This window comes from Elephas maximus, chromosome 1, assembly GCF_024166365.1.
Source record: "Elephas maximus indicus isolate mEleMax1 chromosome 1, mEleMax1 primary haplotype, whole genome shotgun sequence".
NCBI classification, from domain to species: Eukaryota; Metazoa; Chordata; class Mammalia; order Proboscidea; family Elephantidae; genus Elephas; species Elephas maximus.
The window spans coordinates 186,327,245-186,615,602 of NC_064819.1; the positions used below are offsets into that span (position 1 = coordinate 186,327,245).

The 288,358-nt window shown below is 38.1% G+C and overlaps 1 protein-coding gene across 3 annotated transcripts; it reads right to left on the minus strand.

Moving 5' to 3' along the window:
* Positions 1-19,727: 19,727 nt before the first annotated feature.
* On the minus strand, positions 19,728-207,883 carry MAN1A1 (mannosidase alpha class 1A member 1). 3 transcript variants are annotated; one of them, XM_049899988.1, is made up of 13 exons: positions 207,444-207,883; positions 205,958-206,815; positions 152,952-153,048; positions 148,572-148,687; positions 130,748-130,828; positions 90,493-90,587; positions 48,536-48,659; positions 46,666-46,759; positions 37,307-37,422; positions 32,266-32,485; positions 31,379-31,551; positions 23,333-23,448; positions 19,728-22,624 (listed from the first exon to the last, which is right to left on the minus strand). In XM_049899988.1, exons 2-13 carry the CDS (start codon positions 206,555-206,557, stop codon positions 22,498-22,500), a joined length of 1,959 nt encoding a protein of 652 aa, XP_049755945.1. In that variant the 5' UTR covers positions 206,558-206,815; positions 207,444-207,883; the 3' UTR covers positions 19,728-22,497. The 3 variants fall into 3 exon arrangements, with proteins under 3 accessions (XP_049755945.1, XP_049755928.1, XP_049755936.1); XM_049899971.1 differs by lacking the exon at positions 207,444-207,883 and adding an exon at positions 207,052-207,339; XM_049899979.1 differs by lacking the exon at positions 207,444-207,883 and adding an exon at positions 207,023-207,339.
* Positions 207,884-288,358: the final 80,475 nt, after the last annotated feature.

Below are 288,358 nucleotides of genomic sequence, written 5' to 3' on the forward strand. Positions count from 1 at the left end.
TAAACTGATTATGGGCCATTAATGTTCATTACCACCACTTGTCTGTCAGTTTGTCATACTGTGGTGGCTCGTATGTTGCTGTGATACTGAAAGTTATGCCACCGGTATTTCAAACACCAGCAGGGCCACTGATGGTGAACGGGTTTCAGCGGAGTTTCTAGACTAGTCAGACTTTGAGAACTAAGGTGCACCTGACCTAAGCCATGGTATTTTCACTTGTCTCATATCCATTCAAAAGCTGAACAATTAATAAGGAAGACCAAAGAAGAATTGATGCCTTTGAGCTATGGTGTCAGCAAAGAATATTGAATATACCATGGACTGCCAGAAGGATGAACAGATCTGTCTTGGAAGAAGTACAGCCAGAATACTCTTCAGAAGTGAGAATGGCAAGACATCATCTCACATACTTTGGACATGTTATTAGGAGGGACCTGCTCCTGAAGAAGGATATCATGCTTGGTAGAAGGTCAGTGAAAAAGAGGAAGATCCTCAACGAGATAGATTGACACAGTTAATGCTACAACGGGCTCAAAAGAAGCAACAATTGTGAGGACGGCACAAGACTGGATGGCACAGGACTGAGCAGCATTTTATTTTGTCGTGCGTAGAGTCACTATGAGTTGGAACCGACTCAATGGCACCTAGCAACAACAACAACAATGTTCATTAATACACCAAATTGTGTATATTAGATTTCGTATCTCCTGCACCATATACTGGAAATAACACCAGTCAACACTTTGCTAGGATCTGGGATTTGGTTATAAAACTTTTGCAATTACGCTCTCAGTCTTTGGAAGTAGATAACTACTCAAAAACAATTTGTGAGCTTACTAATTCTTTTTTTCTGGTGTCTTTAGCTGTAAGACAAAACTCTGATATGGAGGGCTTGCAGGAGTGTTGTCAAATTGCACTTCTTAGAGTTGGGCAGAAAACAATTTATAGAAAGAATAACTGTCCTGGCATATGGTTTATGCATAGTAATACTTTGGTTAACATTTGGGGAATGGAAGGAACAAGAACATGAAAAAACAGACTTCTATTTGAAAGAAGAGTAAAGAGAGAAACAACACTTTCATTCCATTTTGAAAAATAACATTGTAGCTCAGTAGAGTTAAGTTTGAACTAGTACATTCATGCAAAATCTAAAGGCTTTGTTAAACGAAGACCTGTGGTGGACAATATATACCCTCTTGTTGAATGCTTAAAGGAGTGGGTATTATCTATTAATATGGATTGAACTCAGAAAAAAAAAATTTTCATGCATATGTGTGATAGTTAATATTATGCACTAACTAGGCCAGACTATGGTGTCCAGCTGTTCGGTCAAACACTAGTCTAGATGTTGCTATGAAGGGATTTAGATAGATTAAAATTAGATTCAGTTGACTTTAAGTAAAGTGTATTTCCCTCCACAATGTAGGTGGGCCTCATCCAATCAGCTGAAAGTCTTAAGATGAAAAACAGGTTTCCTGAAAGAAGGATTCTGCCTCAAGACTGTAATGTGGATATCCTGCCAGAGTTTCCAGCCCGTCGCCTGACTTACTCATGTAGGACTTGTCAACTCCACAATCTTGTGAGTCAAGTCCTTAAAGTAAATCTCTCTCTCTGTATATTTATACCCTGCTGGTTCTGTTTGTCTGGGGAACCCTGACTAATACAACGCTCATTTATGAGAGGCTTATTATATACCATAAGCTAGAGTCAGGTGTGATTATAATAGTTTTCTATAAAAAGGAAAACGTAACTTACAAATTGCTTTTCAGCCAATTAATTTTGGACTTTAAGGTTGTCCCAATTTTTCTCCTAAAACTGAAAATTTAAGTTTTTTCAAACACTCTTCTAGAATTTGATATTTTGTGTTTCAACTTTCACTTTTTACGAATATCACAGAGCAGTAACTAGCTGAAAATAAACTCATGAAAAATCAGAAAAAGCCCCAGCCCCAATTCTAAAGAAATTGAAAAATACATGTGTAAATTCTGGACCTACGAAGAGTTGCAAAACCACCAAATTCTACAACAAAATTATCAAACTTGGCAACAACTACTTCAAACGTTCAGTTTTGAACAAATCATAGTACTGACCAACTTACACTTGTCCAAGTTGTAAAGTTAAATTGCTTTTGACAAGTTATTTTGGTCTAAATCACTAGTAGAGAGAGAGAAATTGGCAACAAATAATTGCAATATAAGGTAATAAGTATCCCCATCAAGGTTTGTGCAAGGCACTAACAGAGCAGAAAAGATGAAGAGGTTTCTGTTTTGAGGAAATAGGGAAGGATTCAGAGGCTACTTTTGACCTTAGCTATAAAGAGTAGAAATTGCCTTATAAGCCCTGTGAGGCCAGCATATAGAATGAAATACTCCAAAATATCTTTTAAGTAATTGAAAATATTTTTTTTTTCAATTACGTGATTCTATGCTGGTGAGTACTATTAAACTAATAGTAAGGAATTTAAAACATCTAAGTTCTCTTTATTGCACAATCATTTAGCTTTCATCATTTTTATGCTCCACAAAGTAGGGTATAAAACTAGGCTGATGTATTTGGGTTGGCAGATGAAGGCTCAGGAAAGCGCAACTATCAGTCATGGGAAAATTTGCTGCTAAGATCAGTTGTGCTCCAAAGCAGTTTGGCCAAAGTTTAATTACTGACATCTAAAATGATCATTTTGATCATATGCCTTCTGCAGATTTTATTTTAGGCCAATCTGTCCTTCCATCCTCTTAGAACAAGTGCTTCATGGATTCACAGATTTCCTTCTTTGAAGTCTATTCTTCAACTGAGAGACTTATTAAACATTGTTTTTGAACTTTCATGGATGGCCAGAAATAGCTCCTCACTAGCAGGTTCACTACTGAGATGTGAAGGAGTGCATATAACCTCAAAAATGCATCTTAATGTTTTTTCTGGGTAGCTTAGGGAGGTCACATATATCATTGAAATCAAAGTTCTAAATCTGCCAGTTCCCAGTGGCTGGTGGTGTCAAGGCTTCTTTTTTCAGTAAAGACCTCTCAAGCTAAGTGTTGTTGTTAGATGCCGACAAGTCAATTCCTGCTAATAGCAACCTTCTATGACAGAGTAGAACTGCTTCAGAGGGTTTTCTAGGCTGTAAATCTTTACCAGAGCAGATCGCCAGGTCTTTCTGCTTCAGGGCTGCTGTGTGCTTAACCACTGTGCCACCAGGGCTCCCTCAAGCTAAGTAGAGGTGCCAAATAGTGAGATGAGCTATAGCCACATTTATCAGACATTTATCCATTTTCCTTCATATCCATTTTATATGCTTTCTCAGCTTGACTCTGCATCTCAGGGAACTACATTTTCTGATTCCCTTGCTTTCTGTTGACCAGTGGGAGACATTGGTAGAAGATTGGAAGGCAGGCGTTGGGGAGAAGACTATTTCTCCCAATCTGTGTACTTCTAGTGGCATATCCGGTAGGTGCTGCATCTTCTTTATGACTCTATTCCTATTGGACTACTACTACTCTTCGTGATCTCAGTTCTGCAGGGCAGTTCTCCATGGAAATCTGGCTCCTGTTTCTGGTCCCCACTTCTGGTTTTTGGAATAATTGCCTCCACCCTGGGTCCTTCTTACTTCTGCCCTAGACACTGCCTTCTTGCTGTTGTGAATTTCTTTTCTTTTTTTTTAAAATTGTGCTTTAGGTGAAAGTTTAAAGAGCAAATTAGTTTCTCATTAAGCAGTTAATACACAAATTGTTTTGTGACGTTGGTTGCCAAGCCTTCCGTGTGTCAACACTCTCCCGTTCTTCATGCTGAGTTCCCTTTTCCCATTCGTCCAGTTTTCCTGTGCCTTGTTGCCCTCTAGTCTTTGTTTTGGGTCTGATGTATCTATTAGTCTAGTATACATGATTAAACTACAAAACACGTTCCTCATGTGTGTTATTTTTGGCCCTATAGACCTGTCTAATCTTTGGCAGAAGCAACCTCAGGAGTGACTGCCGTACTGAGTTAAAAGGGTGTCCGGGGGCCATATTCTCAGGGTTTCCCCAGTCTCTGTCAGACCAGCAAGCCTGGTCTTGTGTGTGTGTGTGTGTGTGTGTGTGAATTTGAATTTTGTTCTACATTTTTCTCCCCCTCTGTCCTGGACCCTCTATTGTGATCCCTGCCAGAGCAGTTGGTAATGGTAACCAGGCACCATCTAGATGTTCTGGGCTCAATCTGGTGGAGATTGTGGTAGTTGTGGTTCATCAGTCCTTTGGACTAATCTTTCCCTTGGGTTTTTGGCTTTCTTCATTCTCCTTTGCTCCAGCCAGGATGGGACCAGGAGATGTATCTTAGATGGCCACTTGCAGGCTTTTGAGATCTCAGACGCTACACACCACAGTTGGATGCAGAACAGTTTTATAGACTATGTTATGCCACTTGAGGTTGATGTTCCCTGAGACTGTGGTCCCCAGCCCTCAGCCCAGTAATTTGGTCCCTCAGGGCATTTGGATATGTCTGTGAAGCTTGTATTACTTTGCCCTGGTCAAGTTGTGCTGACTTCCCCAGTATTGTGTACTGTCTTACCTTTCACCAAGATGACCACTTATCTGCTCTCTAGGTAGTATTTTTCCTTCACCACCCCTCTCCTCCCTCATAACCATCAAAGATTGTTTCTTTCTGTGTATAAACCTTTTCATGAGTTTTTATAATAGTGGTCTCATACAGTATTTGTCCTTTGGTGATTGACTTATTGCACTCAGCATAATGCCCTCCAGATTCAGCCATGTTGTGAGATGTTTCACAGATCATCATTGTTCTTTATCTTTGCATAGTATTCCATTGTGTGTATGTTCAATTGTTTGTTTATCCGTTCATCATTTGATGGGCACTTAGGTTATTTCCATCTTTTTGCTGTCATGAATAATGCTGCAATGAACATGGGTGTGCATATGTTTATTCGTGTGATGGTTCTTATTTCTCTAGGATATATTTCTAGGAGTGTGATTGCTGGATAGTGTGGTATTTCTATTTCTAGCATTTTAAGGAAGGGTCATATCATTTCCCAAAATGTTTGTACCATTTTGCATTCCCCCCAGCAGTGCATAAGAGTTCCAAACTCCCCAAAACCTCTGCAATATTTGTTATTTTCTGTTTTTTTGATTCATGGTGGTAATGTCAGGGTAAGATGGTATCTCATTGTAGTTTTGATTTGCATTTCTCTAATGGATGATGACTGTGAGCGTTTCTTCATGAGTCTCTTAGCCACCTGAATATCTTCTATGGTGAAGTGTCTGTTCATATCCTTTATCCATTTTTTAATTGAAATATTTGTCTTTTTGTTGTAGAGGTGTTAAATTTCTCTATAGATTTTAGAAATTAGAACTTTGTCGGATAAGTCATAGCCAAAATTTTTTTCCTAGCCTGTAAGCTCTCTTTTTACTCTTTTGATGAAGCCTTTTGATGAGCATAAGTGTTTAATTTTCAGAAGATCCCATTTGTTTAGCTTAATTTTTGGTGTTTCTGTATTGTTATTTATGGGTTGTATCCTGTTTATGCTATGTATTAGGTCTCCTAGTGGACTCCATTTTTTTCTTCCATGATTTTAAAATTATTTACTTTTATATTTAGGTCTTTGATGCATTTTGAATTAGTTTTTGTGTATGTTGTGAGGTATGGGTCCTATTTCATTTTTTTACAGGTGGACATCCAATTTTCCCAGTACTATTTGTTAAAAAGAATGCCTTTTCCCCATTTAATGGACTTTGGGTCTTTGTCAAAGATCAGGTGACCATTTTGTATCTGGATTTATATCTGGGTTCTCGATTCTATTCCATTGGTCAATGTGTCTGTCATTGTGACAGTACCAGGCTGTTTTGACTACCATAGCTGTATAGTAGGTTCTGAGGTCAGGTAGTGCAAGGCCTCCTACTTTGCTCTTCTTCTTCAACAATGCTTTACTTATCCTGGGCCTCTTTCCTTCCCATATAAAGTTAATGATTATTTTTTCCATCTCATTAAAGAATGCTGTTGGTATTTGGATCAGAATTGCATTGTATTTGTAGATCTTTTTGGGTAGAACTGACATATTCACAATGTTGAGTCTACCTATCCATGAGCATGGTACATTTTTCCATTTATGTATCTTTTGGTTTTCTGCAGTAGTGTTTTGTAGTTTTTTTGTGTAGGTCTTTTATGTCCCTGGATAGATTTATTCCTAAGTATTTTATTTTTTTAAGTGCTATTAGAAATCGTATTGCTTTCCCATTTCCTTTTTGTAGTTCTTTTTATTGGTGTATAGGAATCCAACTGATTTTTGTATGTTTATCTTGTATCCTGCTACTCTGCTGAATCTTTCTATTAGTTCCAATAGTTATCCTGTGGAGTCTTTAGGGTTCTCTGTATATAGTATCTTATTATCCTCAAATAGGGATAGTGTTACTTCTTCATTACCAATTTGGATACTTTTTATTTCTTTTTCTTGCATCATTGGTCTAGCTAGGACTTCCAGCACAATGTTAAATAGGAGTGGTGATAAAGGGCATCCTTGTCTTGTTCTCGTTCTCTGGGGGAATGTTTTCAGCCTCTCTGCATTAAGGATGATGTTAAACCCAGATAATGTTAGCTGCTGGATTTGTATAGATGCCCTTTATCATGTTGAAGAGTTTCCCGTCTACTCCTGTCTTCTGAGAGTTTTTATCGGGAACGGGTGTTGGACTTTATCTAATGCCGTTTCTGCATTGATAGATGTGATCATGTGATCCTTTTCTTTTGCTTTATTTATGTGATTGAATTTCTAATGTTGAACCATCCTTGCATACCTCGTATGAATCCTACTTGGTTGTAGTGTATTATTTCTTTTAATATGGTGCTGATTTCTATTGGTTAGAATTTTGTTGAGAATTTTTGCATCTACATTCATGATAGGTATTGGTCTGTAATTTTCTTTTTTTTTGTATGTGATGTCTTTGCCTGGTTTTGGTATCAGGGTTATACTGGCTTCATTGGAAGTATTCCTTCCTTTTCTATGTTCTGAAATATTTTGATTAGTGCTGGTGCAATCTCTTCTCTGAATGTTTGGTAGAATTATCCAGTGAAGGCATTTGGGCCAGGGCTCTTTTTCTGTTGGTTGTTTTTTAAATTAGCTTTTCAATCTCGTTTTGGGTCTGTTCAGATTTTCTACCTCAGCTTGTGTTATTTTAGGTAGGTAATGTGTTTCTAGAAATTTGTCCATTTCCTCTGGGCTTTCAAATTTGGTGGAGTTACAGTTTTTCATAGTACTCTGCTATGATCCTTTTTATTTCAGTTGGGCCTGTTGTAATATCTGCCATTTCATTTCTTATTTGGGTTATTTGCTCCTGTCCTGTTTTTCTTCTGTCAATTTGGCCAATGGTTTGTTGATTTTTTGTTGCTTTCAAACAACCAACTTTCAGTTTTGTTGATTCTTTCTATTCTGTATTTCATTTATTTCTGCTCCAATGTTTATTATTTCTTTTCTTCTGGTGGCTGTGGGCTTCTTTTGCTGTTCTCTTGCTATTTGCTCAAGTTGTAGGGTTAACGTTTTGATTTTGCCTCTTTCTTCTTTTTTGATGTGTGTGGCTGTTGCTATAAATTCACCTCTGAGCACAGCCTTTGCCGTGTCCCAAAGGTTTTGGTATGATATGTTTTCATTCTCATTTGATTTTAGATTTTCTTTTATTCCATCTTGGATTTCTTATATTACCAGTGATTTTTAACTTTTTTTTTTCTTTGCTCTTCCTGTTATTAATTTCTACTTTTATGGCATTGTGATCAAAGAAGATGCTTTGTATTATTTCAGTGTTTTGGATTTTGTTGAGGTTTGCTTTGTGGCCTAGATGTGTTGTATTCTGGAGAATGTTCCACGTGTGTTGGAAAAGAATGTATACTTTGATGCTGTAGGGTGGAGTGTTCTACACGTATCTATGGGTCAAGGTGGTTGACTGTGGCCTTTAGATCTGTGTCTTTGCCGAGTTTCTCTCTAGATGTTCTGTCCTTTACTGAGAGTGATTTGTTGAAGTCTCTACTATTTTTGTGGAACTTGTCAATTTCTCTTTTCAGTGCTGTTAGAGTTCGTGTTATGTATTTTGGAGCCCTGTCATTGTATGTATAGATTTTAATTATGGTTATGTCATCATGATGAATTGTCTCTTTAATCATTATATAATGTCCTTCCTTGAGTTTTTATAGTGGTATTGTTTTAAAGTCTAGTTTATCTGAGATTAGTATTGCCACTCCTGCTCTTTTTTGCTTGCTATTCACTTGATGTATTTTTCCATCCTTTGATTTTTAATATATTTATGTTTTTGTGTCTAAGGTGTGTCCCTTGTAGACAGCACATTGATGGGTCCTTTTTTTTTTTTTTTAAAATCTATTCTTTCACTCTTTATCGGCGCATTTAAGCCATTTTTGTTCAGCATGATTATCAATAGGTGTGAGTTTATTGCTGTCATTTTGCAGTGATTTTTTTTTTTTTTGTGGTGCTGATGTTTTCTTTGTTCTTCTTACTCTCCTGTGCTGAGTTTATTTTATTGTGCAATTTCTTTTCATTTTTGTAGATTTTGTGTTTACTGAGGCTGTTTTTTGTCTATATTTTGATAAATAGATTTGTTAAATTTACCCTTATCTTCCTAAGTTTGAACGAGTATTTTATTACTTGATATAGCCTTGGCTTCCTCTCCTTTTGAAAGTCCTATACCTATACCCTTCTCCGACACATCTGTCAGTTTACGATACTGTGGGAACTTGTGTGTTGCTATGATGCTGGAAGCTATGCCACCAGTATTCAAATTCCAGAGGGTCATCCTTGGTGGACAGGTTTCAGCTGAGCATCAAGATTAAGACAGACTAGGAAGAAGGACTGTCAGTCTACTGTTGAAAAAAAATAAGCCAGTGGAAACCTTATGAATAGCAGTGAAACATTGTCAGATATTGTGCTGGAAGATGAGCCCCTTAGGATGGAAGGCACTAAAAAAAAAAAGATGTCTGGGGAAGAGCTGCCTCTTTAGAGTCTACCTTAATGCAGTGGATGGAGTCAAGCTTTTGGGACCTTCATATGGTTATGCGGCAAGACTCAGAATGAGAAGAAGCAGCTGCAAACATCCGTTAATGCTCAGAACATGGAATGTACAAAGTATGAATCTAGGAAAACTGAAAATCATCAAAAATGAAATGGAATGCTTTAAATTGATATCCTAGGCATTAGTGAGCTGAAATGCAATGGTATTGGCCATTTTGAATTGGACGATCATATGGTCTACTAGGCCAGGAATGACAAATTGAAGAGGGATGGCATTGCATTCATTGTTAAAAAGAACATTTCAGGATCAATTCTGAAGTATAATCCTATCAATAACAGGATAATATCCATATGGCTACAAGGAAGAGCAGTTAATATGATTGTTGTTCAAATTTATGAACCAACCACTAAGGCCAAAGATGAAGAAATTGAAGATTTTTACCAACTTCTGCATTCTGAAATTGATCAAACATGCAATCAAGATGCATTGATGATTACTGGTGATTGGAATGGGAAAGTTGGAAACAAAGAATAAGGATCTGTAGTTGGAAAATATAGCTTGGTGAAAGAAATGATGCCAGAGACCTCATCATAGAATTTTGCAAGACCAATGACTTTCTAATTTTAAATACCTTTTTTCAACAACATAAATGGAGACTATACATGTGGACCTCATCAGATGGAATACACAGGAATCAAATTGATTACATCTGCAGAAAGAGATGATGGAAAAGCTCCATATCATCAGTCAGGACAAGGCCAGGGGCAGAGTGTGGAACAGACCATCAATTACTTATATGCAATTCAAACTGAAACTGAAGAAAATTAGAACAAGCTCATGAGAGCCAAAGTACAACCTTGAGTATATCCCACCTGAATTTAGAGACCATCTCAAGAATAGATTTGACACATTGAACGCTAATGGCTGAAGACCAGAAGAGTTGTGAAATGACATCAAGGACATCATACATGAAGAAAGCAAGAGGTCAATAAAAAGACAGAAAAGAAAGAAAAAAACAAAATGGATGACAGAAGAGACTCTGAAAATTGCTCTTCAATGTCGAGTAGCTAAAGCGAAAGGAAAAAATGATGAAGTAAAAGAGCTGAACGGGAGATTTCAAAGGGTGGCACGGGAAGACAAAGTAAAGTACTATAATGACATGTGCAAAGGCCTGGAGTTAGAAAATCAAAAGAGAAGAACATGCTAGGAATTGCAATATTGAAGGATTCTGTGAGCAAATTGTTGTACAACACAGGAAACATCAAAAGAAGATGGAAGAAATGCACAGTCACTCTACCAAAAAGAATTGATTGATGTTCAATCATTTTTGGAGGTAGCATATGAAGAAGAACTTATTGTATTGAAGGAAGAGGTCCAAGCTGCACGGAAGACACTGGTGAAATACAAAGATCCAAGAATTGACGGAATACCAATTGAGATGTTTCACCAAACAACGCAGTGCTGGAGCTGCTCACTCGTCTATGCCAAGAAATTTGGAAGACAGCTACCTGGCCAACCGACTGGAAAAGATCCATATTTGTGCCCATTCCAAAGAAAGGTGACCCAACAGAATGCAGAAATTATGGAAAAATATCATTAGTATCACACTCAAGTAAAATTTTGCTGAAAATCATTCAAAAGCAGTTGTAGCAGTACATTGGCAAGGAACTGCCAGAAATTCAAGCTGGATTTAGAAGGGGACATAAAATGAAGGATATCATTGCTGATGTCTGATGGATCCTGACTGAAAGCAGAGAATGCCAGAAAGATATTTTCCTGTGTTTTATTGTCTATGCAAAGGCATTCAACTGTGTGGACCATAACAAATTATGGGTAACATTTTGAAGAATGGGTGTTCTAGGACACTGTACTATGCTTATGAGGAACCTGTACATAGATGAAGGGGCAGTAGTTTGAACAGAACAAGGGGATACTGCGTGGCTTAAAGTTAAGAAAGGTGTGTGTCAGCGTTTTATCCTTTCACCATACTTATTCAATCTGTATGCTGAGAAAATAATCCAAAAAACTGGACTATATGAAGGTCATGGCATCAGGATTGGAGGAAGACTCATTAACAACATGCATTATGCAGATGACACAACTTAGCTTGCTGAAAGTAAAGAGGACTTGAAGCACATGCTGATGAAGATCAAAGATGACAGCCTTCAGTATGGATTACACCTTAAAATAAAGAAAACAAAAATCCTTACAACTGGACCAATAAGCAACATCATGACAAATGGAGAAAAGATTGAAGTTGTCAAGGATTTTGTTTTACTTGGATCCACAATGAACACCCATGGAAGCAGCAGCCAATAAATCAAATAACTCATTGTATTGGGCAAATCTGCAGCAAAAGGCCTCTTTAAAGTGTTAAAAACCAAAGATGCCACTTTAAAGATTAAGGTGCGCCTGAGTTAAGCCTTGGTGTTTTCAATCACCTCGTATGTATGTGAAAGCTGGACAGTGAATAAGGAAGACTGAAGACGAATTGATGCCTTTGAATTATGGTGTTGGAGAAGAATATTCAATATATTATGGACAGCCAGGAGAATGAACAAATCCGCCTTTGAAGATGTACAGCCAAGAAAGAATCTCAGAAGCGAGAATGGCGAGACTTCATCTCACATACTTTTGACATGTTATCAGGAGGGTTCAGTGCCTGGATAAGGACATCATGCTTGGTAAAGTAGAGGGTCAGCAAAAAAAACACAAGTTGGAACAGTGCAGTTTCTGTGTTCCTGGCTGACACATCACTTGTAATAATTACAAAGATAATGACCATAAAAGAACCCTGGAGGAATTTTCACTTTTTACTCATCTCTTTCTATTTGATGCCTGCTCTGTGTGTTCTATCGAGGACTCGGTATTTTCTGAACTATCAGGATCACAGAAAAAGGAAAGTTTTTCTGTCCTTTGAGATGGCAGGCCCATCAGTTGTTTAACCAAAGATCTCAAGACAGTTCGTAATGTATACTGGGAGTTGCCAAGTGACTTCTGATCAACCAAGTAATAACTGGCACTTGATCTTGAGTTTCCATTTCAGGAGGAAAAATACAATCTCATTGCCAAAGGGATTTTTTTTTTTCTGGTTCTAGTTTTTCACAGAAATATCATGGGCAAAAATGTAACATATTTGCAGAGAGGGGGAGAAGAAGTACCTATGTCTCACTTTTCTCTTTACACACTTCACTTGAAATAGAGTAAAACATTTATTTTAGAGAATATTCAAGATTCATTTTAACCAGAATAGTGCTACAGTTAATCAATAGCCTCAGATTCTGGAGAAGTCTTTGCTCTTGCCTAGACGTGCAGAAACTCCTATTTAAAGAATGAACTGTGTCTATGAGCCAAGAATGCTTTTTGGTTTGGCAGTCTTTATCTGATCTTTTGGAGAGGTTAAAAGCCCAGATATACAGTGTGGAAGTTTTGAAACTTCTCAATGTAATCATCATTGCATGAAGGAGATCAGAAAGAAGAAAACAACTTATCCTATATGTTTTCAAAGCAACAAAATAAATTCAAGATCTTGTTAAAATTCATTATATTATTTACCTTTTAATCATGGTTTTGATGCACTGTATGGTTTCTATCTAGTTTTTAAATAAATTCTGTATATTGATTTATAATAGTGACAAAAGCCACTTTCAGATTTTTAGGGGCCAATTAATCTCTTGGAGATCCTTTGTTTTTCTACCTCTCTGACCTTTGCTCATTTATAATAGCACTTTCCCTAGAAGTTAGGGACAAAAAAGATAAGTTGAATGAGGATGAAGTTCTAATCAATCATTTTTGTCACCTGTTAGGATAGCTGAAGAAAGACCAGCTTGGGAGAAGGAAAAGGAACTTATTTTTTTAAGTGTAATAATATATTAATCGATTTATTAGGGGTATAATATGGAGTCCCTGGTGGGGGGGGGGGCAGATGGCTAACATGCTCAGCTGATAACCGAAAGGTTGGAGGTTTGAGTTTACCCAGAGGGACCTTGGAAGAAAGGCCTGGCAATCTAGTGCCAAAAAACCAGCCATTAAAACTCTATGGAGCACAGTTCTACTGATTCACAGGGGGTTGGCACAGTGGCATCACTAGGACTGGTGTCACCCAGGGTGGTAGCTCATGGTGTCACTCCCCACCCCATCCCTCCACCCCAAGGGCCAAGCACCATGTGACCCTGCCCCTGTATGGCTCCCCACGGCTCCTCCCCCTCCTACTGGCCAAGTCAGAGACCCTTCTCTATGTCCAGTGCAGACACAGCTGCCCGGCCTCCCACGCCCTAATGACTGATGGGTGGCAGGGGGTGGGGTGATGAGTTACTACTGCATTGGGTGATGGGTGACACCACTGCCTTGGTTGCCCCTCCCCCGATGGCACTAGCCTGCCCATGACTGCCATTGCTGCTACCACTACCACCACCATGGACCTTGGGGTCATTTTGGTGTCACCCTGTTTTGCAGGTGCAGTCTGCATTCTCCCCCCTTCTACCTCTGGCACTTGCCTAGTGGTACAACCCCGCTGGGTTGCCATGAATTGGATTCTACTCGAGAACAACTGGTTATGGTTTTATCCTTTGTCCCATTACTAGAGTGTTACAAAAAGGCTGCAGTCACTACAGAGAATTTTTTTTTTTTTTATCATTTATGGCACTGACAGTGTCACTGACATTGACCAGAAGGCAGCTCCATATGTGGCACTATGCCAGTGAACAGCCTTTATCTACAATGGCACAAACAGACAGACAGACAAATACTCTACCCACATAAAAACAAAACAAAATAAACAAGCCAAATCTCAATAGAGTTGAGAATATCTGATACATCTGTTGATTTTAAAGACAGCATGTAGGGGAGAAGCAATTACAATGGAGGAATATGTCTTGGACTGCTGTGGGTTTTCCCTGAGATAGTTGGTATATTTTGAACATACTAAAAGATGAGAGAACTGTCCTATTTTTGGTGAGTTTGCTTTTCCAAGTACAGTGATGGAATTTTTCTAATGACAGCTTATAATTAGGTATCTCACAGTTAAGGTAAACACTAGATTATCCACTAAAAATAGAATTTGTATTCAACTTCTCAGATGTAATACTACTTTGACTTAGGAGGGCCTAGCAGGGACTATGTTCTATTGCAGGCAAACTTAAGATGAAAATTATGTTTACAGTTTTGAATAAAAGTTTGAGACTAACTTTTTCTCCCTTCCTTAACATTTGTTCACTCCTCACCAAATGCTCACTGAGTATCTCCTATGTGTTGGATGGGAGTGTGCAATTGGGTGGAAAACAAATATGTGCCAGATGCCGTTAAGCCCTGGATTTATATTGATGAATAAGCCATGGCAACTGCCTTCTAAATTTATTTATTTATTTTTACGTATTTGCCTTTTTTTCACCCTAGTCTTTGAGCTCTAGGAAAACAAGACGTAAACTTGCTCACTGCTGAAGGTAAATAGACTGCTGGGAGGAAAGTAGGCTTTCAATCAAAATCACTTCCTGCATTTTTCTTCAGATATGATTAGTTAAAGTCGCTATAAATGATTTTCAAACATATAAGCTGATTTTGGAAGCAATACTGGCTCTTTCGGAAGAGTTATTTCAATAATCCTTCTTAGTTCAGAAAATTGATTTTGATGGTTTCCAAAGTTATGCTAAGATGAAAACAGAACTGCACTGAGAGGCATTCTTAACTCTTGGGAGTCACTGTTTTATTTTCCCTGGATTATCTGATTACATAAATGATACAATAATGTTCTTATCAGTGCAACAATCATGCAATTTGATCCTTATTTCTTTCCTTCTAGAAATGCTAACAGAAAACCTCTTGCTCTTCAACAAAACAAATAAGTGGAAAAATGTTCAATTAATGCATGTATAGGTGTGAAGAAAAAGAGCTGGATATTTCTGCCTTCTCGTGCCAGAAATAAGAGCTAAACTCTGACCTTGGAAGAGGAGAAAATAATACGTGTTGGAAGCAGGCTGATTGAAGGAAGTTATTCAAAAAAGCCTAAGGTGGTTGGAAACAGCAAGCAAAATAATAGATGTGTTGTCATAACAAAACAAGTTGGAGGCTTCCCAAGATAGCGGAGAGGTGGCTCCTTCATAGGATGCTGGAGCTGAAAGTGGGGTTGGCACTCATGTTAACAAGCAAAGGGACTTGGACACTTTGAAAATTTAAAAGCAAAGAGATTTATTAAGCCTTTAAAATAATTGCAACTGGGGAAATACATAGCCCATTGAAAATGGAACAAGGTAGTTTGGACGGTTTTACCATACAACTATTCTTATGGGGTAAAAAGAGGAACCAAACCATAGAGAGGACAGTCACAGGAAAATCAGTGAATATTATAATGATCACACTCTGATTACTGGTTATTAATGGTTACAGTGAGTGGTTACAGATAGTTCCACAGGATGCTTAGACCATGGTCACAAGATGATTATTTTCTTTGTCTCTCTTACAGAAAATACCTGTTGGCAATAGCACCCAGACAGCACTCTTCCTGAGTCCGTGTATTTTCAGGGGTGCAGATGGTCACTTGGTCAAGACCCCTTGGGGCTTATGGCTTCACATTTTGATTTTCATTACTGAGGAAAAACATGTTTTTCTAAAAAGAAAATAGCTGTTAGACTAGAAATCCAGATTAAAATTAGACAGCAGGGTCAGCATATTATGCCTCTGCCTCACTGTCGGCACTGAAAGTTTTCTTTTCCCTTGAGACAACCCCTCCTTTTGATCAAAGATCTTGCAGAGCACTCTTTAATCACAGATGAATTGAGTAGTCTCCCTCACATGGACATGCTTGCTATTGTTGTTTATTCTAGCGGCTGCTTGAATCATCAAGCATTTAAGACCTTGGGTACCACATGGCAGTGGTGACTGGGCACCACTGAGTAGTTTTCTTTTATCTTGACGTAGTGGAATTTTCCTCTTCAGGGAGAGCTGGTCTCATGTCGCCTACAAAGGAGTAACTTGTCTTCTGCAAAATTTTCCCTAACTTCACTATGCTTTAGAGGGAGACACTCTGGTGGGCCTCAAAAGGAGGAAGGAAAGAGGCGGCAGTGTCAGGTACAATGGACCAGAGGCACAAAGTGCTTATCTTTCAGTCCCTCAAGCAGGGTTTCATCAAGGTCATTACTAACCTGGGTGGTTTCCATATACATTATCGTTTTTATGGGTACCATGTTAGCTCTCGAGCTCAAAACATGAATGGTTAATTTTATGTAATATTTAACAGTGTCAATTATGATGTTTCAAGGGAATGGTGAGCCATAGTAGAATGATACCTAAGATAAGCTTTATAAAGAAAAAAAAAAAAAAAGGCTTTATAGCAAAGGAAAACTGTCCAGAAATAATAAACTAAGGCAAAAAGGCAGCAAATTGTGGCTAAAACAAAACAAACTCTTTCAATTATTATTATTGGACAAATGGAATATAAACATTACTGAGATTATAACTAATAGGCTAAGCACAAGTTAATGTGCTGATTCAATTTTAAATAAGTCCTTTAAGGTTTCTATGGCTGATTAAAAAAAAAAAAACTTAATAGTTAAGAGGTGACACTATAAACAGGCTATAAAGTCAACACTATCAAAATAACGGTGGCAGAAGGAAAGCATGTTTTTCTCAAAAAACACAGCTATCAGACTAGAAATCCAGATTAAAATTAGCATGGTCAGCATACTATGCCTCTGTTTCACTGACTGTGTTGAAAAGTTTTTTTTTTTTTTAAAAACCAAAACACAAAAATTCTCAGGTGCATGCCATTTTGGGAAATGCTATTTGAACAGAAGTACATTCATGGCCTTGCTTGAAGAATTATGAATTAATATGGGCTAATATCCTATCCTAAGGCCACAATATCTCAGTAGGTGGAAGTTTTTTTTTTTTTTTTTTTTTTAAAGTTATACATCCATCACTGTTTTCTGAGGTTTTGTGGTAATTTGCATTCACTGGAAATTAAATGGATCTGTGGCACAATCCGAATTATTCAGTAAGTAATGACGTATTTTAAGGGGATTCAGAGTAATCATAATAATAGTGAGCCAACAAATTTTTGATGATTAGCACTGCAGTGAATGTAAAAACACCAGAGGAGGGAAAATGAGGCACTTTTCAGAGATCATTTCCAAGAACGTCTTTTACATTTACATGACCTATGGCCACACTTGGATTTCTGTGTAGTCTATGCAAGTAACAATCACGTCAAAATCAACAAGAACAGAGGAAGCAATTTGAGAACTGACCTTGAAAGCAGCCATCAGGAGAAGAAAGCAAATGAAATAGTCACCAATAGAAACAGGCATGATTGAAGTTAATACTTTTAGGATTTCCCCCAGGAGAAAGAATTACGCTTACAAACCCAGTGTAAATCTGTTTCTAAAAGACTTAGGTATATAGCTCATTGCTTGGAAACACTTTTGTGAAAAAGGATGAGTCTACATTTCCAAAGTGATCAAAATTTTGTCTCAAGTTCTTGTGATTGAACTTTGAGGTAGAAACAAAAATAAAGAAAAAGGTACATATGCTAGTTATGACCAGCTAATTAATTACTTCACTAGTGTTGGATCTTGCACAGACTTCTAGCTTAAAATTATGCTTCTTGAACTTTATTATGCAAAGGAATAACACAAACAGCTAGTTAACATGTATATTCCAGGGAGGAGCCCTGGTGATACAGTGGTTAAGAGTTTGGCTGCTAACCAAAATGTCTGCAGTTGGAACCCACCAGCCACTCCTTAGAAACCCTATGAAGCAGTTCTACTCTGTCCTATAGGGTTGCTATGAGTTGGAATCCACTGGATGATAATGGGTGGGACCACAATTTTGATTTGTTAAATCTGGAGTAAGCCTCTTGAATCTGCATTTTAATAAAACTGCCAAGAGATTCTGATGTAAGTGAACTATCGCCCGCACTTTGGGAAATAGCCTTAGACAAATTCCCAAGACTGGATTCTGAATTTGCACCTTTATTTAGTCAAAAGGAGTGGGTGGTTGGACAGAAACATACTCTCATACACTTTTTTTTTCATTAGTATAAAATCTTACCCCCATATCATATCCCTGCATCTTCACAGCACAGCGCCAGTGTAGCAAAGTTTCTATATCTTGGAAAAATCCCTCAGTTTCCTCATATTTAAAATAAGAGAGTTGGACTAAATGACATCTAGACCCCCATGTAGTTCTAAAACTTTATGTGCATATCTTGATGCTTGGCAAATATTGCTTGAAGATTATGACTCATGTTGGCTAGTGTGAATGGAATGATCTGGAAAAAATAGAAATCGGTCTCCAGGCCATCAAATCAGTTAAAAAAGATTAAATAAGATTCTCCTCCTCACCCGCACATTTCAGCTGCAATCTAGGGGGCTCAAATGGCAATTAGATACATGTACGCTATGTCTAAATGAAAAAAGATTTTCTGTTAGCTTCTCAAAAAACTTGAAGCAAATGTCTCTATACAGTTATCAGAGATCAGAAATATGAGCTGCCAAGCTGACATCTCTGTGTGGATGGCTGACAGTGTAAATAAAAATCATGCTTAGACTAATTTTTAATAATTCTATCACCACAGAGTAAATACAACCAGTGTCAAAGATATGTTACAAATGGACAGAAGGTTCCCATTTGACTGTAAGAAACCAATTCCTTTGCTTGATGCTGCTGAAATATTTTCTTTATATGAGACAGGGACTGTGAAATTATGTCACAGAAAACAATAGAAGGCTATTTAAATCGTAACACTAAAAAACTATCGTAGGATAGCACTTTAATCATATGAGTAGTTTTTAAAAAAAATCTGTTGAGTTGGTTCCAATCACAAACACAAACACAAATATCCTCTATAATCCCTTAAAACCACTACCAGTAGCAATAAAAACAATGCCCATTCTTATGATAGTTCAATTGAAACATCCTTATGTAATACAAGTACTTTTTTTTTTTTTTAATTAATGCTCATTAAAAGGCTTTTGCAAATAGTTGAAGCAAAGCCTATGAATATAAAGTGGAATTTCATTTCTTCATTCATTCACCACTCATTGTACGGTATCAAGAGCTGGATACTGTCTGAGGCATTGGAGTTAAGAGCAATGGAAAAAAGAAGTCCAAATAGTTTCTGCTCTCATGGAGCTTAAATTACAAGGGGTTAGGCAGACAATAAACAAATAAGGAAGTAAATATGTAATATAAAGAGCCCTGGTGGTGCAAAGGTTGGCAGTTCAAATCCACTCAGCGGCTCTACAGGAGAAAGACCTGGTGATCTGCTACTTATCAGAAGTATCATAAGCTCTCCTATAGCTTCTCTCTTTCCACTAAGCCTCTCTGACTACTCAACTCCTACTGACCTCCAGCTCACCTGGACTTCTACAGAAGAATTTAACTTGTAATTTAACACAACTAAATGCTGTTGTCTTGTTTCTGGGTGGTTAGTCTAATCTCCTTGTTCAGATTGCAAACTTAAACACAAGGATCACATTTTGCGCTATTTCTGATACCAACCCCGCCCCCTCACCCCTACTCTGCGTGGCCTAGTGTTTAACATACGCTAGATTCTTCATAAAGGTATTTGATTAACTAAATGCACAATCAGTTTGAAGTTTTTAATGGGAAATGTTTCCTTGTCAAGATTCTCTACGTGTGGTACGGAAACACTAAAAGGATCTAATATTTACATTTCCAACTGTTGGCACTCACCTCTAGATATACAGTAGCTTACTTAAAGGAGAAAAACAACAAATAAGGAGATATATTAAAAGGCTTTATTCACAATAGAGAAATTTTACAAATATAGCTTTTAAAAATTATGCATCAATCTATTATGTATCCCATAACATTAGAGATTTATATAAAGTTAGAAATGACAGAATGGATTTATGTACAAATCAAAAACAACCAATGTGAAGAATGGGTAATACACATGAAGAAGTTATGACAAACATCAGTGGGTTCTGTAAACTGCCATACTACTTATATGTGTAATATTAATTGCACAAAGTATATCCAAAACATATTGCATAAACACAAAATTAAGTGCTTTTTTAATTATTCACCCTTCAGGATGTGAATATATATATATGTAAACTTAACTGCACGGTTTTGGTGAAAATGAACAAAAGACAATATCTACCTAACAACTTCATTTGTTTAAAATATAATTAACATAAAATATAACTAATTAAATTACATCACCATATTATTAATCTCTTGTTTACATTTTTGGTGTTTTTGGAATTTTCTTTAAAAAAATCCAAGTTTTGGAATTTAAAAAAACTTTACTCTTGCCACTGGCAGAGCAATGTGCAGTACAATCTTGTCTACTTATACCAGGATATGAATGGTAATTATAGGGCAGTGTGTACATAGAGCCTGATTGAAATACTCTGTGCTGCAGAAATACGTTATCAGCTTTGTGCTCTTTTAAATCAAAAAAGCAAATAATTAAGTTGCTAGTCAAAGGATGTTTATATGAAAATTATAACCTAAATACATATAGCCCAATTTTGGCAATAATTTTTTATACTTTGCTTTACATTCTGGATAAAAGGTACCCTCACTATCCGTTTGTTTCACTAGGTGAGCTGAAAATATGGGTGGGAGAAGTTATTCTGGGTCACAGAGACACATTAACAAGGCAATCATGATGTACTGAAGGATACTTCCATTTACTAATTTTATTAACTTATTCTTTGAGATATACCCCATGTACAGTACTGAAAAAAAAAAAAAAGCTCACACAAGTTGGTCCTTTCAGACAAAGGCAAGCTTTTAAAGCACTTTATAGCAGAAGCTATTAAGTCTATGGAGACCTAAGAAAACTATAACTATCTTTAAAAAATATTAGGCTGAACCATAGAAAATTGCTGATATTTGTCAGTTTATGAACTACAAATATGGCAATTTCCTGTGGTTCTGTCTAACCTATGGGGTTACACTGATCTGTTCGACCACTACAGGTTGAAAATTTGGGTGGTTCAAAGTCTGTATGTACCTCAGTATGCATCATGTTAGCCCTTTCATGGAAATATATATAAAATATAAACGAATGTGATAGAAAACACAAGCTATAACCAATCTATTCTTGGAAAAAGAGTTAATATCTCAAAACTTAATGTTCTGAAGAATTGTATTATTATTTTGATCTGCTGCAGGTTTGTGGGGGGTTGGGAGTAGGCATACCTATGTGTTGCTTCTAAGCTGGGATCTCTATGTTGAGTTTAATCACACTAAATATACTATATTCTTATTTGGCCTAAAAGTGTGTTAGATTTTCCTCAAATGACCATGAATAGATAAATGGCAAAGTTTCCTTCACAAAGTCAAATCTTGCTTTCATAAATTAAAATGAAATAATTGACTGCATTTGAGAAAGGGCCCTTTTCCAATCTGAACCAAATAGAATGATTTCTTTTTCTCAAGAAAAATAAAAAAATAGATAAAATGCAAACATAAACTAAAAGCCATCTGAAATATCTTCTCTTTAGAGAGACCCAATTTCTTCATATACTCAGTTAAAAGCAAGAGTGGACACACTAAAAATTATAGTTTTTCCCTTTTAAAAATACAATTCAGTGGTAGCAGAGCTCTGCAAAACTTCTGAGTTCCACCATGTAGTAGGAAATGAAAGAAATTAACCAATACAGATCCAGAAATGACACAGGACATTTAAAGTAAAATCTGAGAACAAATTCACAAATTATAATTAATCATCAAAAATATACTTCAGTTCCAATGAAATGAGGTCAACATGAGATGATCCTTTTGGGATGACTTCCTAATTTGAATTACAATGTGAGTGAAGGTTTTAGAAGATACTCTATCAAATAACGATAGACCCGCATAAGAAGGAGGCTGTCACAGTTATAAGATTTGTCTCTGGTGGGTAGACAAACCAGATTAACATGAAGTTGAAAAGAAGAGAGCTTTTTAATACTTTATTATTATGGCTTTTTGCAACATGGCAAAACATTACAGCTTAAAGCAGACATCATCTCCTCATAGAGGAGGAAAAAGTTTTGCAGTCAAATCAGAACTGTAATTAAGAGGTCACTGGTAGACCATCCTATTCAGTTTAATAAAAGTGATACTATGAATTCACAAACTTCAGAGATAACAGATTACTTAAAAAAGAAAAACCCTGTGGTTCCACTGGTGGAATAATAAAGGATACAATCAGAAATTTAGGTCCGTCTATGCTTACAATTGGAGCCCTGGTGGCTCAGTGGTTAAAAGCTCAGCTGCCAAACAAAAGGTTGGCAGTTCAAATCCACCAACTGCTCCTTGGAAACCCTATAGGGCAGTTCTACTCTGTCCTATAGGGTTGCTATGAGCTGGAATCGACTTGATAGCAATAGGTGATGCTTATGATAATAAACATAATAGACTGCAAAACAAGTTCAAAACTTAGAATAATCACAGATCTATTAGTAAAAACTTGTCATGTGCCTGAATACCAGAAAGGAATTATTAAGGTATGCAGTGAAGGGAATGGAGCAGAGTAAAATATAAAGGGTCTTTTTTATTTTTTTTTTACTTCAACTGCCTTTTTATCTGTCCGGAGTACAGGGAGAAGATGTGCCTCGGTATTAAAGACCCAGTGTTCCAGTGGGAGAAGATCATCATCAGAAAATAGTACGTACAAATACCTGGTGAGAGAAACAAGAACATATGAGACCCAAGAGACCATGTTAGGCAGTAAAACCACAAAGACATAGCAAAAACCACATCTATGTCGCCATTCATTCTATGGAGAGTCATAGGGAACAGTCAAGTATATCAAAACCCTGAGACGACATACATATTAACACGGAGCAAAAGCTCCTCTGCGCTTTAGTGTTAGTGGATGAGAACTATACAAGGCAGTTCCAAGCCATTAACTTTAGTAACAACGGAAGACACACTTGCAATTATTCTCAAGTGTGTAGAACAGCATCCTGAACAAGGTTCCACATCAGTCATGGCCTCAGGGGGCCACAGTAAAGCAAATCTAACCCACAGGCCACACGAATAAAGAAAGCGTCTGAGATTTGATACTTTTTAAAAGAGTGAGTCCCTGGGCGGTGCAAATGGTTAAGGTACTTGGCTGCTAACTGCAAGGTTGGGGGTTTGAGACCACTCAGAAGATGGCCTGGAAATTTGCTTCTGAAAAATCTATTGATACACATGGAGTTGCCATGAGTTGAAGTCTACTCCTTGGCAAACTTTTTTTTTTCTTTAATATTTGGGGTTATATGCTGTGTTTGACTTGATGGCAATAGGTTAGGCTTTTTTTGGTTTTATGCTCACGATAAAGACAGCTGTAAAGATCTGTCCAGCCACCTGAGCCACATACTGTCAGAGTAATTGTTACTCACTTCAGTGTCTCTGCCAGGAAGAAACTCTGCTGCACATCATCGTAACTCTCGTGTCTGGCGTAAACATCCCGCAGGCCCGAATAGCCTCCGTTCACTTTGCAGTAACTTTCCAGGGCCTAAATTAGAGAGGAGAGGGAAAACGGTTAGCATTTAACTAGACTGATTGCCACTAATCCTGGCTGTTAGATCATCAAATTCAAATGAAGTAAGGATTCAGAGTGAATGAAAACTTGTAAAAGAGTTTTAGGTAAAAATTCACTTCTACATTTAGCTCAAGAGTAATTTTTCACTGACTTTTTTTTTTTTACCATTTTCTCCTATGGCCTAGAGCAGGGTTCTACAGACTACAGACCAGAGGCAAATCCAGTCCACAGCCTGTTTTTGTAAATATTGTTTTACCGGACCACGGCCATGCTCATTTGTTCATGTACTGTCCGTGGCTGTTTGCCTCCCAGCAGAAAATATTTACTCTCTATCCTTTACAGAAAGAGTCTGCTGACCACTGGTCTAGGGCTATTGTTCATGTCAATTGAGATCATAAACCACTAGCTAAGGAAGTGTACTGGACCGAAAACAGCTGCTACTATAATCAGCACATCTTACTTCTTAAAAATAGATTGTGGGATACTAAGAAGTGATATTGGTGACAGAGCTCAAAGGAGAAAATGGAGGGCAGTGAGAAAAACGGGGCTGGCATTTAGTCCTCAAATCTGCTTTTCTTTAGTCCGGGTTAGGTGCAGCTGGGGTGAATCCACTGCAGCTACTTAGGGAGAGAAATGATCCTACATTCCTGTAGCTGTCTGAATATAATGAGTATTTGGGGAACAGGTAGGTTGGGGAGTGTGGGGATGAAATTTAGACAGCAACCTAAAAGTGACATGTCTTCCACTTTGCCAGCTACCACTAAGTTGACTACTGTTTGTATTTTGAAACTACATTAGCTGCTTTGTTGTTTAGCAGGCATATTCATCTCTAGGAAAGCTATTTTCTAATCTCTGCATCCTACTAATCCTATTAATTATACGGTCAAATAAAAATTTCTATTGTAAAAAAACTGCCATCTGAAATCTGGTTCTGATTCACAAGAACATGAAGAAAAAGAATACAGTTGAAGACTCAAATCCTAATATTTGTAATGAAATAAAGAACATACAGAAAATATAAACAAGGTAAAGTTAATCTAAGGTTCTCATGTCATTTTTCATTGACTTGCCAATTTTCTCTTATGAATCATATCCCTGCCCTTTTGTTTTTACATACGTAATTATATACCATTTTCCTCCCATTTAGTCCAGCTATCAAGAAGACAGAAAGCATAGACACCTTGATATGTTAGTTGAGAAAATCCTCCATGGCTAGAAAAGGCTTCAAGGAAAATAGGGCCCTAAGAACGTGGCTCCAAGACAAGAGAAGGCAGGTGAACACTAGCCAGTTTCTCGTGAACGGGAATACTGCTCAGCTTCCTTCTGCAGATACTGATAATGAGGCTATTGATTTTTCTCACCAGGGCTGGAGGGCAGAGGGAGGGAGCATGGGGCCATGAGAAGAAGCATTTAATTATCGTGCTAAAGCAAACCTGATCAGCAAGCTATGTGAATAAAGAAAATGCCTCATAATTTGGTCCTTTTTCAAAGCCCCTAGGAAAATAAGAACAATCAGCTCAAAAAAAAAAAAAAAAAAAAAAAAAGCTTTGAATAAACTCCACATTCCAGACAGTGAGTCAATGAAGGAAAAGCATGAAGAAACCTTCAGGTCCCATTATTTTTCCCTCCCTTCCTCTTTTGATCCTTTGTACAATTAAAAAGGTCAAATGCCAGATGCCTAAAATAGGCTAAAATACATATTTAAAAAAGGTAAAACAAACAAAATCAAGATTTAGAAAAAATGAGCAAGTCTGTTATGGAACATAATGAAAGCCCATTTCCAGGCATTTCCTAGAAAATATTTTGGCCACAAAGCTTTCTTCTTGGTTGTTCCCTTGAGGTTCTTTTGTGACATGCCAATGAAGGGCCAGGCAAGTTAAACAGCCACCACGCCCCCCCCCCCACCGAAGAAATTCCTGTAAGTTAGAAAAAATTTGCTTTGGGATATTCAGACAATGTCTAATCATTTTCCTCTTTCCAGTTCACCCCCATGCATTCTGTACTCCCATAGTCCTCAGGTGGCAAGCTATAGTAGTTAAGAGTACAATCTACAGTGCCAGAGTGGCAGGCCCATTCCCAGCTCTAGACCCCCTTGCTGTGGCCTCAGAGATTCCTTGACCCAGCCAGCATCACCTTCCTCATACGTAAGTTGGGGGTAAGATGCCCTCCACATGGGGTTGTAGTGAGAATAAAACAAGATAACGAAGTACATGGTGTTGTTAGGTGCCACGGAGTCCATTTTTGACTCACAGCGACCCCATGTGACCAATCAGAACTGCCCCATAGAGTTTTCTAGGCTGTGACATTTATGGAAGAAACATGCCAGGTCTTCCTCCTGAGGAGCTACTTGGGTGGGTTTGAAGCGCCAAACTTTCAATTAGCAGCTGGGTGCTTAACTTGTGCCACCAAAAAGGCCTTTCATTTTGTCAGGCTTTTGGTAAATTAAAAAAAATAAAATGATAAAATAGGCATTTTCAACATTTGAAAACTGAAATGCCTTCGCGTCAAAAGTCTAAATTTCAGGGCTTTAGGAATGTGAAGATCTCCTGGGCCCTCATAAACCAAACTGGTTGCCGTAGAGTTGATTCCGTCTAATAGCGACCCTACAGCAAAGGGCAGAACTGCCCCACAGGGTTTACAGGGAGTGGCTGTTGGATTCAAACTGCTGACCTTTTGGTCGGCAGCCAAACGCTTAACCACAGCACCAGCAGGGCCCTCATAACAGGTCCTTGGTTTATTAATATCTCAGGAGACGCAGCAGCCACATGTCTACGCATTGAAGCCTCGTCAGAATATCATTTTACTAAGCTTTTGGGACTCTTAGCCCCTAGGCAGAGGAACCACCTCGATTTTATTCACATGACTATACTATCAGTGATCATGTATGACTAAGATGTGCTAACTGCAGGGAGAGGAAGAATATGAGAGTTTACCGTAATTGTAGCTCTAAACATGGGATAAAAGGCAAACCTGGCTGTAAATGACTGCAAGATAACAGCGAGCAGCATGAGTTGGATCACAACATGCCACACAGCTTTCTCTCGAGGACAGAAAAGCATCCTCTGACCTACCGGATTAAAGGTGGGAAGTAAACAGCTGGAAAAATGCAACTAAGGCTGTCTGTTAGAATTTGGTCTAAGCTCAAGTGGAGAATACACAGCGCCAGGCAAAACTGGCATATCAAATAGTTTGAAGACAGGGGTCAAGCCTGGGGAAGAAGGTGAAGTCATAGAATGAACTGGGAAGACAAATCACTCACTCTGATGAGACAGATTTTCCATGTAGAAAAGGGCTGGGTCTAGGAGACTAGAGAAAAATGTCTATGCTAAAAAAAATCCCTCCCCCCCCCCGCCAAAAAACCAAACCCAGTGCCGTCAAGTCGATTCCGACTCACAGTGACCCTGTAGGACAGAGTAGAACTGCCCCATAGAGCTTCCAAGGAGCGCCTGGTGGATTCAAACTGCCGACCCTTTGGTTAGCAGCTGTAGCACTTAACCACTAAGCCACCAGAGTTGCCAAGATAAGGTTTATCCTCCACAGTGGACCAGTTATGTAATCTATATACACCTATACATCACAGGCATTATGTAACCTGTAGTTACCTACATACAAATGTATATGTACAACTAATATTCTAATAAAGCTCATACCATGAAGTTATCAGTAGTTTAATTCATACTTTTCATAACATCATTGTGAAAAACTAGAGGAAATATTAGTTAGATGCTATTTCTGTTAGGTAGATCCATCTCAGTGTATGAATCACGGATTGCTGCTAATTGTTAGAGGAAGTTTCTAGTATTGTACTGCTGGATTACATACTTTTGCATATCTTTTTCAACATTATTAAGAAATTTTGTTAAGATATGTAAAGCAGGTTTATAAAGTACATGAGTGAAATAACTCTGGGAAGAAATGATTTAAAGGTATCTTCACAAATTGAAAATATGGGTGGAAACGAACAACTGAAAAAAGAGATGTGACACAAGAATAGCTAATGTGATAGCTAACATTGCTTGACTGTAATTTCAGTGTAAGCCAGGGGTTTTATAAATCTACTAAAAAAAGCAAACTGGACCCTAAGCTATGGGAACTCACATTCAAAAGAGAAGTTCTTGCGTTATAATGCTCAGCCCTCAGAGACTACATCTAGAAACCCTGTTATGAGAAGTTGGAAGAATAGGATGAGGAAGGGTAGAGTTAGCACAATATATGGTTTTCAGATAACTGACGAGTTGAAATGTAGAAGAGAGATGGAATTTTTTTCCTATACCCCTGGAGCACAGAACATTATAAATTCTGGCTCAAAAGGGGTAACTTTTTAACACTTTCACTTATTTAAAAAAAAGGGATGAATTACTTTATTAGTGCATTCCTCTTTGCTGAGAAGTACTAAAATAGATGAGGATGAGCCATCTGGCAAAGATATAGAGAGAAGTTTTGAGTGGAAGACTGGAGCAGGTGATTTCTAAGATCCCCCATGTTTTAGTTGGGGTTTTTCAGAAAAAATGCAAGTCAAGGAATGGATTCAGAAAGTTTGTTGGGGAGGTGATACCTGGAAGTGAGCAAGTGAGGAGAGTGAAATAGGGACAGGAAAAGAGCCAATAAAATACGCTACAGAGTAAATCAGAGCAGTGTACAGCTGGGGCTCAATCCCTTTGGAAGCCCTCTGGAAAACTTTGCAGAATGCATCTTAGAATTATTCTTCAAAGAAAAAAGATCAGGATAATTATCCAACAACAAACCTCATTGGGTGAGGGTTGACCCTGGGGGATGTTAACTCTCCCCCATTCTCGGAAGCCAGCTTCCTGGGAAAAAGCTCTGAGTAAGAACAGGTGAGAAGCACTGGGTGCTTGACGTAGGATGCTGCCAGCAGTCAAGGGGGCTGCCCACTGCAGTTACAGCTGAAACACTGGGATTTGGGAGGGGATATGACATGGGAAAAGTACTGCCATGCTGTCAAATTCTTTAATCTTTGTGTGTTAAAAAAAGGCAAGAGCCCCCAGTCCTCCCCCCTCACCATTATGTATCAACTATTAGCAGAAGTTACTAGTGGCAAAAACAGCGACAACCCTCGTGTTTTGACACAGGGAAACATTTTCACATCATACACTACACTTGAGTTGATAATGTTGTTGTTGTTAGATGCCATTGAGTTGGTTCTGACTCATTGCGACCCTTATGTACAACAGAAGGAAACACTGCCTGGTCCTGCACCATCCTCATAATCGTGATGCCTGAGTCCACTGTTTCAGCCACTGTGTCAATCCATCTCATTGAGGGTCTTCCTCTTTTTTGATGACCGTCTACTTTACCAAGCATGATTCCTTCTCCAGGGACTGATCCCTCCTGATAACATATCCAAAGTATGTGAGACATAGTCTCGCCATTTTTGCTTCTAAGGAACATTCTGGTTGTACTTCTTCCAAGACAGATTTGTTTGTTCTTCTGGCAGGCCATGGTATAATCAATATTCTTCACCGACACATTTCAAAGGCATCAATTTTTCTTCGGTCTTCCTTATTCATAGCCCAGCTTTCGCGTGCATACAAGGTGACTGAAAACACTATCTCTTAGATCAGGCACACATTAGCCTTCAAGGTGACATCTTTGCTTTTTTACATTTTAAAGAGATCTTCTGCAGCAGATTTGCCCAGTGCAATGTGTCTTTGATTTCTTGACTGCTGCTTCCACGGGTGTTGACTATGGATCCAAGTAAAATGAAATCCTTGACAATTTCAATCTTTTCTCCATTTATCATGATGTTGCTTATTGGTACTTTTGTGAGGATTTCTGTCTGCTTTATTTTGAGATGTAATCCACGCTGAAGGCTGTGGTCTTTGATCTTCATCAACAAGTGCTTCAAGTTCTCTTCACTTTGAGCAGGCAAGGCTGTGTCATCTGCATAACGTAGGTTGTTGACTTCCTACAATCCTAATGCCTCACACTTCTTCATACAGTCCAGTATCTCGGATTATTTAGTCAGCATACAGACTGCATAACTATGGTAAAAGGATACAACCCTGATGCATATTGTATCTGATAAAAAAAAAAAAAAACCACATAAAACCAACTTTATTATCCCACAAATAAGCACACATCCTGAAGAATCAAGCAAACCAAAGTTTCCTACCCACGTGGTAACAGAGATTTACTTTCTTTCTATTTTTGACCAATTCTGTCATAATTTTTTTTTTACATTTTACATCTCTGAAATTGGGATGCATTTTAAAATTAAGATGAATGTCATAATTTGTCAGTGGTTTTCTGGTGTTTCCTACATGTTCTGGTGTCTCAGATTTGATAAAATTTATTATTCCTGACATTTTTAACTTAAATTTGTATTTGTAAAGTGAGTATTAGCCTACAATTTTCCATTGCCATTTGGCAAAAGAATTCTCTATAACGAAAGCTTAAATAATTTTAATCTCAATTTTTAACACATTTTTCAGAGAATTAACGCAGATTTATAGAAATTGGAATTACCACTGATTTAACATAATAGAAAATTTGCCAAAAAAAGAGTCTAAAGAATTGCTATTATTTAAAATGACTAATGATTATTGATAAGACACAAATGAAGAATAAGCATGACTTATCAAAGACTTCCTAAGATATTAAATTTTACACAAAGACAATATTCAGTTTAGATTTCCTGAGAGAAGCTATTCCTAATGGACAGTTTTTAAAGACAGCTAACTTTCTAACAGGAGCCTTGGTGCCACAGTGCTTAAGTGCTTTGCTGCTAAGCCAAAGGTTGGTAGTTTGAACCCACCAGCCACTCCACAGCAGAAAGATGTGGCAGTCTGCTTCCATAAAGATTCACAGCCTTGGAAACTCTATTGGGCAGTCCTACTCTGTCCCATAAGGTCTCTATGAGATGGAACAGACTCGACGGCAATGGGTTTGGTTTTCTGGTTTTGTATAACTTTCTAAAAAAGTGTGTTAGAGAATGAGAAAGTGTAATTAAAACATTTGCTTGTTCATATCCCCTCGTTCCCTACCAATCCTTTCAGAATAATAGCTCTTAAGATTAGACATTGTTTGATACACATCCTGGAGGGTGCCCTCTCTGGCACCCAGCACACAAAGCGTACAACAGATTAGGAAGATGATGGATCACATTTGGCATGAAGAGAACCAAGAGGTGGAAAGACAAAACCATACACTGGGCAGATGGAAAGCTTATAGATATTCGGAGAAACCTAAAAACAGTGAAGTAGTTCTTCTATAAGTTCTTTCTAAAAGTTAGATCTAAGTAGCTAATTTAAATAAATGCATACACTATCATTTCATTGTCTAAGGACTAATCAGCAAAACCATGCAGTGGTTTCTTGAAACAGGCAATAGGCAGGGGTGAGCATCCCTTAGTTGGCAGTAGCCCTTTGTGAAATCAAGTGATTATCATTTCTATAGTCATGAAACTTAATTTTATAATATGCCTTTCCAGATATCTCCTTCAATATCAAAGTCTTCCAGTAGATATTTTTGTATCATTGTTACACAAAAAAGAGTCCTTGGATGGTGTGGTGTAAACAGATAATCTGCTTAGCTGCTAAATGAAATGCTGGAGATTCAAGTCTACCCAGAGGCACCTCGGAAGAAAGGTATGGTCATCTATTTCTGAAAAATCAACCAATGAAAACCCTATGGATCACAGTTCTACCCTGACACACATGGGGTCGCCATGAGTCTGGCTCGACTCAACATCAACTGGCTACTAGCAAAAGTGAACCAGGGATACAAAATGACTTAACTGAAAACACCCAGTCCTCAATGGAAAAAACTCTGGTCACAGCTTTAAAAATCACAGAAAAGTTGATATGCCAGATTTACCGGTATCACAGAACGTTTTTTACTGAGACATTTAACTATAAGAAACATAAGCAAATTAAAACATCACCTCTACAGCTTCCCAGGCCCATTTCCTGTACTTTGGATCATGAGTCAGTCGCCACATGTACATGTAAGTCTCAACGACTTCTGGCCGTAGGATGTAGTATTTTTCATTTTGCCTTGTAGCAATGGCTTCAACGCCACCATCAAATCTGAAAGCTTCTGGTCCCAGCTTCACATCTAAAGGACACACAATGGATGATAAGGGTTACAGGTCTGGATGACACTTAGTGTCTATAACTTCAACACCACTAGACTGCTTGAAAACACTCAAGAGAGATGCAAAAAGAAATCATTTTAAGAAACAGATATAAACCTCACAGAATTTACAATTCAATGTTATTTTTAAAATTCAGTCATCTGAAACAGTCCATTTTAGAAAACGGTAACGAGGCTTATTTTCCTTCATTTAACCACCATTTACTGAGAATCCACCAGATCAATGGTTGAGAATTCTAAGTTATTATGTAATGAAAGGCCAGCTATTTAATCTTGGTGCTTCAGCCTCTTAAGACGCTGAATCATAAATAGATTCATGATGAATTTCATGGAGATAGTGGGAAGATTAATAATGGTTTATGAAATACTAAGTTTCTTTTTTGCAGTAGGACAGAGGCCTTTGCTCAATGTTATTTACCTAAATCAGGGGTCAATAAATTAGACTGGCTTAATGCTTTATGGCCTGGATTTTTGTTTCTAGGTAAACTGAGGGTAGATGTTTTCCTGTAGAAAAACAGTATCTTTTAACATAAAAATATATATTCCTTTCTGCTATCAGTCATCATCATCATGCACAGTAGATATTCTTTCAATGGCAGCAATGGCAGAGTTCCTTCTTGAACAAAATAAAGGCACGTGGGAATAGATTGTAAATGAAGTATAACATGTACTCACATGTGCGATTGTAAGATTCATGACAGGTACGGGCAATTTCAGCCCCGAGCTCGAGATAATGCTGGGCCAGGCCTGCGGGAGCTCCGTCAGCACCAAGTGCAAACATGCCTCCTGCAAAGCAGGTCAGGTGGCCCATCTTGTGCTCCAGGAGGCCTCCTTTCCACTCAGCGATGTAAGTCAGTCCCCCGCTAGACCTGCGGATCAAGTGAGTCTCAATCGCCTGAAAAACAGAACTTATTTTCAATATTTCATAATGTTGAATTTATACTCAAATTTATACTCTTCTCAAAGTTATATCAAAACACCCCCAATATTAAATAAACAAATAAATAAATAAATAAATAAACAGTACTCATAATTTGAGTTTGGTGCTACAAAACCAATTTAATCTGAGATTTTATGTTATTGTTTTCCGTATTCTTCCTCTAGTCTGTATTAGTTCAGTTAGTTAGAATTATTGCTGGGGGGCCAGCCCCAGTTGGTTTTGTTTGGTTCTATGACCGAACACTCACAGCCCTCACGCCCAAATCTGCCCCCTCTCAAAAACAGGCCACAGAGCAGTAGAACAGAGGGTTTAGTGCATTTCCATTCCTACAACTGGAGAAACAACGTGAGGCACAGGCACACCAAGGATGCAGAATAGAGCATATTTGTGGATAAAATCTAGGCTGGTAGCATTAACTCTTTTTGGATGGGAGTCGCCAACTAGAAAACTGCCTCAGGCTCGGAGGGGTAAGAAAACAGTAACAAAAGGAGTTGTTCTGGAGCCAGACTGCTTGGCTTCAAATTCCAGCTCTGACACTTACTGTGTGTGAACTTCGTGGGTAATTTGGCTTACTGTATCCCTAAGTCTCAGTATCCCGATCCATAATATGGGAACACCATCATCTACTGAGGACTTCAGCAATATTCTGTCTAGAAAGCAGTCAGTACTGTGGCTGGCACTTGATAAATGTTATTTATCATCAGCATTTCCATTTCCATTGTGTTAACACTTCAATCAAGTTCCTGTTTAACAATCCTATTAAAAAGGACATTAGTATACAATGAAAAAAAATTTTTTTAAAAAAGAGTAAAAATGTTTAACCTCGAAGGAAAAGGTAATGTTTACAAAAATAATTTATTAAACATCTTTTATTTCTGTCCTAGGACTGTTAATATTTTAAACAAGATAAACAGAGAAAATAAAGCCATTGCCGTTGAGTCCACGCCAACTTGTAGCGATCCTAAACGACAGAGTAGAATTGCCCCATAGGGTTTCCAAGGAGCGCTTGGTGGATTCGAACTGCCAACCTTTTGGTTAGCAGCCATAGCTCTTAATCACTACAGCACGAGGGTTTCTGAAGCATGCTTAGAATTACTAATGTCCACTTAACAAGAACCATTCCCCCCCACCCTCCAATTACTTCATAGAAAGAAAAGGGCTCTGACCCTGTCTATACCTGTTACACTACTGTTGGAAAAGAGGAGTTTTTTGGAAGCATATTTGGGAACAACAGACAGAGAAAAAAGTTCTGATAGAGAAAATGAATTCATAGGCAGATAAAGCCTTTCCTACCTTTATCAGAAATAAACAAATGATACCAAAAGTGCAGGAAATAAATGAATACAATACTGTGCTCATTAACTGTGGTTAAGCTAATTTTATTGATGGTCTAGTTTCACATTAATATTTCACTCTTATTTAATGCAACAGAACATCTTAGCTATTTGCACTTCTCACAGCACAAATTGCCATAAAGTCCTTCAAGCAGGTACTTGTTCATCACCCAAGAAATTATTCTTTCTACATGGCAAGAGTAATAGCTTTTGAGCATGGATTACAGAAACATTATTACCCAGTTATGGATCTTGAATAAAGTACTATATTATTTCTGGCATCATTCTGACCAAGTTGCTACCTCTCAAAATAAACTACAATGAAGTTCCAAGATCTGCAAAGCTGTGGCTTTGTGTGGCACTGGGAAATGTAAATAAATACAAAGGAGGAAAAAACAGTCATCAGTGATGCTACCAAAAACTTTGTGTTAAGCCTACAGAGAACTGAGTAGGAAATAAGAGTACTGTATACTTTATTTCTTTTTAGATTAAAAAAAAAAAAATTTTTTTTTTTTTTTTTTTGATAAGGCTCTTAGAATCTGAAATGTGTGTCACCTGCTCAGGTACCACACACTCCAATGGACAACTGGCACAGTGAGTATCTACCACCAAGGATTCTTAGCGTGGTCTGCAGATAGGGCCATAAGAGCTAGTTTAAAGATTATTTTGTTATTAAAACAACCAAAGAAAATATACCCCACCTTTGGGGTTAAGTGTTTTCCTAAATCCATGTTGATGCTGAAACAGAGTAATCCTACCTCTAATAATTCAACTCTTCAGAGCAATAATGTAAGTGATCCTTTGTGGATAACAATGATTCTTTTTTTTTAAATTATGGTAAAATATATATAAAATCTACCATTTTAACACTCATTTTATATTCAGTAGTTTTCAAAACTTTCCCATCACTTCAAATGGAAACTCTACGCATTAAGCAATATCTCCCTATTCCTCCCTCTCCACAGCCATGGTAACCACTAATCTACTTTATGTCACGATGCAGTTGTCTCTTCTGGATATTCCATTTAAATGGAATCATACAATATTTGTCCTTTTGTATCTGGCTTATGTCACTTAGCATAATGCTTTCAAGGTTCATCTATGTCACAGCATGTATTAGAACTTCATTCCTTTACCACATTTTGTGGAAATAATGATGGTCTTTAAAACCATAATTTAGCAAAAATAACTTTGCTATGTAAGACTTCGCTACTTGCTACTTCTCAAATCAGGTCATTCAAGCTTTGCCTTCTAAGTTGAGAACATATAATGCATTGAAATTGATTTTACTGTTAAGAGAAACAGGAAACACTTTGACTTCATTTGTTCTTAGTGTATTTCTGTCAATGATTTGTCTAAGTACAATATATTAAAATCTCTGTGGTCACAGTTCTAGAAACTTGGGAAAAAATATTTCAATCTGCCTTTCCTAGAACAATAAGCTCTTAGGGGGCTACTTCAAAATTAGAATAATTAAAATGAATGCCAGTATGATAATTAGAAGATGATACAACGAAAACCATAATATATGGACTACAGAAGTCTCTAGATTAATGCCTGAAACCTTATAGGAATAAAGAAAACTAAGCCTGGAAGAGGTCTTATGGACCATTCTTAGTTTGCTTTTGACACTTACCATGAGCCTTAATAAATGAAGGTTAACGTTAAGCTAAGGTGTTTCTGGTTTCCATATGTGAAATAATAAAAGCTGTATCTGCTCTGGTGGTGTAGTGGTTCAGAGCTACAGCCCCTAATCAAAAGGCTGGCAGTTCAAATCCACCAGGCGCTCCTTGGAAACCCTATGGGGCAGTTCTACTCTGTCCTATAGGGTTGCTATGAGTCGGAACCGACTTGATGGCAACGGGTTTGCTTTTTTGGTTTTTGTTCTGCTCAGTGAAGCTCCCAACTGACCTTGGGATGGGAACCAACACAATATTTAAAGTAGTCTAACTAGAACAAGGGAAACCCTGGTGGCATAGTGGTTAAGTGCTACGGCTGCTAACCAAAGGGTCGGCAGTTTCAATCTGCCAGGCGCTCCTTGCAAACTCTATGGGGCAGTTCTACTCTGTCTTATAGGGTCGCTATGAGTCGGAATTGACGCGATGGCACTGGGTTTTTGGTTTTGGTAACTAGAACAAAGCAACCTTCATTTACAGTTAAATAAAATGGTCTATGTCAAAATCATCCAGACCTCCTTATGATATATTACCGTAATTACAAATTTCCTTTTTTTTTTTTTCCAACTACTAATTACTATTCTTGATTGTAAAAAATTTCTAAGCAGTCAATAAATAGGTCAATTTTCTAAGAGTTTAGTCACAATTTTATAACATTATTTGAGATGACTTATAATTAATATTTAAAAAACTATATATATACATTTATAATATTTACCAATGACAAAGGTACCCAATTCTCCTAAAATAGTTTGTTCTCGAAAAGCTGAGTATGAGTTCAAGTGTTTCACATAAAATAATTTTCTTCTTGACTTTGTTCATATTCTAACTTTATTTTTATTTTTGATTGAGGCTTAGCTACAGCTGTTTCTTAGTTTACTTTTATATTGGCTACCTGCTACATTGGGTTTACCTGCTACATGCTTTGATGCTAGTTTGTAACTTACCTCTGCCTATAAATAAACATCTAAATGTAGTATGGAAGTTCTTATTCATAAATGAACCTTAGTGGTGAAGTAAAAAGGGACAGGTACCACTACGAATTTCAGTTTGAATTCTGGTTCTACACTGAACCTATCTGAGGTTTAGTTCTCATATTGTGAAAACTCAGTGAATAGCATCTACCTTCAAGTATTGTGAGGAAAAGTCCAAACAACACTGATTTAAAGTGCTTCCCTAACATACTGCTTAGCACACATTAGCTAATTCAACAAATGTTTGCTCCTACTCATTCCTTTTCCATAAGGGGTCTTTAAAAATTATTAATAATCTACCCTTAAGTATTCAATTAATTCAGATTTTTCTAAGTGGATTTCCTTAGAAATAATAACACATCTGCATAACCGCATGTCCATGTATCTCTGGAGACAAATTTATTTCACATGGAGACAACCATTAGGACTGTTTGCAATTCTGGACAATTTTAACTTGGTCCATTTTCAGAATACAAATATAAGATTTTTAAAGAAGTTTTAATTGTGGCTTTAAGCAGGTAACTCATATTCATAAAAAAAATGCCTCTCTTTCAGATATATGAATCTTGATTGAGGTCTGAATCATGTAAAAAATGTCTCACTGCCCTATTAGAACTAAACACATTAAGTATGATGACTATTGTAATGATATTAGCAGATCTTGAACTCTATCTTACTGGAAATGCTTCGTAACCCACTCATGTAGTATTTCATCATTTCACAAAAGCTTGATTAATACGCAAGTTATAAGTTAGACCTCAGTGGAAAAGATGGTTTAAATATTGGGTTTACCTGAATAGCATCAAAATACATCTTCTTAGCTTCTAGATCTGTCTTATCAGACATTAACCATGCCTTTAGCAAATATTCATAAAAGCTGTCTCCTAGTCCTCCAACTGATACATGATCTGAAAAGAGAGGAAAATGAAGAAGTTTAGAGCGATTCAGGCTTTAAATCAGGTAATACAGCAAAGTCACATTAGCAACTGGGATAGAAAACCCTGTGCAAACTGCAATTCCATGTTACATTTAAACTCCAACAGATCTCTGATTTTCAGAAAGATATTCTGAAGTGAGCAGATGTGCTGTTAACTAATGTGATATACTCAAAATAATTACTATGGCAGTTTTGTGAATATGGAGATAATCTCCTCTAATGCCAAAAAATATGGTTCTCTAGTAAAAAATGGCAAATTAAAATGTTTCACAGGATATATTTAAATACAATTTTTAATTGCTTTGACTCTCAATAATGAAAAACCCTGTCAAAGCTATAAGCATTAGTTTATAATACCAGCTTCGCTATGAGTCGGAATCGACTCGACGCAAGTGGTGGGTGGGTTTGATAAAACATGTAGCTCCTTGGTGGGTCCTCAGGTTTGTGCCATTATTATTTGATAAGTTTTCTAGTGTCATAACCTGAAGAGTGGGGCAGGCAGTAAGAGAGGAAACAGTGAGGGCAGGAGAAGCTTTCCTTCCTAATACTCCATCCCTACAATCCTCCTCTATGGTCGCCGCCATTTATTTCACCAGATCCGCTATGTATGCTGCCGACAACCTTGCAACTTGTAGGGTAGATATCATTATCCTCATCGTAAAAGTTAGAAAGCAAGCTTAAAGAGCTTTAATGAGATTAAAATGTTGATAAATGCCATCTGACTCCAGAAGCCATACAGCCTCACATTTGGATCTATTTGCTCTCCATCATATAACTCTAAATATATTCTTTTTCCTACTACTTGAATTAATACTTTTGTTATTCAAGCATGTTTGCCTATAAAAACCGAAACACAATGAAATATCATTCCTGGAGTTCTCAGAGAATCTAAGCATTAATAAAACTGCCCTACTTTGGAAAGCTGAATGTTAAGTTTCATAACGCAAAACTAATTTTATTCATCTACTTAAAAAAAAAAACAAAACCTTTATTTGTTGAATTAGTTATATAAAAGCAAATCTGTACTTATACAGTTACCAAGACAATTTTTCTCCTGATGCCTACCCAACAATTTCACTTGGATGTCTATAGGGGCATCTGAGATTGAACAGGTTAAAAACTTAATTAATTATCTTTTACTTCTCAAACTTATCTTCTGCTTTGGTGCCTATCTCAGTAAACGGTACCATCATACCCCCAACCGCATGTACCAGAAATCAAGTAGGCATCCTGCACTGCTCCTCTTCCTGTTTCCATACCCAAAAGGTAGCCAAAATTTACTATTTTTTCTTCCTACATACCTCTTGCATCCACCCCCTCCTCTCTGTCCTCAACAATATAATCCTAGCCCAAGGTGACACTATCTCTTATGTTTGAGTTTGCAGTGACTATTATCTGGTCTCCTACATTCTTTCTGATAGCATGTGGCTACTGAGTTTTAAATTAATTAAAATAACAAAATAAAAAAATTCAGTTCTTTTTTTTTTTAGTCACACTAGTACTCAAGGGTTACACGTGGCCCTTGGCTACTATACTGGGCAGAGAAGATGTAGAACATTTCCGTCATCGCAGAAAGTTCTAATGGCAGCACCACTCCAATCCAATCCCTACGTTAATGCCGGAGGAGCCATTATAACGCATGAATCTGATCGCTCCCTTACTTGAAGTCGTCAATGGCAAAGACCCAAATCCTGAAGGGAGTCCTGGGAGCCCTGCATGATCTCAATCTTCTTTATAGCATCAGTCTTGCTTTACTTGCTCTCTCCCCTCTTAGCACATTGCCTTTCTTTTGGTCCATCAAAAACATCAGGCCCCCTCCCACCTCAAGGCTTCTATAGGTGTTTTTCTCTTTGTCTGAAATGTACTCCCAGGCCACTTCCCTCTTTAGTTAATTCTTATTCATACTTCACATCTGGGATCAAATGTTACTGCTCTGACCTCCACACCCTCCCCCCCCCAACTAGGTTCCCTTATTATATGCTTTTTTGATAGCACACATCTACCACACCGGTACTTCCATAATATGGTAGAATTTTTTTCTGTCTCCTCTATGAGACCAGGATCCAGGAGGGCAGGGACAAGGCCTATTACACCAGCTCCTAGAAAGTGTCTTGCACATAGTAGGTACTCAATAAACAACTGATGAATGCAGCAAAGTTTTCCTAAATGAACCTTAGTAAGAATTACACCTGGTCAAGCTAGAAGGGCCATACTTTTAAGTAGATTGAATATACAATTTTCTAATTGCAGAAAGTACAAAATCAAAGTTTTAACTTTAACGTAAAAATCTGTTTTTAAAATCATAAGGCTGATTCTTAAAATAGCAGTGTTTGAAGTGACCTTTACAGCTTCCTAAATAAATCACCACGGAAACCTCTGACATTTGCGAACTAAACAGACTAAGTATTATCTCATCAATAATAAGCCCTGTTGTTATAAACACGATTGCAAGAGACAAATGCAAGTGATTCACAGTAAAGCAAATCACTGTCAGATCACTGTCAAAACAACAAGGACTAAATGGAGTAATGGTAAATGATGGCCATGAGCCAGACATGTCCTTCAGAATTAAAATGATGAGAGTTGAGAACTAACAGTCAGAAGCAGCTTGATTTTTTGCCCCCCTTGGGTTATGATTCTGTAATGGATGGAAGAAGCAAGTTTAGGCATTTGGAGGATTTTTTAAAAAGGAAAAAGGATTATATAACAATATATTTGTTTTAACTAATTTTGGTAAGTGCTAGGAAATTTTCTGTTTTGTATTTCCTGCCTAATTTTTTTTTTTTTTTTTTTACATTTGGAAAGAATATGTAGAGGAGGAGCAAGAGAGAGTCTTAATTTTGATAATTTAGCATATCACTCACTAAGCTTCCTCCAGGTCTGGATGACTGTGTTGGCAACAGAGTCCTGTGTAAACAACTTAGTGGATGTGGGAGAGAATATGTCTGATTTTATCAGCATAAAAGGATCACCTACTTCTAGAAACAACATACATTGTAGTTTGACGTCCAAGTGGTCTAAATGTAACGTGTACCGTTAGTCACTCAAATACTATGCTCTTCTCTAAAGGAGGCAATTTATTCTTTTCTTTCTGCCTGCAATACATGCTGCTGCCAAGTGGATTCTGACTCATAGTGGCCTTATAGGACAGAGTAGAACTGTCCCATAGGGTTTCCAAGGCTGTAATCTTTATGGAAGCAAATTGCCACATCTTTCTGCCGTGGAGCAGCTGGTGGGTCCGAGCCGGTGACCTTTCTGTTAGCAGCCTATCGCTTAACCACTGTACCACCAGGGCTCCTCCTGATAGGAATAGGTCCCATAAAAGTATCTGAAATGAGAATAAATGTTTGAGGTTAAGCGTTCCTAACACCTAAAAGAGAAAAAGTGAAAAGAGCAAAAGAATCAAGGCTAAGAATCAGAATATTCAATATTGTTATTTTTTTCATTTTTTGTAGACTCCATTGAATCTGAAATTCTTTCCTCAAAGCAATCCCTATAACGCCAGTGATGATTATGCCATTATATAAAGCAGAGACAAGTGATAACTGTTTTGTCCATAGGCACAGAGTCCCATATTCTGGGCTTAACGGCCACAAGAGCTGTTTATATTATCAGTGACAGCCCCAGATGCTACCTCTCAGATCCAGCCAAGGAGTAGGAGTTAATTATTAAAAGAGAATAAATAGAAAAAAAATTATTAAAATCAGAAGCAGAAAGTCAAGCTGGACACGGAGCACACAAGTATTCACAAAATTCAAGAAAGTAAACACCTACTAGATAATGTATGCTGGTTAACAAATATGAGTAAAACACCGTCAATTGCCCTCAAAAGCTTCAGATCAATAGGGAGATAGGCATGTATGTGAATCATTAGGAAAAGGACTGAGATAGAAAAGTCACGGCAGGAGAGGAAGAAGGGATGAATAGAGGAGGAGTGAGTACTTGAAGAAGAATGCCTCACGGAAGAAATGACAATTGAGCTGGCCTTGGTAAAGAAGAGAGGTAGAGGGCTATGGAAACAGTACGAGCAAATGTCTGGATATGGCAGGTGGGCCTGATTAGAGAATAAAAAAATAAGTGTGCCTTCGTTGTGGATGGAACAGGATGGGGGTGGGGGATGAGACATGGAACTCATCAATCCTGTTTGTTTCTCCATCAGGAAATTGGCCCATAAATAACTGAAACATAAAGGGCTCTTTGTACCAGGAAGCACGGCCAAACACACAGCATATGGGTGACCCGGAAGTTGAAACCGGAATGTTCCAGCACAACTGGCTGCTTTTGTCTCTCTTCACACTAAATCGTAAAGGAAGAAAGCAGTAAACAAGAGAGTATTTTCTTCAACTTTTAAACCTTTTGTGAGAAGGAGAACTTAAAATATCTGTCCTTCTAGAGAACTTAAATCTAGTTATCTTGTATTTAGAAAGCCATTCAATGTTCTTGTGGTCCTGAAACTTATTAGTGTCAGAATATCTTTATACGTTAAAATAATTGAGGACCCCAAAGAGTTTTTATGTGAATAATTTCTATATTTACCATATTAGAAATTAAAACAAAACTTTAATCTTTATAAACTCATTAAAAATAACAGTAATACATGCATTATCTTAACATGTATAGCTATTTTTTCATAAAAATATACTTTATAAAACAAAAAATTTACTATCAAGAGTGACACTTTTATATTTTTGAAAATTTCTAATTTTGGCTTACTGGAAGACAGCCGGATTCTCGTACATGCTTCAACATTCAATGCGTTGCATATGTTGTTTTGGCTAAAGTATATGAAGAAAACTCAGCCTCATAGAGATACATAGTCGGGAAAGAAAAGAGTGCTTAATAGCCTTTTCGTATCATTGTGGATATTTTTCTTTGATACTTCAAAAAACTCGACAAGTGCTTTTTTTTAAAGGTTATAAAGTTTTTAAAGATTAGTTGCGATATGAAATGACATTAGTGAATTTTTGTTCCTTGTTACATTAAAATTCATTGATTTATCTTGCACTTTGGATGTTTTTCTTACACGATTTTATAACAGCGTGTATGGGTCATTTGGAAGATAATGGTTCACTGAATTACAAAGACTTTCCAGATATCGACATACTTCATTATATAATAAAAACTTATTTGTTAACATCATTACCAATTTCATCAAAAAATCTTTAAATTTTGGGAAGTTAGCAAGCTCATGGTGATGAATGCAAGTTTTCCAAAACTCTAACTTTCATTTAGAATCTCAAAATTTTATCTGTTTTATGACATTCTGTTTTCCTTGAGGTGACAGACTTATTTTTAAGAAGAACTCTACCAATTACCTGAGTCTGAATATCTATAGTTGGACTTTCAAGTAAAAATGGTGTTTCACGAAACAAGTGGTTAGTTCAGCTTGTAACTCAAATAATCTTGCAAGTGCTTTTCTCAAGGCAACCACCATTTTTCATTATGCAGCAAAAGTGCTTTATTTGTACTTTCCATTTCATCTCACAGAACAGTGCAAATATATAAGATCAGGGATTGAGATTTACTAGAATCAATAATTTTTACTGCTTTAAGAACATCCATAACTGAAACTGGCATCTTTTTTTTTTTTAAACTTCAGTGAAGAATACAACAGCTATTAGTGTAATTTAGTGCATATGTCTCGGTTCTCATTAATGGTTCTGCAGTTGTTTTTTTTTTTACCTACCATTGCTTTTGCACCATAAATGCATATGTCAACACATTAAAAAAAAAAGGCAAAAAAAAATGCCTTAGTATTATTATAAAAATAGCTTTGACCTTCTGGATGCCTTGAAAGGTCTCAGGGGACTTTCAGGGACCTGCAGACCACCACCTTTTGAGAAATGCTCTAGAAATTGGTACAGTTTTAAGTAAAAGTTTAGTGCTTTCTTTGACTTTGCTCATTCTCTCCCTTCTTATCTCCTCCTCCTCCAACTCTTTAATCCCACTCTGAAGTATTAAGGCCCAGCTTCAGCCAAGTCTCCCCTTCCTGAGCCATGACAGTTCACATTGATCTTTGCCTTCTCTGCAACCCAACAGTGCTTACAATCTGAACTACAGAAATGACAATTTTGTCATCAGTGACATATTGTAATATTTCATGTTTTTCTAATGCTTCAACCTACGAAACTTGCTAGCACCTTGTATGAACTATTTATTTGCCCCTTTTCCTATTTTAGCCGCCACCACCACCACCACAACAGCAACAGCAGCTAACTTTATTGAGCATTAAATATATTGGAGGTACAGTTCTAAGCACTTACTATTATTTTAGATTTGTTGTACTTTTATTGACATGAAGTAAAAAAGGCAAGCAGCAAAATACTATATGGCATATAATTCATTAAGGTATATACACAAATATGTTAGTACAAACAAAAACTCGTTGCCCTCAAGTGGATTCTGACTCATAGCCACCGTAAAGGACAGAGTCGAACTGCCCCGTAGGGTTTCCAAGGCTGTAATCTTTTTTTTTTTTCCTCTTCCTAAAAATTTTTTTTTATTGTGATTTAGGTGAAAGTTTACAGCTCAATTTCTCATTCAGAAATTTATATACATATTGTTTTGTGACATTGGTTGCAATTACTGCAATGTGATAGCATGACCCCCTTTTCTACCCCAGGTTCCCTGTGTCCATTCATCCAGCTTCTCTCCTTTCCTGCCTCTCATCCTGCTTTGGATAGGACCTGCTCATTTGGTCTCATGTATTTGACTGAACTAAGAAGCATGCTCCTCACGTGTATTATTTTTGGTTTTATAGGCTTGTCTAATCTTTGTCTGAAACGTGGGCTTCGCGAATGGTTTTAGTTCTTGGTTAACAAAGCATCTGGGGCTCACAGTTTTGGGGGTTCCACCAGTCTCTGCAAGACCAATAAGTTCATTTCTTTTTTTTCACATCTAAGCACTTATTATTAATCCTTAAACAAAAATACTAGGGGCATACAAAACCACCAGCTAAGCCACCCATAGTAGACCCAAGTCTACCAAAAGCTTCCAGGTACTCAGCTCTCTATGTGCACATTCTGTAAGCAAAGGTAAGTGCAAACTTGACTATGGCCTTATGGTCTCAATAGTTAGGCCTTCTATAGTCTTTACTAACACAAAGACATAGATTTTAACACTTTTTTTTTTAACCAAATTATTCTTCAAAAAATACTTCTATGCTGATCCTGTTCCATCTGGAGCAAAGGAGAATAAAGAAAATTGAAGACACAAGGGAAAGATTAGTCCAAAGGACTAATGGACCACAACTACCACAGTCTCCACTAGAACGAGTCCAGCATAACAAGATGGGTTTCTGGCTACCACCACCAACTGCTCTGACAGGGATTACAACAAAGGGTCCTAGACAGAGCTGGAGAAAAATGTAGAACAAAATTATAACTCACAAAAAAAACTGGACTTACTGGTCTGACAAAGACTGGAGAAACTCTGAGAGTACGGTCCCCAGACACCCTTTTAAGTTAGTAATGAAGTAACTCCTCAGGTTCACCCTTTAGCTACAGGCCCATAAAACAAGACTAAATGGGCACACCAGACGAGTGGCAAGGATGAGAAGGCAGGAGGGGACAGAAAAACTGGTAACAGGGAACCCAAGGTTGAGAAGGGGAGAGCGTTGACGTGTTGTGGGGTTGACAACCAATGTCACAAAACAATATGTGTATTAATTGGTTAATGAGAAACTAATTTGCTCCGTGAAACTTCATCTAAAGTAAAATTAAAAAAAAAAAAAAAAACTATATGGGATCAAATTGACAACAGCAACTCGAAAGACTGGATGGGAATTTTAGGGGCAGTGAATTTATGTTAATGAGGGAGAAACAACTCAGAAAAGGAGGGTGAAAATGATTGCACAAATCAAAGAATGTAATCGCTGTCACTGAATGGTACATGTAGAAACTGCTGAATTGGTGTATGTTTTGCTGTGTATATTCTCAACAACAACAAAGTAGATAAAATTTAAAGAAAAAGATAATTCTAAAGTAACAGTGATGCATAATCATCTAAGAATATGATATTTAAATATAAAGAAAATATCCAAATTAGAGTAAAATTTTAAGGCACTGTGGACTATAGACATATCTAGGTACCTCACTTGGTATTCTTTACCTGCTTTCAGTCGCTGCTTAATATGGCACTGCTTTTCCAAATCAGCTTGAGAACATTTCTATCAACTACTATGAATCCTTATACCCCTAGTCAAAAGTCCCTCAAGGTCTGAAGTGAGAACTTCTGGCATCAAAAGTCCTGAATGATACATTCTTCCACCCATAAGGTAGCTCTATTGGCAAGAAACCTTTTTCTGCTGCCTTCAAACTAAGTAGAGAAAACACCCTGCTTGGTCTTCCAATTTCTCATTTCTTAAAGATTCAGGCTCCTCTCTAATCTTGTAGCTAAGCAGAAAGAGAGAAATGTTATGAAGTAGAATGATAAAGGTGCTCTGTGCAAAACCATGATAGTCATTAGTACAACCGAACAACTTTCCCTTTTACCCACATGATCAGCTTATCCCTGCGTAGCATCCCCACACAACCCTGACCAGATCTTCCCTTTCTGGTCGACAGGTTTAAACATGCTTTTATGCCATCATACGTACAGTTATACATGGAAAAAAAAAAAAACTCCAGTTCCCTAGTAACACTTAAATCTGTCTTATGGCAGAAGTCTGTTTGTTAAAAGAACCATGCCCCCTTTTCTCTTTTCTAAACTCTCAACAAGATTTGTGTCTTTTAAAATGTAGAATAAAATTTTAACTCATAAAAAAAAAAAAAAAATGCCCAGACTTACTGGCCAGACAGAGACTGGAGAAAACCCGAGAGTATGGCTCCTGGATACCCTTTTAGCTCAGTAATGAAGTCACTCCTCAGGTTCACACTTCAGCCAAAGATTAGACAGGCCCATAAAACAAGACAAGACTAAAGGGGCACCAGCCCAGGGGCAAGGACTAGAACACAGGAGAGAACAGGAAATCTGGTAATAGGGAACCCAAGGTCGAGAAGGGGAAAGTGTTGCCACGACATGGGGTTGATAAGCAATGTCATAAAACAATATTTTATGACAATAAAATGAGAAGCTAGTTTGTTCTGTAAACCTTCATCTCAAGTATGATGATTTAAAAAAAAATACTTGTGTTTCTTTTGCCCTCCATCTTTCTGCCCCTAGCATAGTGCTGGGTACCATTAAGAGCTAAAACAATGCTGTTCTTTTGACTTACGTTGACCCCACTGTCCACTACTGGGATTCAGATAGTTAGGATAAAGGCCTTGTGGTTTTTCCAGGTTGTTCAGGACTGTTCGAATATTCATTACCTATAAGACAAAATGAAATGTTACTTTAAAAATCTAAAAAACTTTAGTGCCACTCTTCCTGCTTTCTTGATTACATTTCTTTATTATTTTTTTTTTTAAAAGTAAACTGCATTAAACGATATAAACTTAAAACAAAGATAGCTCTAGCCCATTATTATTATTACAAAAAAAAATAGTGGTAAGTGAATATAATCACACTGATTGATCGATTCTGTACTATATTCTGGACACTGTTCTAAGAATTAGGGATATATCAGTGGATAAACAAGGTTCTCACTCTCTAGGAATTGCATTCTAGTGAATGATACAAATAATAAACAAATACATACGTCAGACAATGATAAATGCAATGAAAAAAATAAATACATAAAGAGTGTAGCAGTACAGCATGATGTAGGTAAAGAGGCTGTAGTACATCAGTCAGGGTGGTCCAGGCCTGGCATTCACCCCCAGGGAGCAGAAAAGAGAGGTAGCCATACCCAGTTCATGCAGGCCTCAGGGGCCATATTTTAGGACTCATTTTATTATGAGTGTGATAGAAAGCCACTGAAGACCTGTGTTTTTACAGGATCAGCGTGGCTGAGGGGGCAAGGTTGGAAGCAGCAGTCAGGGGGCTACTACAGAAGTCCAAGTGAGAGATGATGGCTCCTTATACCAGGCTGGCAGTGGAGGTAATAGGACAGACCCAAAGGATTTCTGGTTTAAGCAACGGGGTAAACTGAGATACTATTTACTAAGATAGTGAAGACTTGGGTAGAAGCAGGTCTGGGAGGTGGCTCTCAGGCATTTTAAGTAGGAGTTGTCTATTAAAACTCTTAGTGGAGATACTGACTGGTTAGTTAGATACAGAGTCTGGAGTTCAAGGGAAAGGTAGGGCTGGAATTATAAATACGGATTCGACAGCATGTACATGGTATGTAAAGTCATGGCACCGGATGAGATAGTATAGGTAGTGAACTTAAAAAGAAGAGATCCAGGTTTGAGTCCTTTCCAATATTTTGAGGTTAAGGTGATGAGGAGGACCCAGTAAAGGAGACTGAGAAGGAGCACCAAGGAGGAAGAAGGCAAACCAGGGAAGTACTATATGCCTGACTAAAAAGTGAAGAGAATGTTTCATGATGGAAGTGTCAATGCTGACAGGGCAAAGGAAGATGAGAGGTGAGGATGGAATACTAGATTTCCAGAGTGGAGGTCACAGTCACCATGACAGGTGTGGCTGGGAGAAAAACACAACTGGAGAGGGTCTCAAGAGAAGGGTAGTGAAGACAGCAGATAGAGACAACGCTTTCAAGGAATTTTGTTGTAATGTGGAGCAGAGAAGCAGGGTGAAAGCTAGAGGTACAGAGTAGTGGGGGCGAACATGAATTTATCTAAATATCTATGTGTTTGCTGCCTAAAAATTAGAAATTGATTCAGTGGTGACCTCTCATTTGTATAATACTTTGAGTTGAAAAAGTTTTTCATATGCTTGGCTCCTATAGTCCATACAATGCTCTGTATCTTCACATGAGGGAAAAACTCAGAGAGATAAAGAGATGTGCTTGGAGGTACAGACAGCTGGATGTGAAAGACAGTTCCTCTCACTCTGAGTTAGAATGGGGCCATGGAAAGAATGTGAGTTTACAATTTAGTTAAATGAAATGCTGCATGTAACAAAACTTCATAAATTGCTGTATAAACCTTGGTTGTTCTTTTCCACATCCAACAGTACTATATCTCCCAGGCTGTTTCCAATAAGTGCAACTTTGCAATGCAAAACATATTGGAGAACCTTACCTTTTCAGCAAAGATGGGGTTTCCTGATAAGTAGCTCAAGTGCATAAACTCCAAATGCAGGGTTCCAAATTCTGCCAGAATACTGCTGCCTCCTGAGGCCCAGGGCCAGTTACTTCCAATCCCACTAAAGAAGAGAAGACACTGAAGAGTTATAGGTCAGATTGATTCCACTTTCACAACTCTTAATCCTAAAGGTTGGCGATTCGAACCCACTGAACAGTACCATGGAAGAAAGACCTGGTAATCTGCTTCCATTAAGATGACAGTCAAGAAAACCCCATAAAGCAGTTCTACTCTGCAACACATGGGGGCTGCCATGAATTGGAATTGACTTGATGGCAACAAGTTTTTTTTTAAGTAGAAGTGAAAGATAGCTTTTTAATAGTGACATCATAGCTAACAGTCCACTATGGATGTTTTAAAAGTGAACATAGTTTTCTCTGACTGGCTAATGGTTTCAATTTTTGACTTCTATCTCCAAATTTAAAACTAGTGTTGACTTCAGTGAGAAAGAAGTTACTGGGTCTTCACTGCTGATGAACAGGCAAATATTTTGGAAGGTACACGTGTTAGGTCAAGATGTACAACCAGCCCAAGTAGTATATACAACAAAATCAGACCAAAAACACACCACCATACCCAAAATCCTATAAAAATCCCTTCAACATTTTAATTTCAGCCTGAGATTCCATGGAATTTTAATGACATTCATATTATACACAAACATTTACTTGGATATAAGATAAATTTCAAAGATTCATTAGTTATATACTCACTCTAGCCCTCTCCAAACCCTCCATCCACCTAATGAACTTCCTTTCTTCTTCCTTCTTTCATACTACCTATATGTGTAAATATACACAAACAGTTATGTTCTAAGGTACTCGCTCATTCCCTGACCTATTTAATCCACGCTCAAGTATCTCAACAAAATCATTTAACTCAATTCTGATACAGGTCAAAGGCACGAGCTTCAGAAATCTGGACCATGGCCCATCTTGGAGAAATGCTTTTTAAAAAGAGTTAGACCTAAACATACACATACATAGATACACGTAAGGTGGCACTTGAGATACGGTCATACTCTCCAGCAGAGTTCATTTCTGGACAGCCACTCAAAACTTCAAGACATATTGGGTGATTCAAATAAAGGATAAAATCAATTATTCTTCTAACCAATAAATTCCCTCTAAGATACCTAAAAAAACCTACATTTTGGTCTTAGTTCAGCTGCACATTTATTGTATGTCTACTACCTACCAGGAACTACGTATGGCACTGGGTTCCAAGGATGGTTATGATGAATAAATCATTCTGCCCTCAGAGGGCTTATGGTGTAATGGCAAAGACAGACCTAGACATAAATAATTCCAGTCTAAAACCAAACCAAACCCAGTGCCGCTGAGTCGATTCCGACTCATAGCGACCCTCTACGACAGAGTAGAACTGCCCCACAGAGTTTCCAAGGAGCACCTGGTGGATCTGAACTGCTGGCCCTTTTGTTAGCAGCTGTAGCACTTAACTACTACACCACCAGGGTTTCCAAATAATTCTAGTAGATATGGTAAATGCCAAGATAAATTTGTGAAGAGTTCTTTACGCATGTAAAGCCAGAACATGTGATCTAACGTGATGAGATGACAGAAAGGCTTCCTCAAGGAGGAGGATCCTGAGCTAAGTCTTACAGTATAAGTCAGTGAGCAAAGAAAGGTGAGAAGAAGAATCTGGGCATGGAGGGAACACACAAGCAGAGGGAGGGGCTAGCCAGGAACAAGAGGTAGCTCCCTACACTGTTGAAATGTAGGACGAGAAGTTGGTGTAAGAGAAAGCTATAAGAGTACTGGGAGGCTTGTGGACTTCTCAGTTTCTTCTCTTTCCAAGCTGGACCCCATTTAAATGCTGCTTTTGGTGTCTCTTAGATTTCCTAACCCCCTTGTTCTTTGCCTTGTATCATTCCCACATCTGGGTGAATCCTTTCAGTTCTTTCACGGCCTCTCCCACCAGGCTGCTGAAGAACATGGGAGAAAAGAAAAAGAAAAAAAAAAAACAAGGATACAGGTATTTGAAATTGCAGGTTGTTGCTTTTTAGAACAAACTCTGTATTTTATTCCAAATACAGGTTTACTTGCAAACCTAACAAAAAGTAAACAGAAATAAAAGACAGATAAATTCATTTATTTTAGAAAATGTTCTAAATTTATGGGGATCTGAGAATGAGTCAGCTTTTATTTTCATGGGTGGCTTACAGCAAAGGAATATACCAGCATCCAAATAGGATGAACAGCTACTTTCAAGTTTTATTAAAAAAAAAAAAAAAATTTTTTTCACATATGGTAAATGCAAAAATAATTGGCCATAAATTTCTTGTTATGACATATTATTTTTTTATTCCATCCATCATCAACCAAAGTCGGTGGTGGGCCTATTAAACAAACTACAACTTCTATGTCATGGAGGAACTATTAAAAACAAGCTACAACATAAAGCAGTATCTGGGTAGAGGGGATGATGACTTCATCCTGGGGGAGAGGACATGACGCTGAAGAAGGCCAGTCCGCTTTCCAGGTCTTCAGGGAGCAGTTCCTGGTTGGTGACATTGAGGGTGTGCTACTATGCCTGGTTGTGAAAGGTAAGAAGTGAATGTGTACTTAACTAATACACAAATTACTTTTGGGTTATCCACGTACTTGTTCTCTGCCACTAATATGGTTCATCAAGAGAAAACCAGAGATATACTAAAACACTTTCAATATGATAAAAAAAAATAAGATTTAAAATGGGTTATATACTCTCCCCTCCTCCTTCTTTGTACACATTCTACTGGGAAGAAAACAGCACCCTTTTCTATCACCACTTAATTATACAGGAAGCAAGAGCATTAAAAGCACTGGCAAAGGATATGTTGTGCTAATAGAAAGGAAGCTGGGTTTAGAATAGATGGTATGTTTATTTTTTTTTTATATGAAAAGATGGCTATTATTAACATTCTTCTAACTTATAGAATTAATGCATTTCAGTAAAAAGATCAATGGTTCCACTGGTTTTTAAATATAGTCAGGGAGAAGGTTCAAGAAGTCAGAAAGGGCAGAACTACATCCAGATATTAAAGCAGGTCACTTGCCTTTTCTTAGGCAAAGCTGGAAAGGCCTGGGGACTGGTCTGGGGGAGAGGATGGAGCAAATGCATGGCCACAGGCCACTATCGGGCCATGAGCTAACATCACAGTTCGTGTGTGCCTGGGCATGCCCGCGTGTGCACACGCGCATACGTTTTTCTGGGGAATGGCTGCCTCCTCTCTTGTATAGCAAACCTGGACTGAGTCAAAACTAAGTCTTGATCACTTACAAGATGAGTGGGATGAACAAAATGATCTCTAGGATCTTTTCTGTTTTCAAATTCTGAGTCTACTGAGGACTCTATGTATTTGAATGACTCTAATTTCATACATACACAAAGTAGGCATTTGACATTAAAATGGTGGGTTAGTGACAAAAGGAAATGAACCCAGAGAGCGTTCTGCTCCCTTGGTCTGGGGTTATGGTGTCCTGGACATTCCATGTTACCAAAGGTCAGGCATTCTAGAGTTCTGGTCAAGATGAATCTCATCTGTGGGGTGGAGAGATTTGAAATGTCTATAACTTTGCTTCCTTCCTTATGTATGTTAAAAGTAATTGTGGTATTATCTGGCCTATTTTACAAACACTAAAAATACTTTAGAAAAATATTTTCAAGATAAAATAATAGTTTGTGTTCAGAAATGATTAGTTCCATAAGGCAAGCATGAAAGGGAAGCATATTTAAATATTCCCAATCTTGTTATAATGACTACATTTTAAGCCAAAATGATGAGCCAGCATATGGAAATGTATACACAAAAAGGCAACTAACATGATCTGGGGAGCTGCCAAGTGTTTGGTTCAAAGAATCCTAGAACAGAATTTCAAACATTTGTATCACTCTAATTTCATTTATTTAATTAATTTATTTCATTTTTTATCCTGCAATTCCCTAGTTCTTCCATTTGAAATTGGAGTATTATTTAATATATGTTTCAATTTCAATTAAAATTTTCAGTATTCTGCAAAGGTTGTAATTCTTTGAAAAAACACATAACAATAAAAGTAACTGATCTTGGCAATTGCAATGAGAAAGAAGTCTTTAAAGGAATTGGGCCACTATGATTCTTTGGAAAATGTGGAATGTTGTTTTGTTGCTTTAATGACAGTAATCTGAATGCAGTTTGTTATCAGTGCTGACACAATTCCACAGCCTACTATACTCATAAAAGAAGAAAATATAATCTTTCACTGACCCTACAGATCTGATATGCAATAGGCAGCATATGTTTTGCTTTTTCTCTCCTGGGAATAGTCAACAGGGTCACAGGAAGCAACTGCAGTATTAATGATGCTATTCTACTCACGTTTGAATCCTATGGGAGAGCTGCTAACTCCTTTCGTAGAGCCTGTAATGATTCAAGTGAAAAAACCAAACCAAAGCTGGTGCCATTGAGTCGATTCCGACTCATAGTAACCCTATAGGACAGAGGGGAATTGTCCCATAGGGCTTCCAAGGAGCAGATGATGGATTCAAACTGCCAACACCTTTTGGTCAGCAGCTGAGTTCATAACCTCTGTGCCACCAGGGCTCCAATGATCCAAGTAGCTGGACAGTTTTTCTGGTTTGACGGTGTATTCTTTTGAAAATAATCTTAAACTGAGGTACCAAAAGTTATATCCTATAGCAACTGCCCAGATACAATTTGGATCATTAATATGATTTGGCTACTTAGTATAATTAAATGCAACAGATAAAGAATTTATAGAACAATGGAAATATTTTTTTAAATTCCCACATGAATATCTAAAAAAAAATTAAGTAGCTATAAAATCTTGATTAACTTTCAATTTACTCTTCCCTGATGCTTACTATTCTATGAAAAATGGGATAAAAAAAACTGGCCAATAAAAAATTTTCTTGAGGATCTTGCCTGAATAATTTCTGATTAGCTGATTAGTAAACAAACTCCCTTCAAGTTCATAGTCTAGAATATAGTTTACTCCTTAAGGATACAGTGTTATTAAGTTTTGAAAGAAAAAAATTTCCTATATCCCCTATATTATAATAAAACCTTACACATTTATGTAAATACAGGGATATTTAATACAAAAGACAGATAAGCAGGTATTATTACTTATGGATTTCAGCACAAATTAGGAAAGAATAATTAGAAATTTCATGAATGATTGTTTCATTTAGTCACATTCCCAAAGTTAACTGATTTTGAGATTAAGCAATTTCAGCTTCACTTATCACAAACGCTTCCTTTTTGAGGGGTTTGCACAGAGCCGATCTTTGAAGTACACTAAGATTTCACTAAGAGTTGCACTAATGATGCCAGGGGATTGTCACTCCGAGACTAGTCAACACATTCTACTGCAGCTCATCTGCAGAAAATCCTACTACTTCCCCATGGGCCCTCTGACTAGGGAAAAGTATCTAATAAAGAAATTTTTTTTTTTATTTGACTGAGTTAATTTTAATTCAGAATTTACCACTTCTGAACAGCAACATGTGGGTTAAATCCACTAAGAATTTATTCCCTTAAACTTTTTAACCAAGGGCCAAAATAATGTTTTAATATTAGCCATAACTTGCTCCATTTCATGGGTAGTTATTTTAGACCATGTTAAAATTGAATTTTTATTTTAGTTCATTTTTACCCTCAATACTGCTATCCTGGATTTGGGGAAGGGCACGTGTCAAGAAAACAGACGGTGAGGATCCCTATCTAATTCTATAACTAGCCTGGTTCTTGAGGTCCAAACATGCTGTAACTCTCTCTTTTCCAGCTGTCCTTTAGGAAAGCTCTCCCGTCAACCATTATCAAGAGGCTGCAGATAAGGTGAATGCAGTTTCTGCCCAGTTATTGGGCAAATTGGATATATTATCATAAGATAAAGCAGAGGGTCAGTGAAAAAGAGGAAGACCCTCAAGGACTGGTACAGTGGCTACAACAATGGGCTCAAACATGGCAACAACATGAGGATGGCATGGGACTGGGTGGCATTTTGTTCTGTTGTACATAGGGTCATCATGAGTTGCAACAGACTTGACAACACCTAACAACAGCAATCGTAAGATTCAGGGAATACCATCAAAAAGAGCAGAAGCACTGAGAAGAAAGCATTTTGGTGCATTTAGGATGTGTGTGCACACACAAGCATTTACTTTATTAAAAAAAAAAAGATTGATAATTTGCATGCTGCTTTAAACCTACATTACATTTTCCATGCCAATCAATGTACGTCATCATTGTTACTGTATGCGTAGTATCTGACTGAATAGATATATTCTAATGTATTTAGATATACCTACATACACCTACTGGTGTACACTGAAGCTAATTTATTTTTATTTACTTTTTGCCAATAGGAACAATTTAGTGGTATAGCTAGTTCTTTTTAAAAACTTATTTTCAGACAAAAATGTCCACATAGATTCCAGCTGGAAGATGTCAGTTTAATCATCCAAGCTGATAGATAAAAAAGGTGGATTTGAGAATGTCTACTGGAGGCGTAATGTCTGCTGTTAACGGAGTTATTTCTCTTTACAGTATGCGCCTATCACCTCTGGTAGCCTTAGAACTCTTGGGCTCTCTAAATCCACCTGCTGTAAATCATCACATCAAGCCCTTAAAAACTGGAGAAGGAGCAGCTATTATTATCTATGATGATTATTTATATCCAGTCTTTTTTCTAATATACCCCAAGATGGGTGGATTAAAAAATCAGATAACCCGTTTTCAGAAACAGTAATTTGCTAAAATGAGTATGCAGGCACCCCCTTAAAACTCCCCCTTTCTTTGATATTAGGCTTTAGATACAATTGTTCCATTACTGCAAGAGTTTAACACATATCATCGTTCTAAGACATTACTTAAGATGCAAAGACTGTAGTGATATTTGGCTATGTTTATTCATCCAAGTGTCTGTCATTCTACAGATCTATGGATCATCTGTGAATCAAGCTATATGAAGTCAGTATAGACTCCAAGGTTTTCATAATTCTTAGAATTCTGTTCTACAGTCTCTTCCATTATCAGTGTGGCCAGGACTGCTCACTTCTACTAGGTTTTAAGATCCTCAGGAACTGAAACCCTGCTTTATGCACCTGTGTAATCTCAAAGTCTAGGGAAGTGCCTAGAAATTGAGGTACTCAATACACGCTTAATAAATAAATTTTTAAAAAAGCAATATTGAAAAGGCTGGGTCATGTCTTCTGCCTCTAACTTATACCTAAATACACCTTCTCCTCACCTATTATCTCATTATCTGACATTTCACATTTATGACAATAGTTAAAAATCTACCGACTATTTTGTGCATTAACAATGAACATATAGTAGTAACCAATGCCAAGGGGTGAGGCAAGAGTAACGCTGGCTTTGATGGTTAAAGTTATGTGTCAAATTAGCTGGACCAGGGTTCTCAGTGGTTTAGCAGTTATGTAATGATGTAATTTGGCGGTTATGTAACGATACAGTCATCACCCATTTTGTGATCTGATGTGGTCATCCTCCATTTTTGTGTAACACTGACTTCACATAATGACTTGGTCTTTGGAACCTAACCATGTCAGTAAGTGAGAAGAGGGTGTAATACAATCTTACATTTGGTGCAATCACACACATGCCTCCTTATAACCAACTTAAGAAAAACATCTTGCTCCATGCTGTTCACATAGTTTATCATCACAAACCTGAAATGCTCTGAAGTTGTGATTTCTAAGAGTTAGAGTATGATGAAATGAGGAAAATAAGGACAGGGTGGCAAATTTTTATGAAGACTAAATTGTATTCAATTTAAAGGACCCTTTTATTCAAAATATATGTCCTTCCTATACTCTTGATGCTATGCTCATCTCCCTTTCTTTTTAAAAATAATGATTATAGTAGGTAGTTGGTTTTTTTTCTTAACCTTTAAAATTAATGTCCTTGTTCAGTGGAAAAAAAAAAAATGGTAACCTAAGTCTGGCTCTCAATAATTAGGGAAATTTTACTAATTCATGAAAGCTAAAAGCCCGAAACCAGTGACCTTAAGGCACAACTTAAGCTATGAAGCAATTACTATTGGAAAGAACAATTCAATAGCAAATTAAATGCCAAAATTAGATTTTTGGAAAAAAATTCTGATGTGTAAAAGGATAATATTAAACATTTCTGTTCAGCAGGTTAAAAAAATAAGCTTTTTGGGGTGGATCTTGGCAAGTTCAGCAAGTATGACTGAGCCAGTCAGTAAACCATAATTTATTGAGTGCTTACTATGTGCCAGGTACTGTGCAATGCAATATCAAAAACTACAGGAAACATGATTAGGTTCTTTCATGGTCAAGGTGGCTTGTCCTGAAATGTTGGTGGGGAGGGGTGGAATCTCAACTGTACCTCAGTTAAATTTTTGTTCAGATACTTGAGCAGCGGCCAAAAGGCTTTTGGAGAATGACATCTGCCATTCATTCCTATGGGCATTCCTCTGAGCCTCTCAGCCAAGAAATCAAGTGGGTCTAATTAAATTTTTATAAAAGAAAGTGAAGTTCACCTGACTGGTATATCAGCAGACCCTCACTTTAGGTCTTCTCCGGATTAAAACACTTGGGAGTAATTGGAAAAGATTTATTCCTTGATACATTACAGTTATCACTATACTTCAGAGTGGGCAAAAAAAAAATTGTTTTTTAGGCAAGATCAGTAAAATGAATGTTAAATTAAGGAACCCACAGAGGGAAAAATGTAGCTGAATGCTACACATGCTATTCAAATTCCAAAACGATGAATTAACAGCAAGAACATTCAAGAGGATAGATGATGTCTAGGTGATCAATACAATAACTGGCATGTTCTTTTAAACTGCATTATATTAAGTTCATGTATTTCTCTTTACATCTAGTATAAAACCAACCAAAAGATAGACAGCTAATTAAACCACCTTATACTTTAAAACTGCAGTTTTTCTAAGACGGGAATTTTTATGTAAGAAGTACCACACAAACGAAAATGTGTGCACAGCTAGGTAAGAACAGACTCAAAGATTATTTTCAACAGATGCTGGAGAATAAAGCTACCAAGCGACTTCATTCTCATTTTCCGGCCTTCTGCTTACAACTTCTGTTTTGGAGGCTGCTGTAAGCTATGTTATGCAACAGTTTGGCAACTAAAGTTAAAGACATAAAGATTAGAAAAAATACGACAGGAGAATAAAGAGGACAATTCAGAATAAAGAGGAAAACTCAACAATAAATTCAGGCATTCCCAACAGAACATGAACAACTACAATGGACTCAGCATCTGCATTTTTTGGTCCTCAGTAACATTCTTAAAATACATAGTCAGTGCTAAAGGATGATCTGTTTATAACTAGCGATACGTTGCCTTGTGACATCTTCTGTGTCATTCACCTTTTTACATGCTTATCTCCCTAACTGAGAATAAGATCCGAAGGCAGGGATACAATTTTTTTTTTTTTTTAAACCACCATTCCCTCTAATAGATATTCACATATTACCCCATATGGTTTCCAAAGACCAGCTGGTGGATTTGAACTGCTGCCCTTTTGGTTAGCAGCGGTAGGCCTTAACCACTGCACCACCTGGATTCGCTTCACATAGTAGGTGTCATCATTTCATAATTGCTACATTGATATCAAGCAGCAACAAATCTATTCCAATGTATTTCTATAATCTAAGATAATACCCTAAGTAATGTTTATCACCCATAGTTAAAGGATTTTATATGAATTGATGCTTTTAATTTATATTCCTAGTTTTAATTTACATATTTTCAGTTGTTAACATTTTTTATATTATAGGAAAAATATTTTGATAAATGCAATAAAACTCCTAACAACTTCTATGAGGTAAGAATAATAAAAATGGGTAGTTCACATGGTCTGAACTTCTGGTAGGTAGTCTACTAATGCTGATATTAGCACTGAAAAAATGTTTCAAAGTACTAAACAACAGGTTGGTGAAACTTTGATAATAAAACTACATGTTTTCTAGAAGAAATATTCAAATATATGAGCTATGGCAGACATAATTGTAGATTTTTAAAACTTTAATGTATGTTAGCTCTGTAAAGTACTAAAAATGAAAATATCATTATAATAATATTGTGAGACGAGAAATTACAATCATTCTTATTTTACCTTTGTGGAAGTAGATAAATGGGTGCTGACACAAACAACTTGTAGCTTTTGGCAACTTAATTTCATTTGTTAGAAAGCATTATAAAATGCTAAAATGAAAACATCAAAATAGTATTTTAAGATAAGAAATCATAATCATTTTCATTTTACCTTTATGGAAGAGGAAGGAAAAAAAAAAAACTTTCCTCTTTACCTTCCACTAATAGACTTGGGCTTTAAAGGGCATTAGGGTGCAGAATAAACTGCTGGCTCACAGAATTTCATATACTAACCAGGCCCAAAGCACTGCTGTTCTTAATCATTGAGAATGGGGACTGGTGATATGATGAGAGCTGGTTTACCTCTGGGCATCTCTGAGGTAGAAGCAAGTGTGATAAAGAAAAACACGAGTTCTGTTTTTGAGATTTTGCTGTAATAACCATCATTCGCAACTACGAGGAAAAACCAAATTTGAGCACTTTAATTTTCCTTTTCGTTTTTTTCTAAAGATCGATTTATGCAACTTGAGGAATAACTTTTTGCAATAGCTTTGCTGAAATTATTTAAAAATTAGGAAAATAACATGCATATGACTAAAAAAAAATTAAAAGATGCTGTTGTTAGGTGCTGTCGAGTTGGTTCCAACTCATTGCTACCCTGTGTACAACGGAATGAAACACTTCCCGGTCCTGCACCATCCTCACAATCATCGCCCTGTTTGAGCTCATCGCTGCAGCCACTGTGCCAACCTGTCTCATTGAGGGTCATCCTCTTTCTCTTTTTTGATGACCTTCTACTTTACTAAGCATGATGTCCTTCTCCAGGGACTGACTGCTCCTGATAACATGTCCAAGTATGTGAGATGAAGTCTTGCCATCCTCACTGCTAAGGAGCATTCTGGCCGTACTTCTTCCAGGATAGATTTTACTCATTCTTCTGGCAGTCCACAATATATTCAATAATTTTTGTCAACATGGTAATTTAAAATGGATCAATTCTTCTTTGGTCTTCCTTATTCACTGTCCAGCTTTTGCATGCATATGAGGCGACTGAAAATACCATGGCTTGGGTCAGGCACACCTTAGTTCTCAAGGTGACATCTGTGCTTCTGAACACTTTAGAGAGATCGTTTGCAGATTTGCCCAATGCAATATGTTGTTTGATTTCCTGACTGCTGCTTCTATGGGCATTGATTGTGGATCCAAGTAAAATGAAATCCTTGCCAACTTCAATTTTTTCTCCATTTATCATGATGTTGCTTATCGGTCCAGTTGTGAGGATGTGTTTTCTTTATGCTGAGGTATAATTCATAGTGAAGGCTGTGGTCTTTGATCTTCATCGGTAAGTGCTTCAAGTCCACTTTGCTTTCAGCAAGCAGGGCTGTATCATCTGCATAATGCAGATTGTTAATGAGTCTTCCTCCAATCCTGATGCCACATTCTTCTTCATATGGTCCAGCTTCTCGGAGTATCTGCTCAGCATACTGACTGAATAAATATAGTGAAAGGATAGAACACTGACACACACCTTTCTTGATTTTAAACCAGGCAGTATCCCTATGTTCTGTCTGAACGACTGCTTCATGGTCTATGTACAGGTTCCTCATGAACACAATTGTTTTAGAACTCTCATTCTTTGTAATGTTATCCATAACGTGTTATGATCCACACAGTCAAATGCCTTTGCATAGTCAATAAAACACACATAAACATCTTTCTGGTATTCTCTGCTTTCAGCCAAGGTCCATCTGACATCAGCAACGATACCCCTGGTTCCATGTCCTCTTCTGAATCTGGCTTGAATTACTTTCAGTTCCCTGTTGATGTTTTGCTACAACCATTTTTTAATCATCTTCAGCAGAATTTTACTTTCGTGTGCTATTAGTGCTATTATTCCATAATTCCTTTAAAATTTTTTTTTTAAGATACAAAAGATGATAAAATTCAGATGAATCGACCTCATACTCCAGATTATACTCTCATTCCCTAGAGTAAACACCATCAACCATTTATTGTAATACCTTCCAAAACATTCTAGTGCATGGTCTTGTAAACAACTTTTTTTTTTTTTTTTTTAAAGCACAAACAGAATTAAACTATGCTTTTTTTTTTTTTCCCCTGGAACAGGGTGCACATGAGGTGCATTGGCTGGGAATCTAAGCAGGATCCCTGCATGGAAGGTGAGAATTCTAGCACTGAATATAACCTGCCTACTTTTATGCAATGCACTTGTTTTTTTAAAAAAAGAAACTACTTGTGAACTTGCCTCATTTATGTATTAAGTACTTCTTCTCCACTTCTTTTGGAGCTCTGGTAGCACAGTAGTTAAGAGCTCAGCTGCTAACCAAAAGATCGGCAGTCTGAATCCACCAGCTGCTCCTTGGAAACCCTACGGGGCAGCTCTACTCTGTCCTACAGGGTCACTGTGAGTCCAAATCGACTCGGCAGCAATAGGTTTGGCTTGGTTTAGTTTTTTAGTTTTTCTCCACTTTTATTACTCTTTACAAATTTTTAAAAATTCACAAGTAAGGCATACTCATTTTAATGAGTGAAACAATGTAAAGATGAATTAAGGAAATGCTAATAATCTACCCCTACTTCCACTGCAATTCATCCTGTACTTCCCACCTGCCAATCCCAGTTAACAAATATTAGCCATCCACGTGCATATAAACATATGGACATATACATCAGGGATATGATATTATCACTAAAATGGGATCACACTGTATACATTACTTAGCAACATGCCTGTCTCAATTGGTTGCTCACCATGGACAACTTTCTAGGACAATCATTTTTAACAGCTGCAATGATAACAGTCCATAAAATGGATAATTAAAATTTATTAAACCAATCAATCTCCTACCGATAAACAGGCAGGCCTCTTCTAATTGCTTCAGAACTACAATTATGTCGCATTAACTACCACCCTCTTCATACAAATGCCTTTAGAAAGAGCTTTTTATACATTAAGAAAACATGCCTTTTATGTATCTATGTTTTCCATTTTTTTTCCCCAATTTATTTTGTCTTTTGATTTTAGTTATTTTTTACTATACTAATTCTTATTTTTATTTGGTCAAATTTTCCATTTCTCCCTATATATCTTCTAGCTTCTGTGCCCTGTTTTGAAAGCCTTCTCCTCTCCCTCAATATTGTTTTAAACACCCAGAAATCTGGGCAATAACATCTTTCCTTTTAGTTAGGTTCATCAGTGAAAATTACAGCAGAATAGTACATAAATAGGAAATCTGTATTTTTTAACTATAAATACTTCGTTTCTGGCAACATATAACACATTTTTATTGTGTTATGCTTACTGTTTAATAGCGTAGCTAACTATTAAAAAAACTATTACAAAGAAAACTATAGCCACTGAATATTTAAGTATTCTAATTTTTACTTAACATTTCTGTTTTTGATCTTACTGAAAAATTTCACTGCTTTACTTCTTCCTTACAGTGATTTAGTAGTTTCATCAATATTTCCCCTTTAAGAGAAGGAAAAAAGAAAAGTTGCATTAAAACAGGAACGAGAACTCTTATTCAGAAAAAATTTGGTAATAGAGAGGCTATAGGTAAATCAGGGAATGAGCCAGGTAATCTCTAAACATAATTCATGCATTTAAAGAATTTTCAGGTGTGACTTGGGGCAAGTTCCTTAAAGTTTTCAAGGCAGCAATCTCTCGATCTTTAAAACAAAGTGACACCTGCCTAACTCATCTGTTAGGGTTTTAGCGGGATCAAATGAGATAATACACATGAAAGTGCTTTGAAAACTATAGGTTAGCCCAGAAAAGTATTTTTATCTTTTGCATTAAGCAACTGACATTTAGCTAACCAAAAGAAATCTGTTTTCAGGGGTTTCTCTTCAATTTTAGAGATGTCTACTCAATAAAGAGATATTCACCAAATGTTCACTTGGATATGGAAATTATAACACAAGTAATAATGAAACAAAGTAAGGCATTCCCAGCATTTAAAAATGTAACAAATTGCCACCGTTAACAGGCAACTTCCTTAAAGTAATTTAATTGCTATACAACTACCAAATAGGCAGCACTTTAAGAATGCTCTTACTTAGCTCATAAGTCTTCCAGAAAAAGATATTTAGAAACTATTTTTAGTGGTACAAGACAGTCATAGTTGTATGGGTTAATCAGGAAGGCTAGCAAAGTCTTGTCCATTCATTATTTTTCCCCCCTGAAAAGGTAAGAAATCTTAGTGTGCTTGGGAAAGGGTCGGTGTACTCTTTCTGCGAAGTGGCTAAATAATCAACTATGAGTCCTTTAGATTTAGATTATTTAATATTTAAATATTAAATATTTAAAAATATTATTACTTATGAATATTCATATGCATAGTAAATTGTAAACATAACTGTCTCAAATTACCCTCGGCCAGAGAGGACTTTTGCCACAATATTAATTTTAGAATTATTTCCAAAAGCTGACCACAGAAATTGTTCTGAGGCCCCAATTTATCCAGTATGTTGACTAGCTTTACCACAGGCCATATATAATGTTTTAAAGGATATTATAATTTCCAGAGCTGCTGACCCAGTCAACTGTGAACTCATGAGTCAAGTGCAAGCAGACAGTTTACAGCAGGATTCTAAAGAGCAAAAATTTCATAACTGAGGATTTCTTTTAGTGAAAGTTTGAAAGGACATTGATGCTAAATAAGTGTATTTTAACTTAAAATTTTAATTTTAATTCAAAAACAACTTTACTCTCATATAATGTCCTGTACGCATGTAAAAGATTTTTAAATGTGAATTCTCCACAGAATTACCTCTAAGTAAAGCAAGCAGCAGAGCCAATATCAAAAATGACAGTCCTTCATAGATTAATTGGTAATCCACACTTTAAAAGTAAGCCATGGGAAAAAATAAAATACAAATAAACCATGGGTGTTTTAAACGAGGGTGTGACATGTAATAGGTTGTTTATATAATTCAGTTAATCTTCCCACTATGGAGGCAGTATTATCTTACCGTTTACCAAAGGAAACCAGGACTCAGCAAGGTTAAGTGACTTGCTTAAAGGCTCACAGATAGTAAGTGCCAGAGACGGGGTGGGTTTGCACACCAGGTCTGACATGTTCTACAGTGTGTGCTCCACTCTTTTCTCATATTACATTTTGTCATATTCATGCTCCTAGCTATATATGTTAATGGCTGAATTAGCCAGTTTCCTAGGTCTTTGATAGCAAACGGACTTTATTAGCAATAAAAATTAAGATATCATCAATCAGCATTTATTTATTTGCAATAAATGGTATTAAAAAAACGTAATGTATGCAAAATTAACCCATAATAAACTTTTTTTCTTTAAAATAAAATTCCCCAGTGAAAGCATAGTATAGGTAATAAAAGGAAAAAAAAAATGCTGACACATGACAACAAAGTCAAACACGTTCAGTTTTTAGTACCCTAAAAGCAAATTCTAAATGAACTATCACCTGGTCAATAATAGTTACTAGATCCACAAGCCAAAAAGTTTTCATCAAAATCTGAAGTCTTTTGACAATGAAAAAAATTTTTTCTTTTATTTTTTAAGATTCAATCTCTGAAAGGCAAATTAAGACTATGTTCTCTCTCTCCCTCTCTTAATATGTAACTTTTATTAAATAAGATGTTTCATAATACCATATAACATAAAAAAGTAAAAAATGAGCTTGACTTCCATCCCTGCCCCATCCTCTTTTCTTACTCTTTCTTTCTACAGAAAATCAGTTATTTGTTTCTTGAATTGCATTACAAAGATAATTTTTTTTGCACACAGTAACAAATATGAATAAATATTCTCCCTCTTTTACAGAAATAGTAGACTAAAGACACTATTAAGACCATTTTTTGTTTCGTGTCTAAAATGTTTACAGACCCATTTTTCAAGGCTTTATTTTTAATAAAAAAATTATACAGACAAGGTGAAATAAGAATATAATAAACACTCATATGACCACCACTTAGATTTCTACCATTATTAATATTTATCTTGCCATATTTGCTTCACCTATCTATATGAAAGTGTATGTACACACACACACACACATATTTCCTTTTGAGGAATTATCTTAAAGAAATTATAGATACCAAGTCAGCAAATATTTCATTATGACAGCACACCCCTCCAAAACATAGGAACATTTTGTTACATGACTACAATATCACATGGTACCAAAGAATATTAACATCATTTTCTAAAATCCTGTAATACCTAGTCCATGTTCAAATTTCTCCAATTGACCCCAAAGTGTGAAGAATCATTTTTTTCCCACAGAGCTCATTTTTGTTACAGTAATGCCAGTATAAAAGAACCACCACAGCCTTTATCTAATAGCAAAATTTACTGTATTTTTTTAAAATTATTTTTGGTTGTTGTTGTGGTCTTATTTTTATTATTTTCATCTCTATTGACATCCCAGATGGAGGTTGCACACATGTTGGGTTTGCATCACAGCTGATGAAACCTCGATCTTTTAAAGGGGTGACAGCCAATCTGCTCAAACTTTGCTCCAGAGGGAGATGTTATTTTTATTATCCTGGACAGCGAAATCATGTACCTTATACCACAGAAAAAGACATTGAATCTTTCAGGGCTCTTTATCCTGTAAGTATGCTTGAAAAGATAGTTTGGAACCAAAGCTGATATTATCCAACAACTCTACTTCTAGGTATTTATCTAGAAGTCCATACAAGGACCTGAATAAGAACTTTCATAGTCAGCTTTAGTCATAATGGCCAAAAATTGGAAACAACACAAAGGTCCACTATCAGGGAAATAAATAAACTATGGTAAACCCATACAATGGAATACTACTCACCAATAAAAGGAAATTATACCCACAGAAATATTAATGAATTTCAAGTACTATGTCGAATGAAAAATGCCAGACAGAAAAGAGCACATACTGTGTAATTCTCTTTGCATATCATTCTAAAAAGGGCAATACTAATTTATAGTGACAGCAATATATCAGTTGTTGCCTTGGGCCAGAGGAGGGGGAGTGAAGGATGGCAAAGGGTCACAAGGTAAGTCTTTGGGGGATGAGAGTACTGCACATCTTGATTGTGGTGGTACTTCAACAAGTGTATACATCTGTCAAAACTCACTGAAATTTACAACTCCATTTTCTCCATTCAACATGTTCAGTTTCTTTTATAATCAGAAAAAAGAAATTATAAATTTTATTAAAAGTAATGGGCTTACAAGAAGAGTGTTTCCTAATGTATCATAGCATTTTTAAGAGTTACATTTTGTTAGCTCTTAGTTTTAACATATTCAACTAAAAGTTAAACAATGTTAAAATACTAAACCTATTAGACTTTTGAAAAGTGACATGACTCAGAGACTGCTGTAATGCAGCTGGTGGTAATTACTTATTGATTGCTCACTAACATTTATTCCTTGATAAGTTACTTGAAGGAAGTTTCACCTTCAGGAGCAAAGAATCTGATTAACTTCATTCTAACCCTACTGGTATTTCATATGCTTACAATGAGTATAAGCGTTTGGTGAATAAAAATGATCACACTCTGAAAATATCATATATTATAGCATTGACTTGAGTTTTCCTTAATAATTCATATTGATAATTCTCCAACATCTTTTAATGAATCTCTTAACACATTTCCTTTTTTTTTTAACTGAGGAACTCAACCATGTGGATTTGCCATTCACATGTGCATCATGGTTTAAGTAATTTGCACACAAAAGGTACTTGTATTTCAGGAAAATAGAGTTCTATTGTGCCTTAAAATTTTCTCACAAAATCAAATAGTTCAGGAAACTAATTGTTAAAAAAAAAAACAAAAACCTAATTGCTTAGTCACAAGATTATCAGAAACAGAATAAATCTGAAGAACTATTAAAAATGAATAAACATGAAGGGAAATATTAAAATCTATAGAAAGATGCAAATGATTTACCTACATATAAATGAAAATGAGTATCTACAGTCTGTGTCAATCTTATATCTTTTAAGAATTAAAAAATATAGAAATTAGAAGTGTGGACAGTCACACTGATGATGAACAAAGCTCCACTATGTGGCAGTTGCTCCACCACGGCCCCACTACTTACCGTCCCATCGTTCAATACTCTCACTGATGGCAAAAATGTAGGCCTGTCTTTTTTGATTAAAAAAGAAAGCATACACCTAAACGGTAAGGCTATTTTTCTGCAACGGGTATACTTTTGGATTAAGATTTCATCCTACTCAACAACTGGTATTCACATTAGTAACTAACATAAATGAGTAATAAATGACTTACTTCAAATTATTTCCAAATATATTTTGGGCAACAAGTTTATTACTAGAATAATGTTATACTTAGTATGATGACTATTTTGAAGGGTATATTTTTTTTATAACAACACGCATCTGAATTAGCCACTACCATACTGAGTTCTGAAGATGAGAGATGCTGATGAGAAACGGTAATAGCTGTTCAGGGTGAAATAAGTTTGGGAGGTAATGTATAATAAAGCTCCACCCCCGAGATTAGCGATGCACAGCACATTTGCCAGTTAACTGCTCTGCGAAGCCTGACAGCAGGGTAACCTTTTTAACCCAGTGTTCAAACTTACTTGCCCTCAGAGCCCTGTTTTCTTTTCTGTAGATTATCTATTAGTATTTCATGAATCTAGTCTGTGAAACAGTTTGGGAAATACTGCTAATTTTTAAAAGACCTTTATGATGATTTACACAAGTGAAGCTGAGTTGCAAGCATTTTTGATTGAGAATCTATACCACATACTTATGTCCAGTGAGTCTAAATGCTTTAACAATGCTGGAGTAGAATGCTTTATCTTTCATGAAACTTTCTTTTGGTTTTCTGCATTCACTTCCTCTGTCACGTTCTCAACTCATGCAAACCCCCTATCTATTGATTGATCAATCCATCTACCTACCTACTTACCTATCTATCCTGATAAAAATAACTATGTATCTGTATCTGTCTATCCTGAAAAAGATACGCATGTATACCTGCACTTTCTAAATTTAGTTTTAGTTTTCTGAAGACTAGATACATGGCCTGCTGTAGAAATTTTGAACCTAATTCCATTTTAAATGTTTTTTTCTCCAAATTAAATGAACGGGTACCTGTTTTCTTTTTTTACTATCTGAAACCAATTAAAATTGAAGTGGACAGAACTATAAAATACAAACGTACTGACTGTATAAACTTCATGCTTTTTCTCTTCAGAGTTTAGTACTGCCTCCACGATGACTGCATTTGAAAGGCCTAGCCAGCTATGAACTTCCACATGCAGGATTCGATAAGCTTACGTTCTGGCAGAAAAGTAAACAGGTGACAAAGAAGTACAATATGGAGATCCCAAACTAACCCAGTCAGCTTCTGGTATGATGTGGCCCTTTGCTTCAAGGACTCTCCAGATAGGGATGAGCAGTACAATGTAACCCAGCTAAACTCAGTGTAGTCATGTGGCCTCTGCTGCTTAAAATCCCAGCGAAACTCGATGTGGTCATGTTACCTTTGCTGATCAAAATCTTCAGTGGCTTCCCACTGATGCTAAGATAAACATGAACTCCTTAACAGGAGATAGCTTTTGCCTCTCTAGGTTTTTGCTCTCTCTGTTCTGGGTGGCTTGCCTTCATTCAGTGCCTTGACTTTATGCAGCTCCTTCCAGACACATACTCTTCACTACATGTGTCCCACTGCTTGTACGGTCCAATGTCCCTGCTTCACCTAGATCTCATCTACACATCCCTTTTATCGCTGACCTCCTTGACAAGATCCTCTGTCAGAGATGTCCACAGTGTTCTGCACCACCTCTTTGTAGTAATCGCTACATTTGCAATTTTATATGTTTGCTTGATAGTTGATGTCTGTGTCTCCCACAGACTAAATTTCTTGGGAGGCAATAAAAAAGTATTTTTCTTTACCATTTTATTCCCTGCACCTAGCACAAGGTCTGGAAGAGGAGGATGCTCACCTGAGACTTGAATAAACGGAAATATCCTTTATTTCAGAATATAGATCTAGTTCCCCAACTACTTTAACTGAATAGCTTCTCTGTACTGGTGCTCACCTCAGTTTAATATAATTTCCAGGACAATGACTTAAACAGAAAATGGGACCTCAGGTAATAGTCTCATAATATGTCCTGAACCACATGGTCCACCTGTTGATGATGCGACCAATGCTTGCTCTTAAGTGAGCATGCTACTTTCTTACCTTGCCCAAGTATTAGCGAAATGTATTTTTAACCTGTCATTAAACCTTGGAAACACTTACCAGAATATTAGTTGGATAAGATTTATTCAGTGTTAAAACTATAGTTTGGAGACAGAAAAAATTTCATACAAGGAATTTACCTAGAGTTTAAAAGAGAAAGGTAAGAAAAATGCACTGCTGGGCATTGTCTAAGAACTAACTTGGTGATTAATGGGGAATATTTGTCACACTGCTCTGGGATGTTCTCCTTTTATCATTCTAGAGATTGTAACAAAGATTCATGTTCATACATTCTTAATAGAACTTACTTTACACACCCCATCCTCTAATTAGAATGTTCTCATACTAGAAAATTAAAGTGTTTTCCCAAACAAGGCATCGCTATTGTTTCAATCAGCCTACCTGAACAAAGTAGCCCTGGTGGCAAAGTGGTTAAGAGCTCAGGCTGCTAACTAAATAAGGTCAGTGGTTTGAATCCACCAGCCCTTGGAAACCCAATGGGGCAGTTCTACTCTGTCCTATAGAGTTGCTATGAGTTGGAATCGACTCAACGGCACACAACGACAACCTGAATAAAACTTTTGCTTCCATCTCTGAAGTATGAAGATGAGCAATTTTCATCTTTCCTACAATTTATATGTTTAAAAGTCTTGTTTTCTTACTATGCCAGAATAAGAGAATCTAAACAGTATTTAGATAAATCCATGGACGTGGTATACCGGTTTTAAGAGTTAGATTCTGAGTGTTTTCAGATGATGGAGGGAGCCTTAACCTCTTATCTAAATCTAGCTATATAAAACAAAAGCATAGCAAATGATAAAATACCACTTGGGTGAATCAAAAGATGCCGACATTATTTTTCACTAAATAATAACATATTTACATGATAGATTTTCCAAAGTGTGTGTGTGTGTGTGTGTGTGTGTGTGCGCGCACGCGCGCACGTGTGTGTATGTGTTACCTACTTATGTCGAGATGCATCATTCTTTGGGGTGTTAGGGGAAAACATAATTGGTCATATCACTTTTTAATTCAGCCAGGAGATTTCATTCGCATACATTCAACATACATTTATGCAGAACTTCCAGGAACCCCACACCAGTGGTACAGCTTATGTTAGCAGTAGGAGCCAGAGTTCTAAGAGCTTACAGAGGCGTAGATGATTAATTTTGTCCAAGGTGCGGAGAGGACAAGGTACAAGGGTGCTGATGGAATCTTTTACAGAAGAGGGGACACAATTGGACCTTTAATACAGCATGGTTTTGTTGGAGGTGAGAGGGCCATTCTAGGCAAAGGGGCTATAAATGCATGGACGCGGGGGATTGAGAGCAGAGTACCTGTTTTCAGAAAAGCCCTGCAGCATTTTATTTAAGATTCTTGATTAAGTGTGGAGAGAAGAGGGACGACAGGTTTTGAGATGATTTGTGTGGCTGTGACATGTGTGTATGCAGTCAAACTGGAGGGAAGAGAAACTGGTGGCAGAGAGACTATGTCCACAACTATTGCCCTAGCCCGTAACTGAACCGACAGGGGGCTAGACCAAGGCAATGACACGAGAATGGGAGAGAAGGTTTGGCTGTGAGAGGTGTCAAAAGTATCACCGAAATGAAGTTGACAGGATTTGATGATAGGCTAGCTATCAGGAAAAAGTATTTCAAGACAACCTCAAGATTTCTGAACTGAGGTTACTGGTATAACAAAAGGTGAGCCTAGAAGAGAAACTTCGTTTGGAGATAAAAATGATACAGATGGCTTTAGACTGGTTAAGTTTAGGAGCTATTTAGCACTCAGCTGGACATGAGAAATTAAACTCACTAGTGACGACTGGGCTAGAGATTTGGCCTTAGGAGTGGTTGTTGTCTTAAAATGTAAAGTGGCCGAAAGAGCCAATAGAGCTAGAGAATCTAAATTGTCCATTCCCTTATGTTTTACCTGTGTCTAACCTTGTGCTGGAAAGTGAAAGATACTCAAAGGCAGAGATGAAAGAGCTCCTACTCCCCAGGTGAGTGGCTCCTTGAAGCCATGTGAGCTGCCTGTGCCACGCAGCCAGGGTCACACCAAATTGAAGACATAACACTCTCACATTGCTGATAACAGCAGTCCTTTACCACTTGCCCAAAGGTAACAATGCTTCTCAACCTTCTGGGAGTTTATCTAGGCATGAAGGACTTGGACACCTGCCACTGACCTGTCACTGAAAGAGTGACCCCAACCTGGCGGAAGTTAGAGATAAGGCCACTCCATCTGGGCAGTGAGGGATGCTGGGGGCATTAGAACAGCACCGCAGATGCAGGTAGGGGTGAGAAACCCCTCCTGGAAGTGGTGATGCCTATGCTGAGTCTTGGAGGGGAAGGGAAAAAGGGAAAGGTTTTTCTAGACAGGGAGAACAACATGAGCTCACACAGGGAAGAGAAACTGTGACAAATTTGACAAAATGCATAGTTTTGTATAACAAAAATACGGATGACATAGGATCTTTCTGCCTGGCTAATTTTGATTTTACACTGAAGGTAATGAATAACAACTAAAGAAAAAGGTATGAGGAAGTGACATGATAAAATCTCCATTTTAAAAACGTTTGAACAGTGTGGAAATTTGGAAGATGGCTTAAAAAACCAGAAGCAGAAGATACATTAAAGACTACTGCAACGGTCTAGGTAAGCAGTGATGAGGATCTGAAGGAAACAGAAGGGCACGAGGGAATAGCAAAACAGACTGCTGTGAAACATTAGGAGTGGAGACTCAGCAAGCGAGATAAAGGATGGAGGGTTGGAGGTGGGAGGCAGGAGATTGGAAAACAAGCTCCTAGAAGTTAGAATGGAATGCAATCAATAGTATAAGTCTAGCACTTGACTGCTAACTGAAAGGTCAGCAGCTCCAAACCACCAGTGGCTCCATGGGAGAAATATGTGGCAGTCTGCCTCTGTAGAGAATTACAGCCTTGGAAACCCTATGGGGTCACTATAAGTCGGAATCGACTTGATGGTAGTGGGTTTCTGAAGAAAAGAATGGGAGGTTATTCAGGTACATTTCTGGGGATTTAACAATACAGTTACTGAGATGGTTTATCTGGGGAAGGCTCACAGGAGAATATCCTAATCATCTCTACTGAGTAGGGAAGATGAAGTAGGGAAGAGAGAAGGATTGGGGCCTTCAAGTGTCAAAACAAGGTGGGAAGAAAGACCAAAGTCCTCCCCCACTGGATCAAGGTCTGGCCAACATATTAAAGGAGGTAAGAAGCAATGGTGCTAAAGAGAAATGCTTGCACTCTTCCTATATCAATAATACTCTTATCGAGTACGGCTTCAAATTTTTACCATGTCATCTGTCCATGGTTGGCACAAACAGTTAAGCATTTGACTACTAAATGAAAGGTTAGAGGTTTGAACCCACCCAGAGGCACCTCGGAAGACAGGCCTGGTGATCTACTTCTGAAAGGTCACAGCCCTGAAAACCCTATGGAGCACAGTTCTATTCTGAGACACATGGGGTCACTGACGGTAACTGGTTTTGGTTTATCAAGCTATCAGAAAGGTGGGAAGAAAGTAGAGAAGTCACAAAGATGGCAGAAAGGAAGGAAAATCTGTTTTAACAGAAAAATGTTTAAAAGAATTGGGGTTCTTTATTCTAGATGAATAAATGGAAGAAGATGAAGGGAAGTTTTACATCATCCTAGCTTTTGCTTCTAGATAAGAAAGATGCTATGTACATAATCTTCCATTTTAAAATCTTTAGGGAGGAGAGTCCATAAGTTTACATTAATTTTTACCCTTAAATAATGAGACGAGTATAACGAAAGATTGCCATGTGTACATCGAGCCTTAGCGTTATTGGTAAAATTTAGTTCAGGAAGGCATATAGAATTCAACCAGGTCCATCAATTTTTTTTTTTTTTAACTCCAATATAGTACAAACAGACAAACACAGTAATAACCCGCAGTGGCAGTGAAACACTAACATAATTTCTCTTCCCTGTCCTTCTCTGGGTACTGCAAGTTTAAGAGTATAAAATTATTTTGTTTTCAATAAACCCAAAAAAAAAAAACCAAACCCACTGCTGTCAAGTTGGTTCTGACTCCTAGTGAACCTACAGGACGGAAAAGAACTGTCCATAGGGCTTCCAAGGAGCACCTGGTGGATTCGAACTGCCAACCTTTTGGTTAGCAGCTGTAGCTCTCAACCACTACACCACCAGGGTTTCCTTGATTCTAATAGTTCCAAAGTATTTCAAAAGGAAATTCAAATCACAGAATTGGATACTCATGTCTTTATCAGATTAGATTAATGAGACTTTATAAATGTACATCTTTGAAAATCCTTTGTAACCTGTAGAGAATTACAGAAGCATAAGGCATTTCGAATCTGCCAGGCACTCCTTGGAAACTCTATGGGGCAGTTCTACTCTGTCCTACAGGGTCGCTGTAAGTCGGAATCGACTCGACGGCACTGGGGTTCTGGGTTAGGGCATTAATATTAGCTTGTCTGGCTTGGCTGCCTATAGCTTGTATATTCATAATTCCTCTGACCTCCTCCCCTTTACATTCTTTCCCTCTGTTGTTGCTAGCTGCCGTGGAGCCCACCCCCAACTCATGACGATCCCATGCACGAGAGAACGAAAGAGCGCCCAGTCCTGCGCCATCTCCGTGATTGGTTGTGGATCGGACCATTGTGATCCATAGGGTTTTCACTGGCTCATTTTCAAAATAGATCGCCAACACTTTCTTCCTAGTCCATCGTGGTCTGTAAACTCCCCTGAGACCTGTTCCGCATCACAGCAACACATAAACCTCCACTGAGAAATGAGTGGTGGCTGCTCACGAGGTACATTAGCTGGGAATTAAACTAGTGTCTCCCTCATGGGAGGTGAGAATTCTACCACTGCTCCTTTCTTTTTCGTTAGAAGCAACATAACAATAAATATATTTTGTAGTGCCCTAGTTTAAAAAAAGACTTAGGTTTTACTATCTTTAGAAAAACACGAAAAGCAAATTTTATTAGTGTAATATTCTATTTACAGCTCACGCTTACTTTATAAATTTCAGCTTCTGAAACTTCTTTGTCAAATACAAATACAAAATCAACACTCCCTTACTCATACCAACCAAACCAAACCTGTTCCTGTCAAGTTGATTCCAACTCATAGCGACCCTATAAGACAGAGTACAACTGCCCCATAGAGTTTCCAAAGAGCACCTGGTGGATTTGAACTGCTGACCTTTTGGTTAGCAGCAGTAGCTCTTAACCATTAAGCCAACAGGTTTACCTCTAACTCATAACTCATAGGCCTCAGAAATTCAGATTAGTGAATACTATAATTGGAATCCCTTTGAGTCTAGGCCTCTAATTAAATCTAGCAAAAATTTTGGATACTAGCACCAAATATGTCATTTATTTTAAAATATTCGCCAATTTAGACTGACACCTTCAACCATTTTATTGCTTCCCAAAACAATATTAAAGACTGAACTCTTTTTAGCACTTTGACTTATTTCATATTAAAACCAAACTCACCAAAGAAAAGCTCTTTAAGCACCTTCTGACTTATTTCATATTAATACCAATAACTCACCAAAGAAAAGCTTTGATCTAATTAATATCCTTTTCAGATACATTACTACAGTTGGCCCCCTTTAAAGTGGTGAAAATTAATACAAATGAAGGAGAATGTATCACACAGTTACTTATTTAGTCTTGTAATATTTACACCTGGAGCTCAGAATTTTCTTTTAAACCAGTTTAAAAAATATTCTCGAGAGTAACCTGAATGAGAATCAAAGTCTGCTTAATTAATCAGACATTATGCCCATGATAAACTGCCACATGATAAGAAATTGGTCTGGGCTTGATAAAGGTAAATGACATTTAGATATTTATTATTTAATGGCAATAGCCTATGAAGCGGAATACAAGACTTATTAGGGTACACGAAGGGGCTTCTATCAAAGCTTCTATTTCTATAGTTTTTAATCTAAAAATAAGATAAAGCTTTATTAAAATTAAATATCCAGCTATACACTGCCCCCTTCCCTTGTGCTTTTGAAAGGCTTTATACAAGAGACCCCCGGAGGTTCCTCTGGAGTCTCCACAATGAGGAAAGGTCAGCAGTGGGACCCCCCTCCCCCGCCCTCACTTATTCCACAACTGTGTTAGTTATCTGGAGCTGTTATAACAAATACCACAAGTGGGTGGCTTTAACAAACAGAAATTAATTTTCTCACAGTTTAGGAGCCAGAAGTCTGAATTCAGGGTGCTGGCTCTAGGGGAAGGCTTTCTCTCTCTGCTGGCTCTGGAGGAAGGTCCTTGTCTTTTCAATCTTCATGTAGTTTGGCATCTCTCTTCCCCCTATCTCTGCTCTCTTGCTTGCTTGTTTAATCTCTTTTATATCTCAAAAGAGACTGACGTAAAACACACCCTACACTAATACTGTCTCATTGACGTAACAAAGAAAGCCCATTACCAAATGGGATTATAACCACTACAGGGGTTAGGATTTACAACATATCTTTTTGGGGGACACAATTCATTCCACAGCAACAGCTTTCAAGGATTTTGGATGCACTGCAGTTTATGTGCTACAGGATGTCATTGATGTGGTTAATTTTTAAAACCAAGTCCCTTTATACAATAGAATAATTACAATACTTTGTAAAGAGCTTAAGAGTGACCATGAAAATATCCTGCAGCACACAGGTTTTCTCATTGTCTTGAAGCAGAATATAACCAAGAGTTGTCATTTCACAAAAAGAAATGTGTCCCACATTTGCTGACGTTTTCTCTGACAAGTGGTTGCCAGTAGTATGCTATCTACCAAACGATTAAAAAGAAAAAAAAAGGAAGAAAACAACACACTTAATCAAACACTTCAAGATAAAGGTGACAATTTAACAAGAATAAAAAAAAAAAAAAAAACTGCCCTTTGAAAGAAACACATTCAAAGGAAAGATCATTTTGAATCTGGTTGTTTACAATAGTATTTGTGAAGGTGGTTCACCTTTAAAACTCCTTTTTGTATCAGACCTGGAAACTCAATTTTCTAACTTGTTTTAAAATCTTACAAAGGAAGAGTTTCAGAGTTTTTGAACCCATTAAATAAAGAAAGGTGTGTGTGTATGCATGCACAATGCCTTCTATTTATCTGCAAGGACAAATGATGGTATCAGCAAAGACAGAAGTTTACTAAAGGAATTTCAAGAAAATTCTTTGTGTAACTAGTGGTTAAGACTTAAAATAAACATCATGTTTTAGGAAGGTCAGCCAGCAGCACACTTCTTTCATCAAACATAAGGAGCCCTGGTGGCTTGGTGGTTAAGCACTCGGCTGCTAACCAAAAGGCTGATGGTTTGAACCCACCAGGTGCTCTGCAGGAGAAAGACGGGGCAGTTCTAGTCTGTCTTATAATGTCACATGAATCAGAATTGACTGGATGGCAACAGTTTTGGTTTTCATCAAGATAACTCTGTATTTTTTCAGCTGCTAAGACGTTAAAATCAAGTTTGAAATAAACAATACAGAGCAATACTTTTTTGAATCACTGTATCACATCCATTAAACTGAAATTAAAGAAAATAACAAATCACACTGCTCTAATGATATCGTTGTTGTTAGCTGCTATCAAGTTTGCTCCCAACTCGTGTTGACCCTATGCATAATGGAATCAGGCCATTATGATCGACAGGGTTTTTGTTGCTGATTTTTAGAATCTGTTGCCAGGCCTTTCTTCCTTAGTCTGTCTTAATCTGGAAGCTCCACTGAAATCCATTCAGCATCAGAGCGACATGTAAGCTTCACTGATGGACAAGTGGTACCTGCCCCTTGAGATGCACCGGCCAGGAATGAAACCTGGGTCTCCTGCATGGAAGGCAAGAATTTTGCCACTAAACCACCTATGTCTTCATTAATATACTCTTGAACTATTTACAAATATTTTATTTCTTCATCTATAACTTTTTCTTTTACAATTTTATTTTTAAATGTTTTAAGATGAACATGACCTATTAATGTGGTGTTTATATATAATGCTTATATATAATTTATAACCAAGAACACATGCTTTGAGGTGAGTGCTCCAGAATATTTCACTAATGGGAGAGCAATTTAAAAAAAGTCTGATGACCACTGGTTCATGGTCCTGATACAACTGAGGAGTGCAAACTCCTATACCATCATTTACATAATTAGCTACAGTAACTTGCACGCAAATAAACAGCTAAAAGTGCTGCAGTGTTAACCTTATTTTTTCCTGCTAAATTTAAGTACTACAATTTTAATACCTCACAATTAATAAAATCTCCATAATTAAATACTTATTCCATCTTCATTTTAGGTTACTCCAATAATTTAAAAATAACCCTCTTCAGCTGGGCAGTTTCACTGTGTGTGTCCTTTGTTGTCCCAGATGATGACAACTACTAGAAGGACTCTGTACCGCTTCCTTTGTCTGTGGAAGGTGTGTATTATAAACCCAGCACATGGGAGGACGGTTAGAATTACAGATGTGTGCATATATCATACACACACAAAGTTCTTCACTTGAAAATCCATCCTTCAATGCTAAGGTCTGACTTAAATGTGGGTGGCATGGACGGACGGCTGCCTTCAGATGACTTCAGTCCTGGAAGGGTGCTGCTGGCAGCAACCTGCCCGGAATCCTGAAATTCCACAGTGAGCTGCACTTCTGGGTCTAGAAGGTCCCCAGCTCCTCTAATTTCAAGGTCTTGTCATAAACATTATCCCTGTAAAACTGGTACTATTTATTAACCCCCTTTAAAAGATGAGAAACCAAGGCTTAGAGAAAGAAGTGACATGATCACACTACTTTTTATAGAGTTGTAACTACACTCACTAAAACGCAGTATCTTAAGTGCATACTTCTGCGCCCTCTGACAAACCTATATACCTCTCACACCATTCTGAAAGTGGTGGAAGCAGGATTCACACCCCTGCTCTTTTTGTTGTCATTTTCTTAAACACAATCAGCACAGTTACAGGAATTGGCAGTCAGGTAAAAAAAAAAAAAAAATTATGGCAAATTTGCAATGCATAATCCATTCATTTTCTAATGTCTATTTGCAGAGTGCCTATGAAGGATAAAAAATCACTATGCTGACAGCTATGGGACAAAGAGAGCAGGACAGGACATTTTATCGTCTCAGAACACAGAGGGCATCAAGCCAAGGGCACAAGGCACAGAAAAGCAGAGATGAGAGTACCTCTGAGCATGTAGTAGTTTTATCCAATGCATGTAACAAGTCTCTTATAACATCATATCCTTTAAGTGCTTGGCAAGTAATTTCCCTGATCTTTGAAATAAAAAATCCAGTCACATTTAAAAAGAAACACACAAATATCCAGCTTACTCATACACCGCACTCACTTATAGCTAGAAATGATATCCACCTTAAAATGGTTTATGTGATTTTTATTGTTCTTCCAGGGTGGCAGAATAGATGAACAAAATTTGGAAAACTGCTCACTGATAAAGCCATTATAGTAATTGCACTGGTTCTGTTTATTAATTTGTCACAATTAAGTCAATAAGAGCTTTACTAATGTCCTATTACTTTATTAGTTTTGAAAGTGATTATCTTAAGAACTTGACTTAATTGGAAGCCTCTCAATTTACAAGGTACATTAAACTCTTAGTATCATCTTAAGAGTATTCAACATATGCAGGTCAATTACCGTAATCACTGTTTTGTACAAATGTTCCATAAAAACTATAGCATTACATGATGAAGAGGAAAAGGGAGCTTTAATTAATAATGCTAAACCCCGATTGGCATTTTCAGGATAAAAGGGCAACATGCGCGTTCCTACGAAGTCTTCCTGAAACTGGGTCTGTTAGTAAAGACTGAATAATGGGACGCCGACAACGCCACATTACAGAAGAAGGTAATTTGTCATGATCGCTAAAACACCAAATTACACTGCCTGTCCTCTTGTCCAGCTGCACACTAATTTCCAGATTAGTAAATTACAATTAGTTCTTAGTATTGCTCCATCACTTTTCTTTTTTCAGTTAATAAAAGAGACTGCAAATCAATTATTGTTCATCCCTTTTTTTTTTTGAACAGATCAACGACAGCTGTTATTGCACACGCAGGAAACATCATGGAGTGGTTAATGCGCGACTGAAACCATGACGCCTTTAGAAATTATTGCCTGCGGTATAAATATTTTATATTGACCTTCCAATTCCCACTCAAAGATTCAATGCAGTTAGCTGAATAATTACAATGATTAACAATTATGAGGGCTCATAAAGTGCCTTGATAGCAGGGCTGATTTTCAAAAACCCCTACTGAAACTATTTCATAAACTATTACAGTAAACTTTATTAATTAAATATCTGAAGGTTTGTCCCACACTCACAACATAAGCCTGATTTTGGGATTAATCACAGGAAAAATGGTTGCTGGTTCATTACAAGCCTGGGGAAGCCAGTTCCTTGAAAAGATTATTCCATCGTTAATACGTGAAGGTGTTGCATGAAGTATGTGTCCTGACTGGCTCCTGATCTACATCCTGTATACAGCATAAACTTGACATTGCCAAGGGCGATTCACCGGTTGTGTGAATACAGTGAACAAAGCTGAATCTGTAAAACACTAATACTGTGCATTTGAAAAACTTGAGATGAAAGCCACTTTGAGTTTGTTGCCTTCAAATAACTATAATTGTCCTTAAACAAAATCTTCCTGGTGAGTGAACTGCTTAAACAGTGGTAGATGATGTGGGGGAAGTAGCGGTCAGATTTAACAATTCAGTCCCACAGATTTGTACCTACCGAGGTTCTAACTGCCAAAAATTGAAGGGCGAGGAAGGGCTCTTTAACAGCCTTGCCACATATCACAAAAAAAAAAAAAAAAAACTTTTAAAAGGGCTTCAAGCAATCGTCTTAAGAATATAAGATCAAATGCTAAATTGTCTACACATCACTTTTGAGAAATTTCTGATCCTCATATATTTCAATTTAGCCTTAAAATGTAGGACCTCCATTTTTCAGCATCTGATCCACGGATGAATAAAATGTCAGCCAGACTACACTCATCAATTTTCTGCTCTTGCTCTATCAGAAGCACAGCAGAAGGGTCTGTGCTGGTGGAAATTGGTGGAGAAAGAGGTGGGGTGAAGATGTAATGAGGACCGCTGGAGCCACGTTTGGGGACAGATGTGGTTTCCTCCTTCCTCCAGGGAATAAAAGACACTGAAAACCCCATTTACCTGGGTGTTACCTTTAATTATGACCAGGTGAGTGGAAGGAAAGGCAATAGTTCAGGCACCCTGAGGCTCTTCATATTCTGCTGCCCCACAATGCAGGGCTAAGAATCAGCAAAGCATCTTTTGTTCTGACTGCTTATCCCATAAGCCTCAAGAAAAGAGGCTGTATACAAAGTACATTGAAATTAAGAGTTGCTGTCCTTATTGCTCACTTGTAATGATAAATCCCTTTAGTTTGGAAAAGTTGACTGTGTGCCTGGCATAGACTTCATGACTGAAGCTTTGTGAGAGGATTAAAATGACCTCAGAATCACTACTTTCCCTCCTACTACTCTGGTGGGGGGAGAATTGACTCTGTGCTTTGCCCCTTGCAATGCCTTTAGGTACAGGGCCGGGTCACCAGCTGCTTTATAATAAAGTTGCTTTGCCTAAAGCCACGAGAACTACTTTGCAGAAATGGCTCTGTTTTTTAAATAGTTACCCTGGTTAATTAAAAAAATGCCTTTTCCCGGCTCTGCTAAAATGGTCCAAAATTTGCTTTGTATTTCATTAGATTAAAAAAAAAAAAGAAAAAAAGTGCAAGGGGAAAAAAGAACATGTAAGCTCTTTTGGGGTAATTAATGTCTGGAATTAGCTGCTTTCCAGAAGAAGCAACAAACTGCTAAAAGTTAAATGGAAACTTCTGAGTTATTATTAACAAAAGTAAATTAATCACAGAAACAGAAACTCCCCCCACTGGGAATGTTTGGAGTTGGTTGTCTCACTAAGCAGGTCTGAGACTGAAGAATCCAATAGTTCTGAAGGCTCACAGTCATTTTCTATTACAATGGTTCTCAAAATGTGGACCCCAGACCACTAGCATCAGCTAGGATCTAGTTAGAAACGTAAATTCTTAAGCCTCAACAAAAATCTGCTTCAGAAATTCTGGGGGTAGGGCCCAGCAATAGTGTCTTAACAAACCCTCCAGCCAATTCTGATGCTTCTAACCACCATTCTATTAAAACTGGTTATTTTCAAACCAATTTTCTAAAATTTCTAGATTTCAATAATTAAATTGACCATCAGTGGGCAGAGAAAACTTTTCAAAGGCCACTGGGATGAGAAATGAAGTTTTCCTGAGCATATAAGTACTAGACTTAAAGCAGTGACTATTAAACCTAGATGCTCTGGGGGCTTTAAAAAAATGCCAGGACTGTACTCCTAACTAACTTAAACCGAATGTAGGGAAGGTGGTGCACCAAGGGGGAGGGAAACAGCAATGATAATTTTTAAAAATTTCCCCAGTTATCTAAAGCACTGGGAAGGTTGAGGATCATTGAGATAAGGTAGCCACATCAGTTAGACCCTTAATAAAAGTGTAACAGCCTTTGTACACCCCTAAAAAGTTGAACTGGCAGAAGTTTTATGATAGCCACCAACTGCTCTAACAGGGATCACAAAAGAAGGTCCCAGACAGGGCTGGTGAACAATATGGAACAAAATTCTAACTCACAAAACCAAAAACAAAACAAACCACCACACTTGCTGGTCTGACAAAGGCTGGAGAAACCCTGAGAGTATGGCCCCTGGACACCATTTCAGCTCAGTAATGAATTCGGTCCTGAGTTTCACCCTTCAGTCAAAGATTAGACAGGCCCATAAAACAAAACGAGACTAAATGGACACACCAGCCCTGGGGCAAGGACAAGAAGTTAGGAGGGGACAGGAAAGCTGGTAATGAGGAACCCAAGGTCGAGAAGGGGAGAGTGCTGACATATGGGGTTGGCAACCAATGTCACAAAGCAATATGTGTACTAATTGTTTAATGAGAAGCTAGTTTGTCTGTAAACCTTCATCTAAAGCTGTTGTTGTTGTTGTTAGGTGCCACCCAGTTGGTTCTGACTCACAGAGACCCTATGCACAACAGAATGAAACACTGCCTGGTCCTGTGCCATCCTCACCGTTGTTGCTATGCTTGAGCCCACTGTTGCAGTCACTGTGTCAATTCATTTCCTTAAAACCTTGCGAATAGCAGCAGAACATTGTTATCTAAAGTACAATGAGAAAAAAGTTGTGTTATATTTATAACAGTGACAAAAAAGAAAGAAAAAAGAGTAGCTGCTGAGGCTGCTTATGTACGACCAAAAACCTCAAGGGATTTGGTTTCTTGGTTTGGAGGTCTAGGGTCATGATTTTGTGGGACATACTAGTGAAGTGGCCTAATAACATGTTTAGTGCTTCTGTTCTACCCCCTAATTCACTGCATAGTGCCGGGGGGAGGGGGCGGTGGGTGGGTGTCTTAAAAGCTTGCAAGCAGCCATGCAAGTCACAACAACTGGTATCTATTCACCTGGAGCAACAGGGAAGGAAGGAGAGTCAGGAATAGGAGGATATGGAATGTGTGGATAATTGCCTTGAAGAACAACTACCTCCTTTGCCGTAAGACCAGAAAAACTGGATGGTGCCTGGCTACCATGACTGAACATTCTGATCAAAGACTCTACAGCAGAATCCTGATCAAAAGGGGGGAAATGTAGAACAGAATTTCAAATTCTCATGGACTCCAGACTTCCTGGAGCCATGAAGGTTGAATCAACCCCTGAAACTACTGCCCTGAGATAATCTTTAAACCTTAAACCAAAAATATCCCCTGAAGTCTTCTTAAAACCAAACAATAGTTTAGCTTGCTGTTGTTGTTAGGTGCTGTTGAGTCAGTTCTGACTCATAGCAACCCTATGTACAAGAGAACAGAACACTGCCCAGTCCTGAGCCATCCTTACAATCGCTGTTATGCTTGAGCTAACTGTCACAGCCACTGTGTGAATCCAGCTCGTTGAGGGTCTTCCTCTTTTCTGCTGACCCTGTACTCTGCCAAGCATGATGTCCTTCTCCAGGGACTGACCCCTCCTGGCAACATGTCCAAAGTATGTAAGACGCAGTCTCGCCATCCTTGCTTCTAAGGAGCATTCTGGTTGTACTTCTTCTAAGACAGATTTGTTCATTCTTTTGGCAGCCCATGGTATATTCAATATTCTTCACCAAAACCACAATTCAAAGGCGTCAATTCTTCGGTCTTCCTTATTCATTGTCCAGTTTTCATATGCGTATGATGCAACTGACAATACCATGGCTTGGGTCAGGTGCACCTTAGTCTTCAAGATGACATCTTTGCTCTTCCACACTTTAAAGGGGTCCTTTGCAGCAGATTTACCTAATGCAATGCGTCTTTTGATTTCTTGACTGCTGCTTCCATGGCTATAGTTAAGCTTAACTAGTGAAAAATATCTGCTTTGGGAATTATGCTCTTGTAAGGACTATTTATAGGGGATCAAATTGATAAAAGCAGCTCAAAAGATTAGACAGGAACCTTAGGGAGACAGTAAATTTATGTTAATGGGGGAGGAACAACTCAGAAAAGGAGAGTGAGAATGCTTGTACAATTTGGAGAATGTAATCAATGTCACTAAACGGTACATGTAGAAACTGCTGAATGTTTTGCTTTGTATGGTCTCAACACCAACAAAATAAATAAAATTATATATGAAAAAAATTGTACCAGCCTAAGAACTAGGAAAACAGGGCTATGTGGATATTTATACCAAGAATACATTGACTGGGTTTATACTCTATCAATTACACATTAGCTAGCACGAGGGAGTTACGAAAGGAATATAACATTTTACTACCTCACTCTCTTCTTAAATATTATGGATTGAGCTGTTCTAATTTCTAGAAGAGCTAATTCAGCAATAAGTGTAAACTTTGGGAAATAATTTGAATTTTGATCTTATAGGTTGCATTTAAAAAATAATAAATGCTTGAGCACTGAGCCACCATCATCCCATATGTGCCACATGGAGATAATATCTACATTTCCAGCTGGTTCTACCAATACCTCCTCCCTTCCTGACATAGGAAAGTGAGGCTCAAGCTTAGAAAAGAGGTTGGGAGCCCTGGTGGCTTAAAAACTAACACCAACACACAAAAATTGCTGTCAAGTTGATTCCGACTCATGTTGACCCCATGCGTGTCATGGCAGAACTGTGCTCCATAGGGTTTTCAATGACTGATTTTTCAGAAGCATATTTCCAGGCCTTTCTTCCAAGGTGCCTTTGGGTGAGCTCGAACCTCCAACCTCTTGGTTAGCAGCTGAAAGCCTTAACCATTTGCACCACCCAGGGACTCATGAAGACTACCATAAACGGGCATCAAACCAAGGTAATGAAATACTGAGAACAAGACTATAAATAATAATTACACTTTACTTTTATCTATATAACACCTCGTAGTTTTTAACTTCCTTTCACATATTAATCATTAGATTCCCACAAAAGCTTTGTGAGGCCATTAGGATAGATACCATTTTTACTTATGAGAACACAAACTCAGATAGGTTAAGTGAATTATCCAAGGCTGACAGCTATACAGGTAGTCCCCAACTTACAATGGGGTTCTGCTTCAACGACTCCTTCATAAGTCAGTTCTGACATAAGTCTAATACTTTTTTTTTTTTAGTTTTCATTATTATTGCCTTTTATTATTAGCATCTTTATAAATCCAATCTTTATTTGTCTTTGGGGGTTGGCATGAGAATGATAACATCAGCAAATTACATGCTGCAACACTGTATGTAGTAAAATGACAAAATGTACAAGAAAAAAAGGCCATTTCTAAGAGCAGTTCAGTGGAGCTCAAATACGCCGCAAACCAATGTTAATAAATAATATTCTAATGAATGATGTTAATAGCTTTGTACATGTCAGTTTTAAAACCTTAAAGTGTAGTTAATTGGTATTTCTGGAATAGTATAAATGGATAGATGAATTAAAATAGATAAAAGACAAGCATCCAGTATAATAAAACATCCAATCGGGAGAAAAAAGTCCAGAAAGCAGGATAGCTAGCTTAAAACACTTGGAAAGACTTTTTTTTTTCTTTTCTAGAGTTGGTAGAACTTGTCTTTGAATTCTTAACAGATCCATAAAACACATAAATAAAACAAACTGTGAGATGCAGCTCTGATTTTATACTCAGGCTTGTATCATTGCTATAGAACATTTTTAGATAATTAAGCAATATTTTCTGCCTCTTAGAATACCAGCAAATCATCAAATCAGTTTGGTCTGTTTATGTCAGAAAATTTGCTTATTGCTATTTTTATATAATTCTTACAATGTTAAAGTATGAAATTATATGCTGCTTCATTTTAAAACATACTTTTTTTCAAATCTAAAACCAAAAACTTTGAAAAAGGACTAGCAAATTTAACAATGCATCAATCTGTATTTCCATCGTCAAGAAAAAGACAGGGAGATATATGGAAACTTAAAAAAAAAAAATTTAACCTGATTAGACTGTCTTTCATAGTTTGTTTTTATTAAAACTAACCAACTATAACTTAATACTTAAGCATTTATACCACCAAAGTATTAAGAAATCTAACAAGGGATGTTGGAGTATACTTAATTAGACTATACAACACAATCTTTCACTATTAGGAAATATCAAGCTATGTACCATTCTTAATTAAAGCCCCCATTTCAGTTAAAGTAAAGCAATTTGCAATTTAATTATAATAATACAAACTACAATGTAACTAAAAACACAGTATGCATTTGTGTTAGATAATTGGAAGAGTCAGTAAATAAAGCTTACAAAGAGTAAACAAAAACAGGTGAAGGAGCTGTGCTTCCTTCATCACCTTGCTAACTAATGAGTCTAAATGGAGATCAGTCATTACCCAGCACGTGCCTTGACGGTACCCAAAAGGCACACAGTCGACAGTTCCACTAACCTAATGTAACCACCAGACAAGTGTCAGTTCAGAAAAACTCACAAGAGAAATAAGTCATAAAATAATATATAGCTAAAACAAACTCATTTATCAAGAAAGACAGAATTATTATTAGGAAAGCCCAGACTGTACGCCCTGTGATAGAAATGAATAATAGGAACATTAACTACATGATTTTAAATTGAGGACACACTTTAGGAAACCCCAAATCTAATAAGTTTACTCTACCTGGGCTTGAATTATACCTAGAAATATGAAAGTGGTGAAATGCTTAATTTTATAAGCCACCGAGGTAATTTTTCTTAAGTTGGAGAAAAAAAATGTATTGCTGATAGTAATAACATCAGACATCAAACTTTGGCATTTTCACATTAGAAATATTGAGTTCTAACCAAAATCTAATCTATTGAAAAGGCAATGATTTTCTTTTAGCAAAGATGTTAATGTAACATATGCATCTTCATTCTACGACTGTATTGGCGAGGCGAGCATATTAGTCTAGTCAGCTACTGTCTAACACATAGGTTGTTTTTCAATCAAATTACTAATTGCTATTAAATCACAACTCTTATTAACTTACAACTTAATACAACAGCTCTTCAGTAAATATGGATGTAGCAAAACAGATAATTTTAAAGTATTTTTTTAGAGATCAGATTTTGGGGCAGAGTTCCTATCGCAGCACATGGATAAATTATTTAGGTCTCTGCAGAGTCTGAGTTTGCACAAATACTGAAAATCCAATTTGGCTTCTTAGCGTTTTGGCTTCAAATACATAGATCTCTCCTGATCAAAATGCTACTTGCTTTAAATCCAACCGGGTGAGTACTTATTATCTCTCCTTGGCACAGACTAACACTTGTCCATTACATATGTGAGTGTATAATATAACATAAAAAAAATACATATTCTGCTTTACCAACCAGGTGTAAATCCCCTGAGGGCAAAGACCATGTCTGTTATCTTCCTGAATATAGTGAAAAGAAGCAGAAAATGTTCCAATATCGCAATATACTCAGGACCTCGCATAAAATCTTCATCACAGCAGGGACTTAAATAAATGCTTATTATTATTATTTCGGACAAAGGTAAAGAAACTATCTTTAGACAATAACCTGAATACTAGAGGAATGTGAACAGGTAATGGCAGTAAGTTCACATTTTTGTTAATATACAGGTGTTGGCGAAGAGCAGCATCTATCACTATTTTCAAAATTGAGAGGGGAGAGCAGAATTATGATACTACAGCCAGCATAATCTGTGCCTCTCCCATCGTAATTCCTGCCAAGAGCTTCAAAAAGCCAGTCAACAGTGAATATGTAGAAATTCTAAAAAGTAGCTTCAGACACTCTGTCTCTCTTGGGCATTCTTTTACAAACACTCCCTTATTGTGAGAACGCAATTAAGAAGCTATGATTTTGCCCGACATATTTTCCCCCTCTTTTTTGAAACTTCCACTGGTGACAGGCTTCAGAAAACTACAAAAGTGTCTCCACGCCAGCTGTCCCTTATCCTCCGGCCCATACTGTGAAAATAGAGAGATCCAGAAGTAACAGCACATATGTGCCACTGACATGAGGCGCACATCCCGAAATGTAATTATTGCAGGTAAATATGATATGTCATTTTCTTCCCCTACAGGAAATTCCTTCAGATGAGAAATCAGCTTCACAGCTGGGAGGACAGTGGGTTAGAGGAGTGCATGTGATTGACTGGGCAAAGGGACAGAAAGAATTCCAGCGGATTGATGTTACAATTAATTTTGCCAATGCTTGTTGTGTGAATTTGGGTAAGTATCTGCTATTAGTAAATGGGGCTGAGGGTAGGTGACATATATAATTAAAAAAAAAAATTCACACAAGTTGCCAAGAACAAATTAAAACCATTCTTATTAGCTGCCAGATGGTCACCTAATTTCCTCTAGTTTAATTTGAAAACATTAGAGAAAACACAAGTAAATATGGTACATTATTTTTCACAATTGCAGTTTTCTTCCACATAAACAATTTTTTCTTTCTTTGAAACCAAACATAAAAACTCTAATGTAAAATACTGTAAATACAATATAAGATCTTATAAAGATTTTTGAATGCCCCAGTTAATGAGTTTCTAGGAAGCATAGACATGAAAGAGGGGATTAAGCACTTAATAATTTTTAGAAGTATTCCTTTATTGTATTGAAATATATCTCTACTGTACACTAAGATAGATTTAACTAAGGAACAATCCACTTGGTTGTTAGAAGAAACACTAAGTGAAATACATGCTTTGAAATAATCCAGTTTCTCATGTTTATTTCAAGAGAGTAATTAAAAGATACCAGCACCTCACCATAACATACTGAACTATTGCAAAAATATAGGCCCACACTCCTGACTAGAAGGATTACTCAACCTCACTGCCTTCCAAAAAGCAAGAGGAACTAATTCCACAGAATCTTAGGCAAGAAGGTTTGAGCAGTCACCCACTCCAGGATTTTAAACATGCGGTCCTTACCTTTCTAGGTGGGCTCCCAGGGTACTGTCGACTTTTTGAAATTAAGTAAAAATCTGTTTACTCAGGAATATGTATTTCATGAGAAAAGCCCATGTTAATCACAATCTCAAAGTGTTCTGGGAACCCCACAAGGTTAGGAACTGTGAGCTAGCCACATTCCAGTTTACAAGCATGCCTGTCATGTTTAAGTGACTACCCCACAGGCAGATCTAAAGCAGCCATGAAAGTCCTAGAGCCAGGTCTCTTGCTAACCAACAAACTCAGCGCACTACTATGTCCATGTCATTTTTCTCAGAGGGGAGTTAAGGAAAATGTGGTAATCTTGCACAACATTTTTGTGAGCAGATTTTATTACAGGAAAGAGTAGTGTCTTGGTCAAAATACTACCCATAAATACAAAGTCTTGGAAGCTAATATAGAAGGCCTACATGAGCTAATTAAAAAAAAAAAGTCATGGGCCTTTGAACTAACACCAAGCCAAGCTTAAACTCAGTCCAGCCTTAAGACCCTGCAGCATATGCTGAGATCTTCAAGATGACACAAAGTGTTAGGACCTCTGAAGGGAAAAACTGACCCTCAGACATCACATAGAACACTAGAGCACTACCTCAACTTAACCTGGCCTAGAGGTGTGGACTCTCCGCAGGTCACTGCCTCCGCACCTGTGCCCAAGCCCTAAACATACACACACTACAGACAGGTACAGGGTAATTTATTTCATGGTCGAGGTATATGACATACAAATGAAAACATACGGTATTTAACTGATTTATTAGCCAAAGAAAAAAGGAAAGCTATCCAACAATAATTAATTTCATGAGTGAAGTGTTTAGGTAAGATGTTGCTAAAATAATTTAAAAAATGTGCATTGCCATAGTCCTGCCAGATCACCCAATACTTGGTGCTTTTAAAAAGAGAAAACTGTTTACTTTGTTCCTACATATCAAGATGTATAAACTCCTGAGAACAATTTCTAACTCGACCCTTTTTTTACTGTATGACGTTAGGCAAATTAAGGAGCCCTGGCGACACAATGGTTAAAGCACTAATTGCTTTACACAGGTCAGCAGTTCCAACCCACCAGCCACTGCACAGGAGAAAGATGTGACAGTCTGTTTCCATAAAGACTGACAACCTTGGAAACCCTATGGGGCAGTTCTACTCTGTCCTATATGCTATATGGTCACTCTGAGTTGGAACAGACTCCAAGGCAACAGTCCCCTTTTTTTGGTTAGGCAAATTACTTAATCTCACTGACTCAAGTTCCTTATTATTAAAATGGAGGTAACAACCTTATTGGTTGCTGTGAGGATTAATGTTGTAACGCTTGTAAAGAGCCTAGAACAATGCCTCACATTTTATTTTGATAACAACTACCATCATCATCATCACTGTCACAAAGAGGCACATATGCAACTGATTGCTTACAGAGAGAAAGAACTCAGAAAAAAAGCCTAAGACAAAATTGTTAATTAACAAATGCTCAAGCTTTCATAAAAATTCAAAGTACTCCCTCAATGAACACTAGGAAATCTGTTCAGCCCATGTTTTTCTTGGGGGCACATTTCCATGGATTTAGCATACCACGGTCCTTCAACCAAAAGGGATAAGAAGAAGACTGGATTAGTCTGTCAGTGGAGCAGCTCCTTCTTACAACTGTGGGCTGAGCAATCTAAAGTGCTCCAGTCTCAATGACGCCAACCTCCCTGTATGAAGGATCTGACTGGGCCACGTGTTTTGGCCTCTGTAGTATCTCTGACCAATAGCTTAACTGAAGTAAGTGCTTTTAGGAAGCTGAGAAGTAAAATGTTTTGATGACAATTTTAAAGGTAATATCTGGCTTGGATGGCTCTGTTGGGGTCATGCTATTCCATGACAGGGATCCATCAGAGACAATGGAACAATGAAAAGCTAATAGCTTCCAACACAAGGACAGGCCCTAAGACTTCCAATGGAGTCAGTTAGTCACTGATATCATTCAAGTAGTTATTCATCTAGTTATCTATCTACTGTCTACTTGTCAGACCACAATCTCCAATATTTCAACTTAAATATGTTGTCAAAAATGAAGAGTTTTACCTTTTCATATTCAGCAATGCCCAAGGTATTCCAGAGGGAGTATGAAATGCAGGTAGCAATTTTACCCCAAGTTCCACTGCTTTCTTTCGAAAGATCTGAAAAGTTAAACAGTTAAATAAGCTACTGTTACAAGAAAAACAAAATGTAGTCATAGTGCTAGTAGTGGAATAGTACTGTTCTACCTTAAAATTCTCTGTATCTGAAAAAGGAAAGGTTTTCTCAAATTAATAGAACAGTCCTTTTTTTTTTTTTTTTTTTAATGAAGTATTTACTGAGTGAAGCAAGGATGGTCCAGAAGGCCAGCATGCTGCAGGGTATTTATTCTCAATCTTGGCTGCACATTAGAGTCACATGGGGGGGAGGATGGAATGGTTTGAATAGTACTGCTGTCTGAGTCCCACTCTTGAGATTTCTGATATGGGGCCCCAGGATCAGAACTTTTCAAAGTTCCCCAAGTGATGCCATGTAATTTCAATGGTCAAGCCAGGTTGAGAACCACTGATGTTGGCGAATAAATACTGGACTAAGAATCAGGAGATCCGGCCCCGCCCTGTCCGAGCTTCAGCACACTTACTTGCTAGGGCACAGAGAAAGAAGAAATTCTAAAAAGACTTATTGTATTGAATAATCTATATGCCCTCTCAGGCCCTTGCAGCTTTAACTTTCTCTTACTTTAAGTGTAGGTGACGACGAAGATACACCGTTAAATTATGTACAGCTTCTGCCCATATGGAGGTCAGAGTTCAGTAGACAAGATAATACATGCACATAAATACCGAGAACACAGAAAAAATGAGGGAGATGTGCAAGGAGAAAAAATCTTATGAGTTTAGTAAGGCCAGCACTTAGATGGGGGTTGTATGTAGCATCTATGGCGCCCTGGCAGCGCAGTGGTTAAGAGCTCAGGCTGCTAACCAAAAGGTTGGCAGTTCCAATCCACCAGCTGCTCCTCGGAAGAACTATGGGGCAGTTCTACTCCGTCCTATAGGGTAACTATGGGTTGGAATCAACGTGGCGGCAACGGGTTTGGTTTCTGTCTTTTTTTTTTTTTTGGTATGAAGCATTTAATTGGGGCTAATTAAATAATAGGGATTGGAGTGAGAAGTGGAAAGTGAAGAGATGTTCCTGAAGGGATCAATTTGAGTACAGATGGAGGTAAATGGGGGCCAGCAAAAAAAAAAAAAAAAAAAACAGGGAATAGGTCTGTTTGCCTGACAGAATGCGAATACTGGTAAATAAATTTGGACATCTACTGCATGAGCCCCAAATCATGGAGGGTCATGAACGTAAAAGGCTAGGAATATTATTCTGTCAAGATGGGAAAATAGTGAAAATTTTTGAGTAACCTACTCATTTGAGTAAACCTGTGCTTTCGCAAGACTAATAGAGGATATCCACTCACAGTCTTAGGTTACTGAAGGAAGGACTGGTGCTTTGTCCCTTCTCCTTACCTACAGTGCATGACTAAGCATCGTGGGCTGGAAACCTAATATTTCCATCTGCCTCCTCCTCAAACAAGGGAGACATGAGAGAGGCTGGAAGAGAGGTAAAAAGCACGCAGAATGGGAGCAAAGCCTTCTCTCAGTCTGTGCGGAAGAATCTGTTAAAACTACAGCAAAGAAGTCACACGTGGCTTTTCCAGAGGAAAGGGTTCCAGCCCTAACTCTTGCTTCAAGGCCTGAGCCTCTCCACAAAGAAGTCCAGGCACCAAGACCAAAGATGATCAAGTAATGCCAATGTTGAGGCTACTTCCAAAACCCTTCTCTTCTGGCATCTAATTCTCATTTAGTAATGAAAGTCAAGAAAAAATGAGTTTGAAAATAAAACTTTGGTTGACAGTCAATTTGGATAAACTGACTTCCTTATATACAAATAAGGACAAGTATACATTTGTAGTATATAAAACCAAAAAACCAAACCCGTTGCTGTCGAGTTGATTGTGACTCATATAGAAAGCAGTAAAAAGAGAGGTTAACATTTATTTTTTCTTGAATTACTACGCAATTCTCTTCAATGGGGACAACTTCCTGTTTCAACAACTAATGGTATTTGGGAGGAGAGGAAAAAGAAAATATATACCAAAAGTTTATCTTTCCTTCCCTTTTTCTGCCTTACTCTAGAGCATTCCAGGTTACCTTCTACTATAAGGGTTTATCTAATCACTGGCAGGCCATCTGTTGACTTTCTGGTTTCCATCCAATTTTTTAAGCTGTTAACCTCTTTTCAAGAAACTTACATAACACACAAGTCAAACTATATAATTAAACACCATCTTGGATGCTGTAACCATATGGTATGGGAGTTAAGGGCTCAGGCTTGGATGTCACAATGCCTGTTTTTGAATCCCAGCTTCACTTCTTCAAGCTGGGTAATCTTGAACAAGTTGCTTAAAGTCTCTGTGCCTAAGCTTCCTCATCTATAAAATGGGGATAAGAATAGTACAGTTTACTTTTTAAAGGTTGTAGAAAGAAATAAATGAATTACTATATTTAAAGAGCTTAGGACACACAGTCATCATTCAAAAAAGGTCAGTTTTAATTTTTATGATACTAATGAGGATTTATTTTCCCAAGAACTTTCCTTATTTACTGCCTGAAATTCTTTCCTGTTCTGAGTTTTATCCAACTGCTGTTTTGGTGCCTTCTACTCAAATTTGTTCTTTCTTTCTTACTTTCCACCTCTCATGCCTCCAACTCCTCACCCCCTTCACACACACAAAACTTAAAAAAAAAGAAAAAACAAATCAGTTGCTGTTGGGTAGATTCTGACTCATGGTGACCCCATTTGTAATGGAATTGAATTGCTCCATAGGGTTTTCAAGGCTGTTACTTTTCAGAAGCAAATCACCAGCCCTTTGTTCCGAGGTGTCTTCTGGGTGGGTTTGAACCACCAATCTTTTGGTTAGTAGATGGCTGCATTACTGTTTATGCCGCACACCCACCCACCCCCCCACCCCCCACACAAGCCCTATGAGTGTTTATTTTTAGAGGCTAATGGAAAGTTAATTCGCATGTGTATGGCTTCTCTAGGAGCCCTGGTGGCACAGTGGTTAAGTGCTCTGCTCGGCTGCTAACCGAAAGGTCTATGGTTTGAACTGACCAGCTGTTTCATGGGAGAAAGATGTGGTAGTCTCCTTCCATAAAAATCACTGCCCTATGGGGCAGTTCTACTTTGTCCCATAGGATTTCTATGAGTTGGAATCAGCTCAACGGCAGACGGTTTTAGAGAAGTTATGTTGTTATTGTTGTGTGTCATTGAGTCGATTATGACTTGCAGCGACCCTATAGGACAGAGTAGAGCTGCCCCAGACGATTTCCTCGGCTATAAGTTTTTATGGGAGCAGATTGCCAAGTCTTTTCTCCTGTGAAGGGAATGGCAGGTTGGAACCATCAACCTTCAGTTAGCAGCTGAGCGCTTAACTATTGCTCCACCAGGGCTTCTAGAAAAGCCATACATGTGTTAATTTAACTTTCTATTTTTGTTCTAGCTCTGTATTCCAATTTGTGGGCTCAACATTACGATTTGGGTGTTTTGTTGTTTTCTGAAATTTAACATGTCTAAAATGGAATCAGTGATTTAATATCCCAGGAAAATTCCCCAGTTCCATCAGTAACACCACTGTTTGGTCAATTCCTGGGACATGAGGGAGCAGACATTTTGCCTTTTGATTTCTTACTCTTCAGTTATTACCTTGCAGTCACCACTGATTTCTCTAAAAAGTCTTGAATACAACTCACTCCCTTTCCCTGATAGCATCATAGTCTGCATTTTCATCACCAAACACAATGAAATAGTATGATTTAAAAAAAAGGAAAGGAAGTCTCACCTAGTCTCCCATTCTCCAAATTTTTCTTCTTGTTGCCATTAATCTGTATCTGTATTAGTAAATATCTCTTTTATCATACAACACGGTTGTTCTGTGGTCTCAAAAACATCAAGTCAAAACTTTTCCACTAGCTTTTTAGGAGCCTCTATGAATCAGACCTACCTATTATAAAACCACTATCTCTATTTTCTCAAAGACCACTCTGGCTTCAGCTTGAGTCTTCATGACCTGAAGCATTCATTCAAATTCAGTCTACCTTATTATCTCTACTTGCACAATTCTCTCATCCTGACATTCCCTCTTCTGCATACTGCTTGCCAATCCAAATTCAACCATTCTTCAAGGGCCAGGTCAAGTCCCAACTGCAGGTCAAGACCTTTGCCTTAATGGATTCCCACAATGACAACCAGCATCACATGATATAGTATTTGGTTACACAAGGCAAGATACAAATTTTTACAATTTTCCTTGTGTTACTCTCTTATACCCCCCATTATTTTTTTCCTTTTTAAAGGCAGGGAGAAAGGCCTCCGTATCTCCTTCATTGCCTGTCATACACATTCAACCCAAATTAGCTCATTTTTTATTTAAATTTATTGATATCACCACAGTATTCCTATGAAATAAAAAAAAAGAAGGTATGTATATTGTCAGTTAACAGATGAGGAAACAGAGGGACTTTCCCACCTCAGGGTTTCTGCCATTGCTGTTCTCTCTGCCTGCAGTGCTCTTCCCTTAGCTCTATATTTGGCTCATTCATTCGTATCTTCTGGAAACAGATGAAATGTCCTCTTTTAGGAAAGGCTTTTTCTAACCACCCCATGTAAAACTGGCCATCCTCATTTATTATTTATTTCTGTCCCATTATTCATCATATCCTACTTATTTGCTTACATGTTTATTACCTGAGAATTCCACTACATGTAAGCTCAGTGAAGGCGTGGATTTTGTCATGTTCCTTGCTATACATCTACCCAGTATCCAGCAGAGTAGCTGGTGTGCAATAAATGGTCATTTAATGAACAAATGAATGAATCAAAGATTAATTATTATATCTGGGCCACCATAATGAGAAACCATTGATACTCCAGTGTTTGCACAGTGCTCCATCCTATTCACTAGCTTCCATTGTCTATAAACAGTTATCTCAGGTATTCTTGCAGTGCAATGGATTGCTTTTGTGTGGCCTTTCTTGCCACGGTATTGCAACTCCCACCCAAGTGACTGGGCAGGACTGTATAGATAGGGTAATTGTGGCCCACCAAGGGGATTCATCAATTTTGCCTTAAAATAGAGCCAATTCCAGAGCAGAGAAAGAATCCCACCACCACCAAGGAAGAACAGAAGAACAGCCAGGACCAGAGAGCACATCCTTTGGACCTGGGATCCCTGCACTGAGAAGCTCTGGGAACTAGGAAACTGGGAGAGAGAGAGCAAGAGCGAGAGCAAGAGTGAGAGTCAGAGTGAGAGCGAGAGTGAGATGTAGCCCAGCCCACGGAGGGAGAAAGCTGAGTGCCTGGGGTGCCCCTGGGGACTTACTGACAAAGGCTAAAAGAGCTTTGTAACACTTGCCTGAGCAAGGCAGAGGCCTAGAGCCAGAGAAGTGTGCCTTCAAGCACAGCTGGGAAGAGACTGTCCTGCTGGAAGAACTATCCTGGGCATTCCTGAACCTGAATTGTAACCTGATTAAAAAAAAAAAAAAAACCTGATACTTCCCTAATAAACCCTGTAATTGTTGAGTATTGTCTGTGAGTTCTGTGTGGCCATTGCAATGAACTATCAAACCCAGTGGAGAAGTAGAGAGCACCGTGGGAGGGATGGTTGGTGTCAGAATTGGTGAAGATGGCGGAAAGACGAGGCATGTCTGACCTTCACCTCACAGGATTCAGCCTTGGGCTGTTCTTGATTCTCTTTCCCCTTTGTGAAGTTAGAGGAGGTCAGAGACCTCCCCCACACTGTTTTTATAATTCTAGAGTCTCAACCTCAGATACAATTGTGAATAGTATTGGATGAAAATATTAATGAACCCACTGGCTTTAAATGAAATCATATGTGAACCTGAATCAATTTCAATTCTCAACATTTTATGTGTCACCTCCTCTTGAGATACGAACAGAGGTTACCTCTTAGAGAGGAAACCAAGATCTTACAGAGAACATCTTTCCCCTGAATTGAATCTCTAATAAAATCCCAAACTAGTATTTAAAATTAATATTAAAAAAATGAAGGAGAAACATCACAAATCATTCTAAAGAACAATTAAGTTATAACTAGTACATCTTGGGTAATGTGTTGAAGAGCAAATTACCATAAAAAGGACACAAAACGGCACGTCAGTGCTCCTTCTAATGGTGACAGGCATGATGGAAAGAGGACCGGGCGCAAGGACCTGGATCCTAGCTTTGGTTCTACCACTGCTTCACTGTGAGGCCTGGGCCCGTCCCCTAATTTTTCCAGTTTTCCCAGTGAAATGGAAGAACTGGATTGATGATCTCTAATATCACTTTATCACTGGAAAAACTAGTACTCAGAATCGACAAAACTAGTACCCAAACGAGAGTGGCAAAGAAGCAAAATTATTAGCATTTTTTTGAAATATAGGAAGTGTTAATTTGCCATCCAATTCTTAGTCAATCTTGGTATCCAAGATTTGGATATAGAGGGAAGGAGTTTACAAAGTTTAGAAAGCAAGATGAAAAATGGAAGTTAATAATATATAATCCCTGCTAATAGAAAATATTTTCTTATATCTTAATGGCCATTAAAAGAAAATATGGTTTTTGTGCAACTAGCACTGATCAGTTTAAGATGGGCAGGCATTTTATGAACCAACAAGAATCTTCAAAAATATTCTGCATTATAGAGACTCTGATTACATTCATAGCAAAAACCAAAACTAATTTAATTTGCTGACAGAAGGGTAGTGAAGTAGCTGCTGTGATAATCTTTCAAGCATGTAACTAACAAATAACTTTAAATAAAAACTTATTGTCTAAAGTTAAGAATTTCAAAATAACTATGTCAAAACTGCATCTTTTCATTACACTTGAGTAACATCACCACAGTTTTATTGCTATTTTTGATCAATGTTTAAAAAACTTCACATTTTAAAATCTACCAAATCAAAGCATTTATCGTTTTACTTTACCCTCAGAGATAGGATTAGGCAAGGCTGTAAACAAGATGTATGGCTTTTTTTGCCTTTCCAGTTTGCAGTTCCCCAAAGAACTGTATAAGAATATTTACATGCCAGACCAAAGAGTAAGGAAAGAAGAAATGAACAGGAACAGATGGCTCTGGAAAGAAACATTTTCAGTTCAGACATGTTTCAGTTTGAAATGCACAATCGTTATCAAAGCCTGTCTTCAAATTCTCATGCTGAAAACTTTACTGTTAAAAGATCAAACACTAATTCCCCATTAGTATAAGCAGAGTTTACCTATTACTCAATTTCATTACATAAAGCTTTCAGCCCAAGATGCCACAGATATGATAAATATCCTCAGCTGAAAATAGATGAAATAACTCATGTACTGTTAGCTGAATTGATGAACTCACACAGAATATGGGCCAAATTCAATCACTCAACCAATAAGTACTTATTGAGCTACTCTGGCTTTTCAATTTAGAGTGGAAACTCTAACAGTTTAAATATTAAGAATAAAGATACATAAAAATATCTTTATTAACCCTGCAGAAACATCAAAGGTCATCTAGTTCCATCATTTTGGTGTATAGATGAAGAAACTGAGGTTCAGAGAGGCCCTATAATCTTGATGTGGGATAGTTTTCCAATGTGCAGTGGTTTACTGACAGCAACAGACAAGTGAATGCCAGTTTCATGCCATCTCAAATGCCTGTAATCCTTTTAACTCAGAGGGACTGTCCCCTGTGGGCCCCTCCTTGCACCTGCACCCTTCTTCCTTTAACTGCCTTTCTGATCTTCTTGCCATTCTTTCTCTTTAATCGATCAAAACCTAAAACTAAAGTTTTTTTCTCCCCCTAATTAAAAAAAAAAAATTATTTGTTATACCTGTCAAATTGCATTATGGACTTAATTTTTTAAATTATACATTTAATTAGCTGACTACTATTGTCAGAATTTCCCCTTTTGTGATTCATTACAGGGGAGACAATTCAATCCACAGTCTTCAGGCAATTAAAAAAAAGCATGTTCTTTATTTTCCTGAAAAATGAAAGCACTAAATCTCCCCAACTTGTTCACTAAAAAAAAAAAAAAAAAGCTGAAGACATTGACATGCATGCTAACTTGCCAGTAACCATGGATTATATATAACCAAGAACAAGAAATGAAGCAATGTTACTAATGTATGAAAGCACAAAACGTCAATGAAGGGAAAAACTTCTGAGAAGTACAATTTAAAAATCTAAATGTAGAATGCCCTAGTGAATAGGCATCATAGGTTTATCTTGCTATTAAAAGACATTTATTTCCAGGAAAAAATTAATAGCTAGTGAAATTTTTTAAATACTTTATTTTGTTTTTGTTGCTTAGAATATGCACAGCAGAGCACCCACCAATTCAACAATCTATGCATGTGCAATTCAGTGACACTGATTACATTTTTCAAGTTGTGCAACCATCCTAACCCTCCTTTTCTGAGTTATTCCACTCCCTTAACATAAACTCACTGCTCCCTAAATTTCCTATCTAATCCTTTGAGTTGCTGTTATCAATTTGATTCCATATAGATAGATCTGAAAAGAGCACGATGCGCAAAGTGGATATTCTTTACTAGTTAAGTTAAATAGCCAGTGAAATTTTAAAAAGAAGTTGCTTTTATATCACCCCCTAGTCAAAATGAGTAAATACTGTATTGATATATGAATGAATAAAATCCTTTACTGTATTCTGATATAGGTTTTTCTTCAAAGAGGGCTCCAATTTCAATCTCTAGAGCTCCTCAGTGGCTCTTCTGATGAGAATTTCAGGCTGTTATTTAGAGCAGATATTTTGCCAGGATCCATGTGGGCAGCAACCAATGCCATCTATTCTTGGAACTTCGTCCTGTGTTTTTCCTGAACCTAGCCAGAGTCAGTGTTGCCTGGTAACAGACACAGTGAACTGGGACTGAGGACTGTTACACACCAGTCCTGTCACAATGAAGATGGGTCACTTTCTAGAACTTTATTGTCTCTTTTCTAAAATGAGGGCCCTAGACAAGACACTTTCTGAGGTACTTTTCTGCCCTATACATTATGATTTCAGGACTTAATAAACACTTACTACATGTTTGGAGTCCCTGGGTATTGCAAATGGTTAATGCATTCAGCTGCTAACTCAAACGGTGGTGGTTTGCGTCCACCTAAAGGACCCTCAAAAGAAAGGCCTGGCAATCTAATTCCAAAAAATCAACCACTGAAAATTCTATGGAGCACAGTTCTATTCTGACATACATGGAATGGCCTTTTTTTTTTTTTTTTTTAAACTACATGTTTACCATTGTGGTGAGGTACATGAGAAAATAAGATCTCAGATCTCAAGGAGCTTACAACCAGAAGACAAGTCAGCAATACAAAGCTATACAAATATAAAATGTGATTAAAACAACAATATAAACCAACATATAAGAGCATATAAAATGAGTAACATAGGCTATAACTGTGGGAATAAAGAAAAAGAAAGACTGAGTTAAGTTTCTTAGTGGAGAGGCAAAAATGGATAGATGGCACACGTGGGTGCAGGTGTGTGCCAATTTGGGGTGAGGAGACATATATTTGCGCGAAGACCCTGGGTTAATGTGGCAGAAGACATGAGACAAGCAAAAGGGGAGAGCAAGGAGCATGGAGCTTTTTATGAGAGACAGCAGGGTAGAGAGGCAAATCAAGAGAGTGTTGAAAATAGAAAGAAATGCACAAATTCAATAATACAAGCTAATGACCTTAAATCCCAGAGAGAGAAGCTAAAGACTGGTTAAAAGAGCACATCAGAAGTCTAAAGGAAGCCCCAACACTTGCTGTCTGTGCCTCCCATTCAGCACAAAACCCTCTGCTGTCTAGTCGACTCTGACTCATAGCGACCCCTATAGGACAGGGCAGAACTGCCCCATAGAGTTTCTGCCAACCTCTTGGTTATCAGCCATAGTACTTAACCACTACGCCACCAGGGTTTCCCCATTTAGCACAAGCAGAGTCATTTCTAGATCATAAGGGTAATGAGAAATGGGGCAGGGAGAAAAGCAGTAGTTCTCATTGGTTATGGAACTTTTCTGAGTTGTAAGGGGCAAGAATAAATAAAGGACGATACCAGGAAGCACTACCAACTTCTAGATAAGGAGGACAAATCTTAAGAAATAATTGATTTGTTGTGTGCCGTCGAGTTGATTCCAACTCATAGTGACCAACAGAGTCCTTTAAAAAAGGGTTTTCTCAAGCAAAAAGTATATACTTTTATTGCAAAGGTCAATGTGTGTAGGGCGAGGGCTGGAAGAAAGGAGATAGGATGATGATGGAAAGTTATTACATCCCTTTTGTAATACAAATCAACTCTCTAAACTTAGAGCCATAGAAAAAACAGGCTACATGCTTGGCTACTTTCAAAAAATTATTATCCAAATTCAACATGCAGTGTTAAAGTTCACAGAAATGGGACAGAAGACAAATGGCTATACAGCTCTCGTACTCAGGTGCTCTAACTCTCGGCCAGGAACTAGTAACAGCACAATAATCCAAGCCATTATACACTACCTAAAGACAGGTGATTGGCTGCTCATTCTATCTCAATTTAGGTTTAATAAATGGGCAAATCACCAACATGACACTTATGAAACATGTAGTATATTATTAATTAATAGTTAATATTATGTAAGTATGGCAAATAGTTTCAGAACAAAAATCTCACATCAAAAAGAAAGCATCTTTCCTTTTTTTAAAAAAGTAACACTTGCTAAAGAGACAGGGAATTATGAAAGCACGTACTCTATCTGGCTATGATTAGAAATATAATTTGTAAAGCCACCACATAGAGGTTGTTAGGATGTGATATCAGTGTTAAAACAGGGGCTGTTTTATTTACTATTACTTTTCCAGGTAGACAGCACATACCATTGGAAATATACAGAACCCAGGCTTGGAAACATCTGTTCAACAAAAAGGTAGGAAGAAAAAATGACAGCCTCCTTTGGCAAGGACACTATGATTCCCTGGCATTTTTGCCTTAAGATGCATTCTTTGTCGGGGAATTTTTGCAGATAAGTGAACCTCCCATTCGAAACACTTAAGAGCATCAAACCATTTAGAACTTAACCTGTTTATTGTATCAACTTTTTAAAACATGTTTATCTACTATTTTGACTTAGTGGAATATACAATGATCACAACTGATGACTCAGCTTTACCACCACATGTGAAAACACAGAGCTGGGACCAGATGATACAGATTCTCATTACTAACTGGATACTCTGTACAAAACTGAATACTTTGTTCACGTAACCCCCTCTAGGCCTCAGTTTCTAAACACATAATAGGGAATCATTCAATCATGACAGAGTTTTAACTAAATGCACAAGTGCTTTTTAAAATGCAGTAATAACCATCTTCATCATCATTCCTCGCTATACAATAGTGGCTCCCTCAGAAATAATCAAAGGATAGTTGATTTTCTGTCCAGACACTAAATGGTTCAAAAATTGCTGAGCGTTTATATCTGCTTTTTATAGTCCTGTTTCTTTCTGTTATTAGCCACCAGTTCATTACAAAGAAGACTTGTCACTGTTGTAGTGTGTTCTCTTTCCTTCTAAATTGCTGCCCATTATAAACAGTTGCCTGGATGAGGGCCTGAGAGTATGTCAAATGTCTCTTCCAAGTCTATCCTACAGTAAAGAGTGTGAACTTCAGGACATGTGCCTTTTTTGCTGTCAGATGACTGTAACTCCATAGTTATATGAAAAATCAGTGGAGTAGTATACTATTGAAGTAGCATATTAAATGAAATAGTATGTTATTTAGCAGTAATAGTTTACAAATTTATAAAGTAAACCTAATACCTACATGCATATAAGTTTTGTTTTGTTTTTTTAGTATATATAATGTAACTCCACTTGGTTTTCATTCTATCTAAACAAATGTAAGCTTACCTGGTGGGCTGGAGGCCTTCGATTTCTGCAATAACCCTTCTTTTTCATATATTATACACTAATATCTCTAAATTGCCTTTGGGCATACAGCCCATGATTTTATGTCATTCAACAGATAAACACGTTTAATTTTCAATGGTGCTTCTTCTGGACAGATTTGGCAGCATTGCTATGTCTGTCTTGCGTTTGTGTCCCCAGTAAGTTAATTAATCTCTTAGTCTCAGTTTCGTCATCTAAAAAAATGGAGAAATATACCTTTGCCCCTTACAAATCAGAAAAGTTCTCTCTTTTTGCCTGTTCTTTTTTATATTATTGATATTGATATATATCAATATATTTTTTTCTCATTTTAAAATGATTACATTCTCTTTACTGAAAAATCATAAAATGAGACAGACACAAAAATACAGAGCTCCATTAATCCTACCTACCCAGACACAATCATTGTTAAAATCTTAAGTGTCTATCCTTCCAAATACCCTTGGCTGCATTTTTTTAAAAAATGGCATCATTCCATATATATTATTCTGTAATGTTTTTAATCTAACCCCTACTTACTTTATCTACAGTAAATACAACATTCTATATCAGGACTCAACAAACGTCCTGTAAAGAGTCAGATAGCAAATATTTTAGGCTTTGCTAACAATGGTATTTATGTCATTTTTTTTTCTTTTATAATCCTTTAAAATGTAAAAATTATTCTTAGCTCTGTTAGTACAAAAACAGGACTCAGGCTAAATTTAGTGGCGGGGGGAGGGTGTCATTTGCTGACCCATATTGTACAAAGAAGCCCTCTTAGCGCAATGGTTAAAACACTTGGTTGCTAACCAAAAGGTTGTTAGTTTGAACCCACTAGCCACTCTGAGGGAGAAAAGACCTGGTGATCTGCTCCTATAAAGATTACAGCCCAGGAAACCCTATGGAGGCAGTTCTACTCTGTCCTACAAGGTCAGTATGAGTCAAAATTGACTCAACAACATATAATGATGTTCTATATCAATGGGCACATTTCAAACCATTGATTTTAAAAGTAGCTAAATAACATACTAATATATCGATATACTAGAACTTTTTTAAGCAGTCCCCTGTAACTTGACTTTAAGGCTTCATTGTTTTAAAAATGCAAACTGCTATAACATGAATTTTCCTGCACAAACTTACTTGTATACATGACTGTTTTTTCAAATTAAATGTCTGAAAGTGGAACTTCTGTTCAGAGGGCATGCACACACTCACTCACTCACTCACCCACCAAGTATTTATTGAGCGACCACTAAAAGCCAGGCACAATTCTAGGCGTAGAACAAAATCCCCAATCTCCTGGGGCAGACATTCTAGTGAGGGGCAGAGGTTATAAACACATACATCTACAACACAAAGTCAGGTAGTGGTAAGTACTACAGGAAAATACAAAACAAGGTAAAAGAATAGAGTGACAGGGATTGCTACTTTAGATATGGTGTCAGGGGATAAGCTCCATGGAGGTGACATGGGAACTAAATGAAATGACGGTACATTCCCTGCATATATGTCAGGGAACACCAAGTCCAAGCACGATTGGTGTGCTGAAAGAACAGTGGAAAGACAAGGTGGCTGGAGTGGCATGACCACTGGGAGTGGGTAGCAGGTCTGGTAGGCAGTCCACTGCCTCATGTAGGGCATTAAGATTATAGAAATTTTGGCTTTTCCTCAAGTGGGATAGCAAATCATTGAAAGAATCTGAGGAAACATCTACGGGTTAGGGCTTTTAACATATTCTGACAAACAACCATCCAAAAAGACTACCTTAATTTATGCTTCTACTTGCAGTGGATAAGAAAGCCTTTCCCAAATCATTACTAGAACTGTTATTTTTGAAAGAACCGTTTTTCTAATTTTAAAGAACAATATCCCATTGCTACTCTGGTTTGCATTTCTTTAATTATTAATGAAGGTGACTATTTTAAAATGTTTACTGGCCAAAAATAAAAACAGTTCTTTCAAGACCTGTCTTTTGGTTTCCTTAGCCTATTTTTCCACAGCAAGAAAATTCCTCCTGTAGCAATAATTTCTATTGATTCAAAATAACTCTTTATATATTAAAATATACGATATTATTCTTTCTAAAGTCACTTTTTGAAGGAGTATTTCTACTAATAGAAAAAATAACGGTTGTACGGTGTGTTTTATTGCACGTAAAACAACCTGTATGTTGAATATACCATTTCAGTAGCAATGTTTAAAAAAAAAAAAAAAAAAATCCCCAAATAGTGCTAAGAATAGTCACATGTATACAAAAAAAAAAAAAAAGTATACATCATAATAATGTGACAGCATGTGATTTACTGGATTAGATTAAGGGCTGTCAAACTTTTTCTATAAAGGGCCTAAAAAAAAACCAGAAATACCCATTGAGTCAATTTCAACTCATAGGACCCTACAGGGCAGAGCCATTAGATTTCAATGACAAATACTAACTGCAGTTGTACAGCCATAAGCAAAATGTAAATGGATGGGTGTGGCTGAAGTTTGCTGACCTCAGAGTACACATTAAGGAGCCCTGGTGGCACAATGTAAGTACCTGGCTGCGAACCAAAAGGTTGGTGGTTCAAACCCACCAGCAGCTCTGCAGGAGAAAAGACCTGACAATCTCCTCCTGTAAAGATCATTGCCTAGGAAACCCTATGGGACAGTTCTACTCTGTCATATAGGGTTGCTAGTGAGTTGGAACTGACTTGACGGCACACAACAACAAAAAACAGAGTACACATTAACCTCACTGAAAGCATTTTAAGCATTTTCTATTTAATTAAGAGGTTTTAAAATATTCTCATATGTCGTATTATATGATGACACTATCTGTTTTTAATAGATCAGTGTTAGTACAGTACCATAAACAACCGAATGAAGCAATGACTTGTATTAATAACAATCATCACTGTAATATCAAAATGTCACATCACTCAACACTTTCCTCAGTAGAAGAGTTTCTAAAATATCAAATTGAAACCACTTGGAAGGCATTTTTAAAAATTCAAACGTAAATAACAACAGGAAACAATTTATCCTGTTCATTGTGGCCACTCTTACACTATCGAATGCTTTAAAGCTATTACACACACACACACATCCAAATAGTTTAAACTTCCTAAATTGTAAACTTTCAAAAAAGGAACTACTCCTATAATTCTGACCTTTTATAAATGTCAATTCATTTATTCAACAAATATTTATTGAGTACCCGTGTGCTGCATGCCAAGTTTCACAAAGCATTGGAATATATAAGTAAACAAGACCGCTGTGGTCAATGAGTCATAAGAACACCTGTTTTGAAGTGTGTCACTGGAAAGATGCTCACAGGGTAGTATTTTATGATACACAGGAAAGGATCAAATAATAACTTTATTTTCTCTCCAAAAAGAAAATGAATGTAATAGTGCTTTGAGTACTGCATAAGGCAATCAGACAAATCCTTGCAATCCGTCTTACTACATAAAATTGGCAAAAATACAACAGACATATAGAGGGAAAATTGTAGCAAAGTACAGAACGAGTTATCAGTGCATTTGAAGATCCTACATTCAGCTTCAGACAAAGTAGATGGCCTCCAATATGATCTATGAATACCATACGTACTTATTTTCTTCTGTGACTGGTCACTAGTTTGCAAGTTATCGTTGAGATGGGAATCACCACTAGTAATCAAAGAATGGATCTATTAGATCTCTTCAAAAGAACTAGTTTTGAGAGAAGGAGTAGGAGAGCAGCTCCATGTGATTAAGAGAGTAAGATGCAAAGTTGTGAGTTAAAAGCACAGTGGAGAAAATGTAAGCAAAGATAAAACCAAACCAAACCCAACCCACTGCTGTCCAGTCGATTCTGACTCATAGCGACCCTACAAAACAGAGTACAACTGCCCTCTAGGGTTTCCAAGGCTTTTTTAATCTTTACCGAAGCAGACTGCCACATCTTTCTCCCGTGGAGTGGCTGGTCTAACGCCAACCTTTCGGTTAGCAGCCCAAACACTTAACCATTGCAGGACCAGTCCTCCTGAGCAAAGACAAAAGGGGAGTAAAACACAAGTGACTGGGAATGAGGTGCAGTCCAGTCCCATGGCCAAGCAGCAGACACAGACTGTTGATAAAACCCACAGATTTAAGGTACAAAAGAAATGGAGTTAAGCTATTTTAATGTTAAATAACAACATCACACTGGATAAAAGCTTGGCATAAACACTGAAAATTTCATCTGTTATAGAGTAGGAGCAGGGCATCGTTACTCTGGCCCTAATTTTAGTCACTAAAAGCCTGTGCTGTTGAGGGCAAATGACTGAGAACCCTGTGAAAAAGAAACTATCAGTATTAGAGTTTGTGATAGAAAAATAAAAACAAAAAAATTCTGGCAAAGTCCAACGGAGATCTTGGACTTTAAGGAGATAGGACTTCAAAAGGCTCTTGGAAAACATCTTCATTATACATCAGAGTAATCACAGAAAATGGTGTCACATATTCTTCAGGGGTAAGAGGGATCTATTATTTGCTTTATTAAACTGGACTTTTCTTTAATATAAATGAAACCCCAAATAGCTTAAAGCTCCATTAAGTACAATGTTGGATTTTAGGCAATGAGCTTTATTATGATCCCTTGAAGACTAAGGTGAACTTGACCCAAGCCATGGTGTCAATAGCCTCATATGCATACAAAAGCTGAACAATGAATAAGGAAGACCAAGGAATTGACACCTTGGAACTGTAGTGTTGGGAAATAATACTGAATATACCATGGGCTGCCAAAAGAACAAACAAACCTGTCTTGGAAGAAGTATAATCAGAAGGCACCTTAGAAGCAAGGATACCGAGACGAGACTAGGTCTCACATACTCTGGACATGTTAGCAGGAGGGATCAGCCCCTAGAGAAGGACACCATGCTCAGTAAAGCACAGGGTCAGAAAAAAGAGAGATCTCAAGGAGATGGATTGACACAGTGGCTGCAACAATGGACTCAAGCATAATGACAATTGTGAGAATGGCGCAGGACGGGGCAGTGTTTCGTTCTGTTGTACATAGGATTGCTATGAGTTGGAACCAACTCGAAGGCACCTATCACCAACAATAGAGGAAATGTTTCCTTTAGTTTTTGACCTAGGTATTGTTTCCTAAACAATGGCGACAGCCAAATCATGATGCCTATTTTCTAAGTGCATTTTTAAAAGAAAGAATTCTGTTCATTGCAGAAAGAAGGATTTCACAGTCAGTTGTTTCTCAAAATGTGGTTCTCAGACCAGCAGCATCAGCATTACCTGGGAACTTAAAAGAAGTACAGATTATCAGGTCCCATATCTAGATCTAGAGAATCGGAAACTCTGGGAGTGGGGCACAGAAATCTGTGTTGTAACAAGGCCTCGAAGGGATTCTGATACACACCATAGTTTGAGAAACACTGCATTAGCTTTTTAACGACTCTCATAATGCAGTAAGAATGGGAAATGAGTTGATTTGGAGCAATACTTAAATCCAAATATTTGTGTCACATGACAGGTATTATACTGTTTCTGCAGTGAACCAAGCAAAAATCTTTAATAATTTCTAAGTTTAGCAAATAGTACGAGAGGTACGAGCCCCGTGATGCTAAATTCACCGCCTTAGCAACTAACTCTCCATTTTCTGTTAGCCTCATATATAAGAGCAAACGCGACAGCCAACGCCTAAACAAATGGCATGTCATCACTGAATAATTTCAGTCTTTTTTATGGGCTTGCCACTGTGGTTTAGGAGCTTATTTTACTGTTAAGTCATGTCTCTAAGTCACTTAATAGCATTAGAATGGAAAGATACAGTCAAATTTATGAGGCCGAGAATGAAGCTCCTGTGAGTGCTTTATACCACACTGAGAATCTAATTATTGGTTCACAACACAGCATTTATTAGTTTTCTCCTCCTCATACAGACTCTGTCTGTTGCAAATCAGCACACAATAGTATCTAGTTTTGAAGGACTACTTATATGTAAAGTAGCCCCTTTATCTATGTATGGTAGTTCAGAGGTAAAATAACCCTGTTTTGGCAGAGTTATTTTAGTCATACAAGGTTAAAAACACTTTTTAAAAGTAATTATTTTTCCGTTGTGAGAGCTTTGCCAATACGGTAGATTGGGAATAAGGTAATTGAGAAATATCTGCAAAATGAGGCATGGCTTAAATTAATAGCGTGAAGAAGATGTACGTACAACTTTCTCACAATAAATTTTTAGCTTCCTTTCATAGAAGTAGCTTAATAAGCAAATCAACAGGAAGGAAATGGAAACTAGTGAATATATGTAATTGTTTCTTGATGTCTAGATCCTTCAGGAAACTTGGAAAATTTAAATAAGTAATCATTTTTAAAAGTACATTTTTCTAATTTCTAAGGTCTTTCCAAACTCTTTGCACACAGGCTAAATTTCATTTAGCAATGATTAATTACAATCCAGAACTGGGGGGAAAAAAAAACCAACATATTGATTTTGTGCTGGTTGAATAACTAAATTTGAAAAACTGTAATATTTTCCACTAAGAAATGCAAATGTATTTAAATAATCATGCATCTAATTATAACCACTGACCACACGCACTGTAGTAAAATGAATTGTAAATCAAATATTTTAAGGCTTATTCTCTTTTTTTCCCATGGCTTACTTATTTTCTTTCTTTCCCCTCCCTCTTTCTTTTCTTTCTTTCTTGGCTTCCCTCCCTTTCTTCCTCTTTTATAGTTCTTCGAATCATATACACCTACACTGCATATTTCAATGTACAATGAACATAGAGATTTCACTCCAAGTTATATCTAATACACTAAATATATTTGAAACCAAACATTCAGATATAAAATATAAAATCTGAACAATATCCTTTGTTTATATTACTATGTATATTGAGCTTTTAAATAGGATAACAACCTCTGCTATAATACAACTACTTAGTGATCACACCCAAGTTCAGTGACACTAGGAATGAGGATGCTTAAGTAAGCTTTCAGCTATGTAACTCCCAAAGGTGAGTCACATAAATGATTATGGCCAAATAATAACAGCTGATGTTCATACAGCAATTGCTATATCCCAGGAGGAATCCCTGGGTGGTAGAAAGGATTAAAGGTAGAAAGTTTGGAGGTTTGAGTTCACCCAGAAGCACCTCAGAAGAACTGCTTGACAAGCTACTTCTGAAAAATAAGACATTGAAAACCCTGCGGAGCACAGTTCCACTCTGACACACAAGGGGTCACCATGAGCCAGAATCAATTCAGCGGCAACTGGTTTGATTTGATCCATATGTCTATGACTACTAATCATTTAATCCTCCCAACATCCCTCTGAGGTGGGAAAGGTTATCATCCCTACACAAAGCCAGTAAATGGTAGAGCTGGGATTTGAACACTGCAATCTGGTGCGCCAGAGTCCATGGTCTTGACCACTACTCCATGCGGAAACTGGGTTTTATTTAGGACAGCCCTGAACAAAAGCAACATTTGTTGTAAAGTAAGAAAACAATTGAAGAATTACTCAGTGTCCTCTCACAGTGTATGCTATATCACAGCGCATGCTATTTAATATACAGTACGCTTATGACTTGAAAACCTACTGCTATATCTAAAAATGTTAAATAAAAAACTATTTCAACCTTTGGGGTACCTAATAAAGTATTAACCAGACAATTTCTCTTCCATAAAACACAAGATTTTCCCTCTTCTGTTTTCATTCCCAGATATTTGCATATCTGGACTATATTTGGCATCGTACACTAAGATGTACAACTTCACATTTCATGGTGTTTGTACCCAAAAATAAGAAGTTTTAAGTTACGGGAAACAAGCTTCTTCTGCCACCACCTCCACCAGTTATTACATGTTGTGAACTTGATAGCCGGTATATCATAGTTCTAGAATACTGGGGCTAGAGGGGCGCTTAAAGGACATCTATTCAAATTCCACTATTTTAAATCAATGAAAAAAACCCCAAAGCGGTAAAAGGGCTTGCTCAAGGGAATGCAGGGAGCCAATAACCAACCAAGATTTGAGAAGCTAGGATTCCAGATTCTAAGGGCAATGGTCTTTTGTCTCCACAAGAGCTACGTTGTAGATTTACTAGGTAGATGTCTCCAGTACAATGACTATTTCAAGTAGCCCCCTATTTTCAAACGAGCTACCTACAGACTCGTAAGTTATCAATTTCACTTAGAAATACAATTATAACATAGGTAATGGAGAGTCTCAGGCCATTACATTACAGGTTCTCAGACAAGTAGCTAATATCCCTTAACTAGGAAGATGGTTTTAGATGAGCAGGGAGTCAAGTGAAAGGAGACATTGTTAGCTTTCTAATCACATCTACAGATTATCCCATTTTTTAAAAAATTAGATATTTCAAAAAGAAAAGTTCAACATATGGATATCAACTCACATTATGTAGTCATAGAGTTCTATTTGCTTTGGATTTGTAAATATAAAGTAAAATATTACAAATATAAAAAAAATAACAGTTTCTAATTACCCTGTGTTTCCATCACAAAGCAAGTCTAGATTTTGACTTGTGAAGCCTCACGAGTGTCTGGCCCACTGTGTGCGTCCCTGTTCATCGTCACCTCTTTTATCTCTCAACCAAGGTTCTTCCTTTTCCCTGGCTCATTACTGAATAGTTCTCTTTCTTCTTCAAGTGAGCATGCATTCCATTCGGAGTGTCCTAAGGGATACTACTGTTCATAACAACAGGAAAAAGGTTCCCTGCTATGTCTTCCCTAACATCTTCTTTCAATTAGGTCCTGCAGGGAAAGACAATATCATAGATCGTGCCAGGTGCCCCAGTATTCCCCCAGGTTTTCCTCTATTTTGGCAATGAATGTAAACTTTAATTATTATTGAAGTCTACATACACTTATCACAAATATTTCCACTCTTTTTCCTTTTAAATGGTTGATAGAAAATGCAAAGAAACTTCAAATGCATGTTTTTGTTTTTACAATATCAAATACTCTATATGCTATTTTTTTTAATTTTGTAACTCTATGTACTATTTTGTATCACACCTTTGAACTGATCTCCTGTGCATCTGTCTGTAAGCGTTTGTGTGTGTGCATGTGTAACAGAGAGATCTTGTTACTATCCAGCTGCCTTTGCCTTTTTAAACCACTTTTGATAACACAAAGACTAAGTAGTTGGATCTGAGACTGTGAAGGGATTTATGACCAATCTGGTTACTAAGTTTTGTGTCAAACATCTAATAGATGTTACTGTAAAGAAACCTTCTGAAATGGAAATCTATAAATTGACTATAAAGAAGAAAATTCAATTATCATTAAATAATTTGCTTTATAAAACAGATGTCAGAAAGGGAAAAAGGTAACTTTGAAGATTTTACAGGCTGAATCCTAGGACCAAAAAAAAAACCAAACCTATTGCCATCGAACTGATCCTAATAAGCAAAGTTTGAAAAATTTAAATTTTAAGAGAGGCTAGAATAATTGAATTCTGTTAGACTCAGCAGCAGAAGTTTAATAATAACTTTTTAAGTCTACTGTAATTTTCCTTTAATATTTTTTCTGATCATAAGAATATTATAAGCTCACTGTGGAAATTCTGATAAGTACAGAAGAACAAAGAGGTAGATGAAAAAGACCATGTACCATCTTGAAGCAAATAAATATTGTTTATATTCAGAGATTGTTTCCTAAGTATTTTGTTTACGTTTTATACAACTGAAATCACATTATACATGGAGTTTTGTATACTGTTTTACTTATTTATTATATTAACACTTGCCCATGTCAAATAAATTCACAAGCACAAATTTTAATGGCTGTACAATATTCCATTATGCAGATATTTCTTGATTTGCTCCACCATTCCCTAATGTTGGCTATTTGGGATGTTCTCTCTTTTTTTTACTGAATATATGAAATATATCCATTAACTTTTTTAGGCAGAAATACGATTACATTTTCAATTATTTCCTTTGGTTAGATTTCACAATGTAGAAAATAGAACTATGTAAACATATTTACTAAAGATCTTCATATACAGTACTTAATAGCTTTTCAGAACAACTATCAAATTATGTGCCCATCAACAATATGACACTGTTTTTTGTCATATTGCTGTTTTTAGGTGCTGTTGAGTTATTTTCGACTCATCGTAACCCCACATGACAGAGCAGAACTGCCCCCATAGAGTTTTCTTGACTGTAATCTTTATGGAAGCAGATTGTCAGGTTTTTCTCCTGTGGAGCTGCTGGGTGGGTTTGAACTGCCAGCCTTTGGTTAACAGCCAAGCGCTTAACCATTTGACTCACCAATGCTCCTTATTTTTGTCCTAGTCTTAATCAAATGGCTATTAATGTGGTTTTTAGTCTTTAGTAATTTGCTATGAAGAAAAGGAGGGCAAGGAGAGAAACTGAAGTATTGGTATTTTACTCTGAGTATTTACAACCAGGTATCACGGACTGAATTATGTCCCCCCAAAAATGTGTCTATCAATTTGGCTGGGCCATGATTCCCAGTATTATGTGGTTATCCTCCATTTTGTGACACTAATTTTCTGTTAAAGAGGATTAGTGGGATTGTAACACCTTCACTAAGGTCACATTCCTGAGTCAATGTAAAGGGAGTCTGCCCGGTGTGTGGCCTGTACCACCTTTTATCTTACAAGAGATGATAGGGAAGCAAGCAGAGAGTTGGGGACCTCATACCACCAAGAAAGCAGTACCAGGAGCAGAGTGTGTCCTTTGGATCCGGGTTCCTGCGTGGAGAAGCTCCCACACTAAGGGAGGACTAATGACAAGAATCTTCCTCCAGAGCCAAGAGACAAAGCCTTCCCCTGAAGCTGACACCCTGAATTTGGGCTTGTAGCCTACCAGACTGTGAGAGAATAAATTTCTCTTTGTTAAAGGCATCTGCTTGTGGTATTTGTTACGGCAGCACTAGATGGCTAAGACACAGGGTAAACAATTATTCTGCAACTGTCTGGACACAGGAAAAAAAGATTGAATGGATAAGAAAAATAGTGGGAAGTGCAACACCAGGCAGAGGGGAAATGGGATTGGCAATACTTGAAGGTGTGGAAACTTCCTATTTGTCTGAGTGCTAATGAAATAAACCCCCCCCCCCCAAAAAAAAACGACAAAAACCTATTGCCATCAAGTAGATTCCAACTCATAGCAACCCTATCAGACAGAGCACAACTGCCCTTTAGGGTTTCCAGGGAGCGTCTGGTGGATTCGAACTGCCTACCTTTTGGTTAGCAATTAAATAAAGGTTCATAATTTGCAGTGGCTTCTTGAAATTCCATAATGGGATAGAGGCCTAAGAAAAACTCCTAGAGACATGCCAAGTCACTGGATCTTAGTTTATCCTCAGAGGCATTGGTGTTGACCCTTGTCTTTCGACTATAGTCAACATAATTGAAGAAAACACCCACTAGAAAGTGTTGGTTCACTGCAAATCTATAATGACCATGACAAATAGATATATTTCAATGATGTTTTTGCAGTTACTTTTATTATATGGGTAACACTGGTGGCGTAGTTGTTAAGAGTTTGGTTGCTAACCAAAAGGTCGGCAGTTCGAATCCACCAGGCACTTCTTGGAAACCCTATGGGGCAGCTCTACTCTGTCCCTATAGGGTTGCTAAGAGTCAGAATCGAATCGATGGCAACGGGTTTGGTTTTGGTTTATGATACATGACAATAAATCTGAGCTTTCCTTCCTCTTTGTCTAAGTGAATAACATATAAAAAGTAGATAGGCAACTGGGTTCCAATTTTTATTCATAGTCTGGAAAAGTTATTAAAGTGCTGTCAACATATGGCAGATTTACAAGCTATTTCTAAAAGCTTTTTGGAATTTTCTAATTACACGAAAGCATTCCAATTGTACTGTTAAACCTTCACAATTTATGTCTGTTGATAAAACATAATATTAACATGTTGAATAAAAATCTCGTTATTCACTAACAAGTCTTAGGAATATATCATGGTTTAGTTTTCATAACTTAATTATTCTTTACTGCTCAGGAAGCAGAAGATTTCATGGATTATAGAAGAGTGTTGCTAGCTCATTTCATGAGGTTTAGATGGTGAACTGTTGAGCAAGGAAATAAGAATAAAAAAGTGTGGCAGTAAAAAATTGGAAACAATGTGTGGGTAGGGTCACTGGCTTTGGAGCAGATAGAGAGGGTCTAATTCCAGCTCCGTCATTTCCACTGAGGCTAAAGAATTAGCTTCTCAGAGCGTGTCAGTGTATCTCCAACATGGAGATTATACCCTTTCCCTAGTACTAGTACTGCATACCTAGCACACAACAAACCCTCAAAAATGGTCCTGTTCCCACCCTCAGTATCACCATCCTCCTCCTCTTCTTGCTTCCTCTCAAAGGAAAAAGAGAAATCTACCATAAACTCAGAACCTTCAAGTTCCTTAGAATGTTCTTTTCTCCAGATTTTCAAAGGCTGGCTCCTTCATGTCATTCTGCTCTCAGCCCCATGTTGACCTGAAATAGCCCCCCTTATCTTCCAACCCTTCCCTCCATTACTTTATATCAATGAATTTATTGTATTGCAATTATTCACGATCTGAAATTATACTGTGAACTTATTTAACATTTTACTCCACTAACATATAAATTTTATGAGAGCAGAGATTTTGTCTAACTTGGTCACTGCTGACCCTCAGAGGATAGAACATGGCCTGGCATATAACAGATGCTCAGTACATATTCGTTGAATAAAGACATGAATCACAAAGGACTAACCATGCTAATAATTGAGAGCTTGACCAAATGACAGAGCTTTAAAGTCTACTATAATTCACTCTTCAGAGTTGAAATCTGGGTTAGTATTATTCTAAAAAAAAATAAGCCTAGTCAAAATGCAAAGACTGAATATAAGTGCTGTAATTGTTATCTGAATTAACATTTAAGCTTAAATTGTATAATTGAATGTATTTTCTACCTGAGTTGAGGCAGTTCATGAGAGAAGGCTAAGGTAAGAAAACACTTTTTAGTAATTTTAAAAGGAAGTTACGCCTGAGAATTGAAACACAGACATTAGCAGTGGTTTCTAAATTAGAGCAATTGTGATTATTAAATCAACAACTTAAAAAAAATCTGTTAAAATAAGATTAAACAAGTAAATGTGCCAACCTAAACAGTATTTATAAAACAAAGGTAACAATCTCTGCTGCTTAACTTGTCTGACCCTAGCCTTTTACCTAAAGGCAAGAATAAAAAACAAAACAAGTGTTTAGAATAAAGGGCTTTGAAAAAAAATCTTGTGTTCTATTTTGTACAATTAAAGTTCTTGGATTTTTCTCTTTTTGCAGGTCACATTAATCATTATTTGTGCTGCTTCAGAGGAATGCGATACTTCAAATTAAAATAAAGATCAATTATTAAGTTACCAACATTACCCTCAAGGTTTATTTTTACCATCAATGTAAATGAATTTTCAGCTAAATTGTAGAACTGGAACTGTGTGCTTTCAAATGCAAAATTAATGATGTCATACTCAGATATATCAACAGACTGCTCTTGGAGAAGTACTTCATAATGAAGCAGAAATAGAATTAGTTACTAAAATGATAACCCTAGGATTTGTCAATGAACTATTTTCTAAAATGTTTTAAAGAGAAAACTAAAAAAAGTACATATAACACCACATCAACATCATAAAAAGATAACACAAGAAAGCTTCATAAATGAAATCTTTAAAGGACTCACTTTAGAAAGTACTTAATTCCCAAACCACTGAAATTTTAACCAAAGCAAATATTTGCAAATCAAATGAAAGTTTCATACACTAGGTAAGATTTAATTTTTAAGGAAAATTCAAAATAATTTACCTTACCATGATCAAATTTACTACTTTTATCAATGAAGACAAAATTACACCTAATTATAGTTTAAAAGAAACAGCTCTGCATAGGTATATTACATTAAATCTAACTAGATCCAACTAATATGTTTTGTTTACATTTCTACTGCCAACTCTAATCATCTCTACCAACTTCTTAAGGCTCCAGAGTTGTATTTGCCCAACAATCATGTATTTAAGTTTCATACTACATGAATATTTTTTTCTCTTTTTTTAAGTGGCAATCTTAGTCTAATGCATATTTTCATACAGACTTATGTATTATTACATAAACAGTGTTTGTATCTCAGCAATTTAAAAATAAGTTCACTGATGTCTGGTAGTTTTTTTTAAGACCGATTTTTATATGGATTTTTACTTTTTTTTTTTTTTTCCAGTTAGGATATATTGCATAGTCATTCATGCAGATAGATTCTGGCAAAATCTTCCCTCAACCACAGTGTCATGATCTTATCCTGCATCATGACATCACTCAAAACTGCTCTACTTTTTAACCTCTAGTTTGGACATTCATTATACAGCCTTTACTGCCTGAGGTTCCAGTCACCTCCTAAACTACTCCCTCTATCCTATTCTTCTTCAGCTGAACTTCAAACACTTTATCCAGTCCATTTTCTAATCACCATGCACCTGCTTTTTTCACTATTACCTTATACTCAGCTTGGATTTCATAGTCTATAATTTCAATAAAAATTTTGCACATACCTTGGAATCCACACCTTTCTTTTTGTCACATCTCACTAGCAAAATCCAGCTAAACCAACTAACTATTTCTTCATGCTTGCATGTGAACTGTTAAGCACTACTAGAGAAATACATACGTATATACCTGGAAGGATTGATGCTACCATGAATTTATGGTCACAAACCTTGACACTGTCCAGAAACTCTACCATGTTTCTCTAGTTAGCAGTCTCTATCTAGCATGACAATTTTAAATTATACACACTCATCTCAAATGTCCATCCTCTCCCCATGAGTCTCAGAAAATGTCTTTGCTTTCTTCTTCTCCAAAGAGTTAACAGGGGTCATCAGATAATAATTACCTCAACTCCACTGCCAATAAATCTACCATGTTATCAACATGTGCACCCATCTTCGCCACTTTCTCATACTGCAATGGTGGAAGGGCCCCTCCCTAATGCCCTCTTGTCTTCTGAATGCCACCCTTTCCATCTTGTCAAAGGACCTTGAACTAATCTTTATTTCCTCATTACGTTCTCTTCTTCAGTTAAAACCATCTGGATTCTATCTCACTGCCCTACCAAAAGTGCTCTTAGTAAAGTCATTTATGATCTCCCTATTGCTATATCCCATATATATTTTTCAGTCCTTATACAACTTATCCCAGCAGGAGCAATTGATACAACTGAATACTGTGTCATTTTTCACAATACCATCTTCCCTTGCTTTCTGTGGTATCATACTCTATTGGTTTCTTCCTACTTCTGGGACCACCACTGTAGTATCAAGTGCAGTCCCTCATAGCAGGCATTCACTAAGCACCTGCTGATTCACTAAATGAATGAACTTACTAGATGGTACAATTATTACAATTCTGAGGAATTTTCCATTAGCCCTAATAGATTTTAAATTCCTTGCTATATCTATCTCATGATACCTTTCTAAAAGAAACAATTTTAAAGAAAAGGAATATTCAAGAATATTCTTGGCGGGGGGGAGCTAATTTCTTTTTAAAAAATACACACACACTAAAATCTAGTACTATAAATACATGTCAATATGATCCAGGCAATAAAAATGATCTGCAGTATTGGCCTTAACAGTCATTATGAATTAAAAAATGATTCAATGTAAATTTAAATACAGGCATACTACCTCATCTTTTTCATTAGGTTTTTGTAAAACAGGAAATAATTAACATAGGGAACATTTAAATCAAAGAGAAAGTGGATGAAGGAAAAGCTTCAGTTATCCATGTCCAGTCAACCCAGCACAGTTTTGCCAAAGAGTAATGATTAGCCCCACAGCAGACAACTCCAGTGGGGGAGGCAGACATTCTCTTTCTATAGAATAATTTACGTCTGTTTGTCGACTTTAGTGTTTGAAATTCGAAGGGCTGAGGAGAAGCTTACAGAGTAGAAGGAATTTCTTGGGGAAGCAAAACTTTGTAATTAAGTGCTGGAGGAATGGCATATTACTTGAAAAATTAGTAAAGATGTGTATTTCTATCCCAAGTCTCTACTCTCTTCTCTTACTACCTTGGTGCCACAGTCTGGAAGGCTTTTCCTAGTGGTGCTATTTGGTTCCAGGTTGAGACCTGTGACGGTTAAGGGTGTGTGTCAACTTGGCTGGGCCATGATTCTCAGTGATTTGATAGTCGTGTGATAGTGTGATCACGTCCATGATGAGATTTGATGTTATGTGATCACCTCCATGATGGGATCTGCTGTAAGTAGCCAACCAGTTGAAAGGGAGTTTCCTTGGACACGTGGTCTGCATTGAATATAAGTGGATATTCTAGCAAGGCTTGTGGCTTTTGTTAGTTCTGGATCCTACAGCTGGCTCCTGTTCATCTGATCTCCAGTTCCTGGAACTTGAGCTAGCAGCTTACCTGTGGTCTTGCCTGCTGATCTTTGGGATTCACCGATTTTCACAGCCTGTGAACGAGAGCCCTGCTCTAAGACTTGCCGATCTTGGGTTCACCAGCCCCTGTGACTATGTGCATCAGGAGAAGCCTCTATTCTGACCCACGGACTTGGGATGTTCCAGCCTCTACAACTGTGTGAGCCATTTCCTTGACATAAATCTCCTTCTCTCTGTATTGTGCTCATGAGGAACCTTTACGTAGGTCAAGAGGCAGTTGTTCGGACAGAACAAGAGGATATTGATTGGTTTGAAGTCAGGAAAGGTACGTGTCAGGGTTGTATTCGTTCACCATACCTATTCAATCTGTATGCTGAGCAAATAATGCGAGATGCTGGACTATATGAAGAAGAACGGGGCATCAGGATTGAAGGAAGACTTGTTAACAACTTGCTTTATGCAGATGACACAACCTTGCTTGCTGAAGTGAAGAGGACTTGAAGCACTTACTAATGAAGATCAAAGACCACAGCCTTCAGTATGGATTGCACCTCAACATAAAGAAAACAAAAATCCTCACAACTGGACCAATGAGCAACATCATGATAAACGGAGAAGAGACTGAAGTTGTCAAGGATTTCATTTTACTTGTATCCACAAATAACAGCCATGGAAGCAGCAGTCAAGAAATCAAAAGACCCATTGCACTGGGTAAATCTGCTGCAAAGGACCTCTTTAAAGTGCTGAAGAGCAAAGGTGTCACCTGGAAGACTAAGGTGTGCCTGACCCAAGCCATGATACTTTCAATCACATCATATGCGTGTGAAAGCTGGTCGATGAGTAAGGGAGACCGAAGAAGAATTGATGCCTTTGAGTTGTGGTGTTGGCGAAGAATACTGAATATACCATGGACTGCCAAAAGAACAAACAAATCTGTCTTAGAAGAAGTACAACCAGATGCTCCTTAGAAGGAAGGATGGCAAGACTGTGTCTTACATTCTTTGGACATGTTGTCAGGAGGGATCAGTCCCTGGAGAAGGACATCACGCTTGGCAGAGTACAGGGTCTGTGGAAAAGAGGAAGACCCTCGACGAGGTGGACTGACACAGTGGCTGCAACAATGAGCTCAAGTGTAACAACGATTGTAAGGATGGCTCAGGACCGGGCAGTGTTTTGGTCTGTTGCTATGACTCGATGACACCTAACAACAACAACAACAACTCTCTCTATATATTTATACACCTTTTTGGTTTTGCTTCTCTAGAGAACCCAGCCTAAGACAAGACCCTAGAAAAATATCTTTCTTCTCATTAATTTTTTATCTTCAGCCCCTCTGGCAATTCAGTGGCTACTTATTAATGCAGTTCACCAAATTCTCCTCCAGGGCACATGGTAATGCTGCAGCTCTCCCCAACCCTCGTGAATTACAGTGGCCATGTGACTTGCTCATATGAGCTGATATAACATATATCTTTCAGAAGTGGTATGTTAAAAGTCTGTGATTTACTCCTACCACCCCCACTCCATAGCAAGTAGAAATGCCCAAGAGGGTGGATGCTCCATCGGTCTGGGCTGAAATGTACATAGCATGTGGTCTTAGACCACTGAGATTTTGAGGCTGGAGGTTACTGCATCATAACCTAGGTCTCTCTTCGCTGACGTGAATTTGTAACCTGCTTACTATATGCAAGGTGGGGTGCTAAACTAGAAGAGATAAAAAATATTTCATTAAAAACAAGCTGATTTTGTGACTCTCCCTTTAGTTGCCAAGCACCCTTGTTTGGTCCACTATATCAATCAAACCTAATAGCTAGGACAGCTTCCACCATTTATACATCAGTATGAGTAAATGCTAGAGTTGGAATTATTAGCGAGCTGTAGAACTAACTGCCTTCTGAATCACGGAGATAAAGTTTCCTACAGCTGATAAAACCTATGCTTTCTAAAACAATTATAAATACAGGATAGAGGTTTACACAGAGGGAGACGCATATAATGAATATGAGTTAAAGAGTAAGCATGCTTTCTGTAATTTACTCTAGACAAGAATTTTACTCTAGATAAGAAAAGGTGATTTCATTCAACTGTTATTATTTTAGAGTCAATTCCATATTGTCATGGATTGAACTGTACCTCCCCAAAATATGTGTCAACTTGGCTAAAATTCCCAGTATTGTGTGGTTGTCCTCCATTATGTGACTGATGTGATTTTCCTATGTGTGGTAGATCTTATCACTGTGATGTTAATGCAGTGGATTAGCAGCAGTTATGTTGATGAGATACAGGCGATCAGATTGTGTCTTAAGCCAATCTTTTTTGAGATACAAAAGAGAGAAGTGAGCAGAGAGAAAGGGGGACCTCATACTACCAAGAAAGCAGTGCTAGGAGCAGAGCTTGTCCTTTGGACCTGAGGTTCCTGTGCAGAGAAGCTCTAGACCAAAGGAAGATTGATGACAAGGACCTTTCTCCAGAGCTGACAGAGAAGAGAAAGCCTTCCCCAGGAGCTGACATCCTGAGTTTGGACTTGTAGCCTACTAGACTGTGAGAGAATAAATTTCTCTTTGTTAAAGCCATCCACTTGTGGTATTTCTATTACAGCAGCACTAGATGACTAGGACACATATACTCCTACATCTCTTTTAAAGTACCATTTAAACGCACTAATCATAATGTAACATTCACTGTGATACAATTATACTTCACTAACCATAGAAACTTTATTATAAATACAAGCGAAATTACTGTTCTCTAATATGATGTTTAAGGAGCACTGGTGGTGCAATGGTTAAGTGCCCAGCTGCCAACCAAAAGATTGGCAGTTCAAATCCACCAGCAGCTCTCCAGGAGAAACTACCTGGAGATCTGCTCCTGTAAAGATTACAGCCTTGGAAACCCTATGGGGCAGTTCTACTCTGTCCTACAGGGTCACTATGAGTCAGAATCGACTCGAAGGCAATGGATTTTTTTAATATCATGTTTTACCAAATTAAACCTTTTTAAATGAAAATGCTAGCTATTCAGTATATCACATGCCTTTGTCTTATAAAAAGTTCAATAATCAATGCTAAATAAGAGATTAATATACAAAATATCCCTAAGGGTGAATCTAAATGTTTAAGAAACATAACCCGTTGCCATTTAGTCGATTCCAACTCATAAAGCCAATAACATTAGCATGAAACATAAGGAATCAATACTCTTTTAATAAATATGACTAAAATTGTTAAGAAAAAAAGTAAAAAAAAAAATTGTTACCCTCTAGAAAATTAGCATAGATCTGTCATTTCAGTGGTTTAGAAAGTCTCAGCTGGATAGTTTACTCAGGTTAAAGAAAATATAAGTTCAGATTTACCTCTTTACATTCACCTTTTATAATTCCTTTTTAGGTTTATAATTTCAAAAACCACTCTAACAATGTCAACTCTATTTAAAAAGTCCATATTAATGATCAACTACATTAGGAATATTTTGAATTTAGATACAGTCTCTAGCTCACTAGTTTTTAAAACTCTCTTTCAGAAAACCTGCCTGTATAGAGTAGATAAAAAGAAAGAAGTTCTGTAGAGGGTACGGCCGTGGGCTGGAGTTGCATGGAGGTACAGAGCTTTTGCCTATTTTCCCATCACCTTGTTGAACCACCTCCCTTACCCCTCACCCCCACCGTCCCGGCCAATCGCTCACTTATGTTATCAACGTGCAGATTTTACTTCAGAAGGTAATGGAAGAATTTTCCGCTGGGATTTAAAAAAATAAAGGTCACAGAAAACATAATGAAAATTTAGACAATAAACATTTACTAAACGTTTTCTAGTGCTGGGCACACAGTCTAGGAGCCCTGGTGGCGCAGTGGTTAAAGTGCTCGGCTGCTAACCGAAAGGTTGCTCCGCGGTAGAAAGATGTGGCAGTCTGCTTCTGTAAAGATTTCCAGCCTTGGAGACCCTACGGGGCAGGTCTACCCTGTTCTGTAGGGTCTCTATGCATCAGAATTGAGTTAATGGCAATCGATTTTAGGCACACGGTGCTAAGTAAGAGGGATATAAAAACAGTGAGAACTTAATCCTTATTTTTGAGTTTTACAAATTCTACCAGGGAAAGGGGGGTGAGGAAGTAAGAAAACTCGCAGACCCATCAACAATGAACTGTAACTGGAGAGAAGCAGAGGATGCAGGAAAGGAAGTACTTGCAGGAGGTATGGGGAGGCAAGCACAATACAGTCAGGATGACATCACAGAGGGGCAACATCCAGGTTGGGAGGCGAAAGGCATTCTAGGTAGAGAAGATGGGGGGTATAAAAAGCACATAAATGTGCTTAGGGCATTTTGGAAAAAGTCCATTGTGGCTAGAGAGGAAGGTGCGTGAGGGAAGGTAGGCTGAGACCAGACTGTAAAGGCTGTGTAGGTCAAATCAAAAAGACTGAACTTTTAAGGCCACAGGGACCAGGGAAGCTTTGCAAGCAGGACTGTGTGGCATGATTACAACTTTCTTTAGTGTCAAAGTGGCATGCGCTGAAAAGGAAAGATGCTGCAAGTGTGAAGATCAGTTCAGGTGTGTATCTCTACGTCAGTTTTCTGATTTTTATCCTGTCATACCAAAAACAAAGCTAACAACCCAAAAAACAAACAAATTTTTTTCTTAAAGGTCTGTTCAGATTTTCCAGTTTTGATTGTATGCAAGTTACATGTCCTCAAGAAAATATGAGCTCCAGGGCAGGGATTTATTCTCAGATATATCCCAAGGCCAAGAGCAGCATCTGGAGCACAGTAGGCACTCAACAAACATCTGTTAACGACACACATGACTTCTCCCAGTTGTGACTGTGTCTTTGAGTACATCTCTCAGTGCTTAACGGGAATCACTGCCCAATCCTATGACAACGTGCTGCTTCACCCAGGTCAGGAGACTACAAACACACACACCTGTGAGCCTTCCTGCTGAGGGGCCCGTTCAAACCCATCCTTCATCAAATCCCACTGTCTCCTAAGAGATGAATAATATGGCTCTTACTGTTACCAAGTTCTTTCCCAGAAAATTATTTTCAGTGGGGATGCTGATGAGAGAGAGATAAAGCTTTGCAATTTCTAAGTCCAGCTCTTTTCTCACTTTACAATCTATTTATGTTATTTTTTATTCTTTCCCTTGGTTCTTTTTTTCCAAATTAATGAAATCTAGACTTAGTTAACTATATATTTATTTCTTCTTGATATACATATTTAAAGCTATGTATTTCCCTAAGTACAACTTTGGCTGCTTTCCCACAGAATTTAATGTGATCTTTTTATTTTAGTTGTCTGTTAAGTAGCCTATTTTAGTATAATAGATTCATTCCTTGATCCAGTTGTTATTTAAGATATTATTTTTAAATATTCATGTGACTTTACATTTTAAATGTGTGTCATATATTTCTAATGTTATATTTGGGTTGGAAGTATGGATATGTATTTCACTGAAAAATCCTCATTGTCTGTAGGAAATGATGAATATTGGCAAAGAATCTGATTATGTAATCTTTCTATTTCATTTTGTCATTCTTTCAATCCTATCTTTTGACTGTAATGCACAGGCTTGTCATTTCTTCATAGTATTAAAAACAAACAAACAGGTGCTATCGAGTCGATTCCAACTCACAGCAACCCTATAGGACAGAGTAGAACTGCCCCATAGGGTTTCCAACAAGAGGCTGGTGGATTCAAACTGCCAACCTTTTGGTTAGCAGCCAAGCTCTTAACCACTGTGCCACCAGGGCTCATCTTCATTGTGTATTTGACTCTAGGGTACCATGATTATGTCTTCCCAGTTTCTGTCACTCATTTTGCAATTTATTACGCTCTTTGCTAATATATCTGATTTCCGAATTTAAATCCACTTTATTAGAGATCATAGTTAAAAGATCTTCCATACATTTGAAAAGGCATGATAAATATAAGCCCCATTTTGCTCATTTAGGCAGCATTTGGGAGGATGTTAATGTATTTCTGATGAATCCAACTGTATTTAGATTTTTCTCATTTATATCTGATAGCTCTATGTTTTATGGAGAATTTAGTATGTATATTTTTTTGGTTTTTTATACATGTAATATTATATGTAGGTTATTTTATGTTATCAATATTTTGGTGTTCATAAAAATAGAAAAACCAAATAACTATTAATCCACTCCTTTCTTTGTTCTGGCCGCCAAGAATCCTGAAGCCGAATTTCTGTCCAAAGCCTAGATACTGTACAAGTTGGGAGAATGCACTGCCGGGTACTAATCTTACCTGTAATTTAAATATTCCCTGACTGTATTCTGTTTTCCATAGCTCCATTTGCATTATGTACATTTTCTGTAAGTCACTTCAATTTCTTTGCAAAAGGAGGGAGGCAACAAATGGACAGTCTAGGAGATGACTGTATCTTTCTAGGGACTAGGGTAAAAAAAAAAAAATCACTGCCATCGAGTTCATTCTGACTCATAGCAACCCTACAGTACAGAGCAGAACTACCCCACAGTGTTTCCAGGGAAGAGCTGATGGATTCAAACTGCTGACTTTTTGGTTAGCAGCCATGATCTTAACCCCTATGCCACCAGGGCTCAAAAAAAACCTTTGTCGAGTCAATTCCAACTCATAGTGACCCTATATGGAACCCTGGTGCTGCAGTGGCTGCTAACTAAAAGGTTGGCAGTTCGAATCCACCAGCTGCTCCTTGAAAACCCTATGGGGCAGTTCTACCCTGTCCTATAGGGTCCTTATGAGTTGGAATTCACTCAACAGCAATGGGTTGGGGACTAGAGTAGGCACTGTGAATATGAAAGGGAATCTACACATCAATACATCCTAATTTGCTAAGGAATTTCCTAAACACATTTGTAATTATCCATCACTAAAAAAAAAAAAAAAAAAAAAACTCATAAAAAAATATATTTCTAACTCCAAAAACACCCCAAATGTCTGAATCCTATTGAGGAAGAAACTGGCCTCTGTATTACTAAACTCACATTCTCAATCTTATCTCACTGTTCCAAGCTCCTCAATCTCACCCCCTCCCTCACATGTTTTCCCCCCTTGATATTCTTAAACTTGATCCCTGCCCTCCCTTCTCCTTTTTAAGTCAGATAGGTTTCATATTCTATTTCCATTATTATTCCACCATTGTGTTGGTTGGTGATGTTAGCCACTTCTCTTTTTTCCATAAATCTCCCTCAGCAATCTTTTGTAACTGTGTCTGGGACAGTGAATTTCTTTTGCGGAGTTTGCTGCCTTCAAAATGAAAGGATATCATGGTCTAGTAAAGTGATCTAATCTAAGACTCCATGGTTTTTAAATGTTTTACATTATTTCCCCAGTCTTGGATCAGAAGTACTTCTTATCATTTTTTCATGAAAGCTTCCTGTAGTTGGCTTTTTTTTTTTTTTCCTCTAGTTCACAAAGTTAAAGCATACTCATCAGAATGTTTCCTTTGAGGATTAAATACTCTGGCTGTTCTACATATTCTCTTTTAATTTATAGAATAAAGTTGGTTTTCAAAACAGGAAAAGTTTTTTTTTTTTTTTTTTTTGGAATTTCATTAAATTATCAGTTTCTATTCAGCTTTGTGTATTTCCTCTAACACTCTGTTCACTGTAGTGGACTTAAGTCTTTTTTTTTTTGGCTGCCAAACACCTACTCCCCCCACCCTTCTAACAGGGCCTCAATTTCCTGTTTAGGAATTACTAGGTTTCCTTATACTCACTTCCGGGGACACTGAGTGCAAATCCTGCTGGCGACTTTTATCAAATCCTCTCTTTCATTCCCCAAGGGGCTGCATGTGACTGAAACACTGTTAGTTGACCTCTTTCTTCTGGGGCTATGTGTCTTGAGCAGACTAAGACTAGGGTAGAAGAAAGAGTCCAAGGTTTAATAACTGCAGGATGCCCCTGGGTGACAGGTGAACCACGGGCATCCTCTGTAGTAACTTGAAACTGTTCTGAGTTCTTCTTTGGCCTTCCCTCAGATTCCGTGGCACCACTGTATCCTATCAATTTTGCTTTCTGCTCAACATAGCCATTGTTTTCTGTTGTAAAACAAATAATTTTATATATGTACACATAGATGTCCCCGAGTGGCGCAAATGGTTACGCACTTGGCTACTAATCAAAAGATTGGTGGTTCAAGCCCACTCCAAGGCACCTCACAAGACAAGCCTGGCTATCAGCTTCCGGAAGTTCACAGCCATTAAAATTCTATGGAGTGCCGTTCTACTCCGACATACATGGAGTTGCCATGACTCAGAATCGAATTGACAGCAACTTTTTTTTTTTTAAATGTATACCTGCTCTTTTCTGTATGAGCCATCTTCTTTTGCAATGTCTTAGGTTAATTTTACTCATTTCTGTTTCACACTTGTCAATTTTCAATATCATTTTTGTTTCGGTTACTCTTATCATATAGTAGCATTTTCCCAAGTTTGCTTTGGGAAACAATAATTGTACCTCAATGTTAGCAGATATTACATGAAAAAAGAAGAGGGGAGTTAACAGTTAAGTAAGTTTGGAAAACACGGGGATAGATAAAATTAGATTCTTTTCGTGTGTATAGTGATTTTCCAATGTAGGAAGAACACAGCATGTAGCTTTTTCCAAGTTTATTTTATCAGTGAACCCTATTTAACCTGCCATATCAAAAGAAACCAGTTGTCTGTTGAACATATTTTGGGTAATGATATTCTGTTGTTGTGAGGTGCCGTGGAGTCGGTTCTGACTCATAGTAACTCTCTGCACAACAGAACGCAACACTGCCCAGTCCTGCACCATCCTCACAATTGTTGCTTGAGCCCATTGTTGCAGCCACTGTGCCATTCCATCTCCTTGAGGGTCCTCCTCTTTTTTGCTGACCTTCTACTTTACCAAGCATGATGTCCTTCTCCAGGGCCTGATCCCTCCACAACATGTCCAAAGTAGGTGAGATATTCTAGATGCTGTTATTTACTGCCTCCAGTGAGGACTTTAGTTCTTGTGCTTTCAATAGCGCACTGCTCTCTCTTTCATTGTCTTTTCCTTTTAAATACTGGTCATTCCTACTTAGTATTCATCTTCCCCCATCCTATCTGTTTGTGATTCTTGTGGTTACTTGAATGTCTCATGTATACTTTTAAAATCTTGAGGCTTGATTTTTTTTTTTTATGGAATTACAAAATTTTTTTTTAACTGATCTAGGCGGTTTAAATTTTTCAACATGTGCCTATGATCAAAGCTTATATTTTTAAAGTCTTTTTTTTGTTGTTGTTTACTACTGGTATTTCCTGTTTCTATTGCTCTTTGGTAGATTAGAGTTCCACTGGCATTCTTGATTATTGCTCAGTGTTTATAACTGTAACTTTCCTGAAGCATGCAACACCTTGGTGGTACTTTCTTTACTGTTTCTGCAACACAAATTTCAGAATTTTGAGCTTCTATTTTTATCAATGTGGACCTATAAACTTCTAGTGGTGATTTATAAGATATTCTCAAAAATACTCCTGAACCTCAGTGATGAAATCAGAATGTTAAATCATGGTGGTTCATAGGATAATTTAGGAAGATGAATTTCTTTAGACTCCCTTAGTAAATTCCTTGATCTACATAAAGGTGTGTGGTATAGAACTTTATCCACAATCTCAAACCAGCTTATCTGTAACTTGGTCATGTTGGTGTTTTTTTTTTCTGTTAAGTGAATGCTCAATTTTTTTCATTTTGATATGTAGACAAATAGACAAATAGCTCAAGCACAGACCTGGAGTAAAATATTTTTTCCTGATCACTTTCCTGATAGCCAATTCCTCTGACTGCACTGGCCAAATGAAAGGCAACTGTCAGTAACAAGGACACTGGGAGCAAGAGGCAACAGATGATGGTAAAACAATATACTAATACTTTTTCACCTAATGATTACACTTTAGAGAAAAAATATTTCCTGACTGATCATAGCTACATTACTCAACAAATGGAGCACTGGAAACAATCTAATTGACTAACATTTAGAGAATTGTTAAGAAAAATATGCTGAGATGAATCCTTACAAACTATACTTAAATTTTATTCTTTAGAAGCATAGAAGACTACATAAGGGAATATCTTAAGTAACTTTTTATCATAAAAATTAGAAAAAAGATAGAAAATCTAGGTATAATAAAAACAGTATTTGCACAGTGATAAGGATATGCTAAATATACTAAAGGAAATGCTGTTATTTGCAATGGAGATGTTCTTTGTATTCTTTTATTTACTAAAGTTAACTAATAAAAAAATACAGGTTCTTAGACAAACCATTTTATCTATAGGCAAACTATAATGTGGGTATTATATTTACACAAGTTTATAAATAGATTTATATATAATAACATATACACACTTATATGTATATAAATCACACATATACACGTATATATGTATATAAACATAAAATATTGCTATGGATAAAAAGGCTTTCTCATTAAATACGATGCACATTTAGACAAAATACACATTTGTTTCTTTATAAGAATACAGTCAATTTTCCTATTTGGGATGTAGTCCTTATTTTCCCCAAACTGTCTTGTCTCCACATAAATTATGGAGGAAGTTAAAAACCAAGGTCATTCTAAGTATGCCATGTCAAAGGCAACAAGAACTCCCAGACATTGTATACTCAAACAAACAAGCATTCTAAAAGCAGAGACTTAATTAAATAAAATTAGTTAATTTTAAGTATGACTTTTTAAAAAATGTGGATTCCTTGGCTTAAATCTAGGAATACCCTAAACCAAAGTGAACAAATGCAGTTACTTGGGATTGGAAAAAGGGAAGAAGAGGCATACTGTACCTGAGGGTCTCATTACCCTGACTGCGAAGGTGACACAAGTTCATAATGAAGAACAGAATCTAATGTTTAAACAGGACAGATATAAGGGAATGTAGAAGCCACCTACATACTCTGAAAAGATCTATGGTAGAAAAAAATCTAAAGAGGGAGAGGCCGTGAGGACTGGTTTGTTATGGCCAGGAAACTAGCTGAGAGGCAGGAACAAAGCCAAGCAGCTTTTCTCATCAAGCATTTATTGCTCTGTTTAAATCTCTTTGAAGAATCATAGATGTATATGAAATACTCACTGGGTAAGATCCACTCTTCCCCCAGCCAGAACGCTGAGACTAACCCAAATCTTAGTGACATGCAATTGAAATATACAACTGTCTCCTTGACGTCAGCTTTTAACACTGTCAACATTAAAGGTGAGGTCCATTCCAACAACCCTTGGTGGACATTTATGCTCTTCACAAGTTGTCTGAAACCTTTCAAGAAAATAGCATCAGTGGTCTTTATGAGCATGATATAAAAGTCTTTCTTAATCTATCAATAAAGGGCAGTTAAACTAAAAATTTCTGCTTTGTTCCAAGCAGCAGATAATTGATGAAGCCTTGTCCCAGGAAGAGCTCCAAAGCACTTTACACAGGGATACTCAGAGGACTGTTTTCTGGGAAGCCGAGTATCTCACTCAGCCCTCCTCAATTTCTTAAATACTGTAATTTTGTATCTTTCTTATCATGCTTTCTTCATCTTAGAAAGTTTTTTATTCAGCAAACATCTTACTAACATTAAAATAACTTTTAAAGAAAAAACTTCACCCACAAGCCTGCCACTACATGAGCCAATTTGTCCACAGGATATATCACTTGTAGTTGTAAGCATACCATATATGATGGAGTCAAACATTTCTAAAGGCATTACCTTTACATTCCCTGACAACATGCTCTGGTAAACTGCCCTAGCGTGCACATTTAATTAGGACATATTATAAGAAATTCAGTGTAAGCGCCAGACCCATCAAAAATATAAACATTTAATGGACTCCCCCTAAACATATACCACAAAACACATACTTTATAGAAAACATAGTTTTAAGACACTTAATTCACATTTATAAACCACTTCACATCTTACCTCTTCTCCAGACAGATAGTAGGCTGAGAGCAGTCCACCAACAAAGCGTATATTTACTTCAAAAACAGAAATTGCAGCATTCTATGGGAAAAAATGAAGGAGGTTCATAAAATGATAGTACACAATTCAGAACACTATCATTGTGGTAAAATTCACTAAATATTTACATTTTGTTCAAATCTTATATGCTTGCCCACACCCATTTATATATAAGGGAAAAATTTCCATTTTTTAATGTCAAAATAGACATACAGATAAACATGATATTTAAAGTCAAAATTATAAAAATATTTAAAATAAAGTTCTTTCCTCCTTCTGTTCAACAGTAGATAGAATTCTCAGCACTCGCTATTTGTGCACGTATGATAGGGCTAGGGCATTCTAGTTTTCTATTTTGTGCTATCTATTTTGTTTATTTGGATGCTTTATGCTTTGGCCAGGAGTTCAACATTACTCTAGCATTCTTCCCACATCACTGCAAAGATGCAGAGATCGAACATAAATAGGATTTGAAGTCAGGGACTTGGGTTCTAGTGCTGGTTCCCCACTTTCTACCTGTGGCCTGGGATGGTCACGACTCCTTGGGAAAAAGATTTCCTCTTTGCATAAAGGAGATGATAATAATAATGTGTGTTGTACCTTGCTGAAACAGCTCTTATTTTTATCAGTAATAGCTTGATTTTATTATTATTTGCAATGTACCTATCCTGTGCATATGTCTTTACATGAATTATGTCTCTTAATCCTCACACCAACCTTATGAAGTAATTACTATTATTATGTTCATGTTACAGACAAAGAAACTGAGAGTTACAGTGGCTCGTGTGACTTGTTCAATGTCAGACAAGTGGCAGTAGATTTGAACTTTGATACTGATTCCTGGTCTAGGGCTCTTCCCCACTCTCTATCCTGTCTCAAAATGTCTCACGTGGTAAGGCATTAAGTCTCTTTACTAACAGTCAAAGTGAAATACAAACAGTAATTGCTGCCAATATTTTTATTATTTTACATTATTTGGCTACTAAATGAATCTGTCCTGCATTCTCTTATGAGATACTCTAGCACAGCTAAGTTTTGATACATGGAATGTACACTTCCAGCTTCAGTAAGCTTTTTTTCATGTTCTTTAGGCCCAGTTAGTAATTGTTCACTTTTGCCTAAAGTCAAACCATTCACAGATAATCATGGGGGCTAAGAGCAAACTATAATACATGTACTAAATATCCAGCAGATGAGCTTAGTCAAAACTGTCAGATATTCTTTCTTTTAACAAATATTTATGGAGCAGCTACTAGGTGCCAAGCACTGTGCTAAGTGCTGAGGCCACATCAACAAAGACTGAAAAGATCCTCAATCTCATGGAGTCTACATTTTAGTGGGAGGAAGCACCTCCAGAAAAAAAGGGAGACACATACTCATTTTATTCCCACATGCTCTCTCTGGAAAGTTACAAGAATCTAAGAATCAAAGCTAAGTGTTTGTCTAACTAAAAAATTTCAAATAATTTCCTAAAAAAGAAAGATTATGAAAACTAGTTCGAAGAGAGAATTACTGGGTTACGGTTAAGCAAAAGTATCACAAAATAAGACTTTTTGGTGAACTTGTTTAATTGTGTTTCATAATTTATAATATGCACATATCATAATTTGATTAAAAATACCCTGTCGTTGTTAGGTGCCGCTGAGTAGGTTCCAACTCATAGTGACCCTATGTACAACAGAAGGAAACACTGGCCAGTCTTGAAAAATTCTCACAATGATTTTTATACTTGAGTCCATTGTTGCAGCCGCTGTGTCAATCTAGCTCATTGAGGGTCTTCCTCTTTTTCACTTACCCTCTACTTTACCAAGCATGATGTCCTTCTCCAGGGACTGATCCTTCCTGATAACATGTCCAAAGGATGTGAGACGTTGTCTCACCATCCTTGCCTCTAAGGAGCATTCTGGTTGTACTTCTTCCAAGACAGATTTGTTTGTTCTTTTGGCAGTCCATGGTATATTCAATATTCTTCGCCAACACCACAATTCAAAGGCGTCAGTTCTTCGGTCTTCCTTATTCATTGTCCAGCTTTTGCATGAATATGAGGCAACTGAAAACACCACGGCTTGGGGCAGGCGCACCTCAGTCTTCAACACGACAACTTTGCTTTTCAACACTTTAAAGAGGTCTTTTGCAGCAGATCTGCCCAATGCAATGCGTCTTTTGATTTCTTGACTGCTGCTTCTATAGCTGTTGATTGTAGATTCAAGTAAAATGAAATCCTTGACAATTTCAGTCTTTTCTCCATTTATCATGATGTTGCTTATTGACCAGGTTGTGAGGATTTTTATTTTATTTATGTTGAGGTGTAATCCATACTGAAGGCTGTGGTCTTTGATCTTCATCAGTAAGCGCTTCAAGTTCTCTTCACTTCCAGCAAGCAAGGTTGTGTCATCTGCATAACGCAGGTTGTTAATGCATCTTCCTCCGGTCTTGATGCCCAGTTCTTCATAGAGCCAGCTTCTCGGATTACTTGCTCAGGATACAGATTGAATAGATACGGTGAAAGGATACAACCCTGACGCACACCTTTTAGGACTTTAAACCACGCAGTATCCCCTTGTTCTGTTCCAACAACTGCCTCTTGATCTATGTAAGGGTTACTCATGAGCACAGTTAAGTTCTGAAATTCCCATTCTCCACAATGTTATCCATGATTTGTTATGATCCACACAGTTGAATGCCTTAACATAGACAATAAAACACAAGTAAACATCTTTCTGGTACTTTCTGCTTTCAGCCAGGATCCATCTGACATTAGCAATGATATCCCTCATTCCATGTCCTCTTCTGAATCTGACTTGAATTTCTGGCAGTTCCCTGTCAACATGCTGCTGCGGCTGCTTTTAAATGATCTTCAGCAAAATTCCACCTGTGTGTGATACTGATAGTGTTCTATAATCTCCACATTCAGCTGGATCACCTTTCTTGGGAATAGGCATAAATATGAATCTCTTCCAGGTACCTGTCTTCCAAATTTCTTGGCACAGACACGTGAGCACTTCCAGTATTGCATCCATTTGTTGAAACATCTCAATTGATATTCTGTCAATTCCTGGAGCCTTGTTTTTTGCCAATGCCTTCGGTGCATCTTGGACTTCTTCTTTCAATACCACTGATTCCTAATCAACCTCCTGAAACGGTTGAACGTCAACCAATTCTTTTAGGTATAATGACTCTGTATATTCCTTCCATCTTCTTTTGATGTTTCCTGCATTGTTTGATATCTTCCCTGTAGAATCCTTCAGTATTGCAACTCTAGGCTTGGATTTTTTCCTCAGTTCTTTCACCTTGAGAAATGTCAACCATTTTCTTCCCTTTTGGTTTTCTATCTCCAGCTCTTTGCACATGCCATTATAATACTTTACTTTGTCTTCTCAACCTTCCCTTTGAAATCTTCTGTTCAGTTTTTTTACTTCATTATTTCTTCCTTTTGCTTTTGCTACTCAACATTGAAAAACAGGTTACAGAGTCTCTTCTGACACATATTTTGGTCTTTTCTTTCTTTCTCGTATTTTTAATGACCTCGTGCTTCCTTTATGTATGACGTCCTTGATGTCATTTCACAACTCAACTGGTCTTCAGTCAAATCTATTCTTGAAATGGTCTCTAAATTCAGGTAGGATATACTCAAGGCCGTACTTTGGCTCTTGTGGACTTGTCCTAATTTTCTTCAGTTTCAACTTGAACTTGTACATGAGCAACTGATGGTCTCTTCTGCAGTCAGCCCCTGGCCTTGTTCTGATTGATGACATTAAGCTTTTCCACCGTCTCTTTCCATAGATGTAGTCGATTTGATTCTAGCAAGGTCTGTGTGTACAGTCACTTTATGTTGTTGAAAAAGTTGTTTCCAATGAATAAACTGTTGGTCTTCCAAAATTCTATCATGCGATCTCTGGCATCAGTTTCTATCACCAAGGCCATATTTTCCGACCACCAATCCTTCTTCTTTGTTTCCAACTTTCAAATTCCAATCATCAGTAATTACAAATGCATCCTGATTGCATGTTCCATCAATTTCAGGCTGCAGAAATTGGTAAAAATGTTTAACTTCTTTATCTTTGGCCTTAGTGGTTGGCGTGTAAATTTGAATAATAGTTTTATTAACTGGTCTTCCTTGTAGGTGTATGGATATTACCCTAGCACTGACAGCGTTGTACTTCAGGATAGATCTTGAAATGTTCTTTTTGATGATGAATGCAATGCCATTCCTCTTCAAGTTGTCATTCCTGGCATAGAAGACCATATGATTGTCTGATTCAGAATGCCCGATACCAGTCCATTTAAGCCCGCTAATGCCTAGGATATTGATGTTTTTGTGTTCCTTTTCATTTCTGACAACTTCCAGTTTTTCTAGATTCATACTTCTGACATTCCACGCTGCAAGTATTAATGGATGTTTGCAGCTGTTTCTTCTCATTTTGAGTCATGCTGCATCAGGAAACGAAGGTCCAGAAAGCTTGACTCCATCTACGCCATTAAGGTCAACTGTGCTTGAAGAGGCAGCTCTTCCACAGTTGTCTGAGTGCTTTCCAACCTGGGGGGCTCGTCTTTCGGCACTATATCAGACAATGTTCTGCTGCTATTCATAACGTTTTCACTCGCTAATGATTTTCATAAATAGACCACTGGGTCCTTCTTCCTAGTCTGTCTTAGTCTGGAAGCTCAGTTGAAACCTCTCTGCCATGGGAAACCCTGCTGGTATTTAAATACCAGTGGGTAACTTCCAGCATCACTGCAATACATAGGCCCCCACAGTATGACAAACTGACAGGCATGTGGGGGGAAAGCACTCTACACAGGTACAATTTATCTTTGAGGTATATTACTATGAATGAGTACTATATAAATATTGGTAAAAGCTTTTATATTCCACTAAATTACTGCCTTCAGTATGGATTACACCTTAGCATAAAGAAAACAAAAATTCTCACAGCTGGACCAATAAGCAACATCATAATAAATGGAGAAAAGATAGAAGCTCTCAAGGATTTCATTTCACTTGAATCCGCAATCAAAGCCCACAGAAGCAGCAGTTAAAAAATCAAATGATGTATCGCATTGGGCAAATCTGCGGCAGAAGACATCACTGAAGTGTTAAAAATCAAAGTCACTTTGAGGACTAAGGTGTGCCTGGCGCAAGCCATGGTTATTTTCAATTGCTTCCTGTGCATGGGAAAGCTGGGCAATGAATAAGAAAGACTGAAGAACTGATGTATTTGAATTACGGTGCTGGCAAAGAATACTGAATATACCATGGACTGCCAGAATAACAAACAAATTAGTCCTGGAAGAAGTACAGCCAGAACGTTCTTTAGAAGCCAGGATGTTTAAACTTAGCCTCACGTACTTTGGACATGTTATCAGGAGGGACAAGTCCCTGGAGAAGGTACACTAGAGGGTCAGTGAAAAAGAGGAAGACTTTCAAGGAGATGAGTTGACACAGTGGCTGCAACGATGGGCTCAAGCACAGCAATGACTGTGAAGATGGTGCAGTCCTGGGCAATGTTTCCTTTTGCTGTACATATGGTTGCTGTGAGTCGGAACCAACTCGATGGAACCTAACAACAACAACATATCACTGCTTAGGAAAAGGGAGGGAAATAGATTAATTTGTTTGGGTTCACGCACTATATTTCTCACGTCTAAGATTAATAATATCTAATAAATTTAAACCCTCAAATGATGTCACTCAATTTGTACTTGTGTTTTTGATTCTTAAACCTGAGAGAAGTCCTCCACATTTCTGCCTATTGAAGTCTGTTAAGATGATTTTATATTCTTATTCTGGCTATGGGTACATTAGATATGCATCGTCTCATTCCTTCTTTGAAAATATTTGGTTATCAGGACCTTGATATAGACATGTGATAAAAATTATTTCAAGGCAGAGGATTGGGTCATGTCAAATATCACACAAAATATATCTTTAGCTAGGCATCAATCGCCTGTTTGTACAGTTGTTCAACCAGATATTGATCTGGCTATGTATTCCAAAACGTAAATTCTATTCATCTTGCTCCCTCTGTGAAATACGGAGAGAGATGACTTTGCAAGGTGCCACGCTCAAGGTCAGTTGCTATGTCTTTTGAATTCCATGGATATAATAGTCTAGTGAGCCTCTCCAGGAAGTAAATCAGGCTTATTAGAGAATCCATGCAGGTTCCCAGTAATTGTTATGTCCTTCTCTTTAAAATCTTGCTCAGGGGTGTCACAAGGTCACCATCAGTTTTCAATGTCACCATCTTCCTCTTTTTGAAAACCAGAACTACATCTCAGTTCCTAGCATCTGATTATTTCTCCCTTTAAAAAAAAAAAAAAAGAAATCTAAATTATTGAGAAACCTTAATTTGAGAGCTTTTTCAATATTCTGGGATAGATTATGCTTTAGGCCAGAGGACTGAAATTTAGAGATGTTAAATCACTGTACACAGCTGACCTAAATCTTTTGTCCAGTCCCTTCCTTCCTTAAGTGATGAGGGCTAAGAAGATAAAAATTCTCCTGCCATAACAAATTGGTTGCTTATACTGAGGGAAACAGACTATAAATACACTGACCCAGAGTCAGAAAGACCAGAGATTGAAGGCTGGTTCAGGAGCCACCTGAGCATGACATCTCAGGTGAATCTTGGTTTTCTTATTTGTAAAAAGAGATAATGCATTCCTTATAAGGCACTGTGAGTTCATAAATATACACATTCTTCATAATATCTGGCACAGTTAAGGCACTCAGTAAACAGCCACTGTTGTTATCACTGTGCTGTTGCTCAGCTTAAATATATTAAGGCCTGCCTTCCACAGGGATTACCAGAAAACCAGAAACTCTAGAATTATACTATATTAAATTCCAGAATATAAACAGATACATTTTCTCTGACCCTGTTTTTCAATGGCTGAAAATTCTCTTTGGGGATTTAATTCCTGATCAAACTTCTTTTTGTGCTTTGATATACTTTATAAGACATCTGGATTTTCAAAAGTTAACTTCCACAATCTGACGATTTTAGGTTTTTATAAACTTCTGATTCAGGTTTCTATTAAAATAATCTTATTACACTTAAATGAATTTATTCCTTCTATTAATACTGTTGCAAAAACTTTTACAATGTTCTAAAATGTTTTCACTGACTTACTCTAACGGCAGAAGAGAGGTTATGGCAGGAAGAGGACAATGTAGAGGGAGGATCCTGAAGTGACTAACACTAAAACTTTGTGTGATTTGTTCTAGCAATTCATGTCAATTTTACGATCTATTTTGCCTATTTGTTTTAACATAAAATTAGCTTTCCCCTTAGATCATTCAATAAGATTGCATGCCAGGAATATGCTCGATGTATTCTGTGGCTTCTGGTACACAGTCGTATATGAGTGCCAGTTTGAGAAATAAATCCAGTCTTTTGTTTAGATTGCATGCACCTATTAGTTATTATCACCACTACGAGCAAGTGAAACTTAGACATTTTTGGATAAAGGCATATCCATAAAAGAATCTGGATTGGAGATATTGTTCTTTTATTTTGATTCTCCTCTAGCAAAAATCATTGCATCAAAGAACATACTTAACAAAACTCACCTCTAAATTCAATAAATGAATTTGCGCCAGAAACCAAAGGGTAAGGATTACAAATCACGGACAAATCAGGCTTCAGTACTAATCTCTGCTATTGTCATGGATGTCACAGACTGATAATTTTCACTTTAAGCTTAACGCTTTCCTTAATATTTATGTCCTATGATTTACTGTACTTACATGTAAAATTATAATACAGTGATAAAGATTGCTAAAATGGATGAAAAAGAGTCAACTCTGTAAGTTAGTATACATGGCCCCCTCCCTCATCCTTAACATTGTGCTCCATCTCTCTACTAGGAAAGCCTTCGTGAGCTCATGGGTGTGAAGAACCTAACCCTAACTGGGCAAGCGGGGAAGGTGGTTACTTCATCCCTGTTCCATAATGACCACCTGAAGACCAGCCTCCTACCACCAAAAAAGATGACATTTTAAATGACTCAGAAATTTACTGTTATATTTTCATAAGCCACTTACTCATCAAAATGATCTATAAAATGATCTATTTTAATAGATCTCAGTGGGTGAAATTATGGGCTTGACTATGTAAGTAACAAATTTAGGTTTCATAACAATTCAACCAGTTTACTTTTGACTAAGGAACTTTTGAGGCACAAGCTTCTCCTGAGGACTAGGTAAGTTGTTTCTCTGGGCCTTCAGGCTCTTTGATAATTATTTAGAATCAAATTTGTACCAGAATTCTCCTTAACTGTTATCTTATGATTCCATCTAGCATGATAGATATGATTTTGCATTTGAAAAAGAACTCCTGGAAAAGAAAGTTTTTTCTTTTCGGAAATATTTTAATCCTATTTTGAGTGTCTGATCCTAATTGTTGTAAAACTACTTATATGTACTTCAGGTCCTTCAGGCTGAATTCAAAGCATAATAGTTTCTTTTCAAAAAGGGCAATGCTATGAGCCTTAAAACCAGAGATTATTATTATTATTATTACTTTGCTAGCTATTCTTCCAGACTCCCTATCAGCTATCAATGAATTCTAAGCCAGGGTTTCTCAAGCTACTATCAAACATGGAAAAAAAAAAAAAAAAAAACCCTGTAACTGTCAAGTCAATTCCGACTCATAGCGACCCTAAAGGACAGAGTAGAACTGCCCAATAGGGTTTCCAAGGAGCAGCTGGTGGATAAGAACTGCAGATCTTCTGGTTAGCAGCTGAACGCTTAACCACATGAGAAGCAAGCAAGGCTTAATAACAACTGCCCCACTACAAACTAACGCAGTGACGATGTGTAGTAACAACTGCTCCACGACTAACCAATGCAGTAACTACTTTTAATAACTAATACAATAACAACTGCTCCACTACTAACTCAGGCTATAACTATACTTCACCTTACTGAGAAACATGTTGGGAACGATATGAGACTTTTCAAAGCCATTGATTAAAGAGAGGTAGTTGTCTATAAGGAGCCCTGGCATCGCAGTGGTTAAGCACTTGGCTGCTAACCGGCAGTTCAAACCCACCAACCGCTCCACGGGAAGAAGATGTGGTAGTCCGCTCCTGTAAGGATTTACAGTCTTAGAAACTCTATGGGGCAGTTCTCTGTCCTCAAGGGTCGCTATGAGTCAGAATCGACTCTACAACAAATGGGCTTGGTTTTTTTTTTCTTTAACTGCCTATAAGCCATGCCTGCGGGAAAAAGATGTAGCAGTCTGCTTCCACAAGGATTACAGCCTTGGATACCCTATGGGGTAGCTCTACTCTATCCTACGGTTGGTATCAACTTGATGGCAATGGGTTTTTTTTTTTTTTTGGTTTTATGAAGCCTTGCCTATGTTTAGCCTTAGTGTACACCAATTTTATTTATAAATGGTATTTCAGAGTATGTGTTGAATTAATATTCTGGGGATTAAGAATAAATACAAAAGTCCCCTTAACAGATTAAATTGTAATACTTAATAGCGTAACTCAGTGTAACACTGTTCTAGCAGCTTTTAGTTTCAATTCTGAGTAACACCAATCTCTTAAGATTAACAAAGTGCAAGTTCTCTGGGCCAGAAAGCTAGAAAAATAGCCACCTTCCTCTATGTTAATGAGCTGGTTTTACCACACAGAACCAGAAGGCCCTCGGGTAGCAGCCCAATCATAATTAATTTCTGTCAGAGAGAACAACTCAGTATCCTCTTACAGTCAAAACCCAAATCATCAACCCTTGGCAAGGCCCTCCTTAGCATTCAGATGAAAATACCGAACAACTCAATTCAACAGGATAATTAACTTAGTTATCTGCAGACATTTTATAGGAGTAAGAATCACTTCTATGGCATAGAATTCTAGACTTAAGCCAAGTACTTGTTCAGGCATTTGAGAAGACCCAAAGTTACTTCTTGAGGTCAGTTTACATCCTTCCATCAGGGAACCTAGCAGTTTATTTTTTTGAGAAGTAGGATGGCATTTCAACTGGATAAGCAAGAAGTCTGAGTCTTTAAATTAAAAAAAAAAAACGTCATCTTTGCCAACAGTACCTCTATCTTCTAAAACATATGCTGCTCATCACAATCAAAGGCACACTCCAGGTGCTTGCCAAAGATCACAGTCACAGTGCACTCCTAGTTAGTCTCTGGAACAAACTAATCATTTATGCTTCATCATTCTCAAAACTCTGTCCCTCATATTGAGACATCGTTTTACCTCAATGGAGACAAAACATTTTTTAAGGATGATTTTAATATAACTTTGGCTTTTTCTGAGAGTTTGCAGAAGAAATCATCTGAAGAAAACTTCTACATATTCTACAAAATTCACCACTAAAGATATTTTTAATATTTCTTATGTAAGGAATCAGGTAATTAACATCTCTTTAAAAGTTATCAGTAAAGAACAGGAAGCTCAAAAATGAATTTTGCAAACACCCAAATAGCCTGGGTGCCTTTATGAAACTCATGATCATTTGTCCTTATTGTAAAGGTCTTTCTGTATCAATAGTCACCACAAATCCATATTGGAAGTAAATAAGGTAAAAACAGGTAGAACAACTGCACTTGAACTCCAGATCATTTCTAATTAAATAAAAGTATAATATAACGCAGCTGCCCTTGCACCCTGTCAGTTTGTCTTCCAGCTGAGTCTAGCATGGTCTGTTGGGGAGCAGGACAAGATAGTGCTTATCTCCTCATTTGTTTAACAAACATGTATTGAATACCTGAATCATGCACTCTAATGAGTACCATGATATTAAGATTACATTCCTAACCTCAAAGGACTCAAATTCTCTGGCTGCCTGTATCTCTCTCAACTCTTTCATTTCCCCTCCAAGAGAAAGCAGGGTCATTGAGTTAGGCAGCTGTTGTTGTTAGGTGCTGTCGAGTCATTTCCAACTCACAGCAACCCTATGTACAACAGAATGAAACACTGCCTGGATCTGTGCCATCTTTGCAATCATTGCTATGTTTGAGCCCATTGTTGCAGCCACTGTGTCAATCCATCTTGCTGAGGGTCGTCTTCTTTTTTGCTGACCCTCTACTTTACCAAGTATGATGTCCTTCTTCAGGGACTGGCCTCCTGTTTCTTTTGAGTTGTGCCACATCAGCAAATGAAGCTCTGGAAAGCTTTACTCCACCTGCATCATTAAGGCTGACTCTACTTTGAGGACACAGCTCTTCCCCAGTTATATTTTGAGTGCCTTCCAACCTGAGGGGCTCATCTTCCAGCACTACACTAGAAAATGTTCCACTGCTATCCATAAGGTTTTCACTGGCCAATTTTTTTAGAAGTAGATCACCAGGTCCTTCTTCCTAGTCTGTCTTAGTCTGGAAGCTCCTCTGAAACCTGTCCATCATTGGTGATATCAGTGGCACAACTGCCAGAATTACAGCAACATGCAAGCCACCACAGTACAACAAACTGACAGACACGTGGTAGTTAGGCAGACCTTGTTCAATTCACAGCTCTTACCAGCTACGTCGGAAACCCTGGTGGCGTAGTGGTTAAGTGCTACAGCAGCTAACCAAAAGGTCAGCAGTTCAAACCCACCAGTGCTCCTTGGAAACCCTATGGCGCAGTTCTACTCTGTCCTATAGGGTTGCTATGAGTTGGAATCAACTCTACAGCAAAAGTTTTTTTTTTTTTTTTACCAGCTACATGACTTTATTTTACATGACTTTAGGCAGATTAATTAACTACTTCATCTATAAAAATAGAGAGAAAATGCTACTATTCCTATATGGTTGTCATAAAGGTTTAATGAGAAAATCTTTGAAAAAAATCATTCCGCATGGTATCTGGTATGTATCAAGTATCATTAAATACCACAGTTCGTTTCCTCTTTCCTTCCTTCCTTAGATAACTTTGGAGCCCTAGTGACACAGTGGTTAAGAGCTCAGGCTGCAAACCCAAAGGCTGGCAGTTCGAATCCACCAGCTGCTCCTTGGAAACCCTATGCAGCAGTTCTACCCTGTCCTGTAGAGTCGCTATGAGTCTGAATTGACTTGTCGACAATGAGTTTGGCTTGGTTTTGGTTTTAGCTAAAGTACTCTGATTCCTTCTAGACTCTAAGCTCCATGAGTTTAAGTACCTGGGCCTTAGAAGGTACTCAGCAAATATTTGATGCATGAGGAGTGAAAGAGTAAGAATTAATTTTAGGTTCTTTGTCTCTAGGATTTTTTGCATTAAAGCTGGAAAACTCATTCACCGGAGTCTATCCTTAGGCTTTTTTGCCCCTACCTGTGCCCCTCTGCAGGTACTTGAACTGAATACTAAGCTCCATCTTGAAGTCCTTGCTCCTACTCCCAGGAATATATTATCCCTGTGATTTACTTTATGTCAGTCATTAAAGTCATATGAACTTTGTGCTACCAAGTATGCAAATTGAATGAACTAGCAATGCCTTAATTAAAAGTATATGACTGTTAATAACAATATAAACCAATAAAAATCATTTACTTTACACCTTCAAGAGATGCAAATTGAAATTTCACATATAAACAAAATCATTCTTAACTGTAAGATTTGTTTATACTCAAGAACATATTAGGATAAACCAGCTTTCAACAATGCAAAAACCCTGTTGCTACCGAGTCTAGTCCAACTCATAGTGACCATACAGGACAGAGCAGAGCTGCCTCATAAGGTTTCCAAGGAGCAGTTGGTGGATTCCAACTGGTTAAGCCAAGATCTTAACCACTGCCACCAGGGCTCCACCTCAACAATAGTATTTCTATTTCAGTTTCATCCTTATTTTTCCCCTGTAATAAGTTCTGATGCAATAAATTTTTGGTAATACTCTCACACTGTCAACTAAAATACTTTTGTCAGAAAAAAATGATAAAAATGATCAATAATATATTCAAACTTGAATGATACTACATGTTACCCCTAAAATAAAACATTTTATTCTGTTTTTATGTTTTTCCAATTTCTCCTTCATGCAGGAAAATGGAAAAATTTCACAGTACCAGGAAACCCTGGTGGTGTAGTGGTTAAGAGCTACACCTGCTAACCAAAAGGTTGGCAGTTCAAATCCCCCAGGTGCTCCTTGGAAACTCTATGGGACAGTTCTACTCTGTCCTATAGGGTTGCTGTGAGTCAGAATCGACTTAATGGCAACGGGTTTGGTTTTTGGTTTTAAACAAGGCAAATTGTATCATCATTTAAATAACCACTTGAATCTCTAGAAAGAACGAATTAATAACTACAGTAAAACCTGTGAAAGGCAGAACTCATGAAAGGCAAAAACCTGTTAGAGAAAGAAAATACAAATATTTTCCACTAATAAAGAGCGATAGAAAAGTGGTAAGACTATATACCCTGTTAAAGGCAGAAAACTTGCAAGACCCAGAAAAACATGACAGTCCCACAGAGTTCTGGCTCTCACAGTGTTTCACTGTATAAGATGAGTTTTTGTATGTGGCATATTAAAACTAGCCAGAAAATAATAAGCTGGAGAAGTTTATATATTATGATTAGAAGAATGAATCAATGTATCTTTCCTAAATTTAGGCTGCTACTAATTTTAATATGAGGAATACTATCATTTGGATATTATTGATCAATTTTTATTTTTTTAAGGGAAAATACGACAACATCTAAAGAGAGAACTGTAGTAAACATGTTTTAAGAACTCTTACATTAAGATTGGTGTAATGGCAGAAATTTGAGATCTGTGGCTATGATTTTTAAAAGTATATTTTAAAAGGTATAGCCCAAGATTATAATTTTGTACTTTTTTGTTTTTAATGTTGATTTCTAATATATGAATCAGTTCTAAAATGATATTCTACACAAAAGTTTATAAAAAAGTGAGATAAAATCTTATTGAAAGAACAAAAATAAAATTTAAAATATACAAGAAAACTTTAAAGTTCCAGTATCTTAGCAATCACTCAATGATAGTCTAATCTTTTTCTCTTACAAGTAAGGAAGCTAAGTAACCTGTTCTAGATAATCTGATAACTCCATTAGATTCACTCTGCTTCCTCACAGAGTTCCCATGGCCCATGGGACACATTTATGTCACTGGGCTGTGGTCTTAGGCCAGCCTTCCCTTACAGCAACATCTTGTCCACTACTCTAAAAGGTCTTTGTGCTTAGTCCTTTTAAATACACCAGGCCTGCCCCATCAGCCCCCTCCCCTGAATAATAATTGTTGCCAAGAATCAACAAGGGACCTGGGCATTGTACAAATCTAGTGTCACTAAAGTCTACTTTCCTGTCTTCCGTTATTAGATTCTGGAAGAATCTTAATTCTCATTCTTGAAAAGGAAGAGAAAGGCTGAAGGGGTGGAAGGATGGAGGGATGCAGAAGGGAGGGAGAGACAGAAACACTATCCATTCTCTCTCTCATATTGCAGCTGAAGGTAAGTCCATAGGTTTTTGAAGATAGCTGAATTTACTTATGACAACAAGGCAGGACAAGAGTATTATGAGAGAGAACTAACCTACAAATAGAAACATAATTTTTCCATCACCTTAATTTTCATACTTAGTTCTTTCAGTAATATCAGAGCTACTACAGAGCTATCCTATCAAATATCTGCATAACCTTGAGGAAATCACTAGATCCTTAGGCCTGTTTTCTCACTGTGAAAATAAATGGACTGAACGCATTGGTCTCCAAGGTCCACTTATATTGGAATACCATCTCCTTTATGTTCTAGATTCAGTTATAAGGCAGATGGAACACAGACTCATCTGCCTGCCCTTTAAGGCAGTGGTCTCTAAGATGTAGAGTATATTACAATTAATTAGGGGAGTAGGAACAAGATCTTAAAACTTTTAATTTATATATTTTTAATCCAGCTTTGCTAGCCTTTAGTTTCCTAACGGACAGCGGTGCCCTCACTTGGATCATGGGAAAAGGAGGGCTCCCAAGTTGTTGGCAGAGATACCCTCTTTCTTTGTTAATTTTCAACATACAGCACATTACTTGTGCTCAGTTATGGGGATTTACAGGTATTAGTAAATATTTACCAAACAGACAGAAGCCATGATGGCACAGTGGTTAAAGCACTCAGCTGCTAACTGAAAAGTCAGTGGCTTGAACCCACCAGCCACTCCTCAGGAGAAACATGTGGCAGTCTGCTTCCGTAAAGATTACAGCCTTGGAAGCCCTGTGGGGCAGTTCTACTCTGTCCTATAGGGTTGCTATGAGTCAAAATTCACTCGAAGGCAACAGGTTTGGTTTTCTGGGGTTTGATAACTGCAATGGACTGAATTGCGTCCCCCAAAAATATGTGTCAACTTGGTTAGGCCATGTATGGTTATCCTCCATTTTGTGATTTTCCCGTGTGTTATAAATCATAATCTCTGCCTGCAGTTAAGGAGGGTTAGGGTGGGATGTAACACCCTTGCTCAGCCCACATCCCTGATCCAATGTAAAGAGAGTTTCCCCGGGGTGTGGCCTGTACCACCTTATATCTTATAAGAGATAAAAGGTAACAGAAGCAAGCAGAGAGTTGGGGACCTCATACTAACAAGAAAACAGGACCAGAAGCAGAGCGCTTTGGACCTGGGGTCCCCGTGTCTGAGAAGCTCCTCGACCAGTGGAAGACTGATGACGAGGAATCTTCCTCCAGAGCCAACAGAGAAGGCCGTCCTCTGGAGCTGACACCCTGAATTTGGACTTTTAGCTTACTTTATTGTGAGAAAATAAGCTTCTCCTGGTAAAGCCATCCACTTGTGATATTTCTGTCATAGCAGCACTAGATGACCAGATAGACAAGAGGTTTGAAAGGATTTCTGTAACATAATCTCGGATAAAAAACAATGTCAAAGCACACAATACAGGAGAGGTCAGCACACCTGGACTAAACCAAAAGTAAAGAAGTTTCCTGAATAAACTGAATACTTCAAAGGCCAGCACAGCAGGGGCGGGAGTTTGGGGACCATGGTTTCAGGGGGCATCTAGGCCAACTGGCATAATAAAATCTATTAAGAAAACATGCTGCATACCACTTTGGAAAGTGGCGTCTGGGGTCTTAAATGCTAGCAAATGCCCATCTAAGATGCATCAATTGGTCTCAACTCACCTGGAGCAAAGGAGAACGGAGAACACCAAAGACACAAGGTAATTATGAGACCAAGAGACAAAGAGGGCCACATAAATCAGAGACTCTATCAGCCTGAGACTGGAAGAACTAGATGGTGCACAGCTACAACCGATGACTACCATGACAGGGAACACAAGAGAGGATCCCTGAGGGGGCAGGAGAGCAGTGGGATACAGACCTCAAATTCTCATAAAAAGACCAGACTTAATGGTCTGACTGAGACTAGAAGAACTCGGAAGTCATGGTCCCCAGACCTTCTGTTAGCCCAAGAGAGGAACCATTCCTAAAGCCAACTCTTCAGACAGGGATTGGACTGGACTATAGGTTAGAAAATGGTACTGGTGAGGAGTGAGCTTCTTGAATCAAGTAAACACATGAGACTATGTGAGCAGCTCCTGTCTGGAAGGGCGATGAGAAGGCAGAGGGAGACAGAGCCCAGCTGAATGGACAAAGGAATACAGGATGGAGAAAAGGGGTGTGCTGTCTCACTGAGGGGAGAGCAATTAGGAGAATATAGCAAAAAAAAAAAATTTTTTAAGCAAGGTGTATATAAATTTTTGTGTGGGGGACCAACGTGATTTGTGAACTTTCACTTCAAGCACAACAAAAAGTAAAAAAAAATTTATACACACACACACAAAATAATGTCAATAATGCAAACATAGGCTAATAAACAAGAAATGGCAGAGTGACTATCTAGTTAGACCTGAAGAGAAGTAGTTCTCCCAAATCTAAATTATCAGGAACTATTAAAAGCATCAACTGTCCTTAATTCTAAGCCTTTTCCTCAGTATACAATGTGTTTTGGGGTATTTCCAAATAACAACAGTACAAATACAAAAATTATAAACACATGCCATACATATATTGCCAAAATTTTTTACTGATACAAGTATATGACCAACAAAGTTTCAAGCCCTCATTTACAGGAAAGTGGATGTTACTGCTAATGGATGCACCATGGCCCAGCACAAAAGCATGAGCGTTATAGTCACACAGACCTGTGTTAAATCACAGCTCTGACATACAACTAGTTGTGTGGTGTACAGTAAGCCTGTGAGGCTCGGACTTTTAATCCGTAAAGGTGCAAAGGAGCGCCTGGTGGATTTGATCGCTATAGGGTCGCTATGAGTCGGAATCAACTCGACGGCCCTGGGTTTGGTTTGGTTTTTTTTTTTTTAAGGTGTGAAAACAATAGCCATTTCATAGGGTTGCTGTGGGACCTGAACAAGAATACTTGGTATGTGTAGGTCTCAATAAATATTTATTTTCTCTTACCTTTAATTTGCCCAAAACACATGTGTTTGAGAAGTAAGGAAAAGCAAGTTAAGAACACAGCATAGGATATTCTCCCAATTTACAAACCGCATTACTTGTTTCTGCGGGGCTACAACACAATGTAATAATTTGCCTTACTATGGAATTTACCCACATTAACTCAATTTAAGAATTGAATTCCAAAAAAACCAAACCCACTGCCACCGAGTAGATTCCAACTCACAGTGACCTTGCAGGACAGAATAGAACTGACCCATAGGGTTTCCAAGGCTGTAATCTTTACGGAAACAGGCTGCCACATCCTCACATGCTAAGGAATACCTAGTGCATTTGAACCACTGACCTTCCAGTTCGTAGCTGAGGGCTCTAACCACTGCACCACCAAGATTCCTTGCAAGAATTGAATTAGCGACTTTTATTTCACTTACCACATTAAAATCTAAATTTTTTTCAATCCATGATTTTGCATCTTGAAATTCATCTTTCATTCCCATAATAAAGAGTGTATCCAGGGCATCGACTATCGTTGCTCCTTTGATGTTACCTGAAAATATCAGGAAAATATTTATTCAATAAAACATGCTTTTGACAGATACACACATGCAAATTGACCACACCTTGGAAAAAAGGAGGTGTGTGATACTGAATTCATTATTAAGCAGTAATACTGAACACAGTCTAAAATTCTTTCAGAGGAAGAAAATATAAAACCTTAACCAAAACCAAAAACGAAAATTATCACAGGCTAGAGGCTGATACATTAATCTTTAAAGTTTCTCCTGAGTTGTAGAAACAAATCTCTTAGAAATTTCATTTGTGATTGCATTCTCTAGCAAGAAAATAACAGACCTAAAACAAAGCAGCAATACTCATATTAATTTTAATGTAATTACACAAAGTGCACCTGTGCAAAACTGGCCAAATATAATTAGATCTAAATTTGCTTAGTGATAGCTCTAAGAAACCATTACTCTAAAATGAAATTCCATCTCCTCTGTGAAGCCCTGGTTGATTTCTAACGCTCTACTCACCTACCCAGCCCCTGGCTTTGTGGTTTTTTTTCTCTGAACCCCCTTGACATGAAGACTTGAGATTGTTTAGGTGGTCATCACTTTTATGTCATGTTATAATTACGCATATCCTTGTCTTTTAGACTGTAAACTGCTTTAGAACAAAGAGGTCATTCTTGTTCATCTCTCTGTCCCTCATGGTGTCCTCACAATCGTGCTGGTGATGCCCATTGATTGACTGCTCGAAGTGTAGGTGCTGCACTTCCTACAGATAAGTGGTGTTCTAGATAATCCACGATCAAGTTTCAAAATATCAATGTAAACTATTTTATAGGCATACCCCTTTAAAATATCAAATTGAGAAATTACCATTAAAAAATTACAATAGAGTATTTAAAATATTTAATTCTCTAAAACATGTATTCTAAATGTTATCTAAAGAGAAAAAACTGACATTTTTCATTTTATCTAACTTTCTTTAAATATAATTTTTTGGATGGAAACCCTGGGTGGAGTAAATGACTAACGAGGCTGGCTGTTAACCAAAAGGTTGGCAGTTCAAGTCCACCCAGAGGTGCCTCAGAAGAAAAGCCTGACGATCCACTTCTGAAAAATCAGCCATTGAAAACCCTACAGAGCACAGCTCTACTCTGACATACACGGGTTCGCCATGAGTCAGAATCAAGTTGACCACAATTTTTTTTTTGTTTGTTTGTTTTTTGGAAAGAACTATGGATTCAAGAGGATAGAAGGAGATATTTTAAAGTGGGTATACTGAAATATGGTATCAGCTTCAGATTTTTGGAGTCCTAGTGGCGCGATGGTTAAGAGCTTGGCTACTAACCAAAAGGTTGGCAGTTTGAATCCACCAGCCGCTCCTTAGAAATCCTATAGGGCAGTTCTATTCTATCCTATAGGGTCGCTATGAGTCAGAATTGACTTGATAGCAATGGGTTTCGTTTGGTTTTGGTTATTTGCTATTCACAAATAAGGAACTTGATTAAGGAGTGGGGCAAATAAGTCATTTAAATGTTTTCTTCATCTGTAAAAAGGAAAACTTTATAATTATTTTTAACAAGCTCCAATATATTGGTTTAGCATAATAAGAAAGTCTTCACATATTCTATTTTAATTTGAAGATAGAGTGAGATAAATACCACTTAAATTATTAATGTTTCATTTCCTTATACTAATACCTGAAGCTCTTTTTTTTTTAATAGAACAAGTTCTTATATAGATTATAGAAAGCCAACGAAAATATGTTTAAAAAAATTAGGTAAGAAAGAGGATGTTTTTAATGCTTGATAATAATTTTAAAACTATCAATGTTTGCATTAACAGAGAGCCAAATGATCTTTTTTATAAAGATTATGGTAAATCACATAACTGATTTCTTAATGGTATAAGAAACTTTCATTAAGATAAAAGCAAAAATTGAATTAGATTTTTTTAAAGTTATAACAGAAAATAAGAAAATAAAAATGACAAAACATCAGGTCCCAGCATTCTTAAATATTCATGGGTCACCTAAAACAAACTCATTACCATTTTATCCCAGTCATAAGTAGGTGATTTTCTGGTTGAGAGCCAAAAACTTGTGGTTTGAATTAAGTGAAATTTTAATATGTTGAAAATAAAAGATTAATAGGGGTAATTCACATTTCAGTAGCCAATTAGATTCAATATTGGCTGAACTTTTCCTCAGTAACCTTTGGTAAATGGGAGATATTTGCCAAAGGGGGACCTGACGGCCATTAGGGAAGTTCAGCAGTAGCAGGACTACTGCAGCCTAAAGGATGGTGGGAAAAAAGAAAGAAAGGGAGACAGGGAGGGAAGGAGGGTAGAAAGGAAGAAAGAGAATGAGGAAAGAACACATGTGAAAGACAAGGGGCAAGGTAAAAGGAAAAAAAAAAAAAGACTGTATGGAAAAACAAATGGGAAATGGGAGTATGCCAAGGACAAGTTTTAACATATAGATCATGGGAAATACAAAGAGTAAAGCAAAACAACAACAAAAACACACAAAACACCACACATATACATACATGACCTTCTAACTTTAAACACTTCTCTTTGTCCTTAATAAACACAATCCCATGATGTAAAGAACTGAGATGGAAATAGCAATCTGTGCATTTGAGACCCTGGGAGTGGCTGCTGTACTTGGGTTTACTGGCCAGGGTTTCCCAAGGTCTCTGATTTGGCATTAAGTTTCAGAGTTTCTTTCTTTGAGTCCTTCCCCTCATCACCCATGTTAACTGGTCACCATGTCCTGAAAACATACTTTAGAAATATCTGAAATCAGTTCTACCACCACTGCTCCAGGTTGAAGCTTTCTTCATCTCCAAACTGTATCACTGTGATTGGCCACCCAGCCTCCTTACTTCACTCTATTCCCAGCTCTCTCTCTCTGTCCTTGCAGCCTCCTGCAATGCCCTTCTCCCTACCTGAGATCCTCCTCATCCTTTCATATGAATATCTACAAAGCCACCTTGTGCTCTGATAACTCATAATTTACACATATATCTTTTATACTAGGTCAGGAGCTTTACAAAGGCTGTTACTGTTTTTAATAACTCCAGTGAGGGAGTTGAACACATGGAAGGTGCTAAAAAAAAAAGTGAAAAACATACTGTAGCGAGGAAAACCCTCAATGTAGATGGACTGACACAATAGCCTCAACAATGGGCTCAAACTTAACAAGGATCATGGGGATGGTACAGGAATGGACAATGTTTCATTCTGTTATACATAAGGCTGCCATGAGTTGGAGCATACTCAATGGTAACTAACAAAGACACAAACTCTGGTGCTAGCCACCTTGAGGTTCAAGTCGCAGCTCAGCCAGCTAGTAGGTGGGAAACCTGGGCAAGCTATTTTCTGAGCTTCATTTTTCTCATCTATAAAATGTGTATAATAAAGAGGTTAAGTGACATTACGCACAAATGGCACTTCTAAGTGCTCAATAAATGTCAGCTAATACAGTACTTTATTGTATGAACTGATAGAATACAACACCTTCAGTTAAACCTTGGAAAGACATGTTTTCTATGGTGAACTCAGAAGTCACAAAATAACACTCCATCCTCTTCATCATGTTACTTACAGTCAAGACTTCTGGGAGTGAGAAATCAAGTACGGTGAGAAGAGACTGGGTGGCTCTGTGACACAAAGGGTTCATCTAACTATTCTGTTTCTTAGCTTCCCTTTCTCCACATGGGAACAGTTATTAATACTCACATTACCAATTGCAGAGGGTTGCTGTGAGGACCAAATGTAATAACACACGCGAGAATGGATAAAGGGAAGTGCAAATAACTGACCTAATCCATCCTCACTTTCTCTTCCATGGCACAAAAGAGAGAAACGTAGAGCCAAAGTTAAGAGCCACTGAGATACAGTGAAGTTCACCATGCTGATTGCCTTGGTTAGCTTATCTATAAACACACAGCTTTTACCTTACGGGGAGAGCTAACCAAATGCTCCTACGTGGGGAATCATGCTGGGAGTCAAAAACTGTGATGCTAAACCCCATATCCATTAAATGAGTATCTCTGGCGGTACAGTCCAGGCATCAGTATTTTTATTAAAGTTACGTAGATGATGCTACATGCAGCCACTGCTCTGTGTGAACGACACACTAAGCACAGTCACCGCAGACATTATCAGGTGTGCAAGTTTCCTAGCAACACAGCCTGCAGGATCACTGTATTACACAAACGTCTCCACCACCCACAAGTTCAGCGTCCATTGGCGAGAAGTTACTGTCACTACGAAATGAAAGCATATTCTACTCACCAAACAAACTGCTTGAATGGCCTTCTTTTGATATAGGTTTCAGTTCATTTAATCCCCAAGCGTAACGTTTATAATTATACCAAGCATGTTTCATCATCTGAGAAAAGAAATGAAAACTGGGTTATAATTTAAATTTGAGGTGTTTCTGCTATAAAGCAGATCATATACTGAAGACCTGAAGGTTAAACATATTAAAATTCATTGCTTAGTTAAAAGGGTGATGATTAATTAATACTGATGATGACATCAATAAATAAGAACATACACATACACACGCACACAAATCACCCTTTCATGTTTACAAATGTGAGATTTTCTGAGTCTGTTTAATTCTTTTTAATATAAATATTTCCAAAATCAGCTCCCAACAACAGAAATTTTCCTTATCCTAAAAGAATTCCTACATTTATAATTTCATTCTCGTAACATGAAATCTATAAAAACTCTGTATTTAAAATTCCTATTGTCCACAAGGCTCTTCCTACTTTGTTGATTCCACAGTGTAGAGACTATTCAAGGTTACCACTTTAAACACTTTGATGTATGTTGATTAAATGCATATAGAACAGTAGTTGCAAGAAATAAAAAATGAAATTATGGTTATGCCTATGTCTCAAAAAACTTCATCTTATTTTAATATGATCAATCTTTAACTGTATGTGTGTATACATGCATGTGTGAAGGCTGATCACGAATATTCTCAGGCTACAGTCCTTTAAAGGCCAAACCTCTCTGCCACAAATCGGTCCAGTATTTTTTTTTCAGTGTCTCAAAAAATATATTATTTGTATTTACATTTTCAAAAAGGGCTGGGGGCCCTTCAACTGCCTAGAACTTATTTATACCACTATCCCCACTGTAATCAAAATATGGGCAGGATCTGAAAATATTCTAATCTGATTCTGTATTTTAAAATATCTTAAAAAGCACCATGTAAAGTCATAAATACTATACAAGGCCTAAGTATCACTAAAATCTTCAGTGAGATTAACACTTCAATGCTAATAAGTCTTTACATGTCTCTGAAAACAAAATGAATATCTATCTTTGACCAATTTATATCCTATCTTCCTGCACCACCACTATTACTCCCACTGATAGCCACCAAGAATCTTTAGGATCTGTTGGGTACTCTGCTACATGCTGTACATTCAGCATTACACTCAATCCTCACTACAACCCTACAAAAATAGGTTTTATTACCATCATTTTGTAGTTGAAGAAACTGATACTTGGAAGTTAAAAATAAACAAAACTGACTCAAAGTTATGAAATTTCTCTGTGACAGAGGAATCAGGGTTTATTGCCATCCTGGCCTCACTCCACAGCCCATGGTATTAACCAACACACGTCATCATTTTCCTTTAATGAGTCAGCAACAGAATCTCCCTTTAATGAATCAGATTGTTGATTTTCCAACAAACAAGAGAATATGCATAAGGGAGTGTTTTCAAGATTTTCTCCTTACAAATTAACTTCACTGAAAAGCATAACTGATTTGAGGGTCAGATGATCTGATTTATAATTCTTACTCTGCTGATGATTAATCACATACTCATGGATGAATCAGTTTTTCTGTGGATGAGTCTGTTTGTTCTTTGTTTTTTTGAGACTCCCTTTCCTTACCTGAAAAATTGGGATAATTGTTCCTTACAGGGTGTACGTAAGGACGCCCGTGTGATTACACCCAGCACACTGCTTGGCACATGGCAGGCACTCACACATCTACCGAATGTTAAACCTATACTGAAACCAATTAGATTCACACCACAAAAAATCAAAATCAATGAGCCTCTAAAAGGCTAGGTATATGAAATCCACAAAATATCCTACTAAATGCATTACATTTGGTAAACTCTTCATTCTCATAAATTTCCAAAGATACTTTATAAATTGAAACGCTTTTGGAGTACACCTGATATAACAGGGAAAAAAATGTTATGATGATTTGTTTCAGCTTCAAATCTGAATGAAAATCAGTGCCCTTGCCTATGAACAACTCAGATGGCATAAAGCTTTCCTACACAGGAGCATGTTGCCTTTCAAAAAAAAGAAAAATTCATTAATATAATGTACCACTAGTACAGAATCTCCTGAAGTTACCTGTGTAAAAAAAAAAAATTTTGGTAGCATATATTAACTAACTTTTCTTATCTTTTTTCCCCAAGGGAAAATCTGACACTAATTGCTTAGCTTCTTACATTTCAAAAGTTGCTTTGACACGTTTCTCAAATGGGTTCCACGTCCCATGGGATTTCTATGAGTTAAAGTTAGAAAAGAAAAAAAAAGTGATTTAGTCAAAATGTCCTGAAAGGTACATCAGGAGTGGCCCCTCTAGGAATCTACAAAGCAATGTGGAGCAGGCACACTGTTAACTGATTCCAGTGGTTAGTCACCTCTGGAAATAATTTACCACATTAAAGCTAACTACATGACATTGTATTTGCAAAGAATAACAGTGACACTGAGCTCACAAGCTACAGATAAAATCAGCTTGTTAATTCAGATTTATAACTTACAGGAATATAAGAAAACATCAAAATGCCACTAGCTTCTAATCGTATGGTATTAGGCCACTAGCCAGCTGAGAGGCCATGGGATAAAGGCATTTAATCTTCCCAGGCTGGGTGTGCTCATGAGTTGACAGGACAAGAAAGTCACTTCTAAAATCAACTACTTACAAAGAAGTTTGTGGATAGGATTTCTTCCCCCCTCCTTTCCTCCCCAACCCTAGCCCCTTTATGGATCCCTTTAATTTTGTTTTGTAGTCTTTCATCAACTTAGTGTTCTACAGCCTGACATCCCAAACAGAGGGATTAAAATAGGGCTAAACTAAATGTTGATTAGGACTTCAAACACTAGTGAAACTCTTGCAAAGAAAGAAAGAAAAAAACAAAAAAACCCTGACCCCAAAAGCAAACCAAAGATATATTTTTTCCTGAATATTTATATTTGCATTGGTGAAAGATCTGGTTAACACACTGTGTGAATGGAAACATTTAAACAAGAGAATGACACAAAATTGCATAATAGCAATCCATTATTTTGACCTAGAAAAGACAGAATTAAGGGATAAAAGATCTTTAAAAAAAAAAAGCATTGCTTGTCCTTGACTCTATAGAAAAAATTCTTCGATTAGCACTTTCTTCTCAATTGGCATCAGGGCTGGGTAATTGGGCAACATCATTTATCAAGTGCCTGCTTCGCCAGGAATTATACGATGCTAAAGGACGAGAAGAGAAGCATACGTGACTCAATCATGCTTATAATCTAATAGATAACATACGGGAGCTTAATATTGTCCCTTCTTACATACTCAATAAATGTTTACAAATATACAAGAATGATATACATACTGCTAATTAAATGTTGTGCACAACTGCGGCGCAGTGAATTACTTATCATGGCCCTTTCTAGCCATGGTCTTTGTGACTCTCACACAATGAATAAGACCATGCAAATAAGGTGTATGGAACTCTAACAAGATGTGATGGTCGGTGTTGAGTGTCGGCCCAGCTAGCCATGATTCCCAGTATTGTGTGGCTGTCCTCCATTTTGTGAACTGATATAATTATCCTCCATTTTATGTGCTGTAAATCCTAACCTCCCTGATAGTACAATGGCAAAGAGCTATGGCTGCTAACCAAAAAGTTGGCAGTTCAAATCCACCAGCCACTCCTCGGAAACCCTATGGGGCAGAGTTCTACTCTGTACTATATAGTGTAGCTATGAGTTGGAATTGACTCAATGGCAACAGGTTTGGCTTCTATATATATATATATACGTTAATGGGAGCCCTGGTGGTGCAGTGGTTAAGAGCTTGGCTGCTAATCAAAAGGTCGTCAGGGCAAACCCACCAGCCAATCCTTAGAAAACCTATGAGGCAGTTCTACTCTATCCTATAGGGTTGCTATGAGTTGCAATCAACACAACAGTAATGGCTTTGGTTTCTTTTTTTTTAGAGGGGGTTCATTATGTAGCCTTTAACTGGGGCTAATAATAACAGAGATTGGAGTGAGAAGTGGAAAGTGAAGGGGACATTCCTGAAGGGATCAGTGTGAGCACAGATGGAGGTAAGTGGGGGTCAGCAGAAGAAAAATGGAATAGGTCTGTTTGCCTGACAGTATAGAAATACTGATAAATAAAGTTAGACATCTACAGCATTAGCCAAAATCATGGAGGGTCATGAATGAGGCAGGGTTAGTGTGGGGTGTATCTTGAGTCACAGCCTTATAGGAGGGCATGACTCAAGTCCCACCCTTACTCAAGTCACACCCTTCCCTGGGGTGTGGCCTGCATCCAATATATATATATGGATGCTCTGGTGGTTCTCTCTCTCTCTGCATCTGGCTCATCATTGTTTGACTGCCGGTTCTTGGGACTTCAGCCAGTGGCCAGCCATCTGACCTGCCGATTCTGGGATTCACCATCTTATGCAGCCCATCGTCTGACCTTATTCACCAGCTTCTGCAGCCTTGTGAGCCAGCAGCCCGTCATCGGGACTTCCAATTTGAGTTCTTCGGCCTCATTCAGCCACTTAAGTCTGGAGAAGCCTACGCCTGACCCACGGATTTGGAACTTGCTACCCTCCACAACCACGTAGCCATTTCCTTCATACACTTTGTGAGTTCTGTGAGATGTCGCAGCAAATTACAGAACGCAAAGACGGGAGGGAAAACACTGAGGGGAGGAGGAGTAGTCATCTGATGTTAGAGATGATAAGGTGGTATGGCAGTTTGGAAAAGTCGGACATCTGTGACATCTTTAACCTCCACCTCACAGGCACTAGCTTTGTGCTGATCCTTATAAAACAAATGGTCCATTTAACAATTCTATTGTTGTACCTAAAAATGTGTTTTAAATTTTATGCCCTGGCCTAATCAAAGACATTGGAAGCCATGAATGAAGGAAAATATGCTTCAATTTCCCGAGTAGTATCTAAATTTTATAACTTGCTCTTTCATTGCTAGAAACTACCCTTAGCAAATATTTTCATTTGCTGATGGTTTAATCATATGATCTTTAATTATTCATAATGGAAAAAGTAAAAATCTTTTTTAAAATATGCTTTTGCTAACTACTTTTGCCAGGTCTTAGGAGGGAATTTGGGCTTTCACTGTTCCTTTTACAAAGCATATGGGTCAGGCTCTACTTACAGCCTTCTGAGAGATCTAACAATTTCCATGGTTTGTACAACATGACCCTGACCCCTTGGCACCAGCTGAAGGAGCCAGCAACTGAGGCTGGCTGTGGCCCCCAAGGTGAGATGCCCAGATATAAGGGCTCTGACCACTAGATAGAGCCAAACCAACTCAATCATCTATTTGAGCAGTTGTTCTGTGCTGTTGAGATGATTCCCGCTCATAGTGACCCTATAGAGCAGAACTATCCCAAAGGCTTTCTAAGGCTATAATCTTGATGGAAGCAGCCTGCCACATCTTTCTCCCATGGAGTGGCTGGTAGGTTCAAACCACCGACCCTTCAGTTAACAGCCGAGCATTCGACCACTGCGCCACCAGGGCTCCTTCTACTCTACCTCCCATTGCTGCTGAGTTGATTCAGACTCATACTTAGACTACAGGATAGAGTAGAACTGTCCCATACAGTTCCCAAAGAACGCCTCATGGGTTTGAACTGCTGACCTTTTGGTTACCAGCCATAGCTCTAAACCACTACGCCACCAGGTAGGAGAGTGTAAATGGGAGATATTCAGAGAGAATCCAAAGGCCAGCTAATGATGTAGAAGCAGAGAAGTACAAACACACAAAGAGGAAAGCAAATAAAAAGGAGTCATGAGGTAACTGAAGTCATGGGGGAGACAGAAGGCGAGGAGAGAAAAGTAAGAGGCAGCAGAGATGGGGCGCTTGGTCATTTGTATCACGCACCAGTGAAATTATATTAGGTCTGTAGAGCTTCTATAGAACTACAAGCAATGCTGCTGAATCCTGAATGTGGATAAACTGTCTCCCTGTCCTCCATAATGCCTGGCTGTTTGCCTACCGAGGATGTTTGCTTACTTGTCTGTACATCCTTATAGAAAATCCTCTCATTTATTGAGGAGAAATACATAAGAGCAGATCACAGGCATGGGCACCTAACAAACTGGGTTCATATCTAAGCTCTGCCATCATCAGTGTGACTCTAAATTCAGCAGTTAATGTCTCTGACCCACCTTTCCGCATCCACATAACATGAATAAATAAAAGTATCAGCCTTGTTGCTTGCTGTGATAGCTAAATGAAATAAGGTGAGCTTATTTTTTAACACATTGTCTGACACATGATAAGTGCTCAATAAATTTTAGGCATTTAATTATGTTTATTAAAAATCTAGGCATGTCTCTGATCTTTGCAACCTAAAAGAGACTAAACGAAGTTTTATTTAGTAACATAGATAAATATGACTAACCACCAGTTGCCGTCAAGTCGATTTGACTGATGACAACCACATGTGTGCCACAGTAAAACTGTGATTTATAGGGTTTTTAATGGCTCATTTTTCAGAAGGAGATTGCCAGCCCTTCCTTCTGCAGTGCCTCTGGGCATACTTGAACTGCCAGCACTTCTGTTAGCAGCCATTGCCACCACCCTCGGACTCCCACATATATAAACAGGTGGGGCAAATATACACAAATCAGGTTTTGTACACAAAATATTTATAAATACATACATTTAAAAATATACACAACTATTCTGATTCCAAAAGGCAGAAGAAGAAAGGACAAGGAATATGGTCCTCTTCAGAGAAAAACCAATGTGGGTCAGTCTTCAGTTCTGAAGACTCATATAGTTATGATGATTACTAGCTTTCTTAAAATCTTGGTTGTGCCAAGCATCTTCTATATGCTTGCCATTTTGGCAGTAAAGAGAAGAAGCTCTGTAGTCCAGTGACACCTACATTTTCACTCTTCCAGAGGATACACAGGGCAATGTCCGGTTCAGGGAGGTCCAGGGTGGGAGGTCAATCTAACTCCCTGATTGTTGAAGCTGAAACTCATGTGCCCTTTCTCTTAAAATTACTCTTAGGTCCGATGCTTTCAAAAACACTGATGTTAACACCCTGACAATATATCCCAAACTTTGCCTGAAATTACCTGATTGCCATGTAAAAGTAATTTCTAGAACTTTCAGATAAAAATCTCAACAAAAAACATTTTTAGGATTATTTATTGACCTTTTTCTTCTAAGACCTTCAGTGGAACACAGAAAGGGAAAAAGATAAAAAGTAACTCCAGGAAATCAAAGTAACTCCAGGGAATCAAGTCACAACTTTTCCAATTGCTTATCAATTTAAAAGGAATTTCTAGATAAGTGAACAAAAACAACAATCTACTCCCCCTTCCTCTTCTTATCTAATGCTAACCCACTACCTACATTTTCCTGTGAGAATGAGGACTTTAAGAAGCATTGGGCCAGCAACCGACCTGGTGCTTAGGTCGGGGTGTAAATAACCAGAGTGGGAGAGCAGAATCAGGTGGATAAGCTCCAAGTCCTGCTGCCTAAGGCGCTGATCCCAGGCAAGTGTCTAGATCTCTAAAGCCCTTGGTTTTCTTACCTTTAAAAAAGAATAACATTTTCTCCCTCTGACAGGACATCAAGTTCACTAGGTGTTGTAAACAGTTTGTGCTCAACTGCTAACCTAAAGGCTGGCAGTTCGAACCCATCCAGGGGTACCATGGAAGGAAGGCTTGGCGATCTGCTTCCATTAAGATTACAGCCAAGAAGGCCCAATAGAGCAGTTCTACTCTGCACACATGTGGCCATGGGTCAGAATCAACTAACAATGGTGACTAACAACAACATTAAAATACACAATGAGTGTCTCTGGCCTTCATCCATACCACCTCCTCACAGCCCTGCCAGGCTACAGGAGTTAAACACAGATAAGACAGAAAGCCCTGAAGAAAAGCAGAAGCTTTGCTAAACTTAGAGTGGAAAGAGCAAATCCGGAGAGGTGAATTAACAGGACAGGAGAGCAAAGAGACCAATGTCACCCAGGGGTGACAGAACACAGAGCTTGGTATGACTGCATAATAGACTGTCAAAACCCCCTGCCATGGAGTCGATTCCGACTCATAGTGACCCTATAGGACAGAGTAGAACTGCCCCACAGAGTTTCCAAGGAGCACCTGGAGGATTTGAACTGCTGACCTCTTGGTTAGCAGCTGTGGCACTTAACCACTACACCACCAGGGTTTTAAAAAAAAAAAAAAACGCCATTCAGTCAATTCCAATTCATAGAACTGCCCCATGGGGTTTCCACGGCTGTACTCTTTACAGAAGAAAACGGCCACCTCTTTCTCCCGAGGAGTGGCTGGTGGGTTTTAGTTAGCAGCCAAGGTACTTAACCATTGTGCCACCAGGGCTTTCCCTGCAGGCCTATAATCTACCATAATTACGTTAAAAAGCATTTAGCACCTCTCACTTAACAGGTATTACGATGTCACCTAAGACAGTTATGGGAATGATCTACGTTATAACTCAGTTCTCTCTGACTGAGGCCCCACCTCCTGTCACCTTCAAGCTGTTGTCACCCAGCACAGGAAAAATATCCTACTAGCCAAAATAGTTTCCAATTTTACTCCCCATCAAATTAAAGCACTCATTCATGAGCTTTGCTCAATTTACCTATTTCAAACTTTGGTATATTTGAGTCCTCTCTCCCTTTCCCCAAGCCTGCTGAGGTGTTCTATTTCCAAGATTCTTTTTCCCAATGTTACAATGACAATTACTATTTATTGAGTACCTACTCAAGGCAGGGCGTGAATTAAAATGCAGATATAGTAGGATTGCCAGATCTAGCAAATAAAAAGATTACATGAGACACATGTTAAAAAAGTATTCATTGTTTATCTGAAATTCAAGTTAACTTGGAATCCTGATTTTTACCTGGCAACCCTAGACTAGATGGATAGAACACATTCAATCCCTGGCTCTGTCTCCACTGCCTGCTCTCTGGCTTGTGCCTCTGCTCTATTCTTGGGCTGAAAACTCAAGGACTGGATAGGAATAGGTCTAGTCCAACTGGGAATAATTGGGAACATGGTGAAACAAGAGCGAAGGCCCTAACTAAAGACATTTAAAAAAATACTATTCTGGCCTTTTTTTTCCTTAGGAAAAAAAAATCAGTGAGCCACAGTAAGCCATGGAGCAGCAGTTTGCTTTGCAACTGCTGGTGTACAGATGGGCACATATCCTAGACTTCACTGCTTTCTTTTTAGGTCTGTGAGCTTGTCACTTCCTACCAGCTTTGCTCAGCCATGGCTTGATGAGCAGCTCTCAGTCTGCTTTGGTTGGAGGCTGCCTATAAATGCTTACTTCTTGGACTGCCCTTGCCAGCCCATCTTTAGCTAACTGCTACCTCTTTAGCCAACTCATTTCTAAGAATTAGCAAAGTCCTTGACACCTGAGATGTACAGAGCATTCTGCATAAACTTCTCAGCATTCTCTTCTCACTGGATGAGTTGTGGTTTCATATTTTAGAAAGCATTTAGAATTCTAAATCCTCTGTCCTACAAATGAAACTGCAGGAGCTATCACTACTGTGGGTTTTAGAATCAAAGGCTGTAAAGAACGAACTGATTCTGTCAAACACCTACCATACTGCACTGTGAGGGGAACTTGATACCATTTATCTTACTTAATTCTCGTGACATTCCTCTGTGGTGAGTACTATTATCCCCATTTTACAGATGAGGAAGCCAAGGCACAGTGTAGTTTAGAGAAGAGCAAAGGTCTGAACTCTACCATTCTGATTCTTTGCACTATACCACAAATGAACAGTCCTAACTTTTTTGCGGCTTGCAAACCTTAAGACAGCCAGTCGCGGCCTCTGAGCTCCATGTACAGAGGGTAGCCCTCTCTGGGACCAGATATACAGCTCCATGCCCGGCACCAAAATGACTCACACCAAACCAAGCTTGCTGAAAGAACCTTCCAGTATCACCTTTCCTTGCCTGCCTTTGTCCTCTTCAACTCTAATGACCTTCCCTCCCCTCTCTTCCACTTCAGCTCTTGGCTTTGGCTTCAGCTCCGGCTCCACATTCCTAGTCTTCTCCCCCTGGCCCTGCACACTATTTGGGCAGACAAGATGGCTCTGACTTTGCCTGTCACTAGACTTATGGAAGACCATGAATCCTCTCCTTCCTTCCAAGCTGCTGACTGCATAGACACCAGCTCTTTTTGGCTGCGATATTTTCTGAGGTTTCCTACCATCACCATCACCAGTTCTTCGTTCCTGTCCTCCACTGCTGTACTTACTACTTCTTTCCTGTCTCTACCAGAGCATCCAGGGTACACTCGCTTTTCTGCTGGGCGGGATTTGTTATCAGGTGCTCCAGGCTGCCTCTTAACCACTGAGTGGATATATATACGTGTGTGCATTTTCTTCAGATCAGACATCCTGAATTCCCCCACAGCCAATTTTAATACTCTTTTAAAAGAAGGCAGGAGACATATAAAGGAGGAATAATTATTTAATGCTATTGCATGAACCCTAATGGGCCACTGAGCATTAACTCCTCAGTGAATTGAAAGAGCAGTTAGCAGCAGTAATCTTTTTAGAAAAAGAGTCAGAATGTCTGGTAAAGCCAGTTTTAAAAAAAAAAAAGAGAGAATTCTGCCTAATCATTCATTGTAGAGGACAGATTGCCCTGTTTCTAAGAAGTCTTTCTCTCTCTTTCTCCCATGAAAAAGCTAGAGTTTTTCTAGATTTAGCATGGGGAGATGGACTATATGCTATTTAATGGTTTCCTGTCTTTGCGATGAAATTCTGACATTATTTTATGAAACTTTTGTTTCGTTACCAAACGGAAGTGGGTACATGGCCAAAAACAAAACAAAAAACACTTGACTGAAATGTATATACATTTTCGTAAAATATTCTAAGCAATAGTAATTGCATCTCAAAAGTCAGAAGTTAGAAAAGGGGGATAGTGAGTGCATTTCAAAAGTCAGAGGTTAGAAAAGGGCTTGTTCGTATTTGCACATCTAGTACATTTTTTTTTTTTTTTTTGGAAAGAAGCGCTATTGCTGAGAACATTATCTTTACATGGCTGAGGGTCTATCACTTGCAGTTATTCCTTACCAAAAACGTCTGCTTTTTGGTTAGTGAATATAGTCTCTTTACACAGAAACTGTCACTCAAGTTAAAAGGTTCATGCTCAGAGCTTTGGGTCTATTTGTTTGGTCTTTAATTAACATTAAAACTTTATGCATTAGCTCAGCTGAGCTAAGAACACAGTGGTCAACATAGGCCAGCAGGTGGCCTCTTGCAGAGCTGTGATGCCAACTGATCTTCCCTGCCAGGTCCCCAGGCCAAGACCTGGTAGGAAAGCATTAGCAGCTACAGATCTTTTCCAGCAATTGAGAGAAAATGGTGTCCTCTGCTGGGATATCACAAGGTTTGCTTTACTCTAAGAAAGAGACCTGAAAAATTATTCCACAGAAAACAAGTACGATTGTCATGCAGTGCCTTATCTTAAAAGATGTTTTTAGTTTTAATATTTGTAATGAAAACCAAATCCAAACATTTTAAACTCATGCGTACTATTCTGCAGCTCCAAATTTTCACCATATTTATTCATTTTTTTGTAGTAGTGACACAATGATTTTTTTAAGTGAAATAGGTTATTCTTAATGGACTTATTCATTGATTTGTCAAACTCATAAATAGCAGTAACTTTTTGTTTCTTCTTTTAATATTCCTTTTTTATACTGGACAAATACTATTACATTAAAACATAATGAATGACAAATACAAAGGAATTAACTTGAATTTTATAAATATGAGCAAAAGTAAGGGATATTTACCTTTTTTAAATTACATTAATTTTATGTTTTTTTTTTTTTTTGAAGCAAACAAACTAGGCCTAAGGAGTCAAGCGTTGCACTGCTTCAGTTAGCAAGGGGAGAGTTGTAGGGCACAAGCATTTCCTTTTCAAATTAAAGCCAGAAATCACTGTTCTCCTTAACTGAAGGATTATAAATTATAATTTGCAAGTTATTACTATTTCAAGGCAGAATTCATAAAAACATATTGTTTATAAAATATCATTATAGAAAAATTATTTTTCAGAACTTCTTGATTCTCCTCAAAATTGTTCATTATTAATAAATAGGTAAAATGGCCACTGTCATCCCAGAATCTATGATTTTGTCAGATTCTAAAAGTAATCCTTCTGTATACTGCAGATAAGAGTTTTAGGCATTATCATCTTGATATAAAGACCAAAACCAAACTTGTTGCCATCGAGTCGATTCTGACTCATAGCAACCCTACAGGACAGAGTAGAACTGCCCCATAAAGTTTCTAAGGAGCACCTGGTGGATTCAAACAGCCACCCTCTTGGTTAGCAGCTGTAGCTCTAAACCACTATACCACCAGGGGTTCCTATCTGAACACAGCAGTCATAAAAACGCTGTATATAAATGAGATTTTTTTAGAAGCACACAACCTACCCAAGCTGACTCAAGAGGAAGCAGAAAGTCTCAACCGACCCATAACAAGTAAAGAGACTGAATCAGTGATCAAAAACTTCCCAACAACAGAAGTCCTGAACCAGATGACTTCACTGGGGAATTCTACCAAACATTTAAAGAGGAACTGACACCAATACTGTTTAAGCTCTTTTAAAAGACAGAGAAAAAAGGAACACCCCCTAATTCATTCTATGAAGCAAACATAACCCTGATACCAACACCAGACAAAGACACCAGAAGAAAAGATAACTGCAGGCCAATGTTTCTAATGAATATAGATGCAAAAATCCTCAACAAAAACTAGCAAACAGAATCCAAGAGCATATTAAAAGTCATACACCACGACCAAGTGGGGTTTATTCCAGGAAAATCAGGGATAATTCAACATTAGAAAATCAATCAACCTAATACCCCACAGCAGTAGAACAAAGGAAAAGAACCACATGATCATCTCTATGGATGCAGAAAAAGCATTTGATAAAATCCAACACCCTTTTTTGATGAAAACCCTAAAAAAGATTGGAACAGAAGAGAAATTCCTCAATATGATTCAGGGCATATATGAAAAGCCAACACCCAACATTATACTTAATGGAGAAAAACTGAGTGCTTTCCCCTTGAAAGTGGGAACAAGACAAGGGTGCCCACTCTCACCACTTCTATTCAATACTGTATTACAAGTCCTAGCCAGAGAAATAAGACAAGAAAAAAAAAAGGTGTCTACATTGGAAAAGAAATAAAATTATCTGTATTCATGGATGACATGATCCTATATCTAGAAAATCCCAAAGAGACCATAAGAAAACTTCTAGAGCGAATAGAGGAATTTAGCAAAGTTGCAGGGTACAAGATATCAACAAACAAAAATCAAATGGATTTCTACACACCAACAGTGAGAAATCTGAAAGGAAAATTAGGGAAACAATACCATTTACAACAGCAACTAAGAAAATAAAATACGAATAAATCTAACCAGGGACATGAAGGACTTACACAATGAAAACTATAAAACGCTGCTGAAGGAGATTAAAGAATACTTAAATAAATGGCAAAATGTTCCATATTCATGGATTGGAAGACTTACCGTTGTTAAGATGTCAGTACTACCCAAAGCAATCTATAGATTCAATGGAATCCCGATAAAAATTCCAACAGCTTTCTTTACAGACACAGAAAAACCAATCCTCAACTTTACATGAAATGGCAAGAGGCCCCAAATACCTACAGCAATGTTTCAAGAGAAGAACAAAGTACAAGGACTCACACATCCTGATTTTAAAACATATTATATAGCCATAATAATCAAAACAGCCTGGTACTGGTATAGCAATAGCACATAGACCAATGGAGTAGAATTGAGTCCAAAAACTACGGTCAACTGATTTTTCACAAGGATGCTAAGTCCATTCGATGGGAAAAGAAGAGTCTCATCAATAAACAGTGCTGGGAAATTAGATCTTCACATGCAGAAAAATTAAACAGGAACCATGCCTCACAGCATACACAAAAACAAATTCAAAATGGATTAAGGACCTAAATATGCAAACTAAAACCATAAAATTCTTAGAAGAAAAGGCAGGGGCAGCACTGTCAGGCCTAGCATTTAGCAATGGATTATCTAACATAATAACAAAGAGCACAAACAGAAAAGACAAAATAAACGGGGGCTCATAAAAATTAAAAACTTTTGTTCACCAAAAGACTTTACCAAAAAAAGTGAAAAGACAAGCTGCTGACTTGGACAGTATCTTCAGAAACCACATATCTGACAAGAATCTAATAACCCAAGTATATATAAAATTTCGACAATTTACCAACAAAAAGACAAATAACCCAATCATAAAACGGGTAAAGGACTTGAATAGACATTTTACCAAAGCGGATATGCAAAAGGCCACCAAACACATGAAAAGATGCTTACTGTTATTAGCCATCAGAGAGATGCAAATCAAAACCACTATGAGGAGGCGGAGCCAAGATGGCGGACTAGGCAGACGCTACCTCGGATCCCTCTTACAACAAAGACACGGAAAAACAAGTGAATCGATCACATACATAACAATCTACGAACCCTGAACAACAAACACAGATTTAGAGACGGAGAACGAACTAATACGGGGAAGCAGCGATTGTTTCCAGAGCCTGGAGCCAGCATACCAGTCAGGTACGGCACAAGCACAGAGACCTGCTCCACCCCCCTGAACTAACCCCGGGAGGGGGACTAGCCGGTTCCACGGGCGGCGTGGGACGCAGCCGTTAGGAGAAGTCCCCGGGAGGCAGTGACTGATCTTGGAGCAGAAAGAGCAGCACCCGAGCCGGGGAACCGTCCCACAGGGATTTGGACTGCACGCAGGTACGCCATAAACACGGAGAGTTGCTCCACCCCCTGAACTAACCCCGGGAAGGTGACCATCCGGGTCGCGCGGGCGGCGTGGGACGCAGCCGGTAGGAGAAGTCCCCGGGAGGCAGCGACTGGTATTGGAGCGGGGAGAACAGCGTTCCAGCCGGGACACTCGGTCGCGGCACAAGCACGGGGAGCTACTCCACCCATCTGAACTAACCCCGGGAGGGGGCCCACCTGGTTCACGGGGGCGGCACGGCCACGCGGCTGGAGGAACGAGAAGTCCCCGGGAGGCAGCGACTGATTTTGGAGTCGAGAGTGCACCGTCCCAGTAGGGGAGCCTTGACGCTGGGCGTGGGGCTGGAAGCGGAGGATCTGACCGTGACTCCAGCGGGCCAGACCCCCCGGGGGCAATCTCCACACAGACAGCACACATAGGCGACGCGCCCGCGGGAATCTCAGATATAATAGTCTTTCCAAGCAAGACAAGCAACTCTGGCTATATTCTGAGGTGCTACTCTCCTATCTCTCTGTTCCCTCCCCCACCCTCCCCAGGCGGCTTCATTAACATCTGAATAGCCTGAGCCAGAGGGAGAACTCTGATAGGGATCTGACTGCAGTTTTTTTTTTAGCGGATTTTCTGGAAAAACTAGTTTCCCAGTGATGGCTCGGAGACAACAATCCATATCAAACCACTTAAAGAAGCAGACCGTGACAGCTTCTCCAACTCCCCAAACAAAAGAATCAAAATCTTTCCCAAATGAAGATACAATTTTGGAATTATCAGATACAGAATATAAAAAACTAATTTACAGAATGCTTAATGATATCACAAATGAAATTAGGATATCTGCAGAAAAAGCCAAGGAACACACTGATAAAACTGTTGAAGAACTCAAAAAGATTATTCAAGAACATACTGGAAAAATTAATAAGTTGCAAGAATCCATAGAGAGACAACATGTAGAAATCCAAAAGATTAACAATAAAATAACAGAATTAGACAACACACTAGGAAGTCAGAGGAGCAGACTCGAGCAATTAGAATGCAGACTGGGACATCTGGAGGACCAGGGAATCAACACCAACATAGCTGAAAAAAAATCAGATAAAAGAATTAAAAAAAATGAAGAAACCCTAAGAATTATGTGGGACTCTATCAAGAAGGATAACCTGCGGGTGATTGGAGTCCCAGAACAGGGAGGGGGGACAGAAAACACAGAGAAAATAGTTGAAGAACTTCTGACAGAAAACTTCCCTGACATCATGAAAAACGAAAGGATATCTATCCAAGATGCTCATCGAACCCCATTTAAGATTGATCCAAAAAGAAAAACACCAAGACATATTATCATCAAACTCACCAAAACCAAAGATAAACAGAAAATTTTAAAAGCAGCCAGGGAGAAAAGAAAGGTTTCCTTCAAGGGAGAATCAATAAGAATATGTTCTGACTACTCAGCAGAAACCATGCAGGCAAGAAGGGAATGGGACGACATATACAGAACACTGAAGGAGAAGAACTGCCAACCAAGGATCATATATCCAGCAAAACTCTCTCTGAAATATGAAGGCGAAATTAAGATATTTACAGACAAACACAAGTTTAGAGAATTTGCAAAAACCAAACCAAAGCTACAAGAAATACTAAAGGATATTGTTTGGTCAGAGAACCAATAATATCAGATATCAGCACAACACAAGGTCACAAAACAGAACGTCCTGATATCAACTCAAATAGGGAAATCACAAAAACAAACAAATTAAGATTAATTAAAAAAAAATACACATAACAGGGAATCATGGAAGTCAATAGGTAAAAGATCACAATAATCAAAAAGAGGGACTAAATACAGGAGGCACTGAACTGCCATATGGAGAGTGATACAAGGCGATATAGAACAATACAAGTTAGGTTTTTACTTAGAAAAATAGGGGTATATAATGAGGTAACCACAAAAAGGTATAACAACTCTATAACTCAAGACAAAAACCAAGAAAAACGTAACGACTCAACTAACATAAAGTCAAACACTATGAAAGTGAGGATCTCACAATTTACTAAGAAAAACGCCTCAGCACAAAAAAGTATGTGGAAAAATGAAATTGTCAACAACACACATAAAAAGGCATCAAAATGACAGCACTAAAAACTTATTTATCTATAATTACCCTGAATGTAAATGGACTAAATGCACCAATAAAGAGACAGAGAGTCACAGACTGGATAAAGAAACACGATCCATCTATATGCTGCCTACAAGAGACACACCTTAGACTTAGAGACACAAACAAACTAAAACTCAAAGGATGGAAAAAAGTATATCAAGCAAACAATAAGCAAAAAAGAAGAGGAGTAGCAATATTAATTTCTGACAAAATAGACTTTAGACTTAAATCCACCACAAAGGATAAAGAAGGACACTATATAATGATAAAAGGGACGATTGATCAGGAGGACATAACCATATTAAATATTTACGCACCCAATGACAGGGCTGCAAGATATATAAATCAAATTTTAACAGAACTGAAAAGCGAGATAGATACCTCCACAATTATAGTAGGAGACTTCAACACACCCCTTTCGGAGAAGGACAGGACATCCAGTAAGAAGCTCAACAGAGACACGGAAGATCTAATTACAACAATCAACCAACTTGACCTCATTGACTTATACAGAACTCTCCACCCAACTGCTGCAAAATATACTTTTTTTTCTAGCGCACATGGAACATTCTCTAGAATAGACCACATATTAGGTCATAAAACAAACCTTTGCAGAGTCCAAAACATCGAAATATTACAAAGCATCTTCTCAGACCACAAGGCAATAAAACTAGAGATCAATAACAGAAGAACGAGGGAAAAGAAATCAAATACTTGGAAAATGAACAATACCCTCCTGAAAAAAGACTGGGTTATAGAAGACATCAAGGAGGGAATAAGGAAATTCATAGACAGCAACGAGAATGAAAATACTTCCTATCAAAACCTCTGGGACACAGCAAAAGCAGTGCTCAGAGGTCAATTTATATCGATAAATGCACACATACAAAAAGAAGAAAGAGCCAAAATCAGAGAACTGTCCCTACAACTTGAACAAATAGAAAGTGAGCAACAAAAGAATCCATCAGGCACCAGAAGAAAACAAATAATAAAAATTAGAGCTGAACTAAATGAATTAGAGAACAGAAAAACAATTGAAAGAATTAACAAAGCCAAAAGCTGGTTCTTTGAAAAAATTAACAAAATTGATAAACCATTGGCTAGGCTGACTAAAGAAATACAGGAAAGGAAACAAATAACCCGAATAAGAAATGAGAAGGACCACATCACAACAGAACCAAATGAAATTAAAAGAATCATTTCAGATTATTATGAAAAATTGTACTCTAACAAATTTGAAAACCTAGAAGAAATGGATGAATTCCTTGAAAAACACTACCTACCTAAACTAACACATTCAGAAGCAGAACAACTAAATAGACCCATAACAAAAAAAGAGATTGAAACGGTAATCAAAAAACTCCCAACAAAAAAAAGTCCTGGCCCGGACGGCTTCACTGCAGAGTTCTACCAAATTTTCAGAGAAGAGTTAACACCACTACTACTAAAGGTATTCCAAAGCATAGAAAATGACGGAATACTACCCAACTCATTCTATGAAGCCACCATCTCCCTGATACCAAAACCAGGTAAAGACATTACAAAAAAAGAAAATTATAGACCTATATCCCTCATGAACATTGATGCAAAAATCCTCAACAAAATTCTAGCCAATAGAATCCAACAACACATCAAAAAAATAATTCACCCTGATCAAGTGGGATTTATACCAGGTATGCAAGGCTGGTTTAATATCAGAAAAACCATTAATGTAATCCATCACATAAATAAAACAAAAGACAAAAACCACATGATCTTATCAATTGATGCAGAAAAGGCATTTGACAAAGTCCAACACCCATTTATGATAAAAACTCTTACCAAAATAGGAATTGAAGGAAAATTCCTCAACATAATAAAGGGCATCTATGCAAAGCCAACAGCCAATATCACTCTAAATGGAGAGAACCTGAAAGCATTTCCCTTGAGAACGGGAACCAGACAAGGATGCCCTTTATCACCGCTCTTATTCAACATCGTGTTGGAAGTCTTAGCCAGGGCAATCAGGCTAGACAAAGAAATAAAAGGTATCCGGATTGGCAAGGAAGAAGTAAAGTTATCACTATTTGCAGATGACATGATTATATACACAGAAAACCCTAAGGAATCCTCCAGAAAACTACTGAAACTAATAGAAGAGTTTGGCAGAGTCTCAGGTTATAAAATAAACATACAAAAATCACTTGGATTCCTCTACATCAACAAAAAGAACACCGAAGAGGAAATAACCAAATCAATACCATTCACGGTAGCCCCCAAGAAGATAAGATACTTAGGAATAAATCTTACCAAGAATGTAAAAGACCTATACAAAGAAAACTACAAAGCTCTACTACAAGAAATTCAAAAGGACATACTTAAGTGGAAAAACATACCTTGCTCATGGATAGGAAGACTTAACATAGTAAAAATGTCTATTCTACCAAAAGCCATCTATACATTTAACGCACTTCCGATCCAAATTCCAATGTCATATTTTAAGGGGATAGAGAAACAAATCACCAATTTCATATGGAAGGGAAAAAAGCCCCGGATAAGCAAAGCACTACTGAAAAAGAAGAAGAAAGTGGGAGGCCTCACCTTACCTGACTTCAGAACCTATTATACAGCCACAGTAGTCAAAACAGCCTGGTATTGGTACAACAACAGACACATAGACCAATGGAACAGAATTGAGAACCCAGACATAGATCCATCCACGTATGAGCAGCTGATATTTGACAAAGGACCAGTGTCAATTAACTGGGGAAAAGACAGCCTTTTTAACAAATGGTGCTGGCATAACTGGATATCCATTTGCAAAAAAATGAAACAGGACCCATACCTCACACCATGCACAAAAACTAACTCCAAGTGGATCAAAGACCTAAACATAAAGACTAAAACGATAAAGATCATGGAAGAAAAAATTGGGACAACCCTAGGAGCCCTAATACAAGGTATAAACAGAATACAAAACATTACCAAAAATGATGAAGAGAAACCCGATAATTGGGAGCTCCTAAAAATCAAACACCTATGCTCATCTAAAGACTTCACCAAAAGAGTAAAAAGACCACCTACAGATTGGGAAAGAATTTTCAGCTATGACATCTCCGACCAGCGCCTGATCTCTAAAATCTACATGATTCTGTCAAAACTCAACCACAAAAAGACAAACAACCCAATCAAGAAGTGGGCAAAGGATATGAACACACATTTCTCTAAAGAAGATATTCAGGCAGCCAACAGATACATGAGAAAATGCTCTCGATCATTAGCCATTAGAGAAATGCAAATTAAAACTACGATGAGATTCCATCTCACACCAGCAAGGCTGGCATTAATCCAAAAAACACAAAATAATAAATGTTGGAGAGGCTGCGGAGAGATTGGAACTCTCATACACTGCTGGTGGGAATGTAAAATGGTACAACCACTTTGGAAATCTATCTGGCGTTATCTTAAACAGTTAGAAATAGAACTACCATACAACCCAGAAATCCCACTCCTCGGAATATACCCTAGAGATACAAGAGCCTTCATACAAACAGATATATGCACACCCATGTTTATTGCAGCTCTGTTTACAATAGCAAAAAGTTGGAAGCAACCAAGGTGTCCATCAACGGATGAATGGGTAAATAAATTGTGGTATATTCACACAATGGAATACTACGCATCGATAAAGAACAGTGACGAATCTCTGAAACATTTCATAACATGGAGGAACCTGGAAGGCATTATGCTGAGCGAAATGAGTCAGAGGCAAAAGGACAAATACTGTATAAGACCACTATTATAAGATCTTGAGAAATAGTAAACCTGAGAAGAACACATACTTTTGTGGTTACGAGGGGGGGAGGGAGGGAGGGTGGGAGAGGGTTTTTTTATTGATTAATCAGTAGATAAGAACTGCTTTAGGTGAAGGGAAAGACAACACTCAATACATGGAAGGTCAGCTCAATTGGACTGGACCAAAAGCAAAGAAGTTTCCGGGATAAAATGAATGCTTCAAAGCTCAGCGGAGCAAGCGCGGGGGTCTGGGGAACATGGTTTGCGGGGACTTCTAAGTCAATTGGCAAAATAATTCTATTATGAAATCATTCTGCATCCCACTTTGAAATGTGGCGTCTGGGGTCTTAAATGCTAACAAGCAGCCATCTAAGATGCAGCAATTGGTCTCAACCCACCTGGAGCAAAGGAAAATGAAGAACACCAAGCCCACATGACAACTAAGAGCCCAAGAGACAGAAAGGGCCACATGAACCAGAGACCTACATCATCCTGAGACCAGAAGAACTAGTTGGTGCCCGGCCACAATCGATGACTGCCCTGACAGGGAGCTCAGCAGAGGACCCCTGAGGGAGCAGGAGAGCAGTGGGATGCAGACCCCAAATTCTCATAAGAAGACCAAACTTAATGGTCTGACTGAGACTGGAGGAATCCCGGCGGTCATGCTCTCCAGACCTTCTGTTGACACAGGACAGGAACCATCCCTGAAGACAACTCATCAGACATGAAAGGGACTGGTCAGCGGGTGGGAGAGAGACGCTGATGAAGAGTGAGCTAATTATATCAGGTGTACACTTGAGATTGTGTTGGCAACTCTTGTCTGGAGGGGGGATGGGAGGATAGAGAGAGAGGGAAGCCGGCAAAATTGTCAAGAAAGGAGAGACTGAAAGGGCTGACTCAAGACGGGGAGAGTAAGTGGGAGTAGGGAGTGAGATGTATGTAAACTTATATGTGACAGACTGATTGGATTTGTAAACGTTCACTTGAAGCTTAATAAAAGTTATTATAAAAAAAAAAAAAAAAAAAAAAAAAAAAACCACTATGAGAAACCATTTCACTTCCACTAATGGTTAAGATAAACAAACAAACAAAAAAAATGTTGGTGAGGATGTGGGGGAATTGGGACCTTTACCCATTGCTGGTAGGAATGCAAAATGGTACAGCCACAGAGGAAAACATTGAGGTGGTTCCTCAAAAAAAACTAAAAAGAGAATTACCATACGACCCAGCAGTTCCACTCCTAGGTATATATTCCCAAAACACTTGAAAGCAGACTCAAACAGAGACTTGTACACGAATGTCAATGTTCACTGCAGCACTATTCACAGTAGCCAAAAGGTGGAAATGACCTAAATACCATCAACTGATGAAAGGATAAACAAAATGTAGTACATACATACAATGGAACACAAAGCAGCCTGTAGGAGAAATGAAGTCTTGATACATTGTGGAGCTGGAAGACATTATGCTGAGTGAAATAAGTCAGTCACAAAAGGACAAATATTATCTGACTTCACTTTTATAAAAAGACAACAAAAGGTAATGCACAGAAAACTAAGTTTATTAGTGGTTACCAGGGATAGGAAGGAGAGGGAGAGCCGGCGGGGAGGGGGTTAATGGTGATGAAAATATTGCACTGACAAAGCGTAGAGCTGCACAGGTGATTACCGCAGTTGCTGTCAAGTAGTTGTACACCCGTAAGAAGTTGAATTGGTAAAAGTAGTATGATAGATATATTTACAAAAAAAAAACAGCTGCTGAGGCTGTTTAGGTACAACCAAAAACCTCATGGGATTTGGTTTCTTGATTTGGAGGTTTACGGTTATGGTTTCATGGCACATCCCAGTGAATTGGCCTAATAACATGTTTAGTGTTTCCGTTCTACTTCCTAATTCTTTGCATAGCGTCTGGGGTCTTAAAGGCTTGCAAGCAGCCATCCAAGGCACAACAATTGGTCTCTATTTGCCTGGAACAACAAAAGAAGAAGGAGAGTCAGGAATAGGAGGATACAGAATATGTGGCTAACTGCCTCTATGAACAACTACCTCCTTTGCCATGAGACCAGAAGAGCTGGATGGTGCCCAGCTACCATGACTGAACACTCTGATCAAAGATTCTATAGAAGAATCCTGATCAAAAGGGGAGAACAGAATTTCAAATTCTCATGGACTCCAGACTTCCTGGAGCCATGAAGGTTGGATGAACCCCTGAAACTGCTGCGCTGAGATAGCATTTAAATCTTAAACCAAAAATATCCCCTGAAGTCTTCTTAAAACCATAGTTTAGCTTAACTAGGAAAAAATGTCTGCCTTGAGAATTACGCTCTTTGAAGAACCATCTATATAGGATCAAATTGATAACAGCAACTCAAAAGATTAGCCTGGAACGTTAGAGGTCAATGGTTTACATTAACGGAGGAGGGACAACTCAGAAAGGGAGTGTGAGAATGGTGGCACAACTCGAAGAATGTAATCAATGTCACTACATGATACATGTAGAAACTGTTAAATTGGTGTATGTTTTGCTGTGTATATTCTCAACAACAACAAAATCTTTGAAAAAAGAGATTTTACAACTTATGAAATACAATATTAATGCATCACAGCATGCCAGAAGTACCAATTCCTAAATATAATCTTGAAGTAGCAACTAGTGATTCTTCAGGGCTTAAAATCTGTAATTGGTGTGTCATAAAAGGTACTTTCTTATCATCCTTGTAACAGAAAGAGCTAGCATTTACTGAACACCTATCGTGTGCCAGGAAACACGCTAAGTATTTACGTACTCTCAGTCCCTCACAATTCTGTGAGGAAGGGAGTTTCCTTTTTAAGATGCCCCTTGTACATATGAAGAAACCAAGAGATTAAGTAACTACCCAGGGTCAGGCTGCTAGTTAAGTGGCAGAAGTTGGCTCTAAATTCAGGCTGTTTGATAATATGGCATAATATTCTATACACTGCCCTGAGCCATGCATCTAGGGAAACTCAACGTCCAAATAAGCTTTAACGGTTACTCATGTGTAACTGGTATACATCTTTTTATGCTTCCTATTTTTTTTTTTTTTATTACCTAAGTAGGAAACCCTAGTGGTGTAGTGGTTAAGTGCTACGGCTGCTAACCAAAGGGTTGGCAGTTCAAATCTGCCAGGTGCTCCTCGGAAACTATACAGGGCAGTTCTACTCTGTCCTACAGGGTCTCTATGAGTCGGAATTGACTCAACGGCAGTGGGTTGGGTTTGGTTTGGTTTTGGTTTATTACCTAAGTATTGTGGGAAATTTTTACTTTTAATAGTGAGACTTCCAGGAACATGGTGTGGAAAGCCACCTTCCAATCCTTCTTCTTTTAAAAACCATGCTGACACAGGAGGAGAAACATTAACTGTATTGGCAGATTAAGGAATTAAAAATGAGAGTATCTCTTGCTTCCAGTGCCCTGTAGGAAAAAAAGATAATAACCTGTGTATGTTGAGAAAGAGCTTTCCTTTACATAAATTTTAATGGCTAAAAGGTCTTTCCTTTGAAAGATATTAATCTTGAGTTGGGCGTCCTACAGAGTTATCTCATAATCTTTACTCTTGGTTTCATAATAAATGACATTTCCCCACCAACGGAACGCCCTAACAGTTTCATTTTGTGGCTACTGAAAAAAGACATATTGCTCAATATGAGCTTGAATGCCAATAGCACTCAATAGCATTCTACGTAAACTGCTCCAAAATTGGCAACATCAGATTTCCTGCTAAACCTACCAAAAAAAAAAAAAAGACATACAGGCACTGTTTTTCAAAGCTCTACTATAATTTCATTTACACATCTGTGATGTTACTAAAATTATTACTGAAGATGACAAACAGAATTATTTGAGTATATGTGATACAGTACCATTTTTAGGGCAAGCACTAGCATCTAATATGCTTATATCATTATCACCCTATAAACCATATTTCCTATGGATTGAAGATCATCGAAGATGTTTTGTCAGTGGTACAGGTATTTTCCGGGCCTGCAAATGCACTACTCTAACCACTCTGGTATAGGCTTAAAGTGTGATTAAGCTTGATTTTTTTTTTTCAAATGGTAGAAAAAGATAATCATCATTCATTTTACTGTTGCTGGATGGCAAGTGACCAGCATTAATATATGCCAGATCCAGAGACCTGATAAAATAGATTGCATTATTTTCCATTAGTTTTGAGTGCAATAGCTTCCAATTTTGTTCAGCTGTGTAAAGGCATAAAAACTGAGCAAAGGGCTCCATAAGTTTAAGAAGAAGATGCCTAGTTTGTCAGCAAAGGTCAAATTATTTCACTCTTCAAAGGGACTACACAAAGCGGTAATAAAAAAATGGAAAAAATATGAATATCTTACCTACTGTAGATACTATAGAATGATTCGTCATCCCACACCCAAATTTCCTCTTCTCTTGCTTGTCCCTGGAAGAGAAGCTGTAAAAGCCAAGTGTGTACTTTCTAAGCCTCTCCTGAGCTAGAGGTGGCCATTTGACAAAGTTCCAGCCAATGAGACATATGCCAAGGCCTACGGTTAGTCCTGTTTCCCCCTTCTTCCTGCCTTGAATGAAGGTGTAATGAATGCAGATGTGCAGGTGGGACAGGTGTTCTGTGACCATAAATGAGTGTACAGCCAGGAGAACCACAAAGGCCCTGTACCAGACATGGAGGAACCAACCCCAGCCTGTGCCCACTATGTTTAAAGTTTAAACTAAGGGGTTGTTGTGCTACCTGGAAACAACCACTAATGAACTGAAGTAGCTATCCTTTAGTTGTTTTTTAAAAAACTTGAGTATTCACATCAACATTGACTTACAGCAGAATCCCAATTTTGGGAAATGGGAAGGATTTCTCCACATTATTTTTTTTTCATAAGATTGTTTGGTTAACTGAAAGTACTCTAAAGATTTCATCACACTAGTTGTTTCATAGTAAATAGATGATTTAGCAAATAAATTACGGTATCCGAGTTCTCTGAACAAGTTTTAAATGATTGATGCGCTATGGGGGTGAGGTGGAACAAATGGTTAAAAAACAAAGAGGTACACAGTCAGGGTTCCTGGATTCATGTAGGAAGCAGAAACATTATGGACAAATTTGAGCAGTTGTCCTATACCTTGTTTGAAAAAAATATTTGTGCAAAAAGGGATAAATTATTGTGGTAAATACTGTTATTAAAGAAGATTTATATTTTTGGATGAAAACCTCAAATGTTAACTAAAACCAAAACCCAAACCCATTGCTGTCGAGTTGATTCCAACTCACAGCGACCGTATAGGACAGACTAGAACTGCCCCGTAGAGTTTCCAAGGAGCACCTGGCGGATGTGAACTGCCAGCCTCTTGGTTAGCAGCTGTAGCGCTTAACCACTACGCCACCAGGGCTTCCTAAATGTTAACTAAAACGTACCCCTATAATATAAGTGTATATAAGGTCGCTATGAGTTGGAATCAACTTGACGGCAGCAGGTTTGGTAGGTTTTGATTCACGATGCTAGTAAAAATGAAATTACTCCATTATTTGCAGCTATCTTGTTAGATGTATTAAACAGCATCAGCATGTCTAAAGAAGGCTTTCGTTAAAAAATTTATAAAATAGTATTTTTATTAAATACTCTGTTTCTGGTTAATAAAAACAATAGTCAGTATGTCTAATTTGTATCTACTTCTATACAGTATCATAGCTGAGTTATGGTTTCTCTTTCTAAAATATTTCTCTCTCGAATATACATATACATATTTATATATTAAAAAATAAAATTTTTTCCCAATGTTTTATTATAACTACACCAAATCTTATTTAAGACAAGTCAGTACACTTGTGATCTTCAACTATCAATTTCCATATAAGCTGACTCTCTTATACTACGTATTTTCTTTTCGTTTACTTGAACAATATTAGAATTCCATATCCTTCATTTCTGGAAACAAGACTGTTGTTCCAAATAGAGAAGTATGACCTTCTACCATCGAAAGAAAATACCGTCCCAGTACTGAATATAAAATACTGTCTTTGGCTCAGGACTCTCTAAGTTGATTTAAGATATTCTTTTTTAAAATGTTCCTCAGAACTGGGAGACTATTTTGCCTTCTCCCATGATGCTCTGTCAGGATTTATGAGCGATCTGTCTATCCTACCTGCTTCCTCAGACCAGTCATAGAAGGACACACCACTAGGAACTAACGACTCACCTCTGAATTTTACTGATAAGAAAATGAGGTCCTGAAATCTAAAAATCAACTATGTGGCCCACAAATGTTACACTGGGCAACAGTGAAAAGGTTAAAGCAGTCTTGGTCTTCCATCGCAGTTACTGGGTTCTACAGGACCCCTTCTCATAGGAGGAAGCTGACCAAACCTGCTTTAGTCAGGCAGAGAGCAAACAGCCTCAGTTCCAGCAGAGATTTCGTTGGGCAGCATGATGGAACTGTCTGCCTGTCCAAGAACATAACTCTCCAAAGACCAACTCCATTAACACCTGTTCTTTGTCCCAGGTTGAATCTTTCATTCCTTCCACAAACATCTACTAAGCACCAACAGGTACAAGGCAAATACTACCATAGGTATAAGGAACTCAAAGACCAATAACATTCAATTCCTGCCCACCAGTGGCTTATCTCTGCACAACTGTATGTGAACCTGGTAAGTTGTATCAACGAATGTTACAAAGTGATGCAACTCTGGCTCCACTTCTGCTTTTTCTCCTCTCACTTAATTGGGACTGTGAGTACTGGACTCTGCCCCACTAAGAACCATGATTATTATAATCCGCCTTAGGGGTATTCTTTGAAACCCTGACTCAGGTCTCAGTTCTATTCTCAGAACTATTGGAAACCATCTCTTGTAAAGAAACTGTCCTCCTAGTACAATCTCTAGTCTTTGTGCTCTACTAGCTAACAGCGCAGTCCATCATATAAAAATGTCATATTGCTGTCATTAGCTGCCACAGAAATGGTTTCAAATCATGGCGACTTTATGTACAACAGAACAAAACACTGCCTGGTCCTGAGCCATCTTCATGATTGTTGGTACGGTTGAGTCTTTTGGTGGCTGCTGACGCTCTCCATTCTAATACCCTGAGATCACAGGAAACGAGCTGGACTCTGTCCAAACTGTTGAAAGATGCCAAATGCATTTGAAGCTAATCCTTCTTAATCACAAAGTCTGTGAAGAAGTAGTTATCACTATTTCACCACTTCTTGAGAGTGTCAAAAAGCAAACTTGGGAAGTTTAACAAAAGACCACACTAAAAAATGCAATTCCTTTGTAAAATGCTTTTCCCAGTTTCTAGTCCTAATTACAAAATATCGCAGATATGATTTGTATCAAAAATGTTTTGTTTCCTCCTTTTAAATGAAATGCCTAGGTGTTTCTCTTTATGTCTACAGATTCAAAGTTGTAATACAATGAAACTGAAATGATTGAATGGATATCATCCTCACTGCAACTAATCTTTTCCTTTTGCCAATATTTATGTAAACTAATATTTTGTTAAATACAACAAAAATGTCTTTCCATTAAAATATCTTCACAATTTCATACATTTTACAAATTCTTGGCAAATTGTATTGCATAATCAGATAATCAATTATCAAGCCTTTCTGAGCACTGATTCGATGCCCAGCATGTCTGTGTCCATTTTAATTCCTAACAATTTACAGTCGCAGGTGGTGGCTGTATTTGTGTTTGTGGTGCTCAGTTTCTCCAATAACAGCGTGGAAAGTATGGAAATGTACCCAGAAATTCTTTCATGTTCCTCCCAAGAGATGACAGAGGTGAGGTGTGGTGGGTCCAAGGGAGCAGCTAAAGAATATTATTCTAAATTGTTACATTTGTGCAAGAGGGGAATAGGGAGGGAGTGAAGAAGCAAACACACAAACCTGGTCTTATATTCAGAGATTAAAAGGACACAGGCAAGAACATTTCAGGCCCTGCAAGTCAAACAATACAATGTAGATAAATTCAAAATAGATAACTATAGTGGGTAGTTATCTTTACTATCACTGTGTTTTAGCATATGTAGTAACCGCAATTTCCCAATTTCAAATAATTTCTTTCCTTAATAGTCTCCAAAAGAAAGCTCAGTAGAAAATTAGGAAATAAGGAAAAATCAGAAATTCCACTCAATTTTTCATAGGAACTATTTCTAACCCCTTATGATGTATTTTTGAGGTTAAGCACACTCCTTTCCTGTGACATCTGTGTTACATATAAAAATAGACAAGTAGATAGAGTTTTTTTTTTAATCATCAGAAAAAAATTTTTCTACCTAATATTTTACCATATAACTCAGATCCTCAGGGCTTTCTGGCAGTTAATTATGAAACATGAATACCTTATTTACAAATGAAGTTGTTACTAAAACCTTAAAATGCCACTGGTTTAAAAACTGGGTTTCTCAACCCTGGCACTACTGACATTTTGGGTGGATAATTCTTTGTTGTGGGGAACCATCCTGCACATCGTGCAATGTTTAGCAGCATCTCTGTCCTCTACTCACTAGGTGCCAGTAGCATTACCACAACCAGATATAACCAAATCAAGTCCCCATGAGGGGCAAAACAGCCCCAGTTGAGAATCAGTGGTTTAAAATGTTCAATTAGAATAACAACCGCTAACATATATAGCGCTTACTATGTATTAGAAGGAGCCCTGGTGGCATAGTGGTTAAGAGCTTGGCTGCTAACGAAAACGTCGCAGTTCGACTCCACCAGCTGCTCCTTGGAAACCCTACGGGGCAATTCTACTCTGTCCTATAGGGTCTCTATGAGTCGGAACCAACTTGACGACAAGGGGTTTGGTTTTGGCTTGTATTAGAAAGAGTCTGGGTGGTAAATGCAATTTGCAAACTGCTGCTAACCAAAAGGTTGGTGGTTGGAACCAATCTAGTGGCTCCATGGAAGAAAAGGCCTGGTGATCTGCTTCCATAAAGATTACAGGCAAGAAAACCCTATGGAGCAGTTCCACTCTATAGCACATGCGGCACCATGAGTCAGGGGCAGGCTTGATGCCAAGTAACAACAACTATGCATTAGGCACCGTTTTAAGCACTTCACATATACTAACACATTTCATTTAATCCTCAATAACAACTCTATGAAATAGGGCCTATTTTTACTCCTGTTTTACAGGTGAGATAAAAAATGAGGCACGGAGAGGTTTAGTAACTTGCACCATGGTCACTTGACTCATAAGTGGCAGACAGGGAAGTCACACCCAGGGAGTCTGGCTCCCAAGTTTGTGCTCTTAATTTCTATGCTATACCTGCTAAGATGCAGGAAGAGTAAACACAAATCAGAACTAATTTTCTTTCAAGATTTTTATTAGTCTTATGACTTTGGGCAGCTTACATACTCCTACTGAGTTTGGAATACTCATTTGTAAAATAGAAACAATAATGGGATCAAATTAAGATACTTTATCAAAGGCTCTTAGTAAGACCTCAACGAAAGCCCTAAGAAAGAAAAAAATAGAATACACTTCTTAGTTATATTCTTAGATATAACACATTTGCTTTCTCTTTCCTGTTTACCTGCATATAGGAATAAAGTTGGCAATACAAAGAAATTACTATAAAACCTCGAGTCTTTTGCTTTGGGTTAGCCCTATCAGCTACTTGATGCACAAAATATCCCATGCAGAACTGGTTGTTTGCTGAGCACAAATCACAGCAATAGGTCACACAATCCAACAATGGCTCTCCAGTAGCTCTCGTATACAGAATGGTCACCCAACGATGTCCACACTGGAATCCCTGGACCTGTAAACACGCTTTGTTACATGGTGTTATGGACTGAACTCTGTCCCCCCAAAATGTGTGCCAACTTAGTGAGGCCATGTTTCCTAGTATTGTGTGACTGTCCACCATTTTGTCATCTGATGTGATTTTCCTATGTGTGGTAAATCCTCTCTATGATGTTAATGAAGCAGGATTAGAGGCAGTTATGATAATGAGGCAGAACTCAATGTACAAGTTTAGGTTGTGTCTTCCTAACCTGTGAGAGAATAAATTTTTCTTTGTTAAAGCCATCTCCTTGTGGTTTTTCTGTTATAGCAGCACTAGATAGCTAAGACACATAGCAAAAGGGAGTTTGCAGGTATGGTTAAAGTAATCTTAAATTACCTTAAAGTTAATTGTTGTTGTTGTTAGGTGCCATAAGTCAATTTCTACTCATAGTGATCCCATGTTATACAGCAGAACTCCCCCACAGGGCTTTCTAGGCTGTGATCTTAAGGGAACAGATTGTCAGGTCTTTCACCCACAGAGCTGCTGGGTGGGTTCGTACCGCCAACCTTTCAGTTAACAGCCAAGTACTTAACTGCTGCATCACCATGGTTCCTCGTTAAAGTTAATTGGAATGACCTTAAAATAGGAAGATTAGCCTCAATTATCCAGGTGGGCCTAATATAATCACTTGAGCCTTTAAAAGCACAGATCTTTCTCCAACTGGAGGCAGGAGAGATGAAGCAGAAGGGAAAGTAAGATTCGGCAAGACTCAATACCCGTGTTGTACCTTTGAAGATGGAGTGGATAATGCAATGAGAAACGCTGGCAGCTTTAAGATGAGAGAGGCTCCTGACTGACAGCCAGCAAGGAAATGGTGACTTCAGTCCTACAGATGCAAGGAACTAAATTTTGCCCAGCAACCTGAAAGAGCTTATAAGCAGATTATTCCTAGAGCTTCCAGGTAAGAGCCCAGACTGGCAGAAGCCTTGATTTTGGCCATGTGAGACCCAGTGCAGAGAACCCAACCGAGTCCACTTAGGCTTCTGACCTACAGAATTGTGAGACATTAATTTGTGTTGTTTTCAGCTGGTATGTTTGCGATAGTTAGGACAACAATAGAAAACTAACACACCACACAACATGCTCAAGACAAGGAAGAACTGCAACTCACCCACTGCCGTACCACTCCTAAGGGGCAGATAGGGGTTTAGAACCATCAAACTACTTCCTTAAATAATCAATACCTGCATAGGTTTCCTTACTGGCAAAAAGTTTGGCATCCATTTACTCCCTGACTCCTAACAACAACCATGAAAAGCAGGCATTATCAGTTGTATCTTCTACAGACAAGAAAGGGACTCGAAGAAACTGGACATTTACACAGGGTTAGACTGTTAATAAGTGATAAAGTCACAAGCTGTCTCATCTCATTGCCTTTGCAATAAATATACTAAAGTTATAAAGTAAGAATGTAATAAATACATTTAAGAGACTTAAAGAAAGTGAGCTAAAAGCACAGAGAGATGATTTTCTGCTGAAAGGGTAGAATTATGGAACTGATAAGATTTAAGTTGGACAGGTAGAATTTCAAAAGATGAATGGTAAGACTTGATTTTTATGACTTCGGGATGAAATTTATGAGTGTGTGTGCGTGTGTGCATGCATACACATGTGCGAGTGGTTAACTGGTCACCACTAAAGTCGAAAGTGTTCAAGCATCCTCACATAATGAAGCACCAATATGATAATCTATTAAATGGTGCCATCTCAGGACAGGTAAGGTTTTGCTCATGAACCAGTATTTTGCAGGCATGTTGTATCACACTTAAAGGAAAAACATAAAGACGCTAATGTTGGTGAACTGTCATTTCAAGAAAGCAGAACTTTCTGTAGTGAGTATATAAAACAACCAACCCCCAGACAATCTGTTTCTGACAAGTAGGCCTACAACAGGTAAATTTCCAATAGGACAAACACAGCAAAGCAGATGTCTGGGTGCAGCAGAGACATTAGGGACCTTTTTGCAGTCTGGCAACCCCTCGTCTCCCTCATGTAGGAATCTCTGTACCATGGCTCCATTTGTACTAAAAATCAGTACTCTACCCTCTTGCCATAGCTGATTAGACACTTAAGTAAAACTGGGTCAGATACTCCATTCTTGGAATTTGGAATTAAGACTCAGACACTTGTTGGAGACTAATACACCACGTAAACTTGAGGACTGACTATTCATAGAGCGCTTGTTTGCAAAGGAAAGAATAAAGCAGATTTGTCTAGAGAAAACAAGACCAACTAGCCCAGGATAAGAAACTGGAGCAACAGTGGGACTGGTTCCTGGTACCTTCCATATTTGTATGTCCAGGCACTGTGATGTCTTAGGTGGGTGTCTATTTCTTGTAAATAAGTGATGCCTTGCTATCAGATTCTCAAACACTTGGTGACCATGTGTCTTCCCTCTGTTCCAAACACCTGAGGAAACTCCAACCCTAGGTCAATCCACCTGGTCTGCCTTCCCTAGACTCATCAGAGTGGCTGGATCCTGCTGAAGAAAAATCAAACTAATGAGCAGAGGGTACCGTCACAAATTCATGGCCACCAAACCCAACAATACTCTCAGCAGTGCTCAGCGAGCCTTCTGTGTTTCTCTATTCAATCTTTCCATTGTCCCTCGTTATCCTGCAGCTACCACCCCACTTCTTCAGTCCCTTCCCCAGCAGTCTTCTGGAAAGAGTTCTCTATGCATTTCTTTATATATCTCCTCTGCAACATGGCTTCCACCCCTAATGTTCCACTGAAACTACTCTGGCAGGGATCACCTTCAACCTTGTTACCAAATCCGAAGGACAACTTTCAATCCTTGTCTTGCTTCTTAGCAGCATTTGACACTACCGACTGAGGTTCCCTCCTTAAAACATTAAATATGCAAAAATTGCTCCAGATGCCACATTCTGCTAGTTTTCTTCCTACCCCTCTGATTGCTCCTTCTCTGCCGCCTCTTATTCTGCCTATCTCTTAAATGTAGATGTTCTTTAGGCTTTTAAGGTCCTTGTCTTTTCTAACAAGACACACTATCTCTGAGGGATCTTATTTACTTTGTGGCTTGATGGTGTCAAGATCAGTATCTCTAGTTTAGACTTTCTCCTTTCAGTGTTTGCCATAAATTTCTAGCTGCTTACGAAAGATCTCCTCCACTTGGACATTATCCGCAGGCTTCTCTAATGCAACATGCCCCAAACCAAATAAATCCATCACACTCTTCTGCTCTGCCCAGGTTCTTGATTGTCATTCAACCCCTTGTCCAAGCCAGAAACCGTCTTACTCCTCTTTCCCCCCCCACTGTCCAAATTCAAGTGATACAGTTCTATAAATTTTATTTCCTAAATATCTCAAAAATCTGTTAACTTTATCTTTACTACTACTTCGTAAGTTTAGGTCAACATCACCTCTCGTGGATTACTGCAGCAGTGTTCAAACATATTTCCCTGACTCCAGTCTTATTCTAAAATGCAAATTTGATATTATTTCCCCATCTTAAAACCCTCTCGTGGCTCCCATTAATCTCAGGATAAAGTCTAAATACCTTGCAAGACTTATTCTCTGCTTGACTTCTCAAGCCCCATTTCTTAGCACTCTCTTCTCAGCCACACTGCCCTGGTTCAGTTCTTTGGTGACTCTCAGAGCTTCTGCACGTGCTGTTCCTTCTTCATCCTGCCCTTCAACTGGCTAATTCCTATTTACTGTCAGGTATCTCTAATACTTCCCTTCTTTTAGAAAGTATTCCTCAACCCCCAAAATCTGAGTTAACTAGCCCTACACATACTCCCACCAAAAAAAAAAAAAAAAAAAACTGCTGTTGAGTAGATTCTGATACCTGGCAACCCCACATGTATGTGTCAGTGTAGCACTGTGCTTCACAGGGCTCTCATTGGCTCTGATTATTCAGAAGTAGATTGCCAGGCCTTTCTTCTGAGACGCCTCTGGGTGGATTCCAACCACCAACTTTTGGTTAGTAGCTGAGATTTTGCACACCCTAGGGGCCTGATAATTCCCCTAGGACAGCACTTACCACACTACCTTTTTACTCTTTACATTATTGGATGCCATGTTGGTAATACTGCCATGTTGGCAGCACTGCATCCATCTTACTGTGGTCTCTCAAGTGCATTGGACAGGTGGTGCTCCTAAATATTTGTAAAAGGAATATTCACAAAAAGTCTCCTCAATCTATTATAGGACAAATAAGACGTATAAATAAGACAAGAATGATACATAGTGACACTATATAGTCAATACTTAAAACATTTAGATGTGAAGGACTATTGCATTGTCATTTGTATATACTGTAGAAAGTGTTACACTGTCCGGGCCTATTGGTGAGGACCAACTCCATATGGCCTTTGTTTGCACTTCTATAAAAAGCTTGAGGGTCAAGTCAGTAACAATGTATTACTTTGACTTACAGAATCTTTTATGCTAGTATACCTCACATGAATGTAAAATTCAAATTTCTTTTGTGTTAATTTACTCACACTTTATGGAATCTCTTACTTCAAAATTAAATAATTGCAAGTTTATGTATTCTAAAATCTGGGAGGAGTAGTTGCCCCGAAACTAGGGGAAGAAAAGGAAGCAAATTTAGACTTTATATCTTTGAGAGACTTTCTCTCCGTTTTGATTTAAATAACAACTTTCCAAAGCTCCCAATTACTTTCATTAAAGATTAATGCATTATTTTATGTAATTATATACACACACAATCATGCTTATATTACGTATATACATATAATTAAGATATACACACATACTAACATACATCATTAAACATAATGCTTACTGTTGAATATAATGTTATTTTTAAAAGAGGCTTTTCCAAACAAACTTATCATGGGCTCTATTTTCAGTATTAAGTAAAAAGAACAACAACAAAAAAGGTCAGATGCTGTTTCCCACAAGCTGAGATGGAAAGAATGCCAACTTCTCCACTACCATCTTCTCAGATAAAGGACTGACTTTGCCTGGAGTCCCGGTTCTTTAGTCAAGGTGGGTCAGGTCCTCAAGGATGCCAAGACACTAGGGGCCTGAGAGGAGCCCACTGGGAGTCAGTGCAGTGGAAGGAAGATAGATGTGATGGCCAGACAGCCCTGAGTTCAAATCCCAGGTGAGGTACACAGGAGCTTTGTGACCCTGTGCAATTTGCTTGACCCCCTGGGCCTTAATTTCCTATGTGTGAAGGGGTAAGCATAGTGCCTAACACAGTAAACACATAACAAAAGATATGTTGTAGTGACTTGGATGTTTTTCTCTACTCTAGACTTAAAATATCAGATAAAGGGGACAAAATTTATTCAAAGATGAGATTTTAAAATCTAGTTATTAATCACTTTAATCGTAGATCAAGCTACACAGAAAAGCAGTTAAAGAGACTATTCTCAGAATAAGAATGACAAACTTGTTCTACTGGGAGAAGAGGACGGAGCATACACTAGAAAGCAAGTGAGAAGCTATACTTTTTATTGAAATGTAGTTTAAAGTGTTGTCTCTATTTGAACCTAGAGAAAAAAAAGTCTCTAATGATTGTTGTCTGTGGCTTTTAAAAACCAGAACCAAAATAGAGCTATTCATGGTAATTAATGAGAATTTGGTGTAAGGACTAAGGTAGACAATGTAAACACAATGTACTCTATAACGATTATCAAATATTATTATTCATGGAACCAAATATACACACGAAATATTTGGAGCCCTGGTGGCACAGTGGTTAAGAGCTCAGGCTTAGTGGAGGTTTAACAATCAATTAAGGAGTCAAATTCATGTTTAAATTATAAGGCAAATTTCTAGTTAAAGCAAGAAACTTCTAACTTGGGGACTTGTTACATAACAACAGAACACTCTGGAGTGCATTACAGACAACAGATACTCTCTTTTACGGCCATTAATGTGTTCTGTGCCCCTGGGAATAAAGACAAGGTACTCAAGAGTGAAGTATAGGAGCAGTGATCTCACCTGGAGGTGGAGGAAGCACCTTTCCTTCCTGCCAGTTTGGTTTACCACCTTGGAATCAGCTCTTAAAAGTGCTGTCCGCAAAAATCCCCCTGTGTTTTGAAAACACTAGCAATACTATGGTGATGCGTAAGATTTTAAATCAATCTAAAGTATTACTTCTTGAGATAGCTTTTGAGCAATTCTACCGAAAGCCAAAGGCCCACAAATAAGCTAACCAATCAAGGAACTAGACAGCTTTCTCTCTCAGGAATTCTAAAACGTAGCAGCTAGTGCCAGGCAGGTCAGGGGAAAGGTGATCCGTCTGAGCGCCAGAGGTAACGTCTGGAATTCACCTCTCAAGATTCCAGGAACTCAGAGCTGCTCAGTTCCAGCTAACAGCCAGTCAATTCTTGATTACTAAGGTGACGGGTCACCTGACCTGTGTAATATATACAACCCCACTTCTGCTACTCTCCTGCTATCCACCTTTGTGCCATTAGTGCCACCTCTCTCCAAAAGAAAACCCAAAAGGATGGAAGATGATTAACAGCATGAATTAAAAAAAAAAAAGCTAAAAATTAACACCTAATTACCTGTGGAATATCTGATTATAAAATCCTAAAAACCTCTATTTCCACATCAAAGACAAAGTTAGATTCCATATGCAGAGATTTTAGGTATGTATTCTTTACAATGAGGAATCTTTAACTGGTTAACTCAGGCAAATACCTGGCACTACAGTTTATCAAACTTTTTGCCAGCCCCAAAGAAGTCCCTCCTAATGCCTAAATTATAGAAGCAGCCCTGGTGTAGCAGTGGTTATGAAGTGTTTGGCTGCTAACCAAGAGGTAAGGTAAGCAGTTCGAACCCACAAGCCACTCTGAGGAAGAAAGATATGTCAGTCTGGTCTGCTTCCATAAAGATTACAGCCTTGGAAACCCTATACAGTAGTTCTACTCTGTTCTGTAGGGTTGCTATCAGTTGGGATTGACTTGAGGGCAATGCGTTTGGTTTTTCTGGTTTACCTCAGGAAAGCATAGAGTGTAATTCTCCAGATCACAGGTGGGTGGAGAACCATAACCACAGAAACAAATACACTGAATCGCAGCCTCAGAGGCATATTCTGAGGAGACTACATCAAAGAAGCATTGAGAAAGAACAGATGAGAACAGCATCTCCTCTCCTGTTTTTAAACCACAGGTTTGTACTTCTGTATTTCAATTCGTCATATCCAGTACCCAGTGCCATACTATGCTAAAATTCAGAATAGGATTTCTTTTTAAATCTATAAAATTATGAATATTTGTTTTCAATCCATTTTAGAGACCTTTAACATGGTATGGGAAATACAGAGAAATACGCTTTGACTTAACTTTTTGTTTTTTCCTTACCACGAATTGCAAGCAGATTTAAAATTCTAAGATTAAAAAATACAGACTCCAAAACCAAACCAAACTCACTGCCATCAAGTCGATTCCGACCCGTAGCAACCTATAGGACAGAGTACAACTGCCCCACTGGGTTCCCAAGGAGCGCCTGGTAGATTTGAACTGCCAACCTTTTAGTTGACAGCCGAACTCTTAACCACTACTCCACCAGGGTTTCCAAACACAGACTCGGCTAAAAAAAAAAAGGGGGGGGGATAATAAAATATACTTGTGACCAGCAAAGAGGACCTTTACCCTTCTATATTATATGAGCCAGTTTATTAATTCTTACTTTGAAAGTTAACATGAAATAACTTAAAAATAAAAAATTATATCATAGATTAAAAGCTGTTTACATTATATTTTTAGGTATCAACACAGGTTAAGACAACATTTAGCCACAATGTTCTTCACGAAGTCTTTAAGAGTATAATGTTCCAATAAAGGGAAGAAAACTTTTAGAACATTAGCTGATATTCTGCTTCCAAGTCTACTCCTCCAGGCGTAAACTACACAGTTAATAAAGAGCAGATTAAAACCAACCAAGAACAAATTATTAATTCAGTTTTCCGTATCACTCTTCAATTCTTGTTTTAAATGCATTAGGAACCTCTGCTGCCAACGCAGCTAGCGCTGCAGCCGCTCTAATGGTCAACAGATCTATTACACAGAGCGTGGATACATCCCAAATGAACGCACCATGTGCCTAATTATGGAGCTAAATTCATACACGGAGCTATCTCTCAATGAAACATTTTTTGGCTCACAAAGTATTTCTTTCTACGCCCTTAAGGTATTTGTCCAGATTTCATTCTTTTCCCATGCTTTGTTTCCTCTCCCCATATCTGAGAGTTTGTGTGACAGCCGGCCTGTGAGCCAGAGGTAACAGGATACTGATGAATGAGAAACGGCACCATTCAACATCCTCCCTATGGTCTTCCTAAGGTGAGCATCACTTCTGTGGGATAAAAATTGAAACAAAGCAAAAGGATGTTTATTTTCCTGCTGCAGGAAGCATGGATTTTGCCAAAAACAGTTAAGGGAGGCAAACGATAGAAAACACACGCTATCGGTCAATACTGTAATTCTCTAGCCAAAACTTCCTTTTCTTTCCTGGAAATGACTTCTGGATTCCAGTTTACTTGCCAGTCTTTTTCTTGTCACTCCATACAAGCCATACCCATTGCCGTCAAGTCAATTCCAACTCACAGTGACCTTATAGGAAAGAGTAGAACTGCTCCATTGGGTTCCAAGGAGCAGATGGTGGATTCGAACTGCCAACCTTTTTTGTTAGCAGCCAAACGCTTAACCACTGCCCTACTGGGGCTCTGACCAAGCCACAGTTGCTAATAAATATTATTTATTGAATAATGTCATATCAGGAGCCTTGGTGGTACAGTGGTTAAGCGTTTGGCTGAGAACCAAAAGGTCAGCGGTTCGAACCCAGCAGAGGCTCCATGGGGGAAAGATGTGGCTGTCTGCTTCCATAAAGATTACAGCCTTAGAAACCTTATGGAGCAGTTCTGCTCTGTCCTACGGGGTCACTGTGAGTTAGAACTGACCTGATGGCAATGGATTTTTTTTTTAAACATTATGTGCCTGGCATTGTGTTAAGGGCTTCACATACGTTTTCTATTTTAATCCTTACAATGACCCTGCAAAGGAGAATTACTATCCCCATTTCACAGATGTGGAAAGGGGAGGCTCAGAAGGGTGTCTCCTCTGCCATATCACCTCACTGTCTAACTAGGTTGTATTTGGTGATATACTTAAATCGCTTCTCATTTTGGTTATATTTAAGACAAATCACGTTCTACTATCAAATTCTGGGCCGTAAATCTATGGGATAGAAAGACATGTCTTCCCTTTAGGGGTTCTAAAATCTAGCTGAAGACAGCATAAATATATGCCAATGAAATCAGTGACATACAGGTCAATGACAGAAACAAAAAATGACAGACATTCCATTTGAGGGAAATGAAGTAAACAAGGCAAATCCCTAAATTAGGTATACTTTGGAGACAGTAGCTACGCAAGTTTAGCTAAAGCACAGAGTCCTTTAAGTCCAAAGTGAGTAACAGGAGACATGACTCAAAAAACAAACTGAGGGAGGTTTGTACAAGGCTATAAATGCCAGGAGAAGGAGCCTGGGCTTCATTCTAAAGGAGAGGTTTTCAAGCCAGTTGTCCTGACCAGGCACATCAGTGTCACCTAGGAACACATTCAAAGCACAAATCTTGAGTCCCACCCAGACCTACTGAATCAGAAACTCTCCATCAAGGTCCTTTGTCTTTCTCAAAAGTTCACACCTTCTTACAGAGGAAATTTTTATTCTACCTTTGATTTCTTTAGTAGAAAATAACACCTAACCTATGACTTTTCATCTCAGTATAGTACTGTAAGCATTACTAATAAAAACATTTTTGTCTCTGAAAAAAAAATTGCTGGGATGGTAAAAAGTAAAAAACTAAACAAAACCAAATTTAATTAGCTACATCATATATAAAATGGAATTATAAAAGTCAGTTGTTATTAAATGTATTCCACAACTTTAGATAATAATGAACAGACATGAAAGAGGATTCTGACTAATTTTAAAGTCACATACCTTAGAAAACAAAATGCTGGGTGTAAGTACAAAACCAACTGTTTTGTAAATGAAACAACAGAACTTAATAAAGTATTGACCTTTAAAGGAATTTCACAAGCATCTACATTTATTTCACCCATGCTACATTCACATTCATTTTTTAACCACCTTCACAGCCAATTTACAAGTCATATAAGAAAAAAAGTTCTGCATGTTATAATTCATTCTGAAAAACCATCTTAAATCTCAAAAAAGGTATTTCCTACATTTCATTACTCTCTTTATTTACTAGATTTGGTTCTGAATGACTTTTGACTGTTGTAAAAAAAAAAAAAAAAAACTGTCCCCTCAAAGGACAGTGGCTTACAGCCCACGAGGACATTTAAGAGAAGGAACTCCAAAGATGGGCAGACACCACTTCTGGAGTATGTGATTGCTTAAAACGGGAGTTACACTTAACCTGATTAACTCCTTCAGCTATGTTTGTTTAAAAAAGTATGTTCATTCTTCATTCAACAGATCTTTAAGGGACCCTGGTTATGGTCAAGGCCCACAGCATAGAAGAGGTCCATGACTCCAAAGGCCAACGTCACAGAAATTCTGCACTCTTGGAGCCCGAGCAAACAGAAGTACTTCTACACTACTGCTTTATCTTATTACTGACAGAACACTTAATAAATCATAATTTATATCCAACCTAACTTCTAAAGTTGCTTTCAACAGTAGTTAATAAACCGTCATTTCTTCTTGCTCCTCAAATTCCCTTTTCTTTTTTAAAGCTACTGAATTTTTCATTACGGATTCTAAATTAAGTAACCCCAGGGATATTAAATAATGAAGACTAACCAAACTGCCTGATACCAATGAATGTATACAATGTATTAAATACATACCAATTATAAAGTCCCCTTTTTACTACATAAAGTTTCCTTTTACACTTCTTAATAATATAATATTGCTGACTCGAGCTAATAACTCCTTAAATCACAAAACAGACTGCAAAAGCATTTCTAAGGATGAGATGAAACCTGCAGCTGACTAGATACACTGTAACATTCAACACTGCTACTTGACTACGAAAATAACATGTCTGGGAACAGCATTCCAAATATTCTAAAATTACTATCATCTCAAACCACAATTTATAAAAATAATACAGTACATTTATGTCAATCGTTATTCATCATGTTAACACAGTCTCAAAGCCAAATTTAAACAGTTCTGGCGCTGGCACACTTTTATGAACTAACCAAGGTCATAACATAAATGTATTTTAAAATGTGCGCTTCTTCACTACCTTAAAAAGTATAACTAAAAACTGTTTATTTGAAGGAGTTTGCCAGAAAAACAGCCCAAATGTCATAAACAAATCATGCTTTTCTTTTAAAATAAAATGAAATGCCTTCACTAAACAATAATGCATAGTTAGCCTACTGAAAACACTAAAGGCCTCTAATACACAAATGATCAGTCTTCCCCTCCACACATAAGAATGTATGCTGTTATGAAATCTTATGAACAGTTTTCTTTGGATACTTCTTTACAGAGAATTCAGCTTTATAAGATTTGCTATTTTCTAGCATCATTAAATCACTTCTGAAAATTCTATTAGGACTATTTTTGATCCTCAACTTTAAAATGGTAGGAAGCCATCTTGATGAATTCAAAAAAGAAAAACATCCCTCTCTATTTCCTCAGCTATCCGGAGAGGCCAATACCTTCCTCAAACATCTAATGCAAAAACTCAATTACAATCTAACGATGTGTTCGGAAAAGAAAGCCAGCTCTCCCAAAGAACTTCCCAATCCAAATAAGGGCTCCCATCAGTAACAAATACTGTTTATCCTAGGTGTCCGACCCAGGGAGGAAGCAAATTTCCTTGTCACTAGCTTTTTTTTTTTTTTTTAGCTTATCCTAACATCATCTTTCAGGACTTTGCCTCCCCCAGGAACGCCAGTCTCTTTAGACAGCTTGCTAGATCCACCTCCTCTGCCGCCCCGCTCTTTGGTCCTCCAAATTTTTGCCTTCTTCCTAATCCCACTCCTTTAAAAACTTCCTTCTTCTACACGATTTACAATGATGAAATGGAAGCAGTCAACCAACAAAAGATAAAATGTTGATCAAAGAGAGACAAATTAAAAATACAAAATACCATTCCATCACCTCTGAAATTTATAAAGATTCAATCCATAGGCCACATTCATTATATTACATGTGAGAGTATAAATCATTTTTGCAAAATAATCCCTTAAAATGTACTACGATCCTTTGACCCAATTTATTCCCCTTTCAGGAATTTAAGGGGAAAATTTTATTTATAGAGGTGGAGGCAGTGAAAAGTGGGCTGGAGACTTAGTGGACAAAGGTGTTTATCTCAGTATTGTAATAAAGACAAAAAATTGGAAATATCTAAATGTCCAGGTCCAAGAGAATGGTTAAATAAACTATGGTGCTTTATTTGACATGCTGTACTGTCATAAAATGACATTTGAAAATAAAGAAAAAATGTATATACAGTGTGGTTGGTTTTAACTAGAAAAAACAAACCTATATGTCGTTTTTGTGACTAAGCAATAAAATTTCGGAGGATTTTTTTCCTTCTCTTTTCAACTTCTGTGTACTTTCCATTTTTTCCTAAGCAGACACTAGTTTATAATGAAATAACACAATGAAAGAGACTTGCTGCTTCTACAAACCCATTCTTTCCCTTGCTAAGGCAAATCTCAAAGCAGACTAATTTCTGCTGAGTAACTTCAGTGATACATCACTAACAGCAGCCTCTAGGAAGCAATCAGTACCTCAATCAGAGAGAAAATTTCAGGCAGATAGGAATGAAATTTTGATGCTGAGTACACACCCCAGTGCTGCCCTAATTATTCCACAGGTCAGTGGAGGTTTGCATATTGCTGTGGTGTTGAACAGCTTTCAGTGGAGCTTCCAGGCTAAGGTGAACTAGAAAGAAAGGCCTGGCAATCTACTTTCAAATATTAACCAATGAAAACCCTATGGATCACAACTGTACATTCTGCAACTGATCACAGGACCTGGGAGCATTTCATTCCACTGTGCATAGGGTCGCGATGAGTCAGGGCCAATTTGGCGGCAGCTAACAATGACAACCTCTTTCTGTGTTATACCTGGACAGACATACAGAGAGGAAGCACATCCTTTTAGTAGCTCCAGCACAAATTCCTGTGAAAGAGGAACTGGGGTCAGACAAACATGCCCCAAACATCAGCTCCAGGAGGCTGGACATGGCCATCCCTAGCCTGACCTGGAACCCTTGGCCTCCTGTCTCTAAGACCCTTCTGTCCTGAAAAAGAATCTCTCTCTCCTCATGGCACCTTGAAAAAAACATACAATGAAGCATCTGGCAAAAATGGAGACAACAGCTCGTGGTCTTTTGATGGCCTGTGTTCATGTCTCAACCACTAGTCGTTCAAAAAAAAAGATGTATATAATTACTGCCACATCCTTTCCTACAAACTCCTAGTAAAAACTCATCCTAGACAAACAGGCTTCCTTCCCCAACAGCGTTGCAATAAAGATTGTTTTAGTGTGTGGCGTGCTGTGGTATTAAACCACCACTGCAGACTTAGCTTCCTTCATCAGGCTTTCATCCCCTCATTTCCAGGCCTTCTCTCATACTAATTGGAGACCCACATATAAATACATGTAAAAATATAAATGCAGTCAACATAACATGGTCTGAGTGTCTACATACGAAAGGCTGTACAGCAAGAGTGATCAGAAAGGAGCGGAGCAAATCAAGGACCTGGCCTTTAATAAGCTTAAGAGCCAGGGAGAAAACGGACTGACAGAAAAACAAAAGTGAGGTAGGCATTCTAGTTACAAGGCTAAATATATGCACTCTTTAATTTTATTATCTCTGTCCTGGATTATCTGTAGGACTGCTGGGCTATAATGTACCTAAAGCAACGGCCAGGCTATTCGTGACAGATATAAGGGCTGTGACTTTTAATTGCTCTTAAGCCTTAATCTCATTTGGTTTTCTTTCAAGTACCTTAATGATCACAGAAGTCTTTATCAGGACTCAGTGGAGGTGGGGCAGCAGAGGAATTAGCCAAAAAGGCTTCCTCATGCAATACCTTACCAAGCAAAGAAGTCCTGTTTTCCTCCAAGGTGGCCTCAGTGGAGCATCTTGCTGCTGGCCAGCCATTCAGGTCTGAGGAGGGGAGCAGGGTCAGTCCAGCCAGTCTCTAAAGCGTTTGTGTTCTCATCACAGTTAAGATAGCACAGAGGAAGTGGGTCTGGGTGCTAAAAGGCAGTTCCCAGCTCACACTCTAATGCAATCTTAGGAAGTCACAGCTCACTGGTCCTTGTATCTCACAGGTAAAACGATTACTAGAGTCCTTGGATGGTGCAAAAGGCTAACACACTGGGTTACGGAAAGGTTGGTGTCTACCCGGAGGTGCCTCAGAAGAAAGGACTGGCTACTTCTGAGTAATCACGTAATGAATCTACTGAAAAATCTGCCATGGAAAACCCTGTGGAGCACAGTTTTACTCTCGCATACATAGGGTCACCATGAGTTGGAACTGACTTGACAGCAACTGGTTAAATTAGTTTAAAAAAAAAAAAAAAACCCATTGCTATTGAGTCAATTCCGACTCATAGTGACCCTATTATGTACAATAGAATGGAATATTGCCTGGTTCTGCACCATCCTCATAATCCTTGCTATGTTTGAGCCCATCGTTGCAGCCACTGTGTCAATCCATCTCATTGATGGTCTTTTTCAATGACCTACTTTACCAAGTATGATGTCCTTCTCCAGGGGCTGGTTCCTCCTGATAACATGTCACACAATCATAGCTATTTGGAAAGATCATTTTGATAAACTGAAAATGTATGCCTTTAAGCATCAAAACTTCATTTTAACTATTTTGATAACCTTTTGAAACTTCATTACCCACTTCCCTAATTTATTAAGCAGTATATTAAACAATGTAATCTTGGCTCAACAGCTTTAGGTAGTGATTAATTATTATCAAGCAATGGTTTGATAATAGCAAATAGCATTTATTTTCCCTCAGTGCATGCCAGACACTGTTCTAAGTACTTTCTGTGGATTATCTCATTTAAGCCTCATGATCCAACAAAGTGGATACTATGATTATCCCCATTTAACAAATGAAGAAACTGAAACTCTCTTGGAGAGATTAAGTAGTTTACTGAAGGTCACAAAGCTATTAAGTGGTAGAAACCAGATCCCCACGCGGGTAATCTGACTCCAGAACCTCCCCTTCTAATCACCACACTACTGCAAAATGGGTGGAGTGAGGACAGCCACCCAAACAGAGCTGTGTGTTCCTACAGGCAATGGCCCACAGACTTGTGTGCATTTTTAATGTATGTCTACTTTTTTAAAAAAATTGAGCGCTTCATTTGGCTGGTAATTCTTTTGCTGTCATCAGTGTCATGTCATGGAGTCTGGCGATGCAATGGTTAAGCACTCGGCTGCTTACTGAAAGGTCAGTGGTTTGAATCCACCGGAGGCTGTGCGGGAGAAAAGACCAGGCGATCTGATCTCCTAAAGATTACAGACTAGGAAACCCTACAGGGCAGTTCTCCTCTGTCATACTGGGTCACTATGAGTCGGAATCAACTTGATGGCACACAATGACAGCTGTGTCATGTCAGAAAAGCATGTATGTTTACAGTTTGAAAGACCTCCCTCAGGTTGTCACATTCCTCTTCTCTGTGTGTCCCCTATTCTTTGTATAGATGGCACTCTTTCTCCCTTCCTTTCTTCCTCTTCTCCCACATCTTTTTATAAAGAACATTCAACTGAATGATTACACATGCGTTTGCTTCCTGCAGAGATATTTATAAAAAGATATTCCAAACTTTCAATAGGTGACTTTAAAAAGAGATCTTCTAAACCATGCCACTACTACGACTAAAAAAAAAAAAATTAGTTAATCTATAACTTAATATGAGGTCAAATTTACCATACTAAAGAATTGACTATCAGGTGACAGGCTGAGCTCTTAGTATAGAATTTACATTACGATCTTTAAAGAATGAATATAGACAATGGATTTATATACTTCTTTGGAGTTTTACTGGGGAGGCAAGCAGGGTGAGACACAGTGAGCAACACCCACTGAGGACTGGGACTGCCATTCTCAACCCAACTCTGCCACCGATTTGTGATGTGATTTCTACTACAATCTGGGTGTCTTGGTTGCCTCAGTTCTAAAATACAAGAACTGAGCTATCTCTAAGGTCCTGTACAGCTATAATACTTGATGACACAGAGAGCTACAATACTTTACAATAGAGCATATGCTTATTTTTAAAAATCAAAGATTAAAGTCATAATTTTTGTGGCACATTGTTGGTATCAAAAAAACAAAAACTGTAGTTTATGGAAACAGCCTTTTAACAGATTAATTGGGGGAATTAAAGGTAGTTCAGTCACTGAACACCAACAAAGGGTAGGTACACTGAGGGCAAAATTAAGGATTAGTTTCCTCACAGAAGGAATCTCTTCCCTAAAATACCAGACATAAGTTTCTCCTTTACCATTTCATCTACTTAGGGAACAGGTTGCTTTGCCAATCATTTCATGGTATTTTTGGACTCCACAGGGTGGCTGTCCCTATTTTGACCAATTAAAATTCATCTCTGAATAGCATCTGGAGTCTTAAAAGTTTGCGAGTGGCCATCTAAAATACATCTACTGGTCCCATCCCGTTCAAAGCAAAGGAGAATGAAGAAAACCAAAGACACAAGGGAAATACTAGTCCAAAGGACTAATGGACCACAAGTACCACAGCCTCCACCAGCCTGGGCCCAGAAGACCTAGATAGTGCCCAGCTACTACCACCAACCACTCTGATGTGAATAAAAATAGAGGGTCCCAGGCAGAGTAGGAGAAAAATGTAGAACAAAATTAAAATTCACACACACACAAAAAAGACCAGACTTATGGTCTGGCAGAGACTAGAATTCCAGAGACTATGGCCCCCGGACTTCCTTTTTACGCAAAATTGAAGCTACTCCTGAAGGTCACCCTTGAGCCAAAGATTAGACAGGTCTATAAAACAAATGATAAAAGCACACGAGGAATGTGCTTCTTAGTTCAATCACGTATATGAGACCAAAAGGGCAACACCTGCCCAAAAGCAATGATGAGAAAGCAGGAAGGGACAGGAAAAACAGATGGATAGAAATGGGGAACTGGGATGTGGGAAAGTGTTGACACATCATGGGGACTGCAACCAATGGCACAAAACGATTTGCAAATAAATTGAATGAGAAACTAATTTGCTCTGTAAAATTTCACCTAAAGCACAATTAAAAAAAAAATTCATGTTCAACAAACACATTTTTATGAGTTTATAGATTACAAAGGAGCCCTGGTGTCACAGTGGTTAAGTGCTCTGCGCTAACCAAAAGGTTGGCGGTTCAAATCCAGTTAACTGCTTGGCAGGAGAGAATTGTGGTAGTCTGCTTCTGTAATGATTATAGCCTTGGAGACCCTATGGGGCAGTTCTGCTCTGTCCTACAGGGTCGGTAACAGTCAGAATTGATGTGAGGGCAGCAGCTTTGGTTTAAAGAAGTTAAAAGGCTACAGCTACTCTACTAGACTATGAGCTGTGGGTTCCAGGGTAATTCAGATCTGTTTATATTTGGAATCCTGGTGGCAAAAATGGTTGGTTAATGTGCTCGGCTGCTCAACTAAAGGTTGGAGGTTCTAGTTCACCCACAGGGGCCCTGGAAGAAAGGCCTGATAATCTATTTCTGAAAAATCAGCCACTGAAAACCCTATGGAGCAGTGTTACTATGATACATACAGGGTTTCCACGAGTCAAACTCAATGGCAACTGTTTTCTGTGTCTATTTAGCCCTCTTCACTCACTCATACAGATTGCAGGCATTCTTCTCTGATCTGGAGATGCATACTTAGTACTATCTTTAATGAAAAATGTATACTACCATAGTTCATGAAATAATTTAACTCAAATATCTGAATTGTCTGGTGAATTCCAACAACTTCAGATCTCACACAAATGCATTTTTTACACATGTGAAATCTCTAGGATAAATTTCTCAAGATGATTTAGCTTATTAGCTTCCTAAGAAATACAGATGCATTATCATTTGAAAATGTACTTCTCTAATCCTTTTCATACTCTTTACTGGCTTTTAAGGTTATATACAGCTCAGAATTTTAGTCACCTGGTAAGGGAAAGACAGAATACTCACATTTATCACTAGCTTACAGAAAATTCCATTGAACATAATCAACTATCGTTTTCTTGCTTTTCTATATTAACTTTTAATGGTCAGCATCTAGACCAGTACTTAACTGTTGATGTCTTAATTGATTCATCTACTTGTTAAAGAGAAAAACCTTTATCAACACTCCGTGTTCTCCCTGTTCTGGGGAGGGTCTTAGGACCAGGAAATCTCACATATACCTGTGTTTAGTATGCAGTGTGTTACAAAGCAAGATGAACAGTATAACAGGCAGACAACCCAAGGGTATCTAAGCTCCTTTTGAGTCATGTCTTCAAATTGTGGCTTTTATTATTTTTTTCAATATTATTTTCCACACCAGAACTACCTATACAAATAAATGGAAAGTTAAATTTCAAAATAAACTGTTTTGTTTTAATCTGTCAAGGTAGATTACTGTCACATCTGCTTTTTTCCAAAGGCGTTAACAGTCAATAAACCAAAAAAAAACCCAAACCTACTGCCGTCGAATTGATTCCAACTCACTGAGATCCTGTAGGACAGAGTAAAACTGCACCATAGAGTTTCCAAGGCTTCTTGACAGAAGCTGACTGCCAAATCTTTCTCCCGAGGAGCAGCTGGTGGTTTTGAACTGCCAACCTTTCAGTTAGCAGCCAAGCGGTGAACCAGTGCACCACCAGGGCTCCTTAATAGTCAACAGTTATCATAAATCATAAACTATAGACTTTAGAATAACCTAGGGCTAGAGTAAACCATAAAAATATATTTTAAACATTACTCACCAATATAAAAATTTTTGAAACATATGGCTATATAAATAGGTCTGAAATATAAATATAAAACCTTGTTTGAGGAACCAAGTGAAGACGACTTTGACCCCACGGCTGACTAGAGATTGACTGTTTACCTGAGAAACTCCAGGCTGGCTGCCAGCCTACACCCTCCCTACTTAAGCTGGTGGAGATTCCAGTCTCAGAAGGAAGAATCCCTCTGATGACTGTCTCCAGTCCCTAGAGTACTCAGGGACTCTACATAATTCTAGGAAAAGAAAAAAACAAAAAACAAATTCTTCCTCCTCCCAAAACAGTTAGGGCCCTAATCCTAAACGATAGTGCAGGCTCATCATGAAGACTTAAAGAAAAAAAAAACTATTTTTTAAAAAAAGGGTGGGTGAGGAGGGGGGAAATGAAATATTTTTCTGAGAATTCCATGGTACTGTTTTAACTTCTGTGCTTCGTTATTCTTACACTGTTTTTTACAACTAAGGACAACTTGAGTACAATTTTTAAAAGGTCCAACTCATTAAAATAAATATGCACTATGCATTATAAAATTTACGGAAAATTCCAAAGTCAATGGATTTATTTACAAACTTCCCTTTTTGTGGGGAGAGATTTTAATTTCAATTTGATGTTTTACATCGAACATTTACCATTCACCAAATTAGTACTGCAAAGCACTACAGTAACACCGTTTTGTGAAGAGTACTACGCAATGACCTACGTGAAATTATTAGACTATGACCCCAAGGGACAAACCTGTTTAAAATTTACCACAGTACCAATTACCTGTGTTGCAATAAAAAATTTGTACTGGCTTTTTTTAAACTAAATTTACAAAATAAGAGTTTGATTCGGAAATTACAGTCCAAGCTTCCAACATGTTAGACTTGGCTGCACCTTCTAAATTTTGACTATAAAATTGCACGAGCACTCTGGTATAGTAAGAAAAAAAAACAAAACAAAACAAAAACCCTGTTGCCATCGAGATGATTCTGACTCATAGTGACACTGTAGGAGACAGCAGAACTGCCCCATAAGGTTTCTAAGGAGTGCCTGGTGGATTAGAACTGCCCACCTTTTGGTTAGGTTAGCAGCCAAACTCTTAACCACAATGCTATCAGGGTTTTCCAAGTACCAGAGAACCTGAACATATAATGAGAACTGGAAAATACAGTGCCAATATAGAATAAACCTAAGGCAAAGAAATATCTATTAGTCCATGCCAAGGAGTCCACAGTGGTGCCTGAAACAGAATCTAAATATGGAAAGTCAAAGGCCAGTGTCCTATTCACAAAAGACAACAACTCTTTTGCCTCTAAAACTGAACATTTACAGTTTGGCTTTAGAAGAGCATGAGTGACTTTTTGGGGGGGTTTACAAAGGAACACATTTCCCTGAACTAATCTAATGGAAAACCAAAATCCATTTCTTCCCGTTAGCCTTTGGCTAAATACTGAAGCTAATTAGACTGGCTCTTTTGGGTTCTCAAAGTAACATGAATTTTAAAGAAGACATTTAGTTCCACCACTTTTTGCAAGACTGAGCAGTTTCAAAGCATCTGGGTGGTGAGATGTTAGCACCACACTGACACAGAAGTCTACATAAATTTCCTTTACATGGGTAATTAAGACCTTTTGATTAGAGACATGGATGGCTCTGATAGGGATGAATGTGCATCCTGTTAGTGTGTCATCCTGAGGTGACTGCTACTGTCCCACTGCTTCTGCTCTACCTGCACTTTTAATCAGTACTGATCAATACCAGACTTTTTAACATCTGTGCATCTTAAGTATTTAAAAGTGTCCTCAGACACCACAACTGTAATCTGCATTGGCAACTCATATAAATCCAAAGGCATGAAACGTGTGAATTACACTGATTCAAACTAAACGGAAGCACAAGCAGGTAGAGATCAGTTGGGTTAACTGACCTCCGCATTTTGGCTGGATATTTTTAAGAGGGTTGGAGATGTAGATGAGAGGGAGATGTCTGATGAGAGGTAAGAGTCCCTCTGTCCCTTCTGGTTTCCTAGCCCTGACAGGATTTCATGGAAAAGGGAAACTGCTAGATAGGCATTGATAGGGAGAGCTGAATCCACTTCCCCAAGTCTGGATGGGTTCTATGCCTAAGGAGAGGTCTCAAAGCAGCAGAAAGACTGACGGACTGTGGAAGAAAGCTATGTGCACGAGAGGCATGAAGGCATCCTGAGGAAAGTAACCTGAAAGGGGTCCAAATCCATTTTAACTTGCTCAATTTCAGCTTAACCAAATTCATCTGGTCTTAAAGCCACAAATCCTATGACAACTGAGCCACCTCCATTCTGCAGCAACACCTCTCCACCACTTCAAAATCCTGTTTATGCGCTGAAAACCAGGGGTCAAGAATCTTCCTTTCCCGATTACTTACCCAATGTCAAAACTCAAAATTCATTTTTCCAAAGTCTCGGTGTGTTTAAAAAGTACCAGAAGTACTACTTCCATTCATGAAGTAGTCGAGAAAACTGAATGAAGATTTGGAATGAAATGCTTTTAATATGATTCCTACAGCTCTTGGATCCAGGCAGGCACAGTTTCACAGAGAGTAGCTGTGAAAGGAGGCATGCCCACAGAGAGCCTGGTGACAGGTGACCAGGAGGAAGTATGGGCTTCAAGTCCTGACTCTGTCACTAAATGGCTCTGAGGCCCTACACAAATCCGAATTTCATCTTTAAATGAACAGCCTGAAATGATTTTTTTAGGTCCCCATCAGCTTTAAGCTGCTTATAAACTAATCTCATGTTACAAGTTCTAGGTGAGAATTACCTGAAAGAAATTATAGAAGACTTATCAAAGTCCATGTTTGTACTAGATTGTTTATTATCATCACTGTGCTACCATGAAGGCAAACCTGTTGCATCACGAGAAATATGGTATTTCTGATCGTACAAAAGTCTTTTTTTTTTTAAGTAAAAAACTATATATCTCCTATGAGCCAAAGTTTCTCCAGTTTTATCTTTACACACATGATGCCACCTGGCAGAATGGGGCCATATAACTGAACGCTGAGGTGTGCTGCCTTGCTGTTACGATCTTTCCATCAAGCAGGATTGATGCTTTGCGTTTATATCCAAGCTGCATTTCAAAACCAAGTCCAAGCCACTTTAGGGAGCTGTTTAGTACCTTCACTGTTTGTTACTGTTTTCCGGGCCGATTAACCCTGCAGCAGCCAGGGAAGGAGGAGGTTTGTAGACCATATGCCCCTGTATTTAAACCTCCATCATACGACTTACACTCCGGAAGAGTTAAAAAGCAACAGATTTAACCTCAGATCTTAATTGGCCACGTCTACTATTGAAAATGGAAAACGAAAGAACCTTTAACGCTGCACCTGGTGGAAACGGAAAAGCTCCATCTCCCCTACAGCGTAATATTGCAGTCTTAAGCGTTTCAATGGTTTGCTATTTCCCCCAGGGAAAAATGCGAACTACCAGGAGGGATTTCTGGTACGGTGCACTCACCTCTTTGATCTTTGCCCTCTTGTCGCGGATGGTGGGGTCTGAGGGCTCCCGGCCCTGCACCCCGATGGGGGGCACGAAGTTCACCTGGGGCAGTCCCCTGGGCGCTGCCTTGTCACGCAGCTGGTCCTGGGCCACCCTCTCTTTTTCCAGCAGGATGTCTCTTTGGATCTCCTCGGGCAGCTTCTGCAGGGTTTCCTTGGCTTCCCTGAGAGCCCGCTCGTGGTTTTCGCGGATCCTGGCCAAGTTGTCCTCCAGGGCGGCCGCCGGGTCTCCGGGCGCGCCCTCCTCGCGGCGCCGGGCTCGCCCGTCGGCCGCGTCCTCAGCGCGCGCCCCGGCCCCAGGCTTGTGGTCGGCGGCCGGCTGCAGGGCGGGGCTGGAGTGGAACAGGACCCCGCTGAGCAGCTTGGAGGAGTCGGGCAGGAAGAAGATCGCCCCGAAGCAGAGCGTGATGAAGGCGCTGAACACCAGCAGCAGCACGAACTTCTCCGTTAGGCGGAAGGCAGCGGGGCCCGACCCCTTCCTGCCGCCGCCGCCGAGACCCCCGCCCAGGCCGCCGCCCCCTGGGCTACTGAAGAGCGGCAACAGGCCCCCCACGGGCATTGCTCCCTCCGCAGCCGCCGCCGCCGCCGCCGCGGGGCAGCCCGCTGTCCAGTGGCCCCACGCCGCGCCGCTCGGCAGCCAAACTTCGCCGCCGCCGGGCGTCAGCGGCTGCGGGTCTGGGTCCTGCACATCCAAGCCGTCCAGACCCCGCGGCTGGGCTGCAGGTCTCGCCTGGGGCAACAACTCCCCTCCGTATCTCCTCTCCCGGGCGGCTCCGTTGGCAAGCAGGCACGCGCGACAGACCACTGGCTGCAGCCCCTGCGGAAAGAGAAAACAGTAACGTGGTAATTACGATGCTGATGATAAAGTTTCCAGCTGGTTTCCGCCCTCCGACAGCCGCAGGAACCGCCAGAACAGCTCCCCCACTCAAAGCCCTAAGTCCAGCCCCGGGCACCGCCCTCGGAGCCCACTCAGGACTTGGGTGAAGTTTTCGGATCCCCAGGGGACGGGTTGTCCGGCTCACACCTGGGGCAGGGCCGGGGGCGGACACCTACTGGAGCCGGCAGCGCACTTCTGGGCGAGAGGGGTGCAGCGTGGGTTGGGGGCTCGTCAATTTCGCTTGCTCCCCATGCCGGAGCTGGTACTAGCTGCCTCTCCTTCCCCCGCGGCGGCGGCGGAGCGTGCAGCTCGGTTACTTCGCAGCCCCGGTCCCAGCTCAGGTGGGCGGTGCGCCGGCCCACCAGCGGGTACGGGCGAGCAGGCAGCACGAAGCCCTCCACCGCGGCCCCGCGAGCACTACTGCAACCGCCGGTCTCCGGGCGGTCGGAAACGAGGGCGGTGACGCGGCCGCAGAGTGACGGCGCGGCCGGGCCAATCACACACCGCCCAGGGGCTTGCGGAGGCGGTGCCGATGCGGGGAGGGGGCGGCTCGGGGCGGGGAGCTTACGGGAAGCGCAGTCCGGCGGGGGCCGGGCCTGGGGCGGAGAGTCCGTGCGCCGCGGAGGCGCGAGGCGGCCGGGAGCGGCGCCGGGGAGGGCGGTCAGACCTACGGCGGAGGCTCGGGCAGGGCGCGGCGGGCGGAGGTCAAGGAGGTTATCCCGCCCTGGCCCCAGGCCCGGGTTTTAGAGGGTGGCTGGTTCTTCGGTGCCCCGGAGGCGCCTGGCTGATGCGGGACCTCTCTGCCTCCAGCTTGGACCTGCGCCTGGCTCGGAGCCACCCCAAGGGGGTCCCAGGAAGGGCTGGGTTTAGCAGGGGATCCCTGGGCGCAGCAGGGGATCCCTGGGCACTGAGTCGATCTGAAGTGCGTCTTTTCTCCAATCACTTTTTTACCCAAAGCAGGGATTCCCGTGGTGCCCAAAGCAGGTAAACCGAAAGTCCTTCCTTTGGAAGAGCCGTGATCGTGAAAGCTTTTCAGCTGTCGGGTCTGGCTAACATCTTTTTATTAGAGCTTTTCGTATCCGCCCCTCTCCCTCTTAAAAAAAAAAAAAAGTGCAGTGTACTTCCCCGGGACACACGCGCGCGCGCGCGCACACACACACACACACACACACACACACACTCCCAAAATTCAGTTACCTCACAGAAGTTAGTCAAATTTTCCATTCAAAAGAGTTTTATGCTGCCGTAGCTTCAAGCAATAAATCGAACGCTGTTGAAATTAAGCCTTGGGTTTGACTACTCCCCGCTAATAAAACTTGGTCCAATAGAGACTTTTCAAGACAGCATTATTTTTCAAAATGTGTTCTTAGTTCCCCTCTTGCTGCGCAAATAAAGGGTTATCAGGAAAATGTTGACTAACTTCCCATTTCTGACAGCTGGTTTCTAGCAATCTTACCCTACCCTCTCCTTTCTCTGGAAACGTGACTTTTAGTCTTTCTCCTTCTGCTTGTCTTAAAACATAGGAAACAGCTGGCACCTTTCAGGAGGGTGTTCACAATACAGTTGCTTATAGGTGTTAGACTGTATGAGAAAATATAAAACTAATTTAGAAACTCTTGTTACAGTTTTCATTTGAGTTATTCATTTTTAACCATCGTTACTGTATATGAGTCGGAATCGACTCGACGGCACTGGGTTTGGTTTTATTTACTGTATGCTGGTTTTGTGTAAGCTGAGTCATACATTCAAGGTTCCCGTTAATAGGAAATTATTGTTTGACAAAGTTGACTTTATGGCTTGGTTATTTTGATACCTGCTATGAAATTCTATGCCCAGAAGAGTGCAGTATATCCAAGCAGGGTAGTAAAGTTTAGAAGGACTGGAAAAGAAAACAAAAACAAAATATATGTATATGTATACCTATATTTTAATGGTGGAAATGTACGTCTTTCATACTATTTAATACTATATGTGTACTAACTTCTAGGGTGTAAATGGGTTGAAAAATTTAAAGCTCTGAAAAATAATGTTTGTTTTCAGCAACTTTTTAAAAATTGAGTTGTCTCATGAACATCTGTATATCTATTATCTATCTATCTGGTAATTGGCATTAATTACTCTAAAAGCCAATCTGTTTAGGATCATCTTTTGGGGACTGATATTATCTTAACAACTGTGGTTTTTAAATGATATTATTTCCTGTAGTCACAGGAGTATTAAGAAACTTTAAATTAATATTATTAAATATTCTGGGAAATTAATGAAATCCACTGTAAAGTGAAGGTTAAAATGGTGATGAAGGGAAGATGCAAAGTTATAAACCCAATTCTATTTCTGGAACTCTTTAGTTTTGATACTTAAGCCAGTTTGGGCATTTAATATCATCACCTGTAGTGGCAACATTCAAAATTTAGCATATGGATTTAAGGATGGTTTTTTGTTTTTCTAGAGATTTTAAGTTTGATTATCTATAATTGTGTTTAAATCTTTTAAAGTGAGTGCTCTGTTTATTTTAGTTCACCCTTATGCAGCTTTTTTTTAAATCAGTATTTCCTATAACACAGAGGGTTATTATGGTTGAAGCCTGGCTTTAATAATCTGTAAAGTGATAAATTTGCATGGATGGTTAATTATGAGGTGCCTATACACATTCTGGGGCCCCCATGAGTCAGAATTGACTCAAAAAGGTAAAAATTAAGAGGTACCAGTCTATGTTAGATGGAATGAGAAAAATACGAGAATGTTCATATTTTGGCTAAATTAAAAAAAAAAAAAAAGATCAGAGATGCTTGAAGAAGCGTACCAAACAAATTAACCACACAAAACCCTTTATATTAGCCATGCAAAACCTTATGTATACAGGGCAAAGGAGGAGTATGAATGATCAACAAGTAGAATTGTACATTTTGTGGAAGCATAAACACTTTGTCCTTATTCCAGTATCACAAAGTGCTTCACATTCCACAATTAAAAAAAAAAAAATGCCTTGCCTCCTGAGGTAAACCAAAAAATAAAGGTCAACCTGCTTGGTTTTGTTTCCCCCCAAAATAAAAACTTGGCTATCTCCCATAAAACTGGACTCCCCAACCCTCTCTACTTGAAGACATATCATCTTTGTGAATACAATAATTGTGATAAACTTGCTGTTTTCCCATTATGAATAGTCTAGTGTAAACTTAGCAACCTCAGAAATTTTGTGGGTTTTCCCTTTAAATACTTACTGTTTGTTTTTTTTTTTTAAACTTGGCCAGCCGGTCCTTCTGAAGTACTCCCTTGTACCTTTTGCATGTTTCCTGGCAAACTTAATTCTTACTTTTTCTTTTTCTAATGCTTTTGTCTTTGTAGCTTTCTTTGGCAATTTGTGAATTTTTGTGTTTCAAATTAAAATCTTCAGAACCTGGTGATTTTTGTTTTGTTTTGTTTTTGCACTGGGGTTATAATCATGGATACCCAAAGAAGTACGAAGAGATCCCCAGTTTGGCTGGCTGCTTAGATTTCTCTGTTTTTAAAATAACACTTAACCAAAGGTGAATTTAACTTTTACGTTTATATGCCAAAAATGAAATAGGATAATCACTATAAACAGGTTACACAGGAGAATACTGGCAAATTTACCAAAAAAAATTACCATGAGTAGTTTTATAAAGCTAAAAGTTCTCAAAAATTAAAGTGCAGCAGTGGGATGCACACCCCAAATTCTCATAAGACCAGACTTAATGGTCTGACTGAGACTGGAAGGACCCTGGTGGTCATGGCCCCCAGACCTTCTGTTGGCCCAGGACAGGAACCATTCCTGAAGCGAACTCTTCAAACATGAATTGAACTGGACAATGGGCTGGAGAGGGATGCTGGTGAGGAGTGAGCTTCTTGGATCAGGTGGACACTTAAGACTAGGTTGGCATCTCCTGCCTAGAGGGGAGACGAGAGGGTGGAGGGGGTTAGAAGCTGGCGAAATGGACAGGAAAAGAGAGAGTGGAGGGAAAGAGCAGGCTGTCTCATTAGGGGGAGAGTAATTGGGAGTGTGTAGCAAGGTGTATATGGGTTTTTGTGTCAGAGACTGACTTGATTTGTAAACTTGCACTTAAAGCACAATGAAAATTATTTAAAAAAAACTAAAGTGCAGAGTTACATTTCTTATCACTTGGAAATTTCATGAAGGTTCTAATTAGAAGTTTATGGAAGAATTATTTGTTCTTTGATTTAAAAAAAATAAAATCAAAGAAATTAGTTTATATGTGCAATAATAAACCACCAAAATTCTCCAACAATTTAGAGATTTCTGATAAAATAGCAGATTTTCTAATTATCTTCAAATTCCAGGTCAAAAATAGGTTTTTTTCTTGTATTTAAAAAATTGAAATGTAATATGCAAGAAATAGTTCATTGTGAACTTTAATCTTTAAATTTCAATGCTTCCGTGACAAATCTGAATTTTATACGAAGTTCATTAAGACGGGAATTAACTGAAGTTTTAAAAGAGACTCTCAGTGATGTTTGTGCTCAGATGGATTCTAAAATCATATCCCTAATCCCATGTTTTTGCTCCTCCCCAATTTACTTGAGAACTACCTGAATAGTGGATTATTTTCACAGAACTCCAATCACCATGTTTTGATGGGGGCAAAAGTAGGGGGCAGGGGGAGTGTGGAGACTGAATTAAGGAGCCACCTCTGTCCCTGGAGGCTCCAGTTGAAAGATGTCTTTGTTTCAGATACTCATTTTGTAAACATTAGCAGCCCCCGACTTAAACACATGTGTCCCACAAAGTATTTGTGAATTGGCTCTTTGGGACTTTGAGAGCATTTCTCTGAAATGGGTTGCTAGCCTGTTCTTACAAAGATCTAAGACACTAGGGAAGAATGAAATGTTGGCAAAAATGTCATTGCAATGCTAGTCATCAAAGTAGCATCAAATTAGAAAGTGTTTTATTTATCTTGAATGTTGGAGCCTAAGGAAAAACAGATTCGGCAGAAGAGGAAGAGGTGTAATGATAGTTATGGAAAGATTCTAAACTAACGTTCAAGGTCAGGAGGGTTTAGGGAAATTCTTAGTTATACTTCCCCTTCATTATGTAGCTTTCTTGATTTGATGTAAGTGTATCACTAGTACTACCGTTCTGGTGGTTTTTGTTTCGGTTTTGTTGTGATTTGATTCACAAAGGCGCTGAAAAACAAAAACATAAAAGAGGTTTTCCTGAGGTAGTTTAGCAAGCGTTCCAATGGAGAGAGGAAAACTTTATAGTGGATATGCATGTCCTTCGCTGTGTAATCATAGACGATAAGTCACCTAGATTGTGTCTCATGTTCTTCATTTGTAACATTACTGTGGCTCTTGGGTTAAATAGTATAACTAATGTGTCTAGCACATTATTTTATTCATTGTCTCCTGTCCCCTAAAAGAAAAGTAATGAAAGGAGTGGTGAAAGGCAGAGGAAAACAAAGAACAGTATTTATACAATTTTTATAAGGAAGACTCAAAAAAAGGGTAGGGAAAAAATACTGGCTTATGCAGCTTTTCACTTGGTTGTCCCTTTTCAGCTACTGTCCTCCCTTTCAGTAATATCCAGTGGAAAGGAGTAGGTGGGGGAAACAGTCTCAGCTTTCACAGACAATGGGCCCCCAAATGTTTCTCCATTCTTTGTACAAATATGACCAAAGCTTTTACCAACTAGTCAACTTTATAGCTCCCCAAGCATTGAGAAAATGTGAGTGATGCAAAGTCTCAAAGTGAAGAGAACGATGTTATGGCTTAGTGCTTGAAGAATCAGGATGCCTTCAAGGCAGGAAGGCTAGGCAGATTATGCCAGCGATGGCCATTAGGGGCCCTGGTCTATAAAATGTTTGAATTTACAACTGGAGGAAAATATGCTATTTCAACTGAGCAAACCAGAAGAAACATTTCTTTCCACGGCCAGAGAAAGATATAAAATATTTTCTTTTGTAGTTTTTAGTACCTTAGATGCTTTTAAGAGAAATAGCTTTTTCTTAGGAACAAAAATGCTCGTTTTTTTTCCTCCATTCGCTGTCCCTAAAAGATCACATGCTTCTCCAAAAATAAAAAGACAAACTGAGAAAAAGAAAAAAAAAGTTATGATACATTATTCTGTCCAACTGAAAAATTTTTACATGTAATAAAGTGAAATGAAACCACGTGTTTGTTCCTATTTTGGAGAAACTATCTACATCTATTACATGACAGCACTTGGCTTTGCAATTTCATTGCAAATAAATGTGCTGTCAGCACTACATGTTCATATTGTCCTTCAAGGCAGAACTTTGTCCTAGCTTGGTTCTCTGTAAATGGAGAGGAATTCACTCGTGGCTCTTTGTCCACTAAACTTATTTTTTAGGTTCATTTGGATCATTCTCCCAGAATGTATAGATTCATTTAGAGGCTAAGGTAAAAGCAGATCTGGGTTACACACAATACCTGAACAATTTATATCTACTGGATGTTTGATGGGTAATCTATTCATTTGTTGTTGCTGTGAAGTTCCATTGAGTTGATTCTGACTCGTAGCAACCCTGTGTACAACAGAACAAAACACTGCCGCATCCTGTGCCATCCTCATGACTGCTGTTTATGCTTGAGCCCACTGTTGCAGTCACTGTGTCAATTCATCTCATTGAGGGTCTCCTTCCTTTTCGCTGACCCTCTGCTTTACCAAGAGCCGTGTCCTTCTCCAGGGGTTGATCCCTCCTGATAACATGTCTAAAGTATGTGAGACAAAATTTCGCCATCCTTGCTTCTAAGGAGAATTCTGGTTGTACTTCTTCCAAGACAGATTTGTTTGTTCTTTTGGCACTCCATGGTATATTCAATATTCTTTACAAACCCTGCAACTCAAAGACGTTAATTCTTCTTTGGTCTTCCTTGTTCATTGTCCAACTTTCACATGCATAAGAGGCAACTGAAAACACCATGGCTTGAGTGAGGCGTGCCTTAGTCTTCAAGATGATATCTTTGCTTTTCAACACTTTAAAGAGGTTTTTTGCAGTAGATTTACCCAGTGCAATGGGTCTTTTGATTTCTTGACTGCTGCTTCCATGAGTGTTGATTGTGGATCTAAGTAAAATGAAATCCTTGACAACTTCAATCTTTTCTCCATTTATCATGATGTTGCTTATTAGTCCACTTTTGAGGATTTTTGTTTTCTTTATGTTGAGGTGCAATCCATACTGAAGGCTGTGGTCTCTGATCTTCATTAGTAAGTGCTTCAAGTCCTCTTCCCTTTCAGCAAGCAAAGTTGTGTCATCTGCATAACACACGTTGTTAATAAGTCTTCCAATCCTGATGCCCAGTTCTTCTTCATATAGTCCAACTCCTCAGATTATTTGTTCAACATACAGATTGAATAGGTTTGGTGAAAGGATACAACTGTGGTGCACACCTTTCCTGACTTTAAACCAATCAGTATCCCCTTGTTCTATCCGAACAACTTCCTCTTGATCCATATACAGGTTCCTCATGAGCACAATTAAGTGTTCTGGAATTCCCATTCTTCGCAATGTTATTCATAATTTGTCGAATGCCTTTCCTTAGTCAATGAAACACAGGTAAACTTCTTTGTGGTATTCTCTGTTTTCAGCCAGGACACAGCTGACGTCAGCAATAATATGCCTTGTTCCACATCCAATTCTTTTTTTTTTTTTTGACTACTCATCTAACTGAACGATATCTCTTTTTTTTTTCTTTAATTGTATTTTAGATGAAGGTTTACAGAACAAACTACCTTCTCATTAAACAGTTAGTACACATATTGTTTTATGACATTGGTTAACAACCCCACGACATGTTAACACTCTCCCTTCTTGATCTTGGGTTCCCTATTACCAGCTTTCTTGTCCCCTCCTGCCTTCTAGTACTTGCCCCTGGGCTCGTGTGCCCCTTAAGTCTTGTTTTGTTTTATGAGCCTATCTAATCTTTGGCTGAAGGGTGAACCTCAGGAGTGACTTCATTACTGAGCTAAAACGGTGTCCAGGGGTCGTTCCACATCCTCTTCTGAATCTGGCTTCACTTCCTGGCAGTTTCCTGTCAATGTACTGCTGCAACTGCTTTTGAATGATCTTCAGCAAAGTTTTACTTGCACGTGATATTAATGATATTGTTCCATAATTTTCCCATTCGGTTGGATCACCTTCCTTTGGAATAGGCATAAATATTGATCTCTTCCAGTGTGTTGGCCAGGTAGCTGTCTTCCAAATTTCTTGGCATAGACGAGTTAGCGCCATTTCTTGAAAGATCTCAGTAGGTATTCTGTCAATTCCTGGAGCCTTATTTTTTGCCAATGTCTTCAGTGCAGCTTGGACTTCTTCATTCTGTACCATGAGTTCTTGATCATATGCTACCTCCTGAAATGATCTAACATTGACAATTCTTTTTGGTACGGTGATTCTGTATATTCTTCCATCTTCTTTTGATGCTTCCCGTGTCATTCAGTGGAAACCCTGGTGGTGTAGTGGTTAAGAGCTATGGCTGCTAACCAAAAGATCAGTGGTTTGAATTCACCAAGCCCTCCTTGGAAACTCTATGGGGCAGTACTTTCTATAGGGTCACTATGAGTAGGAATTGACTCAATGGCAACGGGTTGGGTATGATTTAGTTTAGTGTCGTTCAATATTTTGCCCATAGACTCCTTCACTGTTGCAACTTGAGGCATGAATTTTTTCTTCAGTTCTTTCAGCTTGAGAAATGTGTTCTTCCCTTTTGGTTTTGTAGTTCCAGGCCTTTGCACATGTCATTATAATACTTTGTCTTCTTGAGCCACCATTTGAAATCTTTTGTTCAGCTCTTTCACTTCATTATTTCTTCTGTTCACTTGAGCTACTCAACCTTCAAGATCAACTTTGAGAGTCTTTTCTGACATCCATTCTTGTCTTTTCTTTCTTTCCTGTATTTTTAATGACCTTTTGCTTTCTTCACGTATGGTGTCCTTGTTATCATTTCACAACTCATCTGGTCTTCAGTCATTGGTGCTCAATATGTCAAATCTGTTCTTGAGATGGTCTCTAAATTCGGGTGGAATATACTCAAGATCATACTTTGGCTCTTGTGGACTTGTTCTAATTTTCTTCAGCTTCAACTTGAACTTGCATATGAACAATTGATAGTCTATTCCACATTCAGTCCCTGGCCTTGTTCTGACTGATGATATTGAGCTTTTCCATCGTCTCTTTCCACAGATGTATTCAATTTGATTCCTGTGTATTTTATCCAGCAAGGTCCACGTGCATAGTCTCCATTTTTGTTGGTGAAAAAAGGTATTTGCAATGAAGAAGTCATTGGTTTTGTAAAATTCTATCATGCCTTCTCCAGGATTGTTTCTGTCATCAACACCATGTTTTCAACTACAGATCCTTCTCTGTTTTGAAGTTTCAAATTCCAATCACCAGTAAACATCAATGCATCTTGATTGCATGTTTGTTCAATTTCAGATTGCAGAAGTTGATAAAAATCTTCAGTTTCTTCATCTTTGACCTTAGTGGATGGTTCATAAATTCGAATAATAGTCGTATTAATTGGTCTTCTTTGTAGGCGTATGGATATTATCCTGTCATTGACAGCGTTGTACTTCAAGATAGATCTTGGGATGTTCTTTTTGGTAATGTCATTCCCGGCATAGCACGCCATATGACTGTCTGATTCAAAATGGGCTATACTTGTCCATCTCAGCTGACTAATGCTTATGCATTCCTTTTTTGATGACTTCCAATTTTTCTGGATTAATACTTTATACATTCTCTGTTCTGATTATTAATGAATGTTTGCAGCTGCTTCTTCTTATTTTGAGTCATGCCACATCTGCAAATGAAGGTCCTGAAAGCTTGACTCCATCCAGGACATTAAGGTCGACTCGATTTTGAGGAGGCAGCTCTTCCCCAGTCATATTTTCAGTGCCTTCCCACCTGAGGGGCTCATCTTCCAGCACTATACCAAATAATGCTCCACTGCTATTCATAATGTTTTCCCTGAGGTGTGGTGCTTTGGGATATATCTTGAAAAGTCCTTTTGGATGAATCTATTCATTTAGTATAATTAATAATGCTGTGGTCTGTGGGAACAAGGGAAACATACTGAAATTACCGTAGGAAAAGGAATGGAATAATTCCAAACCAGTGACCCATGTATCTACTAGACTCAATGGACTGGGATTGACAGGGTGTCATGTAGGGGTTCTGTAAATCATAGGATTTAAAATGTTGTGAATTTGTGATACTTAATCTGGTTCTTAAAAACCAATAGGGTCAGTATGAGTCGGAATTGACTTGGTGGCAACAGGCTTGGTTTTTGGTTTGCTTTAATCTAGTTCTTAGATACAGTTACTAAACATCCATTGAGATTACTAGGTTCTCATTTTACCCAAATTCAGTGGGTGTTATGTGTTCTAGGAGCCCTGGTGGCCCAACAGTTAAGCATTCGGCTGCTAGCCTGAAGACTCATAAGTCTAACCCACCCAATGGCTCGTGGGAGAAAGACATGGTGATCTGCTCCATTAAGATTAAAAGCCAAAAACAAAAAAATAAACCCACTGCCATGGAGTTGTTTCTGACCCAGATGCATACAAATTTAGAATCGCTATATCTTCCCTTTGAATTGACTCTTTTTAATATTATAAATAGACCCTTTTTAGTTATTTTTATGCTTTTGCCTTAAAATGTATTCTGTCCAGTAGTAATAATAAAGCTATCTTTGTTTAGGTTTTACCCAGAATATATTTCTGTTGTTTTACTTTTAAGCTTTTTGAATCATTATGCTTTCTTTCAATGTGTCTCTTGTAAAGAATTGACATCTCAATTTTACTTTATTTAGTTTATAATGCAGTTTAACAATCTTTCATTTTTTTAATGGCACATTTAATTACTGATATATTTGGTTTTCTTTCTACCCTAATTTTTTTTAATATTCTCTTTTTCTTGTCTCATTCTATATTGTAAAATCTTTTATCCTATTATTAATTTGGAAGCTGTACATTGTATTTCTCTCTTTTTAGTGGTTATCCTAGAAATGTTAATAGTACAGTTAGTTTAGCAATGTCGTTTCCTTCTACCTGAACAAGTGTCTTAGAACACTTTAATTTCCTTTAATGCCCCCTAACTTACCTGTTACTATCAAGCATTTTATTTTTGTCTTTTTTTCAACTCTATAGGGCATTGTTATTATATTATACAATCAAATGTGCTTAGATTTACTCATATTTACCACTTTCTTTGCCCTTTATTTCTCCTTGCATCTTTTTCCATCACATCCCTTCTGCCTGAAGAAAAATTTTCAAATTTCCTTTAGTTAGGGTCTGGTGGTAGCAAACTTTCTCAGCTTGTATTATCTAAAGATGCCCTTATTTAACTCTCAAGTAGTGGGTATAGCTCTTTAGTGTTCCCCCAGCTTAATGGAAGATGCTTTTCTATTTAATTTCACACTTTTAGTAGGTCCTGTACTTTGTGTCTTTGTCATTGAGCCACACTCCAAGATCAAAAACAAAAAAACAAAAAAATCCAACCCCATTGCTGTCAAGTCAATTCCAACTCATGGCAATCCCTTGTGTTACAGAGTAGAACTGAGCTCCCTAGGGTTTTCTTGACTGTAATCTTTATGAAAGCAGATCACCAGGTCTTTCTTTTGTGATGCTAGTGGGTTCAAACCACCAACCTTTAGGTTAGTAATTAAGTACAAACCATTTGAGGCATACAGGGACTCACTCTAAGACCGTTACCCCCAAAATGTGCACTAAAGTTCAAGTCCATCTGGTTCTGAAATACTCAAGCTTCAATTATCTGCTTACTCTCCTGGGTTCCTAATTTCATTTTCCTTTTGGCCTGAATAGTCCTTACTTTCACTTCATGGAGACATTTTTCGAGATTTAAAAATACATATGCACACTTTTCACTTATTGACATGGTTAGGTTCCAATGACCAGTTTGTTATGTGAAATCAGCAAAAATAGAGGATGACCTCATCGAGATCACAAAATATTATGTGGGATACATATGTCCCACTGGACCTGAGAGGTAGAAAATGTAGTTGGTTGCTATATGTTCCACTGGTCATGAAAGGGTTGCTGCCAGATGTACCTCATTAATGAGAAAAACAGTCATATTTTTATGCTATTGTCATAAATGCTAAATGTCAGTAACAAGGTAGTCGATAAGTGAGGAGCAACTGTATTTGGTTAGAGTTTCTGTTTGGGGTGATGAAACAGTTCTGGAAATAGATAGAAGGATGGTTGCACAACAACATCGTGAATGTAAATTGCACACTTAAAAATTGTTTAACTGGCAAATTTTGTTATATATTTTTTGCCACAATAAATTATATATATATGTGTGTAGATAGATGATAGACAGATGATAGATGATAGATAGATGATAGATAGATGATGATAGAGAGAGAGATGATAGAGAGAGATGATAGAGAGAGAGATAGAGAGAGAGATAGATAGATAGATAGATAGATAGATAGATAGATAGATAGATAGATAGATAGATAGATAGATAGATAGATAGATAGATAGATAGATAGATAGTTATTTAATCCAGCATTTCCTGAAAGGTCAGTCAAGTTACTGAGTTTGCCATGTATACTATGTTTTTATTTAATCAAGTAACATTATTCTGAAAACATTTTCCATGTTATTTCATAACCTTTGTAAATATTATTTTTTAAAGAATTTACATTACTCAAAACAAATGTACTATAGTTTACATAGCCATTCCTCTGCTGTTAGGTGTTACTTTCAATTTGTTACTACTGTATATGATTCAAAAAGGAAATTTCATAAAGCAAAAGCAACAAAATGTAAAAAAAGGGCATGAACATTTTAAAGACTTTTTTTAAGACTCTTGATATGTATTACTAAGTTCGTTTTTCTTCACTACTCAAAAAATTGAATATTTTTCCATGTGCCCTATTCTTTATTTTCTTTCGCAGATTTATCAATTGAGATGTTAGTATTTTCTTAAGTTATGCATAAGAGCTCTTTTTTTTAATGATTTTTTTCAAAAAGGTTAAATAAGGAGCAAGTTTACTTAAAATGTTGTCAAAATTGGTGCTGACATTTATTTGTATGGAACCTTCTATCAAAGATCAAATTCTATATCCATCCTACCTATTAACTTCTGAGCACAATGTAATGCAGATAGCAGCACTCTCCTTAAGTATTTATCACAACTCTATGAGCTGGCAGGCAACATTATTACCTTTTTTTTTTTTCACAGCTGGCTCAAAATAAAGGCGGTACGTACCTATAACTACACAAACAAGGCACTAAATATCTGTATTTTTAAGCACCTTATTAATATCTTGTATCAATTTCTCTGTTCATCTTATCTCAATCAAAAAATATAATATTGGAAGCATTCTAGATATCTGTTTTAATTATTGTGCCTATATATATTCAAAAATAATTAAAATGAATCAGTAATAATCTTCCTAAATCTATGTTCTTCTTACTTTACAACTTGGCTCTGAAATTTGCAGTTACGTAAAGTTACCATCTAAGATACCTGGTTCACTTTAGGAGCTAAAGTGAAGATCTGTCCACTACAGATCACATAACTTGACCCCTTCTCAAAAGCTGGTGTGGGAAGAGGCACTGCAGACAAAGAAGATAGCCCTAAGAATCAAAATGCCTCACTCTGCCTTCAATTAGAGTGGAAAGGACCTGGAAGAAGAGTTAATATCTTTCTGTAGAGGAAGAAAATATGACCCAATGGTTCAAATTACCAAATCATAGTTACACAACTTGAACTAGAACCCAGTTTTTCTGAGTGGTAGTCCAGGTCTTTGTTTCACCCATTCTGATACCTTCTTGAACACTGCTGTTGCTGTCGTTAGTTGCCAGACTCATGGTGAACCCACGTGTGCTGAGTAGAACTCCTCCACAGGGTTTTCAAGGCTGTGACCTTTCAGAAGCAGATGACCAGGCCTGTCTTTTGAGGCTCCTCTGGGTGGATTTAAACCACCAACCTCTCAGCTAGTAGTTCAGCACTTAACCATTTGCACCAACCAGGTACTCCTTAAGTATTAGATTATATGTATAGTCTTTTAGGCTGCAAAACCTATGCAGATGTTTATAAAATGAAATCTGTTTCCTTATCTTTGATGGGATGAAAATCATAAATTCACAAGTCAACTACATTAACGAGAAATTGAAGAGCGACTTAAACCTGCTCAGTCACAAATTACCAATTGAAACCCTCCTAGTAGTAGTTGATGACTTTCAGAATGTATATGTCAAGGTAATATAACTCCTAGGGAGTCCACAAATTTGAGGAAGATCCAAATTTTACGTATTTGTAAACTGAGGAATGAGCACATATAAAAATGCAAAAGATAGCTCAGTTCTGTGAAAGACATGCTAATTTAACATAAAACTAGCCTATGCCAAGCTAATTAGTTGGTTTCAAAAACTGGTAGAGTAAATGGTACCCTTAAAAATCTTAATGAATTTTTTTTTAAATAAATACTTCACAGGCTTCACAATCATACTTTTAAGTCTTTTTTAAAAGTACACTGTATTCTGGAGGGACCCCAGAAGATGTGGCCCCTAGACTCTCTGTTAGCCCAAAACTAAAACTCTTCCCAAAGCTGACTCTTCGGACAAAGTTTAGACTGGACTATAAGACATAAAATGATACTGGCAAGGAGCGTGATTCTTAGCGTAAGTAGACACATGAGACTAAGTGGGCATCTCCTGTCCGGAGGTGAGAAGGCAGAGGGGGACAGGAGCTGGTTGAACAGACACGGGAAATACAAGGTAGAGAGGAGGAGTGTGCTGTGACAGGATAGGGAGAACAACTAGGGTTACATAACAATGTGTATATATGTTTTTGTATGAGAAACTCACTTGAATTGTAAACTTTCACTTAAAGCACAATTTTTTTTAAACTGTAAACAAAATACACTGCATTAAAAATGCTAAAATATATTTAGTAGAAGTACAATATTTGATAAGAAAATTTACTACAACTTGTGTTAAATGGCCTAAAACAATTTATTCCTTATAGTTCTGAGGGTTGACTGGCTCAAGTGGGTGATTCTTGCTTGGGGTGTCCTATGCAGTTGCAGACAGATGGTAGCTGGGACTAGAGTCATCTGAAGGTTCTACTGATTCAGACAGCCATGATGTGTGACTCATAGTTGGTGGCTGATGATGGCTGTCAATTAGGGAGCGCAGCCAGGACTGCCATTTGAAGCATTTTCATTTCATCTTCCCTATGGCTTCAGCTTCCCACAAAATCAAAGCTGGGTGCCAAGGAAGAGTGTCCCAACAGAAAACATTACAAAAGACAGGAAACGGATGCTTCCAGGACAGTTAAGGGCTTTGCCCCGAACTGGCATGGCATCTTGCTTCAACAGTATTCTGTTGGTTAAAACAGTCACAGGTCCCATCCAGACTCAAGGGGATAGAGAAGGAGACTTTAGCTCTTAATGGTGCAGTAGCAGGATTGCATTGCAGAAGAGGACGTGAGTTAAGAGTTGTTATTGAAGCCATCTTTGGAAAACACATTTCTCACAATTTGCTACTCAGTCTTGCAAAAAGCAGAACAACTGCATCATTCAGTAATAATAGCTACCATTTATTGAATGTTAATTAGGTGTCATTCACTTTTCCAAGTTTTTAGAATGGATTCACACATTTAATTCTCAAAAATAATCTTATGAGGAAACTAAAGACTGTCTAAGGTCATGCATCTTGTATATCTAGTGCTTGTATATGGAGAGAGAGGAAAGATATATGTCACTAAGATAAATATTAAAACATTCACACTATAATCCACTGAACAAAAATTACAACATTCATATTTACAGTTTTTTTTTAATGTAATGATTCATGCAGCTTTTACCTAAAGATCAAATCAGTATAATGGTTTTATTGTAAGATGCCACAATAGAAAAATTATCAAATTACATTATTTTCTTTTTAAAAATTTTATTGATTATTATTATAAAAGAAATAGTCATTCCTTGTAACTAGTAAATAATGCACAAAAAATAATAATAAAGCTTTTCCATTCCCATCACAAGTGCTGCAGCCAATGTTAACAGCCTGGTGTGAACTTTTCCACACATTTCTCCATGATCACACAAACATATACACTGATTTATCACACACAAAGGGTTTGTTGTCTGCTTTCATAAAAACAGGATTCTAGTATATTTTATCATGCAATTTGCTTGCTCTTTAATATTACATTACAGTTATCCCTCCAGGTAATTAAATATGTTGCTGTTGTTAGGTGCCGTCAGGTAGGTTCCAACTCATAGCAACCTCATGCAAAACAGAATGAAACATTGCTCAGTCCTGTGCCTTCCTCACAATCATTGCTATGTTGGAGCCTATTGTTGCAGCCACTGTGTCAATCCATCTCATTGAAGGGCTTCCACTTTTTTGCTGACCCTCTACAGGCATAACTCATTTTATTGCACTTTGATTTATTGAACTTTGCATATATTGTGTTTTCTACAAATTGAAGGTTTGTGGCAACCCTGCATCGAACAAATCTATTGGCACCATTTTTCCAACAGTATATGCTTTTTTTTTTTTAATATATGCTTACTTCGTGTCTCTGTGTCACATTTTGGTAATTCTCATAATATTTCAAACTTTTCAGTTATTATTATATCTATTATGGTGATCTGTGATCAGTGATCTTTGATGTTACTATTGTAATTTTTTGGGGGTGCCACAAACCATGCCCATATCGTACTGTGGGGGCTTGCGTGTTGCTGTGATGCTGGAAGCTATGCCACTGGTATTCAGATACCAGCTGGGTCACCCATGGAGGACAGGTTTTTCAGCTGAGCTTCCAGACTAAGACAGACTAGGAAGAAGGACCCAGCAGTCTACTTCTGAAAACCATTAGCCAGTGAAAACCTTATGAATAGCAGCAAAACACTGTCTGATATAGTGCTGGAAGATGAGACCCCCAGGTTGGATGGCATTCAAAAGTATTTTTTTGTATTATTCATTCCCGATAGAAATACAGTTCATTTTTAGGTCAATCTTATATCTTGCAATCTTGCTAAACTCTCTTATTAGCTCTAGTACCTTTTTAGTAGATTTCACAGGATTTTCTACATATATGATCATATCATCTACGAATAAAGACAGTTATCCTTCCTCTCTACTCTGGATAACTTTTGTTTGTCTTGCCTTATTGCACTGGTTAGCAGCTTTAGTAAAATGTTGCAGAAGCAGAACTAGAAAGCATTGCCTTGTAGGAGAATGCAAGCAGTCTTCCACTGGTACATATGATGAGGCTAGATGTAGGTTGTCTGTGAACGGTCTTTATTATTTTGAGGACACCCCCTTCTATTCCTAGTTTGCTGAGAATTTTTTTATCAGGAATGGATGTTGAATTTTTGTCAAGTGCTTTTTTTGCATCTGTTGAGATGATATTTTTTGTTCCCTTCTTAGTATGTTAATATGATATGTATGCATTAATTTTTTTTTTTTAATGTCAAGGTTAGTTTAACCCTTGCATTCCTGGGATAAACTCTCCTCGGCTATGACGTATTATCATTCTCATATACTGTTTGATTCAATTTGCTGAAATTTTATTAAGAATATTTTTATCTATGTTCATGATGGATATACGTATGCAGTTTTCTTCTCTTAGAACATCTGGGTCTATTTGGTATGAAAGTAATACTAGCCTCATAGAGTGAGTTGGGAAAAGCACTCTCAAATCTTCTGGAAGACTTTACTGAGAGCTCATGTTATTTTCTCCTTAAATGTATGGTAGAATTCATCAGTGAAGACATCTGGACCTGGCATCTTCCTTGTGAGAAGTTTTAAACTATAAATTCAATTTTTAATAGATCTAGGACTATGCAAATTATCTATTTCTTCTTGAGTGAACTTAGGTAGTTTTGTAACTTTCAAGAAATTTGAACATTTCATCTAAATGGTCAAATATATTGGCATAAAGTTTTGTCTGTAGAATCTGTAGTAATATCAACACCCACATTCCTGGTATTTAGATCTTCTCTCTCTTTTTTAATTCAATCAGTCTGGCTAGAGTTTTATCAATTTTATTGATCTCAAAGAACCAACTTTTGGTTCCACTGATTTTCTCTTTTCTAATTCATTAATTTTTTCTTAGATTTTTATTATTTCATTTCTTCTGCTTTTTTCTATGTGTTTCATATACTGTTAGCTGAGGTCATTGATTTGAGACCTTTCTTCTTGCCTAATATAAATATTTTATGCTGGAAACTGCCCCTTTATTACTGAATCAATTACATCCCACATATATTTTAATTTGTTATTTGTATTTTCATTCAACTCAAAATACTTTCCCTTTTCTTTTTGATTTCTTCTTTGACCCACGGGTTATTTAAAAGGGTGTTATTTGGTTTCCAAATATTTAGGGATTTTCCAGATATCTTTCTGTTATTTATTTCTAATTTAATTCTAAGTGATCAAAAAACATACTTTGTATGATTTGAATCCTTTTAAATTTATCAAGAGTTGCTTTCTGGCTCAGAATATGGTCCATCTTAGTAAATATCCTGAGTGCAACTGAAAAGAATGTGTGTTCTGTTGTCTTTGATGGGGGTGTTGCAGAAACGTCAATTAGGTTAACTTGTCTGACAGTATTGTTCTAATCTTCTAATCTTTTCTAATTTTATATCTCTTTCTTCCTATCAATTATTGAGTGGTCAGTGAAAATATCTGTGACCTTAATTGTGGGTTTGTCTGCTTCTCTTTGCAGTACTATCCATTTTTATTTTATGTATTTTTTAAAAAGCTCTATAAATACATACAAAAACATTCAAGTTTGTTATTTTCTCTTGATAAATGACTCCTTGTCACTGTGAAATGATCTTCTTTATCCTTCATAATATTCTTTGCTCTGAAATTTACTTTATCTTAAATAATATAGTCAATCGAGCTCGCCTTTCATTAGGCTTAGCATGGTATATCTCTTCACATCATTTTACTTTCAACTTATTTCTTTTTATTTAAAATGAATTTTTTATAAGCTGTTGGTTCATGTTTTTTTAATCTTCTCTGACAACCTCTGCCTTTATTGGGATATTTAGACTATTTATACTTAATGGTTATTTATACAGTGGAGTTTAAATCTACCATATTGTTATCTGTTTTCATCACATCTGTTGTTTGTTCTCTTTTTTGCTGTTTCTCTATCTTCTTTTGGATTAATTAAGATGCTATTTTTATGGTTTCACTTTATCTTCTTTTTTGGCTTGTTAGCTATAATTTTTTGTTTTGCTATTTTAATGTTGCTTTATGGTTTATAGTGTACATCTTTAAATTATTATTACTATTATGTGGTATCTTCAAATAAAATCTTACCACTTCACATACAGTATAATAACATAACAACAGTAAACTTCCATTTCTCTCTTCCCTGCCTTTGTGCTTTTGTCATATATTTTATTTCTACGTATGTTATAACCTCCACAATATATTACTGTTTTTTGCTTTAAACAGTCAATTCTCTTTTAAAGACATTAAAACCCAACAAAATTCTGTATTTAGCCACATAGCTAGCATTTCCAATGCCCTTCATTCCGCTGTGTAGATATAAATTTCTATCTGGTATAATTTGTTTTCTGCAAATTTACAAATGTAAACCTATTATCAGTCTTCCACTAAAACTCTCCAATGAATTCCAATCATAGTAGACGCTACATGATCTGGTCCCAGGTTACCTTTCTGACTTAATTTCTTCCCTCATTCACTCCCTAACTCTGCTCCAGCCACACTGGTCTACAAAGCACACACTCACCTTGAAGCTTTTGCGCTTGCTCTACTCTGCTGCTTAACTGGATGGCTCCTCCCTCAATAACCGACTAAAGGGCCAGGCTTTTTTATTCTTCTGCGCAAGCGCAACAGGAGCGTTTCAGCGTTTACTCGACAGGAAAACGGGAAGTTCTGGTCAGGGGTATAGTAGATGGGTTCCGCTGTGGTGGGCGTGAGTTTGCGAAGGGTAGATGAGTGACGCTTTTTCCACATGTGTGGAGATCATATCTTGTTAAAACAGTTTTCAGCGGGTTTTTCTTGGTATATCTGCTGGTTTCTGAAAAACAACTTGAAGTTACACAATTTCCTGGAAAGTAAGGGGTAATCATCAAGGTGGAATTCTATCAGGCTTACAGGGTGGGGTCTGATTACAAGACCACCTTCACTTCTGACATCAACTGCAAGTTTGGGGGCTTCCGAAAAGCACCCTAAAGTTCCATGATTCACTATGTGGACTCACAGAACTCCCTGAAAGCTATTATACTGAGGATTACTGATTTATTACAGACAGAAGATACAGATTAATACCAAGAGAAAAATTGCATAGGGCAGACTCCAGAAGACACACAGGATATGGAGATTCTGTTGTCCTCTCTCCAAGAAGTCAGGGCACTTTACTCTCCCAGTATCAATGTGTTAACATGCATGGAGTGTTGCCAGCCAGGAAGACTGAGCTTTGATGTCCAAAGTTTTAATTGGCGCCATGATTAATTGGTTAATTAATTGATTAATTGATGGTTAATATCCATCTCCAGAATGATACAGCTTGACTCAAAAGTCCCCACCCAAAATCACATTTTTTGTTCTTTTTTTCCCTGCCAGCCTCAACCCTAAGGTATGGCCAATGTTCGTCTTAAATCACACTGTTAAAAAAAAAAAAACAGTCATAGAGTGGAATCTGACTCACCAGTTGCTGTCTACCTAGTCCAAGGCCCTCAGGCAAACAAAGCTGAGGAGCGGAGGGCAAAGTCCAGACCTCTTTTTGGGCAAGGCTAAATTCTTTACTACACATACATAGAACTAACTCAAAAGGAAAACTGCTACTGCCTTCCATTTATCTACCTGAGTTAATTCTGATATCCATCATTATTCTATGTCAAACAAATTCTGAAGGAAAAGTACCCCGGAACAGGCTGGATTCTGGAAATAATTCAAGAAAAATTTACACCTTTGGCTATCCTGAAATGGCAGTTGCTTTTCTACTAATCTAAAGAAGCTAGATTTGAATTTCAAAGCTATAATTAAGGTTCTGCCTCAGGGCAATCCAGCGCAAGAACAAAAGCCAAGAAAGGTTCATTTCTTCTTAATTTTTCCTTCATCCTCCCCCTAACCCTAATATTTATTAATAACACAAAAGCATTGGCAGGGAGGGAAAGGAAAGGATAAAATGCCAAGCTTCTTCAGAAGAAGGAAGGAGCTACCTCCCCATCTCTACCCCATCATCACGACCCAACAAGTTCAAGCAGATTTTAGAGCCTAAAAAATTTGAAAGTGAATGAAGTCTATGAAGCAGTTCCGTCTCTGTGTGACTTCTTCAATGATTTTATCCACTCCATTGACTACCAAACCAAAAATCCCAAACCATTGCCATTAAGTTCTAATTCACGGTGATCCCAGGTGCTAGAGAGTAGAACTGCTCCATAGGGTTTTCTTGGCTGTAACCTTTACATAGGTTTTCTTGGCTGTAATCTTTATGGCAGAGATACTGGTTAGTAGCCAATCACAAACCACTTGTATCACCCAGGGACCTATCCACTGACTACAGTTGTGAGGAATTAAGCGATGGCCAAAAGCCTGGACTGTTGGTATCAGCCTGAGAATGGAGCACCCAGGTCCTACTGTCTATGGTATGTCCATTCATCTTTTCTGTACTCTGAGTCCCATACTAGGACAAATGGACTTACTTAGACTTATATTATTATTCCCTAGCCCTGATGATGCAAGGTACAATGGTTAAACATTCAACTGCAAACTGAAAGTTTGGTGGACCAAATGCACCCCATGGCTACACAGGAGAAAGACCTGATGATCTGCACCCATAAAAATTACAGCCTAGAAAACCCTGTGGGACAGTTGTACTCTGTCATATGGGGTTGCCATGAGTTGAATTTGACTTGCCAACACCTAACAATAACAACAATTTATACTTAATATTTTTGGCTTACACCATTCTCAGTCACCACTTTCAGTGACTTACAGAGGTGAATTTATGCTAAACAAATTCTTTCCAATGCTAGTAACTTTTTATTTTATAATTTTTGCCTATGATAACATCCATACTAAAAACCAGAGGAGAAGCCATTTTAAACTGTCATGTGAGTAAATTTGGGGTGGGACTCCATAAGCAAGAATTATCTCCCAAACTCTTTTCAAAATGTTTTTATAATTTATATATTTCAGAAGTAGTATGCAAAACAACTGCAGGAAATAAAAATACCCCTCTTCTCTTGGAATCCATCTATTTCTGTTCCCCAGGCCTGTTCATGATTACAATAGGAGTTTGATATTTTGATTATTCTGTAGGCAAATGTACTTATTTATATAAAAATTGACTAAAACTGTTTCTATATAATTCACTCATAAAATTATTTTGAGGATTAAAAAGATAATTTATGTAAAGTATTTAACATGTAATAAGCTTTTAATAAATATTAGGTATGACTGATTAATAAGCAATAGTATACCACTTACATAGGCTTAACTTATCCAGAATATTGTGAAATAATTCTCAGGACACTCTTAATTTTCATCAACTAAAATTACAAGGAGTTAAAACAATCTACAATAGAAGACATAGGGCAGAGTGACTTTTTTTTTTTTTAGAAATGGCAATAGTTTTATTATTTCTTCATTTTATTTTACAGGGGAAGTGATAGAAACATCTGCCAATCATCCAACAAATATTTATTGAGTATCTATTATAGGCCAAGTGCTGGGATATAGTAGTGAACAACACAGAATGTTCCCTGTCCCCATTGAGTTTGCACTGTACCACAAAGGAAAAAATATTAAGTGCACAACTTAAAATGTGGTGTATATTAAGAAATAGAAATGCAAGGAAGTAGCAGGTCCCTAAACTAGAGTCAACCTGGGTCAAGAAAGTGTTCTTTGAGGAAGCAATATGACTTTGTATTTTATCTAGATATAGAAGATGGCATTGCATTACAGAATTTGCAATACTAAACCAAAAAAAAAAAAAAACCCAAACCTGTTGCCATCAAGTCAATTCCAACCCATAGGAACCCTGTAGAACAGAGTAGAACTAAAACTGCCTCATAGAGTTTGCAAGGAGCACCTGGTGGATTCAAACTGCTGACCTTTTGGTTAGCAGCTGTAGAACTTAACCATTCCCCCACCAGGGTTTCCTTTGCGATACTAGGAACTGAAATTTCAAGCTCATGTTTGTGGTTATAATAATTGTAGTAAGGCCATCTTAGGCAGTAGTTAGTTACCGAAGTTGCCACCTGGGTATTGCATATAGTTAAAATAACCATGGAAACTCTTTAAATCACCAAAAATAATTCAGCATATGTGACAGTATTTATATGCTGTACACTGGAAACCAACACAATATCTCTCAATAAGTACAATACAATCAATTTTTCCTCCAATATTGAAGATTTTAATGTTTTCTCAGTTGTTCAATAGATAAAGTATCTGTTTGGCAATGTGTCATGAAAAATATGTGTCTTCAAATACTATAATCACAAAGCAAGATGCTTGTATCATAAAAGGCCTGAGAGGAACTGAGAGTGACTGAAATTAACAGCAAAGGACTGTCTTCCATCTCAAACTGATGTCAAAATATGCACTCACTGAGTAGAATGGGTGGTGAAAAGATCACCATGGTTTTTTGTTTTTTCCCTTTTTTTTCCTTTTCTTTTTTCATCCTGTATACGTATAGCTAAATTCAGCTTAGTGAAATGCGTGTATGATATGTCTTCTCCATATTCTAAAACACTATTTTCGGAACCCTCATTTGCTGATGTGGCATGACTCAAAATGAGAAGAAATAGCTGAAAACATCCATTATTAATCAGAATGTGAAATGTACGAAGTTTGAATCTAAGAAAATTGGAAGTCCTCAAAAATGAAATGGAACTCATGAACATTGATATCCTAGGCATTAGTGAGCTGAAATGGACTGGTATTGGCCATTTTGAATTAGACAATCATAAGGTCTACTATGCCAGGAACAACAACTTGAAGAGGAACAATGTTGCATTCATCATCGAACAGAAAATTTCAAGGTCTATCCTGAAGTACAACACTGTCAGTGATAGGTTAATATCCATACACCTACAAGGAAGACCAGTTAATGCAACTATTATTCAAATTTACACACCAACCACTAAGGCCAAAGATGAAGAAACTGAAGATTTTTAACAGCTTCTGCGTCTGAAATTGATGAAACATGCAATCAGGATGCATTGATAATTACTGGAGATTGGAATGTGAAAGTTGGAAACAAAGAAGAAGGATTGTTAGTTGGAAAATATGGCCTTGGTGATAGAAATGTTGCTGGAGATCATATGATAGAATTTTGCAAGACCAATGACTTCTTTATTGCAAATACTTTTTTTAACCAACATAAACAGCTACTATACACATGGACCTCAGATGGAGCACACAGGAATCAAATCGACTATATCTGTGGAAAAAGATGATGGAAAAGCTCAATATCATCACTCAGAACAAGGCCAGGAGCCAACTGTGGAACAGACCAACAATTTGTTTATATGCGAGTTCAAGTTGAAACTGAAGAAAATTAGAACAAGTTGACGAGAGCCAAAGTATGACCTCGAGTATATCCCACCTGAATTTAGAGACCATCTGAAGAATAGATTTGACACTTTGAACACTAATGATCAAAGACCAGACGAGTTGTGGAATGACATCAAGGACATCATACATGAAGAAAGCAAGAGGTCATTAAAAAGACAGGAAAGAAAGACCAAAATGGATCTCAGAAGAGGCTCTGAACCTTGCTCTTGAATGTCAAGTAGCTAAAGGAAAAGGAAGAAATGATGAAGTAAAAGAGTTGAACAGAAGATTTTAAAGGGTGGCTGGAGAAGACAAAGTAAAGTATTATGATGACATGGGCAAAGACCTGGAGATAGAAAACCAAAAGGGAGGGATACACTCTGCATTTCTCAAGCTGAAAGAACTGAAGAAAAAATTCAAGCTTCGAGTTCCAATATTGAAGGATTCTATGGAGAAAATAATTAAACAACTCAGGAAGCATCAGAAGAAGATGGAATGAATACACAGAGTCATTATACCAAAAAGAATTGATCAACATCCAGCCATTTCAAAAAACCAAAAACCAAACCTGTTGCTGTTGAGTTGATACTAACTCATAGCAACCCTATAGGACAGAGTAGAGCTGCCCCATAGAGTTTCCAAGGAGCGCCTGATGGATTCCAACTGCCAGCCTTTTGGTTAGCAGCCATAGCACTTAATCACTACACCACCAGGGTTTTCCCAACCATTTCAGGAGGTACCACATGAGCAGGAACCAATGGTATTAAAGGAAGAAGTCCAAGCTTCACTGAAGACATTGGCAAAAAACAAGGTCCCAGGAATTGATGGAATACTAATTGAGATGTTTCAACAAGCAGATGCAGCACTGGAAGTGCTCACCCGTCCTTGCCAAGAAAGTTGAAAGACAGCTACCTGGCCAACTGACTGGAAGAGATCTGTATTTATGCCTATTACCAAGAAAGGTGTCCAAATGAATGTGGAAATTATTGAGAAATATCATTAATATCACATCCAAGTAAAATTTTGCTAAAGATCATTCAAAAGCAGCTGCAGCAGTGTATTGACAGGTAACGGCCAGAAATTCAAGCTGAACTCAGAAGAAGGTGTGGAACCAGTGATATCATAGCTGATATCAGATGGATCCTGACTGGAAGCAGAGAATACCAGAAAGATGTTTACCTGTGTATTATCGACTATGCAAAGGCATTCGACTGTGTGGATCATACCAAATTATGGATAATATTGCAAAGAATGAGAATACCAGAACACTTAGTTGTGCTCATGAGGAACCTGTACCTAGATAAAGAGGCAACTTTGAACGGAACAAGGGCATACTGAGTGGTTTAAAGTCAGAAAAGGTATACATCAGGGTTCTATCCTTTCACCATACCTATTCAACCTGTATGCTGAGCAAATAATCCGAGAAGATGGACTATATGAAGAAGAACGGGGCCTCAGGATTGGAGGAAGTCTCATTAACAATCTGCATTATGCAGATGACACAACCTTGCTTGCTGAAAGCTAAGAGGACTTGAAGCACTTACTGATGAAAATCAAAGACTACAGCCTTCAGTATGGATCACACCTCAACATAAGAAAACAAAAATCCTCACAACTGGACCAATAATGAACGTCATAATAAACGTAGAAAAGACTGAAGTTTTCAAGGATTTCATTTTACTTGGGTCCACAATCAACACCCATGGAAGGAGCAGTCAAATCAAAAGACACATTGCATCGGGCAAATCTGCTGCAAAAGACCTCTTCAAAGTGTTGAAAAGCAAAGATGTCACCTTGAAGACTAAGGTGTGCCTGACCCAAGCCATGGCGTTTTCAATCACCTGCTATGCATATGAAAGCTGGATGATGAATAAAGAAGACCGAAGAAGAACTGAAGCCTTTGAATTACGGTGTTTTCAAAGAATATTGGATATACCGTAGACTGCCAAAAGAGTGAATAAATCTGTCTTGGAAGAAGTACTATCAGAACACTCCTCAGAAGCAAGGATGGTGAGACTACGTCTCACATACTTTGGACATGTTGTCAGAAGGGATCAGTCCCTGGAGAAGGACGTCATGCTTGGTAAAGCAGAGGGTCAGCAAAAAAGAGCAAGACCCTCAATGAGATGGACTGACACAGTGGCTGCAACAATGGGCTTAAGCAAAACAACTACTGTAAGGATGGTGCAGGACCGGGCAGTGTTTCACTGTGTTGTACATAGGGTCGCTGTGAGTTGGAGCTGACTCAATGGCACCTAAGAACAACAACAACAAAACACTACAATAAGAAAGGAGACAAATGAGAGAAATAAAATATAATTCAAAATTCATCTATTAAGAATCCTTGGAGAATATACCATCAAAAATGTTGAGGACGTAAGAGACAAAAAGGGCCACATAAACCAGAGACTACATCAGCCTGAGACCAGAAGAAGTAGATGGCTGCCCTGACAGGGAACAGAACAGAGAACCCCCGAGGGAGCAGGAGAGCAGTGGGATACAGACCACACATTCTTGTTAAAAGACCAGACTTAATGGTCAGACTGAGGCTAGCAGGACCCCAGAGGTCATGGTCCCCACACCTTCTGTTTGCCCAAGACAGGAACCATTCCCAAAGCCAACTCTTTAGACAGGGACTGGGCTGGATTATAGAATAGAAAATGATACTGGTGAGGAGTGAGCTTCTTGGATCAAGTAGACACATGAGACTACGTGGGCAGCTCCTGTCTGGAGGGGAGATGAGAAGGCAGAGAGGGCCAGAAGCTGGCTGAATAGACACAAAAATAGACAGTGGAGAAAAGGAGTGTGCTGTCTCATTAGGGGGAGACCAACTAGGAGAATATAGCAAGGTTTATATAAATTTTTGTATGAGACTGACTTGATTTGTAAACTTTCACTTAAAGCACAATAAAATTTTTTTTTTAAATGTCGAGGATTATCTCTTTAAAGGAATCTTTCTGAAATGCATTGCATATTTTACTGCTTTCTTAAACAAAGCACTCTAAATATAACAACTTTTCCTTGGATGATATACAATCACTATTATGTATATTGAAATAAAATTTCCACTCCAGTGTAAAACAATGATGACTGCATTACCTACTGTGATGCATAGGACCACATATTGTTAAGCTTTGAGTTCTGTATCTTCCTTTTTTTTATAGTTTCCAACTCTTTTCTATTGCAGAAGATCCAAGAATTTTTCACTTCTGTCGCTGGACCTGCCTGTGACAGCAACTCTTCCCCATTCAAGTGCTGCTTTTAGTACGCTTTACATTCAAAGGGGAAATTGCCACACTTCTTAGAACTTGTGTGGGAGTATATCAACTCTGAGGAAGGACCCCAGTGCTTTCCTACATAGAAGACTATTTACCTATGAATAAATTGCATAAACCAAGTAACTGGGTGGCACACTGGACTACCAACCTAAAGGGTGGTGGTTCAAACCTGTACAGCTGTACCATGAAAGAAAGGCCTGGTGATCTGCTTCCATAAAGATTACAGGCAAGAAAACCCTATGGAGCAGTTCTACCCTATAACACATAGGGTAGCTATGAGTCAGAATTGACTCAATAACTAAGATTTGGTTTTTGGTTTAAATTTAATAAGCTTTATAGCATTTTTGTCCTCTTACTCCCACTTCAGCTGCACAGAGGTGTTTCTTTCTGATTTCCAGCCATATTCCAAATGTTGACAAAGTAAAATACACAGAACAGAACATCTTGGAAGAACATGGTCGTGAGGATCTAGGCTATTTTTGGAGAATTTGAAGGGGCAAGACTGACAAATCATGTGAAGAGAAAGGCCAATTCCCTCTCAAGCAATACAATTTCCAGTTTAGCTTTTTTTTTTTTTTTTTTAATGGACAAAAGGATCTGGAAGTATGATTTAATGAAAAAAGAACACCGGTCTTTTTATCAGAATACTTGGTTCAGACTGAAGATCTGTCATGTATTAGCTATGTGACCTTGAATAAATGATTTATCTATACTAATTTTTAGTTTTTCAACTATAAAATGGAAAAAGTAATACTTGCTCTACCTGTACAGTGTTACTGTCAAGATCACACAAAGTAATATATTTTAGAAGTTGCTTATAAACTACAAAAGTATCAAAAGCAAGTGAACTTTCTAGCTAAATACCATCTGTTCTGTATGAAGTATCTATCCACAAATTTTCTGTGCCTTGACCTACCACATCATCCATAGCAGTTTTCCTAAATTCCTGATAATAGAAACACCCAGAACAGCATTTCTCGAATTTAAATGGTGAGTAGCAAAATGCTGCCAGATTCAGTATACCTGGGGTGGAAATGCAAATTCTCAGCATGGGGTCCATCTTAGTCATCTAGTGCTGCTGTAACAGACATACCGCAAGTGGATGGCTTTAACAAAGAGAAATTTATTTCCTCGCAGTGTAGTTGGCTAGAAGTCCAAATTCAGGGCTCTAGGGGAAGGCTTTCTCTCTCTGTTGGCTCTGGAGGAAGGTCTTTCTTATCAATCTTCCCCTGGACTAGGAGCTTTTCCATGCAGGATCCCCAGGTCCAACGGATGTGCCCTGCTCCCGGTGCTTCTTTCTTGGTGGTATGAGGTCCCCACTCTCTGCTTGCTTGCCTTTCTTTTAATCTCTTGTAAGATAAAAGATGGTGCAGGACATACTCCAGGTAAACTCCCTTTACATTGGATCAGGGATGTGACCTAAGTAAGGGTGTTACAATCCCACCCTAATCCTCTTTAACATGAAATTATAATCACAAAATGGAGGACAACCACACAATACAGGGAATAATGGCCTAACCAAGGTGACACACAATTTTGGGGGACACACAATTCAATCCATGACAGGGTCAAACCAAAACAAACTGGTTCAAAGTCCTGGGGAGGTCATATTCTCATTCTCTGTTTTAACCATACATTCAGGTGATTTTGATACATGGTAAAGCTTAAGATTTCTAGGCTCTGTCTCTGGAAATTCTGATTTAGTAGATCTGGGTTGGGGCTTACGAATCTGCATATTTAATCACCCATTCCTGGTGATTCTTATGTTCACGCAAATTTGAAAGACACTCACATGGCCATGGAGTCCCACTTCTAGACCCTTTGACTTTTAATTAATTCTAGAGCTGGGAACGCTCTTGTGAACAATCTCTACTCCATCTAATTATTCAATAATTTTTATTGAGCACTTACTATGAGCAGGCACTATGTATATGTCAACAGTGGAAGTCTGCTAATTAGCAGGATGAATGTGAAAAAAGAAATTTCTTTGGTAAAATTGTTGTTGCTGTGTGGCATTGAGTTGATTTTCGATGCATAGCAACCCCATGTACAGAGTAGAACTGCCCCATAAGGGTTTCCAGGCTGTAATGTTTATGGAAGCAAATGTCAGGTCTTTCTCCCAAGGAGCTGCTGAGTGAGTTCAAATTGCCATCCTTTTGGTTAGCAGCTGAATGCTTAACCATTGCACCACCAGGGCTCCTTAGTGGTATTTAAAATAAGTAGTTTGGATAAAATATTTTAGAGACACCCTTTTCCATGAACAGGACATAAAAATCTAGTAAACAACAAGAAAGAACCAAACCCGTTGCCATCAAGTCAATTTCAACTCATAGCAACCCTATAGGACAGAGTAGAACTGCCGCATAGGGTTTCCATGGAGCAGCTAGTGGATTTGAACTGTCGATTTTTGGTTAGCAGCCATAGCTCCCTGTATGTCTTAACCACTGCAGCCATAGTTCCCTGTATCTCTTAACCACTGTACTACCACGGCTCTGCTTAACAGCTTATAGTCACCCTTTATCTTTCACCCTTGGGGATGACACTGAAAACTTGATCTCTAACTTGTCTTTAGCCTAATCATTGGTTTAGGTAATTCTGGCAGCCTGATGCCAACATTAAAGAGAGCTGAATTCTGACTCTAAATCATTGTTGAATTTTCCTTCAGTGAAATTTTCTTCCAAGATAAAATTAAAACTCTACAGTTTATAGAGTAGATTATGTAAGCTTTTTTTTTTTTTTGTCTTTTTATTAATCCATGTTTATTTACTAAACAATTGTTTGAGTGGCAGAATTTAGTCCGAGGCTTACTTTCATTACAACCTCTATTATCTATGAAAAAAGAAAATAATCATCGTGCTTGTCCAGATTATTTGAAGTCAGCTCTTAACAAGAAACATTGGTGAGCAAAGCTAGAAAAGATCCTTGTCCTCATGGAACTTACTATCTGAGATAGAAGGCAGGTAATAATTGCATAATCACTTAAATAAATATAAAATGCAAGCATGACAGTCCTCTAGGGAAGAGTTACATGGGACTGTGAGAGCATGTAATAGGGATTCTTACCTTGTCAGGAAGTTCAGGGAAAGCAATCATGAGGAAAAGGTGTATGAACTAAAACCTAAAGGATGAGTAGGAGTGTTATGCATGTTTCTGTAATGCTGTCAAACCACCTATGTATAAGTCACTCATAACGTGAATTTAGATGACCTAAGAAATAGAAGTATGTTATAAACAACCTCTCTAAGGTGCCCTTGCACCTACATGCTATGATTAAAAAAAAAAAAAAGGAACATATAGCTAAATCTTTGTAGTCTGGCCTTGAGACATAAGTAACGTCCTACCTAATCTCTGACCTTGAAGAAAAGATGCAAAATACAGCTAATCTCTGGCATTAAAGACATAATGCAATGTGTTAGTCTTTGTTAGACATAAAGTCACCTGGCCATTAGTGTGCAAGTCCAAATAAGAAAATTATATATAAATCCTGGACCTCTGCTCGCTCAACAAGATAAGGCAGAGGCAGAATTTCTCTCTCTAGATTCTGACACTCTCCAAAAACTGAGACCCTGCTAGAGATGAAAATTGAGACTTTGCCCAATGCCACTGCTCTTGGACCCCAGCTACAAGGGACATCTGTTGAGCATGAGCCACGGTCAAGCCTCTCCCAAGACAACTCTTTAAAGGTAAATGCCGAAGTTTAAGGATTTGGGCTATAACCATTGGATTAAATTTATACTGTCCTGATTCTCCAGTCCTAGCTGAATGTTTTATGGTCTTACCTGTATGCCTTGCCACGACTATTTTGCAATAAACTAAATGGGTTTATGTGTAAATGAGCATTTCTTTATTTATTTTAAAATAAAATCCTACAAGGCAAGGAGTTAAGTAGGTGAAGGGAGTCAAAGAAGAACAGAGTTCCAAGAGGAGGGATCAACATATGCAGAGGCCTGGAGGTAGGAAGCAGTAAGGCAAATTTCCAGAGGACTGAAGGAAAGTGGATATAGCTGGATAGTGGGGCAGTGTATAACATGAGCACATTTTGCATTAAGAAAAGAATGAATTAGGGCAAGAAAAAATTGTAGGTCGACCAAATAGGAGGTTATTATAGTCCAAATGAGCTATGATAGTGACTTACACTACAGCACTGGTGTTGATAGAGGTAGAGTTAGAGAGAAGAGGAGAAACTGAAGGCATATTTAAGAGAGAAAAATCAATAAGATTTAGTGATGAATTAGATGTGAGGCTGAGAGAGAGGAATTGTGAAGAATTACCCTAGACTTTTGGCTTATTCAACTGGATAAATGATGATGCCATTAACTGGGACAGGAGATATTAGAAGACAACCAGAATTAGGGAGAAAAGAGCAATAGGTAGTTTTAGGATTCTGTGCCCATTAGGATGCAAATAACATATGCAAACAACATAAATGAACTCTGATTATCTAAATAAAAAAAAAAAGGAGGAAGAAGGTGACAAAGAGCTCACCAAATCAAAGGATGCTGGAGCACAAGGCCCGGAAACCAGACAGGTACTATCTTTTGACAAGAACCATTTGGCCAGAACATCCCTGCCACTAAAGAAACCACTACGCTACCAAAGATGAATCCTAATCTTATCTTCAATTATGTGACCCTTATTCAAAGTTATAATCCCAGGTAGCAGTGACTGATTGTCCCTGCCTTGGCTTCCAGGAGCAGTGAGAAGAGATGCAGGATCCAGTTTATCCTCATGGGTTGCAGTTTGTCTTTTCTCTTCTCCTTTTCATACCTATCTTTTTTTCCCAGTTTCTAGCCATGCTAACCTTGGGCCCAATACCAGACATGGAGGCAATAATTTCACATTAACTGCTAAGGAAGATTGTACATTTGTATAAAGCTCAGTCCCTATAATGAATGCCTTATTTTATATCATCCATAGTGGTTCTGCCTCTCTGATTGAACCTTGAGTGATATAACTTTCTACCAAAATGGTTCAAGTCAGGTTCTATCCACCAGACCTGTAGTTTTTGGATAGAGAAATTAAGTATGTTTCTAATGGATTGTTCTTTTATTTAAATCCCAAGAATTCCATGATCAACTAGCCACTGCCAAAGATCCCTGAAATCTGCCCATTTCATTGTCATCTGATTCTTGCAGCCATTATGCTAACCAGGTCCATAATGACTGTAATAGTGAGTGTCCCCACCAGGCTTTCACCAACCTACCAGTTGCCATGGAGTTGACTACAACTCATGGTGACCCCACATGTTTCAGAGTAGAACTGTCCTCCATAGAGTTTTCAATGACTGATATTTTGAAAGTAGATCACCAGGCCTTTCTTCCAAGATACCTCTGGGTGGACTTGAACCTCCAGCCTTTTGGTTAGCAGCCAAGTGTGTTAGCTCTTTGTAGCACCCAGGGACTCCTCTACCAACTGATGGACTCCTATTCTCACTGAAATTAGAAAATCCATTTCAATTTCAGCATCTCCAAGCCCACAGAGAAAAACCACTGCACCCCTTTTGAAATATGTTGGAGCTTCCCTCATAATGTATGACTCAAAATCCTAGACAAGGGAATGTCTTCTAAACCCACTTGAGGGATATATTTATTGATATTTATAGGACATCTATAATAAATTGGATCCAGAATTCCAATATTTCGAATTATTTGAGGTATTTTTTTGACATTGTTCTAAGACATATCTGACATCTCAAGTTCATTAGTAAGTCTGACTTATTAGCACTGCCGTTCACCACCACATTTCAGCAGGAATCTCTAATAAGTGAACTCATGTCAATAAATTCAATGGGAGTAAAGATTCTGAGAGGCAATTTGCCAACCCCAGTAAGTAATATGAAGAATTTGATCAATCCAATCAATAATCATGAGTAGAAGTTGCTGTTTCTGATGGTATTAGATATTTTAAACGAAGAGATTATCAAGTTTGAATGCCTAAATTTTTGTTCAAGGTGTAAACTATAAACCTAGGAATTTCAATGACTGGGCTGATAGAACTTTTCATCTCTTGCAAAACCACAACAGACTTTAACCACTTCCAACATTAATTCATTTTTATGTTGCCATGTTAAAACATCTATCTATCTAGTACTCATCTGAAAATTAGGGTTTGATTGAGAGATTATCAAAAGAGTTTGAATGAGGACATAAGGAAAGACCCCTGGCCCAATAATCATTCTTGCCCTCAAAACCAAGTCCTACATTTCTGACTGATCACCCTTGAAAAATAGACAGACACTGAGGTTACTTACGAGCCCTAGAACCAGGGAAGCCCATAAACATCTATTAGGAGTGACTCTGTGGCCAGGACAAAAACACCACTGATGCAGGACACTTGTTATTGCCATTGAAACTTGGAATAAATGTCAAACACCTCTTAATCTTGGAATTAGGCACTAAGGGCAAGGAGACAATTTTAAAAGTCTTAGTTATGTGCTATGACCTGGCCACATTAGCACTGGGGAGAAAGAAGACCAGGCTCATCCAAATTCAGTAGTAGATAGATGGGAATTTCCTCTCTCCAAGGCTATTTATGATAGAGAATCTCCCCAAAATCAGAAGGTGGGCTGTTGGAAGTCTAAGAATAGAGAAAGATGTCATTTAGAGATACATTGAAGGATGAGATGGTTTGAAATTACCTTGCATATACACACACAAACACTAAATGAAGCAATGGGTCTGAACAATATTACTTAGGAAGAGGGAAGATTGAGAAGATGTAATGTTCCAGGCCTGGGCCTTAAGGAAGTGCCTATATTTAAAGATCAGGGAAAGTATGAATCATGAGGAAACAAATGAGGAGTTGACCAGAGATGTTGAAAAACAGGAGATTATTGTGCCACAGAAATTACGGGAAGACTATTTCAACAAGCAGGGAGTAATAAACATTGTTGAACTCTGCTGAGAGGTGAAGCAAGATTAAGATTAAAAATCATCTGAGGAATTTACTATGTGGAGGTCATTGGTGACCTTCATTAGAGCTGTTTTCATAGAGTGATGTGGCCAGAAGCCAGACTGAAGTGGGTTGAACATTGAGTGGGAAATGAGAAATTGTTGACAGTTGGTATCATTAACAACTATTTCAAGAAATGTGGCTGCAAAGAGAGAAAGGGCAGTATCTGAAGAAGAGCTTTTTAATTTTGTTTTGTTATATAATTTTTAGTACGAGAAACTTTATTTTGTTTAATATCCAGAGGAAGAATCTAGAAGGGAAGTTTGAACAGACACAAGATAAAATGAATAATAAATAGTTTGACGTCAGGGAAAAAGTGACAGACTCTGGAATCCAAAGCACAGGTGGAGAGGTTAGCTTCAGCCAGGAGAAGGAAAGGGGACAGCCCCTCCACTGTAATAAGACAACAGGCTGAGTGCAGATGATGTGGGTGCTTTGTGTTTGGTATAGGAAAGATTGTACTGGGCAAATCTGCTGCAACAGACCTCTTTAAACTGTTAAAATGCAAAGATGTCACCTTGAGGACTAAGGTGCACCTGACCCATGCCATGGTATGTTCAATTGCTTCATATAAATGAGAAAGCTGGACAATGAATAAGGAAGACCAAAGAAGAATTGATGCCTTTGAATTATGGTGTTGGTGAAGAATATTGAATATACCATGGACTGCCAGAAGAATGAATAAATTTGTCTTGGAAGAAGTATAGTCAAAATGCTCCTTAGAAGTGAGGATGACAAGACTTTGTCCCACTTACTTTGGACATGTTATCAGGAGGGCCCAATCCCTGGAAAAGGACATCTTGCTTGTTAAAGTAGAGGGTCAGCGAAAAAGAGGAAGATCCTTAACAAGATGGGTTGACACAGTGGCTACAATAATGAGCTCAAACTGCAAGGATTGTGAGGATGGCGCAGGACCAGGCAGTGTTTCATTCTGTTGTACATAGGGTCACTATGAGTTGGAACTGACTCGATGGTACCTGTCATGGATTGAATTATGTCCCCCCAAAAATGTGTGTATCAACTTGGTCAGGCCATGATTCCCAGTATCGTGTGGTTGTCCTCCACTTTGGGATTGTAATTTTATGTTAAGAGGATTAGAGTGGAATTGTAACAGCACCCTTACTCAGGTCACCTCCCTGATCCAATGTAAAGGGAGTTTCCTGGGGTGTGGCCCACACCACTTTTTATCTTAAGAGATAAAAGGAAAGAGAAGCAAGTAGAGAGTTGGGGACCCCATACCACCAAGAAAGGAGCACCGGAGCAGAGCGCATCCTTTGGAACCAAAGTCCCTGCACCTGAGAGAAGCTCCTTGACAAAGAGAAAATTGAGGACAAGGACTTTCCTCCAGGGCCGACAAAGAGAGAAAGATTTCCACTGGAGCTCACATCCTGAATGTGGACTTGTATCCCACTAGACTGTGAGAGAATAAATTTCTCTCTGTTAAAGCCATCCACTTGTGGTATTCCTGTTATAGCTGCACTAGAAGACTAAGACAGCACCTAACAACATAGGAAAGGTGAAGAAATTCCTAGCAATTGGCTGATGTTTTCTCCGTAAAGGAAGGCGGGCATCTGCTAAGCATGAAGGTGCTAGAGTGGTATTTTTCAACCCCAGCACTACTGATATTGGAGCCCTGGTGGCGCAGTGGTTAAGAGTTACAGCATGTTGCTGCTGCTAACCAAGAGGTCAGCAGTTCAAATCCACCAACTGCTCCTTGGAAACCCTATGGAACAGTACTACTCTTTCCTATAGGGTTGCTATGAGTCGGAATTGACTCAACGGCAACAAGTTTGGTTTTGGCTTTTACTGTTGATATTTTGGACCATATAATTGTAAACTTGGGGCAGTGGTGGGGGCTGTCTTGTGCATTATAGGATGTTGACCAGCATACCTGGCCTTTATCTTCTGGATGTCAGTAATATCCCCCACCCTAGTCATGACAATCAAAAGTTTCTTCAGAGATTGTGAAATGTTCTCTGGGGGAGTAAAGTTACCCCTAGTTGAATGCTCCTGGGCTAGAGAAAGAGCAGAAGAGACTGGAGAAGCTCTCAAAGCGATGGGTAAAGTGAGAGAGTGAACCAATCAAATGGGTCCAGGAGGCTTTCTAGGCAGCGGTGGGGGCCCATCTGAGGCTGGTTAAGAATCAAGGTGGAATCAATCAGCCATGTTATATTTTCTCTACCAAGGCCTGGCTGCCAGGATGCAGACAATGAAAAAGTAGATATTGTGTTCCTTAGGGATAGAGGTTTTGCTAGAGAAATGTGACAAAAAGAGGCACGAGGAGTACAGGATATTGGTAAAATGTTTATTGAAATTATGAACTACAGAACCAAAACAGGTTGGAGATTGGATCATAAAATAAACAATAAACAATACCACTAGTGAGTACTGAGCTCTTTTAAAAAAAAATTGGGATGAGACCAAATGGTCAACATTTACCCTAAGCAAAGATGAGAAGGTAAGGGGTAAGGGGACAGGGAAGTTAGATAATGAAAATGGAACAACTCAAATGGAAATAAAGAGAATGTTGACTGTGAAAAACGTAAATGTCACTGAGCAATATGTAAAAAAAAAAAAAAAAACTCAAACCCGTTGCCATCAAGTCAATTCCCATAGGGTTTCCAAGGAGTAGCTGTTGCAGTCGAACTGCCAACCATTTGGTTAGCAGCCATAGCTCTTAACCATTATGCCACCAGGGCTCCAAAACAATACATATTAAAAAAAAAAAAAAAAAAAAAAATTTTAAGTTGTTAAATGTGAACCTAATTTGCTGTGTAAACTTTCACCAAAGACACAATAAAATATTATAAATTAAAAAATAATTTTGAGGTAACTTCAGGAGCTAGAAAAGAAGTTTTGGGCAAACTGTCTTTGAAATGCGTAAACACATACACATACACACACATTTTCATTTCAAAAACAGTTCACATTATCATTTCTTCACGTGCTAAAGATCTGAGAATAGAAAATAATATGGGTCTATTTACTTTGTAACTAATTTTAACTCATTGTTCCCATCATGTTCAGTTTCTCATTAACTAGTTCTGAAAACTGTTGCAAAGAATTTTTACCTTTGCGTTTCAGACCTCCAGTTTCCTTCTTCGCCATAGGTAATATATAAACAGCGGAGCATGTATGGAATGATGGACTCAGTTTTTACTTAGAGACTGGTCAATTCAAATGTCTTGAAAGGCTGCTATAGGGCAGTCCCCAGAATTAAATCTTTATCTTTTGGAAAGACTGGTAACACAGAAGAAAGAAATTAACAATAACAAAATCTATTTTGAGAGATGGAAAGAACTAATAAGCCAGTATCTTCTAACTATGGATAGTATGTGGGGCAAGACAAAACAAAACATAAGGAAAACCAAACATTTTAAATTGAACTAAAAACTTTCAAGCAAAGAGGAAAGCAAATCATAACAACTACTGAAGAGTAACTACATCTTTTTAGGCAACAAAACAAGGCTTTCATAATTTGAAACTACTAAGAAAAGCAAAATAGAGATATAGAAAGAACTGATGCTAAGAGAAGTCCCCTTGGTTTAGTTCAAATTATCCTCTCTACATGCCATATTTCTATGGTTTGAAAAAGAAAGCATCTCAGTGTTTACCTGTTTTACACTTATGTGTTTAAACATTTTTGTTTGTATGTGTATTTTTTTAAAGGCAAGGAAAATATTAAAATATATTTAATGTGATTATTTCTATAAGGTAAGAATCATTGGTTTCTTATTTTCTTCTTAGTGTTTTTTATTCTCCCAAATTAAAAAAAAAAATCATTTGTATGAAGCAATTACCACATTTTCATAATTTGTGATCTAATGAAAGTAAAAAAAAATTAATGGTCAGAACAAAAACTTTACTAGTTAGAAAGAGGAAATCAGTCAATTCCGACTCATCCCATTTGTTACCATTTTTTAAAAATGAGAAAATTTAGAGCTTTACTAAAAGTACCACATACCCCCATCTGCTTTCAAGGTCAGGCAAAAAAAAGAGAGATTATTCACAACAAATATTTTTCTTAAAGGGAGGGAGGAGAAAATCCAGGAACAATAATTGTTTGAACATATTGAAAAAGAGTACAACTATGCTGCTTTATAAAATGTGTAAAAACATAATTACTGCAAGAATTTTAAGGTTTTCTTTCTTTTTGCTGGCTCATGTCTTCTAAATTTTCTATGATGAATATGTATTACTTTTGTTCATTTTTAATAAGAACAAAAAATATAAAAGTATAAAAATCAGTTTAAAAAGGGAAAAAAATACAAGTTTAATGGAGGTGTGAATACTATATGCAAGAAGGAAAGTAGATTTCTCAGGATGTCCTGATATTATCATTCATTGAAGGCATCCAGGATATGGTTTCTATTTTAGTAGGATTAACTGAATGGAACATAAGAAGAGTCAGTTATAGGTTCTACTATAAATTTGGTAATATGATGATAATGTGATATATTAAAAAAGAAAAATTGCTGTCAAGTCAATTCTGATTCATGATAACCCCATGTGTTACAGAGTAGAACTGCTCCATAGGATTTTCTTGGCTATAATCATAAACGAAGATGATCACCAGGCCTTTCTTCCATGGTGCCATTGGATGGGTTCAAACTGCCAACATTTTTGTTAGTAGATGAGGGCAAACCATTCGTGCCACCCAAGGACCAATATGCCATATATGTCCTGTTAAATATGAATAATTTCTTTAAAAATAGTCTATTCAAAATATTCAAAATATTTTAACTTTTTGAGTTAAGGATCTTGGATGAATACATAAAATTTTGTCCATTTGGTCTTCTCAATGATTATTGTATTGGAATTCTGATGCTGGATTTTCCAAATGCTTAATTACAGTAATAATTATGTGCTTAATAATAATAATAATTATTATAATAGCTTACATTTGTAGAGCATTTTCCAGTACACACATGATATTGAATCTGAGCTCCACAATAGCCCTTTAGTCAGGAGAAACTGAGGGAGAGTGTTTAAATGAGCCACAGAAATCACAGCCAGTTTTAAAAACAGGTCTTCTGATTCCTAATCCAGCTCTCTTTTCATTTTTGCTGAAACTTAGGCTGCCTATTCTAAGCAAGTTAAGTTTTCCTGAAGCCATTTGGTCACTACAGTGCTGGGAGTATACTTAATTAAATAGTAACTTTCTACTCATCCAAAAATATGAGTAAGGCCTCAGGCAGACAGGGCTGTAGCAGCACGCTTGTCCGGTTTCCCACTTTTGCTCATTCTGTAATATTCCTTGGACTCGGACAGACATAGCTCTGGCACCATGTTTGCCTGTTTTCCCACTTTCGTCTATTCTGTTATATTCCTTGGACTCAGGCAGACATGGTTGCAGCAGCATGCTTGTCATTTCCCACATTTGCCTCCTTGAACATATGCCAAATAAAACCCTCCTTTTTGTTTTTTGTTTTGTTTTGTTTTGTTTTACTAAAACTTTGTGGTGATTTTACTCTAGAAGAGTTAATGGTATAGTCATTGCAGGGATTTCTGAAGCCATGAATCCAGTTGAACTCAAGGAGACCTGGTCTGTGGAGCAAAAAGAGGGCCTACATTCTGGACCCACACATTTGCCTTTCATGTCAGTTTGGCACCAACAGGGTAAGTGCTCTTGGAAAATGAGCCTTTGCTTATTCTTTTTTGTTCTTTTTCTCATATTTTCTTAAGTTTTGTTCTGCATATTCGTTTGAAAAACAAGTCATTTAATTAAGGAGAATTTTTCTTAGAATTTTGCTTGATCATTTCATTAAGAGTGACATTTAGTAACTCTTTTGGTGAGCTGCAGTTTCGTCTCCAGATTCGGGCATTTGAAACATTGAAGAGGAAATTCTATTTTCAAAGAGCTCTGGGTCACTATAAGCCACAAAATTCGAGAACAGTTCAACCTGTAAAAGCCATATTAGGGCAGTCATCGGTGCTCATCACAAGCATTAAAGACTCCCTAGACAGTATAAGATGGTCATGAGACAACCTAGAGTACTAGGTTGCCTGCCACCCTCAAGCAAACTCTCATGCAACAAAGGTACACACTGGTCTAAGCAAAACGGTGTGCAAACCCCGTGGCGTTCTTCCTTAGGGTTCTTTTTGTGACTCAGAGAAAATCTGGAAAACAGTGCTCTGTTTTGTCAAATCTGCAGGGGAATTTGGCAGCCCCTGACCTGTATTATGAAATTCTCAGGGGGGAGGTAGTAGCTCCTGACCTGTTTTATGAAATTTGCAGGGAGAAATGGTAGCTCCACCCCTGTTTTATGATATACCTCCTCAATAAAGAATCATAACGTTAAAATTAAAACCATCAGTTGTTGTTGTTGTTAGGTGCTGTCGAGTCGGTTCCGACTCATAGCAACCCTATGCACAACAGAACGAAACACTGCCTGGTCCTGAGCCATCCTTATAATCGTTGTTACGCTTGAGCTCATTGTTGCAGACACTGTGTCAATCCACCTCGTTGAGGGTCTTCCTCTTTTCTACTGACCCTGTACTCTGCCAAGCATGATGTCCTTCTCCAGGGACTCATCCCTCCTGACCACATGTCCAAAGTATGTAAGACATAGTCTCACCATCCTTGCTTCTAAGGAGCATTCTCGTTGTACTTCTGAGACAGATTTGTTTGTTCTTTTGGCAGTCCATGGTATATTCAATATTCCTTGCCAGCACCACAATTCAAAGGCATCAATTCTTCTTCGGTCTTCGTTATTCATTGTCCAGCTTTCACATGCCATGGCTTGGGTCAGGCACACCTTAGTCTTCAAGATGACATCTTTGCTCTTCAACACTTTAAAGAGGTCCTTTGCAGCAGATTTACCCAATGCAATGGGTCTTTTGATTTCTTGACTGCTGCTTCCATGGCTGTTGATTGTGGATCCAAGTAAAGTGAAATCCTTGACAACTTCAGTCTTTTCTCCATTTATCATGATGTTGCCTATTGGTCCAGTTGTGAGGATTTTTGTTTTCTTTATGTTGAGGTACAATCCATACTGAAGGCTGTGGTCTTTGATCTTCATTAGTAAGTGCTTCAAGTCCTCTTCGCTTTCAGCAAGCAAGGTGTGTCATCTGCATAACGCAGGTTGTTAATGAGTCTTCCTCCAATCATGATGCCCAGTTCTTCTTCATATAGCCCAGCTCCTCAGATTATTTGCTAAGCACACAGATTGAATAGGTATGGTGAAAGAATGTAACCCTGGCGCACACCTTTCCTAACTTTAAACCGATCAGTATCCCCTTGTTCTGTCCGAACAACTGCCTCTTGATCTATGTAAAGGTTCCTCATGAGCACAATTAAGTGCCCTGGAATTCCCATTCTTTGCAATGCTATCCATAATTTGTTATGATCCACACAGTCGAATGCCTTTGCATAGTCAATAAAACACAGGTAAACATCCTTCTGGTATTCTCTGCTCTCAGCCAGGATCTATCTGACATCAGCAATGATATCCTGGTTCCACGTCCTCTTCTGAAACTGGCCTGAATTTCTGGCAGTTCCCTGTCAATATACTGCCACAGCCATTTTTGAATGATCTTCAGCAAAATTTTGCTTGCGTGTAATATTAATGATATTGTTCTATAATTTTCATATTCAGTTGGATCACCTTTCTTGGGAATAGGCGTAAATATGGATCTCTTCCAGTCAGTTGGCCAGGAAGCTGTCTTCCATATTTCTTGGCATAGACAAGTGAGCACCTCCAGCACTGCGTCTGTTTGTTGAAACATCTCAATTGATATCCATAAATTCCTGGAGCCTTGTTTTTCACCAATGCCTCCAGAGCAACTTGGACTTCTTCCTTCAATACCATCGGTTCCTGATCATATGCCACCTCTTGAAACTGTTGAACATCGACTAATTCTTTTTAGTATAATGACTCTGTGTATTTCTTCCATCTTCTTTTGATGCTTCCTGCATCAAGAAAGCAAGAGGTCATTGAAAAGACAGGAAAGAAAGAAAAGACCAAGATGGATGTCAGTGGAGACTCTGAAGCTTGCTCTCCAACGTCGAGCAGCTAAAGCAAAAGGAAGAATTGATGAAGTAAAAGAACTGAACAGAAGATTTCAAAGGGTGTCTCAAGAAGACAAAGTATTATAATGACATGTGCAAAGAGCTGGAGATGGAAAACCAAAAGGGAAGAGCATGCTCAATGTTTCTCAAGCTGAAAGAACTGAAGAAAATCATTAGTAGCCACTTTAAAATGCTTTCTAATTGGAGGAACTAGTATACCTAAGGTCTAAAATAAGAGACTAGGTCTCTTGCCAGCAGGATGAATTAAGTTCAAAAAGAAGGAAATCAAAAACTTGAACCTTAGAGCTTAACATCTTCAATAAATGAGCCTGGATTTCCTCTATGCTACGGAGACACTGGAGCCCTGGTGGTAGTGGTTAAGAGATATGGCTGCTAACCAAAAGGTGGGCAGTTTGTATCCACTGCCATTCCTTGGAAACCACATGGGGCAGTTCTACTCTGTCTTACAGGGTCTCCATGAGTCAGAATCAACTCAACAGCAGTAGGTTTAGTTTTTTTGGTATACAGAGACATTGGTTTGGAGTTCATATTTAGTATTAACTGAATATACTAGAAGTAATTTGGAATTTCAGTGATCACTTTGGGAAAATGAGCTTCCATTTTTGTGTTCTTTTCCTGTTGGCGTAACTTTTGCTTGATGCTCAGTTGATGTTAAAAGTTCTAATATTCCTTCATTTGACACTCTAGCAAGTTAATAAGTTCTATCTAGAGCCTATTTTTTTCATTGAATTGAGTCAATCTTACAAAAAATTGCTATATACAGTTTAAGAAACTAGATTCCCCATATCCTTGTTTTGTGTGGTATTGTCTGGTGAGTTTATGTGGCCTTTCTGTCTCCTTTTCCTGAGAGCTTGTTTCTGGTCTAGAGCGTTGGTCTGAGTTTCTGACTTGTATCAGACTGGAGGCTATAGGTGAGAGTTGCTGTTTTTCGTAAGGCTGTCTTAGAATCTCAGTTATTTCTTAGTCCAAAGAAAAACTGCATCTTGCATATGCCCTATGATTTAGACTTTTAGGAGCTACTTGGAGAAACTTTGATATAAATTGGCCTATTTAAAAGATGCACTAAAAGAAAGGATAAGTTGTTTATTTTGATTGGTATAACAAGGCTTTAAAAAGGAATCTTTATGTCAATCTTAAAAGTGAAATCTTCTAAGTAACCTAAGGTAGATATTACATGAAATGCGCTTTATTTAAGGAAAAACAATGACTTTGTCTTAAAGTAAAACTAGTAGTTCCAGAGTGGAAAAAAAGTAGACATAGGACAAGCCAAGGGAAAATAAGGGGGGAGGGGTGGTAGCTAAGAAAAGAGAAAGAAATTAGTTATCTTTTTTTTTTTTGTCCTTCAAAATGCCTGAGTCAACTCAAACATATGTAAATGAATTGGAATGTCCTAATCTTGTCTATCATGAGTCAAAAGAGAGGGAGGGTGGGGCATGATCAGGCCTCCCCAGACCCCAGTCTTCCAGGTCATATAGCTCCAGGGAAGCTTTTGAAAGCCTCTTTCAACTTTTTTTTATTTTTTCAACTAGATGGAGACCTTTTTAGATAAAATAAATAATAAAAAATTACTGTCTTACTATTGTTACCATAAATTGGGTGGATCCCAAACATAAAAGAACTATGAACAAGTTCTCTCTATTGTAAGGGAGCTCTAAGAAGCCAAAAAATAGAAATCACAATAAGACACAACTAAAATGGCCTGGAAAAATATTTCTAGCCCTAGCCAGAGACTTAAGATTATATCCATATCAATGAATTGGTCAGTTGAACAGAAACTTTGTGATTTCTAAAGCCAGTTGATAAAATCTTTTATGGCTAAAATTAGACTGGAGAAAATATGGGAAATAGTAAAAGCTGAATGAAAATTAGAATGTTTAAATAAACTTAGTTTCAATTGCAGTTATATTTTATGCTATACAGGCTTAAAATAATTTCCAAGGCCTTTTAGGTAACTTACTACATTAAATTGAGTAAATTGATATTCATCATAATTTAAGTCTATATACTTTTATGTTTTAGATCACAAGAGAAAGAATATATATATATATATATCTATATATATTTGGGTCTGCTAACGAATGTGTTCATTTTTGCCATTTAAAGGGATGTACTATTTTTTTTTTTTTACTATAAGAGATATGCAACAAAGATAATGTTTTAAGAGGTTTATTAAAAAGAAATTTATTTGATATGGTCAAAAGTTTTATCTGTCTGGCTAAAGTTTAATGGTTTATGAGATTTTTAGGCACTTTAATGTTAAATAACTTATTAAAAAAAGAATTGAATTTGTTGCTGTTAAAATAAAAAAAAATTTCTTAGATTAATGGGTTGGAGGGTTAATTTTTTCTTTGAGCAATCTTCCTTTGAAGGCAAAGGTTTGGCTTCTCATTAGAATAAGTTTCTTGAGTCGAAAACCAAGCCACAAGGCTTTAAAAAAAAAGCTAAAGTTTTTACCTTTAAGATCTTTGGTTAAATAAGTATTGTGTCTCAGTGACCTATAATAAACGCCTGACAATTTTGAAACTTCATGGAAGGCCACAAAAAATTTTTTTATACATGAAATGTGCTGAAAATGTTTATTTAGCATGTTTTGAATTAAATGGAGTGGGTTATCAAAATCAAGAGAAGTGCCTGATTCTCTTTGGGTTAAAATTTATGTTAGTATTTCCTCTTATGTTTTTGCGTAATATTAGACAACATGTCATAATTTTATTACTATTTCTTAATTGCTAACTTGGTCACAACCTTTTTTTTTTGAATCTAGCATCATCAAAGACGATGGTTTGACTGAGGAATTTATATCATTTACCTAAGAATTTTTTTTTTAATTACTATTCGGGTATTAAATGAGGGCACTGGGCTGGGTCTGGGGGTTATTCAGGTATTGAGAGACTTGATAATCTTGGTATATTCTTCATATATCCTGAACATGGTATTGGATCTCAAGATTATCATGTATTATATCTGAAACTCTTTGACAATAAGGTTAATCATTACAGTTTGAAATAATTTTTTGTCTAAAGTTTTTTTTTAACTAACTTAATTTGATTTTACATTATGTTGGTAATTAATTTATATCAGGTCTTTCACTTTTAAGAGTATTATTTTTATAAATTAATCATGGCCATATTAAGATTTGTCATCTGCAGGTAAGTTTTTACCTTGCTGATTTGCTGAAAACGTTTAATCAAAATATCTCAACAAAATGATAGACTATCCTGGGTTTTTGAAAAGGACCGTGACTAAACTCCATTGAGATTTCCAGAACTCTCATGCAGAAGCTGACGGGTTCATAGACTGCAGCTGATCCAGAATCAAGTGGAACAGAAATTAACTACATAAGGCTGAAAAATTATATATCTTAAAGAAACCAGGTTCTCAGAGGAGATGGACTTAATGACTCAGACTCCATTTTGTCTTAGGCTCCACTTGTGCTTCTGAGTGACTCATGACTGCTAATAGGTAAACCAAGTAGGGACATCTTACCCTTGGGAAAAACACTTAGTACGTTAAATATATTAACTGAAGACCTCCAACAGGAGAGGTCCATCCTGTATTATCTTGCTAATCATGTATTGTCTAAGGAAGCTTGTTTGTCAAATGTAAGTTTTTCTATAGTTTCCTCTAGACAAACTGCGCATTCCTTATGCATATAAGTTTTTGTGTGTTGGATCCAACTATACTAGTTTAAGTGATCCTTTCCAACTGACAATGAATTTACATAGGCAATCTCTTGTTTAGATTCCTGGCAAATGCGTGGGCAATGCACTTTGGGAACTTTAGGATTATCTTTAGACATTCATAGTAATTATGATAGTAAATATTAGAATGGTGATGTTAAATTATTATACATTGTAAAATGAGAGTCAGAAGAAAAACCATTGGTCCAATACTCAGGGTGGGGTTGATAGTTTAATTCCTGTTTATGGTATAGTTGAATTGGAGAAATCTTTAAGAAATTGATCAATCACCAAAGGACAAATAGTAGACTAATTTGCTAGTGGGATGGAAACACTACAGTGATCTCTGACCCCACTAAGCCAAGGTATTAGATAACAGAATAGTCTTAGTTTTTTATTAGCCCAAGAAGGTGTAGTCCATGCTGTATACAGGACATACATCATCTTAGACTGCAAGCTACTTGGTTACACACTATAACACCCTTACAAACACCAGATTTATTTGGTTGGTTACAATTACTGACAAATACATGAGCTAGATGACTATTGCAAGGAATAGTAATATTCTCAGTCTGCATCCTGGTAGTATTAGGCATAACAAAGCTTATCTTCTATTGTCTTACACACTTAAAAGGCAAAAGAAGACCTTGAGCTAAAATGTTGACATACATTGAGTCTGCTTTTGGCAAAGAGATTGATGAGAACTTCGCTCTTGCTTAAGATACTAGTGAAGAACCAGATAAACACCATGAGTTTAAAGAGCCTGGGCCATGCCTGACATCTAGGAGCTTGACTGAGTCTGGGTATTGATCATGTGTTATCTCCAATCCAAAGGAGGGAATGATGTAGGAGATTAAAACTGGAGCCATTATTCCCTATCCTTGAGCATAAAGAATGTGAGCCAGCTAGAGCTAGACTCACAAGGACTCACAAGAACGCATAAACTGGGCTCTGAGGTGTAAAGACAATAGCTAGGACAATCTTGGAAAACTTTTAGGGAAGCTTTCACACAAACAGTGTAAGAGACCTGCATACTCCCCACTCTCATCTTTTTCTATCATTATTTAGTGAATAGTAAGATTTGTTGGGCCAATGAGGACCCTCTTGATTGTCCTTACTGAACCTATACCAGTGATTAAGAAAGACCATTCAAAAGGTAGAATCACAGTGATTTGTGAGTTTTCAGCCAACCAGTGAAAAGGTGAAGCTTTCAGTGGTTTTGCCCATTTGTAATGTTAATGTACACTGATGATCCTTGGACTCAGACATGGCTGTAGCAGCATGCTTGTCCATTTTCTCACTTTTGCTTATTCTGTAATATTCCTTGGAATAGGACAGACATTGCTCTGGCAGCATGCTTATCTGTTTCCCACTTTTGCTTCTTTGAATATATGCCAAATAAAACCTTCCTTTTTGTTTTACTATTAAAAAAAAAAAAATGAATGATACTATTCATCTATGTTTTACTCAGTAGGAAAGAGTGTAGACCTTAGAAATGGTTCATAGCTTTAAAACATTCCCTTGGTTTGACTATTCAACAAAAATATGTATTCCTCAAGCTGAGAAATTCCAGCATTTCTTCTCTGTTCTGAAAAACATTTCTTGACTGTATACTCTCTACTTACCACATTTCAGATTTAAATATTTAAAAATGCTACTTAGTATATGATCTCAACTTCATCTTGTTATTTTTATGTCTTTTTTCATTTAAGACATTCTATGGTTTTTTAGAAGGATCCTTAAAATCCAGTTCGAAAAGGAAATCCTCCTTTTTTTGTAACAGCTTTATTGAGATATAATTCACATACTATAAAATTCAATGGTTTTTAGTATATTCATAGAGTTGTACAACATTTTAGGACATTTTCATCACCACAAAAAGAAATCCCGGTACCCCTTAGCAATCACACCTTCCAGTCCCTCCAGCTTGCCAGTCCTAGGCAACCACTAATCTATTTTCTGTCTCCACAAGTGTACCTATTCTAGACATTTTATACAAAAGGAATCATACCATATGTCATCTTTTGTGAATGTTTTCTTTCACTTGGAGTAATGTTTTCAAGTTTCATCTATGTTGTAGCATATATCAGTATGTATACCTTTTTATTGTCGAATAATAGTCCATTACAAAGATTCACTGCATTCTGTTTATCCATTCATAAACTGATGGACATTTACATTGTTTCCATTTTTTTGCTATTATGAATAATGCTGCTATGAATATTCATGCACAGTTTTTTGTGTCCACCTGTTTTCATTTCTCTTGGGTATATACCTAGGAATGGAATTGATCACTCATATAGTAACTCTAAATTTAACATTTTGAGAAACTGCCAGACTTTTTTCCCAAGTGGCTATAACCCATTGTCGTCAAGTCGATTCTAACTCATAACGACCCTATAAGTCGCTATAACATCTTACATTCCCACCATCAGTGTATGTGGGTGGAAAACCCTTTATTAAGGAGAAAGAAATGGTAAAACTATATACACTTAATGAAATGTACTTAATAGCACATTATAGCTCATAGTAATTGAAAAGTTTCACACAAATTTAAATTCCCTAGCTTTCTTCTTATATTCGCTTATTCCACCTTCTAAACACATGCTTTAAACACATGAAATAAAAGAAATTACCTCTAGCATTACTTAAGTAAATGAAATTCTTTATAATGGCTACTTACTTTTAAGAATATTGAAATTGATTTTTGATGTAGATATATGTGGGTATTAAAATTTAGAATGTAAAATGAATGGCACTTTTAGGCAATTGAAACTTTCATTTCTTGTTGGTTTTTGCTCAAGGTATGGTGGTATCACAATGGCAGAACACATGTTGCTGTTAGGTGCTGTCAAATTGATTCCAACTGATAGTGACCCCATGAACAGAACTGCCCCATAGGGTTTTATAGGCTATAGGGTTGCTAGTAATAACACCTTAAAATATTCGAAGCAAAAATTGCCAAAACTACAAGAAAAAAAGACAAATCCACATTGTCAGGTATTTTAATATACTTCTCTCAATAACTGATGAATAAAATAGAAGAAAAATTCAGTAAGTAAATAGATTTGGACAACATGACTTACAATAAAATGATGAGAATGCCTCATAACTACATACACATTTTTCAAGTTCACATAGAATATTTATAAAAATTGACTATATATTGGTCCCTAAAATAAGTGTCAACAATTTTCTGAAGGTTGGCATTTTGTAGACTACATTATTTGACCATAATAAGCTTAAACTAAAAACCACTAATAAAAAGAGGTTTTTAACAAATAATCAAATTTTTGGTAGGAAACTAAGAAACACAGTTATAGATAACTCATATATTGCCTTGGTTACCTAGTGCTGCTATAACAAATACAAGTGGATGGCTTCGACAAACGAAGTTTGTTCTCTCACAGTCTAGGAGGCTAGAAGTCCAAATTCAGGGTATGAGCACCAGGGTAAGGCTTCCTCTGTCAGCTCTGAAGAAGGTCCTTATCATCAATCTTCCCCTGAATTAGGAGTTTCTCCATGCAGGAACCCAGGTCCAAAGGACACACTCTGCTCTCGGCACTGCTTTCTCAGTGGTATGAGGTCCCCATATCTCTCTGCTCACTTCTCTCTTTCATTTCTCAAAAAAGATTAGCTCAAGATACAATCTGATTTTGTAGGTTGAGCCCTGCCTTATTACCTAATGCTGCTAGTCCCATCTCATCAAATCAGAGAGATAGAATGTAGTATACATAGGAAAATCACATCAGATGACAAATGGTGGACAATCACACAATATTGGGAATCATGGCCTAGCCATATTGATACACATATTTTTGGGGGACACGATTCAATCCATGACACACATCAAAGAATAAATCATACAGGAAATTAGAAAAAAATTAAAAACTGAACAAAAGTATGATCTACCAAAATTCGTGAGAAGTACCTAAAACATTAGAGGAAAACAAGGACATTAAGGGCTGTTATTTTTTTTTTTTATTAGAAAGGCTGAAAGTTAATGAGCTCTGCATACATCTTAAGAATTTAGACAAGAAACGTTAAGTAAACTCCAGGAAAGTAGAAGGAGATAAATAAAGAAAATAAGAGTATTAATTAGTGAAGCAGAAAAAAATTAACTCAGAAAATAGGAAAGAACAAAAAAGACAAAAATTGGGGCTAGGTTAAACTAATAAAATTGATAAACAACTGGTAAAGAGTATCAGGAAAAAATGAAGAAAAGGAAAACAATATTGTACATGAAAAAGGGGATGTAACTTCAGATGCTGCAGGCATTAAAATGATAAGAAAACATTACAGAGAACTTTATTCTAATATATTTAAAATTTAAAAGAAGTTAACAAACTCTTAGAAAAATATTACCTACCAAACTGACTCAAAAGGATATAGAAAACTTGAATATCCTATGTCCATTAAAGCTTTTGTTGGCAAACTATAGTATGTGGGCTAAATCTGGCCTGTGGCCAATTTTTGTACAGCCTGAGAGCTAAGAATGGTTTTTATATTTTTAAAGGTTGATTGAAAAAAAAGAATATGTGATAGAGACTATATGTGGCTCACAAAACCTAAAACATTTGCTATTTAGCCCATTACAGAAAATGTTTGCCAACCCCTGTGTTGAAGTAATAGAATCATTATTTAAAAATCTCCTTTGAGATGAAATTCCATGTCCACATACTTTTAAGAATGAGTTCTACCAAGCATTCAAAGAGCAAACAATTCCACTGCTACACATATTATTCTAGATTTTAGTAAAAGAGGGAACATTGCCTCACTCATTTTGGAAATTAGCATACTTTCTAAAATAAGTTTTAGATATTATGGACCTTGAGACTCATTGCTGTTCCAGATCATTCTTCTTCTCTACTCTTAGCCCTCGACTCAAGTTTAAATCTCAAAATATCAGTCTATACAAACCTTCCTTTTTGCAGTCATTTACTGACACCTGGGTCCTTCCCCTTCATTTCTTAAAATGCTAGCTCCTTACTTAATCTTACCGTCTCCAACGTTATTCCTATCTTACTTACTGGAGCTTTCAAAATTCAGAAATGTAAATTATTTAAGACCTTGTCCTCTAAGTTCCATTTCTTTGAATGATCGTGTTCTTCATCCCAGTTTAGTCACTCACTTCTAACAGCATTATCCTTGTAATACTATTGTTGTTATTGTAGTTAGGTGCTGTTGTGTTAGTTCCAACTCGTAATGATCCTATGCACAACAGAACGAAACACTGCCTGGTCCTGCACCATCCTCACAGTTGTTGCTATGCTTGAGCACATTGTTGCAGCCACTGTGTCAACCCGTCTTGTTGAGAGTCCTCTTTTTCACTGACCTTCTACTTTATCGAGCATGATGTCCCCCTCCAGGGACTGATCCCTACTGATAACATGTCCAAAGTACAGGAGACATAGTCTTGCCGTCCTTCCTTCTAAGGAGCATTGTGGTTGTACTTCTTCCAAGACAGATTTGTTTGTTCTTTTGGCAATCTATGGTGTATTCAACATTCTTCGCCAACAGCACAGTTCAGAGGTGTCAATTTTTCTTCGGTCTTCCTTGTTCATTGCCCAGCTTTCGCATGCATCTGAGACGATTGAAAACACCATCGCTTGGGTCAGGCATGCCTTAGTCCTCAAGGTGACATCTTTGCTTTTCAACACTTTAAAGAGGTCTTTTGCAGCAGATTTTCCCAATGTAATGTGTGTGTTTTGATTTCTTGGCTTCTGCTTCCCTGAGCATTGATTGTGGATCCAAGTAAAATGAAATCCTTGACAACCTCAATCTTTTCTCCATAAGCAAATAAGCATTATGATATTGCTTATTGGTCCAGTTGTGAGGATTATAATACCCTTAGCAATGTTATTTATGTGTAGACTAGAATGGTGCCTGGGCATGTTGGGGTAAAGTGCGTATAGTGGAATGATTGAATAATCAAGTTGAGTTTGCCCTAGGAATGAAAAGTTTGCATGAAACTGAACTAGATTAACATGTACCAAATGGGGTGAATTTCAAAAACATTAATGTTGAGGAAAAAACACAAGCCACAAAAAAATACATGAACTATGATTTCATTTATGTAAAGTTCACACTTGAAGCAAAATTGAACAATACAATATTTACTGAAACATAACTGTGATTATTAAGGTTGTGTGTCAACTTGGCTGAGCCATGGTTCTTAGTGGTTTGGCAGTTAAGTAATGATGTAGTTTGGCAGTTATGTAATGATGTAATCTGGAAGTTATAAAATGATGCAGTTATCCTCCATTTTGTGATATAATGTAATTATCTACATTATATGCTCTGATGTGATCAGCCAATCAGTTGTAAGGGGAGTTTCCTTGGAGCTTTGGCCTGCATTCAACATATATGGATGTTCTGGCAAAGCTTGCTGCCTGTTGCTCACTCTGGATTCTGCATCCGGCTCATCATCATCTGAACTCTAGTTCTTGGGACTTGAACCAGTGGCCTGCCATATTTCCTGCCAATCTTGAGATTTGTTGGCTTCAGCAGCCTGTGAGTCAGCATCCTGCTATCTGACCTGCTGATCTTGGGCTTGTCAGCCCCTGCAACAACTTGAGTCAGGAGAAACCTCCAGCCTGACATCTGGTCCATAGGCTTGGAACTTGTCAGTCTCTACAGCAGTATGAGCTGTTTCCTTGAGATAAGTCTCTCTCTCTCTGTGTATACATACGTGCATATATACATGTACATTCATACATAAATACACACACACACCTGCACAAATTTAACTGGTTTTGCTTCTCTAGAAAACCCAGCCTAAGACATTTGATACTGAGAGTGGTTCTAGAGAAACAAAATTGTAAAGATGAGTTTTCTAAATTGGTTCTCAAATCTGGCTAGTCTTAAAGATGTTGAGGTCTATGCTTCCTGTAATAAAGAGGGCACTGCTAATCCATAGTGTGAGGTGGCAATTAAAATATGCACAATATCATCAATAGACCTAGTATTGGTGAGAAGTGAGGCTGGGTGGTCACATGTTTGATACATTTCTATAATTTTGTCAGAATGAGAAATATAAGAAGGCTAGTTGATTGGTCCTATTTGGTTAGACAAAGTGGTGAAAGAAAGAGATGAGCTCATGGCTCCAGATTCACAGCCCATGTGCCACATAAACAACCTCAAAGTTGACACTTGTGCCCTGAAGGAAAACCTTATTTCTTGCAGCAACAGAGCTGATATTGCTGAAAACCCAACTCAGAGTCTTATTGTAAGAGTGGCTGAATTACAACAATTGAATTCCCAACCTCAAATAGTATCTGAAGTTAAAGTGAGGGCATTGGGTGGGAAGAAATAGGCTCCTGAAATTTGGGATGTGGAAATGTGAACAGATAATCAAGAAGCTGGGGACACTGAGCCCCTAAAGTCCATTGAATCACTCCTACTAACAGAACCAGTTCTCTCACTCCCTTCTGAAGAGATTACTCAATCTATGTCTGCTAAGCCACCTTCCACAGTAAAACTATTAGCCCCTCCACCCTCAACTGTTGCAATTAACCCAGCTGTGTCTGAAAAGCCTTTGTCTGAGCTATCACCTGGGGTGGTGTCTGAGTCATTTGCTGAGTCATCGCCTTAGGCAGATACCTCAGAAGACATTGCTGAATGTTCTCAGAATCCATCCCAACCATCCATTCTTGCTTCTAGACCTATAACTAGACTTAAGTCCTAGAGAGCTCTGAAAGGTGAAGCACAAAATGAGACCCAGGAGGAGGTATGCTACACTCCAAGAGAACTGCTTGACTTTTTAATATGTACAAACAGAAACCTGGGGAATATGTGTGAGAATGGCTATTAAGGGCGTAGGATAATGGTGCAAGGAACATAAAGATGGATCAGTCTGAGTTTTTGATATGAACCCACTAAGCACAGATTGAAAACCCTGGTGGTGTAGTGGTTAAGAGCTACACCTTCTAACCAAAAGGTCGGCCGTTTGAATCCACCAGGTACTCCTTGGAAACTCTATGGGGCAGTTCTACCCTGTCCTGTAGAGTTGCTATGAGTTGGAATTGACTCAACAGCAACGGCAATGGGTAAGCACAGATTCTTCTTTCAGTGTTTCAGCTTGAGAGGTCAGGAAGGGATCTTATAGTTTATTTGGCTGATTTGCTGAAGCATGGATTACACGGTGGTTTATACTAAATCAAGTTGAAGTACTACACCTGCCTTGGTATGCTGCAGAGTGAGATATTCAAAGGCTTAGGGAAAGGGTCATGTTAGACTGGATTTATCAAGTTAAACCCACAGACCCACACATAGAGTGCCCACCAGAGGACATATTATCACAAAGGTGACCAAATTTGTGAAGAGAGCCCCAGCATCCTTGAAGATTGTTGCGATTACTATTTTATGTAAGTCAGATTTGACCATGGGAACTGCTGTGACTGAATTAAGACACCTAACTACAATAAGGCTGATTGTACTTTGTGGTGGTAAAGGCTAAGTGGCAGCACGCAATCAACAAAGATAAGGTGGGCTTGGTAACTGTATTGGACAGTAGAGTCAATGTAGTAATCAGAATTGTCTGACTCATAGGGACTTATGGTGCTGGCTACTTAGCCATGCTGTCTCTAGGAGTGAAATAGATGGGAAATATACTAAATACTTGATCTGAACAAGGGGAAGAATTCTGGGTCACGTGAATGGCTGTCTAACTCGAATCACCAGAATAGACAGTCACAGCTCCTCAATTCCCAGGCTTGAGCCAGTTTACAGACCCACAGCTCCTTAAATGAAAGGGAAGCTGTATCTCCTTGAGGAAAGATCCCACTACATTGCCAAAATTTTTTACTGTCAATCTTCTAGCCTTTCCCAAAGGAATTTATGGCCTTTTACAAGTGTGACTGTTCATTGGAGAAAATGATATAATCAGACTTTTCAGGGATTACTAGATACTGGCTCTGAACTGACACTAATTCCAGGAGACCCAAAATGTCACTGTGGCCCACCAGTCAGAGTGGGGGCATATGGAGATAAGGTTATTAATGGAATCTTAGCTCTGGTTCAGCTTACAGTGGGTTCAGTTTTTTCCTGAACCCATCTTGTAGTGATTTTCCAGTTCCAGAATGCATAGTTGGAACAGACAGCCTCAGCAATTGACAGAACCCTCCCCCCCACGCCACTGGATCCCTGACAAATGGAGTAAGGACTATTGTGGTAGAAAAAGTCAAACAGAAGCCATTAGAACTGCACCTACCTAGGAAAATAGTAAGCCAAAAGCAATACCACATTCCTGGAGGAACTGCAAAGATTAATGCCACCATCAAGGACTTGAAGGATGCAGGGGTGGTGATTCCACAACATCCCCATTCGACTTGCCTATTTTGCTTGTGCAAAAAACCAGATAGATCTTGGAGAATAACCGTGGAGTATAATAAACTTAACCAGGAGGTGACTTGAATTGCAGCTGCTATTCCAGATGTGGATTCATTGCTTGAAAAAGTGAATACATCTCCTGGTACCAGGTATGCAGCTATTGAGCTGGCCAATGCCTTTTTCTAAATTCTAGTTTTGAAGGAATACCAAAAGCAGTTTGTCTTCAGCTTGCAGGGTCACCAACACACCTTCATTGTCCTACCTCAGTGGTATATCAACTCTCCAGCCCTATGTCATAATTTAGTCTGCAGGAAACTTGATCACCTTTCCTTTCCATAAGATGTCACATTGGCCCATTACAAGGATGACATTTTGCTTATTGGACTTAGTAAGAAAGAAATGCCAATGACTCTGGAATTATTAGTAAAACATTTGTGTGCTAAACTAAACAAACCCATTGCCATTGAGTCGATTCTGACTCATAGCGATCCTATAGGAGAGAGTGGAACTGCACCATAGGGTTTCCAAGGAATGGATGATGGATTTGAACTGCCCACTTTTTGGTTAGCACCGAGCTCTTAACCACTGCACCACCAGGGCTCCACTTGCATGTTGAGGTCGAGAAGTTAATCCAACAAAAATTCAGGCGCCTTCCATCTCAGTGAAATTTCTAGGGGTCCAGTGGGGTTGGTCATATCAAGATATTTCTTCTAAAGTGAAGCATAAGTTATTACATCTGGCCCCTCCTACACTAAAAAGGAAGCATAAAGCCTGTTGGCCTCATTGGATTTTGGAGGCAACATATTCCTCTTACGGCCCTGATCTTGCCCCTTCAGACTTGCTTCTGTTCCCCAAACTCAAAGAACATTTAAAAGGAACATGATTTGAGTCCCTTGATGATGTCAAAACTGCCATTTTGACATGGTGTAAATAGAAAATTGCAGAATTCCTCGGGGATGGAAACACTGCTTTCACAAGTGTATAGACCTAGATGAAAGATGTGTTGACTGAGAATCAACATCTTCTCGTTTTGATATTTTTGTTTAATGAAGGTTTCTATGATTTTGTAGCAATACTTTTTGACTTACTCTTGCGTATATATGCTTCAGTGGTTTTGCTTCTGTAGAGAACCCAGCCTAAGACAATAACCATGTGGCAAAACTGTAATGAATAGGATGGAATGATGAATACAAAAGTTGGGTAAAAAGTAGAGGGATGTGATTAGAACGGGTCATGTAAGTACTTCTGGGAAAAAAAAAAGATAGGAGTGTAAGATTGTTGGCATGGTATATTACAATTTTTATTTTAAAAACAGATGCAGAAAAGACTAGAAGAAGTTACACCAGAATGTTAACGGTTGTATTTGAAGGGTAAATTTCAGCCCAATTTCCTCTCTGTTGGTTTGAATTTAAAGTGAAGAAAGAAAGAACAGAATCAGCCACTTTGTTTCTTGCTTTAGTTGATTCACATAATTTTGATGATAAACATTTCCCTATGCTTTATAGTCTTTGTAAACCATATGGGTGGTTTTTTTCTGCCTTTTTTTAGGGGAGTATATTCTAAGTTTTTAAACAGTGTTTTTATTTTTATGTTATATTTATAATGAAAAAATTAACCAGTAAGCTATAATTTTTTTTTTTTCATTTTCAATGGTGAAATAAGCAATTCAAAAGGATTTCAGTATGTCCTGACAGGTTATGATAAACCCTGGAAGATCAGCCTCTCTTTTTTAAGCATGCAAGCAACACTGTACTTCAAATTCTACAGTGTAGCAGGAAGATCTTACCAGGAGTGTGCCTGGGTCAGAGGCCAGCATTAGCCTGAGGAGTTGGCAGCCTAGACCTTGGACAGCTGCTGGCACCTGTACTAGTGGGAAAGCTTGGCTTGAGTGTGCATTCCAAATGTCCATACAGCTGGGACTCCCCAGCTGTCTCCCCTTCTGGTAGATAGAGTTCCTGTACAGGGAAAGGCAGCCTAGAAGGACTGCTCTCTCTTCAATACCTGGAACTATTCCAGCAGGACCCAGTGAGGAGAAGGAACTATGGCCTACTGTCCTATGCCGTACACACTGCTGCTAAGGTGATTCCAACTCATAGCGACCCTATAGGACAGTGTAGAACAGTCCCATATGGTTTCCAAGGAGCAGCTGGTGGATTCAAACTCTTGACCTTCTGGTTAGCAGCTGAGCTCTTAATGACTGCACCACTAGGGCTCCACCTCAATACAAGAGAGGTAAAATTTCAGGCAGATTTTGATGCTGAGTACACACCCCAGTGCTACCCTAATTATTCCACAGGTCAGTGGGGATTTGCGTATTGCTACGATGCTGAACAGCTTTCAGTGGAGCTCCCAGACTAAGGTGACCTAGAAAGAAAGACTTGGCAATCTATTTTCGAAAATCAACCAATGAAAACACTACAGATCACAACCGTCCATTCTACAACTGATCACGGGTCTGGCACGGGACCTGTCTGGTGCAGGACCTGGGGCATTTCGTTCCATTGTGCATGGGGTTGCTGTGAGTCAGGGCTCTCTTGGTGGCAATTAATAACAACAGCATCCTTTTGTCTTATACCTTGATAGAGATACAATGAGGAAACACATCCTTTTAGTAGCTCCAGCATATATTCCTGTGAAAGAGGAACCAGGGTCAGACAAACATGCCCCAAACATCAGTTCTGGGAGGCTGGACATGGCCACCCACAGACTGAGCTGGAAGCCCTGACCTTCTGTCCTGCATGAGAATCACACCCTCCTCATGGTACTTTGAAAAGACCATTCAATGATAAAGCATTTAGCAAAAATGGGGAACTGCTGAACTTTTGGTTAGCAGCTAAGCTCTTAACCACCATGCCACCAGGACTTCTATGCCATGGGGACCTGCAAATCTTGTGAGTTTCTGAAAACAAAGCATGATGATCCAGAAGAGGTGAGGGCCTTACACATATACCTCTAAATAGCCTACCTCTTGTCCTGTTTAAAGAAAAATTGATATGGAAAGCTATGCAGGCTTGTTTATGGTGTACCTTAATATGTTACTTTTACTCTATATTCTTACTTCTTTGTAATAATGGATGTGCTTTCCATCAGTAGGAAGTTTGGCTTATAGGATACAGGATACAGGAAAAAACATTTAGGAATTACTTCTTCTACAGTGAAAAAAATGAAGACCTGTATTTGTTTAATGATTGCTTTAGTAAACATTTAGATTATTAAGTTTTAGATATAAGCTAGCTTTTTTTTAATACAAAAGAAAACATGAAATGGTTTAATTATGTTGTACAATGTATTTAGTAAGCCTGACTGTTTACTATGCTTTGTCTTGTTTGTCTTCCCTAAAAATTAGGTAAAAATATTGTTTGAGCTACCTCATTGTTTGGTAAGCTTGCTAAAGACTTGACTGGAGGCTAATGTTTTCCTGACTTATTTTTTTGTTCTTTTACAAGATTCCGGGGAAACAAGACCTGCTCCTTTTCCCCTTTAGAGAAGACAAATGTACTAGAAAGAAGTCAGTTTCTCAAATAAACTATTTGTGCAATAGATTTCTCAAACACATAAACAAAACACATAATTTTTGTTGGGGTGCATAATTTGAAGCTGGGATGGAAATGGAAACAAGACTTCCCAGTCACCAAGCCTGGTTTTAAAGAAGATCCTCTTTTAAGCTAAACTTCCTGTGGCGACCTTTATTCCCTGGGCTCTATTACTATAAGGATAGAACACAGGTCTTTCCCATACTCCAGATCATCTAAAGTCATAATCAAGGATTAAAAACCAAAAAAAAAAAAATTACCTGCTGCAGCTCTTCACCACTACACCACCAGGGTTTCCAAGGTCAAGGATTAGAAAAGAAAAAAATATGATGACTTTGATGGAGAAAATAAATGATGTATGAGTACCCTCCAGAGCCTGGAACCAGTTTATTCTGGTTTGACCCCCTGCTGAGAATTTGCATTTCCATTGCAGATATACTGAATCAGAATCTATATTTTAGCAAGATCTAACAAAGCTAGAATCTATATTTTAACAAGATTCCCAAGATCTATGTATACATAAAACTCACCGGGGGATATTGTTAAAATGTAGATTCAGATTCAGTATATCTGGGGTGGAAAGGCAAATTCTCAGCAGGGGGTCGAATCAGAATGCACCTGTTCAAATCCCTGGTATTCTCTAAATCTCCTCCTTTCCTACCTGCCATGAAGTCTTGGCTGGGTCACTACTGGGCCTTTGTGCAAAACTGGGGTAGCAGGTAAGGGAGAAAAACAGAAGTGACTGAGACTTGTTTGATTTAAATTGGCTAGAGCAAAATTTCTTCAGGATGAAAAGAATACCAGAGACAGGAAGAAAGGAAGAAGGAGAAAAAGAAATTCAACAGAGGCTGCTTTTGAGGGAAAACATTTGGGGGATATTTGGAGAGGAGGTAAAGAGCTGCCACATCATGTTATGTGGAACATTGAGAGAAAGAAGGGGTGTGGGCTTTTTCAAAGTTTTTTTTTTTTTTTTTTGTATATTATAAATACAGCTTCTTAGACTTTTTTTGAGAGACTCAAGTAAAGGTTTTTAAATATTTTTTATTCTTAGAGGTTGGATTAGTGAAGTTTTGAATGGGATGTATCTTAGTTTCCTAGTGCTGCTGTAACAAAAAATACCACAAACAGATGGTTTAAAGAACAGAATTCTATTTTCTCACAGTTTTGAGGGCTAGTGGTCCAAATTTAGGGCTGACACAGGCTCTTTCTGTGTTGCCTCAAGGGAAAGGTTCTACTTTGTTTATTCAGCTTCTGTAGCCCTGGACATGTCTTGGTTTTCCTTGGCTTGTAGATGGATCTTAAACCGGTATGTGTGTCTCAGCGCATATTCTGCTGTTTTTGTAAGATACCACTCAGAGGGGATTAGGTTTAGAATCCACCCTACTCTGATATGACCTCATTAGCATAACAAAAGAAAGAGTCCTATTCCCAAATAGAGTCACAGATAGAGACATTAGAATGTCAACATCTTTTTGGGGGTCACAATTCAATCCATAACAGGATAGTACTGAAACTATGCTTAAAGAGGGCAGAGTGACACATGGCCCAGCTTTATTCCAGTTAAAATGAGTGTTTGATTCTTCGACTTACAAAAAAGTTGGTAAATGCATCTGCTTCCTCTGGTAATCCCTAAATTCATAGTGGCTGAAGTGGGTGTATGAGGTAAGAAGGAAGAAAATGTAGGAGAAAGGAGGAATCTTTTTACTTTCTTTCCCTGCATCATAAGCTATGTCTTTAATATGTCCTTGATTCTTAAGTATGATAGCAAAGAGGCAAGAGGCTAATGTTTTCCTCTAATTAACACTTGACTGAAGAGATGTTTCTAATGTCAGAGAAACATACTCAGCTGAGACAAGCAGCAGCTGTTCAGAGGCAAGAACTGAGAAGCATCTGGGAATGAGATGCCGACCTAGTCAGACTCTTGCTTTCTGTCATAACCCCCACTTGACACAGGTTGGTTGGGAATACAGATAAAAATAGAAAGATTGTGATGTCTTGGGGGCTAGCCTTATTCAGTGAGCTGTATTCTGTGATTTTTGAGTCAAACACTACTATTTCTCATTCCTTTCCTTAGGATTTTTCTTCTTTTCTAGTTTTACCTGGATGTGTCATTTCTTGGCACACATTTTCTGTGAATTGTCCTTACTCCTTGACTCCCTGCACACACAGTTTTCTCTTTCCTTGTCACTTTTTCTCTTTTTGCTCACATTCCCAACTTTTTTTTTTGGTCTCCTTATATTCATCAATCTTTTTGGTGTGTGCCACTTGAGAACAGAGGAGTGCAGCTCATTCCAGTCAGTTCACTTCATGCTCTCTGCTCAGCTACGAATTTGCCATAGTTATTCCATACCGAGCTGAGTTTACCCACTCTAAGGGAAAGGGTGTGACGCTCTGAGTACCCACAACACTGCCCTTTCTAAGGAATGTTATTGTAGGTGATTCCTTGTGATTTGTACCAACCCAAGCAGGGCCTCTCTCTTGGGAGTTTGAATGTAGGCCACAAGGGTAGGCAGAGTGGTTTGGAACACACCCACACCCAGAAAAGAGGAAGCAGAAGTGATGAGTCAGTGGAGGCTAACAGACATGGAGAGAGAAAGTAGCAGAAGAGAGGAAAAGAATCCATGGAGGCAGAGACAGAGGGAAGTTGGTAGAGTAACTAGAGTTGTTAGAGAGTGAGCAGGAATGTTGTTCACTTTTGAGGGGTCAGCTGCTTCTTTGTCCAGGAAGCCTAGCACTGTAGCTGTTGAGACTGAAGCAACTCCAATGTTCCTGCCTTTTTCTTGCAATCTGAATGAACCCCAGGCATATATTATTTAATTTAATTTAAGCAATTGGATAGTTTATTCCCATTTTTTTGATGAAGAGCAGGAGCACAGAGAAATTACATGACTTGACCATGATGGTCTTGTGAAAACCTCAAATACTTGCTTCTAATGAGTAGTGGTATAGTAGGGGTTTTAAGGTCTATAATTCCAGTAGAATAGCATGGAATTTTCTTCCTATTGCAATTCTTTTTTATGTCTACATTCTAATGTAATTTTAATGCTTTATTTGCTCTTGCTTCCTTCCCTCTACCATTCACTTTCTTTTTTCTCTCATTAACTGCATCACATACAGGCTATTTCAACCCTTTATTGTTTGTTGCCAGTGTTCTTAAGACTTGCTTTGATAAACCCAAATTGGGATTTTCTGTTTTGACACAATTTATAAAACAAAATAATCTGGAAATGGTCAATCAGGACTATACCTGGTTTGAGTTAATTAACAGTGTAGCAGGGATGCATGTGTATAACTTGTGATCTGGAAAATTAATTCCCCAACTAGGAACCAAGAGCACGATATGGTTTCCTGGATCCATTTTGGTTTAATGTGTTAGTTTATGATTCTTGAGACGCCCCCTTTTTTAAACACAATACATTAGACAACAAAAGAAATTATCCGAGAAGTCAATATGTATTAAAAAAACAAACAAAAAACCCAAACCCTTTACCATCTAGTCGATTTTGAAACATAGCAACCCCTTAGGACAGAGTAGAACTGCCCCATAGGGTTTCCAAGGAGTGGCTGGTAGATTCGGACTGGTCACCTTTTGGCTAGCAGTCTGAAATCTTAACCACTGCGCCAATAAAAAGAAAAACCCATTGCCATCAAGTTGATTGCAACTCATAGTGACCCTATAGGACAGAGTAGAAGTGCCCCATAGAGTTTCCAAGGAGTGCCTGCTGGATTCAAACAGTCGTCCTTTTGGTTAGCTGTAGCACTTAACCACTATGCCACCAGGGTTTCCAATAGCCTTATTTAATTACTATTCCCTCTTCAAGATGACGCAGATATACATATAATCACACACAAGCATTTCCTAGCTCTAGGCAGATAGGCCAATTCTCAGTCATGGCCACAGTTCTCTGTTTCCTTCTGATCCTCACCTTCTTTGTCTACTGCATAGACCTCACTTCTCCTTACCACTGCCCTCATAGAACTACAGTTTCACACAGGGTTTCTTTTCCTCGTGATAGGTTTAGTACAATGACTTGCTACCGTGCCTCAAACAAGTTCACTGCTGCTTCTGTTGCTACTTTTCATTTGGAGCTTGTTATCTCCGTGTTGCAAACCCTGTGCTGGGCCTGCCTTACCTCATGCTGAACTAGTGCTGAGCTATGCACATCCTCTTTGGCTTCCTGAGCTCAGAAGGCAAGCCTGAGGCCATTTTATCCAGGTAATGCTTACAGCATTGGTGACTTCTCTGGTCATATAACATTCTGGTTTTCCACATTACCCTAGCTGTTTTGGCTGTATGGTTCAATTGCCAGGCACTACTTAGTTGGGACTCTCCTGTGGTTATTCTGCTGTGACCCTTGTGTCTTGTGATTCACGTGAGCTCTCTTCTTACTATGGAGGGTGGAGCTATTATCTTGTGCATGGGTTTTGGGTGGGGATGAAATGCCTCAGGATAGACAGTCCCCTAGGAAATACAGACAGACATCCTGGTTCACAGTCATGTCCTGCTTTCTCCATGTTTCCACTGCCGCTGAGATGATTTAAAGCCACGCTGCTGCCAGAAGTGGGTGTCACTGGAGAAAAGTCTTAGACCATAGTGTTCATTAAGTCTTCTGTTTTCATACTTGGTAATGGTCTCATCTGCGACAAAGAGCTATAGAATGAGTAACCAACAGAAAAATGGAAACAAACAGATCCAGTCCCAAATCTGGCTATTGACATTTTGCTATTTCTTGAATTTTTCCAAAAACTGGATTAAAAAAGTTTCTTCATTAATACATAGAAGAGTGTCCTAGGTCAACATTTTCAAGTATTTTTGAGAAAGAGAACCATCCTGGGCAGTATCTTCTGGGCTAAAGCGTGGTTTTTGTTTGGAGCAATGGGAATAGGTTCAGCTGTGTCTCAGAAGGGTTCTGGGGACCGCTTGGGCTCTCTGGCTTAAACTTTACTTGGAGCTGTATTTTTAAACACCCCAGCAAGGTTGGCTTCATGGATATGTGACCTATGCAGTTGTATAGGGTCCCATACTTAAAAAGGCCTCCGTTTGCTTTAATGCCATGCAATGTTGTTGTTAGGTGCTGTTGAATCATTTCTGACTCATAGCAACCTGTGTAACAGAATGAAACACTGCCTGGCCCTGTGCCATCCTCACAATCATTGCTATGTTTGAGTCTATTGTTGCAACCACCGTGTCAATCCATCTCATTGACGGTCTTCCTCTTTTTAGCTGACCCTCTACTTTGCCAAGCATAATGTCCCTCTCCAGGTGTCACTAGGTGGAAACCCCAGGTTCTGCTTGGTGTGACTCGTACTGGCCAATAAAGAAGAGACTGACGTGGGACAGCAGAAAAGGCACATTTATTTTGTTGTGCAAGGAAAGGAGTCAGAGCTGCTGCTGCCAAGACTGCTCTGTGACTGTAAGGGGAAAGTTTACTTTTAAGGAGTTTACAAGTAGGGAGTTATATAAGTTATGTCAGCAACATTCTTAATCATACTATGCAGGCTCAGTGTGGTTTACTTATAACTCCATGCATTACCAGGATTTTAATGTAAAATTAAGGGAAGTGCCAAGCAAAGGAAACAGGATTCTAAGGCAAAGCTGTGGGCGGGGGGTGAGGGGGTGGAGAGAAGACAAGCAAAGTAAACAGGATCCTAATGCAAAAGCTACAGGGTGAGCTAAGCAAAGAAAGCAGGATTCTGATGCAAAGCTGCTCCAGGTAGTAGAATTTTCCACAGCCTGGGGGTCTCTGTTTTATTCCTTCATTTTCTTTTTGAACATTAGTCATTTAGGACCAGTGTCCCCATTTTGAACTATACCCCAGCTTGGAATTGTTTGGCATGTTCTTGGGGAGGGGGTGAATACTGGACTTAGGAATTGTGCCCCGTCCTCTATTAGGCAGTGAATTGGATAAAGAGGTACAGAGATTATGGGTAATTCTTGCCTATGTAGTATGGTTTACAACTGACTATTCACTAAATGCTGAAAGGAAAAATAAGAGTGGCTTTTATGCCCTGTTTATGTGAATATTTCCCTAAAAGATATTTTCCAAGATTGTCCTAGTTATTGTCTTTATACCTCAGGGCCCAGTTGTCTTTGTGAGTCCAGATCCAGCTGGGTCACATTCTTTATGCTCAAGGATAGGATATGATTGCTCCAATATTAGCTTCTAAAGAATTCTTTTCTTTTGATTGGAGATAACTCATTGATGATTCAAACCTGGGCTTATTTGAGTCCCTAGATTGCGGCCATGGCAGGCTCTTTAAACTCTGTGCTGGTTTTCCACCAGATACCATCTGGTTCTTTACCAGGATCTTAAGTAAGAGCAATGTTCCCATCAATTGCATTGCCAAAGTGAGCAGACTCAATGTACATCAACATTTTAGCCCGAGCCTTTCTTAAGTATGTAAGACAATGGAAGATAAATTCTATTATGCTTAATACTATCAGGATGCAGACTAAGAATATTACTATTTCTTGCAGTAGTGATTTAGCTCATGTACTTATTCCCGATTGTAACCAACCAAATGAATCTAGTGTTTGTAAGGGTCTTACAGTGTGTAATCAAGTAGCTTGCTGTTTAATTCTATGTATAGCCTGTTTTTCTTTTCCTGTGTTATTTATCTGAATACAACAAGAGGTATTTGCTACAGAACAGATTACACTTTCTTGGGCTAATTTAAAAAATCTAAGGCTATTTTGTTCTTTCATGTCACCTTGGCTAATGAGGTCAGAGATCGCTGTTGTGCTTCTATCCCATTAGCAACTTCGTCTGCTATTTGTCTCATAATTATTGACAAATTTGTTAAAGATTTCTCCAGTTCAACTATTTTGTAATAGGGATTCAAGCTACCAACCTCACCCTGAGTAATCTTTTGACTCTTATTTTATAATGTGTAAAAATTTAACATTACTTTTTCAATGTTTACTATGCATTATTACTATGAATATCTAAAGGTAATCCTAAAATTCCCAAAGTGCATTGCCTCCGCATTCACCAGGAATTTAAAAAAGAGATTGCCCACATAAACACACTGTAGGCTGGAAAGGGATCATCTAAATTAATATAGTTGGATGCACTACACAAAAACATATATCCATAAGGAGCACACAAAGTTTGTCTAGAGGAAACAGAAGGTATAGAAAAATTCATACGTGACAACTAAGTTTTCATTAGAGAATACATGATTAGCAAGGTAATACAGAATGAACCTCTCCTGTTGGAGGTCTTTAGTTAATCTGTTTAGAATATACAGTGTTCTTCCTGAGGGCAAGCTGCCCCTCCCTGGTTTACCTATTAACAGTCATAGGTCAATTTCTCAGAAGCAGAAGTAGAGTCTAAGACAAAATGAAGCCTGAGCCATGAGGTCCTTTTTCTCTGAGAACCTGGTTTCTTTGAGATACTTAATTTTCTGCATAGTAAGGGGGTGACAGTTTGATTACAAACATTAGACAGGTATTTCATAGGACACCGTCTTGAAGAGTAATTAAACTAACTACTGATTTCCTCTAAACACAGCTCTCAGTCTAATCTTTTGAGTCCGTTTCCCAAAACAGACTGAGTTCTTCAAAAAAAAAAAAAAAAAGTGCATAATGCCCAGAGGTAAACGGTCTTATTGGTTTATCTGGACCATTGTTTGACTCAAAAGTAGCTTTAGGAACCAGTTGTTTTCATCTCAAAACTTGAGTTACAAAAGGACATCTGAAGGCAATGGCCCATGTGGGTTACTCCAACCTCCATGAAAACCAGAAATCTGGATTCCAGAATTTCAACTCTTTCATGTTTCCCTACTTTGGATCGTGATTTCCCTGTAGAATCTTTGACCAAAAATGTTCAATAATGGTAGTTGGGCACAATCTGGTATTTAAGATCCTAGACACTGTACGGTGAACTAGGAAGTTGAACAGAAACACTAAGAATAATATTATGCCAGTTGTCAGAAACAACCAATGAAACCAGGACCCTCAGGTCTTTGAATCAAGGAGACAAATCTCATGAGGTGTTTGTTTATACTTAAGCGGCATCAGTAACTGCTTTTCACGTCAGCAGCTTTTTGCCTCAACAACAACTACATTCTGCAAAATCTCAGGTTGCATTATTAATATAAACACAGTAACATTTATCTATTAAGGCACAAAACTGTTCTTTGAGAGAACTAATAGGAAATCTAATGTTATTCTATTTTGTAAAATTATAGCTTGAACAAATTTCAGACACTTCTCTGGTTATGACATCTACAACTTTGTTAAGTTTACCAATAAGAACTTCTAATTCAAGAGATGTAATATCTAAACCCATTAGTTAGATAATTTAGGAGAAAAGAAAATGGTTTCTAATATCCAGAAAGTAGGACCATAAAACATTAGCAATATTCCCACATAAAACCCATAGTATTCCTTTACTCAGTTTTATGTAGTTAATTCCTGTTTCACGTGATTCTGGATCAGCTATAGTCTGTGAACCCACCAGCTTTTACATAAGCATTCTGGAAATCTTGATTCAGCCTAGTCACAGTCCTTTTCATAAGTCCTATACAATCTTTTTTTTTTTTTTTATACAATCCATCTTTTTGTTGAGATATTTTGGTCAAACATTTTCATCAAATCAGCAAAGTAAAAACTGATCTGTAGATGGCAAATCTTAATATGGCCATGATTAATTTACAAACATAATACTCTTAATTACAAAAATTCAAAGCCACATAAAGTCAGTGTCTTAGTCATCTAGTGCTGCCTTAACAGAAATACCACAAATGAATGGCTTTAACAAAGAGAAATTTATTTTCTCACAGCCCAGCAGGTTACAAGTCCAAATTCAGGGCATCAGCTTCAGGGGAAGGCTTTCTCTCTGTCAGCTGTGGAGGAAGGTCCTCGTCCTCAATCTTCCCATTATTGAGGACCTTCTGAGGCGCAGGGACCCGAGGTCCAAAGGGTGCGCTCTGCTCCCAGTGCTGCTTTCTTGGTGGTATGAGGTCCCCAACTCTCTGCTTGCTTCCCTTTGCTTTTATCTCTTGAGAGATAAAAGGTGGTGCAGGCCACACCCCAGGGAAACTCCCTTTACCTTGGATGAGAGAGATGACCTGAGTAAGGGTAGCATTACAATCCAACCCTAATCCTCTCAACATAAAATTACAATCACAAAATGGAGGACAACCACACAATACTGGGAATCTTGGCCTAACCAAGTTGATACGCACATTTTTGGGGGATATAATTCAATCCATGACAGTCAGTTTAAAAAAGCTTTAGACAAAATATTTCAAAGAGCTCCAGATATAATATGTTACATAATTTTGAGACATAATACCATATAATCAGGATATTCCAAGATTATCAAGTCTCTAAATACCTGAAAAATAATTAAAAAAAGACTTCATAGGTAAACAATGTGAATTCCCCAGTCAGATCATTGGTTTTGATGCTAGACTAAAAAAGAATAAAACTGTGACCAAGTTAACAATAAGGAAATAATAATAAAATTACGGCATAATATTATGCATTTGCTGTCTAATATTGGGGGGAAAAAAGAGGAAATACTAACATATATTTTGACCTAAAGAGAATCAGGGGTTTCTCTTGATTTTGACAACACAGTCCACATAATTTATAACATATTAAATAAATCTTTTCTTAAAAATTTTTTTTTTGTGGCTTCCCATGAAATTTCAGAGTTGTCAGGAGTTTATTGTAGGTCACCGTGAACAATACTTAAAGGTAAAAACCTTAGCTTTTTTTTCTTTTTAAAGCTATGCAGCTTGGCTTTTGACTCAGGAATCTTATTCTAATGAGTGACCAAGTGTTTGAGGCAGATTACACAAAAAATAAATTAACCCTTAAACTCAGAACTCAAAGAAAATTTTGTTATTTTAACAGAGAGAAACCCTATTCTTTGTTTTATATGCTGTTTAACATTAAAGCTCTTAAAAATCTCATAAATTAAACCATTAAACTTCAGTCAGACAGATAAAAGTTTTGACCATTATCAAATAAATTTCTTTTTATTAAACCTCTTCAGTGTTATCTTAGTTGCATCTCTTATAGTGCATACCTTTAAAATGGCAGAAATGAACACACTCATTAGCAGATCCAAATATATATATTTGGGGAATAAAAAGGAAAGTTATATAAACTTAAATTATGATGAATATCTATTAACTCAATTTAATATCAGTAAGTTACCTAAAAGGACTTGGAAATTATTTTAAGCCTGTATATCACAAAACCCCCACATGTCTGTCAGTTTGTCATACTGTGAGGGCTTGTGTGTTGCTGTGATGCTGGAAGCTATGCCACTGGTATTCAGATACCAGCAGGGTCACCCATGGAGGACAGGTTTCAGCTGAGCTTCCAGACTAAGACAGGCGAGGAAGAAGGACCCGGCAGTCTACTTCTGAAAAGTATTAGCCAGTGAAAACCTTATGAATAGCAGCAGAACATTGTCTGATATAGTGCTGGAAGATGAGCCCCCCAGGTTAGAAGGCACTCAAAAGATGACTGTGGAAGAGCTGCCTCCTCAAAGTAGAGTCAACCTTAATGACATGGATGGAGTAAAGCTTTCGGGACCTTCATTTGCTGATGTGGTATGACTCAAAATGAGAAGAAACAGCTGCAAACATCCATTAATAATTGGAACCTGGAATGTAAGAAGTATGAAACTAGAAAGATTAGAAATTGTCAAAAATGAAGTGGAACACATAAACATCGATATCCTAGGCATTAGTGAACTGAAATGAGCTGGTATGGGCCATTTTGAATTGGACAATCATATAGTCTACTATACTGGGAATGACAACTTGAAGAGGAATGGTGTTGCATTCATCGTCAAAAAGAACATTTCAAGATCTATCCTGAAGTACAATGCTGTCAGTGATAAGATAATATCCACAAGCCTACAAGAAAGACCAGTTAATACAACTATTATTCAAATTTACACACCAACCACTAGCGCCAAAGATGGAGAAATAGAAGATTTTTATCAGCTGCTGCAGTCTAAAATTGATCAAACATGCAATCAAGATGCATTGATAATTACTGGTGATTTTAATGTGAAAGTTGGAAACAAAGAAGAAGGATCACTAGTTGGAAAATATGGCCTTGGTGTTAGAAACAATGCTAGAGGTGGAACGATAGAATTTTGCAAGACCAACGACTTCTTCATTGCAAATACCTGCTTTCGCCAGCATAAATGGTGACTATACACATGGACTTCGCCAGATGGAGCACACAGAAATCAGATTGACTATATCTGTGGAAAGAGATGATGGCAGAGCTCAATACCATCGCTCAGAACAAGGCCAGGGGCTGACTGTGGAACAGACCATCCATTGCTCATATGCAAGTTCAAGCTGAAACTGAAGAAAATCAGAGCAAGTCCACGAGAGCCAAAATATGACCTTGAGTATATCCCACCTGAATTTAGAGACCATCTGAAGAATAGATTTGACACATTGAACACTGGTGACCGAAGACTGGATGAGTTGTGGAATGACATCAAGGATGTCATCCATGAAGAAAGCAAGAGGTCATTGAAAAGACATGAAAGAAAGAAAAGACCAAGATGGATGTTAGTAGAGACTCTGAAACTTGCTCTCAAAAGTCGAGCAGCTAAAGCAAAAGGAAGAATTGATGAAGCAAAAGAACTGAACAGAAGATTTCAAAGGGCGGCTCGAGAAGACAAAGTAAAATATTATAATGACATGTGCAAAGAGCTGGAGATGGAAAACCAAAAGGGAAGAACACACTCGGTGTTTCTCAAGCTGAAAGAACTGAAGAAAAAATTCAAACCTTGAGTTGCAATACTGAAGGATTCCATGGGGAAAATATTAAATGACGTAAGAAGCATCAAAAGAAGATGGAAGAATATACAGAGTCATTATACCAAAAAGAATTAGTCGATGTTCAACCATTTCAAGAGGTAGCATATGATAAGGAGCTGATGGTACTGAAGGAAGAAGTCCAGGTTGCTCTGAAGGCACTGGTGAAAAACAAGCCTCCAGGAATTGATGGAATATCAATTGAGATGTTTCAACAAATGGATGCAGCGCTGGAGGTGTTCACTCGTCTATGCCAAGAAATATGGAAGACAGCTTCCTGGCCAACTGACTGGAGAAGATCCATATTTATGCCTATTCCTAAGAAAGGTGATCCAACTGAATATGGAAATCATAGAACAGTATCATTAACATCACACGCAAGCAAAATTTTGCTGAAGATCATTCAAAAACAGCTGCAGCAGTATATCGACAGGGAACTGCCAGAAATTCAGGCTGGTTTCAGAAGAGGACGTGGAACCAGGGATATCATTGCTGATGTCAGATGGATCCTGGCTGAAAGCAGAGAATACCAGAAGGATGTTTACCTGTGCTTTATTGACTATGCAAAGGCATTCGACTGTGTGGATCATAACAAATTATGGATAACATTGCGAAGAATGGGAATTCCAGAACACTCAATTGTGCTCATGAGGAACCTTTACAGTGATCAAGAGGCAGTTGTTTGGACAGAAAAGGGGACACTGATTGGTTTAAAGTCAGGGAACGTGTGCAGCAGGGTTATATTCTTTCACCATACCTATTCAATCTGTATGCTGAGCAAATAATCCGAAAAGCTGGATTATATGAAGAAGAATGGGGCATCAGGATTGGAGGAAGACTCGTTAACAAGCAGATGACACAACCTTCCTTGCTGAAAGTGAAGAGGACTTGAAGCACTTACTAATGAAGATCAAAGACCACAGCCTTCAGTATGGATTGCACTTCAACATAAGGAGAACAAAAATCCTCACCAGTGGACCAATGAGCAACATCATGATAAATGGAGAAAAGATTGAAGTTGTCAAGTATTTCATTTTACTTGGATCTACAGTGAACAGCCATGGAAGCAGCAGTTAAGAAATCAAAAGACTCATTGCATTGGGTAAATCTGCTGCAAAGGACCTCTTCAAAGTGTTAAAGAGCAAAGACGTCACCTTGAAGACTAAGGTGCGCCTGACTCAAGCCATGGTATTTTCAATTGCATCATATACATGTGAAAGCCGGACAATGAATAAAGAAGATCGAAGAAGAATTGACTCCTTTGAATTGTGGTGTTGGTAAAGAATATTGAATATAGCATGGACTGCCAAAAGAACAAACAAATCTGTCTTGGAAGAAGTACAACCAGAATGCTCTTTAGAAGCAAGGATGGGGAGACTGTGTCTTACATACATTGGACATGTTGTCAGGAGGGATCAGTGTCTGGAGAAGGATATCATGCTTGGCAAAGTACAGAGTCAGTGGAAAAGAGGAAGACCCTTAGTGAGGTGGATTGACACAGTGGCTCCAACAATGAGCTCAAGCATAACAATGATTGTAATGATTGCACAGGTCTGGACAGTGTTCCATTCTGTTGTGCATAGTAGGGTCGCTGTGAGTAGGAGGTGATTCGACGGCACCTAACTACAAGAAGAACATGTCACAAAATATAACTGTTGAAATAAAGTTTTTTAAATATTCTAAACTTTTATTCAACTTTTACCATTTTTCATATTTTTCCCAATATAATTTTAGCCCTTAATGATTTTACCAGTTGGCTTTTTTTTCTGCTCAGCTGACCAATTTATTGATATGGATATAACCTTAAGTCCCTGTCTACCACTGGAAACATTTTTCTAGGGTATTTCAGATGTGTCTTATTGTGATTTCTGTTTTTTTGGCTTCTTAGAGTTTCCCTATAACAGAGAAAACTTGTTCACAGATCTTTTATTATTGGGATTCACCCAATTTCTGATGCCTGTAGTAAGAGAGTAATTGTTTCTTATTTTCTTTTGTCTTAAAAAGTCTCCACCTAGTTGGAAAGGGTCTTTCAAAAGCTTCCCTGGAGCAATATGAATTCAGGGACTAGGGCCTGGGGAGGCCTGATCCCGCCCTGCCCTCATTCTCCTGACTCAGGAAAGACAAGATTGGGTTATCCCAATTCATTTACGTATATTTAAGTTTACCTAGGCATTTTGAAGGTATCTACCCAGTAAAAAACAAAGGTCTTTAGCAATTTTGTAAATGAATCCATCAATTCTTGGCTAGACTTTTTTCCCCCCCTAGGCTTATCCTATACCTCCTTTTTCCCATTCCAGAACTCCTACTTTTACTTTAAGATGAAATTATACCTTTTCCTTAAATGAAACACATTTCATATAATATCTAGCTTAAGTTACTTTTAAGAGCCACATGCAGAACATAAAGTTTTTCAAAGTAGCTGCTAAAAGTATAAGTCATAAGACAGACACAAGACGTAGTTTTTCTTTGGACTAGGAAAGAAATGAAGTTGTAAGGCAGCCTTACAAAAAACAGCAATCCTCAACCAAAGCCTCCAATCTGACACAAGATAGAAACTCAGACAACATGCTAGACGAGAAGTAAGGTCTCAGGACAAAAGGAGACAGAAAGACCACGTAAGCTTGCTGAACAATACCACACAAAACAAGGATATGGGGATCCTAGTTTCTTAAAGTGTATACAGCAATTTTTGGTAAAATTGACTCAATTCAACAGAAAAAACAGATTTTAGATAAAACGTATTAACTTGCCAGAGCCTCAGATGGAGGAATATTAGACCTTTTGACAAAACCTGAGCATCAAGCAAACTTCCACAAAAAGAAAAAGGCAGGACAACACCAATAGAAGCTCATTTTCCTAAAGTGGCCATTGAAATTTCAAAATACCCAGGTATATTCAGTTTATAGTGCTTTTAAATATGAACCCCAAAACTAGTATCTCAGTAGTGTGGGAGTGGGGTGGGGTGGGGGGTGGGGTGGAGAATACAGGCTCATTTATCTAAAGTGTTAAGCTGTAAGGTTCAAGTTTTTTGGTGTTCTTCCTTTAGAACTTAATTCATCTGCTGGCTAGAGACCTAGTCTCTTAGTTTTAAAAAAAAAAAAAACAAAAAAAAAACAAAGCCCAATGCTGTTGAGTTGATTCTGACTCATAGCAACCCTATAGGACAGAGTAGAAATACCCCCTAGAGTTTCCAAGGGGCATCTGGTGGATTTGAACTGGTGACCTTTTGGTTAGCAGCTGTAGCTCTGAACCACTACATCACCAGGGTTTCCAGTCTCTTAGTTCAGATATTAAATATACTAGTTCCTCCAATTAGACAGTATTTTAAAGTAGCTACTGGTGATTTTAGTTTTAACACTGTGATTCTTTACTGAGGAGCTATATCATAAGATGTCCAGAGCTACCCCTTCTCCCAATGAATTTTATAAAACACGTTAGGAGCTAGCATCTCCCCCTGAAAATTTGGCAAAACAGGGCACTATTTCTCAGGTTTTCTCTGAGTCACAAAAAGAACTCTAATAAGGAATGCCATGGGGTTTGGACAGTTGTTTCTCTTGGACCAATACCCACACCCAACTGCCGTCAAGTCGATTCCACAATTTGTAAAACCTCCATTTTGCAGGTTTTCTTGTAGGTGGCAGGCAGCCTAGTGCTCTAGCCTGCCTTGAGACCACCTTATCCTGTCACAGGAGTCTGAAATGCCCGTGATGAGCACTGGTGACTGCCCTAATGGATTTTACTGGTCAACCGTGTCTGAATTTTGTGGCTTATAATTTTAGAAACCCAGGGCTCTTTAGAAATAGAATTACCTCTTTATGTTTCAAGTGCCTGAATCTGGACACTAAACTGCAGTTCACCAAAACAGTTAATAAATGTCACACTTAACCAAATGATCAAGGAAAAATCTAAGAAAGGTTCTCCTTAATTAAATAACTGGTTTTCAAAACAAATATGCCAAATAAAACTTAATAAGCATGAGAAAGAGAGCACTCACCCCATTGGTGTTGAAAGGATATGGAATGTGAACGTGTGCGACGGGAAGATGGGACCTTTCTTTGCCAGCCTTTGCTCCACAATCCTGGGCTCCTCAAGGTTGACTGCTTTTGTGGATTTATGATCCCCGTAATGACCACACCACTAACTGTTTTATAGTGAAAACACCACAAAGTTTAGTACAGCAAAATGAAAGGTTTTATTTGGTATATATCTAAAGAGGCCAAAGTAGGATAGGGACAAACATGCTGCAAGAGCCATGTTGTCCTAGTTTTTATTCCCAGCTCTTAAGGATGCATCTTAGTGGGCTGCATTCTGGGATCCCTTGAACATTCTCCAGATACACACACTTAAGACACCAGTCACACAGCCTAATCTGGTGAACCAAACTAATGGGTACCTAGAGCCTTTTACACCATCAACAGTCAGTTCTTCTCACTTCTTGAAACTCTTCTAAGGCCTTAGAATCACCAGATAACCCAGGTATGCTTCATGTCTCCCACAGAGGAGCCACTGTTGGTCTGAGGTGGGTCAGCTTCCAGAGTTGCTCCAAGGTCTCCAGGAGAAATCTCTTGGTGGTGCCAGACACTGGGGTTGGTCTGTTGTTGGATTCACCTCAGGAAACAAGCAGATGCCTCCTGGCTATCTTGCCAGAAATGTTACCAAAACAAAACCAAACCCACTGCCATCAAGTCGATTCTGACTCGTAGCGACCCTATAGGACAGAGTAGAACTGCCCTGTAGAGTTTCCAAGGAGCGCCTGGTGGATTCGAGCTACTGATGGTTTGGTTAGCAGCCGTAGCACTTAACCACTACTCCACCAGGGTTTCAGCCAGAAATGTTACTGGGTGGAAATCCCAGGTTCTGCTTGGCGTGATTCATAGTAGCCAAGTGGGAGAGCAGAAAAGGTAACTTTTTTTTATTGTGCAAGGAAAGGAGTCAGTTGGAGCTGCTGCTACCATCACTGCTTCTCAGGGGGGAGGGGAAAATTTATTTTTAGGGGCTTATGAGTAGTTCATACAAGTTATATCAGCAACACTCTTAATCATACTGTGCAGGTGCAATGGGGTTTACATATAACTTCATGCATCACCAGGATTTTAATGTAAAATTATGGGGTGTGCCAAGCAAAGGAAGTAGGATTCTAATGCAAATCTGTAGGGGAGGAAGCCAAGCAAAGGAAGCAAAGGAGACAGGATACTAAGCAAAGGAGACAGGTTCGAACCCACCAGCTGCTCCATGGGAGAAAGATATGGGGTGAGCTAGGCAAAGAAAGCAGGATTCTGATGTAAAGTTGCTTGAGGTAGTGGAATTTTCCACTGGGGATTTCTGTCTTACAGGCACTGGTCCCTCCTGATAACATGTCCAATATATGTGATAAGAAGATTTGCCATCATCACTTCTAAAGAGCCTTCTGGATGTACTTCTTCCAAGACAGATTTATTTGTTCTTCTGGCAGCCCCTGGTGTATTCAGTACTCTTTGCCAACGCTGTAATTTAAGTGCATCAATTCTTTTGTCTTCCTAATTTATTGTCCAGCTTTTGCATGCATATGAGGAGACTGAAAATACCATGGATCAGGCGCATCTTAGTTCTCAAAGCGCATCTTTGCTTTTTAACACTTCAAAGAGCATTAGCCATCCTGAAATTGCTAATAACTTTCCAACAAGGGGCCCGTGTTTTCATTTTGCACTGGGTCCCAAAAATTATCTAGTTGGCCCTACTCCCCAGACCATTTGCCACAGAATCACCTGGTGTGTGAATACAAAGCACATTCCTACTGCATCAGCTCTGGACTATGGCCCCTGAATCAGCATTTCAAGAAACATTCAATTTATTCCTCACAAAGTTGACAAAGCTTGAGAGCCACTGGGATAGTCAAGACTTCAGGTTCTCAGGCAGCTTTGCTTGATGAGAGATTTAAAACAGATTTCTTTGCTTCTATTCCAAGTTACAGGTTGGGGGGAGAACCATCCATAACTGAAAATGTTTTATGTGAAATGTGTTAGGTGGTTTTGTCTTATTACTCAGATAAATATTTGGAAAGATGCCCAAATTGGTGGTTTGAGAATTATCACATTCTTTGTCCATTCTAGCATTATTTATTTGTTTATATTTATTTTTATTCAGCTCCCATTAAGCCAAGGAAATGCTTCTGTATTTGTTCGCTAATTAGATCTTCGAAAAGGGAGTAACATTGCCCTGAAAATAGTTTCGAACAATTTCCTCCAATTCCCTCAACATCCCCCAAATCAGAAAAGATGGTGTCCTCATGTATCAGTTTTAGGTTTTTGATAAGTGCTACTTGACAGTCTTGCAGGCATATATTTAAAACAAAACAAAACAAAACAAAACAAAACAAAACAAAACAAAACAAAACAACCAAACTCATTGCCATCAAGTTGATTCCGACTCACAGCAACCCAATAGGACAGAGTAGTGCTGTCCATAGTGTTTCCAAGGCTGTAATCTTTATTGAAGCAGAGTGCCACATTAGGGCTTTGAACCAGTTCGTTCTGGTTTGAACCCCTGCTGATAATTTGCATTTCCACCCCAGATATACTGAATTGGAATCTATGTTAAAAAAAATACCCAGGTGATTCTTACGTATGATAAATTTTGAGAACTACTGCGCTACTAGTCAAGAAGCCCCTGATGGCGCAGTGGTTAAAGTACTCAGCTGCTAATGAGATGGTCCATGGTTCGAACCCACCAGCTGCTCCATGGGAGAAAGATATGGCAATTTGCAGTCATAAAGATTTAGAGCCTTGTAAACCCCTATGAGGTTGCTATGAGTCAGAATTGACTTGATAGCAGTGGATTTGATTTTGGGTTGGTTCTACAGTTCTCAGAATTGGTCTCTAACCAGCATCACTAGAATCCACTAGGTACTTGTTAGAAATGCAAATTCTCATCAGGGATTGGAACCAGAACCAACCAGTTCAAAGAACTGTGTCTCTTCTTTCTCCATAGAGCAGCTGGTATGTTGGAACCACCAATCTTTCAGTTAGCAGTTGAGCGTTTAACCACTTCTCACCAGCGCTCCTTGCAGGCATATGTATACATATATATAAACCAAACCCACACCCATTGTGTTGAGTTGCTTCTGACTCATAGCGACCCTGTAGGATAGAGTAGAGCTGCCCTAATGGGTTTCCAAGGAGCGGCTGGTGGATTCCAACTGCTGACTTTTTGGTTAGCAGCCGAGCCCTTTACCACTGTGCCACCAGGGCCAGGGTTTATTCCGAACTGGTTCCTAGGCAGGGAACAGCAGCAACTTCCCAAGCTTCTTTGTCAACAGATGTTAACTTGGCTGTCAGTGGCAAGGCCGCGGGTCGAGGGTGACCCGAGACTGATGTCTTTCTGAGGATCACTTTTTGGGCTGTGACATGAAGGGTAATTATTATTAGTTGCTCTAAGATGATAGTATTAAATATTTAGACTAAATCACCATATGGCCATTAGAAGGAAATAGCTTTTCGTTACAGTGTACAGAATAAAAATTTAACCAGCACTCTAGTGAGAAGAGAGTCCACCTGATACCAGAAAGCCCCTGACTCATTTGTCTGTGGCACGGTTGGATGTCAGGGCTTAAAATTTTAAAATATTATTAATTTTTTTCTCATTTTGAAAATAAAAGGACTTCATGGAAGAAAATTTAGGAAAAATCTATGTATTGTTAGGCAAATATTTTGAGGCTTTTTGAAATTTCACTTTATTGAATCCATTCTACCTAATACCCAGAGCTTTTTATTATATATTGCTGTCATCTTTTGATTCAAACATATAAATACAAATCTTAAACAGTTAATTAGTGATACGATTAATTTAGATATTTTGCTATTATTGATTTTCTCTCATTTATGTGAGTATATTAAAATTACAGATTTGGGGCATGAGTTAACATTTTTAAAAAACAAACAATTTTTTTTTCTATTACGGTAAATAGACGACAAAACGTTTGCCATTTCAACAATCTTCACACGTACAGTTCAGTGACCTTACATTTGTTCACCATGTTCTATCATCGCCATTAGAAATATACTTTTAAACCTGCATTTTTGACTGTCTTTTGGCAAGTAAGTTCTTTAGAGAAGAATGAGGAAATGTACAAGCATAAGTCAGACACAAGGACAAACGGTAAAAATAATTTCCTGACAGCCTCTCTTCCTGTATTTCCCTCTGGCTTCCTTTGCCTCCAAGCTCAGGGTGGTGGGTTAGCCTCTCACTCTTGCTGCTAACGACCAGCCCTTCATATGAACCCTTCATTTCAGCTTCTCCCGGAATGGCATTCAGGCATCTGCTCTGCCTGGATATGAGGCCAGAGAAACGATTCGAACTGTATTAATAGCCTTGATTGCTAAAGTGAGCCGAACAATTGGGCAAGGGCTTTAAAAGGTACAAGCAAAACCTCACAAAGTATCTGAGATTCAAGGTGGTACATTTTTTGTTTTTGATGTTATTGCCCAATTAAATATTTAAAATGGTTGGCTCATGTGCTTAGTCATAATTTTGCTTGGGCCCTCTCTCTGCAAAACATCTGCCTGATCATTGAAGAATAAATACGATTTTCTTTGTAAACAGATTTTACGTAGTTTATAATGATTTGGCTAAAAAAAAGGTAAACACTGTATGATGGCTGATTAGCTCTGTTACAGCAGGCAACAATGAGCGCTGAAACCTAATCTTAAACTTGATTTTAATTCCAAATTTAATTTTCTTTTTTTGCGCCAGTTAGCTTCCCTGCTGTGGTATATTCTGATACTACATCCCTTGGCTTGGCCAGCTATTTTCTGAATGCTGGCCCAATGTCTTGTAACATTGCTTCTGGGCTGAAAGTACAAATGGCATATCTTTATGGCAGCTTTATAAACATAACAAATAGCACATTTGCTAAATACTCCGCAAGTAGTATTGCATTCTAAAAGGTTAGGAAAATACCTAAGTTTCCCACTCTTTTATTTTTGCTTTCAAATTTTTTTAATGATTTTTTTTCACTTAAAAAAAAGTATCTTACATTTATAGACACTAGAGCTGAAGAATTTAAAGGAAGTTTGAGTTGTAATTAAACATCTTGCTTAATAAAAAAAAAATATTTTTTATTTTTTTAAACTGTACATTAGTAGTTAATGGATAAAGTTCACCAACAGGTTGCCCATTGTACAACTGCAAGTTTATTTTCTATTATCAGGCACTGCACTGTAATTAGGAGATAACATGTGCAGGCTTTCTGTTCGCGAATGTAGTATAATTGTTAGAAACACTAGAGGAGAGGTGTTGGGTTAAAATTTAAAAAGTTTTTTTTGACTGTTGTAAAATGAAAACGGTTTGAACTCCAGTTTGGTATGGTCTGGTTACAGAAGTGCTTTGCGGGGTAGTACCAAATTCAAAATAATATATCCAACAGCAAGCTTTAGTTGGCATAGCTGTATTATTTTGTACCAGTGTTACTCCAATTGACTGATCTTTTGTTATTCTCAGCAGCCATTTGTCCTTTATAGGAATGAAACAGATTTTTAAGAAATGTATTGAGCAAATTTATTGCTTTGAGAAATGTCCAGCTCAATCTTTATAAAATCTTTATAGGTGATATTAATTTACTGTTCATTGCATTTACACTCTCAGTAAATTATTAGGAGACTTCCACCAAAAGTTTTTCCTCAGATTCAGATCATTACTTTTGGCTTAAGAATGTGACTCCACAGGAATTCAACTATTAACCACATGTGAAATACAGTTTTTTTTTCCTTAAAATATCACTCATGTAGCATATTTCAATTACCTCAGCTATGTATCAGTCATCTTCAATCCTAGCTAAACTCCTGCAGTGTCTAAATCATTGTATCGTTTATTTTACTTTACTATTCCCTTTCATATAATCAAAATGCAATTAAAGCGGAATTAAAACAAAATGACGGAATAAGAGAATAAAAATTACAAGTGAAAATCTCTTGTAATAGAGAACACTCTGGTAAGGATTCAGGTGCACTGTGGTTACATTGTATTCCCTTCCGGGTAAAAACTAAGTTTACATGGTTTTCCTATTAATATAGTCTTAGGTCTGCCCCCAACACTAGTATAATAAAGGAATTCCTCTGTTTTGGAGAAGAATGGAATTTATGGGAAATGTAAATATAAGGTAAACATAATGGGACAATAATTTTTTGTTACATATTGTCTTATTTGCCTAATAAAAAGCATATTTCTGATTGCAAAGAGTATCATTATATTGCTGGTACCACTTACTGTCAGGCAACAGGATTCAAACTGAAATTAAGAAACTAAAGTTAGGGAATGAAAATATTTGCAAGAATAGTTTAAACTCTTTAATTTTGACAGACAT

Coding starts and splice junctions, on each gene's coding strand:
- MAN1A1 (XM_049899988.1), bottom strand. CDS start 206,557: ATGCCCGTGGGGGGCCTGTTGCCGCTCTTCAGTAGCCCAGGGGGCGGC. Junction 148,688..152,951: donor CCATTCAAGCAGTTTGTTTG/GTGAGTAGAATA, acceptor TGATATTTTCAG/GTAACATCAAAGGAGCAACG. Junction 46,760..48,535: donor ACCCCATCTTTGCTGAAAAG/GTAAGGTTCTCC, acceptor TTTGTCTTATAG/GTAATGAATATTCGAACAGT.